The sequence below is a fragment of the Pomacea canaliculata genome, linkage group LG1 (assembly GCF_003073045.1).
Source record: "Pomacea canaliculata isolate SZHN2017 linkage group LG1, ASM307304v1, whole genome shotgun sequence".
In the NCBI taxonomy this organism is placed as follows: Eukaryota; Metazoa; Mollusca; class Gastropoda; order Architaenioglossa; family Ampullariidae; genus Pomacea; species Pomacea canaliculata.
This window is the reverse complement of record NC_037590.1, coordinates 36,514,521-36,758,313: the sequence shown is the minus strand read 5'-3', so window position 1 is coordinate 36,758,313 and position 243,793 is coordinate 36,514,521. Positions and strand designations below refer to the sequence as shown.

Here is a 243,793-nt window from a genome sequence, read left to right as displayed (position 1 = left end):
AGGAGGCATGAGTGACGACCGACACCCGACAGCTCAGGGGAGCCCAGGAGACAGGAACGGAATGACACCTGTCGCACCGACATCAAAGGACTGAGGGAGAGAGAGGTGCTGCCTGGGTTTACAGGTGTAATGGTGCGGATCGACCAAGCGAGACTGCTGATTGGCCAGATAACTGAAATAATTCGCCTGCAGTAGCCTGCAATTGATTTGCGGCCGTTAGGCCCCGCTAGCGATTCCTGCTAACTACCTAACAAAGAGGTCAGATGAAGATAAAAGAGTATCGATTTTCACTCACCCAAATATCGATGCCCAGCTGCAGTGTTCAGACAGTCCGTCCTGTCTGTGTTGAAAATTGTGCTCGCGTGTGCGTGTCTGTGTACCCGCTGCAGGCATGCATGCATGAAATCAGCTTAGATTATGACAGGTCACTTCGCAGGCTGCCATCTTCCACTTCTCCTCTCTACCCTCTCCTCGCTATTCCCCACTCCACCACCAGACTTGCACTGGTGCAACGGTTTTTCAACTGCCGGTCGAAAATTCCTCCTGTAGTAAGAATACAAGCTGCATGCAGATGGTCTTCTATCTTTTTCTGCTTAAGAATAAAATATTTGTAAGCAGTTTTGTTTTGTTTTGCTTTGCTTTGCTTTGCTTTGTTTTGTTTTGTTTTGTTTTGCTTTGTTTTGCTTTGTTTTGCTTTGTTTTGCTTTGCTTTGCTTTGCTTTGCTCTGTTTTGTTTTGTTTTGTTTTGTTTTGCTTTGCTTTGCTTTGCTTTGTTTTGCTTTGTTTGTTTTGTTTTGTTTTGTTTTGTTTTGTTTTGTTTGACCATGGCCGTCAAGACATCCGCGCACTGCAGACTGGAGGCTGTGAAGATGGTCCACTGTGACAAGCAGCAAAAGGAAACCAAGACACTGAGTTCCCAAAAGTTAGGAAGACCTGCTATTGTTTTGTAGCTTTTTAAAGCCACGAGGTTTATTTTCTCTGTTTGGGAAAAATTTTGTGGCGGATTGACAAAAACAAAACCATCTTCGTCACATCACCAGCTGTTATGAATACGCCGGATGTGACGTCACTTACCTGCGAATAAACCGCCCTGCGCCCTGCGACTGCCTGTGACTCATTGTCTCACTGGCAGTTTTATTGGACATCATTTCATAGAGTCCTGCGCGCGCTTTCCACCCAGCAGCTGGTCATTAAAGGTCCATAAACGAGGTCAAAAAAGTGCAAAGAATGGCGAAAATATTGTGTATGGCACATTATTGTTTACGAGGAACTTTATGAAAGCTTATCGTGTTATTAAGAAAGTACGTTCGAGTGGTCTCTGGCAAATAATGAAGGTGGCTTAGGACACTAATGATATCATGTATGTTGGTAACGACGAAACGTGGGCGTACATATGCATTTGCTTTTACAGTAATTATTTTTTTTAAGTACAATTAATTATATGGATTTTAGCGATAATCTGTTCGACGAATATAAAGATTACTGCATACGAATTACAATTTATTACATGTAATCGCTTCAAATAAAAAGGTATGGAATTTTTTTTTCCAATTTGCTCGAAATTCTCTTGGGTTTCTCTTTCCGCTTCGTTACTGGTTTGAATTAAAGTAGTTTATGTGTAAGGATACCCACGTTTGTACTCATGACTTAGGCGATTAAAATATTATGGCATTCATAATTATCATCATTATTATTATTACTCCACTTCTTTCTCACTCTCTCACACACACGCACGCATATATCGATATAGACATATATATATAGAGAGAGAGAGCGTGGAGAGAGAAGAGAAATAGACCTACACAAATATATATGAAGTGAATATATATATATATATCTTTATATACAGAGGGAAGAGAAATGTATATGCACACAGATGAGACACACAGAAACAGAAAATGAAAGACGAACATACAAAAAAAAAGGAGAAATTAATACATGTATATATATATATAAACAGATGGGACAGAGAGAGACACATATAAAGGAAAAGAAAAAGAGACATATATATGGGACACACCCAGAGACATACAGAGTGAAGAAAAAAAATATATATATATAAATATACACACACAGGCGAGCGCATGACTACACTGATATATTTCACCATCATCATTTTCTCGGGAAAAATGTCCACACATTGTTACCCTACCACCAATCCAAAGGATTTTCTTTCTTCGCTTTCTGCTGAACGACAGACTGCTGCACTTACTACTTGGGGTCAGGAGGGAGAGGTCAGAGTGCGTGTTGTGGAGATCGTGCAAATACAAGAAAACTGGACAGGAACCGTTCACGGGTGGCTCCATGCGAGTGGCTGAGAAACAAGGAGTCAGTTGGGTGGAAGGTTGTGGAGAATGTTCTCTGATAAGAACTGCCGACAGCTTTGATTTTCACAAGATTAAAAGGTGGTGCTTTTGATAAAAAATATATATATATAATGTTTAGTGTGAGCTCGGAAGCTAGAATTCTTGTCAGAAGTGGTGTGAGCCAACTCACGACAGAAGGACCTCTGTAGACTGCATGAGGAATCTGAGACATCTTTCCTGGTAGAGAAACAAAGGAGGGGAAAGAGGAATGGAGGGTGGAGGTGCTGTTTCGTTTTGTAAGTAGGTGCTAATGTATACCATGAAGTCATACATGCCGAGTGTCGGGTGCACGTTTGTGAAGCCGCCAATAAACAAGTGTCGGTTGTTTATGGCGAGGAAAGCGATTGTCAGCTGCGCCATTCTAGAGGAAGCAGGGCTTGGTGGAGTCCAACACAAGTTTGATCATAACAACATCATTGATGTTTTCTCTTGTTTATTTCCCACAAAGCAGCAGGCAACCTGGGAGCTCAGGTATCCATGGCGCTACCTTTGACGATTCCTCACTAATTTCATCACTACTGGTACCCAAGTCTCTCCTTCCCTCTCAATCATCATTTTTGATTAAGAGGCACTTTCCCTTATAATTCTCCAACATTTCAAACTGTCTCTACATTCAAGGTGTCGTGAAGGCATCTCTCTTCCACACTCCCCCCACGCACGCCTCTTTTTCTCTGCAGCTATTTCCCAAATATTAAGTGGGGGGAAAAATGAGAAAAGGTGAAGTCCGAACATGCATGGTAATGTTCTTCTACACAGTCGGGTCGGCGCCAGACTGGGAGCTGACCGCTGGCGGGAGGGACTCAGCAGGTTTCTGACCGCGCGGCACATTGACGGCCCAGTGCCGCCGCCTGGTGTCGCGTCGTAGACCGTCTCCCGCAGCTGCACAGCTCCGCTTTACACGCACCTGTGATTCTTTGTAAGAAAGGTGCGAGCTCCGCTCCTCCGCTTCCTCCCTCCCCCGATCCCTGCGATTAGCTTCACACCAATGAATCGGGGTGGGGGTGGGGTAGGGGAGGGGCGGAGGGGGTAACTCTCGCCTCTGAAGCCAGAGTGAGATGGGCTCCCTATTCACCACAGCATACACCCCGTCCGTTACACCCAACTCCCCCACCTGATCTTTGGTGGTGAGGGAGGGAGCGAGTGTGTGACGATGCCGATGTGGAAAAAGAAAATGTCTGTGTGAGTGGGAGAGAGGGATGTTTTCATCTGCCTTTACGTGTCTGCTTCAAAACAAACCTAGTGATGGGAAAACGTGATGACACCTGAACAACAGCAAAAGTTGAAGAAACTGTCAAAAAGAAAGCCAAGGAACAATAAATTTCTATCAAATGATCGTCTCCTTGTCCTCAAATAATCTTCTGAACATTGTGCGGAGAGCAACACAAAGTTCAAAGTACACCACAGGCAGACTTTTGTTTCTTCACAATGAAAGAACGTGGATGCAAAAACACAGTTTTGAATTTGTTCAAAAAGACATTCGACATTCCATTTTCATCTGCCCTTCGTCGACCAGGTGTTCCAGGTACAACAGCGAAGTGGTGAAGGTGGTGGGGAAGGAGACGAAAGGGGGATCTAAAACGATTTTCATGCAGGTTGTTGTGTCATCATCGATGTTGCTGCGCGTCACGTGACCTCTAGGCCGGCCCTCATGTAGCCAGCAGACCTGGCGGATGGAATGGAATCCTTGGTTAAAGGGAGATAAGCACGTGGAAACTATCAAATAAAAAGTTTCCTTGGCAGTGAGTCGAGAAAGACCTACCTGCAACGAAAATATTTTTGGTGGAAACGCTTTTAAAGAATTAAAATCAACAAACGACATTACTGCAAGAAAATAGCAAAATGCAGCAATTAAAAAATCTTAAAGATTCTGTGTGTAAACTAGGAGAAAGAGCAGAGCTGGGTTGTCTGAACCTTAACTGTGATTAGCTTCTCTGCTAAATCTGTTGTCATGATAATATTGTTCAAGCTTTATTACCTCTAGAGACTACACATTAACTTATGCTACTCCCTGTTAACGAGTGTTGTTAATCAACTTTTTTTTTCTTGCTGACCAGTCAATGAAAGGAAGGAAGGAAGGGAGAGAACCAAGAAAAGGAAGAACGGACAAGAAAAAAACCAACGAAGAGAGAAAGGATGATGATAAAAGGAAAAGACGCTTACAAGACGGAACTTCAAAGACATGACGATGTGGCTTTGAAGAAAGCGAACGACTGTGTTGCCTGAAATGATGCGTACCTGTGATAAGCAGGTCGGACCCATCTTCATTTTGGCCGATCACCTGTCCAAGCCCGAGTGAAAGCACGGCGCTCACTACATATTAACAAACCACTTGGCAAGATCAAAGCCTCACTTTAAGTGCTTCGCCTCCGCCAGTGAAAAGTAGACTACACTTTTTTTTGTACAGCTTTCTCTCGTGTCAGACTCATTTCATTTTCCAATAAGTGAGGCAGGAACGGCGAACAAAGAAGAAAACATGAAAGAACAAGATCGAAATAGCCGAGATAACAGGGACAGGTTTTGGCGCTTGATTTTCTATTCATTTTGTCAACGCAGACTTGCTCGAAAGGTTAACTTTTATTCCCCGACCCCACCCTAGCCCACCCCTGACTGAAAGCGGGTGGGCGCTGGCGGGTTTCCACATCAAACCCGGGTGAAAGCGAGCTCCAAAAGACGCTGGAATACTATCACCCGCCACCATCTGTACACCCGAGTTCAGAGAACCTGAAATATACTGCGTGTGCATAATACCCGGGACATCGGGTGTGTATGTCATTTGGTGCCAATGAGCTTTTCATAATAAGGGAATATTCTAAGGATTTGAAAAAAAAAAACCCAGAGTACAACATATTACGCACATGTGCAACATTTAAACACAAAGTTGTGTCCAGTTCTTCTAGGACAGGGATAGAAATGTCCGACCGCGAAATCATTTGGTCAGACCCGACCAAGGCAGTGGCAGAGGGACTCGAAATTCAGTAAATCCAGGGACATTTTTCATAAATTTGTATCAAATGAATGATAATATCGCATATTTCGAGGGACAAACAAGGAACGGATAGGACAAGTACGAGTACATACGGGTACATACGGGACAGACACGCATGCGTCTTGTCCTTCACCTCAAGAAGACCACTTCCGGTTTGACGTCGACTGTTAATACGAAGATCGTTCTTCGACTGTGTCAGAACTTAGAATAAAAAAATATCGTCGACATTGCTGTTTACCTCAGTGTACAGTTGAGGCCAACGAATGTCCAACATCATCCTTTCGTGGATTTTCACAAGCTTTCCAAAAGAAAAAGCTTAAGCATGTAAAAATTATTAGGTTTATTAATTTATTTGTGCACGTGCATGTGTATAGATACTTTGTAAATATCAAAACCCCTCCATCAGGAAGAGGTATGTGTGTACTAAATATTTCATCATCATCATCATGTACTTTCACTGCAAAACTGCAAACAGAAAATTATGCATTAGGGAAAAAACGTTTTGGTCTATACTCTGTCTCCTCTAGGAACTTTCTAAATATAAACATATATTTTATTACTCCAAGCAGTTGAACCATAGTCTATGAGAACACAAGCTACATTCTCACATTCATACATATACGCACAAATAATTGTTCCATCCCAATGCCATAGCAACAACAAAAACATGAAAAGTTTAGACGGCGATCCCTCCTTCCCACAGGAAAAATGGGGGACTGGCAGTCGCAGTGGATGGAGGGTTACTCAAAACCCTTGACCTTCTTCAAGACGATGCAGCGCCAGGACAAGAGGCCATTAGTCACGTGACTGTCAATATCTCACGGAGCACGTGAACAGTGACGACTCGGCCAGTGACACGTGCCTACGCATCGTTGGTCCACTTTACACGACGCGACACGCCGGTCTGGCCAGGAAGAGGCGGAGAAGAAAAGGCGCGCGCTGGAGAAAAAGAAGGGGGAAGGGAGGAGGTGAACGCTGTGATGGAGGGGTGAAGAGGGTGGCACGCATGATCAATGCACGCATAGCATGCAGCCTCGCAGAAACGCACATAGGCGCGTGCGCACGCACAGGCTGACGGATGACCAGTCTCTTCAAACCTTGGATCGCGCGCTTTACAGGCAAAAAATTCGTGTTTTCCAAATATTATTCTGCAAATTTTACATATTTTTCTCGTTGTTTAGCTATCTCGATATTATTCTTTTGAATTTTTAAAAAATATAATTTTAGTGTTCTTTAACACCGGACAGTCAACCCTCACTGTATTGGTGACAGGCGCTAACCGTTTCGCCACCGGACCGCCTGGGATGGTGCAGGGAGACTGACAACAAGCAAAAGGCAAGCAGACGTATAGACAGATAAAAATAGTTTGGGGAGAGAGATTGAAAAACAGGGAAAACAGTTAATATCTTGCCAGTTCTCAGACTACCATCGTGAACCTTATGTTTTATTTTGGTCAGCGAAGAAGCAAAAGCACGTGTTTCCAAAGGCACAGTTGTTGTAGAAGGAAGAACTAAAACCTCATCTCAACACGCCTATGATAGAAACAATGGAAAATAATGAAGGCAAACAGCCAGAAATGGAAGATCATTGAATACAAGCACTAATAAACAAACACCTTATTTGTCAGAAACCAGAAGTGAATATCCTTATAATAAACGCTGCGAATCTTAGTTGGGTTGGTGGGTTGGTTGGTTAGTGTCGCACCCAAATCGAGGCAAGCGAAAACTTGAGCCCGGGTACAAATATATTTAATACTAAAAGTATAAGCTTAGATGCGTACCACTTGCTTTTAATTTCATCAAATGGGGGAATGGACCATGGGAGAGTGGGGGCAGGTATTCTTTCTCCGCGTGAGAAAGTCATGCTTGATTTTCCATTTACTATGTATTATACATAGTACTGGTTAAAATCGTTTTGTTTCAGTAAACTGACAGTTGATTAAAGAAAATAGCAAGCATGTCTTTATCTGTAATTGTATCACGCTAGAAAATTGTTTTCTATTGATGTGGAGCATATTTTATCTTTTTATTCAACATCTCTTCCTCCTCGTTTTGATTAATAAAGGATGGGCATATCGTGTTTCAGAACGAGGGGACGAATTTTTCAAGTTATTTTAATTTGCATCAAGCTGTTTTGATTGTTTTATTTTTTTGGCCAACTCTGGCGGCAATAATGACTCATTTTGTGAAATGATTCAAAATCCTTTTTCTTAAATTTTCACCAGCAAGCTCAAGCAAACATGTGCCAAACAAAATGGAATACCGAGAGAGACACCAAATGACAGAAAAATGTGCACATCTAAAAAAACACTACTGCCTTGATTGACAGCAACATTTGAAATGCTTAGTAGCAGTCTTCCTACGAAATAATACTTCTCACTAATTCCTTCAACATAATCGAAGTGGAGCATTATTCATCCTCATCTAAACCAGTCTAGGTCATATGAATATTAAATAACAGAATGATCAAGTATCCACAGTGACCTATGATCTATGAAAGTGAAAGGCAATGTTGATACCGACGAAGAAATAGAGACTAGAGACGTCCATCGTCTTCTGCGAATGTTTGTCAGAACATGTTTGTTTTCTCTGTTCGGATAATTCACAAGAAACAAGGTTGAGCTTCTGAAAGTGAGTTTGAATATGGTTTGCTGACAACACTTCAAACGAAAACAGTTTTCATAAAAAGCTCAGACGATGTTCAAATCCTGCAGACATTGCGATGAGCAATGGCATCCAAACCGGAAGAGGGCAAACCCCAACTGGGGTGAAGGTCAATGCAGGAGGCAAAGTGGAGACAACAATTTGCCAAACGCGTTCCAGCGTGAGCTCAGCCTGAAAGTGAGGCTGGGGAAGTAATGCAAACCGATGACATTCAAAAATAAAAAAAAATAAATAAAAAAAAGAGAGAGAAAGAAAGAAATGGCGAGTTTAGGGATGGAAAGGTGCTGTGTAGAAAAAGAAATATGATCTTGTTTCGGGCCCCGAGGCTGAGAACTGGACTTGACATTTTTATGCACTTTTCCACAAAAGGGAAAAAAAGGATTTTCAGAACATCGATTGCAGTTTAACGAAGCGAATGCAAGCTTTTGGCTGAAGAACGAGAGAAGGGTAGTGGGAAAAAACCCGCAGAGGCGGAGAATGAGAGAGGGAGAGAGACAGAAGAGGGTAAGAGAAAAAAAAGCAGAGAGAGAAAGAAAGAGAATTGAAAAGTTTCACGCTGACGAAGACGAGATTATCATGGATGAGAGGAAGTGGATCATTGTAAAGATATGATAATCATGTGCTCCTACCATTGTTGTATTAACTGCAGATGCTTACAGACCCAGAGGTGACTTTGTTCCCTTACCTACTATATCATGCCTTGTGAAATAAATTTAGATAAAAAGATAGCTGGCTCCTGCAATCCCTCGACACTAGCTGCACCTCTGGACTAGTGGATGTGCCGAGGAGTGAACTGTGCCGCTTACAGAGACAATCCCACTTTCTCGCCATCGTTATCTCAGCATCTTCCCTCCCTTTTCTCATCAAAAAAAATGTTTGCAGGTATTAGAGCAAACAAAATACGATAAGTACAGGTGTGGTCGATACTCGCCAGTTTTGATAGCTGTCCAGATGAGAGCGACTGGAAAAATGCATGCGGCGAAAGAATGTAAATATTGGCACCGGGACGTTTTTATTACCTGCACAATTTCAAGGCAATCAAAGTGGGGATCAGTTCAGGTCATGACAATCATGTCTTTTTTATGGCTTTAGTCTTCTACCTAATCTGTTACAATTTCATGAACAACTCTATCGACTGATAGCCGAGTGGTCAGAGCAATAATCCGAACCGAAAGGTGAGTCTGTGCATAACTTTCCTCTAGTCGACCCCGTTGTCTGGAATGGGTACCCGACTCAACAGAGGGTTAGGAAGGTGAGGCTGTGAGGGAGAAGATATGGGCACCACCTTCACAAAAAACTGGCCCAGAGAAGTCTCTCACACCTCAACCCCAACGGTTGGTGAACCACCATTTATACATTTAAACCAATTCGTTTAGAAAAATATATAAATGAATATGGTTCTCCTAACTCCTTTATGTAGTTTCCATTTTATCACACTTGTATATTCATCATCATCATTTCGTATCAGGGGAAGTGCGGCCGTCTCTGGACCCAGTCAATGAAAGACTCTGCCTATGTCTCTCCATACAATGGAGACGCACCCACTTTTCGGTCTGGATTTAAAACCTCTTTTGGAAATACCTACTGTAATCGGTCGACCCTGATCGTTCCTGTCTTCACCATCCTCCTTCCTCTCCGTGTGTTCGTGTGTCCTGCTTGATTGTGATGTCCTCTGTCATACGGCCCTTTCCCTCTACTGCTCCCTTGTTTCTTGTAAAGAGCATCCCGATCGCCTCTGCATCGGTAAAAGCGCTATATAATTTCTATATTGTTATAGAACTTTTATTTCTGATGCCGGCGTTTTTTAAGAGTTGTAAAAACTTCTCCGGATCCTGTACAGTGTATCTCTTGCAGCTGTAAGTAGCGGTATGCGTGCCCTCCAGACTCCCTGAAGATCCACTGCAACCCTCCCCATCCCTCATACACACCCTCCCCGACCCCCACCACCCCAGCCATCCACGCCCCATTTTATTGTTGCGCCTGACTCGCCCCTGGAGCCGATCAAGCGGCGGCCATTTTTCACCGCCGTGCCTCCGCGCACAGCGCATGCGCCGCAAAGAAGGGAATTAATCACCGAACGTCCCAAGATGTATGACGGCCGCTGGTCTGTCCGCCGCGCCTGGCTGCCCGCCAATAGGACCAGGCACGATCGGGCCGGCCAGAGGGGTGGCCGTAACCACCTCCTCGACAGAAAGAGCGTTTCACTCAGAGAAGAAGAATTGCAAGAGGACGAGATATAGATTTGTTTAAGAAAAGTTCGAGAAAGAAGGGACAGATGATGATGATGATGATGATGAGGAGGAGGAGGAGGAGGAGGAGGAGGAGGAGGAGGAGGAGGAGGATGTCATTTTATTTTTTGCATTCGGAAAAACAAGCCAATTAACTAACACGGACTAATTATAAGCTTGTTAAATAAAGTTCAGACGAAAGACAAAAGGGAGGTAGCGACCTGTGGAGGATTGTTCGTGAAGGGTTTGTTGGGAAAAAAAAACCACAACAGTCATGTTCTCCAAAGCACAAAAGGCACGAGCCATGTTTGTGGAAACAATGAAAGGTGGAGTCACGGTCCTTCACACATGTTCAAAGGGAGCTTTTGCCAGGAGTGTGCTGGAAGTGACGAAAACATCTTGTCAGTCGCACGATTTCAAAGACCCCGATGTCCCTAGAGAACTCTCGGTGATGGTACAGTTAACTAGAATGTGGACTGCATCCACCACAAGGTTTGTTCTCAGAAATTATGGATGAAAATCTGAATGAAGGTTACGGTGACGGGCTGTACTAAGATGCGACCTAAGTGTGTCGGTCGTGGGACTATGCCACTTGGTTGGAGAAAAGGCTGACATAAAATAAATTTCGGTGTCTAAAAATTAAACGATAGGTCTTCGTTTTAGAAGTGTGTATGTAGCTACAAATAAATTAACGAACAAAACAAATATTCACGAATAAAGCGAACATTAACAAAATATAGTGAATAAAACTTATATGAATAAAAGTTAAGACAGAATACTTGTCTGCGTGTCTACCCTTAGGTTTAATTGTCGCAGTTTAGGCGGCAGGGATGGGTAGGAACAAGATAAATCTGGTTGTATTTCAAGACAACAAATTTCAATAAAACCGTGAGTACAACGACAATGTCGCCTTGAGACTGGGAAGTAAGTATTCAACTCATCTACAAAGAGACTTTACACAACATGACATAAAGTAGTTCATTTCGTTTCAACATAAAACCATGCTCCATGCAGAAAAACAGGATGATGATTATTATTTCGAAAAGAAAAAACAAAGTCAAGACAATTCCACCTCCTCTGATATCCAAACAGGGTGTTACAATTCACAAATTAAAAAAAAACTGAAAGAGACGTAACAGCACCCTAGAAAGGGCAAACAAAAAATGCATTCATTTTCAATGAAGGAAAAAAATTCCAAAGAAGAAGGATTGAGAAACAACAAAGAGTCTCTCATAACTGTCTTTGCAGTTTTCCTCATTCCAAGTCCGTTTCCCCAAGCGGTTTTCACTTCATTAGGCTTCCGACAAATTTCCAGAGACGCCGTTGGTCGCGCCAGACTTGTCTTGATAACAAATTATGATCTCTTTAATTAAGCTCTTGCTGTGTGCAGTCCTGTGTTTGACACTCATTGCCAAGCCAGCTATAAGCCAGCTGGTGCGGGAGGTAAGCGCAGTTTCTTGTTTCATAACTGGCTTCTGCGCCTTCTTCTGTACGTGGTGTCTACTGTAAGTTTTGATTTACTTTTTTTTTTTTCTCTTCTGTTTGTTTCGCAATTTTTGGCCTGAAGCCGAAAAGAGGGTTCGAGGAAAGCACATGAGCGGATAAAGTGCCAGTCGAAAGATTTCCCTCATCATAAAACTATTGTTTGTTTATTTGCTTGATGAATGTGTTGATTCACTTCAGCTGAAGATCGCAGCCTCCTCCAGTGTTGTTGATATTCAGGGGTTCTTAGCCAAGGATAATTTCCCTCATCCTACCCCCACTTTCTGGGGCAGTGAATACGCTGAGAACATTCTATTTCTCGTTCATTTGTAACGTTTTTTTAAAATTATTTGTGAAGAAAATAGTCTACCCACACAAAGTAATAGAGTTGACTTGTAAAGCGCCTTTACCTCCAATACAAAAGAGCAAACCCCGGTCTAACATGGCGCAGCTGGACAGATGGAAGTTTGGAAGAAAGGATGTCAAAGAAGAATGTAACACAATACAATTCACTCACTAAAACATTTTGGAAGAATTTAACAAAACCTTTATTATTGTTTTCAAAGGAAACAAAGAAGTGTTTCGTACAGCTCCCTGATTTTCTTTTACTGACATTGACGAAGAAGAGGCTTGACGCTCACCGACGCCATGTTGGCCTGACGCTGACCATCAGCACAGCCCCAGACAAGGATTTCCAATATGGAAACGACAGCCCCACTATTGACAAGGGATTGTACGGGGAGGGAAACTAATGGACAGGTCTTCTCTGTTCCACTTAGCCCTTTCACCTGCTGTGTAAACCATGTAGGCACGGTGTGTGGCCTGGCTACCACTTGGCTGGTCCCATGACCGGACTCGTCCAGAGCATCTTGCACAAAGTTCTGATACTTAAGTGTGGAAAGGTGCCTGTTGGCAGAACTGGAGGATGAAAAATAGAGAAGGTTTACATATACATGCAGAAGATCAAAGGGGATGCTCTTCGTTGTCCCCGCAGGTGAGCGGCGCGGGAGATTGGCGCGACACCTGAGAGGGCAGCCGCGGTGGCGACGTGAGCAGACATGGAGGACATAAGGCCGGGAGGCTGTGATGGAAGTGCACGTTGTGGATGTCACGTGGGCAGTTGTCAGCATTGTGCTGCGTGTGTGCTCGTGATCGTCTGATAAGCGCCACCAACATCGCGCCATTGTTGCCGCTAATATCCAAGGATTGTCCGCCCCTAACAGCGACTCGTTCGCTGAACTTTCAGGAACCCGAGTATCTTGTTTGCTTTGTGTGTGTGTGTGTGCACGTGTACGTGTGTGTGCAAAGTGGGATTGATGAAGGTGCAGTTTCGGGTTAAATCTCTCTCTTTCTCGTTCTCTCTCTCACACACACACACATTGTCGCTCTCGCTCGTAAGCTTCCCTGCGGCATGTGGATGTGGGTCGGAATGGAGAGGATAGTCTAAAACAGTTTCACTATTGCACATCCCATTTTGCAACAAACAAATAAGCAAAATTTAAAAATTTGCACAGAGCAAACACGACAGCCGAGTTCCTGAAAGTTCAGCAAGCGACTGTTCTCTTGGGGCAGACAAACAAGGGTCGTACCTCAGCTTTCTCGGACGTTTGGATTTTGATATTTGGCTGCTCGACTGTTTGTCATTATTTAGAAATTAAATTTCGCCGAATCAGTTCATCTCTGTACCTTCATTCATGATGTGATATGTGTTTTGACACAATAACTTCTGCCATCAAAATCATCATATCACAAGAATGACTGGTTGATTCCAAATCAGTCCATCAATTAATCAGTGATATAGAAACAAGAGTGTCAGATATGAAATTCTCCGACTTTGAAAGGCTACATATGTAGCTCAGCTTCTAGAACTGTTCCAGTTTCTTAGGTCCTCTCAGCAGAGTGCTGTCTGTAGAATCTTCACCGTATGTACTGTTGGTGTCTTCAGCAGACGGTCAAAAGATGAAGCGACCAGCATTTGGAATTTTTAGCCTTGTCAGAGACACTATAAAATCTTTGTTCAAAGCAGTCTCAAAACATTTTCGAAACTGCCCTTCTTAACATGTAGGTGATCTCAGCAGCTTCTATGCAGCTTTCTGCTCCTGAGGCTGTGGGGCTGTCAAAAGCAAATCGCTCCCCTCTAAGTGCAGGAAGCCGCAGATGGTAATCAGCATCGTGCACAGGGTTCATGGCTACCGCTTGAGAGTGACCTCCGGTGTTGTAGCAAGGCTTTGGATCGGAGGGAAGAGCAACATTGTTGGGGACGGGGGACTACGACAGCCCGATGTCTCCCGTCCTAGTAACAACCCTCATCAAGAAGCGACAATAAGCTGTCGATGAGGCCCTGATCCTCAATGTGAAGTGAGTGAGTGAATGCTCCTTGCTCCCGTCATCCCCCACAGAGTTACGTATGATCACACTTACTACAGGGCCTGAGGTGTGCGTGTGTGCAGATGTAATAATCAGCAAGGAAGATGAAAAGAGAAATCAACTGTAAACCCTGTTACAAGAAGCTGGTTGGACTGTGTGTGTGGGTGTGGGGTGTGTGTGTGGGTGGGTGCTTGTGTGCGTTCTTGGGGGTAGGGTCTGCGCGTGTCTCTATTTCGCACAAGAAAAAAAAGAAGACTGATTATGTTTTTCCTCAAGGTGCTTCTAAAAACAAGAAATTGCTGATAGTAAAAACGAGAATAAAACTAAATAGTGACAACCCGCACAAGCAAATCTCGACGCCAAGAAAAGTGCAACAGCCGGTGACCATAATTCACTTCCAAGTGGAAGGAGGAAAAAAATTCCCCGAATTTAATTAAGAGCAAAAACCGAGAAACTGCCGTACTTCTGGCAGAGCTGTTTCGCCTTTTCATTGACAAGATCTCATGTTCAACCCTCCATCCTTCCCCCGACCGACTGACTTCATTTGGCGCGAATGTGCACTGAACCGGGCAGTGTCAGTTGCTTTTTATCTCCTCCAATCAACGAGAACTGTCTTACATAAAAGTAAACGAGTGCTTTATAGAAATTGATGCTGCCTCCTAGTATCTTGTGTGTGTGTGTGTGTGTGATATGGATAGATAGATGAGTATGAAAGCGCTGTTATCATGCTGGTCTACTAAGTGAGAAAGTAAGTTTTATCGAAAATCCATTAAGGGTCAATCAAGCAGATTGGATATGCATGTATGTTTGTGGAAAGGATGAAAGAATGTCTGATATATGTGAGTATGTTTTATGCTGTGTGGATGGTGTAACACCAGATGGGGAGTGACACGTGTACAAAAGAGAGAACAGTCTCAAAGACAATGATGCAGCAGCGGTGGAGGTCGGCAAGTAAGATTACAACCGACAATGACAACCAACCAAGCTGAACCATCAAGTCTAACCCGTGTTAGCAGGCCGGCCAGCTGGCGGCGAGAACTTCCACCCGGCACTAATGCAGTCGGGTTCAGGGTATCGTCTACATTTTCCGGTGAGCAATCTCCATACATTTGTTGCTAATAAATCATGGACAGATGTGCCGGCATGTTTACAAACCTTGCGAAAATCTGACAGTTGGGAGAAAGATATGTGTTGTGAAGGGAGGCTACTCTCACACCGGCGAGGAAGGAACCGTTACTCGAGCCACGCGCCCGTGTGATGTAGTGCCTCTATCTGCTGGTATCAAACTTTGCACGCCTCGTAAACCGCAAGAAGGCAGCATGAAGAGGAGGAGAACCTGTGCATTTCTATCAGACGTTTGAAACCCTCTCATTTACAAATCCGCGCATTTGTCTCATACCATAAACCCTCCGTCACTTCGGTAGACTCGACTTGCCGTGGCCACTTCCCTGACGACAAATGGAGTGCGGGAGACCTGAGTTACAGCTTCGCCGGGACCGATCGACATCCGCGCATCAGCTGGAGGTAACGAGAAGCTGACTGGACTAAGCCTTGTCGACCATAAAAAAGATAAACAAAGACGGTTCGCCTAGCTTTCCCCTCGTCACCCTCCTGTAAATTGACCGCACTGATAATGTCGTTTGCTTAGCGCTGCTCCTCACAGAGGCCGTTTCATTCTCTTCGGTCTAAATGAAGATGTAAGACAGGAGCAGAGAAATGAAGTTTGAAAGGACATTTTTGCGTCTGCACGGCAATGGCTTCGAATGAGTAAATTAAAACAGAAGCGAGGCGCAGATGAAGAGAGTAGCAAATACAAAAAAAGAAAAAAAAAAAGCGAGGAGACATGAGCATCGTATTTACGATGGATGACACCCCATCAAGCGAATGAAGGCTGTAGACAGTATTTCGAGCTATTTATAACACCCATCTCTGTTAACGTGAGTCCTTTTACACTCCAGAAAATGAGAACGATTTTTTTTTTCAAAATGTATGCGCATATACCTCGGCTAATTTATAACAAGAAATGATAGAGAAAAAGAAAGTAAAAAAAAGAAGCGACAAATTAAAAACCTATCCCTGTTATTTTGAAGAAGTGTTTTAACACGGGAGTTTGTGTGCATGTCTGTGAATTTACAAGCAAGCAGATAACCACACACAGAAGAGAATGGTGAAACAAAGAAAACAGCTCACAGGTCTGGTTGTAGTGATTCAGAAGGCTCGCTCTTGTTCCTAAAAAGCCGCTACTTTTCTATCCATTTCAGAGTGTGTTTTTTTCCAACATTCTACTAGATTGATAGAGTGACTGAAGCTCACACATTTCGTTGTAGGCCGTGTAGCCAGTATCGCAAGTCTTGGTGCAAAGTGACTACAACTGACCCTGGATTTTATTCGACATTTTTTATGTAATGAAAATGATAGCAAAAGTAGTTGTTCAAAACATTTTAAGCTTTCGATGACGAATTGATATAGATCCTTTTGTTTTGAAACGGTCATGGTGATTTTTAAAAAAAAAATTATAGTTATGATTTTATTTGAGCCAGATTTTCATCAAGGTTGGAGCTAACGCGAGAGCGAAACACGGTTAAGGCGAGACAATCCCAGCCAGATACAATTTGTTCCCGAAAGCATTCTCTCCCTTTGCAAACGATTATTTTTATTTTATTTTTTGTTTGTTTGTTTGTTTGTTTCCCCCGAAATCTCGAAATTCGACCGCATGTAAGCACCAACACACACAGTTTCAATTTTAATTCCTTTCAAATCGGTTGAGTATTATTTTCGCCACAAAAATGTTTATCATGAGTCTAAGTTCACTTTCTGTAATCTCCCTTTATCAGCTTCTAGACTTTGCGTTTTCCGTTATATACTGCTTATTTGGCTAAAGAAATTAAGGGCTGATGATCAGATAAAAAGAAAATCTAAGAAATGTAGTCTAGGGCCAGATCACATAAAAAGGCTTCCTCTTTTCTCTCCCCGACAAAACAAACCAATAAAAAATCAAAACAAGAGCAAAGTGCGATGTTGGCGATAAAACAGCAGACGACGCGCCCACGCTCTGCCCTCTATTCTTGCGGTGTGTGTGGCAGCGTGTAGGTGCGTAGGTGTAGTTGTAGGTGTCGCATGCAAGTTTCACTAATTCATTTGCATTCCTTGGATGTTTTTGTTGACGTACGAGACATCTTGTTTTTTGATGCGTTTCTGTTTTATCATCCCTGGTTCATTCCTCCTTTCTAACTTTTTTCCCCCTCTCTTGGAAAGTTTCCTTACCATCTCGTACAAGTATCGTTTCAGCCAACGCACCGACCATGACACTTCCGCCTTGACGAGCCGTCACAGGTGAGGGCTGTGAGCAGCGCTCCTGACAGCAGGAACCTGTTTATGAACGCGTGTAGGTGGGCGTTACTGATGCAAGTTCTGCTCCAAATGTGTAAGGAGTCGGGTCGGCATCAAGTCTGCTGGAATGACAAGGGGTGCGGGAGTCTCGCGAGAACATCCGAGACGAGATCCGCCGCCAAGCTGCGACAATGACTGATGGGTGTCTTGGCAGCCTGCGAATGCCAAGCATCCTATTCCCACATTCAAAGGGTTTTTTGTTGTTGGTTTTGGTATTTTTTAAAACCAATTTCTGAGGCAGCTGTTAAGAAATGAATGTCTGGTACATGGGCCTTCTCATAACATAGAATTCCTGTTAGGAAAAAAATTCTACAGTTTTTGTTTTAAACATTATAAACATCTTTTATCGAGAAAAACGACGATAGTTGAAAGAAAGAAATTATCTGATAGTTTCATTGGTGTCTCTCTCTTCCTCACACACACACACACGTAATATACCCATGTTTAATTAAACTAGACAGAGATATATAAATTATGTGATCTGCATGTTTGGTGTTATTTTTTTTAATGATGTGTATGTTCCAGAGTACTTACATTTTGTTTGATTTGACTGGCTTGTGTCTATATTTTTTTCTTGTATATGTGGGGTATGTATCTGATGTAACTAGATGTATGTGTGTAGAGAGGGAGAGAGAAGATCCTGAAATGACAGTGTGTGTGTGGGGGGGGGGGTGTTCATTTTATGATGTGAATGCTGAGATGATTTTATTAGTCACTTCAAAGTGTATATATACTAAACAGACTGTTTGACCGTCGAGTTGGATATAATTGCCAAGAGCTATATAATCCCAAGAGCTACTCAAAACTAGCATTGTGGATACCTATTTACATCTCGAATATTTTGTATATTTTAACCTCTACATTCTAACTAAAAACAGTTCAGTCTGTCATCTGCAGTCTTTCAATCAAAGTTGAGTGAAAACATGTCACAGGACAGTGTTCTGAATAGCAACAGCAACTGCACAATGTCACTGCAACAGAAGCAGTCTCGCTAAATAGCGAAGTTTATTGTCGCAAATTTATAATATAAACAGGTTTTAATGTTCATCGAACGGTATGTCTAGTGTTGAGCTGGGAGAAGTATATAAATCAAAATCCAGCAAGTCACAAACAAGGCGTTCAACACTTCAAAAGTTGAAATTTGAGGATTAGTTAGCTGTTAAGTTATGCTTCCACAAATTCCCTTTGGCGTCTTCGAAAAAAAAATCGCCGACGTTTCGCGTTAAAGAAGAAAAAAAAACCTGTCATGTCTGGAATTATTTTTCATCGTCTCTCAGACGAATGAATTAAAAGTCTTATGACTGTGAAAAAATTTAGAAAACTTCTAAGCATAGAAATGCGCGAATCTATGTGTGTGTGTGTGTTGGTGAGATAAAGACGAAGAAGGAAAGAGGTTCATTGGCTCATTGAATCATCCACACAAGACCTGGCTTTCACTGCTCATGAACATCGGACGTTTTGTTCGAATGGAGCTAATCATGGACGTGTATAGGTGGATTGCTGTCTGTCTGCCGAGACCAACGCTTAGCCTCTTGCGAAGTTCTCCGCTGTTAGTCTCGGCGAGCCTAAACAATAAATGTGACTAAACCGGAAGCTTTGTACACACCTGCTTCGTTTAAGTAGAAATAAAATCGTCTAACAGCATTCCAGTAATGCAAGTTCGTGAGCTAACTGTGACGACTTGACCCTTACACGGTGTGCTCAGGAAGGCGAGGCAAGGTCCACCTGTTGAAGGGCGGCATGGTCAGCCTCCAGGAACTCAAGGACGATGTCGGGAGCCTGGCTGTTGTGGCGCGACACGCACTGCCTGAAAAAGGCAAAGCTGGTGCCATACAGGCGCCCCCACCCACCCAGAACATCTCGCGGCGCTGCGCCGTTGGCGCTGATGTGATCCACATCAGCCTTACCGTCAGCTACCCACATCGACGTCACGACAGCGACTGGGCGACGGCGAGCGGCAGGGGCCAGACGCCGCAAGGACACGATGACCCGCGAGCCAAAAGTTCCTAAACGCAGCAGCAGGTCGCTGACGGACGTGGCGTCGGCGTAGGATAGGGTGAACTTAAGGGCCCACGGATCCACGTCGATGCGGGTGACGGGAGCCGCTGCCGAAGCTTCCCGTGGGTCTGATGGCCCGATGACGAACGAGGTTCCAAAGGGCGGGGAGTCGGAGCCATATGCTGCACGATGTTTCAGCAACAGCATGCCGTCAGCACTCAGACGGAAGACCTCCTCAAAATCTTCGGCCCCGGCTACCTTCTTCAGCACTCGCACTGCTCCCACGTCGTGCCAGGTGGCCACGCTGTCTGGCCGGTGCACCAGCATGCCACCCGAGGGTTGGCCACGGTCTGCACCCAGGTGGACCTGTCCTTGAACACGGTGGCCACCACTTCGGCCTGAGGTTGCAGGACTAGTCGCAGATAGTCAGCCCGCAGTGGGAAGGACGGGTTGTGTACCAGCGTCAGGACCAACTCCGCCTGCGGCTGCTCAGTTAGAAGGCTCGCCTCCAGAGTCCACCGGGCCTCACGATTGCTATCCGCGGGATTGACGGTCCTGTCTTCACTCAGCAGCCGCCCTGTCATGTTGGCCTGCAGTCGCACGTGCACCACCCCCGCCTCCGCCGCACGACGCAGGAACTTGAGTCGCAGTACGGCTCCCGGGCCCTGGCCGGACACGCTCGACGTGTCAAAGGTGACGAACAGCTTGGTGTTGCTGGCGGCGTCGTCACCGCTGAAGTTTAAGGTTGCCCCCGAACCTGCACGCAGCTGCACATCATCATCATCATCATCATCATCGATGAAAAACTGAGCAACGTGGTTAAATTTCATAGGAAAGGAAAATTTTGACACTGTATTATGTGTTGTTGGAGGAAAAAGTTAACAATGAGCATCATCCCCGGTTAAGTTTATTTGCCACTTCTCGCCTTCTCGATTCGTTAAAACTTTCAAACATGTCAATAAAAATAGAAGACAGCTACCCAGCCTGCAAGAGTTCATCGGCCCCGAACGGGCCCGTTTCGGGCTGAGAAATGGGGCCGTTAAGGGAAGTTACACTCCCAGCCCGCCGTATTATGGGAGCCTAAAGTGCATCGGCCCCTTGCGGGCTTGGGAGAAATAACTCCCTCAGCCCTTCAAAGCCCCACCCTAAAAACACCTCGCAGCCCTTCCATAGTCCCTTAGCCCTCCAAAGCCCCATCCTAAAAACACCTCGCAGCCCTTCCATAGTCCCTCAGCCCTCCATAGCCCCCACCTAAAAACACCTCGCAGCCCTTCCATAGTCCCTCAGCCCTCCATAGCCCCACCCTAAAAACACCTCGCAGCCCTTCCATAGTCCCTCAGCCCTCCATAGCCCCACCCTAAAAACACCTCATAGCCCTTCAAAGCCCCTCTCAGCCCTCCAAAGCCCCATCCTAAAAAACACCTTTCAGCCCTTCAAAGCACTTGGTAAATACCAGCAGACAAAAAATAGACATGATTCAACAATTTATTAAATACAAGCAGATACACAAGGTTTTCATATTAATTTACAACAAAGAATTTTTCACAAATGCCTGACCAAAAAATATTCATTGCAATTTATCATATACATATACAAGCAAAAAAATAAAGGGTTTTAATATTTATTACAACAAAGAATTTGAGTCTTCAAAAACTTCAGGCTAATTGTTGCGCATACCTGACCCCCCAAAAAAGAATTAAAAAAAATCATTACAATCTTCAAAACAATTTATCATATACAAGCAAAAGATAAACAAGGATTGAATATTTATTTACAACAAAGAATTTGTCACAAATGCCTGACCCCCACCTCCAAAAAAAGAAAAAAATCATTACAATCTTCAAAAACAACTTATTATATACATATACATATACAAACAAAAAATATACATGGTTTTAACATTATTTACAACCAAGAATTTGAGTCTTTACAGTCTTCAGGCTAGTTGTCCTGAATACCTGACCAAAAGAAAAAAAAAGAAAAAAATCATTACAATCTTCAAAACATATCATATACAAGCAAGCAAAAAATATACATGGTTTTAACATTTATTTACAACAAAGAATTTGAGTCTTTAAAGTCTTCAGGCTAGTTGTCGGGAATACCTGACCAAAAAAAACAAAAATCCTTACAATCTTCAAAACAATGTACTATATACAACACAAAAAGGAGAGAAGAAATTTATTATATACAAAGAAATTTATTATATACAAGCCAAAACTAAACATGGTTTTAACATTTATTTACAACAAAGAATTTGAGTCTTCAAAGTCTTCAGGCTAGTTGTTGCGAAAAAAGCTTTAATTAGATTTCACAACAGCCACTTTCCCCCCTAAATTCTCTACACACAGATTCCTCTTCCAGCCTATCAAATTTCTCACCTGAAACATGGGATTGCTGCTGGAGTCATTCCTTGTTCACCTACATTTCGTAACTTGATTCATATGTGGAGCAAGCTTCGAAACATTTCTCTGTGCTCCTCAACAGCATGACCCATCTGCAATCAAAATATTAGTCCTTTAATGATAAGCAAAAACACGGCATTTCAATTTATTCACTTCTTACCGATGTGCCATTCAGTTGAAGTAAACGTATTTCTGTTTCTTACTATTTATGAGCTTTAAAGCAGCTAGGAGGCAACAGGAAGTTGATGGCCAACACCACTTATGTAAATAGATTCATGTAGGCTTGCTTCTAGTGTTGATTACTATTTGTGGATTAGAAAGGAAAACTAATAAGAGGTAGAATCACTAGAACCATATCACATCAAAGCAGTTGCACTTGTAAACAGGTGTACAACATGCAGAGATTACCCAGAACAGGGTAATAGGCAGGGTTAACTTTCTTCATAAACAAATCATGAATGATAAAGCCATGCTTACATTGATAAATTAAACACATGCATGGTTATTTTCTTTGATTTTCTATTGCACTGACCATCAGATGGCTTTGTCCTTGGACTTGTTCCTCCATTCTTGCCAGTTACTTCCAAACTATTTGTAAGCAGTGGCAGATATAATATCCCCAGGCTGCTGCTGTGCACAAAGGGAAATTGTGATGGTTAAAAGTCAAATACAAATGTTTCATTGTAATACATTTGTACATGAAACCACAGTCTACTTCAGGGTCATATGCAACCCAAACAGGAAAACATATTGACTTGCAAAAACAAAACAATCAAGTATGCTCTCAGTATCCCAACCTTTGCCCTACATAACTAGCACCACAATTTCTACCTGCCTGCCCCACTATTTCTTCAAAGAAGCATTTTGACTAAAAGAGCCTGCTCTGTAGTAACAATTATCTCGTTATGAGTAGCAACATCTTTCATGTATTGATGAAATGTCAGTAGTTTTCAGTGTATGGTTAGATATGCTATCTCTCTCTCTTACATATCTATATGTAAAGTTTTCAATCTACTTGAACAGGAACATTAAAAATGGAAAAATTAAAATTTTGACAGGCTATCAAGTGACAGGACACTTAAATGAAAGTGGAGCATTTATCTTGTGAGACTGACTTATAGCTAAACCCAGTCAGACTCACTACAAGAATCTCTCTCCTTGCAAAATAAAGTACTTAAGCTCACATAATAAAAAAGTAGCAATTTAAGAAGCCACTTCAAAACACTTACTGGTACAGCAATAATTCTGTTTCATATGCAGAGTGATGAAATATTTTAGTTCTTATTTTATAATTCCACTCATTCCAGATTGGGAATAACCAGTCTCGTCATATACCATGTCAGTTGATTTTCTTACAACCCTTCCAGGATCTTGAATATCCTACACAAATAAAGTAAAGCATCCTACACAACATGTTAATTTATGGCATTGTCACAACTCTTCATGAAAAACCTCTAATTACTGTTATCTTATCACGTGTGTGCACATTTATGCAGAAACAATCTGCAGCCTGTGTTGTCTCTTTTTCTAATATATATCCTACATTGCCCAAAGATTACTTGAAGTTATCACTAAAGTTTCAAATAGATGAAATTTTAAGCTAATGAGGTAATTGGTTTGGTTGTGTTTACATTGTGTTTAACTAAACTGTAACTGTGGTCAGTCTTCATGTTTGCAATAATGTACAACAGCTTTACAACAATGTTATTTTATATATTATAATTGCAGAATGCAAACACAATAGAACACACTTTAAGCATTCATTGTAAAAGTATGCAAATATTATAAAACTGGACTACTTTATATGAAAGAAAAAAAGTATATATAACACATTTTACCAAACTGAAACACTAATGTATTTCACTCTGTCAGGAATACTGTTTGCTGTTCTCAATGATTAAGAAATGTGTAGTCTTATTTTACAACATGGAACGGTTTATACGCACACTATACATTCAGCCACGCTGTGGAGTTATCTGTTGACTGTTTTGTAGTCGGCATTATTACAATGCTTTGACTAAGCACGATCCCCGATCTTCAGCATTTCCTAGAAAGTGAAATAACCAAAGTCTGCATTAAAAAAAAAACAAAAACAAACAAACAAACAAACAAACAAAAAATCGATTACAATAATCTTTCAATACACGATCGAGTGTTCAAATTTCAATAGAAGTAAATTGCTAAGAACTATTATAGGGTCAATTAATTATAAGGATTGTTTGAAACACTAATATTTTGCTTCGAGAATTTATACATAAAATACCTTGTGTTAGCCATGCGGCATCTTCCTACAGCGAGCACACATGGCACAAAGCGGGAAGTAGCACGCAACAAATCGACGATTCGGGCTGAACTATACAAATTAAATTAAACTAATACCAGAAATCCTGATACTGTACAGACAGTTTCAACTGGTATGAATAATTCATGTATATAATATTTACAGAATTTTAGGGTACACTTTACACTTAATTCACAAACTCACCGAGAGTGCGATGACCAAAAGCGGTTGTTGCAGGTAGAAGCCCATCGGGCGGCGAGTGTGGAGTCCGACAGCCGGTCAGCAAATGCGGCGCGAGTCAGAGGCGGAGTGAAAAGTCCGACATACGGGTCACTGTCAGCGCGTAACGGCTACGCCCTATGGGCGTTCGTCAGTTAGGAGCGGGATAGCCCGTAGCCCTTACTTTCACCCGTCCCCCCGATCGGGGCCCTTCAAAATCTGAAAGCTTATGCAGGCTGGGTATTCAGCGATCGTGTCCCAAAGCATACAAAGTCTATCCCAGTAAATCCCATATTTCTACTCAACAAGTTGTTTAACCTCGTCTCCTGCAGTTAGAACGTCGAAGTCATTGAAGAACCACACAGCTTCGTCCTTCTCGGAGCCGCCGCAGTTGTGGAAGTCCTGCTCCTGGTTGTTCAGCAGTGTCCTGTATGATGGCGGCCTCGCTGTGATTTGGTAGCTGGCCAGGGCAGGGTGGTAAAGCTCCAGCTAGGCAAAAACCAAGACAGCTAAGCACCCACGACCCTGCCACAAACCAGCTTGCTTATTTCAACCTGCAACATTCACTCCGTGGTCCTGAGACACTTGCTGAGCTTTTAAAACTTTGGACTGCTCGACCTGCTTACAGTATCTGCTAAAACATCCAGCCTCCTCCCAATATTCTCTTCTAGCAGAATAGGCCTGTCTACGACTTCTTCCATAAGTGAATACTATTCCAGCAACAGAAGTGGGGGTGGGAGTGAGGGTAGGGGTTCCACTCACGCACCAACCTTGACATTAAGTTCCTCGGCGCACTCGGTGTGTCTGCTGCGCTGCTCCAGCCACCCGGAAGGAAGAGTGTCGAAAACCAAGGAAGGTTTGTAATTGATAGAACTGTCGCAGTACGCTCGACATTGCAGCATCCGTTCGTCCTATAAAGGCAACAATGACAACGTGTTTCTTTTAAACAGCAAAAGGCATGCACGGATGGCGGTATGCACTGTAAAGAAAAATTCCGAACTAGTGAAAGAAAACAAACAAACAAAAAACAAGAAAACATTGAAGGTATTAACCGAGATAATAACCCAGTTTTCAAAGCCACATAAGCGGAGAAACAGGTTTTAAAAATAAGCAGTATTGTCAAAAACTATATCATACATAGTCATATATGAGCATGTACATAAAGTAATGATTTAGGGCAATTTTTTTATTTTCCCCACTACAGAACTGTCACAATGGAGACTTGGCACCAAACATCTGCAAATGACCGTCAACACGGTTAGTTCAAACATTCAGCGAAGCCCTTCGGTTACTTCGGTCATTCGCAGTTCCTGTTCTGTAACACTAACTTGCTCTGGTCAGTTAACTTGGCAACGAGGCTACAGAGAAGACGGAATCCAAAACAAAACTCACTTGAAGTTCATCTGCCACGTCTAGTGCCACGTAGTCGATCTCTATGCCGTGGCGGTCTGTGGACACGAATATCAGCTCCAACCTGTGTTTACCGGGTAGCACTTCCATGGGGTGTCCAATAGGCCCAGAGTTCTCAAATCTGTGGAATCATAAAAATCTTCGATAGCCTCTAGGATTTCGAACCACCATTTGCCAAGAACCTAGTTAGCCTGTGGCGAGCGCCATGGAAAAGGAAGATGTGCATATTGCGGCTGGTAAATAATTCTGAAACACTCTCTCTTACACACACTAACACACAGAAATAGTTTTACTGTCAAAACAGGATATTTTTATCCACGTGCACCTGTTCAAATTAAATGTACCTAAGGACAATCATTTGACTACAATGCGCCATAAGCTAAAGCATCTTGTTTTTGTTTATTTTTTTCGCCACCCCGCTATGTGAGTGCGCGCGTGCATGCACACCTATCGGAGGGAGGGAGAGGGGCGATAGTGTGGAGAATTTCGGGTGCTGTTTTCATTGAAAAAGCTTTGTCTCACCTGTTTCCAGTTGTGGCCACTATTTGGCATGCGACATGTCTTACCTTACCTTTCTTGCCATAATATTGTTCCTGATGCTGACACGGTGTCAAGTGCCAACGATCAACCAGCCTTGCCTCACCTGTTCCAGTTGTCGCCGCTGGAAGCCATATCGTGAGACTCAAAGGTCCCAATCCTCTCATCGTCAAACTTCACTTCCACATAATCGGCCTCACCGTCATTGGAGTAACGAACACCGCTGACCTGGATGACAGTGCTGGACTGCAGGCAAAATTCGACAGGAAAAACCTGCCAACATTATTGCAAAATGAACAATTTTACTTTGTTCCACTGTCTTCTGCATTTTCTTGTATCTCCTCCACCTTCCAGACTCAAACTCTCGATCTTTCTCAGGTGACCCTAAGGCTCAGAAGTAAATCTTTTGTCACCAAGACATTGAGGAGAGCGTGCTTTGTTTCCGACTTAGAAAATCTCTCTGGATGTTGCACCTGTTTAAACAGCTTTTTGCGCAGTCTCAGTTGTTAAAAACTAACCCACTTTTTACCCTCTTTGTCATACACTTGTCTCTCCCTGTCAGCGGATATACATGTATAGGTGTGCACCCTACGTGAACGTGATATCATCTATACTACGGTTCTTTTAATATAAGCTTTTCTTTGAATCATTCCTGCTTTACACACTTCGTCTACTGCGAGTTTCTTTACATCGTCTTCCCCTCTTTGACATTGTCAAGGTGGAGCTATAGGATTGTTTTCTTTCTTTGGTTGGTAGGTTGGCGATGGTGTTGACTTCCTAGTCTATATTTGAATTTGCCCGTTTTAATAGCGACATTTATTTAAATTTATTTATACTTGGTTTTATTTTCCCCATCCCAAAAAACAACTGCATTACTAACGTACCTTCGGCTTCTCTCACCTCGTTCTGATAGAAATGTACAGCCCATATACCTGAAGCTGTGGTGCGGGGGTATGCCATGCGGTCCACAACATACTGCTCAGCTTCCAGCAGAAAGGTCACCCCAGTGTCACAACTGACCGTCAGACACGCCCACACGAGAAGACGGACGAACATCGCCTCATTTCCAGTCAACATGTTTGTCTTTCCAAGCACGTACATAAACGCTTCCCGAGTTTGTCTGTGGGAGCACACTTTGTTTGTGGTAACTGGTTTACACAGATGTCAATTGTACTTGCCTCTATAGTGAAATGGCGTTCTTTAAAAAGGCTTCAACAAATCTGACAATAACGAAACACGAATCTTTTGTTTACCTCTTGCCATTATTTCAAAACAGTGTCTCTAGTGACAAGAGTCCTGTACACAAAATGCGCCCACTTCTTCTTTTGTCCAATTCGCACCCAAATTTAGTCCATTCCGTAAGATGCTCGTCTTGAAAAGGACAGCCTGGTACAAAATATCTACTGCCTCTCACAGGAGCAGTACTCGATAAGAGCAGAAAAGCGAAAAGCTTTAGGTGTCTACTAGAAAAGCCACCGGTAAACATGAGGTGTAGGGAAGAGGAGTTATCCTTGCTATTCATGCTGGCTTCTCTCCCCTTGGGGCATGTCGTACAAAGGGCAAGACTGGCAGCACCGGAAGACATCATCAGTCTCCTGTCACATCACATCAAACTACACAGCTCAGCTCACCCTTCCTTACTCACGTCATCACAAACGTGAATTAAAAACTAAACCCGCGCTGGAGAAGGCATGACATTCCTGAGCAGCAGCTTAGTGTCCACTTCCGTCGCACGCAGGTCTCGTGCGTAAGAAACGTGTTCCACGGAACGTGACTGCAACACCAATACACGCGCCGCCCACAGCTTCCCTCATGAAACTAAGATTTTATCACAAGTCTATGCACATATGATAGAAATGGCAATAGAAAGATTTAAAAGTTGTCTATAACATGGGTTTGCAGGAAATAAAAAGTCCTGAAATGTCCCTCCACCCTCTGCAATGGTCAGTAGGGCTTACATCGATGCCCGATGGCAACAGTCAGTATAAAGCAGCTTTCTTAGTGTGCGCATACCGGAAATGGGGGTCAGTGTATGTGAATGACGTGGCTGACTGTGAATTGTAACACTTCCGTAAAGACACAAACAGTAATAATTGGTAATACATGAACTATATGTTTGTGCATTCTTTGGATTATTTTTAAAAACTTTTTTTTTGAATTATTCTCTTGATATATGTGAACCATAAAATTTTATTAATGTTTATATGGTATCTGATCGAAAGATTTTGGATGTTTACATTGATAAAATGAACTTTTACATCTAGATCTTTGAGAACAGTTATGTTTGTAGGGTTCGAGGAGTGAATTACTTTTAACAGGTAGTTTGGTTACACCTGTTTGCAAGCATAACCGGATATTCCTGCTTTTAGTTTTCTGGGTTTACATTTGCATATTCCCTTTCGAGATACTGTACTTTCTAATGAGTATGTGCTACTCATGTCCACGTAAGAGAATATCAAATGGAATGTCATTTTTTACGTGAAGCTGTAATTTATATTGGACAATCAAAGAAAATCACGGAACTTATCATCATGCAAAGGCAATCCGATATTTCACTTTAAGTAAACATACTATATTTTTACTATCCTGCATTTAACGCAATGGGTATGTGTTAGTGTAAAAACCAATGATATAGTGTGGTGGGATTGCAGTTAACTGAACTGAAGTCAGGGATTGTGATGATTTCTGGGTGACGACAAACTGCCAGTTGATGACGAATTAATACTCATCTGGACAGATGTAAGATCGACGGGTATGAATTACAGATGTTAATCGTGCATACCTTAAAATGCGTGGCCTTGCTAGTTTTGGGTTTTTAGAAACTCGACATTCTTAAACGGCCAGACTATTGTAACCTTCCCCGACTCCACCCCCCGAACAAAGACAAAAAAAAAAAAATTCATTCACACGAAACTTCATTCAACCAGCAAGAACAAAAGGCATTGTCCATGACAAAAAAAGTCACACAAGACATGAACTTTGAAAACTGCATCACATTTTATGCCCGGCTGGATGTCACGACATCCCTCACAACGCCACTCACGCCAGGTCACATCAATGTGTATGCCACAAAATCCCTCACAACGCCATTTTCAACGTCACATTAACAATGTAAACACATTTATGAAGCTAATAAAAACTACACCATCAAAACAGAACCTTGAGAACAGGCTTGGACTACTTACGTCCTAGCACAAAAAGCATAAAAATATGAACACGTTTTGTGGATCCTGAATATAGTTTGTTTCGGCAATCTCTATGGCCAACAGCAGTTTGCAAGAACATAGTTTGAAAACTAGTCAGCAGCAAAGCACATGCACTCGACATCAATTTTCAGTTATAGCATCACTCGTCGTTACAGCAGACTGCACAGGAAGATATGATACTGGTCAAAACATTTCACATCAATGTTTCACTGGCCTTATCCGGACTCTCGTGCATAGATGCCAATGGCCTAAAACTTAACGATGCCATTTCACAATCACTCAAACATCATAACAGTAACAAATGAAATTACTGTGCAACAAAATAAACAGTAATGCCGATATGCATACAAGCCAGAAACTTGTTTAATGAAACCATATCATGTAGGTAAGCGCATACAGTCTTGTAAATACAGGATTTCGTCAGGTAATAATAACTGCAGTATATTATGTCTGAAATCACGACAGAAGGGCAAACCCTCGACGCAAACCACACATTATGCAATCGACACGCATGCACGCACAGGCGCACACACTTGCAGGCTGTCTGGCAGGTACACAAAAAAGAAGTTAAATCTTCAAAACCATGAATGCAAAAAAAACAAGCACATAGAGGAAAAGCTATTATTGGCTTAATGATAAAAATGTCTCCCATGTAAATGAGCCGCAAGACCTGCGCTGCCAAGAACAACAACGAAGACCTGGTATGCAAACACTGCTGATGAAGCTCCCTGATGTGTCTTCACGCGTTCGCAAAGATAGCAGAATTAGCCTAGAACACGAAAATTACTTGTAAGTTGGTACACCAGCACACTAAACTGCAGTTGGCGGCACTCATGAGGCAGTACAAAGTAACAAAATAATCTAAATAAATTTTGTTGAAATTGTCAACTCCGACAAAAATTAAAACACGAACTGGAAACTTCTATGTTTTTATAATACATAAATATTTAAATAACTTTCGTAGAAACAGACTGTTTATAAAAGCAAACAGTATTTGTAATTTCACTTCCGTCTTCCCCTTCTTGTCTTTTATCATAAATTTCTCTATCTCTTATCATTTATCATACAAAAATACAGAAAAGACTTTCTAGCTTTTAGAGATAAAACAAGTCTTACAAACAAAAACTGTCATCACTGACAAGCTTCCGGATGCAGCAAACATGTATTTTTATTTCACGGTTTGCCACTGTGGCTGAGGCGTTAAACATTTTTCTTAATGCCCTATATACTGTCAAGAGACAAACACAAACTGATGATGACGACCTTAAAAAGCTACAAGTCAAAACAAAAGCTCAGCTTAAATGACGAAACTTTACAAATCATTTCCACTCATAATCTCAGGCTGCAAAACGATTAGTAATTTACAGTGACAGGCTTAACTTTACTATAGCGGGACGGTAGGTGTACACAATAAAGATGGGCGACGTGACAAAAGTTAACTATTCAGATCGCGTCACTTCCGAGTTGAAGCATTCCCAATTTTCTAGTTCCATCTGTTGACGAATGTCTGTATCTTGTTAGTGATGGCATTTGTCATACGCCATGTCTCAGATCCATAAGGACTGACTTTATATTTGTATTAAAGATATGATTCCTGGTGTGTAAAGATAAAGCCGTGGAGTTCCAGATAGGTCGTAGGGTGTGGAAGGCGAGCCTGACTTTGTTTATTCGGCTTCTTACATTTTCTTCTGACTATGCTGCCAAGGTAGGTGAAACGGTCAGACTCTGTAATATATTCTCCTTCCCCATTGTTCTTTCTTTATTCCAGAATTTGTCAGGATTAAAAACTCACCCCTCAATTTTCTTTCTACCTACACTCTATATGCTCTTTCTTCTTGCAGTTTTCACTTGTTAACATGTTCATTGTTCTTGGCAACTGTTAGTTTATTCCTTGTTGTTCCTTTGAGGAGCATAGGGCCGCAAAAACACCTCACCAGCGGACCCGGTTTTAGGCAGCCCTCTTCAGTTGGGCCCAGGTGGTTCCGATGTCCTTTGTCTCGCTCTCTGCTGTTCTTTTCCAAGTCTGTTTCGGTCTCCCAACTCTCCTCTTCCCCTGAGGGTTGCAGTCAAGTGCCTGCTTGGCATTGGTGTCAGCTGGTTTGCGCAGGGTGTGTCCTATCCAGCCCCATTTGTGCTTTTTGATGTCTTGGCTACTGGCATCCTGGTTGCTTTTGGAGATCTTTTCAGGCCATCTTATTCCCAGAGTATGGCGTAGGTATCGGTTGGTAAAGGTCTGGAGCTTAAGTTGATGGCATTTGTCACTCTCCAGGTTACAGAACCATAAAGTAGGACAGCTTTCACATTGGTGTTGAAGATGCGGGTCTTACTGCTGAAGGATAATGCTCGGGAGTTCCAGATGGGCGTAGGCTGTTGAAAGCATGCCTGACCTTGTTGATGCGGCTTTTGGTGTCATCATACCCTTCACCGTCCTTGTTGACAATGCTCCCCAGATACGTGAAGTGGTCTGTTTCTAGGATGTTCTTTCCTTAAGGTTGGATTGAGAGTTCCCGCTTGTTGTTGATTCTCACCACTTCGGTCTTCTTTCTGTTGACCTTTAAGCCAATCTTCTCTGCTTCCTCGGCTAGCTTACTCCGTTTGGTTTGTGCATGTTGTTGCCGATTAGATAGAAGACTGATGTCATCTGCAAAGTCCAGCTGTTTGGTGAAGGTCCACGCGATACTGGTGTTCTTATCTTGGGTTGTCTTGCACATAATCCAGTCTATGACTATCAGGAAGATTGTTGGTGATAATATGCAACCCCTGTCTTACGCCGGTCTTCACTACAAAGGGTTTGGTGAGTTTGCCGTTGCGAATAACTTGGCAGGACGAGTCAGGACAACCCTTGGATGATGTTTATGAGCTTAGGTGGAATGCGTAGTGGATCATCAGCCTTCAGATGACGTCCCTGTCTACAATGTCGAATGCCTTCTCAAGTCCACAAAAAATATGTAGAGGGAGGACTGCCATTCAGTAGACTGCTTAATGATAATATGGAGGGTGGCAATGTGGTCAGTGCATGATCTATCCTGGCGAAACCCTGCTTGTTCTGTCTCAGTCTCTTATGTGGTGCCTTCTTCAGCCTCTCTAGAATTACCCTTAATAGAACTTTACTGCGGATGGACAGCAGCAAGATCCCCCACCAATTGTTGCACTGAGAGAGGTCTCCTTTCTTCGGTAACTTGACCAGGTGGCCTAGTTTCCAGTCTGTTGGTACTAGCTCTTGTTCCCAGATCTTGTGTAGAAGGGGCTGTAAAATTATTGCTGTTGTTTTCGGGTCTGCCTTTAATGTTTCTGGGTCTGCTGCTTTGCTACTTTTCATGCTTCTGACAGCTTTCATGATTTCTTAGTGGGAGGGCTGGTGTTGACATGAAGTTGTTCAGTTGCTGGTGGTATGTCAGGTAAACATGAATGACGAGGTCGATTCAGGATCTCTTCAGTGTTCCATCCAGCAGTCTCTTTGTTCTCCATCGTTTGTTACGGTCTTGCCGTCTTTGGCTTTCACTGGCTTGTTTGGGTTAATGTTCCTGCCTGACAGAGTTCGTGCTATTTAATAGTCGCTTCATGTTTCCCTGTATAGCTGCTGTCTCTGCTTTTTCTGTCAGTTCATGGGTGAAGCGTCTCTTGTCCTCTCTGTCAGACCTCTTCTCTTGACGGTTGGCTTCCCAATATTCAGCTCTGAGATCTTCCTTCTCTTGTTGATCTTGACACTGGTTGAGCTCCTGTTTTAGTCCTTTTCTTGATACGATCTTTACCCAGGTGTCTTGGGTCATTCCTTGTGTTTTATTTCCCTCTTATCTAGAACATCAGGTTGTCTTCCAAATGCTCTTGGGTGTTGACCACAGTTCCCAGATCAGGATGGCCAAAAAAAGGACCTTTAAAGGACCTTAAAAGGACCTTTCATGCATTCGAAGGACCTAAGTGACAGTCATCAATGCAAGTTTTTCTCTTGTGTGTCGGAAAATGTATTATTTATGAATCTGTGGTCTTCTCTATGTTCTCAAATACATGTATTTCTAGTAATAAATAATCAAAGAGTTAATTTTGATGCCTGTCTGCCATATTTAGATTAGATAAATTAAAAGTGTCCTTAGCGCCGCTGATAACATACACCGTTAATGTTTCCAAGTTTTCTAGAAATCTAAGTAATAATAATTGCAAAACCTGAAAGCCATTTCTTTGGTGTAATACAAAGTCAGTTCCGTGTCTCTCTCTCGCACACACACTCTAATGGAAGAAGAGGAGATTAAAATAGAGCTATGCACTAGTTGAGTACTAGAAGATCAAAGTGAGAAGAGTAAGTTTCTAAAGAACTTTTCTGAAAAAAAAGAAGCGTTTTTGCGAATACGGAAGGGCAACTAGTTGTAATGTGTAACCAAACATTTTCTTGTGACTACAAGGAATGCAAGGATTGGAGGATCAGAATGAGGAATGAAAGAGTGTGATCCTATGCTAACAAAGATGGAATGAGTCGAAACCTGTCAAGCATTACACCATTTTATTTTTAAACCTTGAGATATTATTTAAGCATTCTTATTACACATACATGTAACATCATGCAAACATATACATATAACCAAGCATGATATACTAATACACATAAGATAAGAGTTATTACAAAAATGACAAAGCAAGTCCATCTACTATAAGCAAAAGTTTCATTGATGAAAGTTCATTCTTTGTCACCCCTACAGCTTACCAATACTAAACAATACAATTTCTTTTACACAACCTAATTTCTCTAAATAGTTCTGGTTTTTTAACATGTTCCATAGCATACATGTACAGAATTGTGCAGGCTTATTTAAACTAAATAAACATTTAATTCTGAATGTCACAATTCAACACCTTTTAATTTCTTCTGTAATCTATAATGTCTGACTGAATCTTTGTTATCTCCTCTTCTTGTCTTTGGCTAACAAACGCATGTTGTATAGATCTTTCAATAAGTGAAAACTTTTTGCTCTTTCAGCCTTGGAAACTATGTCCGTACAGCCAGTTCCAGCAGGTGTCGTTCTTCGCACTGGTGGTCTTTAGCCTTTTTGTGAGTATTACCAGCTCATCTCCTAATCTCTTTCTGTGGGACCTGCTTTTCTTCTGTTTCCTTCTGCTGCTTCTGCTCAGAGAGGTAACGTTCATACCTGCCATAGCACTAGAGCGGAATATCAATCAGTGGTTTGGAGATCTCAACATTTCCACCCCTCCCACACTGTGAATATGATCAAGAATTACTCTGCGTGCTTTTAGTGCAGTCTGACTAAGATTGTCAGCTACTGTTTTCTTGTTGAATGAAAATCCTCTTTCCACTGTAGCTTGACCATGAGAGAGTAAGGAGTAACTGTCTGACAACAGACCACAACACCTGAAAACTCTGCTTTTCCAGCAAGGGCATCATAAAACCAACTATCCAGTCTTTGTGTCATAGGGTCCAAAAGCCTTACTACAACAACCCCCACCACACCCCTCACCTGCAGAACTGTCAAGAAAATTACGGAACTCTGACAATACCTTGTCACACAAGTCACATCATCAAACCTTTTCACACTTGGCAATACAACAAAAACCTTTTTCATTTTTGTATTGATTTGTCTTTTCCCCATGGTCTTTGGGTTTAAGAAAGTTATGTTTCTCACTAGGGTGTACTTCAAGTGAGAGATTTATCCTGCAATTTTTAGAACAACTGCTTTCAAAAATCTCTGCATTCAGCCTGAAGGCCATGAGAGTTCCATCGTTTTACTGATGACTGTTTCTTAGCCTACAGCCAGTAGTCTATCAACCCTGAAGCCAAGTTCGATCATGGCTCAGATTGACATGGTTAGAACTGTTGCATATATCAACCTGCACAAGTTGGAGGGCAGTTTCACATTTATTAAGTACATTGACTTGATAAATTTGTGCATCAGATTTTCATAATGTCATGTAAGTCTAAAACAAAGGAAAGGAAGAAGAGACTGGCGATCAGCTTGTATTTTCTCCAAAAAAGGTTCAAGTAATACTGGCAATTAAACTAAAGCAAACAGCCAGACGACACATGAAAGCAAAGGGGTAGATAAGACATCCAGCTTTTACAATATATCAAAAGATTGTTCTTTGGCAATGGATTTTTTCTCCATTGCAGCTTTGACAAATTTTTCCAATATGGAAGCATAACAATTGCTTTTTCAAGCAACAGAATTGTTTCAAGCCATCGGTGAGCACAGAACTTGGCTGGAAAAGATGTGGAACCAGTTACTTTTATATAATCTTCTCTTCTGGCTGGGCTGTCTCTGAACAAGATATAAGCAGATGTAAGAAATTACTCAAGGCTCCCATTGAGAAGCCTCCCGACCCACGCCTAAATGCATTGTGCATAACATGGAGTCCACAGCTGCCCACATTTAACAAACAACAATTGTGATTGGTAATCATGTCGTTATTAATTTCTCAAGAAGGTTTTAGGTTTACAGAAAGGTCCATCCATAGAAATTTGAAGTAAATTAGCTTGCTTGAAGTTTGATTCGCTAATTACCTTACTGAAACTTTTGTTGAAGGTCTATGGCCGCGAATGACCCAAAAATTCCGAGGTCACGGTAATGAGCTCCTTACAGCATTGTCACTCCAGTAACGAACATGGAAATCCAGCTGTTTAGTTTGAGTCTTATGGTTAGAAGATTATCAAACAAAAGAACATACTCAGGCGACGAATTACACAGTCCAGAAGCAATTTCGAAAAGTGAGGAGCAAGCCCAAATGAAGTTAGATAACTGGCTTTTGTTGACCGCACTTAAATTCTGCAGCTACTTGGCTGTCTGGGAACATAAGTCGAAACAGTTCAGCAGACTTTTCAGCAGATCTGAAACTGTAGTTGTGATTCCACAATCTTGAGAGTCCACAGGATCTCTGCCTTCAATCGTTCATGCTCATCACGAAACCTATTCAAAGAAAAATTTAAGTTACATTATGTCTGTAAACATTATGTTTCTGTCTGAATAAAAGACAGGTTTCAAAAAGCAATAATTAATGACATGATAATATAAATAATACTAAACTAAGTTAAAGTATAAAGATGGCAGCATAGTTGAAAAATGAAAGTATTTTCAGCTAACTGATTTAGCTTTAATGTTAAATTGTTGATTTTAAAAATCCAAAAAATAATGTATTTGCTGGTAAAATAGGATAATAAGCAATACATTATTAATTATACTTTCTTTTTAATCTTTCCTGATCAGATGCCAAAAATTCAGATCAATTTTCTGCAGCAAAGCTGTAGTAAGATTCGTGATTGTATAAAACTCTATTTGTAGTTCGAATCATGAGAAAATTGAAAATCTCAACTTTTTATTTAAATAATTCTTTGCTATTTACTGATCTTTAAGCTATTGGCTTCACCGTAAATTAGACGATAGGCTTAATAAAGAGTGGAAAAAAACCGCAAAATGTTATGCACGCTTTAATTTAATTGTGTTTTTCTAAGTACCCACATCGTTAACTAAATGAATCGCTAAAGATAATTAATTGTCAACTTACTGGACACACTTGCAGAGCTGGTCGGTTTGCCCGTCTGATTTTTGAGGCGGGCTGTGGATGTTTCTCGATGACGAAAGTAATCAGTTACACAAAGCGCGCATCTTTCAGAATACTTTTATTTGCCTTTGGTGTCTTTCGGTAACCATGTGCTGTTTCAGACACTTTCGCCCATTGATGAAAGATTCAGAGATATTTTGCAGGCAGCACATCGTGCCAAATGTTTATTGCTCGAGTCTTTTATTAACCAATCTTTATACTTGTCTTCCTTAGCCACTTCTTCCTGAAAAGAGCACTTCCCCGGCATCTTTCAAAATTGTTAAGCAGACAAAGAAATGTGGTCGACACGACGAGAGTGAACTCGCGAAAGGCCGAAACGGACGTTCCCGACCGCGAGCGAGACTGGGTAAGTCATGTGATTAAATAGCAATGCAGCAAAAATCGTCGGTATATTTTGCGCCAAAGTCTACTCCGGAAATAAAATTTGTTGTAATATTTATCGATAAAAGGACTTAAAAGGGTCACAGAGAAAATGTAAGGACCTGTGTGAGAATTTGAAAGGGACCGCATGGCAAATAAAAGGACTTAAAAGGCCTTTTGGCGAAAATTCAATATAAAAGGACTTAAAAGGACCTTGCAAGGACCTGGGAACCCTGTGACCAGTGTTCTTCCACTGATTCTTTTGTCAGTCCTGAAAGGGCCTCATACTTATTGTTGACTTTCCAAATAAAAATTTCCTTTGTTTCCTTGTTATTGAGTATTGAACTTGCGGTGTGGTCAGCCTACTGGATCAATGAAGGACTTCAGCTTAATCTTGAAGACAAAAAGCAAAACCCCCAACCTGGAGGGCCAGGGTGTAACATTTTAGTCTGGCCTTTGCCCTGATAGACCTGTTCGGCTTGATTAGACCTGCCAGGAGCACAAGACTCCCGCCGACATAGCTCTGTGGATCGACAAGGCGCGCAAGCCACCACACCACTACAAGGTAAGCTGCGCCAACTGGTGGTGGTCTTGGCAACTGTACTTGAACACGTTTTAAACCAACTTTACCATCATTATCCTGTTCAACTTGCATAATCTGTTGGTCGAGTACATAACCACCCCCCACCCCTTCTACAAAAAAAAAAAAAAAACAACTGAACCTTCATTCAGGAATCAAGATTCATAATCTCAAGACACAGTCTCAGCTTGTTATCTCATTACATCTCATAGCACTTTTGGCGAGAAGCGTGGGTAGTGATATAAAATAGATTGATGATCTATACGATATATGATCTATATCTACGCGATAGCTTCGAGGGAAATATGTTCTGCTAGGAACTGCAGCAAGGGGCAGGGCTGGCAAGATAACAAGCTGCGACTGTACAACCAAATTCAATGACTTACCATTTCCTTTTGTGTAATCTGTAAGTGTTTCTTCACTGCCTGGTGCATGGCCAGGAAAAAAGTCATCTTAGACAAGCTCTCAGCACCAAGTACACGTTCCAGGTGAGCACGGCAGTTATCATAGTGGTATACGGTGCTCTTCAGTTTCTGAAGACGTTTAAAATTGAATCGACCTGTGAATGGCATGAGAAGAGTGGAGCGGTTCCTTCTTAAGTCCTTTTGTCGTTGCTTCTCCTGAGTGACACCTGAAGCAAACTGTCGACTCTTAAAAATACTCTTTACAAGGACTTGATGAAGTTGCTGAAGTCTTTTGAAGGAATTTGGTGGGATACTCTCGAGAAGAATCAAAGCATTGCCTTCCTGTGTACAACAAGTATCAAGCTCGTCCGGGAGCAAGAGCGCTCTCGGTAAACTCTGGTGCTTGCGACCAATGTTCCCATTCTTGGTATGGGCAATGGATTCATCAAAGTCACTGGCTACATCACAAAGGCTCTTGCGAACAACATTAAAAGTATCTGGAGACAGACAGGATCGCTGAATCAGCTGCTGTCCTCTATGAGAACCACTCTGTGCATTGCACGCCCAGTCTACATCTGGCAAAGGGATGTCATTTTGTTTCTTTTGCATTGCCTCAAGCAGATTTAAGCACTCCTGAATTAGCCCCAGTTCAATCTCTATCTGGTCAACTGGGAAAGTGTCGAACGATTGTTCAAGTGGTATGTGTAACATTTTCTCGACATGACCAACTTGTTCTGGTTTCGCTATCATTCTCTGTTTCTGTACAACAGTTTTGTGTGCACATTCAATTATGTCCACTTTTGTGCACTTCGCTTCAACTTCTAGCAATTTGCGGGCACCTTCATTTGTGTCGATTTCTGAGGTATCCTGAGTAATCCCATTGGGATACAGACGTTTAAATTTACCTGTATGCTGAGAATTATGCACGTTTTGAAGGTTCTTATGCACAGCAGTTGTCTGACGACTTGTTATCGAAGACTTTTCAGCAATCTCTAACGACTGATTCAAGCTTGTTACACGGCTGTCTGTACAATCTTCAAATTTCTGCAGAGGTAAACGGGTAGTTACATGTTCTGGTCTTGTCCCTTTCTTTTTGTCCTCAGCCCGGCAAGCAAGTAGTCTGTCGATACGGTTCTGACTGAGTGATTCTATAGAGATGCATTGTTTCTCATCAGACATCAACATACTGCTCCACATCTGACCCCCTTGAGGTAACGTTGTATGCATACCCTTGGAGCGAGAGCTCACAACCTTCTGATCTACTTGCACTTCTCTCCTTTCATCTTTTGCCAAGTTCGATCCCAGCTTTTCTTTACATTCTATGTTCTTTTCAACACCGTTTCCACAGTTGTTTGTTGCAAAAATATTATCTTCTGAAGCTTGAGCGTCTGCGTGAGCCTTTTCTGAAGAATCTTTTATGTGTTTTAAAATCATATCTGTTAGGCTGGACACTTCTTCTTCCGTCACTGTCGAAATGCTGAACTGTTCATTTTTACGTTCACTAGTCATCAAAGCAGCATTCTTTGGGACATCTCCTCTCAAGTCTGAACAGTTACCATCTGCACTCCGTGATGGACCTGCCAGCTCTTCGTTTGAATTCAGACTGTCAGCATTATCTTGTTTATCACTACAACTTTGTTCACTTTCTGTTTTTTTATCTGTCAGAACAGCTTCAGACTTCAAGTCCTGATCTTTATTTTTGACACGTTCTTTCTGGTCTTTCCCAATTTTTTTATTTGTGCTCAAAAGGTTAATTGCTAAGGAATCAGCATGGGAGGACTTTGCTGTACAAACTGGATTGCTGTCTTCCACTTTGTGCTTGGTCTCAAAATCTGGCACATCTGCACCACATGTTGAAACTTCTCCAGAACATTCAGACCTCGCATCATCAAGATCGTCAGTCTGATTCGGAAGATTTTTCATCTCCTGGAGGATCATTTCTCTAGCATAGGACAAAACCTCTAAAGACGTGTCAGCGAGAATGGAACAGGTTGATCCAGATGACTGTGGTGAATTAACAGCTTTGATCTCATCATCTAAAATTTTCTTTGGCACAATGTTATCTTCAGAATCAACACTGCTTGACCGCGACTGTTCTTTTAGTCTCTTTAACGGTGCAAAGGTTTCCCTCCAACCTTCAAATTTCTTTGAAAGTGATGAAGAATCTTCTTTATGTCTTTTAACAAACTGCTGCCATTTTTTTGCTTTTGCCGATATGATGGCTGTGGCTATATCAGTTTCTCGTAATGCGATAAGTTTGGGTTTTTTAGGTTCCATCTCAGCTTCCAACAGCTCGTGAGCAAATCCATCCAAGTCACCACCATCATCATCTTTGTTGGCAAGCAGCTCTGCTTTTCTTTTCTGATCCCATCTTGATTTTCGTTTAAGCATCTGATGTTTCTGGAGCCCTGACTTACCGAAGTCCTCCGAACAACCCTGCTTTCAGTGAAGAATTTGAATCAACAGATGCAGATGCTTCAGATGATGAAAATGACGATCCTGCTGACTCTGATCTGTCAGACTGGGCAACAACTGGACAGCCTGATTCTCCGGTCATGTATGTGTTTAAGTCATCTTTCACAGAACTCTTTTTACAAGCCATCAATAAAGCATCTTCGCTCTGAATATTGTTAAAGTTTTCTTTGCGTTTTTTCTTTGAATCCAGGACTATCACTTCACCTGAAACAGCTGCCTTAGAAGTTGTGCACCCTGGTTTGTTATTTAATTCTAAAACTGTCCTCCTCTTAGTGTCCTCTTTCGTAGCTACATCTGAGATTCTGTTTCTTGAAATTTTTGAGCCTGTTGTCTCGGATTCCAAGCTTTTGGTGCAAGAGGTAGCTATTTTGATCATGGATGTTTTTGAAACTGAAGTTTTTGTGGAACTTCCCCTTCCTGCATCTGACTTTTTATGACCGCGCCCAAAACCTTCTGATGCCAAATGCTGTGTCTTTGGTTTAGTGCCACGAGATGAACGTGAATCATCTGAATCTGTACGTTTCTTCTTTCTTTTTGGGGGACTGGAAGATCTGTTCTTTTCCAAATTAGATGAATTAGATGAACTACGTGATCTTGAATATTTAGTTCTCCTTTTTGAACGACTTAATCTGTCCTTCAAGAAACAAGGTGAAAAAGTTGAGTCATCTGATCCAACACACTCACTCTTTCTTCTGAAACGATCAGAATGTCCATCCTTTAAACTTGGTGAGCCACTTGAATCTGTCTGCAGAGTTTTAGACCTGCTGTAGCCAGCGGCTTTAGATGTTGACTTGTGGGACATGTCAAAGTAATCGTCTGGACCAAAATGCTTAAATCTGGTTTTGGAAGAGCTGGATGAGTTGCTATAGCTGTACTTTTTTTCTCGATCTGATGACGTGTCATCATTCTCTGACTTTAGACGCTTTGTCTTATCTTTGCTTTTAGTAAAATGCTTGAAGTCTACTTCACCCAACCTACTGCTAGACTCTGTGTCTTTACTGCCCTGAGGAGATAAATTCCGTTTGCCACTAAGAATATCTGAGAACCATGAATACACATCACTGCCACTCACAGAAGAAGACATGCTAGGTTTCTTGCTGAAATCTGCTGCATTATTACAATTGTATGATGGAGCAGAGGATGGTGGCATATTTGCTAAGTTGAGATCTCCACCATGTACTGTAGCGCCATGAACCATGGGTGAGACAATCCCAACAGCAGAATGTCTAAGTACTGTTACCATTGGAAAAGTTATGTTTCCAGCTGATGACTGCTGGAAATTAGGTAGGTGCTGAACAGGGAACTGTTTCCCTCCGGGTAAAAAAGTCTGTGGAGGCGAAGGTAGAAAGCAATGTGGTGATTGAGGTGGCTGATTAAACCCTGGCAAAGATGGCAAAAACATGGCTACTGGTCTAGCTGTGGAACCGAAATAGGGTTGGCCTAATTCTACATAATGTGGTTTCCCTGTATAATATCCTGGTTGTTGCTGAGAGTTTTGATGAATGTTTCTTACAGAGATTGTGTTTCCCATATTTTCATATGATACTGTTTGTGGCTGCATGGATCCCTGATGAATAAAGTGAGGTGTCTGATTTTCTACTCTTTGACCAATGTTTCCAGATGGTAGATTCTCAACACTTTGGAACATAGGAACAGCTTTCAAGGACATTTGCTCTTCACATTCGTTTATACAATTTTTTATTTCACCTTGCTGCTTTGCAACGCTGGGAATAGGGCAGCCAATGCCAACAGGCCTGGTCTTCACAGAGATTTGAAACTCCTTGTCTTCCTCCAAACAGTCAGAAGAAAACTCTCTTTCAGCTTCACTGATATCCAATGTAATTGGAGATTTTGTAAGTTTTTCTACAGGTAGCCTACAGGCTCCATCTACATTAGGTAATTCAAAAGTTTCTTGTTCAAGCACTATTTTTTGGTCTCTGCTACAAGCTGTCTGATTGGAGCTTCCCTCTTCCTGACAAGCTCCCTCTACATCATTCTCACCACTATAGGAAATAAGAGCTGTGCTAACACTTGGTTCTTCAGCAGCCAAAATTTCTCTTTTTGCTTGCTCAACATTCTCAGTTGAAACAGACAAAACTTCAGTTGCAAACTTCAGCCCATCACACACACTTGAAATGTTACAGAGTGGTGGTTCTTCAATAAGATCCAAACCTGGTATTGAATTTCTTGTGGGAAAACTACTAGTTTTGTTAATCATATCAAAAAAACTTGAATTGTCATATGCTGAACTGACGTGGCTGCCTTGCTTTTCTGACGTGGATGCCGACACCAATTTAAGAGATGGATTATCAAGCAAGACACCTGAATCAGAAATCCCATCACAGACAATGTCTGAAGTTTTAAGGGCCTCAGATTTTGGACATGCAACATCTATGGCATTTTTTTTATTCTCACTTTCTTGGCAGCTAAATTGGGCTGCCTGTAAGCTTTTCCATTGCTGCCAGTTTTTCACATTTCTATGAGAATTGACTGAAGAGCTCTGCAATCTGCTGGGTGACTCCATTAAATTCACCGTCTCAATCGCAACAGATCTTTTTTCATTAACCTCAACATCACATGATCGTTGAGGAATAACTTCTTTAGTCTGAAGAAGAGTATCTGGCCACTGCACACTTGCCATTTCTCCTCGACTATTTTTTTCATTATTTTTTCTACCAGTACAGTTAGATGGATTTAAGACAAGAGATCTTGACTTTATAGATGACTCAACAAAAAGAGGCGATTTTTTAAAGTTATAAGATGAAGCCAAAGAAGAATATCTAGTATCATCCTTCTCAAACTCTGGCAGAATGCAAGAAAGCTTTGACACCACATTCACAGCAGTGATGTCAAAACAAGGATTTACACTTTCCTCATGTTCTTTGTCAATAAGCACTGGTATCACTTTTGCTGGTACATCTACTAAATCTTTAATAGTGGTTTTAGTATTCACTGATTTTTCCTGCAAGGATGAACATCTCAGTGACTCTTGCTGACTGCCACTTTCTTTTTGAAGAGTTTTTCGACTGCAAACCCTTTCATTTTTAGACTCCTCACTATTTACATCATCAACCTTTTCAGTGTTTCTAGTAAAAGACTCTGATGAATCCAGCTGTGAGTTAATTTCTGCAGCCACAATAGTATGCTCACTGGCTTTAACTGGAATGATCTGTACACAATCTATGCCTGCATACAGTTGCTCTGAATTCTTTGCAGACACAGAAACATGTTCTGTTGTAAGTGTGCCAAATAAAGTGCTCACGGTGGCTTTATTTTCTTGATCTAATGATGCAAAAACATCTGATGCACCTGAATTGTCTTCACTATTGATAATAGAACCAGGGCTCCCCTGCTTCCGTGATGAAACAGCTACCTGTGTTCGGGTATCATCACCTCTTACTTCACCATCAGCTTTTCTCACCAAGTCACCTGCTGATAAATCTGCATCAGGCTTCTCTTTGCCATCAGAAGTATTCTGCATTGAAATGTGGTCTTTTGTGAGTTGTCCACTGTTAGGTTCAAACCTTTTCTGCAGAGTTGAAGAATCTGAAATAGCTGTTCCTGGCTTTAAAATGTCTGGAACTAGTGCTAAGTCGTCTTGTGGTAGTGGGAGATTTTCTGCTTCCTCTCTCTCTACAAGGCTGAGATCAATCACATTTTGGCAGATCCTGCAGTTATCAAAATCTGCTCCCTTAAGGTAGGCCTGTAAATAGGCAAGTAAGAAATTAAGCCTATAACAATCTAATAATATATCATAAGCTTATTAAATGCTGCTAATGCTTTGAGATCAAGTCTTGACTCTAATACTCTAGGCATGTATGAATCTCCAGAAATTTCAATTAAACATGACAGAAATTCAAAATTATGAAATCATGATTCAAGTTCAAAGGTTAGAGTAAAAAACTTGCCCACCTCATTCTATCATGAAACATCACTTTGTTGTAAATGCAAAGGAAATTGGGTATATCCAACTGTATTTCCCCTCTCTCTCAAATACAAAAGATACCCTGAAACTAACTAATAGCAACCAAAAGTTACCCCAAGACGAGACACACACCCCCACACACCTACTTCAGCATCAAGCTAGACGAGATTTACATGGGACCCACACATCCACAAGATAGAGAGACTGGCCTCAGGATGACTGTTTCTGATGAAAAAACTTTCCAGAGCCAAGTAAGGTGCAAGCCAGATCTACCCAGGCAAAGCCTGCCTTGTGATGGAGTATAGCTCTGCTGTCTGAGTTATGGCAGGAACACAAGCTGACTGGACAAAATTGCAAAAAGCTGGGATGTGGATCATCACTGGTGGACTAAATACTACACCTATCCGCTTCCTTGAGACAATCACAAGACTCGCCTCAAGCCTGAGACATGAAGCTCCTGATCCAACGTGAGAAGCTACAAAACTTCACTCACATCCTGTTCACTAATAGCTACAAGAGGCCACCAAGAATAAACTAAAGGAGGGCAGCTTCAAACATTAACCAAAGCAGCTGACTTGGAACCATTGCAACACTGCACATTCCAGACAAGTGAGGATGGACATTCAGCTCCTGTGCACAAGTTTCCAGGAAAACCAACAAAAGAGACCAATGAAACTCCCTTTTCATGTCTCTCACCCTGGCAATGCTGCATCAGAGCTTTAACTCATCAACATGGAACCCTGTCTTTATAGATGGATTCTGTCATCGACATTGGGAGAAATTGCCATGTGCCACCCATATGGATGCAGCACTTCAAGGTCACTATCTGCTGTATCTCCATCATCCAACTATCAGGTGGAGCTCGCAGCTCTACAAAAATCTACCAGACATCAGCATCAAAGCCAATGCTGCCTCTCTTGTTTTTCTGACTGACTGCAGTTTAGTCATCCAAAGCTTGCAGTCCCCCCCACCCCACCCCGTGGGACACACAGCAAATCCTGAGCACTCCCTCTCAGTACATGACGGTGGTTATCCAGTGGATCCCTGCACATTACAGCATGTAAGGAAACGAGGAAGAAGAAACTCACCAAGTCTAGAGCAACCAAATCTGTACAACAAAGCCAAGGCTCTAGTTAAACACCACTGAGCCAGTGGCAAGTGAACACAATCTACTATCAGACAGCTAGAGGCTCAGTCTGAAATGCCGCCAACAGACCATCATCTTTGGCCTGTGCACTAGACATTACTGACTGCGTGCATAAATGCTCCACATGGGGCTGTCATACACTGAAAACTGCTTATGAGAGATGGACCCAGATAATGTCTGCAGGTCTGCTTACTATGACGACATGAAAACAGATAAGTGGCCTTAGGGTGCCACAGACATTAGAAAAAACTTTGTGGGACAACAAAGAAAATATTGAAAAATAACCTTCTTCATAACTACAGAAAAATTTGGTCTGATAGACAAGATCCCTGGAACGCAAAAGAAAAGAAAGGTGAAAAATTGCTATCTTGGCATGTGCTCTCATGTCATCAATGTTTTGAAAAGAAAGATACATCCTGAAAAATTGAAATCTTCAAATGTGATTTGACTTGATAAATCCTTGGATTTCATGCCTTTTTATTAACAGTTTTGGAGTAAAGATCATTTAATACGACAGACACAGGTGGGTGGCTCAGACTTAATTTGCAAAAAAAGGGCTGGATATATGTCCATATTCGACTCAAAGGATCTGTCAGAACGCAGGGTTTCCTCACCCTCCAAATGAATAGGCTAAGCTTTTATTTCCACAAATCTTAATAACTTTCATCCTTTATCTAATGGATCCTATCAATGTCCTGCAGAGAAAAAGTTTGAAACTGTGCTATCACCAATTTCCACAAATGCCCTAGCTCCCGTTTGATATTCAGCCTTCCATAACCAGGTTCAAGTGGTTTATGATCTTCACACATATCTGGGCTAAACTCAAGGCTACACAGCAGTTCCTTCACATGTGAAAATAAAATATCAAGCTACATTAGCTGAACCATTTATCATTGAACAGTAATCTGCCTTAGACCATAAAGGAAGCAATTTTAATGGGAACTCTCCAAAATTTGTCATCAATTTTACACTGGACTTATTAATTTTAAATCTACAAAACATTACACTACCAATAATGAAAAGATTTCTATATTGTATTTATCCACTTTAAATAGGTACAATGCACTATACAGGCACAAAAACAAAGTAAAAAAATTTTAGAGACCCAAAATGAAAGCATAAATAGACCAAAACATATCAATAGACACACACCCACACCAACAACAAAAGAATATAAAAGTGTAAGTGTGAGATCAAGTACTCAAGGCAAGGTGAGAAAGAGCAGTCTAGCACTAAATTGAAAGTTGCATTTTGAAAAAATCTGAGTGGCAGGGGTGGTGGCAGCACAGTTAAAAGCAGAGCACAACAGTCATCAGTTCTTGACACCAAGGAAACATCAGTAAGCCCCACAGTAGTCTCGAAAATTCAGAAAGCAGGAGGCAGTATGGAAAAATAACTTACTACAATGATGCACAGATCTTTAACCTAATCCCCAGATATATAGTGGAAGTACCTGAGAGCATCAAAAATGAAAGAGGGGAGGACAATTAAACCTGTAAAGCAGCGTACACAAGATGGTCAAGATGACAAATATGCTGCTAAAGGCCTTAAGTGCACAAAATAGTATATAATGAAACAAGGAGGCACTGGTACTGACAGAACAGTCCAGAAAAGCACAGATCAATAGAAGACACTAGAGATGAAATAGATGCATGGGCAAGATGAAATGAGCAGTTAGGCAAAGACACATCACTTTCAGGTTGGACTGAGGTACAAACGGTTGATTTCTGCTTAATCTCTTATAATTTTGGTTTGTCCCTTTTCTTTAAATTTTTGTTTGTAAGTAGCTCCATCTCACCCCCAGGGATGCAAATAATTAATCCCGGAAGAACAGCATCAAAGTCAAGTTTATTGTTTACTAAAAGGCTAAACAATATTTTTCTTTCTCCTGGAACTAACCGATTAAACTATTCAGAATTTTCTAATATAACTACATTCAAAATGTCATTCTGAAACGAATTTCATGACTTCCAGTTGAAGCTATTAACAACATTAAAAAAAACTTTTTTAAAACTCTTTAAGCTCAAGGTGGCCTCCTATGCTGCCGATATGTGTCCATTATATTCAAGAAGTTTTACTCCAAGACGATGAAAACAAAAAAGGGACGTAATCCTAGCATTTACCAAGGCAAATCACATTTGAACAGAGTTACATTTCTTAACAAGGAAACGGGCATTGAGATTTAAATTTTTCTTTTAAAAACAATGGTGATATGAAGGCACATCCCAAGACAGCTATCAATTTTTCATCTTTTTTGTGTCTGTCATCATCATAAGTTATATTTATTTTCATTTCTACATGGCATGTGACTACTAAAATCCACCAAGTACAGGACCAGATTTCATCCTGATCACTGACTGTGCACAAACCTTCTTTTGGAAATACAATTCCTAATTTCCTTTGGATTTACAACAAAGTGTTGTTTCACAATGGAATGAGGTAAAATACTTTTTCCCCTCTAACTTTGAACTTGAATTATAATTTTACCTACCTGTCATGTTTGGCTTTTTTACAATTTTTAATTCTTAACATTCATGCATACCTGGGTATCAAAGTCAAATGTAAAGGTCCAGACTCACAAAGTTATAAAAGTTTTTCAATGATTTTAGGCTTTACTTTATTCCTACACCATCTCAGTATTTTGGTGTTGTGTACAGGGGTTTTCTTTTTTGGTTTTCCTATTTTGCACAATTTTATTTTCTTTCATTCTTTGCTTATGCCAAATGGAAACAATACCACATCTTCAGAAATGCTAATCTTGAAAAAGTGTATCAGTATACAAAGACAAATGTTTGCTAAACACATACAAGAATTTGGATGAATGTTTTGCTGAATAAGAAATCAGGTTAAGAATTGCATCAGCATTATCAAAGCTTGTTGATGCATTCTCACCTTCACTAGATCTACCAGCAAGACTTGAGGCTGCAGACTGGGCCTGACAAGAGCATCAGTCCAGCTGGTGATGCCAAGACTTGATGCAGATGCACTGTGTTTGATGATCACTGACTTATCACAGTTTTTTCCTTCTCCTCCTCCTTGGGATTGTACAGATGATGCCAGTTCACCATCTAAACAAGGTGCTGCCTCACATGGAATTGTCTCTGAAAAGTCTACTGGGTCATCAAACTGGAAGTCATTGATATTAATATCCTCATCTTCCACCACACTGCTGGGGTTTTGAACAAAATCCTCCATTTTCATTCTCCTTTTTCTTTTTTTCTTATAACCTGTCATACCCTTTACCTGAGGGAGGGGAAATATAAAATGCATCTAGTCAGTGTGGTTCACTGGGACTAACAAAAGGTAAAAATAGGTCAGCAATATATCAGAACAAAGCTTTCTCAAACTGTTTTTTGAATAGTGTGCATAAAAACCTCCCCATACTTGCAAATTATTATTGATGTGCACAATTAAGCAAACCAAGAAAATTAGCCATAGCAGGCCTCAACCCACATTTGAAAGGTTGCACAAAATAAATAAAAGATAGAGGAGACATAAAATAACAATAAATAATACCTAGCAGACTAAACATTTTCTTTCTTTTTTGGGAGGGAGGGGGGTGTCTATGAAAAGAGAAACATAAAAAGTTTGTTTTGATTATCTATCTTGACAGATATTATAAGTTTGTCAGAATTAGTCTAAAACAATGGTGGGTTAGGATGCCGTTGTCTGACTGGTGGTCATTTCGAGGACTGTCCCATATAGAATTTTACGTACCGCACTAGCATTTCTAGCTAAAGTCCAACAACTATTTAGGAAACTGGCCCATGGGCATTTTGCAAAAATAGATCTGCACTTTCAGACTAGAAGCCTGCAGATAACAGCAACAATTTATACAATAATGATAAACAAAAGCCAGAGAAATAAAGCAAATGGTGTCAGAGCCTAGAAGAAAGAAAAAAGTAAAAATACACGCACCTGTTTCTTCTTGAATGTTTTCTTAACTATTTGCTTCTCTGGTTGGCAGCATGGACTAACACCTTTTTCACTGCCCTGTGTTTTAACAGTATGAGACTGTGATGGCTGATTAGTTTCTGACTAAAGAAAACAAATTGAATACTCTTAATCTAAATACTTCAATTTTCATGAAGTACATGACAAATGGGCCTAAGCATTATCAGAAATCACCATGTGAGATACAGCAGGGATTTCTATGGTAAGAAAGAGCAGTTTCTCAAGGATGGGTATCTTTGTGTATTTACCATTGGAAAGACAGACTTATAATAAAGGCACCCACTCAAGCATGACATTAACCTTAGTATGCAAATAAACATATAAATCAAATCAATATAAAGCAGTTTAACTCACTAGTTACCTTTTGCAATGGACTACTAGTTTTTGCTTGCACATTCTACAGCAGTAATGTCTCATGACTAATAACAAAGCAAAAGATTTTTTTTTTCAGTTTCAAACACTAAGGCCTGTTCTTCGAGATAAAAATAGAATATTACAATTAAAACTGACAATGAAATGATTAAAAAAAATGGCCTCAAACCCTACCATAGGTTCAGAAAAGAGCAACAACAAAGCTAATAGTCTGAGATTATGATTCATGTCTACCTTGACAGGAAAATAAATTTGCTTTACACAGATGTAGGGACTGGCATGAAAAAATGCCTACTGTAACCTTTAAGTTACTACCATCTGTGTAACAAACATACATACTGCTGATTTCTTCATTCTGATCTTTCTGTCTAGTACAGGCAGAGGATCATCACTTGGGTTCTTGCCCAGGCCTCCCACATAGATAAAGCCTTTTGGTCGCAGACCTTTAGCTAACCGCACCATGGCTTCTTCATAATCTTTGGTTTCTGTAGAATCTGGTGATTTTTTGGCATTATGTTTTCCTTTTTTCTTTCCTTGTTCTGGTGGTACCTTCTGCACATCGGTTTTGTGTTGGGTGTTTGAAGGCATGTGCTGAAATGTACTCTCTTCTTTAACGTTTTGACTTAAAGCCAAATTTTTCTTTTGCTTTCCTGGGGCCGAAGACAAGAAAACAAGAGGACAAGATTTCAAACTTTTAGAAATACATTTTGTAACTGACGACACATGATTTTTGTCTGGAATGGCTTCAAAGGCATGTGGCATGTTCTGAGTCTGTCCTAATGAATTTTGCTGTCGTGTTTTCTTTCTTGATCTTTTTCTCCTTTTGGAAAGTGACAAAACAGGTTTTGATTCTACGACTTGATGCTTCTTATCCTCTGACAGTCTGGCAGAACTACTGATCTGCAATCCTTCTTTCTGTAACATTTTAAATGTTACTGGCATTTTGGTCTGCGTGTTTGCTGTTTCACGATTTTCACATTTATCCACAGCAGCACCTGAATCAGCTATTTCTTTGCTTAAACTGGAATACTTGGTCTCTCTAGGATGAATCTTCTCAACACTACCAACAACAGGCACAGAGATTTTAGAACTGAGATCATGTATATTCTTTATAGCATGTTTATTATGTTGTTTAGAGGAGATATGATCCGGCTGTTTGAGATCAGAACCAGAATTATGAACACCTGTCACATCTGAAGAACTCTTTTTATTTCGTTCAGTCTGAACTGAAACATTACCAAAAGCAGAAAGCATGTCTGTTCTTTCTGTCTCCCTAGTAGTTGCATCTACTCTCCTGTCTTTGAGGTTAAATGGCAAAAAGTGCATCTGAGGTATAGCAGCTTTTAAGTCTGATTCTCCTTTTTGTTGTTTACTTTCTTTTTCAGCACCATTACTTATGCTTGCATCTTTGCATACATTAAAAAGACCTAGAGATCTCTGGGCATTTTGGGTGAAAGATTTTAACAACTCAAATGCATTTTGAGTAGTGTTTTCTTCCTCCAACAAGGAAGCAGGCTCTTGGCCTACTCTGCTTGCTGAAGTACTGATATCAGAAGTTTTACACAACACAGAAAGTTCAGCTCTTTGATTTTAACTCTTCACTCTGTTTCTGCTCTTGAGTAGACAGTTTCTCTCTCATCTGTTTGTAATCATTAAAAGACAGCTTCTTTCTCCCACCAGCCCATTCACGGCCATTTTTTTTCAATGCAGGTTTCAAGACACCTGCTGGCAATAAGATGTGAGGTTCTGAATTAGGTAATGCAGAGCATTTTGCATCAAAACTAGACTTCAGTCGATTTTCTCTGTTTGCATTTGACACACATAACGTATGAGAAACTGGTGAGTTGCTAACTGTCTTTATACAAACTTTTCCTTGAGAGAGAGAATTAATGCCTGCTGACTGCCCTATAGCAGCCAATTCACCACTTTTAGATACAATTCTTCCAATGTTTCCATGCTTCAAATTTTCATGGCATAAACTGTCACTTTTAGTTACTGCTATAGAGCTGCTTGTAACAACAATTTTCTCAAAAGACATATAGTCACCAATATCAAGAAAGTCTTCAGTAAAATCATCTGATCCTTTCGTGCAAGACCTTGTGTCAACTGATTTTATAAGCGGAACTGCCATTCCTTTGCTCTTTTCCTGGCTTGCAGTCAAAGTCTGGTTGCTGATGTTACACAGAGATGCCAAATCGTTATCACTGAGAATGGGCACAGTATCCAAGGGAAGTGCATGCCACTGATCACCAAATTTGTTCAAGTCCCTTCCTTTTCCTATACTCTGTTTGCTGTTCAACTGTTTGTCTGTCTTGCTGGAACTCTGGGAATCTGTCTTTTTTCTAGATACATCTTTGTCACCAAAACCACATTCATCTCCTTTCCATGTCAATCCCCAAGAATTGAAGGGATGACCATCATCTATCTCATCCATGACACCATTACTATTGGTTTCCATGTTGCTGTCTACTTCGTCACCTGATACATGTGCTCCACGACCAAAGAGTTTATTCACTTTCTTGATCATATCTTGTAAAGGAGAGGTGAAATGATTTGTGGTGCAGTCATTACTAGTGCCATCTTTAAGCTCTGGGTCTGCTTTCTTCCTATCTTTGGAATGCCCAGTAAATTCAGACTTTCTTTGATGCAAGCTTAGTTCAGCAGGCAAGCTGATTTCACTGTGTGTATCTGAATGGCACTGCAATTTTCGATTCACCATGGAAATTAAATGCTGACCCTAAAGAATCAGTTTCTGGTTCCTGAAAGTTGTTCCTATCACTTGCTCGAGCTAAAAGACCATCTTTATCCGAATTAATCTTATTGTCAGCATCCTCAGAAGTGCTACGTCTTAGTCTTGGATCCCTTTTAAGACAAACAGCACTCTGGTATTTAGTGCCAATCACCTCCTTAGTTTCTTCACCAATAGCCCTATCATCATTTCCTTTCCCTAACTGAAAGAATGTTTTACCACCCGTATCACATGTTTGGATTGTGTCTCCCTTTACTCGGTCTGGATTCCCTTGAACAGAGTTTAATGAAGCAAACACACTGGATTTCGGAACACCAACTTCTTGATAGGATGGAGACCTCAAAAATTCAGCTTCAGCTGACATTTTTAAAGATGCTGATTTGTTACAAGGTTCTCTTTCCTGTGCTGTGATCTTTGTCAGAGATTTACAAGCCACACTGTTAGCTTCCTGTGCTTGACTTCTAAGAGCTTCTGGAACTGTCCAGCGAGTGGATGAAGTCCATCCAGCACTGGCAGCAGACGAAGAAATAAGATTTGGATTGACAGGAAGATGTGTCTTCTGTTTTTCAACTTGTCTTTTCATTTCCAAGTGTAGAACAGCATAAGGTAAACAATGCCTCGGACGCTTGCAAGCCTCTGCATTTTCATCATATTCAAAGAGATAGATCTGTAACACATGCAAAAACTTTTATAACTTCTTGCATTAGTCCCTGCTCAAAACATTATACTTTATCAACAGATAATTTATTAAATGAAATTTTAGTTTTTGTAACGGCTCTAACCAACTCCAAGCATAATTTTTTCATGTACAAAAATGATTAATGTTCAGCATATTAAAAGATGTTGAACTGCATTCAGCAGTCACTGAAACATATCTCACAATAGAAAACAGAGCTCATTTTTTTTAAGGTGTTTAAACAGTTAGCATGTAGCTTGTCTTGATTTTCATACATCAACATGAATAAGCAAGAGATGTTTTCCCTAGACATTCAAACCCTCTCAACTCATCCAACGTGGACCAAAAAAAAAATCATGCAATTCAACACAACAGGAGTAGAGGCATAAAGTACAGTCAAAAAAATATAGTTTTTGTTTTCTTGTACTTAAATTCAAATTAAAGATGGTAGCTATACGGAACAGAAAATTTCTGTCATGAAAGTAGGTTACAAGGCAGAAATTTAAAATATAACACAATATAATACAAGTGTCAAACATAAAATATTACATTAGTTTAGTTTATTTCTTGTTGCTCCTTTGAGGAGCATAGGACCACAACACCACCTCGCGAGTGGACCTGGTTTTGGGCAGCCCTCTTCAGTTGGGCTAATGTGGCTCTGATGTCCTTTGCCTCGCTCTCTACTGTTCTTTTCCAAAATCTTACATTAGACCTCATAGATAATGTCATTTTCTGCTGTTGGAATACAAATCCATGTCAAACTGAGTAATCAGCAATTGTCTCAGACATGTCTCTTGACCAACTGACTCACTGCCTATTTTAGAAATTAACAAAATACCTGCTAGGTTGAATATTTGAGCTCCTTAAGATGAGTAACTCATAGTAAAACAATCCCTGAAAAAGCCCACAGTTTCTTCCCTTATTTATTTTTTTTTTTTTTACTTGCAGACAATGTTTTTTTTATGACACTACCCATAACGCATTACAGCATGCAAAATAATTACTGTGGTTGAAAGATGTTCGCTTCTGCAAGAATGACATGTAAGAAAAGTGTTAAACCAACAATATTTTATGTCACGGTCAAATCTGTATCCTATTTAATTCACACAAAGTTGAACAACATTATTTCACGATACCATACCTGAGACCTACTAAGCTGGTCCATGTAGGTATCAGTTGATTTTGGTTGAACACTGCTAACATGACAGTCATAGTTAGGTGTTGGCTCAAGCCCGCTTGCTTTGTTGCTTACAACTGCTTTGCAGCGTCCTGGTGTAATCTATCACACGGGTAAAAAAAATCACTAAAATGCTGCTGCATATGATATGAAGCAGAAATTCTAACTCAAACTGAAAGCAAAGAATATTAAAACAAAGCTACAAAGTAGGACATCTACAAACCCACTATGGTAGTTCTCTTTTTCAAATTAATAGATTATGTTCATTACACCATATTAATTCCCAAACTATGATTAAGCCTTGATTCATTGACAAAATCTGCCATAGCAATAACAAGAAAATGAGATCAGCATCAGGATGATAAGGAGTCTCATTAACTCTCATCTATATCATTGTTTTCACACACCACAAGCTCATTTTTTTTCTGTGGGGCTGGGGAGGTTCATTTTTTTGTAGAATAAGGGATACAATATTTCGATGTTTTCACAAAGGTAACAATTATATATATCTAAACCATTGGAAGATCACTGATCAACTCACTTTGAAAACCATTATGTGAGCTTCTCTGACACTCTCGCCAAACCGGAGCACTGGATCGGCATGTTTACAAACATGTACACCAAAGCTACAATCCCCTGAACCAGAGTTAAAATCTCATAATTTGGTGCATCAAATTCCCAACATTTTGCTTAAGAAACCTAATCACTGTTATCATATTGAAAACAATTTTTTTAACAACAAGAAATTAAGTAATTGATGTAAAGAAATATGATATCTCTGCCTGTTTTACTTTCTAGATTTATTTTAAACTGATATAAAGCATATTTACTGAATCAGTCTAAAGGTAATAACCACAAGCCATCTTTTTCATACATTTTTATCTCCCATTACTTCTACTTTTTAAAAAGTAGACATATTTTCTCCAATATTACTAAATATCGAGTTTCAACTTCTAAGGACAGAAGCATTACCTAGTTTAGTCTGCAATACTCTGGCACATTTATTAACTAGACTTGATCTTAATTCTGTACTTCAATATTCTCTTATACACCCCACTCCCTCCAGTTTGCTATCACTTCATTTTTAGCATTTTTTATTTTATGACATTAACTTTGGGTTCCATTTAAGAGGAGTCTTCTGGCTGTATTAAAATGTTCTATGCCTGCAGATACTGTCATATCTGGTAAGTATGAAAACAATTACAGAAAGCACTATTAAACAAAATGCACAACTACACATTGAGGTTTGTGATTAACACCAGCTTTTTACCTAGATAATGATTAGGGCGAGATTTCACGAGCAAGCCTTCTTTTGCAACTCCTATTGCAAAACTAGATTTCTTGAACGGCATGTAACTAAGCAGTTCCAGAAGTTCTCTAGCATTCCGCCCACTATCTTTCAGCTCAGCTCTTTTTTTTCTGAAATTAAAAAATAAAACGTAACATTAAGCAAACTGCAACATCAGTATCAGTATTTACTAATGAAACACTAACATTTGGATTTTTAAAAAAAAAAAAAAAAAACCATGATGTCCAGCCCTGTAAACAGATTGCAGCACACGGCATTGGGCCAGACTGGAAATTTGAACAGGTGAGGAAATCATTTTTAATTTCTCTAGATTCATGTTTCTTCTTGTGATTTCATGTTTAAGGCATTAATAAGTGAAAGGAGTCTTTTCAGTGTGATATATGTCACCAACCAGGTAAGTCTTTAAAACAATGCTTTGAAAATCACAACAGAATAAATTGAAAAATTTAACTGTACTAGTGAACCAAACTTTGACCACACAAAATGTTCATCGATATGCAAGCCATGGTTAGTGTGAAAAATGTTCACCAATTTATAAGCAGGAAGGCCAAAACAATCCTGCTCCCAAGATGATGTCTGATACCAGCCTATTGTAGCTGGGTACTAAGATGGCTCCAAGACAGATACCTAGAGAACTGTCCCAATGGCCAGGAGGCAAGCCATTATGTCATTCAGTGACTGTTGGAACAATTTCAGATGATGGACTGAACAAAGTTCTCGGTTTGGGCAGCCCCCAAGATAACATGACAAGTTCATAAATGTGACAGCTATGAGTTACAGCATTGTCATTGCACAACATTTGAAAACAGACCTGCAAAAAGCAACACATCTTTAGCAAAAAGATGATCTGTAACTGCTTGCATCAATATAATTTCAACAGCAAATGATGCCGTTCATGTGCTACTGACACAGGCACTCTGTATGAATGCAGACGCTATCAGCATTGGACAAGGCACTAAAGGTAGGAAAAGAATTCTTCAAGTTCTCCAAGTTTGATATCTGTGTTTGGAAGCACAGTCGCCATGGCCGCAATCTCTATGATGGTCTGGGAAGAGATTCATCTTCATGGCAGAACCCCTCAATCTTGTTAGTGGTGATCTGGATAGTATCCAGAAATGAGATTGTGAACCCTCTCATCATGTTACTTTTACCAGGCCATAGACCCAGGTTCTATACAGCAAGATGACAATGTCACTCCCATAGAGCTTGTAACTGACTTCTTACAGAAGTGGCAAATTCAGCAAATTGTCTGGCCAACCCATTCACATTACTCAGCTTCTATTGAGCCCATTGGGGACACCTTGGAATGCTGTCTTCGTGTCTATCACCCATAGGCAGCAAACATGGCTTAGCTTTCTCTGTTCATTCAGAACTAAAAGGAGTCGTGAGTTTAGTTCATAATAAAAATGAAATGGGAATGTTAGAAAACATTGTATACCTTGACTCCCTGAGCGTACAAACAGTAATTTCTCCTATTTAGATTTTCACCCTTCTTTTCCTACTTGGTCAATAAACACTGACTTTTTTCCCCGTCACTTACTCATTTCCTAAGGCTTGAAACTCAATGTTCTATCTTAAGTGACCCCCTGTAATCATTATATTTAAATATGTTACTACATGAAATCACACTTATTTTGGTTGGATTCTGTGAGTTATTTTCTAATTCTTAACTTTTTATAAATTATTTCTAGTCACAATTATATTCCTCGAATATCAATCACCATGTGCCTTTGTGGACAATTTCTACTGCATGATTTATTCTTTGCTAATTTTACCAGCATCACCAAAAATCAACAAATAGTAGCATATACTACATTTACAAAAGTCTAAAAACTTATGTATTATATAGCCTGTCACAAACTAAAATAGCATGTAGATGAGCCGATTCAAACAACAAATATGAAATCAGTATTCAGCATAAAAATTCTACCACAAAATCTAAAATTATAGCTGTTTGCCCATGCTTTACTCTGGAGTGCAAAGCCTTTTACCTATATATCAAATATACTGGTGACAGCTTTTAGCTTCTAAACAAGAAATCATAAGAAAATGATCTGAACCAACTTTAACTTGAAAGATATTAAGAAATAAAAATGCACATTAACCTGTAGGCCTTTTCCAATGCATTGTTGTCAACAAACTCTACACGGGTTAGTTTCCATTGATCCTTGTAAGTAACATCCAGGAAAGATCGATCAAACTCCTTCATCAAATCCTGGACATCTCGGCTGGCTACATCCACTTTTCTTAGCACCGCTGCACATACAATCTGAGATCAATACGTAATACGCTTGCACACACAGACAAGAACAATGCCTACATCTTTAACAAAAGAAAGTTTTTGAGCCCACAACAGAATACGCTGGTTGTGACCAGAACACACAAGAATTTTTCCTTTATTTCAAACATTTGCAAACACAGGTAGCATACATTTCAGTCGCAACAAATCCATACTTGGCAAAGGTGGTGGCAGGGGGAGAATTGGTAGTTTATGCCAAGCCAGCAACTAAGACTATATCACGGCAAGGCAGCCAGCCCTGTAAACAGATGCCACATGCAGGAAAAAAAACCAGAGTGCCCAAGAAGAGAGCTGAACCCAGGACAGCCAACCTTCACTATATTGGCGACAGACGCTCACCATTGTGCTAAAGAGGATCAACAAGGAGCTACAACTGTTATTTAAGAGCTTGAAGTCTGGTGGCAGTCACACATCTGGAGGCAGTCACAGCTTGCAGGGCCACTCATCCTTTAGGCAAGTAAATGTTGCTAGCTGCTTGGCATGATCCGCTTTTTTCTGACGATCACGTACTGGCAAAACACACACAGAGTTGGGCACACAAACTTTCATACTTTCTGGAAATAGATCTTGAAAACATATTTCAAAACAGCAAACTTCTTTAATTTAGAAAACATAAAAAAAAAAAAAAAAAAAAATGTTTCAAGTATACCTTAGCATTGGTTTTGCAACTAACTCTAACTGGACAGATTTTTTTTTCACATGAAGAGATTATGGTTGTTACATATCTAAAATCTCTTTACACCCAGTGCCTTTGCAAAAATATAAAATATGTACATATTTAAAGATGTTGCACTTTTAACATTTTTTTCTTTATTCACTTGCAGACAGTACAGAAAAGTGTGTTGTTTTCTTTCAATTTAGCCATATATTTAAAAACAACTGAGCAACAAGACTGCCTGGCTTGCATTTGCTGGAGGGACATGGAGCAAACTTGATTTCTGTTCAAAACATTCCAGAAATCAAGCTCTCACTCAGTCCACGTGGACAATCTATTCAGATTTTCTTAATATTTTCCAGGTTCTTCACCACCATCACCAGCTGAGCTTTTGGGACTACTAGCCCTTTTGTTTTTATAAGGTACCCGCTAAACAGTTTTTTCCAGCATTCTATGTCTTTGGCTTGCATACAGGAGTGCAAGTTCCAGGGATTTCTCATTGACAGTCCATCAATTCCTCTGTTCGTCCTTCCAGACAACCTTACTTGCGAAGGAACAATGGTAACTGTTGCAGCAAGAAGATATTTCTTAAAATCTTTAAGCAAACAAATCTTTGCGGTTCCTGAGTGTTTTGCAGTACCATTCCTTCTCTTAAGCAGTTGTCAAATTTCTGCTTAAGAGTTTTTACTCTCACTTTGAGGGCTCGTTTTGAAGGCAACGTTTCTTTCACATTAGTCTGTTCCGCAGGTGAAGTGGATGGCTCAGGGGAACACGACTGTGTTTTTTCCAGACATTGCAGTGATATGTTAAATATAATTGATGAACATTGTTAGCTTAGATGGGGGTAATTTTATTATTTATAATATTTACCTATTTTATCACAATTCATTTGCTTTTCTTCCACTTGCTCCTTTTGCTGAAATATCATTTTGTTGTGGTAGTTTTGGATTAACATTTAGTGGAACAGGTGGATTCAGTACATCAAAGATGGTAGGAAATGCACACAAGATCAGCAGGCATTGTTTTAGGGTTTCATGAAGTGGCTTCATTCAAAATGGTCAGAGCAGACAGCACAGTTTACATGCAAATATGATGTAAGCTGTTGTAACAGACCGCTTCATCAGCAGTTCTGCACCTGCTTCTTACATCTATGAAAATGACAACACAAGACCAGTGAAACTGCTAAGCAGCAGCAGCATATGTGACAAAACCAAAGATAAATGTAAACTGCTAAATCTACTAAGGAAAGGAAATGCCATTAACTCATCTCTCTTCATCTATAGGAAAAGCAAAACCTTTAATTCGAGAGTTGTGAACTCAGCACAGTGCACCATGTACCACCAGGCATTCTCATGCCAACACTGATCCTCATAACGGGAAGGCAAGGCCACGGTCTGCGCAGCTTCACTTTTCTAAGTGGTCACTCTTACTGATCCTCTTTGACTGTGCCACCGGGTGTGGCAGGGAGTTCCACTGATGTTGTATTTAACCACTGGATGGTGCCAGAAAATACACATGCAAAGAACATATCTTACAGTGGTGAATAAGAGTTAAATAGTACTGAAACTTCTTAAGGAGTTCTGTCCCCATGTGTAACAAACATCTGACAGTCAAATGAGCTCTGCCCACCTCTTTGGCGCTATGAACAGTTCTTCAATCCCTGAAATAAAATAAGATTCCCAGGTTCAGAATTTTACACTAATATATGTGTGTGTGTGTTTTAAAAAAATGGTAAGACTTCATCGTGGCAAATCAACTACATGGAAATAGCAAAAACATCACTCACTTGAGGTTAACATAAGCTTCCTTAAAAATATATTGTAGGTAAGGCCTGCTACAGTCGAAAAAGATTTCAAATAATAGCTTTTTTTTCAAATGCTACTCTTACAAATGTGAACTTTTTAAAAAAAAACACACAACTGAAAATCACATTACCTGAACATGTGTCAACAGATGCCACAAGTTTTCTTGACCATCCAAAGAGTAACAAATGCCCTATGAAGGCCATCATTTTGAAATCTGAAGTATTTGTAGATCCAGAATCTAGTCCTTGGAAATATAACTTACACTTTTTTTTTTTTTGCTTTGATATATTTTTCCAAAGTTTATGCTTACTCCAGCATCTCATCAGCCAAAGAGTTGCCCAATATATTAAAAGAGAATAATTTCAATCATGCTTCTGTGCAAATAGGTTTAACCACAATTCATGCAAAGAAAAGAAAGGAAAGCTAATAAGTATAACCTAGCACTGGAATAACCTACACAGACATACCTCCTGTCCTATGCATTCTCACTGCTAAATCACTTTCTCATAATGGATATACCTACAAACGTAGCATAGTATATCCATGTCTTCCCTAGACCTTTCCTATGCCTCCTTGATCTATAACTCTCCTTCTCTTACAACTACAAGCACCAAAATACACTAAAATATGTGCACCACATAAATCATTTTCTTTTGATAAAATCATTATAATTCAAAAATGTATTGTTTGAAATAAACCTTTTTAATAATTCACATGGCTAATATGCATCAAAAACCAAGTTGTGACTATTTTTAATTATTAAGCCAGTGTCTTACCTTGGCTAGCACTTCTCTTGATTTTAGGAATGTTAAAGCTAGCTGATTGTCCATCTTGCTTTTTTATTTTCTCTGCCATGATTCTGGACAGCAAAAGAAACTACAATATTTAACAAAAAATATCAGATGATGACAAGTACATGTTAATTTAAATGTTAATTAATCTAAGAAAATTACTGTTAATAATCATAAAGGAAGAAACAAATAATTCAAACCTTTGCATTATACAGGAAATATAGAGGGGGAAAACTTTCATTATCATCCCCTAAATGAGGGGGGAAGCTCTGGACCCATCAGCTTCCTAAGCTTATTGGACTGCTTAAAACCTTAAAGTGGATAGCCAACAAAAAATTAATAATGTGGCATCTGGAAGCGTACCCCAACAAACAGGAAGATCAGAAATACTGAAGACCAGCTTCCTTAAACAGCAGTTAACTGAGAATGCCTATAAGGAAAAGGTCACAGTTGTATGCACAGATCTCTCAAAAGCTTTTGACAAGATGTGTTTTAAATGCTCATCCTAAAGTTCTTAAATGTAGGACTTGCTGGGAACATGTTTGGCTGAATCAAGAGCCTTTTGTACTACAGAATACCAAAGAAGTAAATCTTGATGAAAGATTCAGTTAATCCTCTGAGCACTGGATACAAGTATAAGTATTACAAAGATCTACTAATAACAGAAGATTGTTAAGATAACAGTCGATGAAGTTTTTTTTTTATTGCTACTCTCCAGTAAACATTAGACCAAGAAACACTTATCGACAGAAATAATATTTCATATGCATAAGTCTGGAATGGTTTTATCGCCGGTCTCACAGACCACTTTGCAACAGCTGAACTGATGGTAAACAATTCTGTACTGTATGCACACTGATCTAGATCTATGGCTATTATGTAGTCATTTTACTATTCACAATACTATGAAAACCAGCATGAACAGATTGACACTCATTTTAAATCAGTAAACTAAATAAAATAAAAAACATGCAATTATAACAGTTAACAACATTAAAATACAGCAGCAAGGCATAAATACTTAGACTGCATTCCCTTATGTCTAGTAAGATGGCAACCAGTCAGATTCAAGCACAGCCAACTAGAGTCTTTCCACTAGCATCAGATCCTTGTATTGGCATGAAAAAGTGGCTACTACCAAGGACTATAGCTGTACAACAAAAGTCTAAAACCTCAAAGGGAAGAAGTCACCTTAACTCTTCCCATACAGTTAGCACCTGCAAATCACTTTAAAGCTATAGCTCAATTGTGTTGATACAATCGTATTGAATGAGTCAACCATTTACCAACTTCACAAAGTCGACAATACACGAATTGACAAAACCGCTGACATGATAAATTTCATACTTAAAGGTTGGGAGGATGGTATAGGTGTTTAACACTAAGCCAGAAAGAAGGCCAGTCTCTTTGTCCCACAGCCTAAGTCAAATTGTCGTAGCTATGTCCATTTCATCCCAGGTAAGACCATTTCTTCCCAACACCAAAAAGTCAAATCGTCCAAGGCCCAAAAGAAGAATTGATCACCAATGACACAAGAAGCTATTTACATCAAATATTACCAAAAGAGCCATACATTGTTCAAACAAGCTCATCAGCCTATTTTAAACAGTGGTATGTGAATCAGTTATCTATCTATTCCTCTTCGTGCATCAGGTTGCACATAAGGCCTCAAACAGAGTCCACCATCAATGTCGATCAGCTGAAACCTGCTCCAGGTGACCCCATGTCCAGCCCTTTCCTGTCATCTCCCTTTCCACTGCTCTTCTTCAAGTTTCCTTGGGGTGGCCTCATTTTCTTCGGCCGCTGGAGTCCATCGTAGGGCGGCTCTGCAGAGGTCTGCTGTCTGCTGGCAGAGCACATGTCCAATCCATCGCCTTTGTTGAACCTAAGTGGTGATGGACTCGGTTTCAGTTCTTCAGTGGAGTTTTTCATTGGTGATGGTATTTGGCCAAAAGATGTTACGTATGCACCTGAGGCATCTGTTTTGGAAGACATCAAGCTTGTTACTGATGGTTTTGGTCACATTTCATGATTCTGATCCGTAAAGGAGGGTGCTGATCACATTTGACTTGAAGATTCTCAGCTTGATCTTCTGACTGATGTTTTTTGCTTTCCATGTTCACAATAAAATAATGACAAAATCTTTAATCTAGTTATGTCATCATCTTTTGAGCCTGATACAATTTGACTATTCTGTGTTAGGACAAAATGGACATTGCTGGGATGATCTGGGGTGAACCGACTGGGGCAAAATAACCGGTAATCGCATGGCAAAGTAGTCTCTTAAACAGAAGCCACACACAGCAAAAGAGCACAGCAAAATCTTCATTCAAAACACCATATCCACACTAAATGACAATCATTAGTTAGCTTTAGTTTGAGGACAAAATGATATTATGAAAACATTTTAAGAGGGAAATACAGACAGAAATAATCAGCTCAACTGAGCTGGCTGGCTAATGCTGGTCAACCCACACAACTGATTAGGGAACTAGACAGACACAGCGGCTAAACAAGGCTCGCCTTTCTTGAACGGTGGCAAACATATTCTGCATGGTACGAACAGTCCATTCCTTCAGGTTTTCCCACCAGTTTTTCCTCTCTCCACCTCAGCATTCGCCTCCCTTAGTTACCCTAAAGGATGGTCTTGTGTTTTACATCATTCTTGATGTTTTAGGATGTGGTTCTTGGTGGCCCACATAGATAACAACTGTGCTCCACATTGCATGCAGGAAATTTTGAGTTTCTCAGGCACCTATGGTCTTGAATGAGTGGGATATCTTTCTGTAACATGTCTGTCAGGATGGAAACTATTACTTTGGGTGGAGAGGCTTGTACAGTTTGTCCTTGGTTGAAAACTTGGTGGCTCAGCCTGGATATTGTAGCTGTTAATCATAATGTTGCCATCGGGATGCAAATATCTCACTGTTAGTCTGTTGGTAATGTCTCATAGCCTTCGGATCAATGTCATCAGCAAAATACAGGTTGCATCAGCTTTCCCAAAAATGGAGAGAAAGGTGCAGTGATTCTAAAGTTTCTCTCATAATGTTCTCCAACACAGGAACTCTTGACGGACATTCACTATTGTCTGAAAGAAGTCTCTTGGTTGAAGAAATGTTTTGTACAGATATAATGACTTGAATGAGGCCCACTTTTTATAACACCACAATCCTTCATACTGAAATATCAAATACCTTCTTCAAGTTGACAGAAGACCAAACATCTGAGCATGTCCTCCAGAAATAGATGAAGACAAAGATGCTCACAACTTTGGCCCATTGACTAGGGAGCATAACAGTATTCTTAGTTATTTCATACACTTGAGTAAAATACAGTTAAGAATATATACTTTTTATATCCTTTTTAGATCTTTGCATCATATCATTGTCATCTTTCTTACCATGATGATGGCATGAGCAAATTATAAAAAAAAAATACTGACATTAACTTCTGGAATATGAATGTGGCAAATTTTGGCCAACGCTGCTGAAAGAACAAGCTACAGGTGATAAAAGACTTACACAGCAATTTGAAAAAACTAAATTCTCCTACCGTGCTCGGATTTGTGATATGATTCAATCATTATTTGCCACACATCCCCAAAATCAATTTTATCATTTTGTATCACTACGATTCAACACTGAGCCTTCATGATGTGCAACATTACATGCGTCCGGTATGAAAATTAAGTCACAAACTCCTTCATTCAATATGTAATCCTTTTCTTGCAATCAAAAATTCTTCTGTTTGATTCCTTGTTTACGCCGAACTAAAGCTACATGCAGTGGTTTCAACAATCTCGTGGCAATCATGCTGAAGCTTATGAAAAGGCCCCCGTAAAAAAAAAGACACAAACGAAAACCAAATAACGCCAAGCTAGTGCATACATCTCCAAATTAACGATTTGTCAAACAACGAATTTGTAATTATACATTTCATTCATTTTAGAAACCTCAGTCATTGTTTCGGCGACTAGTTCATTGTGCAGGCACTCAAGAGCCCAGAGGGATCAAATTTAAGTCAACACCTCGAGCAGGATGATTTGCTTTAAAAAAAAATCCAAATTTAGGGTAGCCTACTATTATCTTTATTTTAAAAAAAACCCGATTCTTTACTTACAGGTACTCGAAGTTTTAGATCCGTCGACTTCGACCCCTATCACGCTACTTCTGCTTCGCGAAAGGAACGGTAATCGTCATGGCGCTAAAATGAAGCCTTTTTTAATGATCACGTGAGCCAGTAAGAAGTGCGCTTTGAATCACATGACCTGTTTCCGCTGAGCAACATTAACATCATGGTTGGAACACGAGGATAGCCTGTGCTGATTGAAGAACTGCCGGGCTTTTACTTAAACGTTTACTAATCTCATAAACCAACGGTGCGTAGATTTTTCATATCTAGCTGCTTTACAGTGGTTCATTAAAATGTAAATTTAGAGGGAAATTGGTTAATTTTTTCATCATTGTTGGATACATCCTTGAACCGGTGTTACCGACAAAAGTAGCACACTTATAAAAGGTTTATTGTTATGGTATGTTATGTTGAGCTGTGAATATTAATAAAGCTTTCTTGCCTTGCTTGCGTTTGCCTCATTTATTTTCGTCTGTTTCCGAATTTTTTATATCAAATTTTTTTCTTCTTTTGCCATATTTTACGATTTTTGTAAAAGTGTTTTTCGTATTTGATTGCCACATGTTCTGTGAGACCAGTATATGAACAACAAAAGCAACGATCAGTCTACTTGCTAGTCTTACCTCGAAATTGTATTACTGGACTGCTGGCAGACAATTTTTTTAGCAGTTGGAAAAAATCGTCTGCCAGCAGTCAAGGAATATTCATGGTCTTACGACGCATGATACATGTGGTTTGTGAACAGCTAAGTTCATACGGTTCAGAGCTTAATATTTCCTGTGTTAAGTCGAGGAGTTGTTGACATGCATGACAAAACTTCTTTTGAAACTGTTCATTTCGACTTGAAAGTACTAAAAGTCATTGCATTGCTGGAAAGGTGTGATTCTCTACCTTATATGCAACTTGTGGACCAGAATTTAAGCAGTGACTACACTTTAATTCTGTACATATATTTTGACATGCATTACCTTATGTCTGTTATATGTTATATTGCAACGGTGTGAATTGTTTAAGTATAGAATGTGTTAAACCTGTAATAAGTTTAATGTGTTAATGGAAAATAAATGTTTATATTTTTTTTAAAAAAAAAGCTCATTAAATATCCGGATGGTCGTCAAAAAAAAATCCTTAACACTTGAAAATAATGTAAATGTTGTGTTGTCTTAAACTTTTGTATATTATGCTGTTTATTTACATTTTGAAATTAGTATTTACACACAAAAAAGCACTGTACTGAATGTGCTTAGTTGAAAGCTTCGAAAGTAGACACAGTTGAAAAGAAGGGGGCCTAAGAAGGAAAAGGAGACTTTTACTTAGGAAAAGGAGCGCCTGACGAATTTCTCTCGTCTGATGCATGGCACAGAGAGGGCAACATAAGCAAACCGAAAGAGACCAACTTGGGCGGTAAGGCTTCATCAGTTATGACATACTGAGGTAAGGCCCTGATGACAACGATAGCTCAATGTAGCAATCTTGTGATCAATGTGACCTAAAACCAGCAGCCAGTGAAGCTCGCGAATAGGAGTGTAGTACGGTCTGCTTTCTGCCTGTATAAAATAACAGCACCAGCATTATTCTGGTTTGAAGCAGGCATTTAAGGAGATCGACGAATAAGAGAGTTGAAGTAGTTTAGCCGGACAACACAAAAGCAGACAATAGCTTTTTCGGTGACAGAAACTGACAGGAAAAGTTGGATTTTACTGATCATGGGAAGCTCAAGGAAGGTGGACACATTGATGTGAGATTCAAGAGAATGGTAGCACCATGGTTTCGGAGGGTCTAGGATAGAGGTGTTAGCTCCAGAGGAAAAAAAAAGGTAGTAGATGATGGCATAAATTTGAGGGGGTTTTTTTTTTTTTTTTTTTAGAGGCTGTTCGAAGGACCTCAGATTTGTCATCATTTATTTTCATTTTGTTGCTGGACAACCAGGCTTAAACAGATTCTACTGTGGTGTATGGTGTTAAAGACCTTCGGAAGTGAGGCCAGACTCTAGCAACTAAGTGTCATCAGCATATATGTGATACTGCAGGTCCAAGTGGCGGATGATGGAATCAAAGGATAAATGTACACTGTGAACAAGAGGCTCCAAAACAGAGCCTCGAGGCACTTCATAATTCAAAGATGCAGTGCTTACAACTACCATTGTGTGCAATCGGCCAGGTAGCATCGGTGTGGCGATCCGAAATCGTGCTTAAGATGAGATCTTGCCTCACAGAGGGCACATGCGCAAGGGTCACAGGTAACGCATGCCCAGACACTCAATTATAATTTTATGTTAACATACACTGAACAAGTTTTAATTTGTATTTGTATCCATGCAATGCAATACATATTTTCTTTCCCAAGTCAAATATACAAGCACATTAAAAGTAATATTCCTTGAATCCCTCATCCCAGAAATAATGGACAAGTTTTACATTCTTAAACATGAAAGATACTTCCCATATCTTCATTGTGTGTGCGCGCGTGCGTATGCGTTACCTATGACCCCTGCGCTTGGGCACTGAGTGAAGCACGATCTCACGAACGATTTCGGATCCCCACACCGGGACCAGTTCGAAACAGATAAAAGCAACTTTGTGTTGGTAGTTGAACACAGAAGCCTAAAAATACTTTTGAGTACTAGGCTGTTAATTATGTAACATGTGCTACTAAAACGTGACGTTCACCGACACAGCTACTACCAAAAATAAAGGAATAGCGTTATTAAAGCGACTCCCTAAAAGTATAGATATGCGATGATAAAAGCTTCTTGTGTATATATATAAGTACCTGCTTCCAAATGAGCCAGCTAAGAATCATTGCTTGATTAACTCCAAGATAGCAAATAATAGTTTACATTTTTTGGAGTAACAAAAGCTTGAATGTTTTCACTAGTACTGCCTGGTATCCTGTGGGACCAAAAGGTCACTGAAGCTGATAAGAAAATGGTTTTGCTCAAGGGAAATTCTTTAAAAAAAATCAATGGTAATAATGTGATATTGAAGAACGACACTGAAAAAAAAACAAACCCAGAATCAAAACCTGTGAGCATCATCATAGAGAATTAAAGTTTCTCTGCGGTCATAAATTTACCTTCCTGTCCATCCGTGTTCATAGCAAAATGGACGTTTTCGCCATAGCAACTGACTGAAAAAAAAATACGTCATTATAAACGTCATTACCCCCTCCCCTCCCTCGACTTATTTGACGTAGGAGTGGCTTCCTACTTTGCATAACGGGAAAGCACTTCATTACGAGAGAAACAAGCAGAGCAACACGACCGGCTCACCTTGTCGATAGAAGAAAGGAAACTGGGACCCTAAGACAGGAAATAATTATAAAATGGCACTGCAGTGTGTAAAGTGTAGTGACAGTTATAACCCACGAGGTCGGAGGGCATTGGAGTGTCAAATTGATATTTTCGTGATCGTATTGGGCAGACACTGCGCCCTAGGCGAGAGACAAATCGCATCGCCTACCAAAAGAGAATCTTTTGTCAACAAAAATATTGGAATAATTATACATTTAGGCTTAACTTCATTTTCTTAACTCAAAAATTTAAACAATAAAAATAGTCTTACATATTACTATTCATGATTGTCGTGGCCTGTCTCAGGAGTGAACATAATAAACCAGCTGAATATGCATCACGTGTAACATTCCTTCCACACAATAGCAGAGGCAAGCTTATCCACTGAGATTTTTTTCTCTTTGCCTTCCCGCCTTCAGACCACACCAGGCGTGACTGTGACACGAAGACCACACATAGAACTGTAATGCATCCGACCGCGCAATGGAATGTTGAGCTTTAAAACACCACTAACTCAACCACTTGCATCCGTGCAAGCAAAAAAAAAAAGTAATACATGTATAAGTAATTATGAAATATAATTAGGGTAACGAGACAAATCATGTTAATAAAAAATATATATATACAGCTATATGACAGCGTATACAAATCATGCACTTATATTTACAAACTCACGGCGTCGCGGTTGTAGTATCATGGAACGTGTGTCCACTGTTGAATCTACCCGACAAGCCTTTTCAATCTTTCTCTTTTCTCTTTCTCGTTATACTGACGACTAGCAAGTGTCACTGCGGCGTAAAGTTTTCTGCAGCTCCTTTGTCCAGTCCTGATAATCTGAACCGACTGCGGTCATGAATTATACATTTGTCGCTAGCCTTTCCACCGTGCACTTCGGCAAGTACTTTCAATCGTTCTCTTCTCTCTTTCTCATCTTACGGAAGAACCAACAAGTAAAACCGCACTGACTACACACAAGAAATCTGCAGCACCTTTCTCTAGTCGTATTTTGCTGTTTGGTCTAGCATCTTCGACCACCCTAATCACAGTGCCCCTTCCTGTCCCATGAGTTATGTTGACAGGTGGGCGGGCGGGCGGCACGAGGGAGAATCTTTGAGACTCAAACAATACAAAGAGCCGTAAAGTAAATCATGGTGTCCAGGTTCTGTTCAAACACATTCCAATACCCAACGTCGTTTGCTCCGTGTCCTGCCTGATAAAGTTTGTTGAAAACTAGAAAAATATATAGCCTATAGGTCTTAATACGCATTATCTCTTAATAACCAATTTCAAATATTCTGTCAATACAGCATAACAGCAAGCTATCCGTTCAAATTGTATACCAACAGACGCTCTCTTAGATAATAACAATAAATCAAAATAAGCAAACATTACAATTTGACAAATTATGAGTATTACACCAACTGAACCAAAAATAATGACAAATTATATAAGAAAGTTAAATATTCAAGACCATGAGTCACAATAGTAAATACAAAACTATTGGTCGTCAAATATTAATCCAGTAGTGTCACCGCTGTACACAGCCCTACGATAGTGTTGTTGTCCCTGAACTCAGCTGCAGTGTTTCTTGTGAAAAAGTGCGGAACTGTATGTTTAGCCCAGCTCCTCTGTTTCGAATGGTGTCCGTCGCTTACCCATCTGTGCAAGCCCGTGTCCATACTTCTTAAGGGAACTTCTAGCATGGCAAGCGTCAGGGTTTTCTTGCTTATATATCGTCCTTCGTTGTGAATAGGCGACTGTGGTACACATGGCAAAGTGGTTCGTTGTCTCTTCCTATAGAGGAGGATCGGTAGACGGAACCTAATTCTCTACTTCCGCAGGAAGTCGTTTATGGTGCTGTCTTTAAAGTGCATGTGTCTCTCTCTCTCACACAAAGCTTCATCCTCTGAGCCTGCCTGAAGATTCATTAATGAGTATGTGCTTTGGTAGAGAGTAAGCAAAGGGTTGTTGTCTTTTATCAGTTGACTGACACACACCAGTTGTCTGCCCAAGTGGCGATCTTTGTCCACAGCAAGCTGCCTCCTGTACGTTGCCGTTGTTTCATACTCCTCCGAGCACCAAAGAACCAGGTCTTCTGCGTAAAGGGCAGCATGAATTTGGGTAAATTTGGAAAAAAAAGATCTTTAGTGAAGGGGTTGGCGAAAGAACGATTCCTTGTGGAACGCTTTTCTGGAGGAGTATCTTCCAGCTACAGTGTTTGTAACTAAACCTTTTGTAGAAAACCGGCGTAAGACAGGTTTGCATATTATTAACCAACAATCTTCCTGATAGTCGTAGACTGGATTATGCGCAAGACAACAACCGGCATCCAATGGACCTTCACCAAACAGCTAGAGGATCTGGACTTTGCAGATGACATCAGTCTTCTATCTCATCGGCAACAACATGCACAAACCAAACTCGGTAAGCTAGCTGAGGAAGCGGAGAAGACTAGCTTAAAGGTCAACAGAAAGAAGACCGAAGTGATGAGAATGAACAAGAAGCAGGAACTCCCAATCCAACTTCAAGGAGAGAACATCCTAGAAACAGACCACTTCACATATCTGGGGAGCATTGTCAGCAAGGACGGTAGAGTGGATGATGACACCAAAAGCAGCATCAACATGGCCAGGCAGGCTTTCAACAGCCTACACCCCATCTGGAACTCCCGAACGCTGTCTTGTAGGTCACTCCTGAAATCCTGGTATTAACTGATTTTGAGTGCATTTCTCTCTTGAACATGTGTTTCGTGAATGCAGCAGATGCTGATGCTGTTTTGGTGCAAGGGGAACGGATAGCCGCGTGGCGTTTGAACTGAAAGGGACACCGGCTTGATACTTGCCCCAGTCGACCCAACTGGCGAGAATGGGTAACTCTTAACTATCGTGCAAAAACTGGCCCCGAGAAAAGTGGGTGTCTAATACCTTACTCCGTAAAGACATGAAAAAGATCATGGGACGACCTTTACCGTTTACTGTTCTAGTTAAGTTTTCTGACTGGAAACACCTTTTTCATTATGACTAACCCCTTTATCATTTTATTGGGGTTATCTTTGGTGGTATATCGGTCACTTGATTTCCTTTACCATTCTTTGGCTCCACAGGATGGTTAACTGGACCTCCAGTCGTTGAAAACAGACTTCATTGAGACGCAAATCCCGGTGCTAAATTCCAGTAATCTCGCAAATCCCAGCGAGCACCACTTCTTTCGATTCTGTCACAGCAGCTGTTGATGCCTGGTGTTGTGATTAATTAGAGTGCGCACTGTGGCCCAACACTTCTTTCTTCATTACTACAAGTTTTTTAGGGTTACTTACCTTAGCTCATGGTTTGTACATCCTGCCATGTGAGCACACGGCTCTTTTTCGCGTGTAGGCCTGACATGAGACACGCGGGTATTTTGTATTGGTTGTCGGTGCCACCTGCTAACCCGCCCGTGCATGGTATCAATAGTTCATTCCTTGGCTGCTTAATGTTATTTCTCTCGAAAAAAATCTCTTCTACTTTCTTTTCTGTGGCTTCCTTAACCATTTTCTCTGCTTACTGCTCCGACGTCACTTTAATTATGACATATGTATGACGTAAAACGTGAGTGATGAAAAAAAGACGAGAAAATAATCCTGTAAGTTAGTCGGTGGGCAGCGAATGGAAGGGAAAACAGACGACTCTTGGCCTGGAACTTATCAGGTCTGTTAAGGTTTGATGCGTGCTTCTTGTTTGTTTGTGGTCAGGGTAAAAACGTTGTGCATTTTTTTTCTACTCTCTTTCGGTACATGGAATTGTAATTTTACGAGGAAGTGAACCCTGGACATACTGGAAAATTCAAGACTAGGAGACACGCTCGTCTTGGATGTGCTTGCGCTTCAGGAGGAAGTAGGACCGACACGGAGGGAACTCAAGGCGATCGAAAACCAGTTTTGCGTGACGACGTCGTGTCAGTTCTGCTGAACACGAACTTTAAATAAAAAATAAAAACGATGTCAGAGGTAAACAGTTCTTTCGCAATATGTTTTTCATAGAAGCAGAGCGTATTTTTTGCACACCTAGCTATGAAAGGCGGATTGAGGTGACTCAGAGGACAGCAGTGTCAGGCAAGCTGGGATTGTACACGCTGCAAAAATGTTAGCACACTGTGGCGAAACTACAGCTTGATCAGACACAGCCAGCTAATTTTTAATTTCTAATTTTGTATGGCCGACGAATGATGTTATAAATACCAAAATGGCCCTTAGAGAGAAAAAGTTCTCCCTCCATCCCCATTTTCCTGACCTACAGAAAAGACTAGTGGAGGTGAAGAGCTTGATTTACTATTTTTAAAAGCAGATTATTTAAATACAAACACAAGCATCTTTATTAATCCTTTTCATGATGTCTGTAACAGAAGATATTACGTAAAACATCAACACGGGCTTTAAAAGAACATAAAATGTATATATTCAATTCTAGGTCTCCTTTGGTAATCATCTATGCTGGCACTTACAAATCTATTTAAAAACCTGCATATGTTCACACTAGGAAGTGAAGATAAATAATGAGCTCTTCCACAAACCTGACAAAAATCATAATAAAACAGCGTAAGAATATTAACTTACAGTGAGATAGTTTGAGGGAAGAGCCAGATTTGTCCGAAAATCTGCAATTTGATCGCGTGCATAAGCTCAGTTCTAAGAATTCTCCCATTATCTACTGTTCTGTTCATGTGCTTGCGAGGTGCAGCTAGTGGAGGATGAGCTTGAGTCACATACTGCTGGACGACGAACGAACATGCATCACTAGACTAGTGGATGATGAGTTGAAGTCAGGTACCACAAACCCAGTCAGTCAGTACTGCAGTCAGTGATGAGCAGATGTCTATTGAAGTGGTGTAATGTTAATCTGGATGGCTGGTTAGACCAAAGTAAAAATTGGATGGTGAGAGATAAATTTAACGAGTTGAACGCGAGAGCTATATGGACAAAAATAGCAATATAAACATCTTAGTGCAAACAAATCAACAGGGGTTGAATCTGGCATGCACATCTCACCTTAACACTTGAACACTGCTCAATTTATGAGAAAAACTGTATTCCTAGATGCAGTTAACAGATGATCAACTGGTTTTAAAATGGCAACAACGAGCCTTATTGGCAAACATGCTTTTTTAAATCATACATCCAAGTGGCAGCAAAACATCTCACATGTATTTTATATGAATAATTCTTTATTGAATGCCGGTCCTCATGATTTATTGCAAGGAGAAATAAATTAAAAGTAATGCTGAACAAGATAATAACACCGTAATGACAAAGCCTTATAAGAAATGCTTTCACAGCAAAACAACTTTATTTCTTTTATATCACAGGAAAACATTATGATTCGAAAATTGAAAAGAAATCATGATTATCAAAAATACTGTAATGTAGTGTATATGAACATCACCCTTCCTTTACTTAATATAGAGCATTCAGGCCCAACTCATGTGGTACACCAAGCTGAAAATTGTATTAAAATCTCAAGACTTTAAAGATAAGTTTGAAGAAAAGACTAATTCATACTGATATAACACACTTTTTCTGTTTGGTTCGTTAAAACAGTGCTGATACTGCTTTAGCTGCTACAGAAAAAAATCTCAAAAGTACTCAAAAAGCAATACTTCTGCTAGCTGCAATATAATATGCTACATATATCATGTTCATAAACAAGTTGTCTTTCTTGTCTGTCTTCTTAATTCTCAGCCAGTTTGCCATTCATCATAAGACATGGTGTGCAGATGGCTTAAACATTCTTCACAAACGACTTGTAGTTGTTTGTGCTTTTACTTAAATTCTTTTTTAAAATATGACAAGATTTATCCAACACCATCTCAAATATTATCTTAAATATGCCCAAGCCTTGAGGTGATTTAAATACGGCATAGGATTTAAAAATTCCTGACAAGATCCTGCAAAGAAAACTGTGCTGATACCAGTCTAGATCACCAAAGAAAAACTCCACTTACACTAAAGACAACATTAAGGTTTTCGCCATTCAAAGCCAGCCATATGGTAGACCATCTCACAAAACGCAATGTAGTTGATGTCGTCGCTGCCGCCAACTTGGACATGAAACTGTTTCCACATCAACACAAAGTCCATTTCTGTGAGCATGCTCTCCAGCTGCAACTCGCTAAGTACACGTCGAAATTGGAATCTTGAGACATATCCATTATGAACTCTGTCATAATCTTCAAACAGCGGGAAAAGCTGCATGCGATGCTGTCTTACCTGTGAACATCAAGATCATAGTACTAAGAAATAAAATAATAATAATAATAATAATAATAATAATAATAATAATAATAATAATAATAATAATAATAATATGTTTACAGCGTATTTTCGAACTTGAGAGTAGGTGCAATGTGCTTTAAAAAAATTAAACAAAAAGTAAAATACACAAATATACAAATATAGACTCAAAATTAGCATACATACAGAATACACATAAATAACAACAAACATATGAAGGGACAACAACATAGCATCAAAGTAAACGAGGAAGCTTTGACAAGGAGGGTGATAAAAAGAAAAGGCTTTTGAAGCTGTTTTGAACTGACAGCTGACAGGAGAGCATAGTTTCAATTCACATGCACAAAGATGACCAGTACCAAGGAACCATCGCTGTCATAGGTGCAGCAGCAGGGAACAAAACATGCAATCTTTATGAGGTTAGTCTCTACCTTAAACACTTAAAAATACCAAATCAAAACGTCGGAAAATGTAAAGAATAATAAGTAGATAGAAAAACTTCAGTCTACTGAAAATAATTAACTCTGTATGTCTAATCTAAAAAGCCAGTAAAAAAGGTGAGAGAAACTGTGCTTCCGATTAGTCCTTAGATTTCTTTCATGATTCATTTGAAATTCTGTGTTTCATTTTTGACTGCAGAATATACCTGACAGAAAAAGAATGAAATATTAACTAAAAAAAATATGCACTGAGTGTACAGGGTGCTGAATAAGAATTGCATCTGAGAAAGGCTGATCAGTGTAACCTTTTCTTTGATTTTGGTCATGCATTGCATGAATTTCTCAGTTTCCTCAGGCGTGAGAGAGTTCAGTTCCCATTCAACAGGAGGTTTGAAGGGCAAGACCTCCTCTTGTGGCATTTTCTCCAAGTGCTTGATTGTGAAGATGGATTCTATCTCGTCACAAAACCGTCTGTATTCCACATAGCCGGGGTCCCTCTCACTTTCATACCTTGAGACAATTGTTATTTGCAAACATTAAAAAAAAAGTCAATGAAAAATCATTAAGTCAGTGTCATGCACACACCTAACTGCAAACTTTACGCCTGTCACTAATGCCTCTCTTCTGGTCCTTTAAAGGCCCTTTAGCTGCCAGTTGTAGGCAGGAATGTCATCTAGCTAGATGCCATGATCTATCCATGAAGCTAAATAAAATGATTGCTTGACACGGAAGGGAGAGGAGAAACTTACTTGTCTTCAAGAAGAGACAGCTCAGATTCATACAGCTCTAAACGAGCCAGAATCAGAGCTCGACGAAAAGTGTTCTTTGGCATGCGACCCGAGTTCAGTTTGTCATAATCTGTCATGAAGTCCTCTAAACGTATTCGTTCCCTGCTGACCTGTTCATGAAAGCAAGGTTTGTTATTAGTTCTTCATAGCAAGCAGCAACTCTATTGTTGTAATTTGGATTCTACGCATATTTTCAATATCTAAGTCACAATTTAATTATATAAGCTGCAACAATACGTTTTCACACTTCTCCCTCACAAAAGCTGCAATCAAATTTCTCGTACATTCATGTTACATAAGTAGACATTAATGGTGTCCTGCTCTACTTTTTATGCCAGCTGACGAAGTTCAGCCTAAGAATGGTCACTTTTATTGGGTGGTAATAAAAAATATACCGATGTTCTCAATCAACACAGCAGCAGAATTCAGCAGCAGAAATTCCAACTCAACAAAGTAACTATTGACCGTGACCAGGAATAATGTATGCCTAGCACAGTTGGAGCAGGGGGGAAGATAGTGGGCAACTAGTCACACACAGCCAATAATTCATTTCATCATATACTTCCTCGGGTCAGGTATAGACATAAACAGGCCAGAAAGTCCCACCCACGTAACAGTAACTTCTTTTCAATTAGCTGTGGCATGAATCATTGTCGCAGATTGACTAGGTATATGTGTTCTTGTATGTTTGTGCATGCAAGTAAGGATGTGACTTAAATGTGTGGGTGGTCTATAGGCAGGCCTGGCAAGAGGGGGAGGGGAACAGGAGGGTCTGGCGCAACCGCACCGAGGCTGTGAAAGGGGCCCAAACTTGGTCACTGGATTGTTTTCCTTCTTTTTTTTTTTCCTCTTGTTTTTTCTTTTAAAGAAATGTCTCAGGAAGGAACACCCAAGCATTACATATGCAGATGTGGAATTACTTTGAACACTGGATATACTTGTAAATATTTCCATTTTAATGTTCTTAATTTGTCTTTGCATTCAGGACCCCACCTTTTGAGTGATGAATCTCCATAAAATCTCTGTATTTTTATGTTGAGTCACAGTGTCACTCGGTGCTTGAGGGGGAGATCTCAAGCAATGAAGAAAACGGTGGTTAGCTTTGCTCCCACGTTTATTTATTAAACATTTTAAACTTGTAATACTGTCACAAGATAAAACTTGCTTTTGTAGTCGACTAATCGCAAACCCTAATCATTTCTCCAACCATTGCGTATTTCCGCTAGTAACCACGCAATCAAGCCAAGGTGAGAGATCGCTGACTTACACTTGCACCTCGACTACAGTAGGGTCAAATACCTAACATTCAGACAATGACTTCCTAATTCAGAAGGTGACAACTCGGATACGACAGCTCGATGTAAAGGAAGAATAAGGTGACGATATGTAGCAGTTATAGTCTTCCTTTACCTTCACAGAGCTAATAGAGACCGAATAGAGCCTTGATGATGCGAAATTCCGATAGACCCTAAGCTGTCCTATAGCTGTCGAACAGCACTCCGCGAGTGACAGGTACACCCACTACAGTCCTTATTCCATTTACATGTATTCTAACAGGGTTACAAATAGGCAGTCCGTAACATTTTAACACAGACAAGATAAAAAGATAACAAACAACACGGCTGACAGGTCTGATGGAGTCGTTTGAGAGCACCGGGGGCGGCTGTCTTCAAAGGAAAGGCTGGCTTTGAAGTTCTAGTGTACGAATTCACAATTACACAAATTCACTTTACACAATTGATTCAGTAAGTGAGCACCATTATGTACTCATTTGTTGTCCATTCCATTATCACTAGGCTCTGAGGCGGCGTTAGGGGGTGGCAAATGGGGCGGCCGCCCCAGGCCCCGCTCTCGAAGGGGCCCCGCGCTTCAGCCCCGAGGTCATCTTTATGACTTATTGCTAGCTGTGTTAAACAAGTTGTGACCAAAAAATTGACGTTCAGTAAACACTTTTAAGTTCTAATTAAGCAAATTATTGAACCCATGTCTTAACTTTAAACCCAGCAATAATAACAAGCAGTTTATCAAATCAAATCAAATCAGACTTTATTGTCTGTCGAGGAGACCCCAAAACAGAAATTTTTCTTTTGCTCACAAGGGCAGGCATGCATACTTATACAGACATTTAACACACACATAATCACTATTATCTTTTCATCACCTGTAGGCAAACAACATTACAAATTGTCATCTATGATATCTATTGGCCTGTGACAGAAATCCCTGCATTTCATTAATTATTTAGATTGAGAGCTCGTCTTGTTTGTGCGAAAGAGAGCGCACATTCAACAAGATGATGGCTGGTAATGGATGTCAGCTCCCTCTTCTCTTCAGACTGTGTTTGATTCCTCCTAAATCCTTGTGTCTTTATTTAGGATGGTGATGGCTGCTGGCACGAAGGACCTCTGGTAGGCAGCTTTCAGTACACATGGCACTTTGTAGCGCCTGCCTGAGGGCAACAGCTGGAAGTTGGGATGGAGAGGGTGCGTTAGGTCCGAAATGATTTTATGTGCCATCTTTCTGACTGCATGAAGGTACAAGTCAGAAAGTGGCACCTGTGATTTACTAATAACTTTATTGGCCTGGTGGATGACTCTGGCCAGCCTTGTCTTGTCTTTGACTAGTAGGTGACCATACCAGGCAGCGATGTTAAATGAGAGGATGCTCTCAACAAGAGACCTGTACACAGTCTCCAGCACCCCAGAGCTGACGTGGAAGCTGCGAAGTCTCCTCAGATGGTACAGCCGTTGCTGGGCCTGTCTGTACACTTGGTTCACGTGATCACTAAATGAGAGCCTCCCGTCGATCACTGTACCAAGGTACCTGAACACAACAGCCCTCTGCACCTTAAGTTATCGTCATCATATTATTTCGCTTTAAGAAAAATCCGCTACTGTCACAAACAGTGGCAAAGGTTGCGAACAATTAAAACACTAAATTCGTGCGTTATTTCGCGAAATTGATCCAGCCTATCTAACTGTATGTAAATCAGTGCTTCCGGCATCACATCAATAGGTATATTGATACACTTACTCCATTACCCCGGCCCCGCGCGGATGGTCGGACCCAGGCCCCGCGTGGTCCTAACGCCGCCTCTGTCTAGGCTTGTTGTGCAGTCACCTGGCATAACTCAGAATTTTGAGACCGGCCCGCTAGAAAAAACTTGGACCACTGGGGCCGAAGTCTCGTCGCGCCGCGTTGCCACTTAAGAGGTCGTCATAGGTCGATCAAGTCTCTAAGTGCAGTAAAGTGCACGGACCTTCATTAACGGTAAAGGGTGAGTCTTCTCTCAAGTTTCATTCTTTCTCGGCGGCCGATCCGACCGCGAAAGTAGAGAATAGGCTTTCCCCTCCTAGAACTAGCTTGAGGCTCCTTATAGATAGCTGCTGCATGCATGATGCTACGTAAAACGGAAAGAAACCTTAGCATAAATATAGTATTTCACGATAGAACTAATCCGATCGATCGGTCAAAGATTAAGATTTCGACATCATGAGATTCTGGATATCATCGATGACTTGCAATGGGCATTGGAAGCTGCGAATCAGGGGCGGAATGTGACACATAGCAAGTGTGTTTCGCCCTTCGTTTTAAGCGACTTTTCTCGGTTTCTTACATGATGAGAGATTTTCTTGATCTCTCTTCCATTGCTCACAATGACATAAAAACAAAAATGTTTAGCCTGTTTTAGCTGAATTGTAATGGTACACAGAAGTTAGCAATATTGTCAGTCATTTTATCCACTGACACAGGACATGGGAACCACATATAGGCCTAACAAAAGTGCAGAGTAACTCGGCTTTTCATGACTATATCTTTCAGACAGCGTGCAACAGGCAGGAGAGAGCGGTGTAAAAAGATTAAACAATTAAGTGTCCTCTGATTCTTGGGGAAAGCCGCTTATGTACTACGATTTGCGGAAGAATAGGATGGCTTTAGACCACGTAGAAGTACAGTTGAGCAAATCTTCAACTGTTGCATACAGAAAAGCTTCTTCAGCATCAGCTAGACCTTTACCACTTCATTGACTTTGAGAAGGCATTCAACAGAGTCTGGCACAAGGGGTTATGATATGTGATCTTAAAATTTATTATCAAAGAAGGTTTTGTTCAAGTCACGAAAGCCCTATATAACAACTCAACAAGTTCAGTACAAGTTCAGTACTGCTGAATAAACAAATAGCTTACTTGCGCACCACAGCAGGCATATGTCAAGGATGTACCCTATCACCGGTGCTGTTTAATATCTTCTTGAAAAACATCATGTTCGAAACCCTTCAAGACCATCACACTTCCATTTTAATTGGCGGAGGGCCAATCTGCAGCCTACGCTTTGCTGACAACAGAGATCTGTTAGTAGGTACTAACAAAGAGCTGTAAGACCTTCGAACAGACTGACAGTTCAAAGGCATATGGAATAGAGACCAGCACTGAAAAGAGCAAAGTTATGAACAATGATAACATTCAAGCAGAGATATATATGAATTAGGTACAGCTCGAAGAGGCAAACAGCTTCAAGTACTTCAGAGCTATCCTCTCCAAGGACAGCATGCAGCTCCACTCCAGATGTCCGCCTCAGTATCGCGACAGCAACAATAGCAATGGCTAAGCTAGAGAGGATCTGGCATAGCCATAAGATAAGGTTCACTACCAAATGCAATCTATACAAATCCCTGAAAGTGCGGATCCTGTTCTAGGGATGAGACACACGGACTCTACTCGCCAAAACAACAAACAGAATCCAGGCATTCAAAAAGAAGTGCCTGAGGAGGGTGATCTGGATCTCATACAGAGATCATAGAACCAATGACTTACTTACTTACTTTATATGAAACAAGATTGCCACATCACAAACCTCTATGTTCAACAGCCAAGTGACGTAAGTTGGTCTTCTTTGGTCATGTAACCTGGTACTACAGCTTGTCGAAGACCATCCTTCAAGGCACCTTGGAGGGTAGTCGATGCTCCGGTGGCCAGAGGAACTGGCTTACGAGCGTCAAAGATTAGACTGATCGTCCTGTACAGGACTTGCTCACTATCACTCAAAATATGCCAGATTGGCAGGTCCTGTATCTAACCATGTTCTCCTCCCAATGACAGATGACGATCAAGGGACAGCTGATTGACTATGCTCTAATTGGGAAGCAAGGGTTAGTGACTACCAAACTAGGTCTGATTTCAGCTGTTCAATACCTGTGTGGTGCAGCATTCTTTCTGCAGTTTATTCAGTGGGTAAATGGGTATTTGACCCCCTAGGATACAAAAAAGTAGGGTGGGGGGAGGATCGAGGTGGAAGAGAAAATGCAGCAAGGCAGAGAGAAAAAAAAGCGGCCCCAAGGTCAGTCTCCTACACTTCATTCCCCAGTGATCAAAAGGTTACAGGACTACCTCTACCTTTTAAAACAGTTTTATCACATAAGCTGCAGATATTTAATCTCAGTCATACAAAACTGCATGTAACAGGATCAAATTTTCATAAACTGACCTTTGTCTTTATCTTGAAAAGGACTTTCTCCAAGTCTCCCACTGCATTTTTTTCTGGCAGAGAACCCCTTGCCTGGGTTTCTTGAAGCTCCTCCAAGCGTTTTATGTACTTATAGTCTTCTGGTTCGCAAGGTTGCAGAATTTGAAGGAATTTTAAGTAGTTGATGCCAATATCATCTTTAAAGTAAGCTTCTAGTGCTGCTGCCTCCTCATCATTGATGTGGATGTCTAACATAGCAAAACATTGACGGAACTGAATCCGTGTTACATGACCATGGTTGTGGCTGCATGAGAAAAAAAAAAAAAGAAAGAGAATTAAACTTCTCTAAAGAAATTCCTTCCATATATCATACATTCGCTTATTGTAAAATGATTAAAAATGTTAATCATGATTCTGGTATTTTTTGTTGGTAATACCTTCCCATCCATAATAAAAATGTCTCATAGCCAAAGTGATGGCAACAATTTATGAGGCTAAAAGTGTCCATCTTCTGTAACAAAATACTAGAATTACATGCAAGCAATTTTTATGGTGCCTTTTGAATTATCAAGAAAACTGCAAACATACACAAGTAAAACAATTAAGAGCCACAAGTAAAATTTTTATTCTGATGAAAAATAGAATGCTTCAAGCATCATTGATCATTTTTAATATTTAAAAGGAAGCCCTTACAGGTCAAAATCTTGAAACACAGGTCTCAGTAGTATCCGGCGCTGCTCCACACGTTGGCGTAATCTGGAAATTGTTGAATCCAAAAGTTGGCGATGATTCTCATTGGTATCACTCAAATTCATAGTGCCTGCAACTGGGACCTTGAATGTTTCCAGTGGAGGGACCTGTGCTGTTGGCTCTTTATGCAGGCCAGACTTTGTGAAAACTAGAAAAAGCAAGTGTAAGAAAACAAGCATTTTAAATCCAACACTTAGTGTTGTGCAAGAAAACACACTTTTTTGTTTAATGAAAATTTATCATAACCAGGTTACCATGAAAGCCTCCTCATTGTTACACAGATTTAGTGTACACATCCTCTGCATTGACAACAATTTCAACTTTTGTGATGAGTCTTTCTTGAAGTGCCAGAAGAGCTGGGTGCACAGTTCACTGCTAGATGGATTACTAAAGTATAGGAGTAAAGCACTCAGCCAAACTGCTTATTAAATAATAGCTGTATTTAGCTTCTATGTGATTGCCATCCACTGTAGTCTCCACTACATAGGACAGGTTGTCAACCTAAAGATGAAGAGAAATGCTATTTTCAAATGCTAACAGCTTATTAGCCAGACATTCCCATAACTGGCTTTCTTCCTTGGTTTTTCTTTATACCAGTTGTAGAGGAGCTATTGACAGAGCATTGTGTGGTTGAGGTGAACCTCTGCCCTCTCATCTCCATTTGATAAGGACTTAAGTGAACAGAAGAGATTAACATAGACAGAACTTATTGTCTGAGACTGACTGTCCATGCCTTTATGCTAGTTTACCTGGGGTACCATGAGCTCTCCTGGTCTTTCAAGCAATAGTGTGCAAATGCTGTCAGCCATGGTGTATGGTTCTTGCATTTCAGTTGTTTCCATGGCATGGGCAAAGTTATATAGCGACATGCTAAGCCATATTTACCTCCCTTTCAATTGATGTGCAAATGAAAGTCATTACCTCTGCATCTTATGTTACTCGGTGTTTACAGCAACAGTTTTGATAAGTTTGCTTTACTGGTAATGGTTAACCTTATTGTTTATTAATAGCTAATCTTCCCTTACACTTTATGGAGGAAAGTAACTGCAATAAACTATAAAGTGATTTAATTGTGATACATGTACTACTAACTTCACAAACAACCATGAAATATAAATTATAAACCTTCTCCAGCTCCCAGCCAGCTACTGGCACTGGTTTGTTCCTCAATAAAGGCAAAACATTGATAAACAAGTTTTATTTAAACTATGTTATGAAAACTGCTGGGATCTATAAAGTCCAGTATTCTTATTGAGGCAATCAAAACACAAGTGTAGAAAATTGTGTGCTTTACAGATCAAAAGCAATGTGAAATGTAACATGTCAATGAGGCACATAATGTTTTGTCACTAAAAAGTATGGGTAATATAAATTACAAAGTGTTTTTTACAATCTTGAAATCATTTTAATTACTCCATTTTTGTAATTGGTTTGGATATACACTAAACAGTAACACTTTATTAATGTTTACATAGCATCTGCATGAAAATTTTGTGATGTTTACATTGATGAAGTAAGCTATTCATATCTGTACACTAAAATGTATTATGCCCCGTTAATGGAGAACAGTTTTCAATGAATGAAACTAATACTGTCAGCAATTACACTGTTTTGTTAGGCTTGTTCAACCTCTACACATAAATTTGACCTTCTCGGTTTTAGTTTTTCAAGCGTGCATTTGCAAGTTTTCTTTTGAAATAGATCGATGTTAGCGTAACATAAAACTAGACAAATGACACTGTATGCAATGTGTTCAGAAAGTTGTTAAAACTTTCAGTGTTTGTTCCATTTATTATATATAATTGATAGGGAAATTTTTCTATTCATGGCTTTATCTTTGGTATTTGAATTGACAGAGTCATTGGTAAATGGGGTTTGAAAGTAATTTTTAAGCACAATTTAGAAAGAAATTTGGATTTCTAATGGTTGCAGTGTTTGTATTTAAGCAGCATTTTTCTTCGTTTTAAAACAAATTGGAGTGTTTCAAAATTATCTGTTAGTGAAGCACTATAGCTTGTCAACTCGACAGAGGGATTTTATGTTCATGGGTTTAGATTTTGTCTCTCTGGATGTGACATGGTGACAGGAATTTTCTCTGATTTCTTGCCTCTTCATCAATCCTTCCTTCTTCCTCTTTTTGTGTTAAATTACTACAAAGGAAAAGCACATTGCTATGAAATACACCAACCAATCATCTCCCAAGAAATAGTACCACTACCATCTGTGACTTTTTCAGTGTTTGTCCCACTTATCTAAAAAAAATTGCCACTAAATATTTGCCAGAAACCCACTCTTTCTTCTTTCAAAACCTTTCTGAAATCCTTTATCCTTCTCTCATGTGACAGCTGTCACCTTATTGTAAAAGGGATAAGCCTGTGTACACATTAAAAATGTTTTCATCTTTCATGCACATATTTTTGCATATTTGTGCATAATGTGTGTAGTAATCATTAATGTGGGCTGCTGCTGATGCTTGATGATGATGATGACAACAATGATGACAACAATGATGATGACAGATAAGCAGCAGAAACACTCACCACTTTCAACATCTGCAGCAAATTTTGCCCACAGCACCTGGTCCTCTTTCATTGGGTTTTGATACATCCTGCAGAGCAATGCAAACTGGGAATCATTCAGGTCATGGTGCCTCAACTTACTCAGCCCCAGCGTTGCCAGACACCGACGAAATCGTGTCTTAGAGATGGACCCACTTCGTAGATGGTCAAAATCTTCAAAGGCCTCCTTCACCTGGTGAAAATTAGTGCAAATTTTTGTGTGCAGACCAGTATGCATGTACATATGTATCTAATATCTTAAGAGAGGGAAACTAAAACTGGAAACTTAAAATTCCATAGTTTGCTTCAATTGCTAGGTTTAAAAGGAGAAAAGAAAACTTTATTCTAAATTTCTGTGGGTTTTTGTTGTTGTTATTGCTGTTGTTTGCTGTGAATTAATGTTGCTAAACGAGTAAAATATCTTTGAATGTTATCTTTCTTCTGTAATTTTTGGGCCTACAATTTTATCAGATTCAAGCTGAAAGATTTAATCTACCACTGGAAACTGATACATTCTGTTTAATTCCCTAGCAGCTATGCATGTTGCTGAGATAATTTTTTTTTTTGAAGCTTTTTTATTTAAATTGATGGGTTTGAGTAACCCTCTTTTGTTTGAAAGATACAAGCCATAAAATGTTACTATATTTGTTAAAATGTCACTGCCTAGAGCTCAGAAATGGTCAAAACTGTGATAATGCTGTGGCTCAATGGATATGGTTACGCTACTTATGCCTCCTAGTAGCTCTAGTTATGACAATGTAAGTATGCCCATGTTCCGGAATGCTAAAGAAGCAGTCCTTAAAAGTATAGTGTGCTTACTCTGAGACGGTTTGTGAGCACAATGTGACGTATCCTAGCCATGAGGTCATCAAAAGACAACACAACATCTGGTACTTTCTTTTCTGGTGGTAGCTCATCCATAGTCTCAATCTCAAGAACATGACCCACAAATTCTTTAGGAAAAGAAAAAAACACACACACACATACACATAGAATATAACCCTTTAATCCTAGAAAAGTTAGTCACAATATGGGTAATCAACTCACTTAACAGATTTTTTTTCCTATGTTGGAAGTTCAATGTTATGCTGTTAATGACTACAAAAGGAGCAAAGCATGAAGAATTACATAGGCAGAATATCGAAATTGCCTTGACTATAGGACTCTATATCAGCCAAAATAATATAGTAAGCACAATACCATCATCAACAGCCTGCACAAATGAAGGGTAGTCCACATCACCGCTGGCAGGATCCTGAAACTTGGCCACCAGCAATTTTAAGTCCTGTGGATTTACATTCAGTCCTAGGAAATGTAGTATGCGGCCAAACTGTAGTGGGGTGACGACACGAGTGTATGCGCAGCTCTATATAGAAAACATAATATTGTTTTATGGTCCCATGGGAAATAATATAATTTACTTCAGAAAATTTTTTTTTGGAAAATTAGATTTCATATTGAGCATTTTCTTACTACAAATTCTATTTCTCTTTATTCTTTTAAGTTTGTTGATAATCTGTCTAAGAGGCTGAGTGTATTATTCATATTGTTTCAGAACATTCTTAGCTAGAGTTTATAACTCTTTTTCTTGTGTTTTAGTATTCATTAATTAGCACAGAAAGTGCAGCCTACTTGGCTTATGATGCTACACAATATAAATGTTAAATCAAATAGAGAGCTAGCACACAGTTAAACTGGAATAGTGATTTATCAATGAAAAAGATATAATTAAGCATATGATCACTCCAATTAATGTGTAGCGTTTTAAAGCGCCCTTAGTCATAATTCAGCAATCAAGAGAATGACAACATGTACATTTAACTTAAAATAATTCACAAATGTATTCAATATGCATACACACCCTGTCATAATCTTTAAAGTATGGATACATCAAAACTCGCTGTTGCTGGCACTTATCTCTGAGTTCACGAAGTACAACCAGCACACGTTCCTCTTCTTCTTTACTCAAAGGTTTCAGACCCTAAAAATATTACCATTTATGCCAATAAATGTACTACCACAATGTTTTTTTTGTTTTTTGATGTAACTATACTCTCTACCTGGTAACATTTTTCTAATACAAAGATTGGTTTTCATTGCACATAAAGTTTGTATTCTTGTATTTCCTTCCGCTTGCTCTCTCTCTCTCTGTTTTTAAGCAAACCAGTTTTAAATCACTACATGAAAATATTTATTACTTCATAATACTTATCAAATAAGCTATTTACAGTCAATCCCATTCTGTCATCTGATTAATGATAAGAATGATAAGAATGAACAAGGCATAACTTTGTAAACCATCAGCAAATATGAAGTCAGCTCAGAGAGCGATATAGTTACTAGTCTTATGGGCATAAAGATTACAGTTTTTTGGCATTTGTTTACTTCCACAATATTTCCTCACCCTGAAAAGGCTTCCTCTTAATGGCCGTACCACCATTTCTGTTGGTTTCTTCTCTAAGTCTGGAACTGTAAATGCTGATGGGAACAAAGTAAAAATAAATAACTGAAAATTGTCAGTTCTAATGAGCTCAATCACCACTTTATGTAACAACTTGTATCAGATTGTTCACATTTTTAATTCCAAATGATGCAGAGCTCATTGATCTTCAGTTCTGGTTGCCTATTAAAATATACAGTCCAAGCCGAAGAGTTGGCATATATACAAGCTACTCAATCTTTACACCTCCCCCTCCTCCCTACCCCAACCATATGCCATCTCTGTATTTTGGTAGTCATGAATATAGACATGAATTATTTTCTCCCATAATGAGTCTGAAAAATTAATAAACCCCAAAGAAAAAAATTACACAAAAGATTCATTCAAAAAATGCATAAATTTAATTGAATGAATGGTGACTGACAGAGAAAGACTTCAACTTACTGTTTTCAAGCATGTCACAAAATTCCCGGTACCGAACTCGTCCATCAGAAATACGGTAGAAATCAACAATCTTTTGTATTTCTGGACGACTCAGCTGGGCCTCTTTGCCTGCTGCCAATACAAGGCCACAGACAAACTGGTTTTCTGTAATGATTCCACTTCGCAGTTTGTCATAATCTTTGAAAAACTCCAAAGATCGAATTCCATTCTTAAAAATTGCAACCCTTAGTTTATCAAAAATCTGATTCAGGGCAGGGTCACCAGCAAGCTGGAAAAGATCACAATCCCCAGATGTTACTCAAAGACTGTCATTTTACACTTTTTCATGAAAATACAGCTTAAAACATCTCTATTACATGCCCTCATGATTAGTTTATATTCTTCAATTCAGCTTCCACTGTATGTCACCAAATAGCATTTGGTCTTCCCCTCTTGCATGGATAAACCAGCACTGCTAAGTAAAGCAATCTCTTTTGTTTATGCTCAGTATTATTGCCTTATACAAATTTTTCTCCCATTATCTTCATCTTCACCTGACAACATCCATCGCAGGCATGCATAAAATATGAGACAGTCGAGTAATGGACAATAAATCCCTATAGCAATTATGAAACAAAATGAATTCTCACAATCAGTGGAACAAAGTCCACATTTGTTGCCACTATACCAGGTGATGTCTTCTCTTTGGCAACATAATCTGATATGGCCATAATGTCATGGAATAGATTTAGATAGTTGATCATTCCTGGCTGTGCAGGGTCCTTGTATTTGTCCACCAGTAACTTTATATCGCTGTCATTAACACTAGACGGCCCAGGAAAATTGCGGTAGAACTATAAGAAGAAAAGTTAATAAAAAAAAAAGTACTAATTTGAAATGCATATCATAAGTTGTTTCTATGATATTTATTTACTACCATTATTCAAACTTCATGTTCTTTCATGGTTAAATTTTCCGTATCAGCAGCTATAAATTTTAATTTTTTATATTAATTTTAATTAATCCCATTTAAATTGCCCATTGGGATTAATAAAGTTGGTTGTTATTGTTATTGTTATAACCTAGTAAAATGTTAAGAATTGCTTAGTGTCAGTGATTATCACCAGTTAATAGTATCAACATTAAATTAATTATAACAATTATCTCATTTCCATAAATAATAATTATGATAAAAATGAATACAAAAGATGAAAAGAACAACAGCAGTTAGGAGAACAACTTGATGAGAAACAATAGTTTGTACTGAATGATAAAGGATATCAAAACAGTAATATCTACCTGACTCTCTGTAACTGTACCGATATGATGTACATCAAAATCTTCATATGCAGTACGAATACTGATGCCATGAACATTGTAGAAATGCTCCATTCTGTGCAGTATGTTCAGCAAATGCTCTTCTGAGGTTTGGGTCAATGGTTGTACTGAACGAATGGTTCCCAGACTTTTATGAACAACACAGAAAAAATCTGGTAAGTCCATTTTATGGTCTCTAAAGCAGTTTCAGATTATACTTGGGAATTTTAAACTTAATTTTTCCTCCATACATTAAAATGTTTATAAAGGGAAAGACAGTTTCCTAATGGACTTAGGTTTTGACAAGTTTGAGGACAATGCTGAAACCTTGTAAACAAAACAAAAGCAAAGAAAAAGCCAGGATTTACATATTTTCATTCCTAATTTAATAAACTCTATAATGATCTACCTTATAAAAGGATTAAGAAAAAAATGTTGCATTGCCTTTTTATACTTTTTATAACTGCTTTTGGAAGAGTTTATGCAAACTAATGATGGTACTAGGTTTGGAGTTCATAGTAAGTAAGCACTGCATTTCTCACCAATTCACAAGAATAAGATCATTAACTTTTTAATCGCTTAGAAAATACTTCTAATGAGTGTAGATAATTACATTTTCTCAATATAACTGTAGTAATTGTATAATCAATATGTTGCTAGATGTTGTATGTAAAGTATGGCTATACTAATAAATGTAGTTAGGTGCTCTTAGACTGGCCCCATATTTTATGGATGACAATAGTTGGACAGGAGGACATTAACTGGCTGGCCATGAGCAGTCAAGAATGTCCCAGACATAGCTGCCAGCCGAAGAAAACATGAAGTGCTAGTCGTGGCCCATGTAATACAATGAGGCCAATAAGGCACAGTGGTGCCAGAGGAAAGATGGTCAACAGATAGCATCTTGTTGATAAAATAAAGTGTATGAATAGAAGGATGTGAGAAGATAGATGAGTCATAAGTCTAAAAGTTCAGATAAAGGGAGGATGGACAGTCAATTTAGTTAACAAAAAGGCAAAGCAGAACAGCTGCTAGAATGATGTAAAGGCTTTTGGATGGTCTCCTTCTTTAGGATATTCTACCTGCTGCCTCGCTTCTCCGCATCTTGTTGACCATATCTATGTGGGGAAAATGGAAGTTTTACAAATGATCACCTCTTGTTTCTATGTTGCAACTGTAATTATACCAAACGACATGTACTTACAACTCAGGAGCTTCAACTTTCTGTGAAGCTGGGTCATCATGCACATCTTTAGGATTAAATCTGAGATCAATGTCTTCGCAGAAAAGGCGATAGTTTATGTGACCATCTTTTTTCAAGTCGTATCTCTCAATTATGTCTTTCTCCTCTTCTGGTGACAGTTTTAAATTCATGGTCTGCCACAGGCAGCGGAAAAACTGTGGGGCTGAAAATGATAACTATTTTTAGAATAACCTGCCTTCTATCTTTTGTATAAATATATATGCACATCTGGTCATAGCCAAAAGAATAAATGTATGTACACCCACTAAGATAAAATGGGAGAAAATGAGAATATGCAAACGATTAAATATATAAAAATATATAATTTAAAGGTACTTACTGGTTACATAGCCTGAGCGAAGTTTGTCATAGTCCTGAAAGAACTGAGAAACTCTAATTCTCCTGGTCTGGACCAGTGTACGAATGTCATTACTCACTGGTGACTGCACACTCACTGCTGTCGCCATATTGTTCTTGTTTTGCACACTGGATATAGCATTTAGAATATTTATTACGTAACTGAACTAGTTTTTTAATTAGCTTGTAGTGGAGGGGATTTGAAAGGCAGTTGTTGTATGTTGTCTGCTAAATATCATTTCAGCGGCAATGTGAATAAATAAAAGGTCTACGAAAATCAATTTTATTCGTAATTTTAAAAGCATTAAAAAACATCGTAGAAAAAAACAAGAACTTTGCATTCAACTTTATTATGATTAGGAAAAATCAGTGTAAAAAGTGTCTTGCAGCCCTAAAGTTTTATTAGCTTGTTGATGGCGACAGTTTTTTGTGCCAATCTTTATGGATTTTCAGAGAACTCTCTGTATTTCATCTTTCATTTTTAAGCGAACTGTAATGGCGTTTTACCTTAACAAAAACCAGAGAACAAATCAGTGAAGAAGGCAGCTCCAGCAGTGCTGCTACCAAAGCGCCTCACGATGTTGAAATGTTGCTTGGATACTGCGCATGAGCTGTGCAACTTCCTGTACACAGAGTGAAAGTGATCTCCCCTATGCAACTAAAGTTGACACAACATTTTGTCAACAGTCTTACGTTTGTTATCATTTTTAGCCATCAAGAAAATTATATTCTTCTTCATTTCTGTCCATACAAATTTGTGGTAATATTGTTTGGTAACTATTACTTTGGTAATATTTCGCTTTCTCACTACGAAAGACTTGTCAAGAAAGAGCGAAATGGCAAACGTGGGTTATCTTGTGTCATGGACGTGAGGCATGGCCAAACATTGAAAAAGTGTTCATTTTGAGTTATGGACATGGCATAGAATTACATCATAATATGACTTGTTATTATTACGCTTACAAACAGAAGGACAGGTGATCGTAAACGAAGGTATTGTGTGGTTATGTGCACCTCGTAATCTTTCCTGTTCCAAGTTGCGATCAGCGGTCTTGCCAACAAGTGGATTATTATTTTGTTATGATAAGGAGAGAATCGTTGTTGTTATCATCCGCCAGATCTCGAGACAAATCTATCAATAATCTGCAGAGCATCCACGGGCCAAAACAGCTTGATGTTGAGGGGCACTGGGAAAGAACAGACCTCCACCTCACTTCCTTGAGGAACCTCACTCTTGTAGGATGTTGCGTGATTTGTTCTTTAACCCATTAGTCTGGCCTGTCCTTAGGTGGAAAATGATCTCTACAGAAGATGGTGGCTGGGGTGGTCTGTGAAGAACCAGAATGGTAAGTCTTCATCTCTTTTAGGTTGAAATTTAATAAATTTGTGCAATTGTAATGCGCAGCATCATGACCAAGATAGGTCACACCCTCAGCGATGAAGTAATGATAAAAGGAAGACAATAGAAGGTTAGGTATGAATAGGCACAACAAACAGATGCGGTGTACAGCCTTGCCATTATATGGAATCTTCAATAAGTCAATAAAGTTCTGCCTCTGAAAATATCTGAAAGTTATTATGACATTTGTGTGTAAGCTCAACTTGAAATCTTCAGTACAGTGGCCCAACTTTGAAGAAAAAAATTTCATTCTTTCAACACAACTTTTGTAAGAGTAATATGCTAATGGTTATTGTAAGCTAAGTTTCTTGGAGATACTTGATGTCAGTCATTGCAGACTTTACTGTCCGCAAAGCTTACTGATGGCTGACATCAAAATTTTCTGAAGCAGCTGCAGAAATGTAATCAGAGTTTGTAGTCAACACTGCAGATGTGCAGATCCAAAATCTAAGTAACGGCAAGATGGTGCAGACATGACAGTAAAAATAAATGGCCCCAGAAAAGATGAAAAGTGGTGCAGACAAAAACCCATCCAGTAACATAGCTAATATTGTGACAGATCCACCGATGAACAATGAGGTACAAAACTTGTCTGTCTTTTGCTCCAAGTTTTGCCATTCTGTCCTTTGCATTTAACACTACAGTATGAGGTAATCCACTGCAGTATCATTGATATTTCTCAGTTCTGTTGTTTCAGCTTGGTTAGTGTTTTAGTGTTGGCAGCATGCAAAACCAATGTCATCGATTAGGAAGATGACCTGCAAGTCTGAGCCTGCTTTGCTGTCAACACTGTTCACCAAGCAGATAAGGGTTTTGACTTTGGCTCTCTGTAGTTGGTGCATTGAGAGCCTGTTGGTATGGCTACTGCCTACCTTTGTCTGTCAGGTTCTGAATGTATACCGCAGCTGTTTGATGGTGGCCATGGCTAACCCACCTATGCTTGTATCCATGCTTCTTGAGAGTGCTTTTCTCTAAGCAGGGCAAGTGCCAGTTTTCTAGCTTGTCTTTATGTTCGTCAAAGGACTATGATATGAGGAAGTGGTGCAGATGGCAATGCAGTTATCTCTTTCCAAGTAGGATCTTTCAGTCACATGACTAACAAAGGTTTTTCTTCTAACCCTGCCTTAAGATAGCTGTCTTTGGCACTCATTAGGTGGTGTGTTCTATGCTTGTGCCTTGCACTTTTCTTTTGCTAGAAAGAGGGATTATTTTTATTGGCTTTCTTATGGCACCAGTGATATTTTTAGTGACTGCTTCTGGACCTTGTGGCTTGGCTGTTATTGCCTATCTGCATATATTGAACAATTTTAATTTTGCTACTCTAGGTGGGTGGCCATACCTCTGATTTTTTTTTACAGATGTCATCAGTGCAGAATGTCAGGTTTGACCGGTGTGCCAGTAGTAGGTTGGTGGTGTGTCTCTGGATTTATTGACGATGATCGTTTTGCATCCCCCACCCCCTTCCAAGATATTTTGAAGTCTCAGGTAGCCACTTTCTGGAACCTGTATCACACCCAGTGTGTGTCAAGGCAATAGCATTTTACATAGTCTCAAGTCGATAGATTTTAGTGCTCTTTTACATCATTACTCGTGTATTTCGCTTTGACACATTCAGGCTGTATCCACCTTTGATCACCCCAGAAACAGTAGCACCAAGTTCATTTCCCCTTTTGCAAATGTGCTTCATAAGTGCAACTGATGCTGAATTGGTAAGTGTTCTGGTTCAGAAACCTTTTCTGCATTTCAATGTGATGGTAATTGGTGTTAGATGTTATTGTCTATTACATCTCCCTGGTTCCACAGAGTTGAAGGAACCTCCCATCTACCTGGTAGATCACATATAGAGTATTTCTGTGTAAATGTTTTTGTTGCTGTGGTTGGAGTGCACTTTGTTTAAAATACCTCACGTTGGTCCATGACTGCTTACACATCTCGAAGCTGTTCTCCCACATGCCCCTTAAAGATGTGATGGGTTGGTTGCCCCTTTACTACTCAGGATATTCCAATCCCATTGAAAAATTTGATCCAATTGCTGTACCGTGTTATTACTATTTTTTAAGTTTTAATTTCCATTGTTTACAGATTTAGTACCAAATATCCAGTGTGTTAATGAAACTTTTGAATGCCTCCATCTTGGCTCAAAAGCTGCCCGGGATAGTTTGACCACCACAGTGAAACAGTATGATCGCAGGAATTCATTTGGTTTTATGTACTGTAACCAGCTTTCTTTTGCTTGTTGTCTTCATATCCCATCAATACCAACTTTCACTAGAGTACACCAGCTTGTCAGGGGAAGTGACAGCTATCAGAAATTGATTTCAAATTTGCACTACCACATTCTTCTTCCCCCTCATCTCACCCTAAACTTAACAATATTTTTCTCTTTGGTTTATTCCATCCCCTCTCAGGGGCTACAGCTGTAAAGCAAAATAAGTTGTTCCACCAGGGCAAAGTAGGGAATGTAAGGAAAAGCAGTAGATACCATGCTGTGCCCAGAACCAGGGGTAAAACATGCTGGGTTAACATCACAAGGCAATGCTTCACAACTTATGGTCCCAGGATGGAGAATTTCCATCCACAATAAATTATATCACGCTTGTTGATTTACGCCTAACACACAAAAAAGTATGTTCATTGATGCGGTAGTGATTAACATTTTTTTAAAAGTCCTTCAGCATAGTTATGTTTAAAAGGCTTGATGGGTCTTTGTTTTCAGTGTACAAACACCATACCAAGACACCACATGGTACACACTTGAAAAAAAAAGATTCAATCTTTATTACACAGTAATCAACATTGTCTAAGATATTAAAAGATGATTTTTATACAGTGATGAATTTAATGTGCACAGAGAGCATTCATGTTGAAATCAGGTGGCAGATATGACCAGCCATTTGGCAAGACCTGTATAAGAAAGGAGGGAAAATGTGATGTAAAAAAATTGCAGTGGGACACAAAGATTCTGTTCCTAGTTTTTTTTTTTCTAATCTTAAAATTGCTTTTTATAAAGCATCTCACTTTAATGATATACCAACAGGCTAGATTTGTTAAGTCTTCAAACTATGTTCACTTACTCATTAACGATTGTAGGGGTGGTAGCCACCAGAGTGCCCTCCTCTCTTCTGTGCCTTGCCATATGAACTGTTGCTTCCTGTTGGAAAACATCAGTTATGACATCCCTTTAACATTAATGGAATACTAAAATGATTTGTTACCTAACTTTCTATGCTAATGTATAACAGTCAACTGATATTAGAAGACATTTTTATAAAAGGCTCTACCCTCTAATCAAATCCTGCCACATCCAAATGTGCTAAGATTAAGCTGTACAGGTTTACACACATCTGTGCCCACATTTGTACATGTTTAGAAAAACAAAAAACCCAAGCCATGACAGCAAGCATCAATGAAATGTATTGAGACTTCAGCACCAGGCTTTTTGTATGCATGTAATGTGTTTAGCATAGTGCCCAGGTAGTGCAAACATGAGATATAGCCCATGACTACTCAGCCGAAACACTTATTCAAGGCACAAAACAGCACACATTATCCACACTGTCAAAAAATAAATCTACCCCACATAACTGATTCAAATCTGCCAGCAGATTTTCTTTTTTTCAAAGAAACCTACACAAAACATGAATAACCCAAAAACAAGACTATTCTGCCATAGAGACTGATCTTAACAAGTTGTGGCATCTCATCTGCACAGAGTGCAATGTTAAATATCTTGCCTGTAGTTAGTAATGGTCTGGGAAAAAAATCCAAAAAAATCCCAAAAATAATTTGAGGCAAACAAATGCAGGCTCCATTTATTTTTATAATAAACATGCCCATCAGTCTTACATTGCACACACCAGAATTTCATCCTTACAGAGGCCAGACTTAAATTCAATCTACAAACATCAAGATGTTCTCTGAATACTCAACACATGATTCCAAACTGAAGAAAGCACAGCACACTAATACACAATCCAAGTTTACAGTTTACATACATACTTTCATCTACTCCACACAACTAAGTGCTTAAAAGACTAATCATCTTTACACCTTTCAACCTAATGGATGAACTGGACTCGTGCAAATCATAGCTTTCGTACTAGCTTTAACCCCCTCATTCACGATACAGAATCTTTTCAAAATCATATCAAATGAGAAACCCAAATTTTTATTTCATACACATTTTCAGAAAGATGTACAAATAAATCACATAGCATTTCTTGTCAGGATCACAACATATCAAAATGGTCAATAACCATGGAACAAGCATTAGCTAAACTAAACACATAAGAGATGAGATGTTACTGTAACGAAGCAACCCAGAAACCCAGAAACGAAACCACTGGGATAAAACATTTCCAAAAATCTCAAGCTTTGTTTAAAAATACAGAGTATTTCTGCTAAATGTTGACCAAATTTAATGAGTAAGATAATCCAATAGTAAACAAATTTAAAGCGTTTTTTTCTCTTGCTCACATGCCAAACAAAAGTTTTTTACATTCCACAAACTGAAATTCATGTATTAACAGATAAATCAGCCTCAGACAACATGCAAATCACTATAGGTGGGCTAGAACTACCAGCAGGCAGCTCTCCTGAACAAGGAAGAGAGTGCAGTTAGGGCTTGAACCTGGCTCTAACTACCCTGTGGTGATGAAAACTCACCTTCTTCCTGTCCATAGCCCCAGCCTCCGTAATCATAACCTTAAAAATTACAGAAAACTAGTGTTACTCTAAGCCAACGACTGCAAGGTAAGTCAACGAACATACACCAATAAATTATAGCAATTTAGGGCAATATCATGAAGCTCATTGTTCCCATGAATATCAACCTTTGCAAAGAATGGAACCACATTCAGTGATTTGTAATATTCCATACTCGATACCTAAATTTTTGAAACCTTTTCTTGCACTTTTGTTAACACCCTATATCTAAAGTTCATTCTGTAATCACATCAGGCACATAAACATTACTAGTGCCACGCATTACCTAGTAAAGCCTTTTGCAATATTTAAAATCAAGTCTGTTAATAAAGAATTATGCTTGCATGACATTTAAAAAAGAAGCAAGCACTGAAGACATGCATATTCTTTTTGACACAGTATGTAATCTCTGCACTTAAGAGCAGGGTTGTTGGTTTTTTTTCAAGCTTGAGAATTCTTAGTCAAAAGGCAAGTAAATGTGGTGTCTTGACTACAAATCTTCAGCAGAACTTTCAAGTTAAATGGTGGCTATTGCAAAAAAAAAAAAAAAAAAACCCTCATCTGGTGTTTGGCAAAGGACAGGATATTAAAGTGAGCCAAAAGAACAGGGACACTTGTTTTATTTTTGACTTTGAATATGCAATGGAGTATTTGAACTTCTACTTCACTAAGTAAAACAGTTAACTGATAGACTTGGGGCATGTCCTAATACGAGCTCACATAATTAGCAGGTATACATTCACTTACCTCCATATCCTCCGTAGCCATAGCCCTGATCATAGCCTCCCCAGCCACCTTGTCCATAACCATAGTAGTCATTGCCATAGCCACTGTAACCACCGTAACCTCCATAGTTGCCATAACCTCCTTGATTGTAATTCCCATAGCTTCCATATCCACCATATCCCCCATATCCTTGGTTCCAGTTGCCTCCTTGATTCCAGCCACCTGCAGCATGACAGCACATCTTTGAAATAAAACAAATCTGAAGTCTTTGAGCGGCTTCCCACTGAAATCATTTTATACTTGACTGCTATCGGCTTAGATTATGGCGAAAGATTAAAATTAAGATCAGGAATACTAAAAAACATTAAAATCTGTTTGAATTTTTTAAAAGGGTTTTATTACAGTGATACCTCGGTTCTCGAACGCCTTGACTTTCGACCAAATCGGTATTCGACCAGGAAATTCGAGAAAATTTTGTCTTGGAATTCGAACAAATATTTGGAACTCGAACATCCGAACATCCGAGATGAGCCGAATGGCGTTCATTCGGCCAGCGCGCCTTGCTTGCGTCATCAGTGACAATAACCATGCCATAAAGTTTGGTACAGGTACAGTAAATGAAACACAATTTACTGTACTGTACAGTACATTTTATTTATTCATTTTTTTAAATAAATACACTTTTATTTCTTATTTCTTGTTGAGACTCATGTTTTTCTACATATTATATACAAAAATAGGCATTTTCTGGGGCTTGGAACGAATTAATCCAGTTTCTATTATTTCCTTTCGGTTTCATTGCTTCGGTTCTTGAACAATTTGGTTCTCGACCGTCCTCCCGGAACGAATTATGTTCGAGAACCGAGGTATCACTGTATAGTGATAAAATAACAATAGTGCAAATAACTTTTTAACTACTTGCAGTGAGAAAAAAATGTTAGCACTTGAAAAATAAAAGTAATATAAATCAAGTCTCTTGGGGTTGTTGTAAACAAGCGAATGATCTAAATCCCGATCTAAATCCTTTTGGTATCAAGAGGTCTACAAACTATAAACAAATAGACATGGCACCCACCAACCAAAAAACCTGACAAATAGAAAAATAAAATTTTTTTCTTTAAGCTTCACTGGGATTAATTATTAAACAACATTCATTTTTGGTATCAGCACAAGGCTCTAAAAGAAACTGGCAAAGGAAGTTGCGAAAAACGATTTAGCATCAGACAACAAAATATAAAAATGTGATATTCAGGCAGTGTTAATATTTTGACCAATCCCCAAATACAGCTACTTTTTTTAAAAACTACTTTCTACCTTATTTACGTAGCTATTTTGGATCCAACAATATAAATTTTTCTTACCTCTCCCACCTCGACCGCCACGACCACCAAAACCAGGTCCCCAACCACGACCACCACGACCCCCCCTTTGCTGCACTTGGTTGTTTGGTGTTGCCTTCTTTATGTCAACCTGCGTATAAAAACATCCGGTTTCTGTATAGTAGATGCATATGCTGGCTTCTTGTTTAAAAAAGCCTGTAATGTTTTAATGCCAAAGGCTTCTTTTTAAGAAAAATCTCTTTGCACCGGACAGGGGTTCTCACTGGACCAAATTCATTAAGTGGAGCCCAATCAAACCTGTTAAGCTGTAGAAGATAGCAAAAAAGAATTACAAATTAATGAACAAATGATTACAATGTTGATTTACAAAGGAACACGCCACAGGAAGTTGTAGAAGCAGCACAAAATCATTTATGATTGAAGAATGAACTATGGAATAGTCTTTCCCTTTTAATCAAGTGGCTAGCATTTAGTAACATCACTGACTGCCACATGCGGAGGTACCTCGCGCCACTTTCACCTCAACAGGCCGTATTTAGGCGTCTTTGTTCCACCATTTCCGTCCCCTGTAGGAAAGCGGAAAAGTACGGTCATTCATCATGGGCAACGGGCAACCTCAGCAGCATGATATGTTCCCGCTGCATGATTTACACCGCAAATCCCATTGCAGGTTTACGCATTACCCATTTTCTTCCATTATTCTCGATATTCTTCGCAGGTAACGATGACCAACATTAGCAAATGATGTTTAGCACATCTCAATGAAGATTTCCTCTTTTACTTTTCTTTTTTGTTTGTTTTCGAAGCTTACACATTAATGAAAACCGCCTGCAAAGAACAAAAAGCAAACCAATGATATGTGAAAAATACCACAAATTTTTGGAGAAAGGGAAATAGTGGTACGTCCCAGTGGGAAAAAAAAAAGAAGAAGGACCATTAATGTCTTACCTCCTGACCACCCAATTTATGGGTCTGTTGTTCTAAAACTTTCTTCACAGCCAAATCTGCTTCAAATTCCACAAAACAGAAAGCTCGTCTCTGATCTTTTGTTCTGTCAAATGGGAAGTCAATCTTTGCAATCTGTTGAAATAGAAAACAGTTTATATTTTTTAAAAATATGTTATGCTTTATACTTCATGCAAAGTTGCAAATAGAAAATAAAAACACTCGAGCTTACTTGCCTTTCCCTAATATCACCAATGATTGCAACACTACCACAAATAATTTTAACAGAGCTATTCTGATTTGTGCCTAGAACTCACCGTTCCAAATTTGCCAAAATATTCTTTTACTTCTTCCTCTGGTACTCCAGGGTCTAGCCTTCCAACAAATATTTTCTTGATGCCCTGTCTTGGATTAGCTTGCTTAGGATCTATTGTCCTCCCATGAAGTTTGTGCTCTTTCACTTCAAGCACCTGAAATAAAATTTCCAGTTGAAATAATGAGTCTTGCACTTTAAAAGATACAAAGACAAAAGCCCTACTAACCCTAACCCAGACTTAAATTCATAATTACCTTTCCAACTGTGTCTGTCTGTGCAAACACAACAAATCCAAATCCCCTAGACTGTCTTGTCTCAGGATCTGTCTTTAGCGTGCAACTTGTGACTTCACCAAACTTTTCAAAATACTCTCGAAGATCCTCTGTAAAACAAAGATGTCCATCCAAACTTAATTTTTTATGGCTTTCAATTTGTCAAAACCCAAAATTCATTCAAAATGCACACCTAACAGGAATCTGATATATCTGACAACCCACTGAAGCTATGGGTATTGTCATGGAGTCTTGGAGGCAGTCAGAGAAGGCAGCAACTATCCCATGCTGAACACATTCAAAGACATTGCATGGCCAACTGCAACCTGTCCCAGGCAAACGAGAAGGCTTATTTCTTGCAAAAATTAACTTTTTTTTTTTTGTTGGCATAATAAAGCTTGCCATAGATATATTTCTAAACTTAGATGTACTAATAAATCGCTTAAGTGACCACAATAAAAGCTGGGTATGACAGTAAGACTTTGTCTTCTACAGCCAGGTCTGGGAAATGCTTTGGCACAGGAGAAGGCAGCTAAACCTTTATGTTTTTAACACCGGCCTCATAAATAAACCGAAGTTGCAATGTGTGTGGATTAACAATTCATACAGTTTGTGTGATTTTCACTAAATTGGGCATGAACACACAACTCATTTCAAGACCTTAAGTTTAAATATGCACTCTGTTCAAAATAGTATGCTCACAGTCTCCTCCCTTCAGTACATGCTTTTCATTCAAGATGCATGAACTTTAATTATTTTCAAAATTTTTTTTAAACTGGTCAAGACAAAGCAGCCCTGTTTATTTTTCTATCAAATACATTCTAGAATTAAAAATCTCTTACCCAAATTAGCTAAAGCTTATCATTTGTCAAAGTTATATATCCAGAATGGTAAGAAAGGCTGTCGTGAAGTAGGCAATCACAAACAAACCGATTTTTATCACTGTTCAAAAATCAAATCTAGATGTCAAAAGTTACATATGCTATAATCAACAAAAACATCCATTTTATTCTCGAAATCACTTAAGAGACACTTTTGACTTGTTATTTAGGAAATGTTGTAACCCAAGCAGAAAATTACCAACCAGAAACAATCCCTTAAAAAACACCACCAGTCATTGCAAGAAAATTATTCCTTCAGTAATTTCTGCAGTACTTTTTCTACATACTTGCCTATTTACAGAAATGGAATAAAAGGTTACAGAATAATCTCTATCCCATCTCTTGTGCAGATCCCTGTGTTTGCATGTGCATATGCAAATACAGTCGCAGAGGAAACTTCTACAAGTTAAACAACTATCCACATGCTTTTAAAGAAATAGGTACAAAATTAACTGACTGCACAAACCAGATCTAAAAAACCCCTATTGAGTATCTGTCAATATTTGTTAACACAGATAATAAAACCTTCAAATCTGATGAGCTGAATTTAAAAAAAAAAAAAAAACAATTGGGGAATTCTAATCACTAGCATCCTACAAAACATGCTGTTAAATAAACTGGCAGATTATTTTTAAAAAGACTGCCAAGAAAATTGTTACAAATTTTAAACCACATAATCTACATCTGGAATTTTCCCATTAAAAATGTAAGTGCTTATCAGTGCCTACAGATGTGGTCTATTCTCTTTATCATATTCTTTAGCCTTAAATGTTGCATTAGAGTAGCATATTATTAAAAAAGAAAATCTAACAGCTGTTAAACCTTCTACATTTCAATTCTGCTTTTATTGTAAATTAAGCCAATTTTTTAATGGTGTGAACATTCAGGGGTTCTGGTGTAGCAAGACAGAATCTCCTACCTACACTTGAACTCCCAGCGAGTTATGCAGACGCTGGGTCTTCTAGTGTTGCTGAATGGTTTAGCAGACATTTTTGTGGTACTTTTTTTTTCAAAAACAAAAATAAAGCGCGAGTTGTATGTGTTTAGCCTTTTCATGTTATTTTTAATTAAATTTGACTTGTAGTTACTCTTTAGCAGATGATCAAACACCCACTACAGTGATATCAAAGGAAAATAGTCCACATCTCTTTGCAAGCTTTAATAATTTGAACCTAAAAGCTTTATGTGTTTCTCAACTGTTAAATTTAATTTTATAGTATGAACAGACCATTGGTTCTCGCTGAGAGTTCGAGTCTAAGTAGGAGATTCTGTCTTGCTACACTGGCATCATGAGAATGGTTTACAATCTAAAAAAAAAACAACACTCTTTTGTGTCCCTCACACCTTGGATACATTTGTTATTTTTTACACACCCTTCTTTCCCAATAAAGTCTTAAAGCAAGGTAGACGAACATTTGATTCTTTGTACACTTTAGACTCACTAATCTAGTTCTTTCAAAATAAAGTTAAGAAAGTGCAGAAGAGGATAAATTTTGCCTCACTTGTTGTTGTTTCCCAGCTTAATCCGCCAACAAAAAGTTTTCTGAAAAAAAAGGAAAACTTTAAATTTATGGCATGTAAAATATAGGTCACCGGCAATATTACAAAAACGAATATATCAACGGCAACCAGCATGATTAAAAAAGGCAACAAGAAAAAAAAATTTGCATGCCGTTGGAACTAGCTAACGATATAGGTCACTTCACACGTGCGGCGGTCTCGTCTGACGCCATTTTGTGCTCGATCGATAGTAAAAGATTGATGCATTATTTTCTGTAGATGTGTTTGAGAACTATAACGACAACATAGATATCCGTAAAAGAAATTCAATATGCAATTAGAATAACAGTTGTACTATTTACCTGTCATCTTCGTTGTCTCTATCATCGCCTTGACCTCCCTCGCCACCGGTCTCCATTGCTTGATCACCTCCATCGTCAGGTGCTTGTTCTGTTGGTTCTTGCTGCTCAAAGTTTTCACCATTCTGGCCATCAAGTCCTGTATAGTCGTCGTTATCGAACTGTTGCTGATCGTCTGCCATATTTCAATATCCGAACTGCAAATGTTTTCACCCAAATTAACCAGTTTTATTAAACTGTCTTTCACACAAACGCTCCCGATATCGGCGGGAGTACAAAGAGGCTAAAAATGTTTAGCGATATGTCATGTGAACAGCAAGCAATCGTTCCATTGGTCCGAAGTGGTTAAAATGCTAATATTTTATCAAAATTTCAAAAGGTGCATTATTATTGTAAAAATATTATATTAAAATTATTTTGTCATAGCAAAAGTTAAAAACTTACATTTGATTTTTTTATAACCACAATGCAGCTGACGACGCTTTCCAATCAGAGGAAGTCTGTTCGCGAACTTAGATTTGAATATGGTTTCATTGTTGAGGGAGGCCTGTGACGAACACACGTGGATTGTAAACTCTACATACCTTTATATATATATATTTAATTATGACTTTAAGGGCAAACGAAAATTACAGTTTCCACTCGTTGGTGGAGGCCAGGGGACTGTTTTAGTCATTTAAAATCAGTTTCAGATCATGCACGCAAACAAAAAAAAACGCTTGTATAGATACAGCTTCACAGTAAAAATTATAAGCATTTATGTTTTTATTATATTGTAAACTTTTCCCATTGCTAGCACTTTTTTATAATCCAGCGATTTGTGTGGTGCTCCTTATAGAGACATCGTGAACAGAATACAAAGAATGAAAATCAGTGGCGCCGCCTCGATCCTCTCAAAACAAAAGATACCGAGGAAACAAGAATGTGAACGTTGTTCCCTGTCATCCCTCCCAAAACTCGAGTATGTTCCTACTCAATAGAAAATTGAACATGACAATCGTTTGTAACTTTTTTAAATAGGGGCAGCTAACACGCCACGAGAGCTACGTCAGAGGTGCAATTAAGCTTCCTTGACTACCTCAGTTGGCCGAAGAGTTCTGTCCTTACAACAAGACGCACACCTCGCTTGGAACGATATTCTCGGTTGGAAAAGTTGTCTCGCTACATCGGCACGTTGAAATGAGCGTAAGGTTACCCGTTCCCACAGAACAAGGCACCCGCTCGCGCTTTTGTGCAAATATTTGTGTGTAAATTCGAAGGACGTTGAATCATCAGTAATGACTTCTCAGAGCCTATATAGTGCGCGCTGCAACTGCCGTTCAAAATAAAGTGTAGATCTTAAAATGTCCTCCAGCCTTAGACATTGAGTGACTTTTCTTTTATAACAGTTGAAAGCAAACCAGTCGAGTACGTTACTGAGTTTACAAGATCGATCTGAATTACGTACCGTACGTTATATTGGTGTGCGAGTGAGATTTTTTGAGTTGTAAACGTGACTTTATTTTGAATTATACAGTGGCGTAGGAACCCAAGGAAAATACAGGGGGGGGGGGACAGGAATATCCTTTTGCCCCCCCCCCCAATATTTGAGACGTAATTCCTCACAAAGAGCAAAGAACTGAAGAAAACGTAGAGAGGAGACGGTCATCACCGTCACAAAAGCGGGCCCTGAGGCAAGTGGAGGCTCTAACACCTCAGACGATCAGATCGTGCGTGCGTGCGTGCAGTACCCCATCCTTTTTTACGAAATGTGCGAGTGCGAACGCCGTTCACTGTCAGCAGGGAGTTTGACCCCCCCCCCCCCAACGCCGAACATCTTCCAGTTGTTTTTAGACATTTTGTTTGTTTGTTCTCTGTTACTCCTCGAGGAGCATAGGGCCGCAGCAACACATCGCCAGCGGACCTGATTTTGGACACACACGCCCGCCCCTTCAGTTCGTCCCTTATGTTTCCGATGTCCTTTGCCTCGCTCTCTGCTGTTCTTTTCCAAGTCTGCTTTGGTCTCCCAAACTCTCCTCTTCCCATGAGGGTTCCAGTCAAGTGGCTGCTTGGCATTGGTGTCAGCTGGTTTGCACAGGGTATGTCCTATCCACCCCATTTGCGATTTTTTGTCTTCGCTAGGGGCATTCTGGTTGGTTCTTTTCCACAGGCTGGTGTTGGAGATCGTTTCCCAGGCCATCTTATTCCCAGAATATGGCGTAAGCATCGGCTGGGAAAAGTCTGGAGCTTGTAATTGTTTATGTGTTTGTCACTCTCCAGGTTTCAGAACCACGCAGTAAGACAGCTTTCACATTGGTGTTGAAGATGCGGGTCTTACTGTGGAAGAATAATATTCTGGAGTTCCAGATTGGGCGTAGGCTGCTCTCCAGATGTATTTTCAACTCAAACTGATCAACTGGTTGTGCTAAGTCTCTGAACTTTGTTAGCCCCATATGTGAATGTGCATGCTTTCATGTGCAGTTCTCTTCATATAGACATCCACTTTATAAATGATGCATGTACATTTGTTTCTCTAAAAGAAAGCTGGTACCCAGAGTATTCAAAATCTATATGTATGATTAAAAATCTGTGTATTCAGAGTGTACTCAGTTTGACTCTTGTTGTATATAGAGTATTCCTTCCCATGTTTATTTTTGTACTCTAAAGAATTAGGAAAACTAACAATTTTTAATGTTAGTAAGTCATTTACTCCATTTAATCTAAAAGCATATTCACATATATCATGCTGATTTTATGCAGGTTTTTTTTTTTGATTTCTCTCAGCAATTGTTTGCATACAACAAGAAAAAGACAGTTGGAGAAAGACGCCTTTCCTTTCTGCATGTGTCAGAACTCCTGAAAGCACATGCACACACTGCACAGTTACAAGTTTGACAAATTAATGACAGAAATAAAATCTGTGTAGCTTCAAACCCATACACACACGACTACCAACAAATGTTCAGATATTCTGTTTGCAACCACTGACCCTTGTTGTATATGCGGTCCACTGTTAACTTAAATGTCATGGCTGTACATAGTTTCATACAAAACTAATGATCCAGTAATAAAAAAAATAGAAATAAATTGTTTAATATAATTTAAAGTATAATTTAGAAATATACAGTATCAGGCAAACATGGAGTTATGGAGAGTCTCCAGCTCAAATTCCCTCTGCTTTGCTCTGGCCTGCAAGAAAAACAAGGTTAATGAACAATCATGAATCTTAATCAATCTTTGTATCATGCAGGGCTTCTGCTTACTCACAAAATTGCGTACAGTACGCATTAAAAGTTCGGAGGACCCCTTCAATTTTCGTCAATGGGGTCCCATTCAAATTTGGGCGAAGAACAGGGACCCCTTAAAAATCTGAAGAAGGGGTCCCTGGGACCCCAAAGAATTTAGCCTTAGCAGAAGCCCTGATCATGTATCGTGATTCCTTTCTTACTAGGTAAAGAAACAAAACAAAACAAAACAAAAAAAAATATATAAAATGACAATGTAACACCCTGGGAAAGTAAATGGAGAAACTAATTTGATAAAGACTGTAGATGCTGTTTTGCCATGACTACAAAACCGTACTGTTTTCTTTTCAGGTAGTGTTTTTGTTATGCTTGTGTGCAGCATTCTTTTTTTGCCAAATGTTTCTGCCTGTTGCTATGTCTAATTTTATTTGGGTAAAGTGAACTGACTTTACAGTGGAGAAATGTACAATATATAAATCTGTGTTATTACTATTATTATTTATGTAAGCACAAGCAAAACATATTTGCTATAAAGCTAACTACAATTCTCTTTCAGAGTGAGAGTGTGCATGTGTGTGTGTGGGTAGGTTTGTGTATGTGTGTGTGAAAGAAAGAGAGCAAGATAAATATGATTTGATTGATGGTAAATAAATTTGTAAGATGTATTTGAAGCCTACTGATAAGTATATGTGCTTGTGTAATCACCTTTATTAATAGGAAAAGCATTTTACGGATAAACATTTTATTACTGCTATTATTATTTACTAACTACTAAAGTTTAGGCAGCTTCAAGTTTACCAGCCACGTAACCCAAGATTTCCTTCTCTCGTCAGTTTTTAACCCATGTGACATTTTAAATTATTTTTTTAATTTTTGAAAAGGGCAATGTTGTGCTTGTAAGAATCCCATTACCATTACTTCGTGTATAAAACATATTTATGTTATGGTTCAGCCCTTCTAGAATTTATGGAGGATTGCAATTTATGCTATTTAGAGTAGCTTTGAACTACAATTTAAAGCAAATTGTCATATGCCTCGCGCAATGCTTCAGAATATGTTCAATAAAATTTAACAACATAATACCTTTTCTTTTTTGTAGGCTTCATAGTCTGGATCATCTGTTGGAAGTTCATGACGACACACTGGGCACGAACATACCTAAAATGTTCACAATTTGAACAACTGTCTCATGTTTAAGCCAGAACAGATAAAGTTAAAAAAAATTACTGAGAGCATGATGAACACTTTGTACAGATTAATAATGTTCATTAACCGTATACATAGGGAAATTCTGGTGATATGTCTGTGGGTAGTTAGTGGTAATGATTCAGACTTTTGCAAATCCATACTATTAAGGCAATCTCCGCCAAATTTGGCATGAATGCTCCTTTCTTCCATGGGTAGGCCATAGACATGTCTTGTTTATGTAATTTGTTCCAGAGTGTGTTTATTTTTCATGTTTACTTTAAACATTTTAAGATGTTGGTGGTGCCAAATATAACAAAATTGCTATGCAGAGCAAATTGTGATGCAACTGTACTATGCACAGTATATTTTAACAACATAATTTGAGGACATAATGAAAGAGGATAACAGGAAGAGTGAGGCAAGCAAGCTAATGAGCAAGAATCATATGGCAACACTGCACTTTTTATCCCCCTCTTAAAGAGACAGTGGCATTCTGACCAAAGGATCTGGAAAGACAGAGTAGACTGAGTAGATAACAGAGTCCAGAGTCTGTGTGGAAATAAAGCACATTATTAAGCCCAGCAACCACTGATCAAAGAAACACCTCGAACATTATTTTATTTGAAATAATGACTAAAGCAAAGTTCTGGTATTACATGCATCGTGAAATACTTTAAAATATGTTGAATAAAACGTAACAACAAATTTATCACAAATTTTAACTACAGGGTATAAAGTACCTTTTGTAACCATGTTATGATGCACTTGGTATGAAATTGATGGTTGCATGGCAGAACTTTAAGCTCATCTTCTTCATCAAACTCTGTCAGGCACACTGGGCATTGTAGCCCTTGTGCTAAAGGATGCAGTAACAGATTGGAAATGAAAAGATAAACATATAAAACTTGCGATCAATAAAAATTGTTCGAAATATATTTTAAAAAACTGAAATCAGGAAGATATCAAATCTCACCTTTAAAAAAGCACCCCAAAACATCTTTAACTAAGCATAAGATTTTATTTTTAAAGATGAAAAAAATGCTGTCTGTAAGAGCATATTACAGAGATTCAAATTTGTATATACAGTGTATATATATTTTATAATTTACTTTAAAAAATTGTAATGATTATGTCAAATTACCTGCAAGACTTGAAGAAACAAACTTTGTTTCTAGATCCTGAATTGATTTTGCTGATGCTGGTGGAATTTTTCTGTTGCCTCCAAACATTCTTTCAAATTCTGCATTCCATTCATCACCAAAGCCCATCATCAAAAGCATCCTTAAAAGAGGAAACATTAATGGAAAACAAAAATTGATATAATGCCTTTTAAGGCAATTACAAATCAATGTTCAAAATGGACAAACAGTAAGAAAAATTTGCTCTGAAGCAAAAGATAAAACTGTTACCATTTGAAATCGTTAGTATCAAACAACAAAAGGAAGACAGACACCTGATAAGTATGTATACACAACATATTATATACACAACCTGAATAAGACAGAGAAGTGTCATTAATTAGTACTTCTTTGTATACTATATAAATTACCTCTTTTGTGACTCTCTCTTGTACAAACAGTTAAAACCAAATACAAACGTATCAATACCACAATCTTCTCAAAGCAATATGCATAATCATCTGATTTAATACCTATTCATCTGAGATAAAAGAAAAATAGAAACCAAAAGCTGCTGACCTTTGGTCAAGAAACTGGGTAGATATGCAAGGCACAAATCTAAGAGATATACTTATTATAGTCTTGATAACTTGCGATACGCCAAACGACAGAGTATTACAATAAGGCTTTTTTGTATGTTTACATACTGTAATGATGTATTTATTTTATTGGTGTAAGTTAATAAATTTAATAAAATTTTGGAAAAATAATCTATAAAATACCTCGCCAATGCCAGTGCGTCGTTTTCAGTTTGTGCATCTCCCGAATTTGTATCATGTTCATCAAAATAAGAAGCCATGACAATACTGTAATTATTTCAATAAACTTTTTCGACTTTTGCTTTAGTTAGCACCTGTACTTATAACTCGCTTGACGTGTTGGGCAGTTTGAGGTTAGCTCCTCGAAATCAAACATTAAAGAATCTTGGGGAATCAGTTTTCCCGAGGCTGTTGTATCCAAACTGAACGTATTCCGTAAACTGACACATGTGCTCTTAATGTCATCCTATGGTAGGACGTGCTGGTGGTAGATCGTAGACCAACGATGACAGTGCACATATGACTGAAATATTCCAACTCTCGTTCTAAAGCTTTGTATTTTTTGTAAATTAAAACATAAGATAAATCTGTCTTTACATATTATGTTAGTTTAATCTGTAATATGCTGTATAATAGATACTTGAAAAAACCAACTGATGTAGAGTTAACGCTGTTTACTTCCGTCACTACTTTTTGATGAGCCCGACATTGTTATTATTAAAAACAAAAGTAAGATGGCGGAGAAGGCGGAGCAGACTTTACCAAAATCACCAGGTAAGGGTTATCGCGCCTCTGCCATCACAAAATAGGTCCTTTTCCGTTATAGTACGGTTATTTGCAACCTAAGTATCAATTCATAGACAATATATGTACTTCTATATATGCAAAGGAGATTAAATAAAAACGCTAGCTACATTAAAACGCGAGATAGAACTCAGTGCAGTTTTCCGTAACGTTGAACTGTGTGTCTTGAATTTGTTGCTTTCCCTCTGACTATTATAATTACTAGCTGTACGCACTGTTTCCAGGACGAACTGTCTTAACATCACTCTAACAGAGGAGATGTCAATACCTTTCTTTTGGAAATAACTACACTAGCAGACATAAATCAGAATATATAAAGCTTGAAATTTCGCTTGTGAAATAATGATGAATTCATTAGTGGATTATATTTTGACGTTATTTTTGAATAGATGTTGAAGAATCGGAGGAGGCTAAAGAACCACCCCCAGCTGACGTTGTCGAGCTTTGTCATGAAACATTCCAGAAAACTGCAGAATACTTGAGAGGAGAGCTAGAAGGTGTTACACTCCACATATTGTTTAGTCTGATGCTCATTTTTGATTCTTTGAACATGATTACAATAAAATGGTGTGCAGGAATGTAAGCAGTTTTGATAATCTATATTGTTAAGCAACCTGTGAGTTACTATAGTAGCACTAGGTTTTGTAGAAATACTGCAAAAATGTAAACGGCTGTCACCTTCAGAATGAGAGATTTTCACTCACCGACCTGCGAGGATTGCTGGACAGTTTGAATCTGCTACAAATGAGAAATCTCGTTCCACTTTTTTATTATTTACATGCATTTATTTGAATTACCCTTACATATCTTTTTATACCCTCAAATCTTGTAGATGAAATGTTACCTCATATGATTGAGAATAATCTTTGAAACCTTTATTAGTGATTTAATCATGTATATAAAAGATTTAGCAGCATAGAAGTCAGTCAGTGTCGCCATGACGGACTCCTGTTGTTGGGAGTGGCAGTAGATAGACATGGCCTGCCACTCTTGCATATTTTAGGTGAATATAAGCAGATCTTGTACAGGACAACCAGTCCAGTCTTGACATTATGTCTGTTACTTTTTAATACTTTTTGGGGTGTCTGTGTGTGTAATAACAGTGGAATAAAAAGTATATATATTGAAAATAAATGGTTCCAGGAACTATTGAAGACTACAAACTCTTGGAAAAGATGAACAAAGTGACCATCTGCAAATACTCAGAGATGAAGCACATAGCACTCAGTATTGGAAGCGCATTACATGATTTGAATGAAAAATGTGAGTTTTCCTCCATATAAAGCTGTTTTTAATGCATGTCTTTCGTTGGTTTTTTTTCAAATTTGTTTAAAATTAAAGTCTGGACAAATCAGCCCATGATTATTTCACCTTCCAAACCATACAATTACCTGACCATGCACCATGTCTCTCATTTTGATTAATAACCTTAGAAATGCATGCTTATGTAGCCAGAGAGAAATATTGGTAACCAAATGCTCAAGTGATATGTGTGACATGTTTTAATCATTAGCTTGAAATGACTCTGGACAAATTAGTGGCTTCTAGAGGTGTCGTGATCCATCTTAAATGTCTGACTGCAAAGATTTAATATACGGGGTTGCATTAATGCTCATGAAGATTTTCATCTGATGTTAAAAATTATGTTTGGATCCCTAATGTATGTTTCAGTATTTTGCATATCTATTCGTTTTATATGACAACACTGGTATACATGACAATACTGGTATGCAGTCTTTCCCTATCCCTATGCAGCTGTTTAGCTGTGATAGTATTTTTGTCCTTAGTTGTCCTTCTGATCGGAAACCCCCTCTTCACCCCCAAATTACTGTTGAAGAGAAAAGATTTTCATAGAGATAAACCTATTGTAATGATGATTTTAAATTGCATGAAATGCCTTATGTAAAGTGCTCATTTGTTTACCGTAGACAAAAGTCTCCAACCTTATCTGGATCAGATTGATGCCATTGAGGAGAGTGTTGCAGCATTGGAACAGGCTGCCTATAGTCTTGACCAGTATTCCAAGAGACTCGGTATGCCAGTTTTACAGAATTGTTTTTATACACAATTACCTGTCTTACTCAAATTTACAAGGAAAACGGTTATGTTTATCTGATCTTTTATGATGGCTACAATTTCTGTCTGCTCATTCTTCAGTATTCTAAAAGCAAAAAAAAACAATCTAAACTACCTATCTGCCTACTAGTTATCTGTCAGCTGAAAAATTTTGGATGGTGGGAAGCTATAGCAGTTTGGTAAGCATTAGCGAGACATTAGGGAAGGAGTTGGTTTTTTTTCCTTGAACATTCATCTCTCAACTGCTAAACTAACAGAACCTTAAATTATTGGTAAACTATACATTGTTAAATTTTTAATTTTTAAGTTCGTTCCCTTTTTTCACACAGAGGCAAAGCTGAAGACTCTAGAACGAAGATAAAAATTCATGGGTTTGATGGTAAAGGAACACATCCAGGTGTTTGTGTGTGCATGCAATTAGTTGCTTAGGATGTATATAAGATGAACATTTGTAAGTGTACCTGTGAACTGTCTGCTGCTGAGGCAAATAAAAGTAAAAGCTTTATATTGCGTACTCTTATACTTTTGGAATAAGTTTGATTTGTACATTTTGCATGTGTTGTATACTTGCTCTTTAGGTTCTGGTCACTGTACACAGGGTTTGTAACAGTTTTAAAAGTCTAGAGAAGTTTTGTAAAGACTAGGCCTGGGGGATACATGTCAAACAAAAAAAATCTCAAATTTTCAGAAAATTATGTGCATATTTATTAGGGTTCTGTGATGGCTCTTCTTGTTATACATAAAATGTACTTTTCCTGAAAGTTTAGGGAACAACCTCTTCGCATGTTTAACTACTTATTTTAAAAACTTTTTTAATATTCAACAACTCCCTGATGTCTAAACAGGGAATTTTAAAATGTTTTAAATGGCCCCCTTCATACACACAAAATAATTTTTAAAAAAAAACCCAACTAAAAGACTATGTTCAAATTCTGTCTTTTAATAATCATCCATTACCTTAATTTAAGCTTTCGAGAGTAAGAAAAATTTGTTAGAATCCAAAAGGATGACCTTGAAACCAGACAAACTATGAAACATGGCTCACTGATTTCATATACATAAAATATATAGTAGAATGCTGAGAATACCATAATACATGACAGTCACATCTTCCGCCTCATTCAAAATAATGCAGAGCTTGATACAAATTATAATCTGGCTGCTAAGATATATAATCAGCCATGAAACTGCTGCCTAATGAGTTAAAAAGTTGTTTTGCTTGTGAATTACATGTAAACAGATGGTCCACTGATTCTTCTCCTCTGGTCCTTTCAAATCAGTAACCTTAAAAAAATTTAAAACATAACCACAGCTTGACTTGGCACTGAGCAAAGACTCATGCAGCCATACATGAAATAATCCTAGATGTAAAGAAATTTTTCAGAATTAATGAGTCTTTATCTCTTCAATTGAACACTGGGATAATGAGCAAAAGCACACTACACTGTCATGCACTTAACACCATTCAACTAGGCAAAGATGCTTTTTTGTTAAATAGTCAACTTCAAGCCTGCATGGCCCATTGTAATTGTATTCTCTTTGACCAGTGAAGCATGATCTTTCAGCGAACAAATCTCAAATCAAACAATGCACTTTGATCACTGCACACAATTTGTAACCAAGTCATAACTGTAAGAATCTAGATCACATGTAAAATTCATTAACAGTCTTATAAATCAAAATCACATGCACAGAATCACAGTACTGATGGCTTACAATATGCATCACATAAAAAATAACAAACAAGGAAAGATTACATAGTCTTTTCATTCACAGCTTCTTCTGTAGCCCACGCAGTTATAAGCTAGGAAAAAAAAACTATCTAAACCCATGCACAGAATTTCAAACAAAACAGTGATAACATTAACTCCCACCTCATTCCTACCAAGGACTTTAGCTATATGAAGTTTTCTCCATAAAGTATGTTGACATCAAAATCAAATTATCATCTGATCATTTGCTGCTCCTTGTACAATTCAACATATATCACACAAAAAAAAAACAAACAAACTTGCATACAGTGTAGTGGAAAGTTTCCAGGGACTGTTAAGGTGATTTTTTTTTTAAGAGAAAATTTCACTCTTCGACTAGCACTACCAATAGAATCCCTTGAAAAAATGTTTCTATTATTTGAGGGCTGCTGTTAATACCATCAAACTATGCATGCATTATTCTCTAATTTTTTTCACTATATATGTCACTGCAAGTACTTTATATCTACCCAACAAAATATATCTTTCCATTACCTATGGATTAAGGTCACACCATCTTTCTCATAAGTTTTCTGTATGTGTAAGGAATAACTTAAAAGTTTTACATAATACAGTCACATTGTTACAACACACAATGAGACATCATTGGTTAAAACACACACTCACAGAGTGTGACAATCATTCAAATGTTTCACAGAAGAGTCACAAGTACATCTGGTGTAAAAGAAATTGTGGTGGGACTCAATTCAAGACAAATGCACATAAAAATGTATCTGATTAAGTAAGAACTGTTTCCTATTTTGTTTTTGAACCAAAGCATTTCTGTATTAGACACACTAGAGAACTTCCTGCTAAAACTTGAAAACACTCCTGCAAATATATCCTCTAATTTGCTATCAATATTTCTATACTTTGCATAATTTTCACAAGCAAGAAACATTTACTTTCCTTTATTCTTTCTCTCTCTCTCTCTTTTTTTTTTTTTCAATTACTGGGACCTTGCCTGATATGTTGATCTTGTAAAGAGAATAACCCCAATATGGTGTACAAAATGTTGAACATGTAAAATTCTTCCTGCTGCTTCTCTTCGTCAAATTCTTGAAAGTTTGCTCCAAAGACTTATTATGCAGGATTCATTGTTTAACTCTTTGGGCACGATGGGTCACAATTGTGGCTTTGCTGGGGAAGCCCACGGAAGGGGATTTTCATTACTTTTATTGCAAAGTTCAACCATTCTCTTTTCCATAAATGTATAGGTTTCTTGGTCTAATGTTTACCTAAGAAGAGCAATAATAAAAAATAAACTTTAGCGTCGTTTTCACAGTTTTCAGTTATTAGTCAGTCTTTGTAATGTTTATACTTTTATGCTGTGCTTGGAGGGTTAAAACAAATTTTGCAAAAATCTAGCTTTTATAAAGGTTCTAACATGGCTGGAAGTAACTGTAAACATATGTTTGGATTACAAGAAATAACAAACCCTTTGTGCAACATCACCATAACAGGCAAGATCCAGAGAAATAATTCACATTTTATTGACTCTCACAGTGTAAACTGTCTTACAATAACTCTTCTACGAAAGGCAAGTAATGTTGGGAAAGTTTCATTTTGCATATTCTTTATAAACTCAAGATTTAAACACACTGCAATTAATTTTTAGCAGAAACACAAGTCATCGAACCATTAATTTTCAACTTCTTTTGAAATATTTGTGACTTGATATTAGTTTCTTATTGGTGGAGTTAATATGGAAAAACTATTTCTGGATATCATCATCTTAATGTAGTGTAACTTCTAAAAACAAGAAGTCTCTGCAAGAAAAGCTTTAATATTTATATCACTAAAGGAAAAAACAAACTGTCATAAAACTGCTATGGATGCTAGAACGAAATTCATCATTCACAAAGAGGCAAAACATAATGGAAAGTGACATTATAAAAAACATCATTCTTAACCAGAAACGAAGACTCATACTCCAAACAAACCCATTCCCTTTGGGGATAAAAAAAAAAGGGAACATGAATAAGACATTAAATGATAAGGCATTTTAATATGACCGGGTTAAAAAAAAAATAGAGCAGTTTTATTAAATATCCACTTTAACCCAAAGTATCAACAGTAGAAAATACATCAACAGTTAAAAAATGAAAGTGAAGTAATAAAATTTAATTTCTAACATGGCCTTATGGTACTTTGTGATAACTGATGGACTAACCTACGAGTCCAAACGGCCTAGCTCTGATGTGTAGACATTCACACTTTCAGTATCATAAAGCACAAAATAGATTTGCTTAAGGGAACTGCTGGCGGTAGAACTGAAGTAGTTACGAATAGACTGCAAAATGATTTGTGCTGCTGTTTGTTTTGGAAATCCTCCACTGCAACACAGAAAAAAATGTGCGCCTTTACCAAAATGTTAAAGGGAGTTTAGTTAATGTATGACAGAAGATACAAATACAGTGGGGACTATACCTCACTGTTATTTTGCCTACAATGCCTCTTTCCACAAGATGTGGAAGAACAGACTTACCAAAAAGTCATTTCTCCAGAAATACTACCAGACTCACATATTGCCCTCATAACATCCAAAATGCATCACTACTTGTACTATTTCATATGTTATGTTGCCAGTAGCCGCTGTTAAAGACTGCATGACAAATGGGGTGCAGGCCTAAAGACATTGAACAGATCTAACAAAAGTTGTTTTGTTGAAACTCTGAAAAGATTAAAGCAAGGAATCTTCAAAGATAAGGAAATCCTGCAAGTGTTCAGCAACTGGTTCTTCAGATTGTTTTAGTTGTCAGTCTGTAAGAGACATTCTTGCAAATAAAAAAAAATGGTTGGACTGTGGTGCAAACAAGTAAAACAGTATGCAGGCAAACTTTCAGAATTGGGAACAATACACATTTGAATTTTTGTCTGCACGTTCACAAGGCCAAATTCTTTCTATTTAAAATGGTGCAATAATTTTTGTATATCATTATCCCCAGACTTGTGCTTCTCAATAAGATTGATAACTTTAAATTATTAGTTTTATCCACTTATCATCAGTATATGGTCAAAAAGTGCATGTCATTTTAAACAATTTGTTATCTGTTGCCACAGTTAAGACAGACAGACACAACATCACACAAGCCAACAAATGAAGATTACACAAAAATAGTTTATACTATTGTGCTGGAAAATAAATAATCAGGACTAATGTCAAACCAGCAAGTATACCTACCGCCCACTGCCTAGAGATGGTACAGCCAGAGACTTGAGGTTTTTGGAATCTGCCAGTTTGAGACAGTTAATAATTGCTGTCTCCAAAAGGCTTTGTGCATTGTCAAGCTTCCACGTAGGACCATTGCAGCAGATGACAAATTTTGCAGGGAAGTTATGACCCGGACAAATGGTTGCTAGGATACAATAAAAATAATAACCTGACTGCCTGAACATGTTAAATACCATCATGCCTTTAGCCAGAAATGATAACATTTGCCTTGCATCTTGCTTCTCAAAACATTCCATTACAATAACTTCCTGGGAATGGAATGTTATTTGATATGAGGAGGAAAGGTTTATGTATGTAATGGGAAAATGCCAGGGGCCATACCTGTGACCTCACTGCAGCAGTCGGAATATCAGGAAAATGCATGCAGGCACATCAGTTAAATTTAACTGTTTTGCTCAATTTTGAGTCTGTCTTGGCCTTAAAGACTCAGTTTCCAAATTTAGAAGATGATGAAACCACTAGAAAAGACAAGGCAAAATAAAGATCACTCTGACCAAAGGCACATTACATCAAGCCCTACTGGAAGGCACAGCCATGTTCAGACACTGGTGGAAAAGAGTAAGTTAAGGGAAGTACTCACTTTCCACTGCTAATAGAGGGCAGAGCCACTGATTTCAAATGCTTCTCATCAGCAAGCTTGAGGATATTCTCCACAGCTAATTTCAGTTGTTGCTGTGAGTTGGTGTCACTCCAGGAGGGACTGTTCACGTGAATAACATACTTCGCTGTGAATTTCTGTCCTGGACACATTGCAGCTGAAACGGAGGATGTTGTCTGCCTCTCAAATGACTTCAGCAATACAACATGACTTTTTTAAAACAAAATATCTTCAGGATAGGTTTTTTTTAAATATAATTTCATAATTTATTTGTTAACCCACCAAGCAACGAGCCTGCCTTCCAGAAGGTATCTCTGTAAAACTAGGATAAATGCTAACCAATCATCTGTCAACATGTAGTATATTTTTCAACTGTTTATATTTCTATAATTAAAGTATTGAGAGAGCAAAATCAGTTCACTTTTTTAGTTTACAAAGGGGAAGTCATTTTCAAATATCTGTTCTCCCACTTTGTTTGACATGCTTGACATTAGCATCTTTCCTGACTGGCCTTCAAAGAGGCTATTTCCACCTTTCGCTATGGTTCAGGGTAGTGCAAGTAGTAGCTACAATGTCACAGGTCACTTACAATGTGATCATTTTAGACCATTTAAAGTAAAATTCTCTGGGGATAAAAATTAATATTAACAATATTTCCACAGAGTATATTTGTGAATGGAATGCTAGCCTATTATCAAAATAAATGGACAGGGTTGACTGTAAATATAGGACAAGTTTTTCAAAGTGAAAGCTAGCACACCCATGCCAACAGCCAGCCTCATATGTGCATTAAGAAATCTGTGCACTATGAAGATTTTGAAATGGCACAAGAAGTTTCCAAATGAATATATATAAGAAATTAATAACATTAAAATCCATGTCACTTTTTTGGTCTTGTAAAGTCTTCCGTTACCATAACAAATATTGACTGATACATCTAAAGCTGCCCCAATATCTCTTAAGTACTGGATAGTGGCACCTTTGGAATCTACAAAATGAGATAAAAGCAGTGTTTAACACGCATCAATAGAGGGAAACCCCATGTTCAAAAATACTTTCCTTGAAGAAAATAAAAGATCCATAACAAGAGGTGACTGATGAGCTAACAATCACAACAGAAACGCTGTGTTAAGCAATTTTACTGAAAGGTTTGTGTACACAAGTGTGTAGATTTATAATCCTGCATAAAAAATACATTAACTTATGTCTGATTCTTTTACTAAATACTGTAATAAACTTTATTCATATAGTGCAGACCTTACAGACTCATGTAAAGATTTCTGGACCACTATAAAACATATTCTGATATCCTCAAATTGAGATACTGAGTGGATTTAACTTTATTTGCTCACATTTTAAGTAAAACATGTTTGATTTTGTATTTTTATGCAACCCTGCATGGGAAAAATATGATCAGGAATATATGTTATTTCCATATTAATGCATTTTGTTTGTTCTTGCTAAACTCCATTCTTTGTGCTCGGGGGTATTTACTGAGTGCTATACCCTAAACAAACCTTGGCTCTACATGATATGCAGAGAGAAGATAAAAGAAAATTATGCACAGCAGGGCAGGTATAACTCCCTTTAATGTTTTTTCTGGGAGACTTGTTTTATTGTAGTTTGCAATATCCTTTCACCATATTTGCCTTATTTATTGCCTGTCACAATGTTAAATACAACAAACACCTACCATTGAAATAATTTTACTCATATCTAGTATAATGTATGCCACAATATCGGACTTCTTTCCATGCCTTCTGCTCACCTTGCTCATTATTAAATGTAATACTGTTACATAATTTCTCCTACATTTAATCTTGCCTGTGTGTTGCTTTCTTCACAAGCTCATTTGTATGCAATACCTGTCAATCCTGACTTATTATTTGCAATAGAGGGAAGCTACGCTGAACACTTCAGAGAGAATCCACCTTCCGAAGAAGTCGACATACAAGAAGCCATTGAGACCATCACAGCGATAAGTCCTTGAAGAACCAGGTCAGGACAATCTGAATGCTGAATTATTCCAAGGCAGACCCAGAACTGGCAGCCAATATCCTGCAACCCCTATTTACCGCAGGTATGGGAAGGAAGCAAGTCCCAGATGACTGACCAGAGGAGTGATCGTCAAAATCCCAAAGAAAGGAATGCAAACAACTGGCGAGGATCTCAGAGGCAGTGGACACACAACTTAGAGAAGAACAGGCTGTTTTCGTAGAAGAAGAGGATGCACCGACCAGATATTCTCACTACGCAACATCATTGAACAGTGCACAGAGTGCAGAGGCAGCTCTATATTAACTTCGTAGATTTCCAGAAGCTTTTGACAGCATCCATGAATACCAATGGAAATTGTACTCTGATCAAAAGCTTCTATGCGAACTTTTCATGCTGTGTTGGAAACAGTGACATCTACTTTGAGGTCGGGACCGGAGTGAGACAGGGCTGCGTGATGTCTTCCCTGCTCTTTAACCTTGTCATTGACTGGGTAACGCACCATACAACGGAAGATGAACCAAGGGGCATACGATGGACACTCTCCACGAACTTAGAAGACCTAGACTTTGCCGACGACCTGGCCCTGCTGTCACACACCCACCGGCACATGCAGGAGAAGACAATTCGCCTGCACACTTTTGCGCAGCAGGTCGGACTGCACATCAGCCGGACAAAGACAGAAGTGATGACCCTGAACAGCACCAATCCAACACCGATCAGCATAGAGGGAGAAGACCTGCCGATGGTTGAAAGCTTGGGCAGCGTGGTCACGCAAGATGGAGGAGCAGGCCGTGACATCCAGAGCAGACTGAGCAAAGGCAGGGGCATCTTTTGTAGCCTACGCAACATCTGGAAGTCGACACAGTACAGCATCAATACCAAGCTGAGACTTTACCAGAGTCTGGTCATGTCCACTCTACTGTATGGCTCGGAGTGCTGGCGAATGACTGACAGCGACCTCAACAAACTGTCAGTCTTCCACACCAAAAGCCTGCGAAGAATCCTGGGCATCTTCTGGCCAAGGACAATCTCCAACGAAGAACTACTTGCCCAGTGTGGACAGGAGAGTATGGCCACCATCCTGTTGAAGAAGCGATGGCGCTGGATTGGTCACGTCCTTCGAGGCGGGAGCAACTCCATCATAAAAACTGCCTTACACTGGAAGGAAAACGCAAGCGAGGTCGGCCCAAGATCACCTGGCGCCGAACGACCCTAAACCTCAGCTGGGGTACTGTGGGGAGTCTAGCCCAGGACAGGCAAAGTCGAGGACCTTTGTCACTGCCCTACGTGCCGACCGGCATAACGGGCAATAATCTAATCTAATCTACTAAAAAGTGCTAAAAATGTGGCTGCATCTAGGCAATGAAAATTTGACAATATACATATATAACAATTGATGAATCACCATCCAAATTTTAGAAGGCAATGGACAAAACTACAAAAAAAAAAAAAAAAAACAACCAGAAAATTCTAAGGGAGGGCCATTATGTCTGGAAGTAAAATTTTGAATACCCCTTGTATTAACTGTCAAATTTACTCATAAAAAATTGCTGTCTGTGATTTATAGAGCTCAGATAGAGCAGCATTTCATGTTACTTGGACCACACTGTACTTTGGTAACTGGTCATACTACTATCTCCCAAACACCTCTCCCTCCTTCTCTCACACACACACACATCTTGTGCACACATAAGTATGGTACATACATACGAATACTAGTGCATGTGTTAACATAAAAAATTTTTTTACTAACCTTCAGCTGTGCCTATGGATGGCTGTAGAGATTTTAAGCTGTCAATCTCTTTCTGAAATTCTCGGCCACCAGCTTTCTGAATAGCTTGACCTAAAATTAATGGAAAATTATAAATTTAAAAAAATCAAATCTAATTAAACCACAAAAAAAAAATTAGTAAAGAGAACAATTCTCAAGTCTGTGATATACTTACCAACCTCCCCACCCATGTGGTATGTGGAATTGGTTGGGTGGACTATTGCATCAGCAGCAACTTTGACAATATCTCCCTGCAAGACTGTCAACTGAAATAAGATCGCCAAATTAGTATAAGACAATAACAGTATCATCATCTTAATAAGTAGATATTTGGTGTTTCTTCTTAATATAGTAGCTTACATAACAAACGTATATAAGGATACAACACAAACCATGTTAGTAATAAATTATATCTACAATTCAAATTGAAACAAAATGAATAAGTACATTTATAAACATCAACAAATTTATAGCACTTCTTCATAGCTTATGCATGCTGTATTTACTTGTAAACTAAAGTAATTCTTCCAACATCGGGTTATATCCTAGGAACACACCTTCTGTCCAAGGAAAAGCTTCTTCTCTGATAAGATGGTGAACCCACCAGCTGCTGTAGCACCTTTTCCTGGTTTACCATCATCATCAACGGTGGATGCCTAACAGAAACATAAGCACAATCTGATATTGATTAAATTTAAAAGGCATCTATGCGTGCAAGGAACCAGGGTCATGGGCAAATGGAAAAAAAATGAAAGGAGATAAGCCAATTTTGTTTTGGCGTTAAAGCCATTTTACTTTAAAAAAAAAAATTTTTTAAATCTGGAAATATGTTTCTAATTTCCATTCATCTACCAGGAGTTTGATTAACTAACCTTCCTAAAACCAGAACAGATTTTTTTGAACTGCATATGTATGGATAATGGAGGAGAATGTGATAGTAATAACTCTTACAGTAGTTAGAGCAATGGTACTGAACCCAAAAGTGCGCACACTAATTCAATACCTGGGTGCCGCAATGTACTTTCCCAGCAGTGGAATGGGAACCCAACTCCTTAGAAGATTGGAGAAAGACAGCAAGGGAAAGAATATGGACACTATCCTCACAAAAAAAGATGGCCACAAAATGTGGGGTATCTAACTCCTCCATGACTAAGGTCAAGGGACTACCTTTTACTGATAAAGACTAAAAACAGAAAAAGCTGGAGTTCTTTCATATAAAACTGATAATTATTGAGTTTAACACTGAGAAGATACTTCTGGCCACCTCCAATCAGGATAAAAAAAGAAAATTCAGTACACTTCGTCTATTACTTTCCCAACTCTACTTCAATTAATAGTAACTGAAAATGGCAATGATCTGAATAATTCTAGGATACCTGTTTTCCTTTGCCTTTTTTCCCAGGTGATGCTGATGCCGTTAATGCAGCCTTTATCATTTTTGCTGCTGCTTTTGTTGCCTTTTTTTTGGCATTGGCTGTTTTAGTGCCAGCAGCTACTACAGTTGGCATGGCAACCACTGACCCAGCAGCTATTCCCGTTGCCGTTGCTGTAGCTGCTGCTGCAGATGATGAAGCCAATGCATTCTGCCGTGCCAAAATCATTATGCGAGGAATCACTCCTCCCTCAGGTATGGTTACCTTCTTAAAGAGCTATCAGTAGGACCAAAAAAAAAGAGAGAAAGCAAAGTTGGGACTGGTACTGAAAGATGGTGTAACTTACTTTTGTTGTTTTTCAGCCATATGAATTAATACACTCTTCCTCTTTCTTTTTTTTTTCTTTGAAAGAATAATTCAGACACTTCAAGCTGGGTTTTTTTAGAAACAATTGAAGATCTCTTGTAACATAATTGATTAAAACTGTCATCTGTTTTTATTTGGATTTGTTTGATCAGTGACATTAAAAGTAGTAAAGAAAGGACAAAATCTTGGTACATCTTAGAGATAAACACTGGCTTACATTTGGGAACTATGATAAGTATTAAGATTAGTAAAATTCACATCTGAATATTTTATATTGATTTTTATAGACATTTTTTTTAGATACATTGCACTGTAGTTTGTTTAAATGTCCAACATGCTGAATCCATGAAAGTCAGTGTCAACCATCTGTATGGTATGAAAATTAGTATGCATTTGACATGTACTTATCAAGTTGGATAAAAACAAAAAACAATAACTGGCTGCAAGCTGATTAAAAACATTTTAGTTTAAGTATATGGTTGTTTAAAAATGAAAGCTTATGAGGCTGTAGAAACTGTATTTTTAATCCTAATACAATTTATTGAAATAACGTATTATTGAAAAAAAGTTAGAATCCACTTCAGACAGTAAATGAGTCACCACAGTTATAATGTGTATAGTAGCAAGATAAATGTGTCTTTCTGAGGAAATGTTTTATATGCTTCTTATCTAGTATTTACCAAATCCAATTCTTCATCATTCCGCACAGCCAGCAGAATATGTCTTGGTGTGATTCTTCCTCTTTTCAGGTCACGAGCTGCATTTCCTGCCAGTTCCAAGATCTCAGCTGTCACAAAACATATTTTTCCCATTATAAAACCAACTAAAGGAAAGGAAATTCTTCCAGTTTCTAAATCTTTGTAAATAATTTTACAATTGCTAACCAAGTTTTAGTGCAAGCTGACAGCAAAAGATTTCCTTCTTGGTCAATTTTCTCTGTAAATACATAAGTAATTTCCAAAAGAGGCATTAGATTTGGAGTTTTGTATGCTTTTAGTATTAGTAATAAAATATTATGCAAGCAGCTGTTCATAGTAGAAATTTGCCTACTAACTTATTATATTTATGCAATCTGTTGGGGCTGAAATGAAACCTATAGAAATATTTTCCCCTTTCTGAACTGCTGTTATACTAGAATAAAGCAAAATCAATGACCCAACACCACTTAAGCAGAAGCACAGTGCACTTTATCTTATAACAAAAGAACAGCTGGTGTACATTTATTTTTCATGAGATTTGGTAGTTTGAATTCCTTGTGCACATTGCATCACTGCAACTGCATCACACCGAGGAATAAACGACTTGTCGACAAACCTGTCAGATACTCAATGACAGCCGCCATGTAAACCGGAGTACCACTGCCAATACGAACATGATGAGTGTCGCGTTTGAGATAGCGGAGCATGCGGGCTACAGGGAACAAAACGCCAGCCCGAACTGATCGCGATATAGTTTTCGCTCGCTTCTTGCCGCCTCTGGCCGACGACATGCTGACTGACTGACACCTTTCACACTCGTAACGATCAGAAAATCAGTAAGATGCCCGTAACTGCAGCTGAAGACGCACCGAATGAGGCGTGTATCGCAAGACTGAACTTGCGGGCCTCAGCGAAGCTTAGCAAGCAGATTACACCGGAAGCATTTCAAATGTGTTAAGTGTCAAGGACATGTTTCTCTCATGTCTTCGCGGAGCAGTCGGCGTGACTCCGTCGCCATTTTCTGAGAACTGCACAGACACAAGCTCGATCGTCGTTAGACATGCTTACAAATGATTCACAAGATTCTTTAAAACATAAATTTAAGTTATGGAGAATGAGACTACCGCCATACATGTTGGTTTTAATCAGAATAATAATTTTCTCTAAAAGAAAAAAAAATTCTTACCATTGTCGAGCTTGGGGCAAATGGAAGTTTCATGCCGATCGCCAGCATCTAAGTTATATCACGGCAAGGCAGCCAGTCCTGTAAACAGATTCTGCATGTAGAGAAAGAACAGCGCGCCTGAGATGAGAGCTGAACTCAGGTCACCAACCCCTCACTGTATTGGTGACAGACGTACGTTAACCGTTGCGCCACCGGACCGTCCCATGGCGTGTGTGGTTTTCAAAACTGTCTGACATTAAAATACTCATATCAAATTTATGTTCGCCGATGCTGGTGAAGGTACGTATGACCAACGCATGCAAAATGCAGCAAATGAAAATGGTTTTGCTGCCTTTAAAATTGCTGATTGAATCAGGGGCTTAATTAATTCTATTTTTTGTGGGGATAATTTGGGAACACATATATACCCTCACAGTGGCGCACGAAGATGCTCGATCGGCTTTTTCTTTCTTTTTCTTTGTGTGTGTGTGTTGGGAGAGGCCGGGGGACGCCAAGCTGATAGTAAACGACGTTTTACCTCCTTTAGTATCTCTTGTGAGGCCCCAACCCCCTTGCTCTTCTAGTTCCTACTCCACTGATACATTTTGAAAATTTGATGATCTTGGGTTGATGAAAGGGAGCTAAAGAAATGTATTTAGAGTTCACAGCAATACCAATTATATATACTTCTATAGATGTTACATCTTCTGGCATTCTGTTGGGCCGTGCCGTCAAAGGCATTAAACAGCTTTGTTCACAAGCGTGCTGTAGTCTCCAATAGGGTGTAAATTTTCATCTACTATAGTTGATTTTGTAGTGTTCACGTGTGGCGATTTCGCTGTATGAAGAGGAGGGTGATGATAAGGACGTCGAGCTCTTGGACGAAAAGGTATCGTCGTATCCAGAGAGCATGCCCCGAGACAAAATCTGAACCATTTCAAATGTCAATGTGCTAATGTAGCTGTTGATCCGCTTCGCTTCATATTTGTATCTAATAGCTTTAGCCTAAATCATCTGTACTAAAGACAAGAGACACCAACAGCAGATCGATTGATACAAATGTTGGTCTTATCTCCTTGAATGTACCAAACTGGTAAAAATGTGGAAATGATAAGCATGAACTGTACCACTCATCAAAAGCTATAGAGATCAGTGCATTGGACAGGTAGCTTTTGCAGCATCCCCTTCTCCAGCCGAAAGTGTGATTTGCGCTCATCATGGGCCATCGAGGACTGCTCGTTGGTCCACTAGTGTCAAAGTGAACACTAAGCGTGCGTTTGTAACTTCTCGCTGCCAACTTCTCCGTGTTGTGAGATGACCCTCTGTGTTTATAATATTAGTTCGCTTGTATGTATGTACAGCGCTTTGAGCCTGACTGGTTCTGGGGCAGATCGCTTTATAAGTAAGATTCATTAGGGATAAGAGCTTTAAATGTAAATGTGGCGAATGTGTTTTGCTCATCTGAAACCTGTTCGCTGAGTTATACACCGAAGTCAAGTTCTTGATGAAACAGTTTACAGTTACACAGTTCCGTTGCCAATTTCGGGGGATGCAGGCCCATGGCCATTCTAAGATTAAATCGCCCTCCTTACCTTGATACCTGCTGACTTTAGATGGTACTTAAAAGATCACGTATAAACACATTCGTTTCGAGTGTTAATCGCGTTGTGGACAACTGGTCAAGCAAAATGGTGTCTAATGACGTTGCGACCCTTCTAAAACACGTTCTGACGACCCTCTATAAACCATGACTCACGGTGAGAGAAGCTGTTTTAGGAGAGTTGTGGGTGGAACCTGTTTCCAAGATACGATTCACCGCTAGTACACTATTACCCACACAGTCCATCGCTTGAGACTTTTTTTGCTCTTTAAAAAAAAAAAAAAGTGGGGGACGGCAGCTCATAATCACTTTTAAAGCCCGGGTCCTTTGATTTGTGGCGTACGGATAAATTTGGTCTGTGGAGATAGAAGTGAGAAGTAAATCGATAGAATGAAAAGAGGAAAATAATTGTGCCAAAAAAAAAAAAAAAGAGCCTATTGTCTACCTTAAAACTAGAAGCACGAATACATATATTTAAAAAAACACCAACCTTGCGCGAGTCATTTTGTTTTTCTTCCAGTGCCGTTGACGATCTAGGAAAGGAAAGGATCGACAAGCTTTCGTCTTTGATTACAAACTTTATGAGTGTCCAAATTATAAGACTGGAATTGTATACTGGTAAGAGAGTTTGTATTCCTAAAAGATTTCAATGGGAGTCTGTCACTACAGAAAAAACTTTTTTCCCTTGAGAACGAGGCTGTGCCTAGCTAACATGACATCTTTCTTGCTCCACAATTGTTTGTTGATATTCTTGGTTATAACTGCAGTTGATATGCATTTGGGCTTGTGTGTTTATCAATGACTGAGCTTTAGTTTCTGTTGTGTTTTGTAACCGACCACAGGAATCAAGCAAAATATTATTCTTCAACCATTCTTCGGGACTTTTGCCAGTGTCAGCCATTGTGTTTTCAGCTTCAGTGTTCCGTACGTACGGAAACCACGTTTACCTCTCATTGGAGTATTTTGCTAGTGTGCAGTTATTTTAAATATAAATAACTTTGTTGTACAAGATAATTATTCTGGTTTAACTGTATCAGTTTGTCTTTAACTCTATTCAAGCTTTTGAGACTTTACAGGGAGCTGCGTACTTTGTAGAGATTCAGCAGACATGTAGACTGTCACTGATCGTGCAATATGCAATCTTTAATATAAAGGATATCTGCGATTTGGATGCCCTTTTATCTGTGGCATCTTCTGTTTTTCGTGTTGCTTTGTACATTGTCTCTACGAACGTTGTGATGACCGTACCGCTTCTGGCTTTATCATAATATACATTTATGTGTGTGGGTGTGTGCGTGCGCATAGAACTACTTGTCAAGCGGGATATGCACCTTATAAATCATATGTTGTTATTACAACACCTGAACGTTTTGCTACTCACATGATAGTCAAACACTAAGTTCCTTCTAATGGCAGTCCGAAACTTTTTATCTCCTTCCCGAAATTATTTCTAGCATTATTTCCTTCATATAACATAAGCCTTCATTCAAAACTATTGAGAACATTCTCGAAGCACAGCTGATAGGCCCAAGCCGATTGCCAGTGTAACACCACCGCCGAGTTTCGTTCACTTGCTCAGTCTATGCTTATTAATTCTCATACTTAACCATTAGGTCGACTTTGTACTTCTAGGCACATAATTCATGCAAGAAGGAAACCCTGCTCCGTTGTCCGTTAAGCAGAACACTGGTGAATCCCCACAGCAAAAAGCATGAAACATGTTTTATAATGGTGTTAGGGTAGCATATAGCTGCAGTTAGACAAACAAGGAACAGGTGGTACAGGCTGACTTGCTGGCAAGCAACAGGAAGCTTTCCAAATCGCTGTGTACGCTTCATCATCATCATCATCATTTGCACTATGTCTGCTTACACCAGAGGGCTAGCAAAAAAAGTTTCCGAACCGCTAAAAATTAACGCTTGTGCATCGTGCACAAAACACACCTACAACTGGTGACGCATGCAGGTGCTTACATTCTTGTTTTCGACATCAGCTCTTCTGAGAACCACGGCCAGCTGCAAAATTTGCAACAAAAACAGCAGTAGGGGAGAAAATAAGGGCCGGACAACTCGACCACTGCCAACAAGACTCAATGAAATTGAGTGACTGGCAAAAAAAGCTGGCCCCGAGTAAATTGAGGTCTCTAACACCTCACTCCCTAACAACCTCAAAACGGTTAGGAGACGACATTTAACTAACTGGTTCTGTGGACGTCGGGGTCCCATCCAGTAGGTGTCGCTGCTGGCAGGATACTCACGTAGGCTGAGCACAGCTTACTTCATTAGTGAAGTAATCGATTTTCGCCCACATCGTCCTGGAGGACTGAAATTTTCACTAGTTAAACATACACATTTAGAAAATAAGCTAAAGCTCCTTGATCCAAAAGGATCCTACCATTCAAGTGGTGTAACTAAACAAACTTGGAAACATTGATCAAAACGAAATAAAGACATAAAATCTCACAGACCTCCACACCCGATCATGACCTACAGGCAAAGTGTTTACATCCAGCCACCTTCCTTGTGACGGAAAAGAAAACAGTGGCCTTTGAGCGGTGAAAAACTATAGGACATTACGCAATGAACTGGTCTGAAGTTTTCGCGCATGTTACTTTGTTGTCAGATGTTTCGATTCAGGTTAGCCAAACGTATTAATCTTTTGATGTTGAACAAGCCAGGTGTTGGTGGGTGTATATGTTAGGTAAGACCTCCTTCCCGAAGGCAAGACAAGGGATCACAGTGAGCTAGAAGGCGAGAAACGGCAATACAGGCTTAGCGCACCTCAGGGGACACCCCGGAGGAAAGTTGGGAGGGGTGTCAGAGGGAGAAGACGGATACACGCTTGAGAATTCTCCCACTAGTCCTGACTTAAGTACGCGTTGTTGAAACTACGTGGATTTGGGGAGCTGACAGAAAAAAAAAAGCATTCGTGAATAAAGATAAGATTATTGTTGATGCTCTTACCAATATTGGTCCAACAGACACTAAACAAAAGCTGAGATTTTAAGAGCGAACAAGATAGGACAATACAATGAAAAACTGACTGGTTTGTAACATTTTTGTTTTTTTAATGTCAAGTTTTAATCTACTTTTGTTTAGCGCCGAACGATAAGCTTTTGACGACTATCACTTTGTATGTATGTGTGTGGAAAACCGCCCTATCATTAAAAGTTAGAAGTGTCAAGTCGATCTGTGGACCTTTGTCTTCACATGATGGAACTAACAACATACAAGAAATGAAAGTTTGTGCTTAATGACAGGATGCACTGGTTCGTGATGATTTGTCGCCCTGAAAGAGGCGCATGTAGTGGGATGCCGGGAAATTGTAATTTAAGGGTTGAAGGTCGAGAGTGGGAAAGGATCTGCACACCACTGGTTGCTGTATGTTACTATTTTGTTTTCTTCCTGACTAATGTTTATCACACACACACACGTGGGGCGCGCGCGCACGCACTCACCCCGCAGGTAGGTCACAAACAGGTAACATCCTCCTCCCACAGAATGCCGGCAGCGCCACACGACTAAAGTTCGTGTCTCGCACCGACAACAGTAACCTGCCCGAGGCAACAAACATTGTTTATACTATTACGTGGGCAACAGCCGACAGGCGGCACCACTAACTAGAGGCTTGTTATTGTTTGGTTGGTTAGTATAGTGACGGTGGCGGTTGCAGCGACCAATAATAATAATAAAACAGGAATAGGTTGGTACCGGAGAAAGAAACGTTTCACTCGCTGATTGGTCGCATCGCTTGGCCCCGTCTCTGTATGCCCTCGGGAAGGGCCGCTGACGTCATCTTCACACTTTTGTCGTCACTTCCTTTGTGACTCGTGGTGACCACGGCGTTGATGGTAAGTACTCAGCGGTCAGCTTCATTAACAAAAGAGTGTTGACGACGCACAGTCAAGAAACTTTCTGGAGACAAATTTTCTCACCGACTTTATCCACGAGGCCTGTAATTTACCGTCTCTGAACCCAGCAACTTGATGTCTCCGATTATCGATGACCAGCCAGACAGGCAGCCCTCAGCCTAAACCAAAGCCGAGATCCAAACGAGAGATGTGAACACGCAGCAGTGAGAGGACTGGCTCTTCATCTCGTTTGTCAGTTGTCACCCTGACAGCGCGCGGCGTCCTCGTCCCTCACTGCGCTCCGTCAAAACCTGTCTTCCCTTCGACCCCCTCGCAGGTTCATCTCCACGATACGCAGTGTTCAGCAAAACTGCTCTCGACTCTTGGTTAACCTCTTTGGCAATAGTTCGAACAGGGTTAGTCCGTAAGCAGGGTAAAAGAATGCAGCTGCTGTGATTGTTGGACATCTTCCATGACACGACCTGTATGCCGAGCGGTGCTGATACTGTATACAGGAGCCAGGTTCTGTGACTAGCCAACATGGGGAGACACTTTCTGCCTGAGTGGTGCTCAGTCTTCGCACATCGCCACCTCTTCGGAGTTCTGCTGACAATTCTTCTCCTGTTTGCGGCTCCCTTCAGCAGCAAGACCGACAGACCAGGTAAGGATTCTCTTTTATCTTGATTTTTTGTTTTGCTATCAGGTATTTTACATGACTGACAGTTGATCAGCCATTTAGAATCATACTCTCGCGCGCATGAGAACACAACTATGCACGCGCATGGATATTTCACGGAACGGCAGACGATAATAAAGATACAAGTTGTCTTTCTGGTAGATGATAGGTTTATTTGCCGTCCTCTTGTACCGCACGGCCTTTCTCACTGATGCCGTTTGTGAAAAGGCAGTTGCTTCCCTTTCTTCGGTTTACCATTTTATTTTCTGTGCCAATGCTCTATTTCCCATCCTCCGCTAGATAACATATTCTGTCCTGTCGTCGTGACCTCAGCGTCAAGACCGGGCAACGAAAGTGCTGCTACCTGGTGGCGATTTAGCACATAGGGAAGAAGGAATGATAAAGGCAGAGGAAAACGCTGATTGGCAACAATCAACCATGAAAACAAGTCTGACAAGTCTGACGAGACAAGATCTCAAGAATGTGGATAAACGATGGTTTTACCTTTTGCGCTACTCTAAGGTCCAGGGTCAGTGTGCTCGTGTCGCAACGTCTGCTACCTCCCCATCTTCCGCTTGGATTAATATATATATATGACATATCGTCGAAAAGAAAGACAATGTTGAAATCTGGTACATATCTAGCTGTTTATATAGTTGTTCAAACTGTCAGTGAAGTTGATCTTCAGCTCTGAATTCACCTGACGTCTTGTAGGTCGTTCGCAGTCTCCATCAACCCTCGTTGATTTCTCTCTCTGATGACAACAACTTTTTAGTAAATTTCTAGTCACCACAGCGCAGAGGACAGGTGAACTAGACGCCAAGTACCATGGAAGCCCACATAATTAAGACATATCAGTTTGTTAGGACGTTGATGTGAATTTTACTTCGAAAAGCAACAACCATCGCGGCCAGGGTTCCTAGACTAAAGCCATGTTCATAGACTCCTACATTCTGCCTAGTACTTGCTTGACGACTGCTGTTAACATGTGGAAGACATCGAAAGTAACTCAGGACACCCTCTCTCCCACCAAAAAAGAAAAAAAAAAATGAAGTGAATGCAGTAAGCAATACACCTACAGTACCGAGACAAAACCACGCAAGGTATTCCTGATTTTATTTATTTTTTGTGTGCGTGAACGGTGCGGGGCAATGTGTGTTATGCATGCGCCTTGAGTTCGGAGCCCGGCATTTCTGATGTTATGTACGCATCATTAGTCCGGAGCAAGGTAATTATGATGTTACGCAGGTTCACGCACCATTAGTTTGGAGTAAGGTATTTTTAATTTGTTTGCGCCATGAGCGAGCATTTTGATAAACTGTTAAACAAGCCAAGGGAAGCCGCGTGGTTAGAGTGCTGGCATCCGAACTGAGAGCTCGCTGGTTCAATGCCCGATTAGAGCGGCAAACTTCCCCCCACAGTCGATCCAGCTGGCGGGAATGGGTACCTGTCTCCATAGAGGTTTGGGGAAGGTAAGGCAGTAAGGGAGAGGAGAAAAGTGAGATCTCTAACACCTCATCCCCCAACGACCTGATAAGGTTAGGGATGAACTTTACCTTTTACCTTCAAGTCAAATTAATTTATTAATGCTAGTCCCCCCAAAAAAACAAGCAACTTAGGTTGGATGTACACAACACTTATAGTCTCACTTAATGGAGCTAGAAATATCCAGTAAAGAATCGTCTCTGGGCGACAGGTGAGCTTGTTGTGTCTTCACAGGTACCTGACGCGACTGTTGTTCAAAACCATTTGCGTTCTACAGTCTCGCCTGGTGTCTCGGTGCAGAGACCTAGATACCCAGGTATTCCTGGGTTTCATTTGCCACAGGAAGCGTTCAGTATCCAACATTTATGTCTACTTTTATGAATGGAAAGCGATGCAAAAGCTGTCGCAAGCTAACGAAGGTTTTTTTCTGTTGACAAAAGTGTGTTGAGATCGTTGTCGCGGTCTTCGCAGCAATTCTTGCGCACAAGGATCTCTTTGTCACTACTATCACAAGTTTCTTCGAACGACAATTACTCAGCATTATGCATACATTGACACATTATGGTAATGCGGTGTAATTTGAGAGCGAAGGGGTTAGAGAAAGTTTAAATTCCTCTTGATCTATAAAGATAGCTATGTGAGAAATCATATTTAAATGCCCCTCGAACTATTGAGAGCTATCTAGCAGGTTTTATGGCTTCTCGGAATAAAGAGACCCCCCTCTGAGACAGCCTATATACTCCCATATAGAATTACATCCAAACATACTTAAATATAGTAATGCCCATTCATACATACGATTCAAAAAATAAATAAATAAAAAGACAGACGTAGTCCAGTTTAATGGTTCGGTTGTTTCGATTATTACCTTTACAGTTGGAAGAGTCATCAAAAGCAGGTGTAATTTAGGGAAATTTTTCTTGTGAGACCTGCGTGGACGCAAAACATGGGTAAGCGTGCATAAACGAGATGTCAACATGAGAGCACTTGCGAGGGTGGGTCGTTTTCGTGCCAGACATTCCATCATGCGACAGCAAACATAGACTTGTTCAGGGAGACGGGGAGGACCCCTGTTGAAGGGAAAGCGATCGGTGATTTACTGCCTTATTGTCCCTGTCCTGGCGGGTGCTTTGACAGGGGTAGGCGACGCAAACGTCACTGTAGTGCCGCGCGAGTCTGACATGTCTGGGGGTCAATAGCTGCAGCGAGGTCAACAGCAATACGCCGTCCGTTGCTGTGCTGTTGTTTTTTTCTGAGTCTGGTGCCTGACACTGGCTGGCTGGGTGTGTGTGGGTGGCTGCAGGTAAGTTGAACTTTTACGAGAGCTATCCACACCCATTTCTTTTCAAGTTGTGTACAGTATATTTATTTTGACCTTCACCCTCATCTAATACCCCCCTTCAAACCATCCATCTCCCTTCTACACAGCAATGACGTACGCCCGTCCAAACGCACGCACATATTCATCCGCGCGCGCACGCACACACACACAAAGAAATAAGGCACAAGCAAGTAAGAATATTTCGTACTAGAATGCACTTAAATGTGTGATCTTCTGGAATCAGGTCTTCGGGTCTGTGGTTTGCTATATTACCCTATCTACACCACCAAGCACCCTCGTGAATATTCTCATTATCCCCCAACCTCCGCGCCGCTTCAATCATTTCTAAAAATTGGTTGGAGGAGTTACTTTGTCCATCTTTTTGTCTAGGACTTCTCTCTGCTCTCTTCCAAGATGCTAAGGGGATAGAAATGAGGTTTGGAAGTGCTAGGATGTAGGATGGACAGTCTGGCCCTCTCTCCAGTGTTAGTATAGAGAGATTATTTAGCTCCTCACACCGACTTTAATAGATTTACATCGTGTTCTGCAATGGAAGATGTACTTCTCACGCACATAAATTATAATGAAAATAGACATGAGTGAATTCAAGAATATTTATTCTTTAAATTGTACAGCTTTGTTTGTTTGATATGGGCGGTCTTTTTTTCAATTCATGAATATCGGGTTCCAGTATTTGAAATGACTCGATGTAGATACAATTTTCCATGTTCACGCTACATCAGTTAGTATAGAATTGCAAAGTGCTTTTCCAACTGCTTTGTCACCTTGAAATAAAACATTTTGTCATTCCTGCTGTACAGGAGCTCAGGGACAACCTAATGGTGAATAAGCGAGGGAGAGCAGAAGCTCCATCAAGATCTGACACACCAACCCTGCTTCTGTCGGCGACAGTGTCTTCTACAGGTCAAAGTTCTGACTCTTACCTCGACTCGCACTGGCAAAAGATTATAAAAACCAGTGACACGAATGGCGCGCAAAACTCCAACATAACTGACTTGGAAACCATCCTGTCCGACTACTACGAGTCGTGGTCAGGATGGAGCCCTTGTAACCGGAAGTGCTCCGGACTCGTGTGCGCAGATGTCGAGGTGCGCGGCGCTGTGGCAAGGCCGTGCTGAGAGAGAACCGCCATTGCCGACGGGGAGGTGGCGCGTGTCCTCCCTCAGTTTCAATGAAGAACTCGGGCCTACGCCGACGACACGACTTCATCGAGCGCGTGCTGTACGACGCCTTCTACACTGACTGGTCGCCCTGGGGAGTGTGCACGCGCTCGTGTCGTCAGAGTCGTCGGCGGAAGTGCATCGTGCGCAACGTCTGCAGCAACGTCTTCGTCCAGGAGATGCGACGCTGCAGCGTGTCCGGCTCGAAGTGTCCGCGCCGGAGCCTGCTTCCTGCCTACGACTTGTTGAACACCTGGCTTCACGCCGATGACAGCAGCAGCTTCGGCGGCAAGGACACCGGCCTCGTCCATCCGAGTGCGATGTCCAGCATGAAGAGGGGAGTACCAACACTACCGCTGTCCTCGTCATCATCATCATCTTCACCAGCTGCTGGTACTTCTACTGCTTTATCGTTTTTGTACTTTGGCTCAGAAAGGCGTAGCGTAAACATGGTGGAACTTGAAAACCAAGAGATTATGGCGCGTTTAAATATTTCTTGGACTTTTAAGAGATAGTCCTGCTTGAAATCATATTTAAATCCCTCGCGAAGTATGGAAATGTAGCCAACGCATTTAATTAAACGCCTACCAGACTATTGAGACCTAAAATCTGAGACAATGTGTAATGACGAGCAAGCATATGAAAGAATAGTAATCACATTTGTTATCAACTGATTTTTTTCTGTTTACTAAATGTAGAAGTGGTTCGACCCACAGAATCAAATGACTCATTGCTTTTAGAGATATTCTTCTCACTGTAGGGAGGTTTCTGTTAACTGTTTGCGTGATTGTAGGGATGCATCCGTTCACTATGTTCACTGGGATCTGTTCGCATGTTTGTGGACCTACTATTCACTGTGTTCGCGTGTTTGTAGTTGTATGTGGATGTTTGCGTGGTTGCAGAGAAGCTGAACAGCGAGGCTTCCGGTGCCAGCGAGATTGGTAGCGTGCAGGGAGTCTGCGGACTGAGGCCAGCGGTCACGAGAGGTTCGTACCGCGTGGTCGGGGGACAGGAAGCTCAGAGACACAGCTGGCCCTGGCAGGTACGTGAACTTTCAGAAGCACAAACAGCCGTAGGCATTGCCGGCAGGCAGTGTTGTGTCAAGATGTGAACGCTGTGACCCGTCTCATCGACTGATATTGGCGCCGACGTCTGTAGAGGGGCGGGGAATCAAACACAAAGCCAGCCGGCAGACAGTCGTGTTTGAGTACACGCCTTTTGCTTTTAGTCTTCTTTATCTCCTGCAGTTGAAAGGTCGGAGAATGGCTTTCATTTTAATCTGTTCCCTACCATAGAAAAATTGACAGAGATATATCCGTGTATGGATGAATGGGGGCAAAAGCTGTTCATTTTGTGAAAGGCCCGAAAACTAAGGTTTAAACACTTTCGCTTACGTCCATTATCTAACTGCATTTACACAGTACAACACAATAACGGTATGAATATTATACCTCCTACGACACAGTTTCCTCTTTATCTTTCGATAAATAAATTATTTCAGGTCTGAAAAGAAGAGGACACTCTATGCCATTAAATCCGTCACCACAGGTACATTACCCAGATATCTCTAACGTTTTCCGTGAGGTACCAGAACAAGTATTTTATTCTGTTCAACACAAATGAAAAACAAGTGTAATACTTTAGGAAGCACAGCCATTTATGGTCATGGTACAACTTACACTTCATACAAGGAGTTTTCAAAATTTGTGTAACTATTGGTCACACACTGTCGTCTACACTTTGGTTTTCCATAACAACGTTTACCGCTTACTGTTGCTCTATATTGTATACTCCACTGTTGCCCTCACTATGTTGTATACTCCACTGTTGCCCTCACTATGTTGTATACCCCACTGCTGCCTTCACTATGTTGTTTACTCCACTGTTGCCCTCACTATGTTGTATACTCCACTGTTGCCCACAGGTAGCGGTTCTTACTCGTCGTGAGGAACAGTACTGTGCCGGGACTCTGATAGCCCCGCAGTGGGTGCTGACTGCTGCTCACTGTGTCCAGAAAAAAGGGCGACAGCGAAGGATCGTACTAAGGGTGGGAGAACATAATTTGGAGGTGAGTGATTTTTAAAGCTGCCGTTTAAGGGTTAATTATAGAGAATGGGGCATCACAAACTTAAGTATTGGGTGTCAAAGGATCATCTTTTTAATCACACTGTTAAGCCGTATGATTCTCTCCATGTCTCTTTCTGTGAGTGTGACTGTGAGTGCTTGGTTTACTTATAAAGCTTTAATAACCAATCATCTTTTTTTTTACACACTTCCTTCACGGGACAGGAGTACGAGAACACAGAAAAGGAAATATGGCCGAATCCAGCAGACGTCTTCCCGCACCCGCACTTTGACTACACCAACATCACCAATGACATCGCCCTGGTGCACCTGAACAGGCCCCTGAAGCTGGATAGCCAGGTAGGCTTCGCGTGCCTGCCGGACGAGCACTTCACGCCAGACCCCAAGAGTCTGTGCTACATCCTGGGCTGGGGCAAGACAAGGAGCACGCACGTCTTCGGCGCCGACAGCCTGCACGAGGCGGAGGTGCCGTTGGTCAGCCGCAAGCGCTGCCAGCGTGTCTTCGAGTATGAGATCACCGAGACACAGCTGTGCGCCGGCAGCCAACGGGGCGGCACAGACTCGTGTGCCGGCGACAGTGGTGGCCCCTTGCTGTGCCCCAAGACGGACAGTGCCACCGACACGACGCGCTGGTTTCTGATGGGCATCACCAGCTATGGCGAGGGCTGCGGCAAGAAAGGAAAGTACGGCATCTACACTCGCGTGCAGAGTTACTTGGACTGGATCCACGAAACCGTTAACTCCAACCGACAATCGTGACTAAACGAGTTGGGTAGTAATAGTCGCTGAAAGGAATTCCTCCATTCTTCGCGAGACAAAGTTGGGGCGGCACAGACTCGTTTGCCAACGACAGTGTTGTTGCTGTGCCCCAAGACGGACAATGCCACCGACACGATTTGCTGGCTTCTGATTAGTGTCGACATTGGTGACTAAAAGGTTGAGAGGTGTTCTCCTTCACCCCTTCACCATCTTCACCCCGCGTACAGACTTTTTTCTTTCATTATATAAGTCCACAATTTTATTAAATTGTTTATAGATATTTTCTTCTTAGACAGCAGTGCATATTGTCTATCTTGTACCAAAATGTGAGCTTCACGGGGAGTCTTGACAAAAAGAATGCATCAGACTTACTTACATTCAACACAGAACCTAAACAGATATGTGTTGTATATACTAAGCCACTTCAGGTTAGGTTCGCTCAGCCGAAAGTTTGTGATTGCTCAATCATCTGTAATGTCTGCCTTCAGACAGGCTGCGTAGTCGCTATATGATGAACTTCTTTGTTGCAAAGCAACATTTAACATGTCTACAGCAGAGGATGCCTGCTCAAAATTTATGATTGTGTCTCGCCTAGTGCGAAGGCGCGTATCAGGACGCAGTTGCGGGAAGAAGCTGTTTAACCCAGGAGCAGACCTTCCAACATGGTGGCGGGATGTGCTTGGGGTGGGCAGGGAAATGACAGATCTTCTGACAATGCCTACTTTCGTGATGATTTGTAGGGTCAGAGCTTGAATCCGATTACCATGATCATGTCTTAGCTAGGGTTGCTTGTATCTTTCCTTAAGAGATAGAATTGCTGCTTCAAAAGATCATGCTTAATATTTTTTTTTTTAAAACCCAGTGAACTTTTTTTTAACAGAAGAAAACGATTAGGAAGATGAAATGACACATCATCGAGGTTTTCTATGAAACTACGCATTCAAGCTTTATTTCCTGTCATTAAAACAAAGAACAAAATCTGCGTGTGCCAGGTGTTCCTTCCCCTCGTCTCAGCAAACCAATCTGTACCTAAATAAAAACTTTTTATGTAAATACAATGCCTTGGTATTAATCACTGATAATACAAAGGTTGAAAAAGTGTCGAATAAATGTAGGTGAAAGTGATATCAACAGCAAAGTTTAATATTGATGTAAATGCTAAGTCTTAACATAAAATAAAATGTTCGCCAAGGTAACCCAAGGTAAATGCGATGGTCTTAAGATCGTTGGACAACGCCTTCGTTTAATCTGTGATAAGCTTTAGCTTCCTGGGTTGATGCTGGAGGGTTTGAGGAAAAGGGAACAAGGTGGTGAGTGTGTGGAATCATAAAATTAAGGCCGAAAAGCTTGGATTACAAGAGCGATGTCGGCTGAACGTGGCGGTTCTGGGTTTGTCTGCTTTGTCCACGATCTGTTCTGATTTTATCACCTTGTCGGTCTGTCGCGTTCCAACCCCCAGCCTCGCCAGAAGCACGCGCACAGCCGCTCACACAGCCGGCCAGACACGCACAGACACTCGGCCGGAGGCAGTCTACGACTACCTCTCGAAACCGTGCACGGCACAAACCACGACAAAGACGGGAAAAACGATACAAGCACGCTGTTTACTGACAAGTATAAACACGCATACACATACACCCACACACACACACAGAAAAAACGATCAAAAAATACCCCCACGAGCACCCGTCAAATAAATACAAAAACAACAGGACTACCTCCCGCCAAGAGGTTACAATAAAACACAAATACAGCAGAAAAATACAAAGAGCACTGTGACACAGCCAGTCAAGCGTCTGCTCAAAGTGTTCGGAAAATCCGCGAAACACCAGTCTTCTTCTCCACACTGGCCCCCCCTCCCTCCTCGCGTCCAGGTACGAGAGGTGGGTTGGCCACAACCCCTGCTCGCCGTCCTAGCCCTGGCTGCTCCACTTAAGGCTGGCCGCACAAGCGAGATCATCACACGCCGATGAGATGACGTGGGTACAGGGTGGCTGGTTGACACAATGGCGGATGAGACGTCGACGACGAAGAACACATAGAGTATGTCGAATACGAGGAAGATGCGACATACGAAGACGTTGCAAAATATGGCGAACAAGCAGAACATATAAAAGCCTGTAGAAAAAAAACAGTTCCTCCAATAAACAGGCAGCTCTTCTGCACAGTTTCTAAACACATATTATAGCACACGTATAAGCTCCTAAAGAAACACGGGTGCGCGCCACATGCGCTGCGACCCGGAGCCATTCTAACCGGACACAAGTCTTACACTCCAAATAATAAATAAAAAAATCGTGAACACAGTCATAACACATAAAGATCAACCCCATTCACACTCCAATCCCAACTAAGGCCCCATAGACTGGAAACGCGTAGAACTCAAAGAAATCGACTCTACTAACCCAAATCGGCTTGTGATGGTACCGACGGTCAGCTGCCTCCACAACGGGAATGGCAGAAACTCTCCCGTGGAAGTCGCGGACACTTTCAAGGGAAGTTCAAACGTCCTGGGTAACACGGCGCAGCCCACACCGCCCAAAGCCGTCCTTTTCAAACACAACACGCTCCTCTCTCCACCAGCCCAGGTCAGAACTGCCACGAGGGACGCTGCTCTCTGGGGGTCACTTCCTGTCGCCCAGGGGCTGTGACCAATCGTCAGCGCCCACGACACCCCGCCCATGCAGCGTGAACGCTTTTCACGCCAAAACCTTGGACAGGGAGGGGAGGCCTGACCAGTGCCCAGAGCTCCCCCCCGGCAGCACACAGCACTCAAGCCGACGTCACGTGTCGTAGCCAGAGCGTGACGTAAGACACGGCTACGGTCAGAGGGAGAAGCCTTGACCTTTCCCCTGCACACTGTACAAAAAGCAGCCGTCAACCGTCGACTGCTGTGAGCTGCCTTACTGAACAGGAGCGTCCCCAGGCGCTGACAGAAGGGCCGAAATCGTGACACGCGACACGGTCTACACCCTCCTTTAGCTCTTCTGTGTGTTGGATTGTTTGGGAATTTTTACCCGTTTCCTTTTTGAATGGACAGATGAGATCGACTTTTTCGTGAACTTACGGTTAAACTTTGGTTGCGGTCCGCGGTTTATAACCTCACCTCAACAACTGTTGTGTCAGTACCATTGTAACGACCTGCACGTGTTGACGGCACCTTCGGCATTGTGTTGGGCTGTTGACTTGCCTGTGGCTTATCGTTTTTTATCTACTGATTTCAACTTTAGTCTTCTTGAACTAATGCCAGGACAGTTTCTTCCTTTGCACACGACTCTCAGGTGGACTCACATCATCGCGAAACAGTCTTTTGTTTTAATATTTCAATACAGTTTCTCTATAGTGAAATGGGATCATGGGGATACCAGCAATCTCCTGACGGGTTTATCTACGTCTTTTGTTGTAACTGTTTGTTTTTTTTTTTCTGCTTTAGACAAAGGCTATCTACACTGTATTATCCATTCATTGGTCTACGAACTGGAGGTCATCTTCAAGAACAACCCTGGTGTATCATTATTTGTCGTGTGCGTTTTCGTAAAGCGTTATAGGGATGGGATAAGGCACAATAACTTTTATTATTATTGTTGTTATTATTAGCCAGTAGTTATCAGCTGCTTCCAAGTTGTCAAAAGTCAGGGCAAAGACAGACGTGAACAAGGCGCGACAAAGCCGCGTGCGCGAATGAAGAAGAGAAATTTTGTGTCCACTGGAACAAACTGTTCTGGTATGAGCAGATTAGTAGGGGTGAGTGTAGACAATTATTTATATTTATTTTTGTGAGCGCTTTTACCATTTTCAATAGTGAATTATGCATGAACACTCGAGCGCTTCCCTTTTTGGTAGCACACATTTTTAATTTTTAGCCTTTTTCCTCTAAATACCTGTCAGCAAAACATATACAAGAATTTATCGCACGAGACAAAAGTTGTAGATTTTTTTATAAGAGTCGGTATGTGACATTTACAACAGTATATATAATATCATCGAGGCGTTGTCTATATAGTTATTACTGTTTAAATAACAAGCTGATGGGAGACCTCATGCAGTTGAGGATACCATCCGCCATTTTGTTAGTAAACGTTGTAATCTGTCTATATATCTAGTAACCATCTGCTCCTTTCTTTTCATCCTTTGTTGTCGTCATGCATAAAATTCTAAAGAAAAAAATTTTTTTTTCCGACGTGCATTAAAAATCCCCAGAAGCGATGTTGCGCCGAGCACCGATGACTCACAGTGTGAAAAGCTGTTACAGGGAAGTTGTGACGAGATAAGCTGCACCCAGCTAGACGCATTGTACTCGGGATCAGCTGGGTGCAACCTACTTCCACGACACACGCCGCCGTTACACTCTTCTTATCCACCCAGTCCATCCCTCGTTTCGTCTTCCTCTTTTTTTGAGATTGAGAGGCGGCAGCTCATAATAAACACTTTTTTTCCTAGGCCGAGTCTTTTGATTTATGGGTGTGTGGAGAGATATGATTCAGAGAGAGAGAAGGGAGTGGTAAACGAAATGATGGAATGACAATCGCTGTGCAGAAAAATTCTATCGTCTGCATTTAAATATGAAGAAAAAGATCTTTCGTGAATCATCCTCAGTCGCTGTCTTGTTTGACACTAGTGTCGGTATTTAGATATCCCGTCTTTGATCACAGAAAACTTTCAGCTTTATGAGACGAGTTGTATGCTGGTAGGAATTTTTTTTTCCCCTTTGTAAAAATAGGAGTCTATCATGTTAGAATTGACAGGGTGTCGTTATAATGAACGAGAAATCAAGCTCCTTTTAAGAATCTTTGATCGCCATCTTGCACTCATTCCTTAACATAAGCTTTCACGCAAAACTGTCTTCAGGCACCGATGGACAGACGGAGAACCAGTTGCATGTTTCCTCCTCCTACCCAGTCTGTACTTAAAATCCTCATACGTATAGCATCAAGCCGACTTCCTACTTCACATCATTCATGCAAGAAATGGAACACTACATTGTTTGTTAAGCACAATACAATCCCCGGGGTGGCGAAACCCCCCAATAAAAGGCACGAGGCAAGTATTTGATGAAAATATGTGGCACGCGGCTACAGACAGACAAACAATACTGATACGGAACAGATGCTGCAGTCTGGCTTGCTGTCAAACAGTAGGAAGCAAATCATTATTTGAAGCTGGATTATTATTTATTGCAGTAAGCCTACTTACTCTCACACAGGCTAGAGAAAAGTGTAGGCACTGCTATCAAATAACCCTCACATCGTGCACTAACACGCACACACGTGAGGGATTAAATTCTTATGTTCGATTTTAACCTCTCTGAGAACCACTTCCACTTCCAAATTTTTGCAGCAAGACTGCTGCAAAAGTGGAAAACACGAGGGCTAGACAACTCGACCACCGCTGAGAAGACCACCTGCTGTATACGAAGGATCACAAGCGAACAATCGTACAGAAATACAAGCATCTTTAAACGGATGAATCCATGGAAAACATGAACTAGTTGCATGAAGGAAGATGAAGAAGTGAGAAATGAGGTAAAGGCACATTGCGCTTGACTGTGAAAGTTAATTCTTAAAAAGGTGGATTTTGAGACCGGACTTAAGAGCCCTGTCAACATTTAATAAGATAAAACTACACACTCTCTTCCTCTCCACAAACTGTTCTCGCCTACGCTCACAGTCACATGTAGGTGTTCACTGAATTGTCCCACCACGGACGTGTATAAGTGGACGGCTGACTGTATGCAGAGACCAACGTTCGGCCTCTGGTGAAGTTCTCAGCTGTTAGTCTTGGCGAGCAGTTGACAGTCACACTTCCGCTTCAAACAAATCGTGGCTGTCAATACATTTTAACTTTCGTCTGAATGGTCTATACTGCCCTATAGCATGAATGAGAGCGGCTTGTCACTCGTCTTGCTCTTTCGATATACCTGCGAAAAAAAAAAATTACACCGAAACATTTGACACTTCCACGCAACAGTATAAACCACCTCCTGACTGTTTATTGTTGTTACTCTCGCAGACTCTGTTGACATAGCCATTGTCGTCATTCGCTAAACTGGAAGCTGTTCTGTCTATAGCCCCGTTCTAGGAGTTAATTGAAAAAATCGTCTGCGAAAAATTGGACTCCATTTTTACAAACTGAAAAATTTAACCTACCGGGCTTTGCGGCACCACTCCCACGCGCAGTCTGCAAGTGAACGACTAGCCACCCGTTTACAAAATATTATAGTACTAATTCCTCCTACCAGAAACTTATCGCTCACACAACCACGCAGTCATCCCATTCTCACGTGCCGCACTCCGTTCGTCGTTACCGGTTGAGACAGCGAAATTGTAACCAGGTCATAGCCTGGACCCTGGACAAACACTCATGCAGGAAGCTGGTCCGTTTTCCAGTCTCCTCGAGATTTCTTCTGCTATTTTATAACATAGAAATTGTGCTGTCCATCTCTCATTCATTTAAAATTTTTACAGAAGGTTACCAGTGACGGACAAGAGCAGTTTAAATCCCCTTGTACACACCTTTTCCAACTTTATTGGGACGACCCAGATCGAGTGACCTGTGTAATAGGCAGGCATTTTCGAAAATGTCTGCAATTCTACACGTCGAGGTGATAGGCATGTCCTGTCGGGAGAGTTCCATCAACTTCCGTCTGACTGAGAATTCTGTACCTGCATTCAGGACTAAGCAGGTTGAGGCTGTCCTCCGTTGTTTCCCTGTGCGCCTTCTGACCCCGAGACTGAATGTAGATCATATGAGTCTGAATTATATTGTCTGGGTCTTTCTGGTGGAGCGGGTATGAATATGTTATGATATTGTTTGTTGTGGTGTGTGGTTTTAACCTTCCTTTCCTATACAGCTGCTACTTATTGCCTTCTACGACTAATAAAGTAGTATCTTATTTTTCTTTTTCGAACGTGGCACATTCGCTTCTTGTGCTATGCTCTTGGCATTGAACGACAACAACTGTATATCTGTCTAATTAATAAACGAGAAAAGCGATCTTTACTAATAGCTGCCTAGTTTGAAAAAAACTTACTTCTATTATGAACACATGTAGGTACACCATTTTGTTTTTATTTTAAAATAAATAATCACACACATAGACAGACGGACGGACGGACAGACAGACAAACGAGCGAACATCTAAACTTCTAAAGAAAGCCGTCAGTGTTGCAGGAAAAGTGAAGGAACAGGTGGAATAACTCAGGTGTGGTAGGCATAAAATCTCAGCCCTCGATCCGCACCAAAGGCAAGGTGTTAAAATCGAGCGACTTCTTCGGTCCGGAAAAGAAAACAGTGGCCTATAGGCAGCGAAAGACAGAAGGGCATTACGAAATGAAGGTGTGAGTTGGTCTGAAGTTACTTTGCTGTAAAGCTGTTCGATCGACGTTAGTCAACCGTGTCGATCTCTTGATGTCAGACAAGCCGGGTCAGGTGTTTGTGTATGTTTTCACACCTACCCAGGTAGGGTCAGACGACGTCGCCAAGCTAGACGGGTAGGTGTGAAATGGCGGTAAAGGAAGACAGCGCGACGGGTCAGCTGGCGGGAGCGGGTATTGAGGAGGGAAGACGGTTACATGAATGAGCGAGCTAACCACTGCGTAGCCTCGAGGCTCTGCCCGAGGCGGTTTCTTTGATTCATAAAGTAGGACCGAACGTGTGTGTGTGTGCGCGCTCGCGCATGAGAAAGACGCCTTGGGTAACATTGTTGTTAAGGATATTACCAATGTAGGCCATGAGACACCCTCCCTCATGGAAACCCCAAACAAAACAAAAACAAATTAATTTTAAGAGGAAATGTAACATGGAGGAATACGATTAAGATAAAAGTAGCTAAGTGACTATTTTTTAGAATATAACCTTCAAAGATTAAAAAAAATTTTTGCAAATATATTGTACTTTTGCTTTGTTGTTTTAGCAGTTTTAGAGAATCGTCATGTCGATCTGTGGACTTGTCTCGTGTGTTGGAACAACATAATGAATGAAAGTGTTCGGTTAATGACGGTAATGCGCGGGTTTGTGATAAAGATTTATCGCCATCGGAGCGGCGGCTACTGAGGATGTCTGGAAATTGTAATTTAAGGGTAGTCGGGCTAAGGTGGGAGTTAGAGAACAGAAATTGGGGATTGGAGGTAGAATGGGGTGCGAGGTCACCAGAACGAGGTCATCACAATAAACTACAGTGAAACCCATTTGACTGCCCTCACCAGGGGAAAAAAAAGCGTTCCGAGAGCGTTTACGCTACACCCTTCCTATCACCTCCCTCCTTGATTCCCCACACCTTAAAGGTTGCCAGTGAGGATGGGATGGGGGATAGGTGCACTCCGTCTGGGTTAAAGCTAGTTTTTTTTGTTGTTACCATCCTCACTCGTTTATTGTTTTGTAGAGATTTAGAGCACCATGGTTACGCAAACACATGCCTGCAAGCATGTTAATACGCACGCGCGCGGGCGAACAGAAACGAATGCACGCCTACCAGCTCACTCACACCTACACCATAGAGAATGTTTAGACAGACGCGGTACACTCGTAAGATAATAAACTAGGAGTAGGAATGCCAATCACAACGACGCGAGAACTCCACTGAGCGAGAGAGAGAGTGTGGGATTGGTGGTTCTGTTAGTCTCACGATATGACGACAGACATCGAGCTCCCAAAGCAATGCGAATGACGATTCTCGCGACGGAGGGTGGGGAAGGGGAATAAGGAAGAAAGCACCCAGCGTACACACACACTCGCGCGCATGCCGTCTAGGGTAGAAGGGGTGAACCAGGAGAGGGAGGACTTGTGAGAAGTCGGAGTGGTGGTGGGGTAAACCTGAAAAATGCGAGGGGCGGAGGGCCGTTTCACCGCCGTGTGTGCATGCAACGCAGGGCGCACACACACATAGGTCGCCCCCGTACCCCTCCCACACTCACTCTCCCCTCCTCCAACTCTCGACTGCCGGCAGCGCCAAGCGACAAAAGTTCATGTCTCGTACCGACCGGCGCCGACAAAAACCTGCCTGAGGCAACAAAGAACTTACGCAACGCGCGTACTACAACGTACACACACACACTTTCTCATTCAAGGGCCCGCGCCAGCCGACAGGCGACGCCACCAGCTTGAGGTTTGTGGTTGGTTGGGTTCGTTGGTGGTGGTGGTGATGGTGTTGGTGGCGGTCGCGGCGACAACAAACCAGAGATCGGTTGCCACCGGAGAAAGTTTTGCTGGATCGTCGCGACGTATGGTCCATCACTCCAGGCCCTCGGAAGGGCCGACAAACGTTATCGTACGTCAGTCTTCAGGTACGTACTCTCGCCGCCCCCTTGGTTGTGACATTCCATTGATGTTGATGACACGTACTTGTGTCCGCGGCGGTCAGCTTCAGAAACACAGAAACGTGTCCGCGAAGTGAAAGAACTTAGTTTGTAGAGACCACGATCTTTATCACAGACGAGATCCGTGCGGTCTGTTATTAGTCGTCTCTGGATCGGGCAACTTGTTATCTCCCATCAAGAACGATGACCCTTCACCGAGCTTCAAGTCTGTGAGAAACACACATACATTCATAAACTGTCTGATCTTCCAAGTCCGGGATGTTCTTGGTCTTCCAGTTTGCGATGCTGCACCCTTCCATGGTCGCCCATGGCTATTTAGCAAAACCTCAAGAGCTTAGTGAATTAAACAGCGGGAGGAAGACAGACGTGAGGAGAAAAAGCCAGCAGTGAGAGGACTGACTCTTCATCTCATTTGAGTGTTTGTCACCCTGTTAGCGCGCGGCTTCCCCGGTCCACACTGCTTGATCAAAGCCTGTCTACCCGCTGACCCTCTAACCTGTGCAAGGCTTACCTCCACGAGTCTCATCAGTTTATGCAGTGTTTCAGCAAAACTACTCGGGACTCCCTTCTGACCTCTTTGACAAGAGTTCGAACTGATGGATGTCCGTAAACAGTTGGCAAAGATCAAAGAATGAAGAAAGTTGGACATTTTCGCCGACACGACCCGAATGCTGAAACAGCCTGAGTGGTGCTAAATACTGTAAATAAATACCTTAAATACTGTATTTAGGAGTCAAGACTGTGTCTGTGTGCGGCCAACATGCGGAGACATTTTCTGCCCGAGTGGTGCTCAACCATCGAGCGTCGCCACCTGTACGGTGCTCTGCTGACATTTCTTCTTCTGCTTGGCGGCTCCACTTCAGCAGCAAGTGCGACAGACCACGTAAGCTTTTTCTTGTAGCTTGATATCATTTTGGCATCAGGTATTTTACATTTTCGATATACCTTATTAATTAGTTGATGAGCTGCTTCGAAAGATACATCTGTTCACGCATGGGCACTCAGACTCGCATATACTTGGATATTTTTCGGAACAGCAGGTAATTGACAGCAAAAGTCGTTTAATACCTTGAAACTTTATCCATGGAAGATGAAGATTCATTATCTCGTGACGTAATGCTTTAATTTTTATTTCTTGGAGGTGATTTATTTGCTACCCGCCTCTGCCATAAACATTCTTACTAATGTCGCTTAAAAAAAAAAAAGGCAGAATTGCTTCCATTTCTTCAGCTTACCATTTTAATTTTCTGAGACGGTTCACGTAAAGGTCAGCCAAACTCTCGGATGTCGTTAACAAGTTTTCTAGTATCATTAACAAAGTGTTAATGATAAGCTGATTACAGTTCTTTTTTATCTGTGAATAATCTTGTGCAGCGCAAGTAACTGGAGATGAAGGAAATCATGATTAAAAAAAGAAAAGCCACTCGTGAAGATAGTTACAGATTACTCGGATAATTGCACATGCGACTACATTTTGACATATCTGCACTGTCGGCCATATGGTTCAAGCCTGAGTGTTTTATTTATTTTTTATGGTGACGTTGCCAAGTCAAGGTAACATGAGCCGGAGATCCGAGACATAGCTGATTTGTACGGGACGGTGGACTTGAATGCGGACAAAGCAGGCACGGCGCCAAATACCTCAACGTTTGACAACGAGATGCACACGTAACACATACTCCACGTCATATCCACCACCTAGACAACATTTTGATGACGTCCTGCCCTCGGCATCGAGACCCAAGGAAAGTGCTGCTACCTCACCTAGCGGCGATTTAGCAGGTAGGGGGGGGGGGAATGGCTGGGAAAGGCAGAGGGAGGAAGACGCAGCCTACCAGCGGACGGCCCTGAAAACTACTGACATGGAATTGAAGTGCCTGAGACGGGATCTGAATGACTGTTGAGTGGTGAGAAGCGACTTGCGCTATCCAACCGCCCCAGGGAATGTCGGGAAGGGCCATTGTGCTTACATCGCGACGTCTGATACACTTCCTATCTTCTGCTTGGATAAATAATTGATGACGCTCAGACGGCGAGACATTCAGCGTCAACACCTAGTGTCTTGCTGACATTTTTTATCGTTGTTGTTGTTCTTGCTATGGGTAGTGGGCTGGTTATACTTGCCCTCAATTCGCTCGTCTGCTCAATGTAGGTCGTTCGCAGCGTCTACGGTTCTTGTCAACCCTCGTGTAATTATTAATTTGTATAGGTTTCCTTAAAATAAGTGTTGCTAAATGCTTCCATATTTTTAATTTATTTTGGCAGAACACGTATAAAGTAAACGGGTGATACCAGTTCTCTTTCTCACACATATATATAGAAGGTCAGGAAGTGCTAAACGTTTAATGGCCTAAATTGAACCACTCAATGAAGCTATAAATAACAGCACACCACCCCAACCCTCTAGTTCACCCACAGGTCAGCGCCCTTGTACAAATAGTCTCTGAGCGAAAAGTACTCTTGTATCTGACAGCGGATATCAGCTGGACGCGACGGTTATCTTTGAGAGCCACTCGCCCCACAGATCTCGACCACAGATCTGTCAACGATTCACACGACTATGATCGGCCTGCTAGACAGCTAGAGCCTATGTTTGGCTTCAGTGGTCGTTCATCAAGAGACCTCACAGTCGACAAATCGCTTTTTTTTCTCCTCGTCCTGCTTCAGTAAGTTTAAACAGTTCTTATAAGGTCGCTGAACAAGGGGTAAACAGTTGCGTACAAAGAAAATACCTCACGCGGAGGATTTCCCAAAACACCGGAAATGGATCCGAGAAATCGAAACGAGGCTTATGGTCTGGGATCTCCATATCTCGTCTGCTCGTTTGATGTACATACTGTATTCATTCATTTTCCTTCCTGAGAACAATTGGATATTATCCAGCACACCTGTAGCTTCCGATCTGTGTTGTCTTTGTCTCAGTGGACAGTGGTGATTTATTGCATACTCTCACCGCTCTTGCGTTAACGTAGTTCGTTTGAATTGTGACTGTCAAAAGCACTCAACTTGCCTTTATGGGCAAACAAGTGCACTTTGTTGTTGTTATTATCTTCTGTGTGCGTTTTTTAAGAAGTTTGGAGACAAAAGATAAATGAACAGTTTATATTTCACCGATGCCTTTTTTTTTTTTTTTTTACTACAAGCTGTTTTTTCCCACTCCCTTGCATTCCATGTCTGTGGAGAGACAGCCTTTTGCCATATGGGTGAGATATGCACATAACCCACAGGAAGCGAAAACGCCACAGATGCTTCTGCTTACTAAACAGACGAAGGGAAAAGGGAGATGCTCTCCCTCCAGGCCTTTCTTACCCCATTTCTCTCCCTCCACGTCTCCGTTAGCTGTGTCACTGAACGCACACCCTCAAGGTCGAGTTTTGAAAGACGTAGTCGGGATCGGGCGAGGCCAGCCTGCAGACCTTGGCAGTTGTAAAGCTTCCACATCGCAAATCATTAGCCACTTCAGACTTCACAAGACAACCACACGGAGACGCGCCTGGAGGAAACGGCAGCGAAAATGCCTGAGCATGCGCCGTGGTGTACCTGACGTAACGGCCATCGACCTGATTTTTTTAAAACTTGTTTACTTTTGCCATGCTTTCTTGGTGTGCAGGGAGTTTGGCTGGCTTCTTTGTCTGGAATGTGTTATTATTATGTTTTTAAGGCTTGTTTCTGCATCCTCCTACAGCTCTTACTTTGTCTCGGATTGCAGCAAAACATGAATATAAAGATTGTAAAATGTTTTGTTGACGATAAACACAGTTTGCCACGAATCTCGACTGTGTTTTGTAAACCGAGAACCTGTCCTCCTTACCTGCAGATGACAGCAACACCCATACTATGCTAGTGATCTCATTCACCGCGTTTGTTGGTTAAACTTGACAACTAACACACACAATCGGCTTCGCTCGGTTCAGTTTCCTCACACACATTCATTATATTTATATAATAATATCCCGGGGATGCCGATACTTACATCACTGCCCTTGGTTCGATACCCTTAAGGAGCAGCGAACTTCCCCCACGTCGACCCATCTGTTGGAAACAGCTACCGGACTCCAAAGAAGGTAAAGGGTGAGGTTGCGAAAGGGAGAAGAAGAGATGGTCACCACTCGGATAACCCTGAAAAAAGTGGGTCCCTAACACAAGCTAAAAATGTCTTTCGGAGCAACTCCTCTATAGGGATTTCTCTTTCTTTCTTTCTTTTTTTTTTTAATAGATGAAAACTTGCGTGAACACAGAATGTGTGTAGGCGTTGACAGTGAGACCGCTTGCGAGGGTGGGTCGTTTTCATGCCAGACATACCTCGGTGCGATGGCAAACATAGACTTGCACTCTGAAACCAGGCAAATCAATACGGGAAGGACTTCTGTTAAGTAAAAGCAATCAATGATTTATTGTATTATTGTTCCAACTTTGGCATGGGCAGACGACGCAGACGTGACTGCAGTGCCGCACACGTCTTACATGTCTGGGGTCAATAGCTGCAGCGAGGTCAACAGCAATACGTCGCCCCTTTGTGCTATTTTTCTCTTTGAGCCAGGTGCATGACACTGGCTGGCTTGGAATGTATGGGTGGCTGCAGGTATGATGAACTTGTACGAGTGCTACCCGTAGCTACGAATATAAATCATTTGACATCTGGTCGTATCGTAACAGACTCCCGCACGCGTTCTCACACACAACTAACTGCACAAGAAAACACCGATGTAGGCAAAACACAGGCATGTGTCCAAGTATCAGCATTTCACATTTACATGTGCATTTTTGGGGAATCAGTTTCTTCACGCTGTGATTTGCTACATTACCATGCCGCTTAGAAATACACTGCTGAGAGTTCGCCATCACCACACTCTCCCGCAAACCTGTTTGCGTATTTTCGCTGTTCTTTCTATTTTCGCTGTTCTTTCTTTCTCTGTCTCACTCCCCCGTCCCCAAATCATTTTAAAAGATTAGTCTACCCATACGGTGTTAAAGGCATCGCAGTGGCGTGCCAGAAACTTGCGTTAGTGAAGACAACTCACGCGTCATGTCGCTCTTTCCACTGGCCCAGGACCGCGCGCTTTCTTTAGAGCTGTTAAGGATGTTGGGGTAGGGAAAGGGGCAGACGTGCTAGGGTGTAGAACTGACAACTTCAAGTTCTAGGGAGCTCAGACTTCCTGAAGTGCAGAGTCGTGAGGTCGTGCTAGTGTGAAGAGATTATTCAACTCCTCACACTGACTTTCAATTTACATAAAATCCTCTATAGTGGAAAAAAATATAATACAAATAAACATTACAAGTGATTTTAAAAAATCATTTAAAAATTACACGATATGGGTTTTAAAGAAAGTGGTATTTTTTAACATTTATGAGTATCGGTATTTGAAGTGGCTCGATGTAAATAAAATGTGTACCCTGCTTAGGATACATGGATGAGTATTGAATTACAAAGTGCTTTGCTTGCCATAACTATGACACCTTAACATAAATTTTAAAAAAAAACTTTGGCATTGTTGCTGTGCAGGAGCCCAATATCAACCAGCTGATGAACAAGGGAGGAATAGCATACCGCGCCAAGCCCCAGAAAGCAACCAAAGCTCCATCGAGACCAGATTCACCACCCATGCTTATGTCGTCTTCGTTGTTGACCTTAACTCCAGGTCAGAGTTCTACTGAGTCTAACCTCCATTTACATTTGCAAAAAGCCAGTGACACGAATGGCGCGCAAAACTCCAACAAAACTGACTTGGAAACCTTCCTGTCCGACTACTACGAGCCGTGGTCAGGATGGAGCCCTTGTAACCGGAAGTGCCTCCGGACTCGTGTGCGCAGATGTCGAGGTGCGGCGCTGTGGCAAGGCCGTGCTGAGAGAGAACCGCCATTGCCGACGGGGAGGTGGCGCGTGTCCTCCCTCAGTTTCGATGAAGAACTCGGGCTACGCCGACGACACGACTTCATCGAGCGCGTGCTGTACGACGCCTTCTACACCGACTGGTCGACCTGGGGAGTGTGCACGCGCTCGTGTCGTCAGAGGCGTCGGCGGAAGTGCATCGTGCGCGACGTCTGCAGCAACATCGTTGTCCAGGAGATGCGACGCTGCAGCGTGTCCGGCTCTAAGTGTCCGCGCCGGAACCTACTTCCTGCCTATGAACCGCTGAACACCTGGCTTCATGCCGGAGGCAGCAGCAGCAGCTTCCAGGGCGTGGACTCATCCTTCACTCACACGAGTGCAATGGAGAGATCTGCACCAACCCCACCACCATCATCGTCATTTTCATCATTAGCCTTTACAAGAGAGATAGAGAACGAAACTGCAAGGAAAAGCGAGTAAGTCAGTCAGGAAATATTTTTTTCATTCACATCGCAGCTCTCACAAGAAATTTCAATAAAATTAAAGTGCGTCTGCACCATAGTCGTCTCATGACTACCATTTCCCTAGTCGGGCCTACTTTGATAATATTGTACATTTGAAACTCCAACTAAGATTGGCAAATGGGTAGCGGGCATCAAAGTGATTATAGCACCTTTAATTTCCTTGCGGATTAGTGAGCGTTAGTCCTGTGTGCTTAAATGCCTTCTGGTTTATTAAGAGATAGCCCTGTTAGACAACTACTTTATCTACTCCCGTACTCTTGAGAGATAACCCTGTTGTTTTGTTGTTTGCTGAATTTAGGAGTGATCGGACTCAAAAAAAATAAAAAAAATTGAATGGCTAATTGTATTTGTAGGGACTATCTGTTCACTGTGTATTCGCATGTTTGTAGGTCCTAGCCCTTTATTTGTGTTTGCGTGTGGTTGCAGAGAAGTTGAACAGCGAGGCTTCCGGTGCCAGCGAGATTGGTAGCGTGCAGGGTGTCTGCGGACTGAGGCCAGCGGTCACGAGAGGTTCGTACCGCGTGGTCGGGGGACAGGAAGCTCAGAGACACAGCTGGCCATGGCAGGTACGTGAACTTCAAGAAACACAAGCCGTAGTCATTGCCATAAGCAAGTAGGCGCAACGCAGCAAAACGTCTCATTGACTGACATCGACGCCGATGTCTGGGAGTGGAGCGGGGAATGTAACAAAACAAACATCAAACCAGCGGAAGATGTACGTGCTTGTGAACACGCGTTTTAAACTCAATATTCCTTTCCCACCCTACCCTCTCTCCCTGCACATAATAGGCGGCAGAACGGATACCTCATACTTCATTCGACACAAGAGCAAATGTAATGTTTTGGGAATCACTGGCTTCTACTATGGTAGTTATAAAGCTTAAGACTTCAGATGATTCATAGCAGGTGATTTCATAATTTGTGGAACTGTTGTCTAAATTATGTTGCACACATTCTGATGTCCACACTGTTGTCTACACCCGGTCACGCACCCAGTTGTGAGCGCACTGTTGCCTACATTATGTTGCATGCTTACTGTTGCCCACAGGTAGCGATTCTTACGCGTTGGGACGAACAGTACTGTGCCGGGACTCTGATAGCCCCGCAGTGGGTGCTGACTGCCGCTCACTGTGTCCAGAAAAGAGGGCGACAGCGAAGGATCGTGCTGAGGGTGGGAGAACATAATTTGGAGGTGAGTGATTTTTGAAGCTGAATATCGATGTCGAGAATGAGGCTGATTTGAATATCGTTGGGTTAAGGACGTCCTTAATGGTTTTGGCTATGAACTAGAGGGTGAAGCATCTTATTAATTACTGCACTTGCTGCTAAAGTGTGTGCGTGTGTGCGCTCGCGCGCCTGCTTTTTCATCGCCTTTTCCCTTTTTTTCACGGGACAGGAGTACGAGGACACAGAAGAGGAAATACGGCCTAACCGAGCAGACGTCTTCCCGCACCCGCACTTTGACTACACCAACATCACCAATGACATCGCCCTGGTGCACCTGAACAGGCCTCTGAAGCTGGATAGCCAGGTAGGCTTCGCGTGCCTGCCGGACGAGCACTTCACGCCAGACCCCAAGAGTCTGTGCTACATCTTGGGCTGGGGCAAGACAAGGAGCACGCACGTCTTCGGCGCAGACAGTCTGCACGAGGCGGAGGTGCCGTTGGTCAGCCGCAAGCGCTGCCAGCGGTCTTCGAGTATGAGATCACCGAGACACAGCTGTGCGCCGGCAGCCAACGGGGCGGCACAGACTCGTGTGCCGGCGACAGTGGTGGCCCCTTGCTGTGCCCCAAGACGGACAGTGCCACCGACACGACGCGCTGGTTTCTCATGGGCATCACCAGCTATGGCGAGGGCTGCGGCAAGAAAGGAAAGTATGGCATCTACACTCGCGTGCAGAGTTACTTGGACTGGATCCACGAAACCGTTAACTCCAACCGACAATCGTGACTAAACGGACAGTAGCAGCGGTTGAATGATATTCACCCTCTATCAACACACACGCGTTCAAACCTCCTTAAAATACAGAATTTTCTTCGTACACGTGTACATATTGGTTTATCCATCTTGTGAGTAATACAATTTGTTTATGGGGATCTTAGGGAAAAAGCCAGACTTACAATGACTAGTCAGACTTTCAGAATACGAACGCGTGTGTACTAAGCCATGTCTGGTCGAACTGTCCGGGCTCCTTCGGCCCAAAGTTTTTTTGTTTTTTTTTTATTTTATAAAAATTGCAGAAGCAAACTTAACTGCGATGTCTGTCGTCAATGAACAATACGGAACAGCAGGCATGTGTTTCGCAGTCATTATACACAGAGTTTCTTGTCACAAAGCAGCTTTGACATGTCGACAGCAGATGATGGCTGCTCAGAACTGACGCGCCTTCAACGAAGGGACGCAATCAATACGCAGTGTTGTTTAGCCCAGGAGTTGTCTGTCGAACGACCCGCGGAATGTTCTCGGGAGAAAAAAAAAAAATTCAGACGATCGACCTCTTTGCTCACTGAAGTGGTAATGCATAGTTTCGTGATAACTTGTAGGGTCCAAGCATGACTCTGATAACCTTGACAGTGTCTAAACATGTACAGTTTGTAGCCTTCCTTTACAGTTTCAGTTCTTGCTGCTTACCTCGGAACAGATTTCTTGTTTCTTCAAAAGGTCACGGTTAAGACTGGAGAGGGAGACAGGGTTCATTTCCTGTCGTTAAAAAAAAAAGTGTGTGATAGGTGTTCATCCAAACATTTCTCTGATTTCTTCTGTAAATGGAATGTGTTCAATCTTTATACGGTCGTCGACTACAGTGTACCAGTAGGGAAAGATTCAATATACAAGATTTTTACGGCAGGAATTGTGTTTATCGAATGGACATGGACTCTCTAGCATGGAATCTAAAAAAAGACAAACTCGGTGAAGCCGCAAAGCGGTGATTTTTACGACATTTTATCCCATTGGTTTGTACAGGCTGTTTAAGAAGCAAAAAGTCTTATCTTTCTAAGTTTCTCTTGCAGAAGTTTAAAAAAAACCGCATGGAGTTGTTTAGGATTTTTTTTAACGCACCATGGTGAGTTGTTGATGGGTGTGGACCCATTTGAATTATGTTCTTTACAGCTTTTTATTTTTAGGCCAATGTAGATTCAAAGGGGGGTAAAAATCCATGACAAAAATCTAATTAAAAGCTCTGAAAACGGAGATCAAATAAACACAGCCCATTTCTGTGTAATCAAGGACAGTAATAAAGATCCATTGAAAGCTGTTGGTGCTACTGAAAGTGTTTTAGGCATGAATGTGAAAGGTTTTTTAATACCAGTGATAATTCGGGTTGCAACAGTTTGAGAAGTTCTTTCTGAACTGCCTATGTCTTTTCTCAACTTTTTATACTTTGTTGTATAGCTTCCAGAAACTGTAAACTGATTTTTTAACATTCCGTCGTCAAATTTTAAACATATAAGTAATGATTGTAAGGATTGACACCCGTAAGTTGACTCTTTTCACAAAGCTCTGATTAGAAGAAAAATTGCGCCGTTGATAACATTGCATCATAAAGATTTTATATACATATATTGTTCTGAAAACACTCTATACTTCTTTCTGTTGTAAATAGTAACCGCGTTATCTGGAGAACATGTCACACAATCTTCGAAGGCCAATCGCCACGTGCTGAAATTTAAGAGATGGCAAAACTGGAGACTGGTCTATCGTGTGCACTCTTTTTCTCAGTTCTGGTATCTTCCTCGTGACGAACGATTTAAACATCAAGCATGGTTTGCTTAGACTGGCTGCTGCACAAGAAATCCAGAAAGCGGCATTACAGATTGCAGTAAAGGGATTTATTGTATCTTGTACAGGTTGGGGGGGGGGATGAATTGGTGTTTTACGCCGAGCCAGCAACTAAGCCTTAGCTGCTAAGGCAATATCACAGAAAGGCAACCAGCCCTGTAAACAGATGTCACATGCAGAGGTATCCTGTACAGGACGACCAGTCAGTCTTTGACGTTCGTAAGCCAGTTCTTCCTCTGGCCAGAGCGGCGTCGACTACTCTCCACTTGGTATATCTAAAGTCACTACACTACCCAACGAATCTGGTGAGCAGTTCGGAGATACTACTTACACAAAAGCCCAGTGTTTGTTGTTTGCGATTTGTGAGAGTGGTGGTACAAATGCAATAGAGTCAACGTCGACGCGCATGACACTAATAAGCGACAAACTATCCATTCAACCACCAGACAGGAATTACTTTGGATTTAGTCCGCTCTCAACCGGACAAATATAGAATTTTGAAATCTTTTTAACGTGAGAGCTATGTTGGTTTTTGTTTTTTTTTAAAAAAAAAAAAAAAAAAGGTGGTCGGCAAAAATTCTTTCATATTAATTTTTTCGGTTGAGAAGTGCCCAACCCTAAGTATCGACTAGTTGAAGTAAACGAAAAACGGGACCCCTTGATTTACACACCTCTGCCGCTTACGTCATACGCGGTGGCGCTAACGCTTTTGTTTCAAACTGAAAGTATCCATGACAAAAAGACTGCTCCTAATCTCTCACAAGGAACACAAAACACGTACACAGCGTGGTAGCCTCCTCCCTTGGGGTTGGGGGGGAAGAAAAGGGGTGTCCTCTAGGAACCTCTACTTGTAAACTGATTTGGTTCGGCACAACACCGAAAGCAGTTCTCCTGGAGTCGTAGCAACGAAGCGAGCGTTAAGTCGTTGACCTGAGGTAACATGGGGAACAAGAGTCTTGTTATGAAGTTATAAAGGTATCCAGACGCTGCTTTACCCTTGAATTATAGTTATATAGGGACAGCAAAAATGCCCTGGTTTAAAAAAAACAACAACAAAAACCCACATAAATACCCGCAGCGTCTTGGCATAGCAATATAACTACGAAAATAAGATTGTTTCCTTGCGTTCCCCCATATTGTCCTGGAGAAATGACTTGCTCTCGCTTCACAACTTTGGCCCCTTGGGTACGTGGAAGGAGGACGTCGTGGTAAGCAAAAGAAATCTCAGTTGGTAAGCAGCAAGGAGTGGACAGGCTACCATATGGGAAGATCCTACCAAAGATGCGCATTTGCCGCATCTCCTACCAAGACAAGTACCGGTGGTCTGCTTCCCGGCAGTGGTGTAGGAACCGGGGAAATGGATGCTGAAGGGGCTTTTTGTTCCGCCTCCCTCCGCCCAATGCTTAAGCCGTTTTTCATAAAGTGCAAAAAAAAAAAAAAAGAGGTAGTGGAGCAGAGAGAGAGCGACAAATGTCTAATCTTTATTTACAAGGGTAACAGAATAAGCAAAAGTTATGCTTTTTTACGTCTAGCCCTTAATCTAAACAAAGGAAAAAGCAACACTATTACAAATAAAAGGATTAATTAAAGAAGACACAAGGGGTTTTTTTTTTTTTTTCGGGGGGGGGGGGGTTGTTCAGCACACTGACTTGCAAACCTTGAATGTAATTAATATGATTATAAAGTTTATCTTTTTCTGAATATTACATGATTTCTTGTGATTGCAATAACTGGGTGAGCTATTTTTCAATAAGTTATAATTAACCATTTTTTTATGGTTATAAATTACAATAAAATTACACTGCTGTCTACGCTTGCTCGGAGTAACAAATGTCTGGTGCAACAGCTTATGCCCATGGTAACATCTTAGAAGATAAATATGCTCCTGGCATTGTACACAGCCTACTGCAATCCCATAACTGAAATATTCCTGCCAAATTTAATGGGGATCAGACAAAAGGTATGAATGAGATCTTATCTCTCTATCTCACACACACAAACACACATAAACTTCATCTTACATTAAAAAAAGTCACTCCATCATTTTTACTTTTTGAAATTGCTTCTAAACATCTCACAACTGAAAATGTTTGCCATGTCATCAAATTCTGCTTAGTGACCAGACACCATAAAGAGTGAAATGTGAGGGGCAAAATATGTGGAATGGTTGATGTATGTTTTAGCATACACAATATTAGACATCTGTTTTTTTAAATTATAACAAGAGCCATAACAAATTTTGGCAAATACAAGCACTGTGTTAACTCTATGAACACAGCTCTCTCCACTTTGAAACTGGTTATGAATTACAAACAATGACACTGAAACGCAATGTGATTTCAATTCATTGGATGACAGCTAAAGTGCCTGTGCTAAAAAAACAAAATGAAGTGATGTTTGCAGACTGTGCTTTTATAATTGTAAAGGGCACAATACTTGTTTGGCTTTCGTTTTCTTGTGGTGCAAAAGATATACAAAATAAATTTGAGATAAGCAAGTATTTATTCAATAGCCTAAAACTGAAGAATATTCAATATTTACCACAAAGGCAATAAGGACTCCATGAAATGCAGATTTTGTTTTATCCTTCAGCTTATAAATGGTGTGCATAAATATTTAACATAATCAGTGAAGGATGCAGGATTATTAACGTGAGAAAAACTGAAGATAACCAGTTAATGAAAGTGCCCTCTTTTTCATGGTAACACTTTTTAAAACTGAGAATACGTACACACCAGCACACAAAAATGGGCTGAACACAGCACAAAATGCACTTACTTGTAATGCCAGACTGTGTAATATGCATGATTATGGACAAGATGTGTGATTAATGTAACTGAACCCTGCAAAATGCTTCAAATAAAACATATTTCCATTAGTTACACATACTAACATCCCAGCGGAATGGACATTTTTGTTTAAAAGACAATAAGTACAACATTCCACAACACTGGAAAACAATTATGCCTACGAGAGAAAAAAAATCTTTCCCAATAAACACACAATACCTTCATGCCAAAAATCTGTTATCTGGGAATTTTAGGAGGGATACACATTTTGAAAACAAATTAAAGCATTTAGCAGGATTGTGCACACATTAGAAATTCTCCCCGCAAGAGAAAGCTTTTCTCCAAAGTCAAAACATTTACAGAGTATCACAGAATCATTACTGTTATGTTTTCATACCTTTTATCATACATTTCTGAATAACTTGTGAAAAATACAAGTAACTATTGACTATGGTCTAGCCAGCAAGGTCTAACACAAATTTACTGTTTACTAGAATCCTGGCAGATGCCAAAGCATCACAATATGACACTGTAAGTAAACAGTTTCACAATTTTATTATCTCACAAAAGAAAACGACATTTTCCCTTGGCAATCAAATACTTTCTGCTGCAGTCTTGAACATGCACACCCAGATTTGTGTCATTGTCAAGCAAGGGCAATAAGTGATGAGTCACAAGCTCACTTTGCAAAGGGGATTAACTTTAGCAAACTGTATAACCTCAACTGATTTAGGATCCAACACAAAACCTGTCCATCTCATTTGCCCATTAATTAAACTTATAATTTCCACACTTCTTCTACCGATTAAAAGTGGAAACAAACAGTTAATGCCATATATAATGGCATGTTGTGGATAGCAGGTAATATATCATGGCAGTTAAGTTGGAAAGAGAAAGAAATGTGCTGATTAGACCGATCACATGTACATGCACATATTTTATTAGAACATAGAACTTTTTCACAGGTTTGTGATCTTAATAACCAAGTCCCTATACCTCATTTTGTTCCACCCCCTGCAAAAAAAAAAAAAATCCAAACAAGACACACACACACACACACACACAAACACTGAAACAAAATAATATTCAAAGGAATGGTCATATTTGATCATATTCAAGCACATAAGATTTTAGTTTGTTTGGGTAATGAGCAATACATTTTTGATTTTTGTAAAACATAATGAATATGCCAAATTCATGAAAAATGTGTGAAATGTCAAGCATTTGGATAAGAAACCACTCCAGTGCTATCAAAAGTGGTTTGATAATAGAGGTCTATACTTCATTCATATCGTTCTGCAAGGTGTACATTTTGTCTTTTTTGTTATATACATATTTCTTGTCAGGAGGAAATGTCATGCAATGAGTATTTAGAGATTTTATAGGTTTTAAATAAAAGTGTATTACAGTTTCATATTAGCAAACATTTCAAGACCCTTCAGAAACAAAAATCTCTCAAGCATTAATAATCTGCATGCAATGCTCTCCCTGCCAATTTAAAAAGGCCAATATCTAAGCAACCCTGAAGATTTAGCTTAAAATATTCAAGGGAAAAGGATTCTCTTCACACAGGCTCAAGGTACTCTTTTCAACAACTCGTTCACAGCACCCTCTCAACATGACTGCATGAATGCTGTCAAGTGCTTTTTGGTACTTGCTTTAGGGAAACACACCAGATGAATAATCTACTGTAAACAGTTTTTAATATCTATAACATTGTTTGGATATCAACTTTTTACAACAGAATACAGGATTTCACTGGAAAACAGTTTAAACTAGAGTAAATTAAAAAGACCCACATGGTTCTATGGTTATTTTTCATTGTCATAAATGACTGGAAATTTTATCAATGATTTTATAAGTAAAATAATGACACAATCATGAAATTTCAACTGTAAAATTATCACACCTAATGCAAGCACCTTGCAACCCTTGATGTAACATGGCACTGCCACAGAAATAACTATTTTACTTACAATAGCACATAACTTTTTCCCTTAAAATTACAGTAACACTAACCACCTCTCTGCTTAAAATCTGGAAAAGGTCTGCTCAACATCGCACAACACTCTGTAATCATTTCTTCTCATCTTTAAAAAAAATGATTTGCATTCTGTACAGGGTTAACAACATAATGCAAGAACAAGTTTAATATGCAGATGATGTTCTCAATCAACACCCTATACTTCATTTCTATTGATTTCTTCAATGGATGACTTCACAGTGTTAAAGCAGATATAATTTAAATTAAATTATATTGTAAAAAGTATTACGGCAGTAATAAAACCGTTCTATTTGACTAGCAATTTTCCAACGTGCTCTTGTCTTAATTTTTGCTTTGCTGATCGTAAAATGATGACACACACATATCACATTACATCTTTACTACTGCCCAGTATGATTTAGGCAGAAATAATGAGACATTGCAGATTCTGTTCCCTTTAAAATTGAAATTCCACGGCAACCATTCATTTTGTCCACAACACTCCTGATACATGCTGCTGATAATAGCCGTTCACAAATTAATGTGCACAGCAAAAGAAGCAGGAAATATATTCCCCTTAAAGCCCATCCCATGCTGAAAAGTCACATTCGATCGTCTGTCATTTCCAGAAACTGTGCATAGACATCACGGATGCATTCTCCTTTAGAGTTGAAGACAAACTTGTAATAACTGCCATCTGCACAGATCACTGAAAACAGACAAGAATCTGGGTTTTGCTTTGTATGGAACAGTAAGATATCTACTGAACTAATTACTTTTTTTAGGAATGTTTTGATAGTTTTATGTTTTGCTAAACTTCTATTTTTGGTGAACAAACATTTGAAGGCTTTACATCTGTGGTGCACTCCCTTTATTTTTGTTATATCTATATACATAGGTACTATTTTGTGTTATAATTTGTTTTCCAATTTTTATTGTCTTCATTGCTGCAGAAGGAAAGTTTCCATTATTAGATTTGTTCTAATGGACAATAGAGTAACACTGTCATTAATATTATTAATCATTGAAAGATGGACAGTTTCACAATGAACTAATAACGTAGCTGAGACACTAATAGCTTGGGCTGATGCTGATTTAAAAATAACAATAAAAAAATAACTTCTATTTGTGAGCCTAAACTAAAAGATAAAAAAGCAATAGTGACTCAAGCTCGGTATTTTATTATGGGAGTCATGTCAGTAGCAGGCAGCTGAATGTAGTAAAAAAGTTTAGATGTTACAAAAAGAAATACCAAAAAAATCAACATGCTGTAACTTACCAATGACAGAGTTAGCATCAGCGCCAAAGGCACAAATGCAGTGAGAGCCACCAGGCACTTGAAATTTGGAGAAGCTCCACTTTGAGCTGAAATACTTGGGCAAAAAGCTTGCTGAAGCCAAGCTAGTGAACAAAGGGCAATGCATTTTTTCAAAACCCAATGGCAAACATGGAAAACATCAGCTGAGAGGGATTCTTAAATATACAAATGTTGCTATCCTAAAACAATTTGAGATTTATCTGATTTAGCTCTGGCTATAAACTTCAGAATGACTAGCAAATATCAGATTATCAACAATGTCTCATTCAAAAGAGTATTAAGAGCAAGAAGTCAAAAAAGATTTCAGAATGTTAACCTCAGCATACCTTGACTGTTTGTTCTTCTTTTGGTCCTCTGTGGAGAATATGTGCACCGTGCCATGGTCACTGGATACACACAGCAGTGTTGAATCATGGCTAAAATTAATGCTGCAAAAGCATATTTACAATAAAGTAGCTGTCATTTGCCTTTAATTGATAATAATGCTTTAAAACATTGTCAAGCAATGGGTTAGTCTTCTCTCTAACTTGCCTTGTTTATGGTCTACCTTAATGTCCAAATTAAAAGATATTTGAGGATTAGCAGAAAAGATTTTTAATATCTAAATGGACAGCATATTTCAGTGAGTAATGTGAACTTAGTCTACTTGTACTCCTGTATTTTTTTTTTTTAAATTTATAAATGGCATTTTCCCAAATTTTCACTTAAAAAAAAGAGTTTTGTTACTCACCAGTAAATGTTTGCACTGTTGGCTCCTCTTCTCAGTTCATGAAGTTGCAGGCCAGACTGAGTGTCAAAGACACGGATTAAAGTTCCCTGCAACATATAGCACTTAAATTAAAAATAAATAAATTTTAAAAAAAGACAACTTCATGTAACTTTAAAAGCAAATTAAATTTGAAAATGCACTGATCTGCAACTTTCCCTCCCACATTCTTGCCCCCACCTTTTTTTTCTGAATGGGGGAGAACTTTATACCTTTATGAATGTATGTATAAATTTTATTAGCCCTCAGTAAGCATCAATGTTTTACTAGACTGCATGAAATGTAAGAAAAATCCTGCCTGAAAACCACAGTTATGCCAATGCAGTAAGATAAAAACAAAAATGGTAAAGGCAATAGGGCCAACTCATTAGAGAGTAAATTGAGAGAAATAGGTAACTGTCCCACAGTTATTAATTATGTGAAAAAAAATGTTTCCTTGAAAATATGAATGTTATGGGATACTTTATGTCACAATATGCACAGAATTGAAAAAGGAATTACTAAAGCTTTCCAGTGAAGCACCCTCCCAAATAAGCCATACACCACTGAACTACTTCAAAACTATAAGGAATAAGTAATTTAGCTGCAGAGCTAAACATCTTCAACATGCCTGGTATCATTACCAAAGACACATCCAAGGATAAACTAAAATCTTGACCATAGAGATTGTGAACAACTTATACCTGCTTAGGCCCACATGTACACAGATGTCTAAGCTGAAGGTGCAGCGAAAATAAGGATGAGGAATCTTCATTAGCTTCCCAGACAGCAGACACCTCAGCACATTTATTTCAACTGGACTGCACTCAATCACTTTCAGTGTAGAAGCCATTGCCCTTGTGGAGGCAACCAACACCTTTAACTCCAATGAGGGCCTGACCAACAGCAGAGCACATCTTTCAGAGCCTCCAGCCAGCTACTGTAGGTAGCAGAAGTAAGCTGACCATTCTTAGCTCCAGAATGACTCTAACTCTACAGTGGTTCCCTTACAAATGTGATGTACATGGAAATGAGCAGGCAGACAAACTGTCCAAAGAGCCAGCATTCTTAAACAAGTAGACCATCCAATTCCATATACCAAGGCAAATTATATCTTCTAAAGCAGATTCCACTCTGCCTGGAGAAAGAAGTTAAAACTGGGTCCAGACACTGACAACTTCCAGCTGCCTTGGCAGGCAGGACCAGGTCATCATCTTCAGATTAGAAACTAGTCACTGTGGACTCATACCTGCACAAGTTGTTGATGACCCTTACGAGTGAATGCTTCTGTAGAATGGAAACTCAAACACCAGAGCTCATCCTGCAGATAAGCCCAAGATCTGACAACCTATGATATGCTGCCTGGCTGGAGGTAGTGGAGCTAAGGGAGAAGCTCTGAGGACCAACAGAGATTTGCTGAGGATGACCACAGCCTTCACCGCAGCTACCAGACTGACATTGTGATATATGACAAGATGGATTGCAGGAAAAAAAAAAAAGAAAGAGAATGAACAAAAGCTGTAAACTACAATGAAAATGCAAGAAATACAGTAAAGCACACAATGTTTCTTAAGAAAATGTTTTGTGTACTTCAAGTGAATACTTTTTTCCCTGATACCTTCTCAGATGCTGTGGCCAGGCGGGACCCTGGCAGGTTCATGGCCATGCACGAGAGGTTTGCCTCGTGGGCGGCAATGTCTAAAGGTGATTTCTCTGTGTCTGCTAAATCTACGATCTGAACATGACCAAGCTTGCGACCAGGGAAGGAAAGAAGGGAGTTGTTGCTGTTTGGGCACATGACACACAGGCCTGGAGTCACACACAAAAATTGTTCTTGAACACAATATGCAAATGCAACATAAATCGTATCCACCAGTTTTCTAAAATGAAATATTATCATTAATATTAGATCTTCTCGCAGATTATTCCAAAGAATCTATACACTAACTTCATTATTTTAATACTATGAAAATAGCAATAGTCACTGATAGTTACTATCAGAGATTTTCTAAATGTAGCTCCTTAATAATAAATAATTTTTTGTTGCATTTAATGTAGTATACTTAAGCTTCAGCCATTTTCAAGAATTTTACATTTGGAACTCTTTCGTTTGCTAGTAATGTCAAACGTTTAATGTTATACCTTTTGGATTGCTGCCTGTTTCAAACACATGCAACTGCTGTGGGTTTTGTGTAAATGTGTAGACTTTAATCATGGTATCCAACACCACAACAATTCTGAAACCCATTTACCATAAAATGAATTAGATCATACAGATAAAATGCATAAAAATGCAGATTCAAATAATGTTGAAAATTTTTGATTATTACAATTCTGCCTAATGCTTTTAAGATGATTTAACAGAAATGCATTTCACTTAAAAAATGACAGATGTGTATGAACTCAGAGACTATCTTGTACCCACTCATATCCTTCTTTAAGCCTGCTAATAATTGTGGGATAGTCAACACAAAGAATTTTTGTGTAGAAACTGAAAGCCAATATGCTCACATTTTCTTACAATAATCATGAGATTTGACTGCTGAAACACTAACAGTATGGAAAAACCTCATTGACAAAAAATATGCATTATTGGTGCTATTTGTTTCCTATAAAACATTTTGTAACTCTTCCAAGTGTGAAATCTTCAGCTTTTAACGCATGCTGCACAGGAGAAAAAAAAAATTAAAATACTTATGAGAGGATCTTTATATTTGGATTGCTGAAAGAAACTGGACTGAGATCAGACATACAAAATGAACAGAACGGATAATGCACTTGTGGCTGACATGCTTATGAGCTGATATTAGTTCATACCTGTCCCGTCGTAAACGAACACTTCTGACATCTGAGGAGAACTCCAACTCTATCACATGCTTCTTTTTCAAGTCATCCCAGACCATGACTGAACAAAACATCAGAATATATGTGGTAAATTTTGTCAAAAGTACTTCATATTTTAAAAGGAGGTGGAACTATTTTAATCAGTCCTTATTCACTCTGAAGAATATCACAAAATAAATATATAAACATATACTGTAAAATCTCCTTATTAAGACTTGCTAAAATCCCAAATCAGGTTGCAATTGAGAGTTTGCTTTCATTCCACAAAATGACTTCAACCACCTATAAATTCAAGTTCATTTACAGACAACAATAAACTGTGAGGAGTGGGACAGCAATTTCAACCCAAAACAATATCGCTCCAGCTACATCATCCCAATACCAAAACTTGAATCAATCCACGCCACAATAAATGAATGCGCAAAAATAAATTAACTCCCTGGCAACACTGTTAGTCATGTCTCCATCTTACACTGTTTATATGCCTTCACACCTTCACCTACTGCTTTACATTCTACTCTTGTACCTCATCTTTATGTTGTTCCCTGTTCCTATACATACCTCACTCTCTACCGGCTGTTATCTTTCATTTAGTCGAGAGAACGACCTATCTTGGTCATGATGCTGTGCATTATAAGTTCACACCATTATAATTATTATAAGAAGCGACATCTATTTGATGTTGACCAAACATCTGCATTTACATTTGATACAAACTTCCAAAGTAAAGAATCAATAACAATAAAGCTTTAAAAAAGATTATTAAGAGAAAATTGCGTTTATGTGCCTTACAAGTTCTCTGAGGCCTTTTCTGTTTAGTGACATGGTGGCAGAATTTGTTTGATTGCATTACTTAAAGCTAATACCTACTTGTGTCATCAGCAATTGATTCTTCTTTTGCGCTTAGGTTGATTCAACATCTTGGAGAACAGTATGCATGAAACCCTCCTCAACTACCACACTTCTATTTCTGTTGGTGTGTACACTAAAAACTACTACACTTCTATTTATGTTGGTTTAAGGCTGAATTACAACCTATGCTTTGCAGACGACATAGATCTGTTAGCAGGAACAGGTAGCAGGTAATAATTGCAAGAACTTACCAACAGACGGACAGACAATTCAAACGCATATGAAATAGAGACCAGCAGTGCTAAGGAGCAAAGTCATAATTACTGACGGTGTTAAAGAACAGATGAATGGAGTATGGCTCAAAGAGATAGTTTTAAAAGACTTGGGAGCTGCTGTCATTGAAGAGTTGGGAGCTACCGTCTTCAATGACAGCAGCTCCACAACAGATATCCACATCATGATCGCAACAGCAACAGTGGCAATGACATGGTCTGATATAGCCATAACATCAAGTTTACTATAAAGTATAATCTGTAAAAGTCTCTTGTAGTACAGATCCTGCTTTATGGATGTGAAATGTGGACTCTTCTGCTTGTTGGTATGGAGATAAGAAACAATGTATTTAAGAACAAATGCCTGAGGAGGATGCTCTGGATCTCATAAAGAGATCATAATACCAATAACTTTGTACAAATTAAGGTTGCCACACTTGCAGGACACCAGGAGCCTCTACTTGCAACAGTCGTGACATAAGTTGGTCTGGTTTAGCCATATAACCTAGCACAATATCCTGTCGAAGACTGTCCTTCAAAGTATCTTAAGTATCAAAGTAAAGGGTGGTTGATGCCATGGTGGCCAGAGGAAAGAACTGGCTTCCAAACATCAAAGACTGTACTGGTTGTTTTATGCAGGATCTGCTCGCTATTGCTAAAAACAAGAATGAGTGGTAAGCATTGTCAGCTGCTGTGTCTATCAATGCCAATGACAGGTATCAGTCATGGGATGAATGACTAATTTGACTTTTGATGTTGGGGCGATGTAGCTGTGAGATGATATTTAAATGCTAAGAATATCAATAAACAATGCCTCAAATTTTTTTAAAACTGTAAACACAATTAAAATTTAACAACTTATTTCAAACAATTTATTTTAGAATAAACATTCTTTCTGATGTGCTTTCTCCTTGAAGTTAACTTACCTTTGTTTGGTGGATATTTGGGATTTTTGCCACCTCCAACCAAAGCCAGATAATTACATCTGAACAGCATCTCAATGTGTCCAATCCCGCCATCTGCAAAGTCTAGAAATGATATGATATTAAAAACAAAAGCACAATTCTATTTAAAAATTCATAATTTAGGTTCTGGGGCAGTGAAGTCTAAGATAGTTATGTGTGCAAAGGGTTTGCATACCATTTTGACAAACTAGCTGTAGGCTTTGTTGCCATAACTTTTGTCCTTGCAAATTTCCTTCTAGTTTCCACATTTTTTTAGCAGGAAACTTGGCAAGCCATCTGGTGTCTACTATGATTACTATGCCTGAGCAGTCAGTCACCTTACTGTTTTATGAATTTGTGGAAGTGTTTTGAATTGCAATATGGACAAGTTTTCTTTTACGTTTTATTTTTGTTCTCAGTAGGTTAAAAAAAAATCCTTTCATAAATGACAAAGAAGCTGATTACAAAAGGCGCTGATCCAAATCTTAATAGCATAAATGCCATGACTGCTAAATACTCAAAGAAGCAGAAAACAGTTGTAAATGTCAATTATTGAACACTAGGCTGTCAAACATCAGAAACTAGCAGGGACACCCAGTGTTGCCTGGGAAGGATTTCTCCTACAAGCTCTTGCAACTGTTGATTTTAATGTCAACTTCAAGCATACCTCTTGACAAGTACTTAATGTGTTTTAATCAGTGAAGCAGAAAGGTGCAACACTTACTCCAGCAATGATGCATGTGTGATGAAGTGCTACTGCTGCTTCAAGGTCTTTGTACTTTGGCTATCCTAAGAGTTTAAATGTCTAGGTTTACACTGTACTCTTGATGGTCTCCCTTCCCTTTTGATCTTATTATCTCTCCTCAGCTTAGTGCAGCAATAAAAGACATTGTTCTTTTCACGTAAAAGAGAGACAATGGGTGCCCTCATGTATTGATGGCAAAATCTGCCAAAAATTGCTCTGCACAATAGATATTTAAAATTTAGGACTGCTACTAATACCTTACAGTGGATAAAATAAACATTAAAGAAATTTATAAGATCCTCCACAGCAAAAGACAAGACCCAAACATTTTCTTTTTGTAGATGCCATACTCTTCTTAGTTTGTAAAATGGTATGTTACCAATCATTAGCAGCTTCAATTCTCACACATTTCATGTGTTATTCTCAAGTTTATTCACCACTGTTCTTCTCCTGTAACTCACTGGATGCTGACTATCTACTGCATAATTTTGACTGCTACTGCCTTAATGAGGAGTAATCAAAAGGTTGTGTGATAACTTCAGTTAGATGCAAGGCACAGAGACAATATTGAGCTCATAGCCTTGGAATGCACAAAAATTCCTATATTTTAAAAAATATATTTAAAAATGAACTATGAGCAATAAACATAAAAAATGCATAAAATAAGCAGAAATCAACTGTTCCTATCTGAATCCATCATGACAGTGCATTTATTTGGTAAATCCAAAAGGAATGAGGTTCCCTGATTGTCTATTTCTGCAAGAAGTAGACTTAAATAGTCACACATCAGGTAGAGATAAATGAACAATACTCGTGGGATGAAAACCAACTATAATATTGCATTTAATAGGCACTAGCCTTTGCAGTCTGATACTTGATCTTTGAACTGCTGGTCATTGTCATCTTTATGCAGGAAGGGTGGTTAGTGTGCTATAATGGGAAATGTCACAACATCCTGTCAAATCTGCTTCCTTTATGGGCTAATGGATATCGTTATTCTTGAAAATGATTCAGTTAACATAATTATTAATTTGCTTTTTCCTTTTATAAGTCTGTCACACACCTATGTACTATATGTCTATGATGTAGCCAAAGAGTGTACACCATAAATGCCCAGAAGAGATGGAACAAGTAAAGCCAGTCTCCATGAATAGACAAGCAGAAGTAAAACTTTCTGTTATTTTTCTTTCATATGTGTTTATGTTTGTGTATATGCATGTGTGTGCTGGCATGAGTGTCTCAAATCATTAAATGGCAGCTCAATTGATCATTTACAAGTTATGCTTCTGTGGGCTACTGCTGCCAGTAACCATTTTTAACACATATGCTTATACTCAGATATCCATATTTAGTTGTTATAATAAGCGAGTTCTTTAAATTTACTTTTTATTTTACATTGACACAAACTTTTACTTTTAATCTTGAAGTAAAAGTATTTGAAGACATTTGTCTTCCTTTATGTGGCTGCTCATTAACTTGAGCTGCACTGCATCAGACAGACTAGTTGAACAGGTACATGTTACAATTCATTATATTATTTTACATTCTCTTTGAAGATATCAGCGGTTTTAAGACAATTTTCTGAAAAACATTTATTTTAAATTCCCTCAAAGCAGAACTTCAACCACACACATTTTTTTCCTTGTTTTTTTTTTTTTTTTAATCATCTTCACCCATTTCATCAGTTCATAATCAGAAAAAGAAAATGACACTACCAAATATGGCAGGTAATGTTATTTGCTTGGTTTTTATGGTTTCTCCAATTAATGAACTCTGGTGGTGTAAGTTGATGAGTTAAGAAAAAAATTACCTTGTCTTTCTTTTTCTTTCAGTGGATCTGAGTTATAGACTCTGAAACCATTCTCCATACCACAAGCAAAACATCCTGAAAAGATTATAATCATTATAACTGAGAAGGTGCTGACAAAGAGAAAAAAGATTACTACAATAATGATGACAGTAAAATGATTTCGGTAAGAGGGTTAAGGGTTGAGAAACCAGAAGGAAACTGGAAAATAGATGGTGGGGAGAAAAAAAAACTTTCTATTAACACATAAACACTGCAATAATGCACAGTAAGTGTAATAATATATTTATGAATATCAAATATCTAATGTTATTACCCATAAATATATATTTATATCAATCTAAATATGTGTGCCTCCATGAGATAGGAAGTTGTCATTCTGGGGCTGAAGTTTCATCTCGCCGGCATTTTCTGCATCACTAAATCTCTAACCTCCTGAGAGCTGACTGGTCGCCAGGCGAGCGCCATGCATGTGAGCTGTGTCACCCATTTCACCGCAGCGCAGCTCTTGGGCCATCAACATTTGCATACGTGGCCTTGACACTCAAACCCTGAGGGAACACCTAGGAAAATCCACTTGTGCTCATGTGCAAACCAACTTGTAGTACACACGCAGGTTTTTCCCAAGAATCGGAGGAGGACAATTTAACATCTTTTCACATTGCGCTATTGACGAAAAGCTGAAATGTGCTGCATTTTGAGTGTGTGGTATATAAAGTATTATGTTCTATTAAAATCCATTTGATATATTTCTGTGATTTTCAGGTTTTTTTTGGCAAATAGTATTTGAGAAGGCAGCAAGGTCAGTGTCGATGACAGTGACTAGTAAATGTCTTAAACTGACTGAAAAGAACCGAGTGTTTGTGAGAAATGCTTGTAAATATAGCGATACAAAGTCCTTGTCTGTAGAGAAAATGACAACATTGGTAACCTTTGTTTCTTTGTACCATTACAAATCAGCTGAAATAGGCCACACATTTCTATTTTTATGTCATTCTCAGCAACAGAAGGGAAGAAAGACGAAGATAATATACCACCATATAAAAAGCCAAACTGGACAAATATACTAGTCTGATATATGTTGAATCGAGTAATGAATTGTACAACATGTATTAGAAGCAGCATCAGTGTATACTTCTCCTTCTTACATAAAACATTTGTGTACAGATATTTCCTACTTTTTATTATTTGTGCAGATATGCCTTCAAAGACTGTTATTAGTGATAAACACGATAAACGAGAGATTACTGTAAGCTGTTTTGACCTGCTAACTGCTTCGTTCTGTCAAGAACCACAATATGAGGAACTTTTCTTCTTGATATATGATAAAATCATGAACGAATAAGTCAGAATGGTGGTAATGTTTTCAAACAGTATAAGAGCTTAAAATGGGTGAATTATTTGATTTAAAAATTATTTATCAATGATTATATATTACATCACATGTAATTCAAATTCAGATTGTTTATAAAAGTCACTGCAGCTTGTGATCTAATTTTTTTATCAACAAAAACAAAATTCATGATGTGAGATTTATAGGGTGATATTTAGGAACACACTAAAACAAAATAAGTACTGCTAAGTAAAACAATCATTAATTAGATATTATTTCAGCATGGGAAAATTCAATCAAAGTTAGACAAATCTGAAGTTAACAAAAACATTTTAAGCTTATTTAAGTGGCTCGTCAAACGCGATCGAGTCTAAATCTTGTTTCCTTGCAAAGAAGCCATATGTGTAAACTATTTATTTAATTAGATGAAAAAGCACGTGGCTAACATTAAAAAGAAAATGTTATATTTGTTTGGCCCTTACAGCGTCTGATATTTTCCACATACTATGTTTCAACTCTTTAGCTAAAGCTGTCTATTTTATTTGATATCTTGCCTACGAAATATTCCTGGAAAACTTCCTCACATCCGATTGATAATAAATAATGCGATCACACCTGATAGCGAGTGACTGAAGGTTTTGAATAAGTTCATAATTATTTTGAAAAGAACAGTGTTATAACGAATATTTAGTGAGTTTCATCCCAGCATTATGTTTCTATCTAATCATAAAAACGCTCAACCAAATCATTGTTAAGTGGGAGGTGTGTCACAAGCCTTTTATTAAAAAAAAAAATCTGATGATAATCTACGTTGTTGTGCTTATGTTACCACTGCAGTGTGTTAGAATTTACTAGCTCATTTCATCATATCTATTAGCCGGATTCATATCAATAATTACCTTGATCTTGATTCCAGCCACAATATAATAAGCCGTTATTATATGGGTTTGCAGGTCCTAAATCCATATTCACAGAAACTCATATGTCAAGGATTCTGTCCCATTACCGGAAGTACGAAGTAGCAGTTTTCCCCATTTGGCAAATACTCAAACTTCTACAATCTCTAGATAGGAGATTTCCGCGCGGGAAAACTACGAGTAGAGAAATCATAGAAGTTTGTGGTCTTCCCGAAAATTTCTTATCATTTGTAGAAATGGTGAGTTTATGCTAGTAAAACAAACCGACAGACGAAAGATTCTCACAAGTCTTTTCATGTGTAAGTACGCATTTCGAGTTTTTTTTTGTGTATGTTTTGGCTAAGAGCTTTAAAAAGGATGGTCCTGTAAATCAGCCATGGGCAATCATTATACATTAAAACTGCAATTCCATCAGGTTTTTTTCCCCCCATGGCAAATGCCATAAAAGGTAACTGGATACCATTTGCTGATTATAGTATATTTAAAGATCAAATATGCTTTTTTTTAAGCTTCAGCAATATCATGCTGACTGCTGTTAAAGTAAAATAAGTTGGTATAATTAGAAATGACAAACAATTGTCAAAAATGAGTGTGCATCTGTGTCAAGCTGACATCATAATTTTGTTACAAAGTTGTACATGTTTATTCATAGTAAAGGAGTTGAAGGCTGTGCTTATTGTGTAAAGAGTTTGTACTGCATAAATATTATTTCCTTTATTTTTTACAGAAAGCAGCCAGACAGTTTAATTCCAATGATGAGGAAAATGATGATGCTAATGAAAATGATGTTTCCAGCAATGCGTCTTCTCTTGATGATATGGTTTCCTTTAATGGTATTTGGCACAAGAGGGTCACGGTGTAGTAATAGAGAAGTTTTGATGGGGCTATTACTAGATTATGAAGTTTTTTCCAAGAATTGCTTTGGATATGCCAGCACCAAAGTAAAAAACATGACTGAAATGAGAGAAAAGAATGGGAGAAACAACACAAGTCTACGTGGTAAATTATGATGGTTCTTCAAAGGCAATGGAGATAGAATTTTCTCTAATATTGTGGAGCAGGTCACTAGAAAAACAACATTGGGTATGCATGTATGGTCTCAGACGGAGACTCTACCGCCCACTCAGCAGCAACAAATGCAAAGGTTTATGGTGACACCACAATAGAGAAGTTAGAATGTGTCAATTATTGTCATAAAAGAATGGGGGCAGCTCTTAGGAGAATATGGAGGATTGACTGAAAATGCCTTCTAAGTACTATTGTAAAGTACTACAACATTGCCATCAAAAAGCACTTAAGAAATCCTGAGGAGAGCTATCTTGGCTGGCTGAGCTGTTACACTGCATGTCAACAGATGAAAATCTGCATCATCTGAGATGTCCTGATGACCCAAAGTCTTGGTGTTTTTGTAACAAAGCGGCAGCCAAAGGCAAGGCACCAGGAAAGCTTAAGAAAAAAAATACACACTCTTGCATATGAAGTTGCTCGTGCCATTTGCCCCATGTATGAAAGGATATCAGACCCCCAATCATCTGAAGAGAATGCATCATGGTTGAACTCAAAATGCCAATGAAATGCCACCATCTGGGCTAGATGTCCAAAGACAACATTTGTGGGTGCCACATACTGTATGTCAAATCAACTATGTCACAGCTCAGTCAAGGCTCAGCTCACCTCTCCCAGATGATGAAACATCTTCGATGTTATTCCATCAATTATTTTGAAAGTCAACCAAAAGAAAAAATAAGAAAAGATATGTAGGAAAGCAGATCGTGCAACCATCCCTGCATCAGAGAGGCAAAGACAAGAACATGTGCAGACAAAAATGCTAATAGTTGCCAACCAAGAAAGCTGTGAGGGTGAAATGTATGGTCCTGGTATACTAGAATTGACCTAAATTATATGGTAGGATGCCCAGTCTAGCATATAAACACTAAAAACTGTTTTTTAAAGTGATCTGACAAAATGTCTTTTGAGCTTAAATCTTTAAACTTGAATTTCTGCAATTGCTGTTTTTCACATCAGAGCTTGAATACAAAACACTGTATCTCAAGAAGTTCAAACGTCATTCTTTAGATCACCGTCTCTAGTGAACTTGTTCTACTTTTATTTTTAGCTTACTGTAACAAGAGCACCTTCCCATGTTTCAATTGCCTGCTGGGACCAATAAAGTTGATCATTGTTATAAAGACACCAAAAGTTTTGGTATATGACATGGTATTGTGTGTATGCATTTTTGTATCTCTCGATCAAAAGTGAAATCTTTCATTGTAGGTACCCAAAAGCATTTTTTTATGTGCTGAAAATATGGTATTTTAACACTATGGTTTTAAAAAAATTCATATTCATAACAGATTTTAATTTTTGGAGTAGGTGCCTCAACTTACCTGTAAACGACTGTGAGCATATATCTAATTTCAAAACTTTGTATTTCTAGCTATTTTACCAACACATTTATTTTAGATATTCTGATCTTGCAAATATTGTTCTACAAATTTTCAAACCACATATGCATCAAAATATTGTATATTTAGAGAACAAATTTTGCACAGGAATAAATTCATTTTTTGTTTATTGTCACTTTTGTCGTCTTGTGATGAGGAAAAATGTGGGTATGCAATTTAGCTTTAGTACTGACAGCAAGTAAACTCTGACATGCCACATTTGCTGTCTCATCTCCGACACTCACTCACATTTAACAAGTTGCCACAAAATTACATTCTGTTTGCTTTATTCTGCAACAGTACCAGTTTGTAGTCCCTTAAAAATCATTATCACTGAAGCATGGCTTTTGTGTACCAGAAAATGGACAGGCAAGGGAAAAACTAACAAAAGCATTTTTAAATATAAATTGTAATATTTCCCACTTTCTCTCCAAACCTCTAATCTTTTCTTGAAATAACCTTTATTCCATGGTATTTCTAATCCTAGAAACACAATATACAGGGAGTATTTTCATATGTACATTACTTCCTGGGCAATGAAAAATAGACTTCACAAAAAGTTTTCCTGGGAATAATAAAAAAAATAAACAGGTAATTAACATTTCAAAAATGTTTTTTTGATGCTCTTTTATATGGAGGAGGCAGCACTTGTATGTGGAAGTTTATGTGCATGAAGGTTTTACAAAAATTGTATCCTCATTAATATTGATAACTCTACAGTCTTTTAATGTGAGTGACGACTATAGTGTTGCACACATCCATGTTCACCTGCCTCCCGTTGCACACATCCATGTTCACCAGCCTCCCCACCAACCCATCTCTCAAAGGACTACTGTCCACCAACAAAGTTCCAAGTTCTCCCTCCATGCATCCTGCTTGCCTCCTCTTAAACACAAACACGCGCTTGCACATACATACATTTGCACATAAAATACTCTAATACCTTGTTTAAGCCCTTAAAACTCTTCATGAAGTCTTTATATTCATAGCACAGTAGATAGTCTTACTAAGTAACAATGGTAATTTGAAAAGCAGGTGCAGTAATGGACCTCATAATCACTATCACAGGTTTAACACCATCCATTACTGTCAGGATATAAAATTATGTCCAACATTACTTTAGGTAATGTAACAGGTTATCTGAATTTCATCTTTGCATTGCATGGTTAAAAAGTTTACAGTGTGCACTTGACCATTAACTTAATAAAATCTGAGTACAGCTAAGACTTGAAAATCTCCAACTCTTATCACGTTTAACTCATTTATGACCAAACAGAAATTGCTGAGCTGTGAGAAAGAAAAAAACCCGAGATCTTACTTAATCTTATTTCTTTATATTTCATTTTTGTCAAATTAAAAGAAGGGAGAAACGTCGAAATAAAGATCAGGCACAAGCATTTTAAAAATGTAAGGAATAAAAATAATTTACTTTAAAGCTTGTAAAGTTTATGCAATATGCTGAATCATTTTTAAATATAAAAAAGTAAATGCTGAGAAATGATCACAGTATCTGTTGCAGTACAAGGCAAAGACAAACCACAAGTTTGGACAGTATGGCATAAGATGGTCTAAATTTCTCTCCAGTTTTGGCAAAAGATGCTTAACACCAAATGGTTATCTTACAGGAAAAAGACTTAGCTAAGAACTATGATTTTCTTTAAGAAGTTATATGAGATCTTTTTTAATGCTTTCCTCAAAATTGGTATATGTTCATTTGCCCTGGACATGCCAACGTTGTTGCCAAAACAAAGACATTTTGTTAGCAAGAACATGCAAAAAGTAAGATTTTTGATTCAAAGTGAGAATTTATCTGATAAGCTTTTAAAGGTCATGGTATAATGATAATGTCAACATTTAGCTAAAACAGTGTTCCCTCTTTTGTTTGTTCCAACAAGCAACCATTAATTTAGTCCCTCTGCTTCCCCAGGGAAGTATACTGCGTGTTGCTGAGGTACAAGGGACCCCTTCACATGCCAGTCTGATGGCCTTTAAGCCAGAGACTGGTAGTAGTCAGCCATGACGCGCCATGCTTTGGCCGACATGAAGCCATCTGGTGGGTTTGTGCCTTCACGTGCCATTTTGCGCATTTTTGTGCCAGAGATAAAAAGAAAGTCGTCTTTCTTTTCTGGGTCAAAGAAATCCATCGCACGCTTCACATTGTTGTAAGCCGCAACGCGGAAAGGTACAATCTCTAGCTGAGTTAAACCAGGTGCCATGGTAAGAACCTGTAAGAAAGAAAGAAGCCAGAATGTACAAACCTACATAGGTATTTATGAATGGATGAAATGTGAGTGACGTAACTTAAATACAGAAATTTTAAACCCTAGCCAATGTACAAATATGACAAATGAGATTTTTTTCTTGAACGCATTCATTGACTGTAGATGGTTTTTAAGCAATCTGAGGCCCTTCAACTTGATAAAAGTCCTGATATTTGGTAGTTTTCCTTTCTTTTCTGATGAATTCCCTATACTTTATTGGCCCCTTTGGCAGGTTTGGTAAGGACTGGTACCAAGTAAATGACGGAAATAAGGATTTTCAAATACATCTTTAGTAATTCTATGCTTTTCAAGATAATGACCCATGAGTTATGAGAAAGTAAGTAGGGACTTTCCATGTTTGCCACCTTTTAAGACAATTAGTGGGCAATAGTTTGCCTGCTGTTTTAAAGATTATAAGTTGAAATAAAACTGCTAGCAGTAGCACATTTATAGCCTCACCATTTTCCCCAAGCACTGTATAAGCACAAAGTATGCTTTTACACTGTTAATGACTAAAATAAAAACGTACAAGAATAATGAAAGAAACACATCCAAGCAGCAACACAGAGGAAAAAAAAAACATTTCCATGTCAGAAAAAAATAGAGTAAAAAGCACACAAAGTTGAAATGGAGGACAAAAACTGAAAACAAGTGAATGCAAACCTTTGCACCATGTGAATGGTCATACAGGTCCCTTGTACCATCTGGATGTGGCATGCCTGCTGGGTCACGACCCACAATGTAGAAATTGGCACCTGTGGACATTCTGGCCTTAGCATGCCACTGTACCTAAAAGTTTACAGAAAAATAATTAACGACATTAATATTGCACCTTTGGAAGTGCGTCAGGTTCTAGTATATACCCATTTTCTGAATCACACAGCAATCACAGGTTTATTAATAGCCAACACAGAACCAGTCCTTGCAAACCAAAATTTTATAGAAGAGATGATTATAGTGATTATAGACAGCACATATTCTAAAGGCATTCATTGAAGACTGTATGGATAGTGCCAAAAGAAGGGAGGGCATTTGGGAGTAGTCCTTGACTCATTACACAAACAGTTTTGGCTTTGTCCTTTTATTTAACCATCATTCAAGTGGGTTTTTTGTTAATTATCTTCCCTTCATATCAAAATGTTCAAAGAGTGGAAATTGTGAAATGCAAGAGACACACGTTAAGTTCTGTTGCTACTTTAACTTGCTAAGCTTTCATGCAAGAAGAATTTGTGCACTCCCTTTCGAACGAAGACGAGCTCTCTGCGCTCAATCTAAATAATTAATGAAATGCAGGGATTTCTGGCCAATAGATGACATAGATGACAATTTGTAATGTTGTTTGCCTGCAGGTGATGAACAGATAGTTATTATGTGTGCGTTAAATGTCTGTATGAGTATGTATGACTGCCCGTGTGAGCAAAAGAAAAATTTCTGTCTTGGGTCTCCTCAACAGACAATAAAGTCTGATTTGATTTGATTTGATTTAACTAAGGAACTGTGACATGTCAAGCAGAAGATAAAGGAAATTTTATTCCCAAATTTATTAAAAAATGTTTACCTCTGTGGGACCTGCATACATCATGGGTGATGGAAAGATAGCAATGACTGTATTGGAAGGATCTAGGACATTTTCTTCTAGAATGGCTGCATGCTGCTTCATTCGAATGGGCAATGGTACATCATCATCTTTTGTCCATCCACCTGCACCACACATAATTAGCTTGATCATCTAGTTTTGTTTTTAATAATCTAGCTACAGGTAACTTGCATTCAATGTTATCTGCTTTCACAGCATTAAACAAAATTTTGGAATTTCAGCAAAGGAAACTGTCACCTAATAACATTGACATCATTGTTATAGATCTGGGATGGCACATATATATATCATGCATAACAGCAAAGAGTTTAGCATCACAGTTGTGGACCAAAACTTTGACTAACTCACCCAGAGGATGAAGAAGTAGTACAGGGTTCTTGTAGCCACGCTCCAGAAGATGGCGGCGGGTGTCTGTCATCAACAGAGCGTGACCATTGTGCACAGGGTTACGCAGTTGAAAGGCAAACACTGCATCTGCCTGTACATTAAAAAAAACCAAACAGTTAAATTCAAACAGTTCAAATAATTTTGTATCAGTCTAAGAAAGCTTACAACATCATTACATCACAAAATATAACTCAGATATTAATAGGAAATTTGTTTCTGAAGACTATGATGAAGGTTGAAAGTAAACAAGTTTAGAATGTTGAGAAAACTCATTTACTATTACAACTTCATGAAAACTACTTACTCCCAACTCTCTAAATTTAGCCCGAAGCTCTTTTGGTGTCAGCCGATATTCATCCAAGCCATCATTCCAGTAGATGCGTTCAAGCACTTCTAAATCACCTCCTACTAACCAGTCTCCACTGTCATATATCATCTGTAAAAGAACAGGTTGTATTCAAGAGCAAGCTTTTAGGATCTTCAAGGTGTCAAAATTATACAGATAGAAGATGTACCAATATTAATAATGTCTTACAAAATAACTTGTAAGCATTAATTTCTTTTGAACTCTTTTATATCTGATGATGACAACTAGAAAGAATGAGGATTTTGTTAAAATTCCACTTTGTGAAATGAATAAACAGTTGTTCTGCATGAAAAACTGGTCACTTTATCAAAAACAGTATAATGCCCTATTTGTCACCTCCCAGTTTTCTGCATTTTAGATATTTAACCCCATAGAAGGTTGTCAGGAAAGACAGCATGGGAGAGGAGATAAGCATCACCATACACAAAAAAGTTGTCTGCAAGATAAATGTGGTCATCACCCAACCATTAAAAGGTATGGGACTATATATTTTCTTCTTCAAACACTTCTTGCATTAGTCTTGCAAGTATGAGAGGGAACATCTCTTACCTTAATATATGGATGTCCAGTATTGGAAGTGCCAAACTGGCGAGAGCATCTTTCCTCCTTATTATGCGGGTAAAACTCAGGCTTGCGCAGTATGGCCACTGGTTTTCCTTCGTAACGAAGCGTAAAAGCTGCACATCCATCCAGCTTCTCCTTGTCTGCAGTTTTCACAGGCAGAACTATTGGGATTGACTGATTGGTGACACCACCTGGCAAGAACAGTAAATGCATTTTAACCTGCACCAAGAAATGCTAGAGGCATGCATCAAACATGAATACAGTGAGGTTGCACTTGGGTTATACACTTTCACAAACACAAACCACATTCTTTGCAGTAACTTACCATCTAAGAGGCAGCCAAAGTGCTGACTTTGCAAGTATTCCCTCTCACGCATGAAGCCAGCCAGAGGGGAGGCCCATCCTTCAGCCAACACTTGTGTCCACTGCAGGTCCAGCTGTGAAAGAACCAAATTTGAAACATGAATATTTCATTTCTATTAGTGGACTAGGTTTATCATGGAAATCATAGCAATAATATCATTCCCACATATGTGCAGTTTGCATTTTTTTATGAAGTGAGGGAAGGAGAAGATATTTTAAGGAGATCTGCCAAAACATCAGCTCTTTGTCTGAAAGAGATCATGGTTTAAGGATGAATCAAGTGATTACAGCATTAGTTACAAAACCATGTTGATCAAAGACGGTTCAGTTGACAGGTTAAAATAAGTACATGCAGGCTTCGTTCTTATAATGCACATAGGCACACAAAGAGTTACTATCAATAAAAGGTATTCACCATGTCTATCTCAACAGAAGGCAGGGCCTCTGCTTCTGCTTTAGCCTCAGCTTTCCTAGATTCTGGAACAAGCAGTTCCCGCACAGTGCTCACAGCTCCACGGGGAACTACTCCCTGCACAACAATACAATTTTCTCTAATTAATTGAGCGTAATATGAAAGAACATTCAACTTATACCTTATTATAAATTTATTCACAAAATCCAAGAATTTTAAATGCAAAATGACCACAGCTGTGAAACAAGACTACCTCCTCCATCAGCATGGTGACAATGTCCTGAACACACTCATCCACTGTCAGCTCTCCAGCTTTGAGAGTAATTTCAGGTTTAACAGGGGGCTCATAGGCTTGGTCAACACCAGTGAAGCCTGAATAACAAAAAAAAAGAAAAGAATAAGTCACCAGAATGTTAAAATTTTGGAGGGGAAAGTCACCATGATGCTCTCCCCTAAGAAAAAAAAGACATTATTTTCCTTCTAACTTTTATCCAATGAAAACTCTTCCATGCCCTCCTACAAAACAAAACTTGAAAAAATAGATTTACTTTGATTCAGTAAATGTTCTTGTGCACGGCTGATGCTAAGCAGACATTTTTAATTGTTAGTACACCTGTTTACCACGTACACACATTCACTATGGTATCCATACAGTCAGATGTGAAATAGGGTACAAGGCATTTAATCAATCTTTAACTCTTAGAAACTCTAACTTGTCTAACAATGTACATTTACAGTTGTGTTCTAACTGGAGCAATCATCCATTCTTGTCTTGAAATATCCAGTGCCCAGAGGCAAGACACCACACACACATATGCATGCCTGCCAGCTCACCCAGTAGGACGAGGTATCTTAATTAAATACAATATTCTGTCCATATCTTAGCACACCTTTGATTTTGCCTTCACGGGCTTTCTTGTAGAGACCCTTGACATCACGCTGTTCACAAATGCCAATTGGAGTGTTCACGTAACACTCAAAGAAGTGCAGCCCAGAAGCCTCATGCAGAGCACGTGCCTTGGCACGATCCTGTTGCCAGAAAGAAAAATTACATTATGTTCTTACCCAAAACATTTTAAAAGTTTTAAATGTTTACATATTCTATTTTTTATATGCATATTCCTATTTTAATTATATCTTCTTTAACAAAATGTATTGCCAAGGTGAAAACTCCACTGAAATATTTTTCTTGTATTTTCATTGCATCAAATACAACAAAAGGTTCCATTTTTTAATAATATTAAATAGGATTTATATAGCACCTTTCCAAAGATTTGCTCAGAGCACTTTATATAAATAATATACAGACTGAATCATCAACAACCATACACCCATATTTGCATATAACAGACACTCTCACTTCTACAACATATGCTCACTCATACATAAAGTAAATTACAGACATGCGTTATGCATGCTGATGGTCAGTGTCTCTTATTATCTTCAGCAGAACTAATCTCGTGCCAACACCTCTATTATGAACAGTTTAAAGTACTCAAAATTTGATGGTCTGCTATATCCAATGACAGACAAATATCATCATTTCATGCAAACAACATGTGCCATAAGCATTAGCCAGTACCTTCTCATATGGGCTGATGAAACTGGTGATGCACACAATGCCGCCATCTGCAAAGAGCTTGGCAACCTCAGCAATACGGCGGATGTTTTCCTCCCGGTCCTCAGGGGTGAAACTAAGATTCTTGTTCAGACCTGTGCGCACGTTGTCACCATCCAAAGAGTAGGCTGGTATACCTTGGCTAACCAAGTATTCTTCCAGTGCAAAGGAGATGGTGGTCTTGCCAGCACCAGACAGACCAGTCAGCCAGACGGTGCATCCCCGGAAACCCCCTCTGGCACCTAAAGCCTTGCCACGCTTGTCACGGGACACATGGTGTGCCTGGAACACCACGTTGGTGGCACGCTGCACAGCCTGCAGCAAAACAACAAAATCAAGGAGGTGAATGAAGTAAGAAACAGGCAGGTCTACTTTATACTTAATCTGATGCTGCTCCTGGAATTAGAGTGTACACTAAACAGCAATTCACCAAAAAAAAAACAAAAAAAAAAACAAAAAAAAAAAAACCAACCAAACCCAAACTTCATTTAACAAGCCTGCAAGTTGGCTAAAACATGGTTCCACTACATCTGTTTTTCTAATGCATTATGCACCCAGATTTACTGCTAATTAAACATATATTTTGCTGATTCCACAAAAACAAACTTTTCCAGACAATATGAGCAAAAGCAATCTAAGAACTTAGCATATCACCAAATTTTGCTGCAAAGTATGCTAGACTGAATATAGAAAAATCATCAAAAGTTTATATTTAGTTTCACATTATTATCCATTATTTTATTTTTTATTTGTTCCATTACTCTTCTTTACACAGTTATGTATTTCACTTTTAGTTCTGACTTGGCTGAAAAAAGCATTTTATATAGATACCGCAACAGCAAATTATCTTTCCAACACTTTTTCTCCACATCAAATTTAAGCTTTACCTGAATGTCCCTGTGTCAAGTGATGAGTATGAGCTTCTACACACTGTAATCAACATTTACTGACAAGCATGGCTCATATGGTGTAAGGACATTAAACCATCTTTTAATAAGATAGTTCCCAAATCTCCAAAACTGTCAATAATTTAAACCAGTTTTCTTACTGCTCGATAGTTATTTATGAACCATTTTCCATGCAATGAATATTTTAAAGTCAGTCTTTGCCTATTCCATACTTAATTTTACTACCAATGCAAACAGGCTTGATTAAGCCTGCCATGTCAAAGTGACCATTTGATTGGTCCTCCTGTCCTCATCTATAAATGTTTTAGGGGCAGTGATAAAATAATACCTGCCTGTCTCCGTGTGCATAAAATACAGACAGAGAGAGAGCATGATTTACCTGAAGATTGTCCATGTTCTAGACAGGAAAATGGGAAAGCCTAACGTAGTTATCACTTTTTACTGTTTGATTTATTACTAGATTAGGAAAATCTATCTTTTGTCTTGTCAACACAACCGTTTCATCTCAACAAATATTTGCAGCCTCCTTCGATTTGGAAGAAGTTGTTTTTGGAGGATTTGCACATCCTGCACCACAGCTGTCTCTAAGATAAACAACCCGATTGCAGCCACTTCGATGAACACCTGCTTGCCTTATCTGCCTTGTTTTGTTCGTCACCCACTCAAGCAGCCAGCAACAGCTGAACAGCCCCAAGCAGCTGTACATTCAACATACTTTGAAAGGCACTGTGGCTCATGGTCCCCTCCGCGACACAAGTGCGTGGTGCGTGCGTACGCGAGCGTGTGTGTGTGTTTTAAAACTGATCGACCCATCCGACACAGGAAGTCTCAAGCAACTGGTAACGCTCACAGAAACTCTTCACCCCTGCCTTTCTCGCCATTCCTAGTGGCTGACAGGATGCACCCCTCTCCTCCTCCCATGCTCTTCTCCCGCCTGCCTCCCTCCTTTTGCCGTCCCATCCTCGTCTCCTCCACGTCCTCTCTGTCCTGCGGTGCTTTTCCTCTCCACAACACCTGTCTTTTCTTCCTTGCTCTCATAGTATGCCCATCTACTCCTGCCTTTGGGATTGCCTTCACGGGTTCAGATCCCGTCGGGATACGGTCCTCTTTTACTGCCTGTGACACCTGATTACACCCTACTGTTGTCGGAGACTATCGTTCAATATACACTAAAGTGGACAGAGCAGGAACTGACTTACGAAATGTAAAAGACTGGTCGTCCAGCACAGGACCTGCTCACCATCGTTCAAGACAGGCCTGAAAAGACGCGTGCGTCCCCCCAATGACCGGTGCCAGTCAAAAAGACGAATATATGAATGAATGACCTGATAAAAGGGCTTTGTCGTGAGGTAGTCTTTGTTGCTAGCTCGACAACCTCCGCTTCCTGCATCCTCATCACGTCTCCTTCAGCACCACAAACAGCAATCAGTGCAGCTAAGAGTCTTCACTTTCTTCTGACAAAGCACTTCCAGCGTGCTTGAGGGTAATTACTGCTCCAGCAATCATCAAAACAGTCTTGACAATCACCAATCGTAACCCTTTCTTCCGTGAAAACTGTGACCTCAAAACAACAGTTTGGCCTGCTTGTGCCTCAACCAAGACGCGGGAAAAAACTCAATGAATACATACCGACGACATCTAAATTTGATTGAGATGACATAAAAGAACAGGAGACTGTGGGTAGACCAGGGTGAAGGTGGGACCGACAAGTGTAAAGCCGTTCTAGAGGTGATCTTAGCTGATGGCAGAGGCTGGCGTTAAGGACTGTTGGGAGGAAGGACGTGCTAAGAGCTTTATACAAAACACAAATCAGCTCAACTACTACAAACCCAGGAACAGGCGAATGGGTTCTCGTCTTCAAACGGTCCGTCTGCTGACGACAAAGAATTCTCCAAGCCCGTGACTTAAAACGCCCCAGACATTGATCGCTGCACAACCGTTTATTTCCGAGAAATGAACAGGAAGAGCAAAGTAATGGAAAAGCTGCTTCGGCACCGATTAAAGCTAGATTCCTCGGCGTTTTCCATCAGCCTCTCGTAGAGGTTTTTTAACTCCCCACAAGTGGCCGGGCCTTTTCTTCCCAGGCTCTCTTTTCTGCTCAAACATCGTCTGACCCATCCATTCCTCTCCGCTTGAGCTCCTCTTTCCATTTCCCTCTTGTTCACGCCACTTGCAGCTGACTGTCCTTACTGCCATGCATTGCAATCCCATAGCGCTTGCCCGCTCTCACCAAGGCGGAGCCTCCGTCGTTGAATAGCCTCGCAAAATCCAAAATGCTCCCAGCTCCCGTCTGCCAGGCGTAAATCGCCTTTTACCATCCAACTGGTGCTGTCGAAACGAGGCTGATGGAGGGACTCGTGTGAAAAAAATGCCCAGAACGTCCATCACTGAAATGTGCAGGTCAGCAATGCCATCGCTCTGGCTCGCTCTTATGATGGCCGAGGGAAGCTGACAACTCTGTTGTAGTTGTTGGCAGACGTCCAGCCCTATCTTTGACAGATGAATAGGTGTAGTTAATTTATAACTTAATTTTCCCCAAATCTGATCTAATAATAATAGACTTCCAAGGCTGACAAAGCATAAGTAAAGATGAAGATTTTGTTGTAAATCTTTTTTTTTTTAATGTTTTTACAGAGCATCCTAACTGCAGTCTGCAGAACCTCGGCTTCTGTCTTATAGTTTGTAGAGTACTTGTCTGCAGGAATCACACTCTGGAGTGTTTGTCACTGCACCTCCTCCGTTTCTAGTGGCCTCCAGCTGATCCGTCTGTGTATAAAGGAGATTATTAGCTAAGATTTGGAGAATATAGTAATCTCGTAAATGATCGTCCAGTTCAGGAGAAGGCAGACAACACTAGTGGCCTGAAGTGTGACAATGGTGCGGTCTGGGACTATGAAAAAATGTCACTGACAGAGAACTGTATGGAGCAAAGTGGGCGTCATCGCTTCTTATTTCTTGATCTTCAGCAGAGCTGCCCGCTTTATATCTACCAGCTTTCCGTCCATGACTCGGTGTTTTTTGTCGTCCTAGACTTTAGCTAATAGGTCATTATACGTCGTTAAATCTTATGTCCTAGACCTATGTATATCCTGACCTACGTGATAGAAAACCCAAGTCTCAATCTAGACACGATTCCATACTTCACAGAAATGCTAACCCAGAAGGTGGAAGACTTAAAGACGACTTTACTAAAGTTTCTAAAGGACCACCAGATAGCCGACTTCAACCACTAATTTAGGCTGTGCCGCCACAGTAGTCATTTAAAAAACTAAAGAAAAATGTCACAGTACACTTTTGTGTGCCCTCCAGCAAGGTAAACAACAGGATACATCTGCAGGATAACAAAATTACAGGAACAGGACAGGCGCACTCTATGACTTGTCCCAGCCCCATAAATTCCAAACGAAAAAAAAAAAGTAGCCCGGTTTTTTCGTGCTATGCATGTTCCACGCTGATTTATATCATGGCCTTGCGATCTGTTGCAACACTTTCACGTGTTGACAAACTACTGTATCGTACGGCAAACTGGATTTTAAAAAAATGGAAAGGAAAACAATATTATGTCGCACACAAATCACAATGATCTCTCTCGCCACTCTCTCACACTGCGGGTTGAGAGGTTAGGTACAGAGAGACGGACAAAAGAATTTTCCGACATTTTCATAGAATGGGACGCTTATTCAAATTTATGCTAGGCACCTTGTTTTTTTCTCCCCCAAATAAAGATGTTTACATCGACACACAAAAGAACAAATGGGGGACAAACAGGACGTGTGACTCCATGCCAGCTTGCTTTTGGGTGTGTATGAGAAAATGGTGTGTATAGCTGTGTGCATTGGAGAGGAGAAGGACAACCCGAGTAAAGACTATCTCCAGCAAGGACAGCTAGTCACACCTCTCCACGGTTGTGAAAACATCTCGCAAATGACGCGTCCCATGCCCTGCCCAGACTGAGGCGAGACAGTAATTTGCCGGCTTTAAGCAATTATTTCCCACCTTGTTACAGGTGGGGGAGGGGCTCATTCTCAATTGGTTATAAGATTTCACTGCTCATCCACCACCATCATTAACGATTTTTGTGCAGTCTGAAGCACTGAAGCAGAAGCAGCGTAAACTCCTCTGCAGATTGAAAAGTGTGCAGTCTGTCTTACATACTGCGTTTCAAAATGTGCCTAAATGAAGGCAAGAACAAGCGTGAGCCTGGGTACAAGTATCTAATAATACAAACATAAGTTTGATAACGTCACATCCTAACGATAGAGTCCCACCTAGACCTACAGAGGAATTGGTATTTTACGCTACATCACGTCAAGGCAGCCAGACCTGTAAACATATGCCACATGCAAAGAAAGAACAACGTGCCCGAGACGACAGCTGAGTCCAGGACAGCCAACCCTCACCTGTATGGGTGACAGGCGTTAACCACTGCGCCCCCCGGACCGCCCTAGAGCTATAGTGGAGCCAATAAAATTAAATAAAGACAGCAAATAAAAATAAAGAGTATTAAAAAGATCTCACGAGTGCAATAAACAGTTATGAGCATGCATTGTGTCGTCTGCTACTATTCTTCCCTTTCTTTGTTGGTTTCCTGTGACATTTTCTTAAGTAAATCTGCCAGAAAAATGGTTATTTTTGTACAAGGAGGTCACACCTTTTAAAATTTGCGTTTTAAAACAAAACGTTTTAAAATTTGTCAAACGATTACAAATGAGAAAGTGGGTCATAAGACAGGCATTCTTTCTTCGCGTGAGAAAGTCATGTTTGATTTTCCATTTCTTATGCATTTTACACATGACTGGTTAAAATCGTTTTATTTCAGCTGTTTCATAGTTGCTTAAAACGACAGTTAACAACAACAACAACAACAACAACAACAACAAAAACCGTGTTTTAATATGCAATTGTATATGACGCAAAAATAAAAAAATCAAATTTTTTTGGGGGGGTTGTATATTTACCTTCCTCTTTAATATCTCTTCCCAATCATTGCGATAAATAAATGGATATATATATATTATAACGGGGCGACGAATTTTTAAAGGATTTCAATTTTGCGTAACACTTAAACTTAAAAGTAAAACAAAACTATTGCTTTAATCAAAAAAACGTTTGAAAAGCTTGGTGACTATCTCTCTACTACAGTAGTACTTCCCAGTGCTTCTCACTAAATTTATTAAACACAAACGTACCGAGGCTATTATTTTCTCATGAGGACTCTGAAGATTCCCGATGAACTTTAAGGATGAGAACTAAACCAATATTAGTCACCTAATTATTAATTATTAAATAGACTAGAATGACCAAGTATCTGCACACTGACATTTCTGTAAAACAAAGACCTCTGGAAGTGACAGGTCATGTTGATGACGACAGCGAATGACGCTTCGCCGGAACTACAGGCGCCCAACGTCTCCTGCGAATTTTCAACGTCCACAATTTTGTTTGCTCTGTTTAGAAAGTTCACGAGAAACAAGGCCGGACATTTGACAACAATTTATTTCGTAGTAAGCACAGATGCGGCAGACGAAGCGATGAGCCATAGAGCCCACATCAAAACCGGAAAAGGTAAAAGCCGTAACTAGGGTGAGGGCCATACATCCTTGCATACATACATGTCTAACTCCCCGAAAAGGTCCTTAAAGGGGTCGAGTGTACAGCAAGCTGCTCGCCCGATGGCTAGCGCTTAACAGTCAGCTAAAATGCAATAAGAGTATTAGCTGACTGCTAGTCATCCTGTCAGTGGCTAGAGGCGGACTGGTGTTTGCTTTGTTGGAAACAAGGTAAACTTGAGGAAAGAAGTGGTTGCTCCACTACAGCATGAAACTTGATCGTCACGGAGAGCCTGAACTCACCTTACAATTCTTCATTTCTGACCACCCCACCCCTCAACATTTATGCTTCTGAGACTTCCACAATACTGACCCAAATTCCTCGATGTCATGTGACGAAGCTAAAATATAAAAAAACAAACCACACAAACCTGTGGCGTAATTGGCAATTTAACCCTCACACTATTTATCTTATCAACACAAAAGCAACAAAACTTTTAAGGTAAGGTTCATAGTATTATAGATACGATCATTTCATGTGCGGTGCCTGTTCAAAAATGTCATTTTACAAATTAAAATTAAGCGCGTGCTAAGTTATTTTTACTTTTACAAAAGTACGGCGGCAGTGACAGCAAAAGTTTTTTTTTAAAAGCACCGTGACTCACAAACATGAGTTGTTTCATTCAGATAAGAGCTAACTACACGCCTATATTTAAACCTCCCTACCCCGTCCCCGCCCCCCAGGACACACCCACACCAAGCTGCGGACATATAGAATAAACGCCAATCATAATCCCAGAGAAACAAAGACGGAATAAGAGACACGCATGCTCGCAGCCCAAAGTACTCTCATAACCTCACGTCTACGCTTAACAGAATTTGGGACACATTCCCATGCATTGCGGGAGGGTCGGGTCGCGCCGAAACAAGTCGCAGTGACACGAAATCCTCACCCCAAATTCTTCCCCTCCCCAACCACCACCACCACCACTACCCAGCAGCAGACTCGCAAGAACGCAAGAGAGGAACTTACGGATTGTAGTGGTACACTGTCTCCAGTCATGACGCCGCTAGCCCGTGGTTTGCTAGTACAGAGCTAAGGCAGTGAGGACACTGGCGGAGCTGGGGATGATAAACGTTAGCCAGACTTGCCCACAGCGTGATACGTGCTGCGAGGCTCACTGCCCGTCAATAAATAGAGTGCATGCCCGTCAGCCCCGCGCTCTCAACCCCGATTCCGCCAATCGGGAAGCGAGGAAAAGGTGGGCCTCCACTCGTCAACGATTCTGACTTAACAAAAAAATAAAACCCTCGTCACTACCCTGCACCTATTGCGTGAGGTAAGAAACTAGAACGTCGCAGCGCTCGACTTAAAAATAAAAAAATGGAAGGTAGAAATGTGTAACACTGTTCTACCTTGGTGCTAGTTAAGAGGGAGGAGAATTAACAACATGCAAACTCACACACGCAAGTTCATTTACACGCTCTCACTTTTGCATTACTTCTCCACCAGGGATTTGGACACGTGGAAGTGAGAAGGTAAGTAGGGTGTTGGAAATTGGTGTTTTATGTCATCAGCAACTAATGCAAAGAAGCAAGACATGTGTGGAAGTGTGAGGGACTCTCGTTAAACATCATTAATGTTAATGACCGCACTTATTTTTCTTAAATACATAAACGGCTGTGGTCTGAGCCCGAGGCTTACAGATTTGAGATGACAGTTAATCGAATTTTGATAGGCGATCGGAGCATCATCTGGCTACGTGCAGCCGTAAAACGCTCTCTGTCACTGAATGTAGCTGACGCTGGTGACAACTCATGCATTTATTTTAAACAGCTGTGCGCGTGGTGGGTCCACTTTCAGTCACTTCTTCCAATTCTTCCTAACTAGAATATAAATTTGTAAAATGGAAACTAGAGAGATCACTGGCAGCTCAGCGATGTAATTGTTGGCCTTTGAAGTCCCGACAGGAGCTTCCGTTCTGAAGGTAAATGGAGTCCACATGAACAGGTAGGCGTGCATAAATACACAAGCTTAAAAGAAAAGCAACAGACGGATAAAAGGAATAAGGGAGGAGAGGGGAGAGACTGATTAGGGGAGGGGGACAGCGTGAATCAGTGTTTTTTTTAAGTGGAAAACAAATTATTTTATGCCAACGAAGTCTCATGATCCTGGCTCTAGTGATCGGACCTCTTCTTCGCCACAAGTATTTTCTATGGACATGGAAACTGTTCACTATTTACTGGCCGTGCTGCTGTGTATGTGCTGATATTGCAAAACACAATCGAACTAACATGCAAGCAATAATGACAGTCAACCACTTGAAGCCAGTAAGAAGGCTTTAAAAAAACAGTAAACAGATTGTTTTTCCTCATATCTACTTGATGCACACGCAACAGATTTTTTAATTTTGTTTTTTCTTCAAACGGAACGAGGCGACAAGCTGCGACTGAAATATATCTCCAAGGCACAAGACGCCTCATTGAACACAGGTCGATATTTCTGCAGTTAGGCCACGTTGGCTTGGCACGGTGGACCACCTCTTCTTGTGTGTGCCACCTGTTTTTACGCGTCTTTTTATTTTCACTGAGACCTGGCACCTTTGTCTTTATATTAAATCATCAAGAAGCGAAGACGCCGTGTTATACAAGTACCAATTGATGTTCGTTTACTTTGACTTTGGCATCGAACAGGAGCAATTACATAGAAGTACGCATGCCATGGAATGACCGTAAATGCACGTACATGTTACCTGCATTTATACTAGTCATGAGGTGTTCACTTTGACACCACCTGTCACTATGAAGATCAGTCTCAAGTGTCAAGATACAGTTTCTACAATCCTGTGCTGAAGCGATAAAAGTCGTTCCATACAACGACCAGTTAAAGGCAACATGTATATTGACAAGCGTTCTAATACTCTTGTCATAAGGGTTTTTTTTCATATTATTGAATACGTCGATAGGTTTGGCATAATATGTGTATCAATTTTTGTGTACAATTCTATTTTCAACGGTTGTGTCAGTGCTAAGACTGCAACCATTCTAATCTCATGTTTCTCTTTAAAGGTTTTTTTCTGATGCAAGAGGGACACAACTTTCATCACAATCATTTTTAAATGCTTACAAATCCAGTATTTACTCGTGCGATTTCAAATGAAGTTAAAAAAGACTAACTTTATGTAACCCCTGACACATAGGTGTATAAGAGTTATCTACAACAAGTGGGTTTCTGTGTCAAGTGTGTGAACCAACAAGCGCCCGACCCACCCCCTTGCGCGCTATGCACATGTCTAGAGATTTTATCTACCACCCAACATGCTGATAAAATTTTCTGATGCCCTTTTATATCTTCATTACACCATAAACTTACCGAGAGATAATTCATTTTAGGCCAAACCCAAAACCATTATTATTTTGGGGTTGTTGGCTTGTTTGTTTTTTTACAATTTCTCTAAAGTGTATGCATGTTTTACACATTTTGAGATATTTGCTAGGTTTTTGTGTACCAAACTGGCTGAAGTGTGCAATCAAGCGGTCAATCTAATCTACAAAGGTACATCCAAACGAGGCTTCAACACCCTACTTCTTGAGTTCAAGATCCCAGAGCATGGCCTAAGCTTCCTCGACAAAACAAACATACCTTTGTAGGACTCAAGGCAGGCAAAATTTCTGCATTTGAAATGCACGCACTCCTTTGACAACCTGCTGAATGACAAAGCAATCTTCGCTTGAGAGTTTCGCTGCCATGAGACGCTTTTATATAAAAGTGTGATTCAGAATTTCTGAACTGAGATTAAAATAAATAAATGAAAAAAATGTTTCGTCACTTAACAGTAATCAGACACCAAAGTCCCTTGACAAGGGTCAGAAACAGTACTATCACGTTTATCAGGGACATTAGCAAAAAAAAAAAAAAAAAAAAAAACTGTAACACTATCATGCCCTCTCAGTTTTCAACTGCTACCCGATATACTTCGCCCGCACAGGTCACAATATGGGGTAACTGCGAAAGTCGGGGAAGCACTTCGCGTGTCACGGTCGCAGACACTGCAAGGTAACATCTTGTAGACAAAGCAAGAACGTTGGAAGCCAGACACGAGACTAATCTATGGTCACATGCTGGCATTACTCGGCGGAACGATCGCAAAAAAGACCCTTCTTAACCAGGCTAATGTCGTCGAGCATTTGACCAAGTTTGGCGATCTTGAGTGTGAAGATCACAGAGGATCGGGACGTTGAACTCAGGTCAATGTGACAAGTTTAAACTTGTTCACAAATTAACATTACTTCGGAGGTCTGATGCTTCGGCACTTTGCCCGGTTAAGAACGGCCTTGACTGTAGTTTTGTGGAGGAAGTGTATGTACAGATGCACAGTTTGCACATGCCTGAGGCCCCCCTTCCGTGTCACACACACGCAAACACATCGGGAGAGAGAGAGCCGGTGGGGGGGGGATTCATAAAGAAAAGAAAGCTGGAGAGATAGTAGTGAAAAAAGAGCAACAGCTTGGAGTGCTATACCAGCTTTAGTCGCAAACCTAAAATGTGCGAGTTCAAAAACAGTGCACACGGGAAGTTACATTACGAAATATGGCTACATGCTCCCCCTACCGACAGCGACCGTTAGGGGTCAGTACGATTGTGTTGCACGTTGTTGACGTCACAGAAATGGCGTGACATTAGTTTTCGCCATCGTCACGTCAGTCTTCTAGTTACACCGCTCATCCAAAATGCACTGCCACCACGTAAATGTCACTAGACGATGGACACGCTAATGTCAGAGCTGCTAGAGAATGCGTTAGAAGGGTTTTAAAAAAACACTGGGAGGTTGGGAGAGTGTTGGCAAAGCCCCTGCGTCATGAGAGGCGACAGGGAACGCACCGCTAGGACAGCAACAGCACGCATATCAGAGCGCATGTTTCGGACAGCAATGAGAGACTGAGCGGTGTTCATTAATTTAAATGCTAGAGTTAAGGGTGACCAGAGGTTTCTGGAGCGATACCGGGACACGTGCCGATCATGGTGTCGTCACCGACAAAGATCGAGCGCAAAAAAAAAAAAAGCGGTGGGGGAAGAGGGAAGACCCAGAAAGGCGGTAATTAAAGGAGACAAATTTGACATTATTAATCAAACTGCGATGGGCAAAAGCCAAACCCAAAGGCACGGATATGAATCAATATACGGTACTCAGATTTGTAAATACCAGTGGGGCATTGATCGAGTTTTTAAATGAAAACGAGACATTTTATGAGCAGACGGGACAAGCGGTCAAAATCGGACGTGTGGTCACTTTATAGCTGCTGTTATCCGCCAGAACAACGGGACAGCAAAGACATCACGACGACCTTCCCCCATCCCACTTCCTTTCCACAGTATATGATCAGTAGCGTACCATAAAACCAAAATACCTTCATTTTATTTTTTTCCTCCTTTCTAGGGTACTGAGATGTTTAAAAATTGTTATCCGCATAGCTTAAAACTTAAATAGTATCAAATATATACACACATAAATTAGATATATTCTTATATCTCTCTACACATAAATTCGCTCATCCGTGGAAAGTAAAATCCATAAAGCATTAAATATATACACACATCCCAATTTCCTTCTCTAATGATATATATACATGTACAATGATGTGTAGCAAATGACAGCTACAGGCTTAGATTCACGTCCACGTCTAGGGCCACAAGTTGTAAACGCGGCATGAACAACGCGTGTTCCTCATTTCCTGTTCATGCATAGGAGCGCCTCAAACACGAGGATTAACGGCTCTCCCGACGTGGACACTTGCTACGGAATTTGAAAACAACGAGCGTCTGAAATATTTGCCTGTGCACGGACACGTAGCCAAACCCTCCCCCGACTTGTCTTACGGCATCCGTACAACACTTGGTAGCTTGTGTTAGTCTCACCACTTTCAAGGTCTACGTTTTGATGAAGTACTTTTTTCCCTTGTTGATTCATTAGCTAAGGTAACATGTGTTTTAAAACAGACGACTACACTAACTGTCATGATGTCTTTGTCATATGCTTCACCAGAACAGTAATGAGTAAAGCTATAAAACCAAGCTAACGTTTGTGAATTATTTTAAATTTTGAAAGAACGCAGCATCCACTTGTTGATTCTGACTAAATACCAAACTGACTCTGAATGAAAGTTAATTTTAGATTCCGCACTTTTTTTAACAAAATTAAAAGTGGAAATGAGGCGTAAAATGCTTTTTTTTTTTTTTGAAAGATAATCCGCTTCTATCACTGGATGCAAAATGTAAGCTGCTTACAAAGAGTGCGTTTGTGTCATGCTTGAAGACATGTGAGCAGTGAAATTTGTTTTCATTCATTAATCACCATCTCCCCAAGGAGAAATTTGATTTCCCGGTTAGATGTTTAGAGTCTCACTAAAATGGTATCAAAGACAGAAGTTGAATTTCTTTATATGAGAAAGTACCAAGGCAGTTGCGGATGCAGAATCATTCATGCAGGAAGGTGTAAATCAGCGGTTCTCAACCTGTGGGGCGCGCCTGGGGGGAGGGGGGGCGGCGACGTGCTTACCAGGGGGGCGCGAAGGTGGTCATTTCTTTAAAGTTTCTTATACCGGTATTCGTGAAATTAGCTTACATTGCTGGCTAAGGGAGGCGCGCGGACGTACCTTTGTTCTTCAGGGGGGCGTCACAAGTAAAAGGTTGAGAACCGCTGGTGTAAATGGTGTCAAGCACATTAGTCCAGTTTTTACTTACATGAGAAAATATCAAAGCAGATGTTGATACAAAAATTAATAATGCAGGAAGCCAGTAAACACAGTGTGCAAGAGCAAGCCTGATTTGATAGCTACAGAATAAGCTCAAGAAAAGTTATAATTTAAAAAAAATGGTCTCCCATCCCTGCCGAATTATTAGAAGACAGGGTAGGTCTGTAGCACGACAACTCAATGAGCTAAGTGCAATTACATTCTCCGAATCTTCTGAAGAAGAACCTTTTGAAGACTATTTGAAAATAGCATTCAACAATTCAACTCTCCTTTAAACAAATTCTGGAAAGTCCAAACAACTTTTTATGCTTCTTCTGGGATTTTATGTTTGTCTCTCTGAGAAGTATTTGCTTGAAATGTTTTGTTTCCATTTACCTCGATAACTGTTTGGAGGATAAACAAGAAATTGTAAGCAAATGCTTTTCACTGGATATTCCTATATTCAGGCTGGTCTAGCACAAAGAAACCAGTGAAAACAAAAACAAGGTAAAATAAGTTTACCTTTGACAAAGCTTGAGTGTAGTGAGCTCCGGACATAGTGATTTCCTTTAACTGCAAAGACCTGTCTGTAGTGGTGTAAAGATTTCTTTCTCTTAAGTCTTTCTTTTTTTTTTTTTAAAGATAAATTAGAAATTAGAAACTGGCCAAAGCTGCTGCTCCACAGCCAAGTCACATGCAGATTAACACAGACTGTGAGCTCTTTTTATATAGACACCAGTGTACTAGGAAATAAATTTTAACCCCTTCAGTGTATTTTACCTTATGTTTCTGCATGGGAGTGGTACCAAAAGAGTTAATTCATAAGTACATGGATATGAACAGTTCAATCAACATAACAGGTGTTGTCCACCCACCTCCAATTCGTGATTGGACTACTGATTTTAATTTGCGGCACAGGCTGATTAACAGCCATACCTAGCAAGAAAATTGTGATATTGAGCAGAGACCCCGCTCCCACTCACGTACTAGAGTTTTAAAAGTCAGCATCTCAGAAAAAAAAACCCACACACACACCAACACAACTGCTGACTGCTTTACAATTAAGCTTTTAATGTTATGCAAGTTGTTGAAGCATAAATTAGCCACAAACTTAAATATTGATGAGTGACAAATACACATATTAATACACTGCAAAACATTCACAAGAATGAAAGCATAAAAACAATACAAAGGAGCTTGTGTACAAAGGCATAAAATTGTTAGATATAGGGGTGGGTGTTAACACAACAACCTTGCCCAGAAGCAGTAGTTTCAGTAGCCCTGCCTATTGGAATGTGTGAATTGTATAATTTTTTTTTTTTTATTAATGTCATGTTTTTAAGAGGTCTTCATGAAGTCTCTGCATAGACACACAATAATATTTTAGTTTTCTTAACGTTCTTAATATTCTTTAACACCATGTGCTTCTGACCAGATTAAATGACTGACGAGAGTGATGTCCCTTCATGCAAATGGCTAGATGGTGACAGATCTTCAGCACACTTCGTCTTTGGCCGTTTATCTGGGTCAGATTTTGTGTACCAATGATATCATTACCTATGTTTCTGGATTGGTTTCTGTGTCTTCGCAACTTCTATCAATTTTCCAGAGCATTTTATTTCAACTGTAACGTCAGCGCCATCTTGCCATATTTTAGATCTGTGCATCATTTGGATTACTTGTGCCCACAGAACATTTTAACTTTTTCAGTAATGCCGATCATTGCGGTTTTCCATTTTCTGATTAATGGGCCTGTGTTTTATCGTTGAAATTTCTGCAAACTAGATCTTGGATCTCTACGTTTCAACGATGTCGCCGATGATCAGTGCATTTTATAATGGATACGTGGTTTTATGACGTCCTGCTCATATTTTGAAACTGCTGTCACGTTCGCTTCTTTAAGTGCTTGGATACTCAGCTTTGTTTGCTCAACTTTTCTTCCGCTGATATTTTGATTTATTATAATTGTTTCTTCCAAAAATTTTAAACTGTTTGAAAAAAAACCCACTTATATAACACCCTTCTTAGTAACTCAAGAAATGGCTATTTGTTGAACTTGACTTCCCATGGTCGCAGATGGCAGAGATGTGACATTGCCGCAGAATAAGGGTTAATTAAGTAAAGCAATGACAGCCACAGCACTGGTAGGTTTCTAACAGTTAACCTATGCTATAGGTTTATACAGATTTTCCCAAATACTATGCAAGCCAGTAGCTGGAGTTATTAAACCTACTTACGTCCTCCAACGAATGCATAGTGTGTCAACTAATTAAAGGCTGGATGGGATGGGCATCATTTCATCAGGCCACAGTTGATGCTAATAGCACCCCAAGGCCTAATGCTCTATTCTGTCAATAAAGCAGCCAACATTCTGTCAGCTGTCAGATTTTAAACCTTATATTAAGATGCTTGAAATATGATCCCATGAGCTCAAATCTGAAGAGATGCCATCAATACCTTCACGTCATCCTGAGAACATCAATATACTCTACAAAGCAAAAAAACTGGCAAACAAAAAACAGTTTTTTCATTAAATAAGACTCCGAATATGTGAAGTAAAAGCTTAAAGTTTCTTCTCCTTAAAACAAATAACCCAGTGACTGATATTTGGTATTAAAAGTTAGATCTGTATCTGGGTTGGTTTTTTTGTATTGACATTATTTTTGCTCTCTTGTTTGTATGACCAGATAATAACCAGTAAGAAATATCTAGTTATTTGCATGAGAAAAAGGTGCCTTATTATTTCTTATTCTATTTCATGGCACATTAAATTGTAGAAGAAGTGTAATTGAGAAGTGTACCTCATTTTCATGTCATGCTTTAAAAAGCTGTCAGTAAAACAAATCTTAAATGAAATTGTTAATGGTGCTTCCACCATTGAAAATTAGGAAGTAGCTTAAAGTAAAGATAAAACAAAGTGGCCGATCAACTATGGAAACTAGACACCAAGCTGAACAGTGAACCCTTAAAACTAGCCACCAAGCTGAATAGGAAACCCAGAACCACTAATTACATGTCTCACCTGAAAATTTAAAATTAGCTATCACCCAGCAATAAACAGTGTAGAAAACAATCAAAACTAATAAAATACTTTAAGAAAAAAAAGCAGAGAAGTAAGGGAAAGGAACAAGCCCATCTCCATGCTTTATTAATCAGCTCCAACAAACCTGGGATAGCCTATGACTATTATGAGAGTATTATGTACAATTAACATTACTTCCACTGCTGGAAACTCATCATTCGACACATCCTGCTGAAAATCAGAAAAAAATCGAAAAAGAAACAAAAGTCAACATAACCTTATGCTTCATACAAATTTATAGATGAGACAAACCCTCCCCCTTTTCAAGACCATGTTACCCATGTAAGGATGACAAATGCCTGAAACAACTGCTACCCACACTTCTTTTGGCAATGTACATTTATGTTGACTACAACAATCACAAACAATCAAAATAGTGAAGCAGTAAAAGAACTGGCTTCAGACTGTTGCATTCAAAACTTCGCCATTCTCTCTCCATAGGAATTTATTACAAACCTGGGATACAGTTGCGTCTGAGACCCCTATATCGATTCCATGGCTACTGAATCATGCGATCAAGATACAGGGTTGTGAGTGTAAATGGAAAACGTTTAGGTTATTTACCAACCTCGGACTGGTGCTTGTGTGGACTAGGCTTTGAGGTAATCTTACTTCCATAGACAGAAGAGCTAAGAGGTTGAAAGCTCTATCACTTAAATGTGGACCATCTGGAAATGCTTAACAGTTTCTTTTACTACATAGCCTCTCGCTCTCATCAGTCTTTGGTGATAATCTAACAATATAAGAAAACTGGAGCTAAACCAGACCATATAAAGCACCACAATTTTTAAGAACTGGTTTGGGTGTAGTGGTATACACGAAAGGTATGCTGATAAATGCACTGCAGACTGGCAGTAGTCGGCATTCCAGAGACGATAAACAATCTCTTTTGTCTATGAAGGACTTACGCTTTTCACACGCATGCACACATATGCTTACATGAGGGTTGCTTGCATTTTCGCCGCTTTCACAAGACATTGTGCTGCTGCTCTTCGGTTCTATTTTTCAAACCTTCAATCCCTGTTACCTCTGTTTCACCTCCAGTTGAGTTGGCACTTCCGCCTCGTCAAAGTTTAAAACAAACCCCACGAACGTTTTTCGGGCTATGATGTAATTGATGTTATTTTTAGAATAGAAAAAAACTGTTATGCTCAATCCGAACTTTTCACCTAAAGACAAAATTACTTGTTTTATTTTTTCACTAATTAATCGCTTAATCGACAAACGAAAGTGCTGACTCCTGCTTCCGTTGGTGCGGAATACAAAAATGTCTGCCATGTGGAAACGAGCGGTGGTTGTTGCTGTGCGGAATGCGTTTCACACCATTTTATTATTTGGCTTATTTTCACCAGTTCTTGGATACAAATATTTTTCAACAAAAACTCCCTATGCATGGGGTCGCTCGGTGCACGACAAAGACCTGGAAGATCAGTGGTTTAACGACAATTCAGGAGAGTTATTGTGTTCTGCTATTCATACAAGTGTGGTTGCAAGACATGGAACACGTTATCCAGGGCAAGACGATGTGAAGAAATTGACCGAAATTCACAGAAAAATATTGAATGATGAAGTGAAGACACGTTATCCCGACCTGTACGCATGGAGGAATCCGTTTCCTGATAATAATAACAAAGCTTTAGCTAGTCTTGGAGAAGAAGAACTCGAAAGCTACGGAAAGAGGACTGCCCAACGTCTCTTTTCTTTGTTTGCTGAAGAAGATATTGATAGCTTTCGGTACATAACGTCGAGTACTGACAGGACGAGAGAAAGTTCGCGTGCGTTTTTCGAAGGATTAACGAGTGTACTCGAAGAGAACGCACAGACAGAAGAGGATGAATATGAACCAGAAGTTACAGACAAATTGTTGCGGTTTCACACACAGTGTGACAACTATGTCAAGTCGGTGGGAAATAATAAAACTGCAATGAAGGAATACTATAAATTCCTTGAAGGAAAATATATTGCAACGACAAAAAGAAAAATTTCAGAAAAGTTAGGTATTACAGAAGATACTCTTTCTCCAGGTGAGCAGGTTTATAATAAGCATTGCGCACTTCATTAAAATATAGTGACCATTATTTACATGCATGTGTGTCCTTTTGTAAGTTTAAAATCAAAATGCACCTTACTTTTAGTTACTTTTTAATTAAGGATTTAATTGGGAAGGGGGACCACAGCCAAGAGTCAGTTTGACCACTAATGACACAAGTTGCAAGCTAATAGTCAAGGTCAGATTGGCATCATTACCTTGTTACTCCTCGAGGAGCATAGAACCGCAACAAAAAGTAGAGTTCCAGTCACAAAATTATGTAGCAGCAACTACTAAACTTGCATAGTGATCTCATTTTTTTAATCTCTAAAGCTTTTAAAAAAAAATAAAGGAGATTGCATGGTTCATTTATATTCATGGCTGAATAATCATAGATATGCTCATAGATAGGCTACCATATAATTAATATCCTCAGTCTATTTAGAACTATTTCTTCTTCATCAAACGGTATGCTAGGCCAGATGTCATTGCCATTTTCTGTCAAATTCTTTTATTTTAACAATAAGATCCAGGAGTCAATTGGCTATTATTTATCAACAAGGTATTGCCATTCAAAGAATGGAAGTAATGTGCTATTTTAAAAAAAAAAAATCTTAAACTCTTTTACTGCTAAACTAAGCTGCTGTTTAGGTGGTTGCTGCCCCTTAGCATAAATAACAGCTCTGATTTACATTATCAGACCGAAGAGTATTAATCTCTTCAGTTTAGATTCTTCAACAGCAGATAATGGTAGCAACTATGTTAAATTAGAAAAGATGGGAATAATGAAATACTTATAGTATCTAGACAAAACATTTTGCACTGTTAATCAGGCAAATTCATAATACTAACATAAAATAAGCAGATAAGAAATACAGTAGCTTTTACTGATCATTTAATGCAGCAGTATGCAAAATAAATTTACTGATATTTCAACAGAATAGTAATGCTAAACAAAATTTACTGATCATTTGATCTAGCATTAATAATGCTTAACAAAATTGTCAAAAACACCAACAGTTAACGCTTTGATTTACACTTTCAGGGATATTCGAACTCTCTACCTTGGCTGTGGTTACGAAAGTGCAATATTTGAAACCTCCCCCTGGTGTCAGCTGCTTGATGAAGAAGATATGATTGTTCAAGAATACCTTGGTGACTTAAAGGTATGTAATGTAGATTCATATGGAAGAAAAATGTAAAGCAAGGTTGCTACGTAACCTGAAAAAATATGTATGGTACTACATGATTTCTAAAATAAATCTATTGCATATGCTTAAACTTCTGTTTTTTTAAAAAAATATATGTCACCATGTAAATTGCTGTGTTGGCTGCTCGGCATAAAATCACACTCAGATTCTGAAAAAACTTATGTCATTCTCATAACAACAAAAACTGTTACTCCACTAACAACAGGTAGAAACAATAAGCGTGCTTGAGTTAGAATTAAGTTTCTTAGATACTAATGTTAGGTTTCATCCTTGCTCCTTAATTTTCATCAAAGCACTACTACAAGAATGGAGCTGGGCATGACATCACATGGAAGCAGGCATGTCCATTAGTTTCTGACATTTTCTACACCATGGACGATGCTATTGAATCTTTGGAGACGATGGATGGTGCAGATGATGAGCAGGGGTATGTTGTATGCATTCCGTGTCTTCTAAATTGTTGCACCACAGAATTATTAAGACTGCTTCCATATGTTATTTGCAGATACATGTATATAATAACCTTTTATTAAAGATAAAAAAAAGATTGTTTCAAGTACATGGCATCGTGACTTCACATTTTGCATGAAACTTTTGTAAGATGTTATTAAGTTATTATTCAGTATTTAGTGTTCATTTACTTGAAATTTAAGACAAAGCACATTTTGTATAAAGCTTGAGGAATGAACTAGAGATTTCTGGTTTGAAATGAATAAAAGTCATATTCAAATAGATCAACCCTTTTCGGTAAGCTCAAACTTTCAGACTGGGAAGGACTGTAGCAACACACTGAATGTAAGTCCCACTTGCCTATATAGATGGCTGTGATACTAGTCCAGACAAACTGAAATGGCAGCTCCTTTAGACCACTGTAATATGGTTACATTATTAAATGCCCTTAAGCATACAGTAAACCACACCTAGTTGTCAAGCAACCAAGCCACACCAAAGTGTGAGAGGGAACAGTTTAGACAAATTAGTCTTTCTCTGTTCACAAAATGCTTTGTTGATGTTTATGAAACATTTCATATAATTTTCAGTTACATCATTGGGCAGTTTGCATTTGGTCATGCTGAAACACTGGGTCCATTGTACACTGCACTGGGTCTCTTTAACGACTCCACTCCTCTGCGTGCTGACAATTTCAAGGAACATGAAGATCGTTTATTCCGCTCGAGCTTGATTTTGCCCTTTGGTGCTAATTTACAACTGATTCTCTATGAATGTGAACCTCAGGACCTCAAGGCAAACGAGGATGATGATGCTGAGCACCACCCTGAGTACTTTGTTAAACTTCTGGTAAATGAGGAGCCACAGCTACTCCCAGGCTGTGATGAATTTCTCTGTCCATACAGCATCATTCGTGACAAGTACAAGGCTCAGGTAGAAAACTGCAACTTTAGTCAAATATGCAAGTGGCATCCCAAAGATGAATTATGATGCTTACAATGTGAAAGTTTTCATGGACTTTTTGAGAAAGCGCTTTGTTAAACTGAATCATTGAACACTTGACCTCGTTAGTTAAAATTCATTTCACCATTGAAATTCTGAATGCACAGTTTGCATGTTTCATTGCCAGCTCCCATATTTCAGTGTTAAAATTCATTAAAAGTTATTCATGGAATTTGCCATCATACATGTTTCATTAGATGTTATATTTACGAATTTAGTATTTAAGATCTTCCGCGGTTGCCTTGATTTTCAGATGTTTATGCCTTGAACAAGTTCTCTTATGAACATTGGGTGTTTACTCAGGTGACTTTTAAAGCCATAGATATTTTCTATCCCAGCTTTGACTGGTGTCGAGGCATGAAACTCATCGCTTTGACTGTTAAAGCAATATTTAGACCAAATAGTTTGATAACTGATCAGAGGGTGATTAGGAGAGTAATTAGTTTGCCACTTTTACTTCTTCAGTGTCTTGCAAGGCATACGATTTTACATGGAATTCTAGCATCAGTGGACTTTGATTAGTGAAAGCGGAAAATGGAAATCACATAATTAAAGTCATTCTCTTCTGTAAGCATCAGATAGTGCTAATTCTGGAGAAGAGGGACCTAAGATGTGTAATGTATAATATATATGAGCAACTATGTCTCTGTAACCAATGTGGAAACAACACTGAATACAGTGTGTCAAACAGGTGCAGTGAGCTGAGTGAGGTTAGAGATGCAGTGAGTGTAGTAGAAGTCAAGCACATTTCTCATGTTTGATATTTTCTTGTGTCAAAGCTGTCTGTTGAACAAGCTGAAGAACATCCCAAAGAACACTCAGTTTGGAACTGGAAAAAGTATTACAAGAACTTATTTACTTTCATTAATTTTTTTAAGGTTTTAATTTATTTTGAAATGTGTAGTCAGTTTTCAATCGAGTTATGTCAACGGTACATGAGTTTTTCTCTTTCCACTGGTGCACATGTAGTTATCTGATTCACACCAGCCTTTTTTTTGTCAGGATTACACCTATGTTGTTGCAAGCTACAGAAATCTGTAAGGGCTTTTACAAGAAACTAGTAAATATGCTCTAACATTTTTATGACAAAGGTTTTAATGGTTATTTAAACTTGGTTTTTAGCGTGAATGGAACAGGTTTGCTAAGTAACATTTCCAGTTCTCTGCAAGTTGTAAACATTTGCTTTAACTGAGGAAACATTTCCATAAAAGATAAGAGATAAATATATTTGTATTAAAGGTTTCCATATTGTTCGCCTCTAATGTCACAAGTATGTTATTCAAGGATGTTTTTTACTGTAAAATTTGTACGTATTGTTTCGTTTTGAGAATTAAAGCGACAATACTCAAATTTGCTCCTGTCTAAAGTGCTGAAAAGGTCAGAGAGGTGCGTGCATCGTTGCAGTAGGTAAATTAACTGATTAGTTCTTTCAGTGCTGGTGATAAGCTTTTTGCAAAGGGAATGCACAGATCGTTATAGGGCACACATTAAGTTGTTCAATAACAAGCAGTAGATGTTCAGTCAGTACTCATCGATTCTTTGTTAGGACAGGCCCCTCGACCGACAGCCGTGACAATTAGTTGATCGGCGTGCCGTGCAGCCGTCACAGCACAACAACTGGCAAACAACCGCAAGCCTCCTGCTTACGTCACAGAGTGTCCAGTATTTGAACATGATAATGGATCTGTAAACCATCTTGCTGCTTTAGGAGGCACACTAATTGTCTGTATTTATAGACCTACAAATACGTCGAACAGTGATTTGGAAAAATAATGAAAATAACAGTGTCAGTTTAACTTTGAAGATGTAAGAAAAAAAACCCAATTATTATATAATAATTAATATAAATTTCTGTGCATAACCCTAAACATCTTTTTAGAGTGTTCAATTGTCTTTTTATATAGTAATATATTTTACGTCAACGTCATCATTTTGGTGGAGTTGACAAATGGGAACAAAAACTCATCTTCACATCTTGACCTTGCGTTTTCAAAGCGAATTAGCGGCATTTATGAGTTATGGTGGGGTATTTTGGAATTGATAAGTGTCAATGATGCAACATTTTCATTGTTCAAAATAAAAGAGTTTGAGGACCTCTTCTTTTGAAGTATGGATGACTAATTTTACAGATTAATGTCGTTATCGGTGATATAACTTTTTGCTTTAATTTCCACAGCCGTACCTCCCTTATTTTAACGTCCTTCTTTTGGCTACAAAAAAAAAATGCATCGATATTGTATAATTCAGCCAAGACTCCCTAAGCAAAGTTATTTACAGACTGTATCGCTTGAGTGTTTGCTTTGTTGATCAAACAAAGAACTCTTGTGAGCTTGTGGTTTGTGAGGTCATTCGGGTTTTCTAGAAGCTTACATATCTTTCTTTATCCAATTTGTCATTCTATAGACATAACGTTTACATGTTATATTAGTACGTGTGTGCGCGAACTTGTATTAATGGACTGCTGGCAGACGATTTTTTCCCAGTCTTCATCTTGAAAAGTCAACCGTTGCTGGGACCTTGTACCTTGCATCATAGGACATACGACAGCGTTCGTTATTTTTATGTTGGAAATATGTCCAGAGGGTACATTGATAAGGTTTAATTGGTGTTGGTTAGCACTTGAACTTTACTCAAAGCGCTAAATTCTGAACTTGGGAAACCGCTGGCGCGAAATTACAAACCGACTATCACAAAGACTATTATCGGACTAGCAAAAAAGCTTCTGTGGAAGAAGAATTGGTTTCTTCCCCGAAACGCGACCAAAAACCGACGTGGCGATCCGAAAATTCGAACATTAGTTCATGGCTTCATAGAACACCAACATATGGTTGGGAATTACTATCGGTAGATGAAGACAATTTAGACGTATGTTTTAGCACACCTACAGTTTATCGACTAAGAAAAAAATTAATGGTGGAAGGCGGATACTGATCAATACAGGTAACAGCTTGATTTGCAGCAATTGATGCACTGGGCTGTGAGAAGACAAGTCTTCATTACAACGTGGCGGTAGTCGACAGACTGGTCACGCTATGATCTGCACACCAGTGCACTGCCTTGGTGTGTCACACTTCTTTTCTCCTCCTTTTCAGCAGTTAAAAACTTGCTCTGGTGTGTGTGCGTGCTCGCGAATCAGAAAGATTTTGTATGGATTATTTCTTTGTTGGTGCCATAGCCATGTCCATGGGACATATTTTCATCCCATCCCATCCCGTCCCATGCAATTTATGCCTGTCCATCCCGTGACGTTTCCCATGGATTCCCATGGTATTAACTCCTATGGACAACACTGACCATTTCGCTTTTGTTCTAAAATTGCTACTTCACATGCAATATGATTCAGAGAAAATTAAATCCTTGATGAATGAAATAACTTATTTTGCAATATCAAGTATCGACTACTACAAAGTGTGTGCTGTCCGTATCCCACCATGGGATTCCCATTCCTATGGACAACATGCCATAGCATCTCGTTGAAAGCACGTTAGCTATGCAATTCTGGGGTGTTGAAAGCTTATCGAGAAAAGCCTTGAAAGATATGGGAGTAAGAATGTTATAATTGTTACCCTGAAGGATGTTCAGAATGTCTGATACTAACCAGCGTTGCGTGGGTGATGTTCAATCTCCTGACAGCCTGTCAGTGCTCTGTGAGATGGAGGACCAGATGAAAGAGAAACACCACCGATGTTTTCTAGTGAGTGGGAAGTAAACTACGATACCAGCAACGCGCCTCTCTCTCTCTCTGTTGGTCTATTGTACACAGAGTCCCTCTGAAGTGACATGGTGCCCCCGTATATTTTTGTAAAGCTTGAGGATACGTAAGATCTTATACTGGTATAATAAACATTAAAATAAAGATGATTATGAAAAAATGCAGGAAGCAAACATTTTACGATCTTTCGAAGAAAGGAGCAATCTTGCAACATTTGGTCAGGATCAGGTAAATGTATGAATTGCATGGCACTCGAGCAGAACCAGGGTTAGGGTTAGCTACCCGCTGCTTTATTGATGAAAGGCATCTGATGGTGGTAAATGTTGAATACAATCTGATGAAATAAATCAATCGATGTATTTTATGTCACGTCACCATCGCCTTGAAACTGTCCTGAGATGTATTTTAATGTCACGTCACCCTCGTCTTCAAACTGTCCTGACAATTTCTGGCGACAGGGCTTTTTGAGCTGATGTGACGTATTTCGGGTAGTTCGACCTCGCCGTTGTATTTGAAGGCAATATATGTATATAGAGAGGATATTTGTCACGTTTATTACAGCGAAGAATGAGCAATTTGGTGTGACAGTTACTGTAATTTAATGCATTACAGCAAGAAGACTGAAGAACGCCCGCTGTTCCATATGCCGCACACTGAAGTTGTAAACCTGCGCAGAAGAATCCACACTTCGGTGTTATTTTTGTTTGCTGTCACAGCTAAAGTGTCATGTCACTCAAACATAATGAGGGAAGAGCTCAGGTAACTGTGTGGCGAAGTCCTCAAGGTTTCCCTGTCACTTCCACCCCATAACTTATTAAGACTGCGCGTTGTTCAGAAGTCAGACATAAATTCTGCATCAAGCTAAAAGAAAGTTCGTGTGAAGGTAAGATGAGTGAGAGAAAAAGTCAAAGGAATAATTTCTTCTGTTTTGTGCTGAGTTGTGTATATAAGATGTTAAGATATACACATTTATGACAGATCATTTCTCAAGGAAGTACCATGACTGTTCACAAGTAATTTTTCCCAAGCAATCAGTTCGAGAAAAAGTACTTCTTCTTGATAAAAAAAAGTCCCTGGCTAGAAGTCACCGGTATCAAGGTGGTCGCTGCCCATTATCAGTTAGGTTAGCATACATTTTTAAAAATCAGGGTAATATACATGCATTCTGACCCCATGATGCTATGGCAACTATAGTGGAGTAGCATGTTTGGTGTATTGAGTTTTCATTATTCATTCAGTCTGTTAACATGTTAACATTGGCAGCTTCAGAGAAGGACAGTAACACAAATGTGCAAACATTCATCTTATGTATTTGATTTCATATTTTGACCTGAAGCAGTTGTAACCAACATGTGAGTGTCTGATGGCTACTTAGAGTGGGCTAGTCGTACCAGAAACAACACAAAGATCAAATTTCCATACTGAAGTTTTTAATTCAGTTTCGCTCGGCGGCTGGCCTGCCTTCTCTCTCTCTTCCAAATTCACAAAAGGTCTCACACCACTGTCAGCCCCGATACTTATCTTCCTTACCCTCGAACATTCTAGATGCAAATCTGGAACGTCATCCAACCCCCAACCCTCCGCACAAAGACATTCTACTTTGTCGCAACAAAGACATTTTCTACTTTGTACACTACTAGAGTGCTACACAGTGACTGAAAGACTACTGAACTGTGTATGTGCAGAGCTGATTACTAACGGTAACGACAATAAGAGTAACAGCTCTACATGATCAGACTGAAGAGTAGTCATTTTAATCTCTTAATTTCACAAGTTCTTCGACATCAGAAAATGGCAACAATTATGTTAAATTAGAAGAGGTGGAAATAGAAAAATGAAATATTCAAAATATCTAGACCATTGTGCTCTGTAAATCAGGCCAGTTCATGCAACAAAGATAGAATTAGCAAATAAAAATATATAGTGTGAAAAATATACCTACTGATATTTTAATATAGCAAATTCGTGTAACAAATATAGACTATGGCTCAAGGTTTTGCTATCACTTGTACTTGTTAGTGCTACGTGTCGTTCAGTGGCCCGACATAAATTCTGTATACAGTTTAAGGAAAGTTCATGTGAAGGTAAGACGAAAGAGAGAAAAAAAAGTCAAGGAAATAATTTATTCCTTGTGAATTATTACGCACGATGCGCCATTAATCATGGCAATTGTCAAAGCCACCAGGACAGGGGATGTGAAGAGATGGAAATAACAAAAAGAAAAAGGCCAGCTTTTATGCAAGGGCTGCTATAGATTTTATCCCCCGCACCTATATCAGTTATTTTTTCCAACAACCTTTAATGGAGCCTAGGTCGACAGCTGCAGCATTCTGAACTTGTACACATCATCTGTGGAAGGCACATAAAACTGGTAGTGCTTCATCCTGTCTGTTTCTGATGTTCAAGTTATGCGAGAAGTATTAGTTGACACGAGGTTTAATAAGCATAAACTGAATTTCATAGCTAAGCTTCTCTTCAAATTGCATCTGATCATTGGCTTCTACTTTGTTCGATCAGATTACAATTCAGTTTTAGTTGTCCAGGGCAGTTAGACCGAAAAACTTATTTTAGACAGAAATGCAGGGTGAAACAATCAATTATTCATGCTCACCAAATTAGTGGGGCTAAGGGGTACTGCCACGTGACTAGACAAGGAGATGGGTGGGGTCGGGGGGGGGTTGTACGATAATAAAAAAGTCGGGTTTTGGAGTGAGCGACACAGGCAGCGAGATGAAGAGACGAGCATCGCTCGTGTTATCTTAAAAATGAGATTAGGATATAATTTTGTCGCCATGCATTGTAAAACGAGGCATGATGCTACAAAGCTTCCGGTTTAGTCATATTCTTTGTTTAGGCTCGCCGAGACTAACAGCGGAGAACTTCGCAAGAGGCTAAGCGTTGGTCTTGGCAAACAGACAGCAGTCCACCTATACACATCCATGGTCCCGCCGCGAGCAATGAAAAGAAAGAAAGAGCAAAAGAGTGCATTTGAAGAAAGAGGGATTTCGAAATTTGTGACTATATATTTGGCGACTGTCTTTCACATGTCTTTACACTAACTTTTAATAACACTTAGACCCTGAGAATATAGGTCATCTATAGTTATCACATATTCTGTCACATAATATTGCAAAAAGGAAAAAAGTCACCAAACCAGTTGGATATTGCTCGCTCGCTTTCGCCAGCCAGTTAGTTCTTCTCTTTCACTTACTCTCAGAAGTATTTCAGCCAGCTTTTCCACCCGTGACTCAAACTGGGAGCCCGGCATATCAAGGTAAATTGTGTCAATCTAGGCCATGAGAGCTGTTGTCGTCAAGACTGTTTATCCGCACTCCTAGCTAAGGAAAGGTGCATGCATGATGTCAGGTCAGACTTTGACCCTTACGAGCTCTTCTGTCACTTTGAAGAAAGTTTTGCTTTGTTGCCGAGTACAGCTTTTCAATTACTCCAGTTCATATCGGACTTCTATAGCTGCTCTTGGATGGTACCCAGGGTTGTTTCCAGGAGTAGTCCCTTTTCCTTGCCACAAAGCCTCCGACACTGATCTGATGGTAACATGAATGCGTAAACACATATTTGCGTGCGATAAAAAAAAAAAACAACCTGATAAAATGCACTGTAAAAAAATCATTGATTTAGTGGAAATTAACTTGCAAAGCTTCTTCTATGTAAATCATTCAATGCTTTATAGTCTGTGAACTTTATCATTTTCTGAAATTTCAGCATTATATATCAACTTATATTGTAAGCAAATGTCGTTTAGATGTGTGCTTAAATGCTTTACACTTATCGACGGATAAGCTTGCGCCGATCGAGAAGTGTTTACAATTTCACTTACGAAGCATACGAATATAAAAAATGGTGTATCAGTGTTTACAGACGAAGAGCCTTGTTAGACTTTTTTTTTCGTTTGTCGGTTGTGTCGCAAGACTTGCTCTTTCACAGACGCGCTCGCAATCACACAGACAAACCTTCACGCGCCCGCCGCGAGCAACGAAGCCAATCACTCCTCAGTGGACATAAAACACATGCACGAGGGGACAATACAGCACCAAAGTTTATTGGCGGTCCCGGAAATAAGACTCGCCAACTTAAAAGAAAAAGGAAAAGAAAACCATTATTACATCAAAAATACAAAGTAAACCAACTGGAGGAGAGTCGATCCTTCCCCTGATAAAATAATAATAAAAAATTACCCAGCATACACAAACAAATAAACACACCCTCCAGACAAACTAATGGCAGCGCACCCAGCATATCTGCGCACTGATCTGCGACACATCTCCCCCGACCCTTTCAATATCTTACGTTAGTACCAGTGACGTCGGGCCTCCCAAGAGCAAGCGACACGCGACACATCTCCCCCCGACCCTTTCAATATCTTACGTTAGTACCAGTGACGACAGACCTCCCAATGAGCAAGTGGCACGCGACAGGTTGTTGCAACCAACTGCACAGCAAGAATTTACCATATTTAAAATGATAAACATTTTCGGGAACTGGTTGTGTTAACATACATATGTGCTCAGTGCGGGTATTTGCCGCGGTTGTCACTGAGCTCGTAAGGTAAATCTTCACTCTAGAGATCATAAAAGTCTATTTGTTTACAGGTCCCGACCAGGAAGTGAAGCAGACGATTCCGATTTCACGCAACGTCGAGCACCACTGCGTCTTCAACCGATTGTATGAGCCATGAACAAGGAACATTCTGAGATAGACAGAAAAAGAGTTACGAAAGAAGAAATTTACAGATAAGTTCATCGAGCTGAGGTCTTCTGCACGGAAGAAGGGAGTGAGCGATAATCAGCTTCGAGCAGTACTGGCCGATGGGTTCTCTCAAACTACTTGTCAGAAGACTTCGGCAGCTTACTGCATGATCACACCTGTCGTGCCCTCTCCAGCCCTGCTCGGTTCACTTCTGTTATTGTTCTTCTAAGCGCGGTTGCTTTAGGGATGCTGGCCATTAGTTACGAGCTACTCCACGATTACATAAGTAGCACGCCCTGCGTGATTGATGCCAACTCGTTCAGCAATAACATCTTCCAAAATAAGATGGATTGCGACATCTGTCGAGAGCTCCGCAGTGTTCCAGAAGAGAGAAATATTTCCACGCAGATCTTTTCTGAAAAATACGCCTATTCAGGTGTACCCGTGCTGATCAAAGATGCCGCCGTCAACTGGACTGCAATGTCCACATTTAGTTTTAAGTTCTTCAAGCAGCTGTACACAGAGACAGAAGGATCTATGGAAGCTGTGGAAGATGAGTGCCAGTTCTTTGAGTACCAGACAGAATTCTCGTCGCTAAAGCAGGTTTTTAACATGTCAGATGAAAGAGCTAGCTTTCAGCAAGGGGAGAAGCCATGGTATGTTGCATGGTAAGTCAGAACGCCAGTACTTACAGTAGGTTATAAATTCATCATTAAAAATCACGAAATACGCAAGTGGATCATACGCCTGTCACCACGACACTGAGAATCGAGTATAGCGGGTTCGTATCTCAGCTCCAACATACCTCTCTGGATGTGAAACCATATTAATGGGAATAGCACGAAGTGGTTTTCTCGGGCACTTTTGATTTCTCCGTTGTGTGGTGCAAAAAAAAATGCTCGTGCGTCTGTATGCGGTAAGCGCTTTGAGTCCATAGGTGCTGGAGATAGTTCGCGCTTATTACATTAAACCTTTCTTTCGATGGAAAGGCATTTGCGTAATTTTTCTGTATTTTACTCTTTATTCAACTTGCATTTGATCAAATTAAAGATTATATTAGATTTTATGAAAATAACCCGCAAGTGAAAATGGGAAAAACGAGTGTATTCAACCCTCTGTTGGTCAATGGGAGATAATTCCAATAGCTGTGCCCAACAAGTGTGGTGTCTGATATAATAAGCAAAGCTGCAGGGACGTGTTGTCGATAAAGTTTATGTTTAACTGTTTAAGTTTCACTGCAGCACACTGTGGTTTCTTTTTATATGACATCATCAGGTAACTTGTTGTTTACATCAGTTTTCTGAACTTATTCGACAGAAAATATCTTTAATTGTCTCCCCTGGACTTATTTTCTTTCGTGTAGCAAGTTTTGCAGGCTAAGGTAGATTTTTCTTCTTGAACACGTCCACTAAATTTCTTATTTCTAATATACATTTCTGGTTATGATAGAGATCAGAGAGCCAAACCACATCAGTGATGACAATCCATTATCCGATACGGAAATGCAAAAACACTTGACAGTTGGACTATGCCTGGGTATCAAAACCCCCTTAACACTCAGAGCAAGCTGATCGCGTCTCATTTCCTTCGCCTCACGTACTCTTTTGAAAATGGCTATTAACATTCTGTAAACGATTATTCGATGTTCATTGGATATCATCATCATCATGGAGTCAGGCGAAACGACGGGAGCATATAACGGTATAACCGAAGAGATGACATTTCGCGTCGTTTCATTGCTGAGGAGGATGATTCAGCTCAGTCAAAGTTATTTCTTAAGTGTTTTCTAACATTTTTTTTTCACCACAGGAGCAATTGCCACAAGGGTATAGCTAAGACGCTGCGGTCCCACTATCAGAAGCCTTATTTTTTGCCGGAAGATTCGGAATCCATACCGACTGACTGGATTTTTCTGGGCGGCTCTGGACCTGGAGCTAACATGCATGTGGGTAAACGAAGCGTTTATAATCAGACTACTTACTCCTCGCGTGTTTACCATATTCTATTTCTTTTCTATTTTGAATAAGGGGAGGTACGCACGACAAAGGAGTGAGCGCGCGCGTGTGTATGTGTGCTTTAAGCACTTAAAAAGAGAAACATAAGTGGAAAATAATATTAATGATTTCGTAAATCTTAATGCAAGATTTTTGTTGCTCTTGACTGCCTGTATGTTAAATGCAGTTGGACGAGGTGCAACTGCCCTCCTGGCAGGCGCAGATTTCAGGCCGAAAATCGTGGCGCCTACTGCCGAGTCCCGAGTGTTACCACGTGTGCTCAGAGATGAACGTCACAGTAGAAAAAGGCGACATCCGTAAGTCCTCACGACAACACAAAGATAACAGTGACATAACACCCCGAGAGATGTAAACATGCAAACGTTGGTAATATGGGAGAGTACAGGTATAGTGATTAGGCTATTGTCCCGTTTTTTTGTTTTTTTTTTTTTGTTTTAATTGTGGATAGCATTACACCAGTCAATTCATACACTTCCTACAACTGTATTACAAAGGGTAGAAAATCTACACGGAATATTTTGGGACTAAACATTGGCAGTATTGACCTTGTTTCAGTTGTCCTGGACACAAATATGTGGTTCCATTCCACTTTCGTTCATCCCGGAGAGATCAGCATCGCTATTGGCGCCGAGTACGACTAGCACCCGCTGATGTCAACAAGCAGACGACACACGACTTCAGCTCGGGAAGCATGCAAGAAGATTTTTAAAAAGTTTTAGTTACCCTCACACTTTTATATTCTAAGTTATATGTATTAAAGAAAATCACGAGACATAAGGAAAAGGTTATTTTACCCTGTTTAGTTCTTTAAAATAAAAGTGTGTTTCTAAAAACAATTTTGGACTTATTTTATTTTAAACCTTTTAGTCCTCCATCGGCCTATAATTGCTCGTACGCGAAAACCTTGGGCGCACAGAAACCGTTGAGAGAAAGTATCTGCACAATACTTTAGCTCCTGTGTATTTTCAAAGCTGACCAGCACACAATGTGACAGTCATGGTTCTGTATGCCAGGGTTATTTTACATCTCTAAAGGTTGCATATTCGGCCTTTGTTATCATACAAAATTTTAAAATTATTTTACTACTTGTGGACTGCTGGACTTGATTTAATATTGGATTGTCATAGGAAAAGAGTAGATGGGGAAAAGTTCAAGCTTCTAGGACGACGGAAAGTGGTTTAACTATCGAATACAAAATTCGATGGACACAAGGACGTATATATATTATGCTGTGATAGAATCCGTTTTCATCCACTCCCACTTTAGTTGTCATGAGAGTCATGACTAAAAAGTTTTCAGCTGTAAATAGCACGCAACCACCTTTTCATCAGTTCAAGAGGTGTTTCATAATGTTAATTCACTTTACTCGTTCTTCGACGGTCAATAACTCGTTTTCAAAACACAGGAACATACTCCACACGTAACCATTACAAGCAGCAGAAAATTTGAATTCAGCATACGAACTACCCGCGTAATCGTAAAGTACTAAACTGATTTTTAGTATTGTTTTATACATGTATTATTTGTATTACTTTGTAATTAGTAAAGTCATTGATTACGAATGCCCCATCGTTGCGTACTGCTCAGAAAGATTTTGACCTGTTTACCTGACAACAAGACTCCTTTTTCTGAGAGCAACCTGCTGTAATCATCAGCGTGACCAAAAGAACAAGGATGCAATAAACTCGTCTTTGTCAAGTCTGTCAAATAAATCAACAATTAATAAACAGGCATAGAACTATACAGATGACACATCGTTCAGTTTGCGACGGAAATTTCTATTTTACTGTCTTCCCCATCCTTCAGCCTTCACTGAAGCTACGCCCACCGACAAACAAGTTATTTACGGTTGAGGCTACCAGTTTACAAGAGCAGTCACTGTACCACCGCTCTCCGAAATCCGAAATTTTCCACAGGCTTCCTTACGATGTCACGGAAATAAACTGAATGAAAGAGAGGCTATGACATCGAACCCCAAGAATGTCCGTATGATAGTCCATGCGTTACAAAACTCCGACTTTCCTTCTTGACCCCTTTTTATAGGAGCTTTGAACAGCGAAAGTATACTTGTTTATTTGGGTATCAAGAAGTTTCCGGCCTCAATATCTCTTTTTATGATTTAAAACTCTAGCTTATTTGAGATACTGGCAGCTGAAGAGGGGAGTTAGAAATACAGAGACAGAAGTTCTGACACAATCGAAGAGCCGTACTCATGACCTCAATTGCGTGCCAGGATTCCTTCATATAAATAAAACTGCACAACAGCGGATCAGAGTCAGAAGACTGAAAGCAGGTTACGTGAAATATAAGTATACAGAGCAACTATTAAGCACAGAACGACAATCAGGAAGATATCCTAGCCTCATACGATTGTTAAAGAAGAGCAGATATTAATTTTCTCTTGGTTTGAATTAGGCTTGTGATCATCATGAGAACGTGAGTAGTTTCATCTGATTTTTCGCTCCTTATTTTTCTTCCACTCTGTTTGTCTATCTGTCTTGCTCTTTGCAGGGAATACAAGACGATTTGAAAAGCTATAAATGACATTTATTACACATTTTTCTTACGAAGACAATTAAGATGTGTATGCACAAGTAATCCCATTTGATTGTTTTCCCCTTTGTTGTCAATATTTGTGGTTCAGGTGGCAAAGACAATGGTGTCTTTCTCATTTTATTTCATCAGTTATTACTTGTTTTCCAAAGAGGTGAAAGGGGTGGTGCCTAGTAGGCTGCATGGTTGAAAGAGATTCCTTTATTGTATTTTTTTTTTCTTACTGAAATGGCATTTGACCCATTGAAATGGGGAAAATAAACAACACAGGACATCATTATGTCAATATATATCAATGAACTTATAAGAACATAAATATGACCCTCCACTGCGAACTGAGTCTGAAGTCGCGCGGAACAGTTTTGTGCTAGAGGCCCTGAAAGGTGATAGGAGTCAATTTTTTGCAGTTTGACTTTTCTTTAAAAATGGATTCCTTGGTTATTAAACTATCAAGAAAATACACTGCTATGTTAAAATAAAAGTTAGAAATTGACTTAAAATACATTTTAATCGAGGTACCCTTCTGCGATCAGTACCAATTTCTGCAGAAAAATGACGAAATTCAAACGCTGTTTCGTGTTATACCTTGCCAGAAAGAACGGAGTCTGTATATTCAACTTCTTTGAAGAACGATTCAAATGTTAACTAATCAAAAGATTTGTCTGCAAAAGTTTAAGAGTAAACAAATCTGGTTGGCCATCTCGACGAAAATCTTTGAACCCACTTTTCTCAAAATGGCCGCCACCGTACTTTCACACTTCAAACGTTTATAACTCACTCAATTTAAGGGCTAGAAGAACAACTTTTGTATCAAAAGAACGTTCAGAACCTGTACTTTTTACAAATATGCAATTTGGCAATTCTCAAATTTCCGACTTAAGACTCATTTCGTCTTGGAGGGTCACAAACATGCATACTATACTGAACATGCAGATAGGCACCTGAGACTACTGTTATCCAGTGCCCGAGCTTTGTAGGAAAGCCTAGAAATAATATTATCATTTGACCTAACTGTAGGAAATCATTTGACCTAACTGTAGGAAAGGAAAGGTAGCAGGTTACTCAGTACACAAGCCCCCTACGCTTACGATATGACCTATCCACACACCCGTACTCTTAGATCCGGGTCACGAGGAGCATCCAGGCATACGGGGCTTGACTTTGTGGAAGATGACTCAGCGTTGTCAAGGGACTACGTCGCGGTACAGACGCATTTACATCCTAGAACTACATAGTATAATAGCTAGCAAGTACAGCTAACATACGGTTAGAAGGTAGACGCCACTCGCCCCACTCCTCCGCACCAACTTATTGCAAGCATACTCCAAGGATACTTCTTCAATGTACAACGCAATCACAAGAATCTGTAGATCGATTTCGCAGGAAAGGAAGAATCCACAGAACAGAAAAATCCTGGGATCCAAACGAGTTTTGAGCCAGCAGAGCAAGGTTCCAGTCAACGTGTACCGGAAGTCCCAAGTTGCACCCTCTTCCGCTCTTCTTCCGTTCTGTTCCGCTCTGTAGCCCATCACCAAGGAAACTGTTACACTCCATTACACTCCCTCAAGCCCTGCAATCTCTATGAACAACTTGTCAGCTGCTCATGAGTTGTGCTCATATCTGAAAAATCACTGAATTTTTCTAAGAGTATGTCATTGTTTGTGGATATTCATGCAGTATATCTTTGACAGTAAGTCAATGAGGGTTCTCCTTGTTTATAGGAAACATACACATTTACAAGAGTCTCCGCTTTTCAACGGTGAGGCCTTAGAGCAAGAATGCAACGATGAAGAGCCCTCGGAAAGCGAGTTTTGGCTGACCGGGCGAAGTACCTACCTCAGGATCGACCTCGACATTATACTCCATAATATAAGGATTCTGAAAGAGAGATGCTCGCCGGAAACAGGTACTGATGCTCATGTTCTTTAAGATGATTTTATTTCCAACAGCCACCCTCTCTCCCTGTCTCTTCTTTGTGTGTGTGTGCGCGCGCGTGAGAGTGCTTGTATTTTGCAATCATTTTTAAGCCTTTCACTTTCTATCAGTCACATTGTAATTAAGTGAGAGCTATTTTCAAAGAAATAATTCGTTTGTGTAATGAACAACAAAAGGTCTGTAGAAGAGATAATGTCGTCGAAACGCTTTCCTTCAGATCGTAATATTTGTCTCCAGAGGTGATGGCAGTCATTAAAGCAAATGCCTACGGTCATGGAAGTGTAGCAGTCGCGAGACACCTGTCTGCAAACGGCATCAGGCATTTCGCTGTAGCCACTGCTGCAGAGGGACAAGAGCTCCGACAAGCGGGAATAAAGGACTTCATTCAAGTCTTTGGTAAACCCTCGTTTTCATTCTGTTCTCATCTTCATCTCTCTGACTCCCCTTTCTTCTTTATAACGCCTTTCTCATCTTTGACCTTCTCTCGCTCATCCTTCTTTTTCCTTTCTCATTTCTCACATCTTTTATCTCTCTCTCTTCTCCGCAACTCTTCTGTAAATATTTGGCTTTAAAACCTTTTAAATATTTTGATAACATTCTTCTCTTATTGCCTAACTGCATTTATTGGAAGTTCGCATTCTCTTCTCCAAATTTTCCTATCACGACGACCTGTGTTGTGCAGGTAACTGTGTTGGAGAAGAGGTTAACATCATGCAACACTTCCACTTGACTCCGACAGTGACCACGGAGACCTTCCTCAACCACTGGATTTCCTGGCGTTCTATGAACCGCGTGAACGTGGTAAGCACATTTTCCTTACTAACGTGATGTAACAGGACTTTCTTCCAATTATCTCCTTATGTGTGTAATCTGCTTGCTTGCTACTGCATTTTTTGTTTCACCTGCTTTCTTTCTTTTTTTTTTTTTTTTTTTTTTTTTTGATCTCGTCTTCTGTCACATTGACTTCTGGCGACAGAGCGTTCAAAGGAAAAAATCGCGCTTTTTGCTATGTTCCATTCTTGCTCCTTTGAAAATGCCTTAGCTTTTGACAATCCATTCGTGGCATGGGAAGAAAAATTAGGAAAACAGTCCTTTTAAGGGATTTTAATAGATTACGTCTGTGGGAACGTGTGCTTTCTATAGCCATGGGGTGGATATACTGGGTCTAGGGTGTATGTCTGGAAAACCCCCTAACAAGCAAGCAGAATTTGTAGGAAGTAAATGTAGTTCGTACGTTCTTTGTCTGACAGCACTTTCCCGTTCCTCCAGTCGTCATCAAGGTGGACTCCGGCATGTCCAGAAATGGATGCCAACCTGAAGAACTCCCCAAACTGATGGCAGTAAGTGAATTTTTTTTTTTTTTTGGTGGGAAACAAAAAAGAGGAAATAACATCTATGGCCTTGAAGAATGACAAGAAGTGACAAGTTCTGCTTTAAATGCCATCACACCTAATTTGTACAAATAAACAGACTAATAAAATGTTACAGATATGCCGGAAAAATGGAGTTCCAGTACACAGCCTGATGACTCACTTCGCACAGGCGTGGGACGACGAGGAGTTTACCAAGTGTCAGCTTGACACATTCCTTAAGGCCGCTGAACCATACAGGTAAAAGACCTTCAGTTCTTGAGAAACTCATATATACTTTTCCTGTGTTGTTTTAAGATAACCTGACAGGCGAGCTAGTGTCAGTATTGTTTCTCTGTTTTATAAATGATATTGAAGAGATGTCGACGACGTCTTAGATGATGATCACAATGATGAGTGATGATTGGACGATGACTATGGACTCAAAAGATAATGATATTCACGTTTCAGAGGTACTGGCATAAAACTGCAAGCAGCCAATTCTGCAGCCATTATTAGAGGATTTGCTACAGATCTTGACATCGTTCGCCCTGGCATCTGTATCTATGGTCTTCCTCCAGGTTAGAGGCGTAGCCATCCACAGAAAATATTATTAATTCAATAAATCTTTGACTAATGACATACTTAAGGAGATTTCATATATATGACTTATTTCAAAAGTTGTATTTTTAGATCTTAGCACATAAAAATCTTAATAAAATATATTAATAAAATATATTTAAAGAATTTTAGAAAGGTCTCTATGAGGTAGGAAACACAAATGCCTCTAACAACTCGATTAATATGAATGCGTTTCCTTCTTGCAGATCTCAGCCAAGAGGCTGTTCAGACGGTCCAGAGGTTGGGGCTGAGGCCAGCACTAAGCTGGATCGCGCATCCCAACATGGTGAAAGTACTTCCTCCTGGCAGACATGTTGGCTACGACCAGACCTATGTGTATGTAGGCTTCTGTTATTTGATTGGAAGACATGCCCCATCACTTAATAGTTACACTTTCTTTTCTTTATCTACGTCGACCACGAACTGGCTTCTACACAAATGAATGATTAAAAAAAAAAAATACAGCTGATACAGGATTTGGACAAGTAATAAATGACTAAATAATAAAAGTACAGTTGAAATAGGTTTCGGACAAATAAATAATGATTTCATTACTATAAAAATACAGTTGGTATAGGTTTTGGACAAATGAAGCAAGCTACTCTATGTATTATTGGCGTCTTTGTAGTTCTATTCCTGTTTATTAACTGTTGCTTTATTTGACAGACTTGACAAAGAGGAGTCTATTGCAACCTTTTCGGTTGGTTATGCTGATGGCTACAGCAGGCTGCTCTCAGAAAAAGGAGTCTTGTCTACATCGTCAGGTAAACATATCAAAATAATTCTGAACAGTACTCCATGGGCTATTAGTAATCAATGACTTTATTAATTACAAATAATACATGTTTTTAAAAAAATACCAACAACAACTTAATAGTTTACGATGGTGCAGGTAATTTTATGCTGAATTCAAATTTGCTGTAGCGTGTAATGTTTTGGCAATGTTTTCGTGTGGAGTCTGTTCCTACATTTTGAAAACGAGTTATTTACTGTCCAAGAACGAGTAAAAGGAATACACCGAAACACACCTTGAACTGATAAATAGGTAACTGCGTGCTATTTACCCGTTGAAAACATTTTAATGACAACTAAAGTGGGACGGGGTGCAAACGGATTCTATCGCAGCATACATATGCGTTAGTGGAACGTTAGGTCTAGATAGCTAACCACATGAAAGAAAAACGTGATCAATAATAAAAATACATAAACAGCTGATCAGTACAACACAAGCTTTAAGTTATTCAGCACACCAATTTAATAACCAACACTAGTTCTAAATTTAACAAAAATTATCTTCTTTAAAGTAACAGTACAGTTTCTGAATGGTATTCTGTACACTCAAGAATTTCTTGTTTTGTTATTTGATGTACGGAGAAAAGAAAATGATAGTGCCTCTTTAAATACAAAGGAGATGTAGGTGGTTTTGAGTTTCTCCTCCCTTTGCTTCAGGTCAGATGCAGTCAGTGGTGGGTCGCGTGTCCATGGACGCGATCACAGTGAGGGTCGAGCCTGGCACATCGCCAGCTACCCCTTTCTACGTGTACACAGATGATCTCACATCACCAAACAGTGTGACTGGCGTGGCCCGTGTGACAAACACCATTCCTTATGAGGTTCTCACCAGCCTGGCCACGCGCTTGCCTCGCATCTACGTCACTAAGGGCACACTGGCCACTGCGGACGGTCAGGTCATCGAGCTGCAGGGCTTGACAGGGGAGACAGATTACAAAAGTGAAACCATCTCCGACAGCTAACATCATCTAGTTCGTGAATGTTACAGACTCCTAGCTTCCTGCAGACAGCGGATTGCCATTTAACGAGATTCCGTCCATGTCTCCTCATCGCTGAGAGCATGCTCCTTTATGAGCGTGATCACGCGCTATATAAATCTCAGGTTGTTATTATTATTACGCTTACAAATTTACATACAAGAAAAATTAGATGTCTGGTTATTTATTTCACTGGATTTGACGTTTCACCCCACCCCCATATTTTTGATAGTTGATTTTCTCAAGAGGTATTTTATGCGATTTGAAGAATTTATATACATGTACATGCTTTTTTTTTATCGTTATATGAAGATGTGACATTGTGCTCTGTACTTGTGTGCTGTTAAGGTATACATAAAATATTGTGAGTTTCTTGAAGAGTTTTTATTCTTGCAGTCACACAGACCGTATTCAAATATGGAAACTTAAGGACAAACTGAACTTCCAAATTTCTCTCGAATCGTTTCTAAATTCGGCCTATTCTGAATGGCACCTTGCCTCGAAAATCAGAAAAAGAGATCTCGTCTGCTAAAATATTTTGCCAGCCTCTACACGCCAAGATTTTTGTTTCAACGTCTTATGTGTTGAGAGGTAAGGGAACTTCAGTCTCACGCAATTATAAGTAATCCTCTTTAATGACCTAGCGCTAGCGACTAGGTGTAGACCTAAGCCTGTGAGGCATAGAAACTGCCTAGACGTGCTTTAACCGTTGATGGTCGCCATCCCATGCCCAGAATGGCAAACAAGGGGTCTAAAGGAGGTCATAAAAAACAAAACTCAAGAGAATAGGTGTAAAATCGTGTAATTTAGAAAGTGCCAATTGCCAAAAGATGTGGAGGAGGGGTGAAATGATGACAGAACTTAGGAACAAAGGTGAAAAATCCTGGTGCAGAAACAAGGAGCGGGTCATGGTCTACTTCCGGCGCTTTGGAACCAGGCGCTCGGGGGCTTTATCCATAAGTTTCACAAATTGCTCCAGCGACTATCGTTCTCCCAGTCCCACTCGCCGCCGCTGAAGAGTGAGGTGCGGTTTCCTGTCTTGCAGTTTACGTTTCAGATGTACAGTGGCCTTTGACAAAAACTTGAAAAATGTCCTGTAGTATATGACGAGCTGCAATGCTGCTAGATTCCTGAACCAAAGCGCCATGTTTTTGGACGCATTTCAAAATACAAGATTGTTTGCTCAATATCCAAATTCGTAAAACACCGCAAACTTTCTTTTCTTCAGCTTTAGCAAGTGCCTCGTGAGCTTAAAGTGGCTGCGAATTATGGGAAGTGACTATAAAAGGAAACAGCCGATTTTTGACAGACGCTCTCAACTTGTACATTAGCATTCGTCTCTACTCCCAGTGTTTGCTCATTTTATGGTTCTGCTGTTAGTAAAGGTCAATGAGCTCTGGTATGTACACGGTTCACTGCCTGGGCCAATTAGAAATACAATTCTTACTAGGAAAAAACCCACAGAATAAACTTAACCTTCAACGGAACTCAACAACGCTGTGTTGACGCTAACAATCAACCATGATCATCGAGAAAAGGGAATAAGGAACCCATGCCAGCATTTAAACCATTCAGTACAATATTAGAAACGACACAGCACACTGAACCGCACTCAAGTTATGAAACCCAAATGTTTATTCTTTTATACAAGCAAACATTCATGGACATAAGTGTCATTTTAACAAAGCACACTAACAACAGCAATGAAAATGCCTTAAAACGGTGTCTACTATACACATGAATGTTTACTCCCGATTACGAACTATTCCGTGTTCAATTGTACTTCACACGTTCACCGCATACCAACAAACTCTTCAAAAGTGTACGGCTGCCACAAGATGGCACTGGTGACTATTAGAGAAGCGTATAGAAACATCACTAAAGGCAACACTGACGTGTGTGCATGCATGAATGGAAAATTTCACGTGTGCACAGTTAACACTCGCGAAAATAAAGCGATTTGTCTAATAATGGCTTTTAAAACCGTTCATATTCACTCACAAAACACCTTCAAACCCCCCCCCCAACTCTCAAACCAATATTATTCAGAACATTTTCTGTTGGCACATCTCGCCTCCCCCCTCCCCCCACTCATACCTCATTAAGTGCAAAACGGTTTAATTATTGACAGTTAACATTTCTCTAACACACCCTTTTTGTTGCAGTGGATTCACTGCCATTCCAGGACTTAAAATGACAAGTTTCGTTTTCTTTTTAACTGTAATCAATTCACACTCTCATCAGTTTCTCAGTTAAGTAAACAAATTCGACTAAGAATTATCCTGAGGCAACAAGAGATGTCGAGGCTGGCTGATCTGGGAAAGTGGTGGAAGACCGGAAATAAGAGGCAAACTTAAAACTTAAGTAGACGCAAAATTGATGAATTCAAATTTGGCATATTTAGCAAGGCATTATTTTCACATTCCATGCGACTCCTTTTATCACATGCATTTTCAACGAAAAATGTTGTCAGCTGAGACTGATAAATATTATGCCAATACTTAAAAAAAAAAACCTTCAGTCACATCACAATTTTTAAAATTTTGCAGTCAAGTACCCAGCCTAGTGTTTGATTTGCCCCTCCACCTCCAGCATTTAGTTGTTCGATTCCTTCAAGCTTTATACTGTACTTGGTTCCAAGCTTGCTCAGATTAATATGAAGACCGCTACTTGAAACTTCAGGTCGAATAAAGCAATAGTACTTTGGACCAAGAACTTGTATTACTGGACTGCTGGCAGACGATTTTTTTCCAGTTTACTACTAAAATGAGGCAGGAGTATACAAAGCTTCCGGTTTAATCACATTCATTGTTACTGTTCGCCGAGACAAGCAAGGGAGAACTTTGCAAAAGGCTAAGCGTTGGTCTTGGCAGACAGACAGCAGCCCACCTATACACATCCATGCTTTGGACATCAAGTAGCATGTCTTGCCCCCACCTCTATGCCGTGTGATTTATTTTTGTGATGTTGTCCCCATCAAATGTGATAAAGGGCATATAAGCACATTTAATGATAAAGACATCCTTTCCATTCTATCTTTCTTGAAAATCTGTTTAGATGTGCATGCCGAACTTTTAATCACCGAAACTTTCTATGGTTGAATGGATAAGGGCGGTTGGCATTGTATGCCAAGCTACCGAGGTCATGAGATGACCCAGGGAAGGAGGATGCATAAGGGCTATGCTCTACAATTATGCTGGAACTCATTCTGAGAAAAGCAGAAAAAAAAGAAGCATCATGTCAAACAATTGCTTGGCATCCGCATGAAATAATCTAGCTGGTTCTACGTTTTTTGTTTTGAAAAAAACTTTTACACAAAAAATCTTAAAAATCAAAATAGCAAAACGTGTGCATCATCACCTTTCTCCGTCTACAATGCTCCTCCAGCATGTTTTTTTCAGTTTGTAATGTGTAATGTATAAACTTTATAATGAGGAAGGGGGAGGCGTTTTACGCCGAGCCAGTAATTAAGGCTATATAACGGCAAAGCAGTCAGCCCTGTAAACAAATGCCCACGCTCGAGACGAGATCTCAACCCATGACAGCCAATCCTCACTGTACTAGTGACAGGCGCTATTCGTTGCGCTATCGGACCAACCCGAGGTTGATAATGACCATAGTATAAATATACAAAACTGCATTTATGAAAGTCAATGTACATCAGCAGGTGTTAACATTAATTTCATATTCGAAGCTTTCCATTTTTCCTCTTGCCCCTTTTTATTATATCATAAAGCGAACAAAATGTTCACAAAGATGTAGAAATGAAATTTACAAAAAAAAAAAAAAAAAAAAAAAGGTATTTATAGATATATCTCACACAATCATCCTTGATTTACCCAGACATCATTTAATGCAACAATGTAAGGGTATGAGGGGATTCGTGCAAGAGAATTTGCAACTAGTAGCCTAAAGTTTAAACTGTTGGTACAAGAATTTACTGCATGAGTAATCTGTACCTTTACATCTGCTGCTACAGTATGCCATTATAATCATATCTTTAGGCAGCTCTATACAACCCAAGTTACTTTTGACAATTTGGCATGATACAGACCCAAATGTTTTATATTTGAAGTTTGCAGAAAGAAAATCACAAAAACTTATGACTCCTGGAATGTTACAATGAGTCTCCAAGTAGTTTACAATGCACAAAGATAAAAAGGAGTATATATTTTTAAGCAACTTACCACAAAACTTATCTTTAAATGCATATTTTAATGTAAAAATTAAATGATCACTTTAAAGCTGTTCAAAATTATGATGATAGATTAAATAATTTTTTTTTAAACAGCATGTACCTTATTTTCAGGTTTGTTAAATTCTGAGGTGGTTTTTCACTTCCTTCTTTTGCCACAGCCTCCACATTTTTTGTTGAGGTTTTTAAAGGAAGAATTGTCTTTACAGCATAGCTTGCAACTGAACACACCGAACTGAAAACTTCCCAATGCCTTAGCTAAAGGCACAAAAAGAAGCACCGCAAAATACTGTTTTTATTATTTATGCAATCCCTACTCCTTGTGGAACAGACCTTAAGGCAGCCAGATGGGGAGGTGGGAAGCAATGGTGTATTACACCAAGCCAGCAACTAAGGCTATATCACTGATGCCACATGCAGAAAAAGAACAAAATGCCTGAGACGAGAGCTAAGCCCATGAGAGTAAGGCAGCCTAAGGCTATTTCCCTTAAAGACTTATTAAGTAACAATGGTTTTGGTGATGAATTATCCCACAAATTTTAAACTATGTAGTTTGTTTTTCTATACAGCTGAAACACAAGCCAACAACTCTTTATATAATGCAATAAATCTTATTTTTAATGTGGAACTTTGCTTAAGGCCGTTTACACATCTTTCCTCAATAGAATGTGAGAGGGGTGGGGAGGAAATTAGTGTTTTACACAGAGCCAGCAACTAAGACTATATATCACCATAAAGTGTCCAGCCCTGTAAACAGATGCCATCAATAGAATGTGAAACCTTAAAATGTGCTGCAGTGTGAATTTAAGAGATCCTCGTCTTCACCTGCACTGTGTATTTCTGAGAAATTGTATATATTGTTGTATAAACATAACTGACAGCCAAGGTAAGATATTGGACAGATTTCTAACTAAGAAACAGAAAATACAACAATCTTCTGCTATATAGGTGGAAGAAGAATTAGATTAAAAAAAAACCAAAAAAAAAAACCAGCATGTCAAACTTTCAAGAGATAGACATACACTGTTTACAAGAGAAATGCGAGATATGTTGATAACTACAACAATGATCATCAAATGTTTAAATGCAGCTAATTTCATACGAACAGAAAAAACATAGTTCTCACAAAATCAGGCAAAACAATGGCATGATTCCCATCAAAGCAGATACAAAGTCTCTATACAGTGGCATTTTTGGAAATGATGAGATTCACCCTTTCCTGATTACACATGGATCAAGGGTTGTCAATTGTGAAAAACAATATCTAAGCATTCTTTCCCAAACACCTTAAATTCTTTCCTTGCATACCTATCTACTTAAGCTATAATGACCTTTATTCTACAAGAGAAAGGGAGCAGTAAGTGCACAGCCTAAAGAACTATCTGATATTTTTGTTCATGATTAGTAAATGAAAACTAGAAAGCAGATCAGGTACACTTGAAACTCTAAATGGATCTCTGGTCATTGTACAACAGATGCAGATTTTAGGGAAATAAAAAACCTTGCTCAACAGGAGAAACAGAGCTGCAAAATGACAGCGCTGTCTTAACCATTTGTCAGTGATTTCTTTGGGGGAGCAATTACAGCCAGATAAATATTAACTATGTTTCTACGTTTCACTCTTGCAAATACACCTTGCCTTGGCTACCAAGTGAACATAAACACTGCTGCATTTATTTGGTAAAAGGCCCCTTCTGTAATGATTAAATGTCTTTAAAGCACTAATGCAGACACAAACAATAGGATGATACAAGACACATTGTGCTACTTCACAAATCAATGACTTTGGGAATGGGTCATGTTTCGGGGCATATTACAAATGTTTACTTCAGGATTTTAAGTTTCATGTGCATACTACAATAAATACCAAGGGAACAGATGGGGGTTGCTGGCTGCTGAATAAAAGTTTAAGGATCTTTGCAGCCATTAAAAATAAAATCTTAAGTTCTCCCACTTGCACTTGAAATGTTTGTAAACATAGAAGACAGCACACCTCACCGTCAACTTAAAAATGCCTTTCCCCCAAAATACCTTAGCTATTACCCAGAAAAGTATTAACCCAAGATTTGAATAGTTTTGAGAGGCTTTGAAAATAGTACTTGAACTAAATAGTTCTCCTTTTAAACAGGAAACAATCAAATAGTTCCATATATATTTTGTATTTGTTTAAATAAAGCAAAGCCAACATAGATATGACTTCACATTACACATTTCACTTATCATATATTTACAGTGGAAATCTACATACATTATTCAATTAAATTCCAACCCTTCATTCTGTTGTGTTCATTTTTTCTAATTTAGCTTGTCTGTCAATAGCAAAAAACCTATGACATCATTGAAATTAAGAGCAGAAAAACAAACTTTTATAATACAAGCATCTGCAATTCTACTTTATTACACCATATAAAGAATGAACATTTTTAAAAATAATTTTAACAGGTAAACTGTATGCTTAATAGTGTTCAACATTTGGACATGCACATGTACCTCAGTTTAGTCTGCCAAAAGCAGGTATAAATTCCTTAACAAAAAAAAAACAAAAAAAACAGAAACAAAAAAAAAAACTTTTCTTCTTTGTGCAGATGTAATACTTCTCATGTTTCCTAAGACAAACCCTCCAAAAAAGTTGTCAGACTTAAGACAATATAAAACAAAATAACAAATGTATATAAATTAATCAATGTCTTTTGTGTGGACCTACCTTACCTAAATAAACTAAATGTAACTTATAGCAGATGCCCCCTCAAGCTTTCCAGGTTAGCAATAAAAGAAAACAAATCAACTATGTGCTACAGTGACTCAATCTGCTTGCACTCCCACATCCTCTTATCAAACACAAGTACAGCAACAAAAATGATAAAATCACTGCGATTGAAAAGATCTTAATCCTTGTTAATATAGAATTTACAAATGCAGAACACTTACTGCTCACCTTTTCAGTGCTGGAGTTGAAAGCCAATTGAAAACAGGTCTAACCTGGCCCTTTATTCAAGTAAGAAGTATGTATTTTTCATTAAATGCTTTAGTAACATTAGTCAAAATTTCGCATTATCTGATCTAATGAGGTCAAAATATGAAAGTATATTGCCAACCAGAAATTTCTTGATCTCATAGATTAAACACATTAATCAGTCTTCTGCATATATGCAAAAGTTAGCACTTTACACATAAAAACAGAGGAAACTCTGTCCCCAAGATTTTTCTCTTTACTAACCACGATCATGTGGTTATCTAACTCATCAAAGTCCAGAATTTAAAGTTCATGAAAACTATCATCTTACAAACCTAATGATGTGCCTTAGGCTATTACAGTGATGAGACAAGCAGTGAATCACGTATCATTGTGTGCTCTATGACATCATAAACATTCTTTCTGATTTAATAACATTTCTGAAACAGAGTTGAGCGAAGTTTCTACATCCAAATCACATGATCCACAAATCAAAATGAATTTTGTTAAAAGAACAACAATGAAAAACAGATTAAGCAAATAAAAATGGACAGTTAGAAAAAGTGGAACAGATTATTTACTGTGACAATCAAACGGGTCCTGAAATTTCAGTAGGGAATATTCTTGATGCTGTACAAAAACTGGGTTACATAAAACTGGTGGACGAAAATGCACCACTGGCAATTAAAAAAAAAACCTTCTTGAGAATACACTTGACTCTATTCTTTCCCCTTACAGACACACCTGTCACGTATAAACTGCACTTCATTCAAACACATTATGGGTAAGTGAACATGATATTTCTATAATTTTGTCATCGCCAGGTTTGCTGCCTAAACTACTTTCTGCACATATACACTTTTCTTTCTGTACCTTTGCTCATATTCACTATGTAAGCACTTATTCGCATGCCAGCATGCATGCCCACACACGTACTTCATGTATACACCTGCACTTAAGGACACACACAAAACACAGCCTTTGACTAAAGACATCATTCAAATATTGACTGAAAGATGCTACAACTGAATTTGATCTGATGATGTTATAAAAATACAGATGAACATCACCTGCTGAAAGTGAATACAAAACCACACAATTACCTTGCAAACCTTGGGTTTCAGACATCTGGCCAGTTTCCTCAGATACAAGTTGTCTAATGTTCTCTTTCAGTTTGAAGTATTTATCAGCAAACTGAACCTTCAATGTCACAGAGCCTTCCATAAAGAACACAGCAAAGAACAATGCATAATCCTTAATCTTTCAAAGGCATAACTGATGCTATCATGCACCAACTAACCTTGAAACACTTCATCATTCCCTTTCAAAGGCAACTTAACTTGGTCACACCACATTAGGATACAATCCAGACTTACAGTACATTCTCATACTTGGTAAAAATCCAAGATTCAGGGTTTTTTTCATGCTTAAAATACAGATATCCACAAATACCTGAAATGAGGGTGCAGTAAACAGAGTTTTCGTATAACGCTCCTACAGCAACCATCACACCGGTCTTGACAAATGAAGAAACCATCTGTCAAAACATATTTTCATTCAGCAGATTCTGTTTTCATGTCTGCAGAGGATTCGTCCTTCAAACGCTTGCCCTCTGATCCTCCATCTCCCTCTGCCACACGCTTGAGACTGGTATGAGCTCCACCTACAGTTAGCTGTTCAAAATACACATGAAAAGTTTTTCATGAGCTTAGCAAAGGCACAGACGTGGTAAGCATAAATGTTATTGCAGATTTAACCATACTGAAATGAGTTCTAGAGGCTGCACAGATAAAACTCACAGAATTTCCACCAAAAGGACTATAAAGTTCATGTAAATAAAACTTAAAAATACAATGTACAGTAATCTTTCGTTTATCCCGGGAGATGCGTTCCAGAACCACCCGAAAATCAGAACCGAAAATCCACAAAATAGAAAAGGTATATTTATTTATGTATTTATACACTTTATTAAGGCTTATAAACCATTCCCCCACACTTTTACGCTACATAAACCTTTCCCATTTCCTTAATAACCATTCATACACTGTTGTTTACAATTGTGAGTAGGCATGTAGCGTCTCAGGCAAACGATGCTGGTTCTCGTTTCAGAGTAAATACATACACTATTTACTGTAATTCATATTAATTTATATTTCTTTATTGTTAAAATTAATATTAGCAATATATTTTTATACACTTTGGGCTTTCTCAATCTAAAAATTCATAAAATATGTATATTTTCCACTGATCATCACGGAAAATATGCTAAGAAGCGTAGATCCGCGAATCATTTTTCCCATTAATATCTTATAAAAATCTGTGAAATAGTGAAACCGGGAAAGGTGAAGCGCGAAGTAGCGAGGGATTACTATACATAAAAATGTAAGTTTGGTAAATAATGGTACATTCAGATTTTTGCCATTGATTGTATTTCTCTCCCTCTCACACACAGAGTTAAATTTTGCTTTAGTGTATTGCATGTGATGTGAACTGACTGAACAAAAACTTCCACATAATTTTATAGCATGACACTTGCCTTATTTAATCCTAGTACTAAAACTGGGATTGGGATTCTCTGACAAAATCACTAAGGGATGCTCTCTTACCATATGAGCCTGAGGCTTAAGATCACCATGCTCAGCTGTGGCCCATGCATGACTAAGCCCTTCTTGATGCTGATGCTGTTGACTTTGCAAAGGCACCTGCTGTGCAAGTACTGACTGGCCTAGGCTCACAGGCTGGAGAAGCTGCACTCCTTGCTGTCCTGTCACTAAAGCCAGGGGTGGCGCTGCAGCCAGGGCAACTCCTGCAATGGTAGTAGTTGAGGCTGAGGTGTCAGAGGCAAACTGGGGTTGACCTGTAGGAGACATGAAGCTGCGCACCAACATAGTGCCTGGAGCTGGGGCACCTGTCTGGGATGTAAACTGGTTCTGGCTAGCAGTGGCCATCAGAGAGGCAATCTTCTGTGAGGCGCCGCTCAAGGACACCACACCTTCAGAGGACGGATAAGGTAACAAACTGAATGCTAACACAAGTTTGGTGCACAACACTTTCCCTCATGGGATCATCACCTGCTGCTCTGTATAACCACTTTTAATAACTGAACCATTCTTACCTGCATGTTTGCAGGTTCCCCCTCAGCCACAATTAAAGGGGCAGTTGCCTTGTGTATAGAATGTAACTGGTGAAAACATATATGAGGATACTTTCTGAAGCTCCATACAGTAAACCATAAGGGGTAAGAGCAAAACATAATTTTAAAAAAGCACAAAGGAAGCACAAAAAATAAGCATCTCAAATAAATTTACACCCCATTACAGGCTGACTTTATAGACATCCTTAATGATTAATAGCCAGTAACATATTATAAGTAGCATAAACAGTAATGCACATAGAAATGCAAAAAGATAAAAATAGATCTAAGCATGAATCATACCCTGAGCAGCATCAAGTGTCTCCTTTTTAATTTCTATGTGAGTGCCATTGGCCATCTTTGCAGTAGCTGGGCCATTGGCAAGAATCTGATTGTATTGCTTGGGCTGTCCAACTACAGAGGGCAACTGATGCATTGCTACGCCTGGGACAGTACCAGACATCACTGTCACTGGTGACATTGTTCGGGAGCCTGAGTTAATAAATGCATAAAAAGATTAGGCATGGTCTGGGTTATAAAACAGTTTTAAAGCATGTCAATATTTTATCCAATGAACTGACTACAAAAAGCTTTAAAAAGTCCAGACACACTGGAGCATCAGCATGACGATGAAAGGTTAATTTATGCCTGCTTGTATAAATACATCCATAACTGCAATAATAAAAAACAACAAAACAATTATAATCATTAACACAATGACAATGAGTGAGAGTCAAGAATGACATACAGCTCTAAAGCACCTAAATCTGCATTTAGAAAAAAACCAGATATACTGAAACTTTATATTTAACAATGGCCTGCAGAGAAAGGGAGTAAAGGGTGGATGGTGTCTTACTAGCCTAGAGCAGAAAACTCACCAGCTGGAGAGCCAGGAGCTGACTGGGAATACTTCAGCTCAGCCAAGGTGGGAATGACTGGGGTTGGAGCTAAGCTTGTCTGAGTTACTTCCATCTCAGAGCTAGCTTCAGGAATGGGACTACCCTCTCGAGACATGCTGTCTGGGGTTATTGTACCTGCCATATGACTGGGTGAAGATGGTGCAGACCTGTTTAGAATGATCATTATAACATTAATTCAAATAACATTTTGTGACATGACAATGATATTAGCAACAATAATCAAGCTTATCTTGAGACTTTTGTTTTGTATTTAAGCACTATCTGTTAGTTCATAGAAATTTAAGTTTTAATATTTTAAATCACTTTTAAAAAGATATCTTTTGGTGTTTATAAGCTAGACTGGGCATACTACCATGTAACATAGGTCAAATCTGGTATGCCAAGAAGTTTCACTCTCACAGCTTTCTTGCTTGGAAACCATTGTTGTCACCTTGTTTTCCTTTCTCTGCTTTTTGGATTCAGGCGTGGCCTCATAATCCTGCATGCCTATATTTTCATATTGATGCTCTTAACAGGTTTGCAAAATGATTGATGACAGAACAATATCAAGATGTTCCATCACCTGAGAAACCACAGCCTTGATTGAAATAAGACACAGCTGATGTAGCTGCTGATTTAACATGAGGCACTAGCAACCTCAGGATTTCCCAGGTGCTTGTTCATGACATTTTTGTAATACATCTGCAGAGTTGAGCAGATTTTATCAGTCACAACTCCACAGCACCTTCCTCTTTCATCCTAATTTTTTGAATATGTTTTTTTATGCCTGCCAGGAATGTTTTTAAAAGACCTGAAAATTTGTTTACCGCTGTATGGCCAAGAAAATTCAATGAAGCAAAGTACCCCAGCATTATTTACAGTATGACCTATAGTCACTTCTTCCCATTCCTGCAATCGGAAGCAGGGGTATTTCTTAGTGATAAATGGACAACTACAGCATCTCTCCCCCGCCCTCACAAAGATAAAACCACTTCAGAAGTTAATGTAATGCTATATTCTGAGCAAGTGAATAAAGCAAACAAATCATAGTTTTCAACTTAAGAAAACAATATTTTTTGGATTCATATTTTTGCATTACCATCTTTTTTCTTTTGTTCCAACCTTCCTTTTTAAGAGCATTAGTTTTCGTCTAGAACTTTAAGTCGTATTAGCTAAATTGGCAACGTCACCAGAAACACCGGTTTTAGAAATGTTTGTAGTCTCAATGATTTCAACACAATGTGACTTGTCACCTTTTAGTTTAAGTTATTTATTGCACACCAAGAGCTTTTTGATACTGCGCTTTTCTTTACCAAGAGATGTTTTCTTCACTGTAAAATTTTTGAAAACTTCCATGAGCCATAATCTCATCTGCACTTTAAAAAAAACAAAAAGACATTTTCAGGCATTTTCCCGCAACAGGAAGTGGCTTTCATTCAGGATGCAGGCCTCTCAGACTGTGCCCTTACACATTTTTAAAATGAATACTACCTGATAAGAAAATTAATGAAAGGTGACCCTGAAAACATAGACATAGCATTGAAACTTTTTAAACCTTAGTTTTTCCATTCAGATGATGATGAAGAAGAGAGAAAGCAGACTACAAGAGCATGTCACATGCTGGGTTTATCGAGATTGAAAGGCATGTAGCCAAGGCTCAAACATTAGTTATTTTGGAAATGTGCAAAGCTTGTTGAGAAAATCAGTAAGGGTAGGCGGAAAAATTTTACTCAATTTCAAAACATGTCTTTCAACAACAACAACAAAACAAAATCGGTATCTGTCAAAGTATGCTAATGTACTGTTATTTCAAACTGGATCATAACATCACAAACCCCCATTTTTTTCTTGAGCTGCTTCTCGCCTTAATAGTTTTGTAATAACCTATATTTTATGACGAGTAGAAATAGCTGATGGAGAACACTGGTTACAAGATGAAGTTAACCTTACCTGGAAGAAAGACCACCAAAAGGTGTGCGAAAGCAAGGCACGCCTCGCTGTCTGCGCCTTCTAAAGGCCTGAGCAGTTAGTTTGGATTCAGAAGTAGGATCAATTCTCCAGAAAGATCCTTTTCCTGGTTCTTCTTGAGATCGTGGAACTTTGACAAAATACCTATTGAGGGATAAGTTGTGCCTGATCGAATTCTGTAACAAATTTTTATAAAGTCTCATTTTGGAAGATACACATCTTAAAAAATTATTAGTATATCTGCCACCAGTCACTTTTAACAAAATTATTTTTTCCCTAGAAAAAGTGAAAATATTCAAAATAATGAAATATATAAAAAAAAATAACAGACATGTTCAAACAAAAACATGCAACTCAAAGACAACACACTACAAAACAAATCCTAATGTTAAAAACCAAGAGTAAAATACCTGCCAACCCTTGTCTGCTGTTCGGTAGTATGGATAATTTTTTGTGATATATGCATATATGCCACTCAGTGTCAACTGTTTATCATCTGCTGAGGTTATAGCTTGAACAATAAGCTGTGCATATGAATATGGTGGCTTAGAATCATCTTTAGGGGTGGAGTCATCTCCACTAGGTTGAGTTTCTTTTTCTTCTCTTGGGTGTGCAGCAACATATGCTGCTGCAGCTCGCAGATCTGGAACGACTGACAGCCGAGTACCTGCTCGAGGACTTGTTGGACAGGAGTTTGCAGCACTGGAGACAAAAACAGCCCTTTACAGTAAGGCATGTTGACATGTACCAGCAAAACTGTTATATCTTATTAAATACAGAGGAGTTAGTGGAAAGGTACACACTGTTGTGCAGGTTCCTAATGATAAAAGATTCGTGAGATTACTCTTGAACTCTTATTAATTTAAAAGCTTGATGCTAACTATCAAAGACTATATTTGTATAGCTAATCATTCAAGGTTAATAAGAAATCTAAGCACAAGTTACTAAACTGCTGTCAATATTTATTTTTTTTAAATTCATAATTTTAAATACAATGATGATCTCGCCGATCTATTTTTTGTTACACTTTGAGGCCAGCTCTCATGATAAAAGTAGCAGTCATCTGCACAGTGTCCATGTCTGGGCAGCTTGGTATTGAGGGGTATTAGTAATGGCCAGATCTCTGATCTTAGCTCCTGAAGGAACCTACACTACTCTGGATCATGCTCTGAGGTCTGCTCTGCATCTCTACTTCTGATCGCATTTTGGGGTTGACATCAGATGTAGCTTGTGGAAAACATGATGCTTTTGCCTGTTGTGCTGTCCTGAGGCAGAAAATTGTCCCCTAGTCAAATCTGGACAGGTGTCTGGTGGTTGGGATGGTCTTGGTAATGATCTTAATCTTCATTATGCAGACTTTGTTTTCATCCTGCCTGTCTTCAGTTCCTTGTTTTGCATTTTGTCAGTCTGCTCATTGTCTTCAAACAGCAGCATGGATTCCCTTGGGTAGCTGCAGTGTAAAATCGCTGATGAAGAGTATGCACAGGGTTGGTGAGAGAACTCTTCCCTGTATAAAGCCTTGCTACAGGAGTACCTTCCAGCTATGGTGCCAATCCATCAGTCACCTGGATCGTCTGTTATGCAAGCTGGATTTGGTTCACCAGTACACACCGTCTTCGATGCTACAGCATTGGAGTTTCACAAGCAATCTATCTTTCCACAAGTCATCAAAAGCTTTTAAAAGGTCAATGAGGACTACCAGGATAACCTTTTGGTTCTGAAAAGCAGCCTCAATCACCTATGTAAGGTGTGGGATTTGATCTTCTGAACTCTGCATGCTCTGGAGTGATGATGCTCTCTGCTTCCAGGAACTGCTGCAGACACTGGTTGACGTTCTCTAGTCTTCCCATTTTTTTAAAAAAATTTTTAAAAATGGGAATCATCTCCTTCCAATACTTAGATACTTGACCTACTTTCCAGCTTAGGTTAAAGATGTTTACTGAGGGTGCAGTTACCAAGGTGTTATAGCATCTCATTTGTGATGTAAATTTGCCAGTAATCCCCAACTTTTAAAAAAAGTCACAGAAATAGTTGGGTAAGTTAACTACAACTCTTTCTAAGAGACATAAATCCTGAAAAAATAAACCCCCACCATTTTCTCCAACAACGTACACCCACCTTATTGTGCCTGTTGGAGAAATACAGGGACTGCTAGCTACAGCATCTGGTTCTGGAATAAGAATTTTTAGAGTTGTGGGAACTCTCTTCTTTGGTGAGGGAATTATAGGAACTGGTGCTGGTGGAGCAACATCCTCTACCAATGACTGAAACTGGATGCGAATGTTAGTGCTTGGAAATCGAAGTGCGCACCTGCAAATACAAGTAGACGTTCAGAATCATAAAAGGTAACAGAACCATATCAATGAATTTTTTTTTTTTAAATGTTATCATATCACAATCACCACAAAAGTGCACCTTTAATTTCAAAGGTATTTTGCTGTACCCAGCACTGTAAATGAGGTCTAAAAAAAAAGACACCTGCATACCAGTAAGTCAAAATATTTAAATGTTACCATATACTGTGTGATGCATACATGTATGTCTGCCAAAACTTACAAGTAAAAGAGGCAAAAATAAGGAATCATTTAAATGGTATTACAAATAATGGCTAATGTACATTATAAATTCTAAGAGCACTAACAACTTTATGCACCATTCTTTTACAAGCCTCTCCGATCCACACCAAAAACACTTACAGCTGCTCTTATAAGGTGAGAATAAGAAAACCACTGACAAACAGAAGAAAAAGACTGAAACACTAATTTTTGTGAACAACAAATTTCAGAAACTACAATTAACACAAAACATATACATCCACTAAAAGGTCTAAAAAAATGTATATGCTATTTTTATCTTTCTTTACTTCCCCAACACAAAAGTGAGACTAGATAAAAGCTTCTACTACAACAATATGCATATGCTAATCATATTTAAAGACTATCACATTAAACAAAATTTGTTTTGTTGCTCACAGTTCATCAGCAGACACTTTAATGTATGTCATCTGATGGTTGAAATCACAACAAAATCATACAAATGGGAACTGATTTTAATCTGTTAGGCAAAGCTTGTGAAGTACACTTTTTGTGCAACCTTCCCATTAATATTATATCTATATAAAGATCTTTGTTTTTCTCTCGGTCAATATAGCATATTTTGCATTTATGAATCAATTTTATTTATCATAACATTTACTGATCTCGGGCACTTGTCACATGACCATTCTAAAGGAAAATAAAGAAATAATAAAGTCCAGCTATTACATATAACACGGATAAGTAATTCTAAATGCATAAAACGGACCTGCTTGTCTTATTACGTCTAGTAAACCAATTAAAAACAAAATTGATGACACAACACTGTTTACATAGCCGCCATCTTGGAGAGAGCACATGGCAACAACAACCGATTTACGCCTCATAAAATACTGGAACATTTACAATGCAAACATCAATAATGTTTGTCTGCATGTAAACTCCTGTAAAATATATGTTTTTATGGTGATTATGTTAAAATGAGCACTACGCAAAATCAAAGCCATTTCGTCAAATTAGACAGAGCTGTAGACCATGTGGTCCATGTAAATCAAAACATGCAAGGGCAACTCACGTTTTAGGTAACTGCAGTGGAGGTGCTCCTTTCCTTTGAAAAACTCCATCGATAAATACTCCGTTCTTACCCATACATTTCATGAAGAAATTTGGGTATTCGAAAAAAACTTCTAAGTGCACTCGTGAAATAAAACTTGAGAGGCCCATATTGACATCGACCTCTCCCTTGCTGCTATTTCGGCCTATGGAAATCCGTGGCTGTCGCATCGTATATTCGAACTCTCTTCCTTCCAACCGCGCAATTGCGGTTCCTTTGCTCTCTGGACTCCATACCACCCGAGATGGACTCGACGGAGCGGATTTGAGCGCCAATAACGCAAGAGCGTCATTGTCTGTTGAGCGATGAGTCCCTGACATGCTACTGTTTTCAGCACACCAAAATGGCAGCTCGTGAAAAGGAAAACATTTACCCCGTACTTGTGTTTACATCAAGCCGGTCTCCCACAATGCACCGCGCCTGAGACGATGGCGTGTTTACTTCGTTTGAGGCCGACCAGCGACCTATTTCACGCTGTTTTATTTAGTTCCAGATACTTATTTTATGTCTGGCAGTGTTTCGATCTAAAGATCTTTCGCGGATGATAATCCGTCTCCGTCGATAAAACAAGGATAGCATTAGAGGCCTCGGATAATTTTAAGCAAATGATTACAAGCCATTTTTATCAATGGATTTATCAAAGCCAACTGCAGCTTTTCCTGACATTCGAGTGTCGCTGAGTATGTACAGTTTTATACTTTCAGGCACACGAAAACTTCAGGAAATAAAACAAATCGAAAGTAATGCGACTTGCAGACAAGTGCAGCTGACACATTTAGTTTGTAGGTCAATAAATCCTGTTTTGAAGCTGCAACTGCAAGGCCATGTTCAAGGTCACGATAACAAATTTCTGTAATTTCCCCGTTTTCTGTTGGCTTTTTTAAAACTAAGAGACGACCGCTGAGAACAGTTCATCATTCATTCTGTGTATGTGCGCAAAATGATGCACTATAGATACAGAGCTTTTAATATATAGTTTTTACATATAGTATACATGCATTCTGCTATACAGTATAACTTTTCATACTTGTGAACACGTACCGTGCCGGCTATGTAAAATTGGCTGGGAGTGCTTGCATGTGCACTTAATTGTGTCAAGAAAAACAAAATGTCATGCGTGCACATATTGATATTCGATTGTAATGACTCCACTTAAATAGTGGAGTCCTCATGAATCTGTAATTGTGTACTTATCATCTCGTTCTCTGTGGATGAGAACTGCATGTAACCATTCATACACTTCGTTCAATGCTCAATAAACAAACACCTGGATTATGCGATCGAGATGGATGTTTTCAACGTCTCACAGACCGAGGTCAGACTTGAGTGCCTGCTGTGTCGTGCTTAACAATTTTCCTTTTCCTGACCATGGGTAATGTAGGTGCATGGCATGCTGACCCAGACAAGTCAATCGTGGGATCAGACGATTCTTTATTCATATCCATCGATACGCTATTATACTTATACACATTTTTTATTATGTGGACCAATGTCGATAACGTGCCGGACGAAGTCATAAAATGCCAAAATCCATTTTCCTGACTCTATTTGAATTTAAATGTCTGTTTCCGAAGCATACATTAAACATGCGGGGCTTAAGTGAAGTACAATTGAGCTTAATTACGGAAAAGTTAAGATCTTATTTTCCATGTACAGATCCCAAATTAAGCTGAATATTGACGAATGCAAGATGGCATTCGTACAAATTATTGCATGATACAACATATATAAGCACTGATCGATGCACACACGCTCTTGAGTCACATGAATCGGGGTATCAGGTGCTGCATGATGCACGTTTGTTACAGTTGGCTCACTGCAGGAATACTTCTAGAGCAACCATGCAGTTTGTTGAACTTTTTATAAAGATTATTTATGTTAGTATTATTATACGCTAGCTATTTAGCAAATGAAGATCTGTGTACCCGGCCCCACGTGCATCGCCTCTGAATTAAGGGTTAAGTGTATAATGATCGATCGACAGATACTCGACTGCGACACGGGCACACATGAGAGGACAGTTCAGACGCAAACACATGCACGAGCACTTACAGATGCATGTTAGACTACAATAATTACGACGACTCAGGATCTAGCGCATTTATTTTCTATAGGTGGCATCTAGTAGAACACATTTAAATAACAGTTTTTGATCGTTTTTTTTTCAGGTTAAATGCATTTGCCATATTATATACAGACCTTCAACAATTAATATAATATTATGACTATATTAAATACCTTTAAAGGTAAAGGTTCGTGAAATCCTCGCTAGATGCTTTTTTCATCTTCTTTCTCTCCAACTTCACTCTTTCACCCACCCCCAAGACATTTGTAGTTTGCAGACTGTACTATTGTTTCTGGTACTGCGCTCGATCTTTTGCTCAAGCGTATATATGGTGAGCTCAGCCGATTTGGGGAAATGCGCGTTTTATATAGTTATACAGGCAAATACTCAGCGATCAAGATTATAGGGATAGATGTGCAGCCTGTACTAAGAGACAACCAGAACATCATATAGATTGTTGTCCAAATATTGCACGCCATCTTGAAGATATGATTTCGTGTCAGTGAGCACGTTTCACCACTTCTTGACTGATCACCAAGGGTGATCGAGTTTTGATTTTTAAAGTAGAATGCATGCATTATGCTAATAAAAGACACTAAAGCCTAATAATCTGACGATTCTGACATATTCATTTAGAGAGAATTAAGCCTTTAAACATCGACGAACCTAGAAAGTGGTCAGGTCGTTGACG

The 243,793-nt window shown here is 39.6% G+C and overlaps 18 protein-coding genes and 3 long non-coding RNA genes across 41 annotated transcripts in view; 9 read left to right on the top strand and 12 right to left on the bottom strand.

The window, feature by feature from the left end:
• Positions 1–18,463: 18,463 nt before the first annotated feature.
• LOC112557865 lies at positions 18,464–29,181 on the bottom strand. 2 transcript variants are annotated; one of them, XM_025227952.1, is made up of 6 exons: positions 27,233–29,181; positions 26,439–26,605; positions 25,778–25,916; positions 25,156–25,296; positions 24,704–24,874; positions 18,464–20,247 (listed from the first exon to the last, which is right to left on the bottom strand). In XM_025227952.1, exons 1-6 carry the CDS (start codon positions 27,431–27,433, stop codon positions 19,744–19,746), a joined length of 1,323 nt encoding a protein of 440 aa, XP_025083737.1. In that variant the 5' UTR covers positions 27,434–29,181; the 3' UTR covers positions 18,464–19,743. The 2 variants fall into 2 exon arrangements, with proteins under 2 accessions (XP_025083737.1, XP_025083746.1); XM_025227961.1 differs by having other exon boundaries at positions 27,265–29,181.
• Positions 21,707–24,187, bottom strand: LOC112558006. 2 transcript variants are annotated; one of them, XR_003098051.1, is made up of 4 exons: positions 24,149–24,187; positions 23,115–23,932; positions 22,418–22,515; positions 21,707–21,977 (listed from the first exon to the last, which is right to left on the bottom strand). It is a non-coding gene; the product is annotated as an uncharacterized LOC112558006 (long non-coding RNA). The 2 variants fall into 2 exon arrangements; XR_003098052.1 differs by having other exon boundaries at positions 22,418–22,512.
• Positions 29,182–29,310: 129 nt separating the features above from the next.
• LOC112557742 lies at positions 29,311–40,861 on the bottom strand. Its single transcript, XM_025227755.1, has 2 exons — positions 38,425–40,861; positions 29,311–30,307 (listed from the first exon to the last, which is right to left on the bottom strand). The coding sequence occupies exons 1-2, from the start codon at positions 40,831–40,833 to the stop codon at positions 30,278–30,280; spliced, it is 2,439 nt and encodes an 812-aa protein (XP_025083540.1). The 5' UTR covers positions 40,834–40,861; the 3' UTR covers positions 29,311–30,277.
• Positions 40,820–51,665, bottom strand: LOC112557717. 3 transcript variants are annotated; one of them, XM_025227720.1, is made up of 4 exons: positions 50,655–51,665; positions 49,908–50,027; positions 48,882–49,232; positions 40,820–44,620 (listed from the first exon to the last, which is right to left on the bottom strand). In XM_025227720.1, exons 1-4 carry the CDS (start codon positions 51,639–51,641, stop codon positions 40,856–40,858), a joined length of 5,223 nt encoding a protein of 1,740 aa, XP_025083505.1. In that variant the 5' UTR covers positions 51,642–51,665; the 3' UTR covers positions 40,820–40,855. The 3 variants fall into 3 exon arrangements, with proteins under 3 accessions (XP_025083505.1, XP_025083511.1, XP_025083519.1); XM_025227726.1 differs by having other exon boundaries at positions 49,908–49,982; XM_025227734.1 differs by lacking the exon at positions 48,882–49,232.
• Positions 51,666–52,952: 1,287 nt separating this feature from the next.
• On the bottom strand, positions 52,953–72,730 carry LOC112557815 (protein TASOR-like). Of its 5 annotated transcripts, none has more exons than XM_025227876.1 (7): positions 72,516–72,730; positions 61,762–61,844; positions 58,332–58,482; positions 56,188–56,336; positions 55,459–55,553; positions 54,882–55,019; positions 52,953–53,731 (listed from the first exon to the last, which is right to left on the bottom strand). In XM_025227876.1, exons 1-7 carry the CDS (start codon positions 72,638–72,640, stop codon positions 52,991–52,993), a joined length of 1,482 nt encoding a protein of 493 aa, XP_025083661.1. In that variant the 5' UTR covers positions 72,641–72,730; the 3' UTR covers positions 52,953–52,990. The 5 variants fall into 5 exon arrangements, with proteins under 5 accessions (XP_025083661.1, XP_025083695.1, XP_025083678.1 ...); XM_025227910.1 differs by lacking the exon at positions 72,516–72,730 and adding an exon at positions 69,875–70,326; XM_025227893.1 differs by lacking the exon at positions 72,516–72,730 and adding an exon at positions 69,471–69,841.
• Positions 72,731–74,378: 1,648 nt separating this feature from the next.
• On the bottom strand, positions 74,379–91,882 carry LOC112557734. Its single transcript, XM_025227744.1, has 16 exons — positions 91,751–91,882; positions 91,227–91,372; positions 90,848–91,049; positions 89,626–89,791; positions 88,977–89,180; positions 88,348–88,615; positions 87,868–87,941; positions 87,325–87,444; positions 86,664–86,829; positions 86,283–86,416; positions 85,446–85,656; positions 82,849–83,053; positions 82,177–82,459; positions 76,654–76,802; positions 76,210–76,414; positions 74,379–75,440 (listed from the first exon to the last, which is right to left on the bottom strand). The coding sequence occupies exons 2-16, from the start codon at positions 91,351–91,353 to the stop codon at positions 75,189–75,191; spliced, it is 2,766 nt and encodes a 921-aa protein (XP_025083529.1). The 5' UTR covers positions 91,354–91,372; positions 91,751–91,882; the 3' UTR covers positions 74,379–75,188.
• A 3,514-nt stretch (positions 91,883–95,396) lies between these two features.
• On the bottom strand, positions 95,397–103,979 carry LOC112557924 (heterogeneous nuclear ribonucleoprotein D-like). Its single transcript, XM_025228083.1, has 10 exons — positions 103,689–103,979; positions 103,329–103,369; positions 100,928–101,055; positions 100,675–100,827; positions 100,361–100,492; positions 99,434–99,542; positions 98,094–98,294; positions 97,308–97,346; positions 95,717–95,793; positions 95,397–95,546 (listed from the first exon to the last, which is right to left on the bottom strand). The coding sequence occupies exons 1-9, from the start codon at positions 103,865–103,867 to the stop codon at positions 95,720–95,722; spliced, it is 1,056 nt and encodes a 351-aa protein (XP_025083868.1). The 5' UTR covers positions 103,868–103,979; the 3' UTR covers positions 95,397–95,546; positions 95,717–95,719.
• Positions 103,980–106,421: 2,442 nt separating this feature from the next.
• Positions 106,422–110,341, bottom strand: LOC112557978 (E3 ubiquitin-protein ligase RNF181-like). The gene is made up of 5 exons (XM_025228155.1): positions 109,998–110,341; positions 109,239–109,378; positions 108,838–108,953; positions 107,993–108,067; positions 106,422–106,853 (listed from the first exon to the last, which is right to left on the bottom strand). The coding sequence occupies exons 1-5, from the start codon at positions 110,072–110,074 to the stop codon at positions 106,794–106,796; spliced, it is 468 nt and encodes a 155-aa protein (XP_025083940.1). The 5' UTR covers positions 110,075–110,341; the 3' UTR covers positions 106,422–106,793.
• A 64-nt stretch (positions 110,342–110,405) lies between these two features.
• LOC112557996 (biogenesis of lysosome-related organelles complex 1 subunit 2-like) lies at positions 110,406–113,199 on the top strand. The gene is made up of 5 exons (XM_025228176.1): positions 110,406–110,588; positions 111,008–111,115; positions 111,762–111,881; positions 112,547–112,651; positions 113,024–113,199. The coding sequence occupies exons 1-5, from the start codon at positions 110,549–110,551 to the stop codon at positions 113,053–113,055; spliced, it is 405 nt and encodes a 134-aa protein (XP_025083961.1). The 5' UTR covers positions 110,406–110,548; the 3' UTR covers positions 113,056–113,199.
• Positions 113,200–113,614: 415 nt separating this feature from the next.
• Positions 113,615–125,411, bottom strand: LOC112557902 (core histone macro-H2A.1-like). 3 transcript variants are annotated; one of them, XM_025228049.1, is made up of 8 exons: positions 125,101–125,411; positions 124,467–124,573; positions 123,424–123,696; positions 122,605–122,703; positions 122,223–122,313; positions 122,030–122,119; positions 118,261–118,435; positions 113,615–116,781 (listed from the first exon to the last, which is right to left on the bottom strand). In XM_025228049.1, exons 1-8 carry the CDS (start codon positions 125,273–125,275, stop codon positions 116,619–116,621), a joined length of 1,173 nt encoding a protein of 390 aa, XP_025083834.1. In that variant the 5' UTR covers positions 125,276–125,411; the 3' UTR covers positions 113,615–116,618. The 3 variants fall into 3 exon arrangements, with proteins under 3 accessions (XP_025083834.1, XP_025083826.1, XP_025083842.1); XM_025228041.1 differs by lacking the exon at positions 118,261–118,435 and adding an exon at positions 117,630–117,804; XM_025228057.1 differs by lacking the exon at positions 113,615–116,781 and adding an exon at positions 117,639–117,804.
• A 5,521-nt stretch (positions 125,412–130,932) lies between these two features.
• Positions 130,933–139,886, top strand: LOC112557887 (plasminogen-like). The gene is made up of 5 exons (XM_025228009.1): positions 130,933–131,760; positions 135,403–136,155; positions 136,665–136,804; positions 137,687–137,830; positions 138,052–139,886. Exons 2-5 carry the CDS (start codon positions 135,774–135,776, stop codon positions 138,604–138,606), a joined length of 1,221 nt encoding a protein of 406 aa, XP_025083794.1. The 5' UTR covers positions 130,933–131,760; positions 135,403–135,773; the 3' UTR covers positions 138,607–139,886.
• Positions 139,887–148,680: 8,794 nt separating this feature from the next.
• LOC112561193 (transmembrane protease serine 9-like) lies at positions 148,681–157,530 on the top strand. Its single transcript, XM_025233514.1, is given in 6 exon segments — positions 148,681–148,803; positions 153,424–154,126; positions 154,701–154,840; positions 155,323–155,466; positions 155,671–155,962; positions 155,965–157,530. Coding segments are annotated over 6 exon segments (1,662 nt in total). The 3' UTR covers positions 156,225–157,530.
• A 2,550-nt stretch (positions 157,531–160,080) lies between these two features.
• On the bottom strand, positions 160,081–174,738 carry LOC112557931 (WD repeat domain phosphoinositide-interacting protein 3-like). Of its 3 annotated transcripts, none has more exons than XM_025228094.1 (10): positions 174,587–174,738; positions 172,358–172,432; positions 169,785–169,886; positions 167,708–167,795; positions 167,033–167,127; positions 166,509–166,699; positions 164,876–164,961; positions 164,472–164,573; positions 164,107–164,228; positions 160,081–163,536 (listed from the first exon to the last, which is right to left on the bottom strand). In XM_025228094.1, the coding sequence occupies exons 1-10, from the start codon at positions 174,651–174,653 to the stop codon at positions 163,430–163,432; spliced, it is 1,035 nt and encodes a 344-aa protein (XP_025083879.1). In that variant the 5' UTR covers positions 174,654–174,738; the 3' UTR covers positions 160,081–163,429. The 3 variants fall into 3 exon arrangements, with proteins under 3 accessions (XP_025083879.1, XP_025083883.1, XP_025083893.1); XM_025228098.1 differs by lacking the exon at positions 174,587–174,738 and adding an exon at positions 172,671–172,816; XM_025228108.1 differs by lacking the exons at positions 172,358–172,432; positions 174,587–174,738 and adding an exon at positions 170,527–170,664.
• On the top strand, positions 171,492–173,103 carry LOC112558019. The gene is made up of 3 exons (XR_003098054.1): positions 171,492–171,711; positions 172,380–172,520; positions 172,722–173,103. It is a non-coding gene; the product is annotated as an uncharacterized LOC112558019 (long non-coding RNA).
• Positions 174,739–174,751: 13 nt separating the features above from the next.
• LOC112558024 lies at positions 174,752–177,632 on the top strand. The gene is made up of 2 exons (XR_003098055.1): positions 174,752–174,903; positions 175,332–177,632. It is a non-coding gene; the product is annotated as an uncharacterized LOC112558024 (long non-coding RNA).
• On the bottom strand, positions 177,319–201,987 carry LOC112557785 (bifunctional 3'-phosphoadenosine 5'-phosphosulfate synthase-like). 4 transcript variants are annotated; one of them, XM_025227827.1, is made up of 13 exons: positions 201,828–201,987; positions 201,024–201,059; positions 184,582–184,932; positions 183,890–184,028; positions 183,253–183,371; positions 183,003–183,116; positions 182,550–182,661; positions 182,210–182,415; positions 181,598–181,729; positions 181,255–181,384; positions 180,868–181,010; positions 179,973–180,098; positions 177,319–179,273 (listed from the first exon to the last, which is right to left on the bottom strand). In XM_025227827.1, exons 1-13 carry the CDS (start codon positions 201,864–201,866, stop codon positions 179,037–179,039), a joined length of 1,884 nt encoding a protein of 627 aa, XP_025083612.1. In that variant the 5' UTR covers positions 201,867–201,987; the 3' UTR covers positions 177,319–179,036. The 4 variants fall into 4 exon arrangements, with proteins under 4 accessions (XP_025083612.1, XP_025083621.1, XP_025083628.1 ...); XM_025227836.1 differs by lacking the exon at positions 201,024–201,059 and having other exon boundaries at positions 201,828–201,986; XM_025227843.1 differs by lacking the exons at positions 201,024–201,059; positions 201,828–201,987 and adding an exon at positions 198,329–198,512.
• A 57-nt stretch (positions 201,988–202,044) lies between these two features.
• Positions 202,045–206,930, top strand: LOC112557841 (multiple inositol polyphosphate phosphatase 1-like). The gene is made up of 4 exons (XM_025227923.1): positions 202,045–202,912; positions 203,962–204,083; positions 204,422–204,555; positions 205,169–206,930. The coding sequence occupies exons 1-4, from the start codon at positions 202,156–202,158 to the stop codon at positions 205,566–205,568; spliced, it is 1,413 nt and encodes a 470-aa protein (XP_025083708.1). The 5' UTR covers positions 202,045–202,155; the 3' UTR covers positions 205,569–206,930.
• Positions 206,931–212,274: 5,344 nt separating this feature from the next.
• LOC112557950 lies at positions 212,275–216,857 on the top strand. Of its 3 annotated transcripts, none has more exons than XM_025228136.1 (5): positions 212,275–212,566; positions 213,903–214,667; positions 215,809–215,944; positions 216,181–216,310; positions 216,570–216,857. In XM_025228136.1, the coding sequence occupies exons 2-5, from the start codon at positions 214,246–214,248 to the stop codon at positions 216,653–216,655; spliced, it is 774 nt and encodes a 257-aa protein (XP_025083921.1). In that variant the 5' UTR covers positions 212,275–212,566; positions 213,903–214,245; the 3' UTR covers positions 216,656–216,857. The 3 variants fall into 3 exon arrangements, with proteins under 3 accessions (XP_025083921.1, XP_025083911.1, XP_025083903.1); XM_025228126.1 differs by lacking the exon at positions 212,275–212,566 and adding an exon at positions 212,653–212,843; XM_025228118.1 differs by lacking the exon at positions 212,275–212,566 and adding an exon at positions 213,688–213,728.
• Positions 216,858–218,280: 1,423 nt separating this feature from the next.
• Positions 218,281–224,614, top strand: LOC112557851 (alanine racemase-like). 2 transcript variants are annotated; one of them, XM_025227935.1, is made up of 10 exons: positions 218,282–218,450; positions 220,289–220,473; positions 220,740–220,898; positions 221,185–221,303; positions 221,753–221,842; positions 221,991–222,112; positions 222,323–222,432; positions 222,679–222,808; positions 223,139–223,236; positions 223,922–224,614. In XM_025227935.1, the coding sequence occupies exons 1-10, from the start codon at positions 218,443–218,445 to the stop codon at positions 224,224–224,226; spliced, it is 1,326 nt and encodes a 441-aa protein (XP_025083720.1). In that variant the 5' UTR covers positions 218,282–218,442; the 3' UTR covers positions 224,227–224,614. The 2 variants fall into 2 exon arrangements, with proteins under 2 accessions (XP_025083728.1, XP_025083720.1); XM_025227943.1 differs by lacking the exon at positions 220,289–220,473 and having other exon boundaries at positions 218,281–218,450.
• Positions 224,615–225,853: 1,239 nt separating this feature from the next.
• Positions 225,854–241,392, bottom strand: LOC112557769 (forkhead box protein K1-like). 3 transcript variants are annotated; one of them, XR_003098000.1, is made up of 9 exons: positions 240,999–241,392; positions 239,508–239,699; positions 237,800–238,091; positions 237,372–237,565; positions 235,401–235,588; positions 234,826–235,014; positions 233,996–234,381; positions 232,842–233,062; positions 225,854–232,606 (listed from the first exon to the last, which is right to left on the bottom strand). XR_003098000.1 is itself a non-coding variant. In XM_025227803.1 (8 exons), exons 1-8 carry the CDS (start codon positions 241,355–241,357, stop codon positions 232,943–232,945), a joined length of 1,920 nt encoding a protein of 639 aa, XP_025083588.1. In that variant the 5' UTR covers positions 241,358–241,392; the 3' UTR covers positions 225,854–232,942. The 3 variants fall into 3 exon arrangements, 2 of the variants coding, with proteins under 2 accessions (XP_025083588.1, XP_025083601.1); XM_025227803.1 differs by having other exon boundaries at positions 225,854–233,062; XM_025227816.1 differs by having other exon boundaries at positions 225,854–233,062; positions 233,996–234,195.
• Positions 241,393–241,579: 187 nt separating this feature from the next.
• Positions 241,580–243,793, top strand: part of LOC112557760 (cilia- and flagella-associated protein 52-like) — a 13,343-nt gene continuing 11,129 nt past the window's right edge. The window contains exon 1 of the mRNA XM_025227790.1: positions 241,580–241,717. The gene's annotated coding sequence lies outside the window, so the exon portion shown is untranslated. The remainder of the gene's footprint in view (positions 241,718–243,793) is intronic.

What these genes read in the sequence shown, in the direction of transcription:
- LOC112557931 (XM_025228094.1), bottom strand. Translation starts at nt 174,653, where the DNA reads ATGGATTTAGGACCTGCAAACCCATATAATAACGGCTTATTATATTGT. An exon ending in AAGAAGAACAAACAGTCAAG is followed by an intron (nt 164,229 to 164,471) that starts GTATGCTGAGGT and finishes TTTGTTCACTAG; the next exon opens with CTTGGCTTCAGCAAGCTTTT. An exon ending in TGATGCTAACTCTGTCATTG is followed by an intron (nt 163,537 to 164,106) that starts GTAAGTTACAGC and finishes GTCTGTTTTCAG; the next exon opens with TGATCTGTGCAGATGGCAGT.
- LOC112557851 (XM_025227935.1), top strand. An exon ending in CTATGAACCGCGTGAACGTG is followed by an intron (nt 221,304 to 221,752) that starts GTAAGCACATTT and finishes TTTGTCTGACAG; the next exon opens with CACTTTCCCGTTCCTCCAGT. An exon ending in AAGGCCGCTGAACCATACAG is followed by an intron (nt 222,113 to 222,322) that starts GTAAAAGACCTT and finishes TTCACGTTTCAG; the next exon opens with AGGTACTGGCATAAAACTGC.
- LOC112557717 (XM_025227720.1), bottom strand. Translation starts at nt 51,641, where the DNA reads ATGCACTTTTTGCCATTTAACCTCAAAGACAGGAGAGTAGATGCAACT. An exon ending in TCAGAATGAAGAAATCAGCA is followed by an intron (nt 50,028 to 50,654) that starts GTATGTATGTTT and finishes TGTTTTCTTTAG; the next exon opens with TCAGAAACTAATCAGCCATC. An exon ending in TGCTGGTAGATCTAGTGAAG is followed by an intron (nt 44,621 to 48,881) that starts GTGAGAATGCAT and finishes GCCTATTTACAG; the next exon opens with GCCTACCTTAAGGGAGCAGA.
- LOC112557742 (XM_025227755.1), bottom strand. Translation starts at nt 40,833, where the DNA reads ATGCTTAAACGAAAATCAAGATGGGATCAGAAAAGAAAAGCAGAGCTG. An exon ending in AGATTACACAAAAGGAAATG is followed by an intron (nt 30,308 to 38,424) that starts GTAAGTCATTGA and finishes TTCGTGTTCTAG; the next exon opens with GCTAATTCTGCTATCTTTGC.
- LOC112557978 (XM_025228155.1), bottom strand. Translation starts at nt 110,074, where the DNA reads ATGGCTTCTTATTTTGATGAACATGATACAAATTCGGGAGATGCACAA. An exon ending in TGTTTCTTCAAGTCTTGCAG is followed by an intron (nt 108,954 to 109,238) that starts GTAATTTGACAT and finishes TGCATCCTTTAG; the next exon opens with CACAAGGGCTACAATGCCCA. An exon ending in TCATAACATGGTTACAAAAG is followed by an intron (nt 108,068 to 108,837) that starts GTACTTTATACC and finishes TGAACATTTTAG; the next exon opens with GTATGTTCGTGCCCAGTGTG.
- LOC112557734 (XM_025227744.1), bottom strand. Translation starts at nt 91,353, where the DNA reads ATGGCGACAGCAGTGAGTGTGCAGTCACCAGTGAGTAATGACATTCGT. An exon ending in TAAGAGGAAGCCTTTTCAGG is followed by an intron (nt 87,445 to 87,867) that starts GTGAGGAAATAT and finishes TAATATTTTTAG; the next exon opens with GGTCTGAAACCTTTGAGTAA. An exon ending in TGCTCACAAACCGTCTCAGA is followed by an intron (nt 85,657 to 86,282) that starts GTAAGCACACTA and finishes AATTTTCACCAG; the next exon opens with GTGAAGGAGGCCTTTGAAGA.
- LOC112557785 (XM_025227827.1), bottom strand. Translation starts at nt 201,866, where the DNA reads ATGTCTTGTGAAAGCGGCGAAAATGCAAGCAACCCTCAT. An exon ending in CTTCTGTTGAGATAGACATG is followed by an intron (nt 182,662 to 183,002) that starts GTGAATACCTTT and finishes GTTCTTTCACAG; the next exon opens with CTGGACCTGCAGTGGACACA. An exon ending in CTTTGGCTGCCTCTTAGATG is followed by an intron (nt 182,416 to 182,549) that starts GTAAGTTACTGC and finishes TGTTCTTGCCAG; the next exon opens with GTGGTGTCACCAATCAGTCA.
- LOC112557865 (XM_025227952.1), bottom strand. Translation starts at nt 27,433, where the DNA reads ATGTACGTGCTTGGAAAGACAAACATGTTGACTGGAAATGAGGCGATG. An exon ending in TACATTTCTATCAGAACGAG is followed by an intron (nt 26,606 to 27,232) that starts GTGAGAGAAGCC and finishes TAATGTTGGCAG; the next exon opens with GTTTTTCCTGTCGAATTTTG. An exon ending in CCGAGGAACTTAATGTCAAG is followed by an intron (nt 24,875 to 25,155) that starts GTTGGTGCGTGA and finishes GTTTTTGCCTAG; the next exon opens with CTGGAGCTTTACCACCCTGC.
- LOC112557902 (XM_025228049.1), bottom strand. Translation starts at nt 125,275, where the DNA reads ATGTCGTCGGCCAGAGGCGGCAAGAAGCGAGCGAAAACTATATCGCGA. An exon ending in TGTCATTGAGTATCTGACAG is followed by an intron (nt 124,574 to 125,100) that starts GTTTGTCGACAA and finishes GTTTTGTGACAG; the next exon opens with CTGAGATCTTGGAACTGGCA. An exon ending in CCCTCTATTAGCAGTGGAAA is followed by an intron (nt 116,782 to 118,260) that starts GTGAGTACTTCC and finishes TCTGTGTTGCAG; the next exon opens with TGGAGGATTTCCAAAACAAA.
- LOC112557815 (XM_025227876.1), bottom strand. Translation starts at nt 72,640, where the DNA reads ATGCACGGGCGGGTTAGCAGGTGGCACCGACAACCAATACAAAATACC. An exon ending in CAAGAGAAGTGCTAGCCAAG is followed by an intron (nt 58,483 to 61,761) that starts GTAAGACACTGG and finishes TTGTATGTGCAG; the next exon opens with CGGTGCTAAGAAAAGTGGAT. An exon ending in TCGCCCTAATCATTATCTAG is followed by an intron (nt 55,554 to 56,187) that starts GTAAAAAGCTGG and finishes ACTCTGGTTCAG; the next exon opens with GGGATTGTAGCTTTGGTGTA.
- LOC112557950 (XM_025228136.1), top strand. Translation starts at nt 214,246, where the DNA reads ATGCTGGCCATTAGTTACGAGCTACTCCACGATTACATAAGTAGCACG. An exon ending in AAGCCATGGTATGTTGCATG is followed by an intron (nt 214,668 to 215,808) that starts GTAAGTCAGAAC and finishes TTTTCACCACAG; the next exon opens with GAGCAATTGCCACAAGGGTA. An exon ending in AGTAGAAAAAGGCGACATCC is followed by an intron (nt 216,311 to 216,569) that starts GTAAGTCCTCAC and finishes ACCTTGTTTCAG; the next exon opens with TTGTCCTGGACACAAATATG.
- LOC112557841 (XM_025227923.1), top strand. Translation starts at nt 202,156, where the DNA reads ATGTCTGCCATGTGGAAACGAGCGGTGGTTGTTGCTGTGCGGAATGCG. An exon ending in AATACCTTGGTGACTTAAAG is followed by an intron (nt 204,084 to 204,421) that starts GTATGTAATGTA and finishes TTTTCATCAAAG; the next exon opens with CACTACTACAAGAATGGAGC. An exon ending in GGTGCAGATGATGAGCAGGG is followed by an intron (nt 204,556 to 205,168) that starts GTATGTTGTATG and finishes TATAATTTTCAG; the next exon opens with TTACATCATTGGGCAGTTTG.
- LOC112557996 (XM_025228176.1), top strand. Translation starts at nt 110,549, where the DNA reads ATGGCGGAGAAGGCGGAGCAGACTTTACCAAAATCACCAG. An exon ending in CTTGAGAGGAGAGCTAGAAG is followed by an intron (nt 111,116 to 111,761) that starts GTGTTACACTCC and finishes AAATGGTTCCAG; the next exon opens with GAACTATTGAAGACTACAAA. An exon ending in CCAGTATTCCAAGAGACTCG is followed by an intron (nt 112,652 to 113,023) that starts GTATGCCAGTTT and finishes TTTTTCACACAG; the next exon opens with AGGCAAAGCTGAAGACTCTA.
- LOC112557769 (XM_025227803.1), bottom strand. Translation starts at nt 241,357, where the DNA reads ATGTCAGGGACTCATCGCTCAACAGACAATGACGCTCTTGCGTTATTG. An exon ending in CCACTGCAGTTACCTAAAAC is followed by an intron (nt 239,700 to 240,998) that starts GTGAGTTGCCCT and finishes TTGTATTTGCAG; the next exon opens with GTGCGCACTTCGATTTCCAA. An exon ending in GACACTTGATGCTGCTCAGG is followed by an intron (nt 234,382 to 234,825) that starts GTATGATTCATG and finishes CGTCCTCTGAAG; the next exon opens with GTGTGGTGTCCTTGAGCGGC.
- LOC112557924 (XM_025228083.1), bottom strand. Translation starts at nt 103,867, where the DNA reads ATGGCAGACGATCAGCAACAGTTCGATAACGACGACTATACAGGACTT. An exon ending in AGACAGACACAGTTGGAAAG is followed by an intron (nt 100,828 to 100,927) that starts GTAATTATGAAT and finishes ATTTTATTTCAG; the next exon opens with GTGCTTGAAGTGAAAGAGCA. An exon ending in TGGCGGTCGAGGTGGGAGAG is followed by an intron (nt 98,295 to 99,433) that starts GTAAGAAAAATT and finishes GTCATGCTGCAG; the next exon opens with GTGGCTGGAATCAAGGAGGC.
- LOC112557887 (XM_025228009.1), top strand. Translation starts at nt 135,774, where the DNA reads ATGAAGAACTCGGGCCTACGCCGACGACACGACTTCATCGAGCGCGTG. An exon ending in ATCATCTTCACCAGCTGCTG is followed by an intron (nt 136,156 to 136,664) that starts GTACTTCTACTG and finishes GCGTGGTTGCAG; the next exon opens with AGAAGCTGAACAGCGAGGCT. An exon ending in GACACAGCTGGCCCTGGCAG is followed by an intron (nt 136,805 to 137,686) that starts GTACGTGAACTT and finishes TGTTGCCCACAG; the next exon opens with GTAGCGGTTCTTACTCGTCG.